General features: G+C 45.4%; 3 protein-coding genes across 4 annotated transcripts; 2 read left to right on the forward strand and 1 right to left on the reverse strand.

Annotated features, from left to right (window-relative positions):
* The first annotated feature begins 1,417 nt into the window (after nt 1-1,417).
* Nucleotides 1,418-11,978, forward strand: elac1 (elaC ribonuclease Z 1). Its single transcript, XM_038790518.1, has 3 exons — nt 1,418-1,621; nt 5,463-5,933; nt 8,992-11,978. The coding sequence occupies exons 1-3, from the start codon at nt 1,465-1,467 to the stop codon at nt 9,480-9,482; spliced, it is 1,119 nt and encodes a 372-aa protein (XP_038646446.1). The 5' UTR covers nt 1,418-1,464; the 3' UTR covers nt 9,483-11,978.
* A 25,621-nt stretch (nt 11,979-37,599) lies between these two features.
* smad4 (SMAD family member 4) lies at nt 37,600-156,284 on the forward strand. Of its 2 annotated transcripts, none has more exons than XM_038790520.1 (12): nt 37,600-37,673; nt 77,985-78,409; nt 84,776-84,950; nt 88,312-88,338; nt 97,350-97,580; nt 107,458-107,577; nt 112,945-113,058; nt 117,665-117,715; nt 139,239-139,422; nt 142,082-142,250; nt 146,975-147,113; nt 152,684-156,284. In XM_038790520.1, the coding sequence occupies exons 2-12, from the start codon at nt 78,170-78,172 to the stop codon at nt 152,893-152,895; spliced, it is 1,662 nt and encodes a 553-aa protein (XP_038646448.1). In that variant the 5' UTR covers nt 37,600-37,673; nt 77,985-78,169; the 3' UTR covers nt 152,896-156,284. The 2 variants fall into 2 exon arrangements, with proteins under 2 accessions (XP_038646448.1, XP_038646447.1); XM_038790519.1 differs by having other exon boundaries at nt 37,613-37,822.
* Nucleotides 156,285-213,996: 57,712 nt separating this feature from the next.
* On the reverse strand, nt 213,997-254,033 carry LOC119962649 (RNA-binding E3 ubiquitin-protein ligase MEX3C). Its single transcript, XM_038790522.1, has 2 exons — nt 253,401-254,033; nt 213,997-220,391 (listed from the first exon to the last, which is right to left on the reverse strand). Exons 1-2 carry the CDS (start codon nt 253,846-253,848, stop codon nt 219,133-219,135), a joined length of 1,707 nt encoding a protein of 568 aa, XP_038646450.1. The 5' UTR covers nt 253,849-254,033; the 3' UTR covers nt 213,997-219,132.
* Nucleotides 254,034-263,648: the final 9,615 nt, after the last annotated feature.

The following is a 263,648-nucleotide window of genomic DNA, read 5'->3' on the forward strand; positions in this document are numbered from 1 at the left end:
GGTCTTTCCAAAGCCAAAGCACTCGCCCTGAATGCTTCCTCACCGGATGCCACCCATGTGGTGTTGGCCTGGGTGGTACGCAGTTGGACACCGCCAGCGGCACCTACACCTTCAAGTGTTGGATTCTTGCCGACAACCCTTCATGTAGTCCCTGGCTCTGTGACTGCATCTCCACAATCAATGGGACTGTTCGTTCCAGTAGCCCGAAACCCGTCTGGAGGACAGCTCGTCCCCTGGGGCCGGCCCGAAATCTGGTCATCTCCCCCCTCGGGTAGTGAAGAGGCGAGTGTCTCTGGGATGGTGGTGGGTGTTGGAGACAGCTGTGACGAGAAGTCAGTGTCATCCTTGGACTCGAGCTCTGGGGAGTCCTGGGTCTCGGGCATATGGCTCACATTTGTGTTGGTGTCGTCATTGCTGCTTAGCACATGGGGGGGGGGGGGGGGGTTTAATTGTGGCACTGGCTGGGGGTAGGGGACACCAAATGGACCTGCCCCATCATCAGCAGCTCCTGCAAGTCACGTGACAAGACGCACGGGCGGTGGTGGTGGGTGGGTGCAGCAGCAGGTGTTGACACATGTCACAGGGATCTAACTGCTCTTGATATTGAGGCAGCATTTGACTGCCGCATCAAATAGTAAACTGGAACCTCAACTTGGCGGGGTCTGTCTTCCTCGGCCCAGGCTGATCTTCCCCATCTCCCGGATCTGTGACCCCTGTGCCTCCAGACACTTCTCAAATCGTCATTGATCCTTCATGGCTGCTCCTACTCCCTCGATGGCCTTCCACCGATTCTCAGTTCCTTGGCCAGGTCTTTAACATTTTTCTGGCGGGTATGGCACCCAACAGACATGCCACTCATGGAGAGAACTTCTCTACTCCTTCAACTACATTTTCCTGTCGAAATTACCCCACTTTCGGGTTAAAAAAAGCTCAAACCCACGCCTTCGAGCCGGAGCTATCCTGTGTGCGACAGAAGTCTCACCAGGGTGAATAAGTAATCAGAAAGTAGATCGCTAAGAGAATGAAGGGAGAGGAACAAATAGCGAGAAAGCGGTTTTTAAAAAGACAAAAATAACCTCCTGCATTATTTCCAGAACAGTGAAAGTGCAGAGAAGAGAAAGGGATCAATACTTGAAAGAGAGAAATCAAAGAGGGGGAGTTTTATAGAGGGAATTCCAGTTGATGTTGATGAATGTGAATTACTAAAGAGGATGTTTAAAACAAAAACAAAGCAGTGCAGGCTGCAGATAGACCTGTAGATGGAAGACCAGGCCATCAGCTAGAGGAGACCACCAGAGGATGCACACCCAGCACCAGCACATTGCTCCCTTCCCCAGACCACCAGTCCAGTTCACACACTGTCAATCAATGCAACTCGGCGTCTGATTGGTGCAAACACCGAGAGGAATCAACCAATGGGAGTGGGGGGGAGGCGGGCCCAATCTGCGCAGAGCTGCTGTCGCCATGGCCATGGAGCTGACATTCCTGGGCACGGGCTCGGCTTACCCGTCCCCCAGCCGAGGGGCATCGGCCTTGGCGCTGCGGTACCAGGGCGAATGCTGGCTCTTCGACTGCGGCGAGGGCACCCAGACTCAGTTCATGAGGAGTCAGCTGAGAGCAGGTAGGCCCACGGTGCAGCCCGACTTCTCTCGCCCAGACTACTCACTCCTGACCGGGCATTCCACCCCCCCCCCATACTCCAGCCCCCCCCCCCCCCCCATACTCCAGCCCCCCCCCATACTCCAGCCCCCCCTCCCATACTCCCGCCCCCCCCATACTCCAGCCCCCCATCCCCTTACTCCAGCCCCCCCATCCCCTTACTCCAGCCCCCCATCCCCTTACTCCATCCCCCCATCCCTTACTCCATCCCCCCATCCCCTTACTCCATCCCCCCCATCCCCTTACTCCATCCCCCCATCCCTTACTCCATCCCCCCCATCCCCTTACTCCATCCCCCCCATCCCCTTACTCCAGCCCCCCATCCCCTTACTCCAGCCCCCCCCATCCCCTTACTCCAGCCCCCCCCCCCATCCCCTTACTCCAGCCCCCCCCCCCATCCCCTTACTCCAGCCCCCCCCATCCCCTTACTCCAGCCCCCCCCCATCCCCTTACTCCAGCCCCCCCCATCCCCTTACTCCAGCCCCCCCCCCATCCCCTTACTCCAGCCCCCCCATCCCCTTACTCCAGCCCCCCCCCCATCCCCTTACTCCAGCCCCCCCCATCCCCTTACTCCAGCCCCCCCATCCCCTTACTCCAGCCCCCCCATCCCCTTACTCCAGCCCCCCCATCCCCTTACTCCAGCCCCCCCATCCCCTTACTCCAGCCCCCCATCCCCTTACTCCAGCCCCCCCATCCCCTTACTCCAGCCCCCCCATCCCCTTACTCCAGCCCCCCCATCCCCTTACTCCAGCCCCCCCCTCCCCTTACTCCAGCCCCCCCATCCCCTTACTCCAGCCCCCCCATCCCCTTACTCCAGCCCCCCCATCCCCTTACTCCAGCCCCCCCCCATCCCCTTACTCCAGCCCCCCCCCATCCCCTTACTCCAGCCCCCCCCCATCCCCTTACTCCAGCCCCCCATCCCCTTACTCCAGCCCCCCCATCCCCTTACTCCAGCCCCCCCATCCCCTTACTCCAGCCCCCCATCCCCTTTCTCCAGCCCCCCATCCCCTTTCTCCAGCCCCCCCTTACTCCAGCCCCACTTGCTTACCCCCTCACTTACCCCCCCCGTGCTTACCCAATCCCCTCCCCCCCCTCGCTTACTCAATCCCCTCCCCCCCCCTCGCTTACTCCCGCTCCCCCCTCGCTTACTCCCGCTCCCCCCTCGCTTACTCCCGTTCCCCCCTCCTCCTTCGCTTACTCCCGCTCACTCCCCAGCCCCCCTCAACAGTGACACCACTTCAAAGTTAATCCATGCTAAAACACTTTATAATCTTTATTGTCACAAGTAGACTCACATTGCAATGAATTTGAAGTTACTGTGCAAATCCCTGAGTCGGTACACTGAGGGAGAATTCAGAATGCCCAATTCACCTAACAGTCTTTTGGGACTTGTGGGAGGTACCGGGAGCACCTGGTGGAAACCCACGCAGACACGGGAAGAACGTGCAAACTCCGCTCAGACAGTGACCCAACTGCGAATCGAACCTGGGACCCCGGTGTTGTGAAGCAACAGTGCTATCCACTGTGCTATGTGCCGCCCTTTGTCTTCTGTTGAGAATATTTGCTGTATAATTGCAGATGCTTTCTTCAAAATGTTGGTTTTATACCTTTCCTCCTGTAGGTAGCATAGCTTAAGAGCGGGCTGAGGACCATGGGCGTCCATTGGATTATGTCCACGGTTATGTTTGGCCAAGTACTGCAATGGCTTGCTGTTGCCTTCTGCAGTATTGTTGGCCAGGATACCCTCCTGCTCTGACTGCCTGCCAGCAGCTATAATGGAGGGAATTACAGGCTGATAATCGACCTGTTTGACCACATTGTGTAAGGAGGCATGGGATAGTGGGAAATTTGGCCAGTTGGATAACGAACTGGCTAACCGATAGAAGACAGAGAGTGGTGGTGGATGGCAAATATTCAGCCTGGAGCCCAGTTACCAGTGGCATACCGCAGGAATCAGTTCTGGGTCCTCTGCTGTTTGTGATTTTCATTAACGACTTGGATGAGGGAGTTGAAGGGTGGGTCAGTAAATTTGTTGATGATACGAAGATTGGAGTTGTGGATAGTGAGGAGGGCTGTTGTCGGCTTCAAAGAGACATAGATAGGATGCAGAGCTGGGCTGAGAAGTGGCAGATGGTGTTTAACCCTGACGAGTGTGAGGTTGTCCATTTTGGAAGGACAAATATGAATGCGGAATACAGGGTTAACGGTAGGGTTCTTGGCAATGTGGAGGAGCAGAGAGATCTTGGGGTCTATGTTCATAGATCTTTGAAAGTTGCCACTCAGGTGGATAGAGCTGTGAAGAAGGCCTATTGTGTGCTAGCGTTCATTAGCAGAGGGATTGAATTTAAGAGTTGTGAGGTGATGATGCAGCTGTACAAAACCTTGGTCAGGCCACATTTGGAGTACCGTGTGCAGTTCTGGTCACCTCATTTTAGGAAGGATGTGGAAGCTTTGGAAAAGGTACAAAGGAGATTTACCAGGATGTTGCCTGGAATGGAGAGTAGATCTTACGAGGAAAGGTTGAGGGTGCTAGGCCTTTTCTCATTAGAACGGAGAAGGACGAGGGGCGACTTGATAGAGGTTTATAAGATGATCAGGGGAATAGATAGAGTAGACAGTCAGAGACTTTTTCCCCGGGTGGAACACACCATTACAAGAGGACATAAATTTAAGATAAATGGTGGAAGATATAGGGGGGATGTCAGAGGTAGGTTCTTTGCCCAGAGAGTAGTGGGGGGCATGGAATGCACTGCCTGTGGAAGTAGTTGAGTCGGAAACGTTAGGGATCTTCAAGCGGCTATTGGATAGGTACATGGATTAGGGTAGAATGATGGAGTGTAGATTAATTTCTTCTTAAGGGCAGCACGGTAGCATTGTGGATAGAGGGCAGCACGGTGGCCTAGTGGTTAGCACAACCGCCTCACAGCGCTGAGGTCCCATGTTGGATCCCGGCTCTGGGTCACTGTCCGTGTGGAGTTTGCACATTCTCCCCGTGTCTGCGTGGGTTTCGCCCCCACACCCCAAAAATGTGCAGAGTAGGTGGATTGGCCACTCTAAATTGCCCCTTAATAGAAAAAATAATTGGGTAATCTAAATTTATTTTAAAAAAAGCATTGTGGATAGCACAATTGCTTCACAGCTCCAGGGTCCCAAGTTCAATTTCGACTTGGGTCACTGTCTGTGTGGAGTCTGCACATCCTACCCGTGTGTGCGTGGGTTTCCTCCGGGTGCTCCGGTTTCCTCCCACAGTCCAAAGATGTGCAGGTTGGGTGGATTGGCCATGATAAATTGTCCTTAGTGTCCAAAATTCTATGATTAACCTAGGATAAAAGTTCGGCACAACATCGTGGGCCGAAGGGCCTGTTCTGTGCTGTATTTCTCTCTCTCTCTCTCTCTATATATATATATATATATATATATCTCCACGCATTAATAAAATATACATTTTGGATTTGAGAAAATCATATTAAATTGCTGTCTTTCAGAGTCTGACTGATGTTTTCCAGGGGAATTGAAGTTGAATGTTCTGCTTTTATATGAAATGTTTTTGAAAATGTTGTTGCAGAGACTGGGAGAACGTGCAAACTCCACACAGTCACCAAAGGCCAGAATTGAACCTTGGTCCCTGGCGCTGTGTGGCAGCAGTGCTACCCCATTATCTGCTGTAAGATTTCCTGTTTTAAGCCCTCTTGTAATGCCTTGGGATAGTTTATTATGTTAAAGATGCTATACAAATGCCAGTTATGACTAATGTTTAAATGCAAATTTATATAATGTTCTGATATTTCCATTATATTTTAAAGGAAAAATTGCAAAGATTTTCATTACTCATCTGCATGGTGACCATGTATTTGGTTTGCCTGGTCTGTTGTGCACAGTGAGTCTCCAAAGTAGTCCGCTCTCAAATAAACAACCTGTTGAGGTTTACGGGCCAGTTGGATTGAGAACATTTCTGAGGACAAGCATGAATCTTTCTCACTCACAGTTGCTGTTCCCATATGTTGTCCATGAACTGGTTCCAACAGAAGATCAGTGTTTTCCTGAAGAATGGAGGGAGCCTTTTATACAGAAAGTGGATGATCAGCTTCACCCTCAAGAACTGCCAGGAAAAACAATTTATCTTAATCCTCAGGAAGACTGCTACAATCTTGTCACCGATGAACAGTTCATCGTAAAAGCATTCCGGCTTTTCCATCGCATACCATCTTTTGGTTTTGTAATTGAGGAGAAAAAACGACCAGGAAGACTACAGACACAAAAACTGAAAGATATGGGTAATTTTATAAATTTTGTCAAGTACAATTTATTTTTTATTTTTATTGCACTTTTACATGCCAATGATTGCCAGAATTTCTCTCAATGGACTAGCAGATCCCAAAGTGGAAAAAATGAAAATAGCTTATTGTCACGAGTAGGCTTCAATGAAGTTACTGTGAAAAGCCCCTAGTCGCCACATTCCGGCGGCACCTGTCCAGGGAGGCTGGTACGGGAATCAAACCGTGCTGCTGACCTGCTTGGTCTGTTTTAAAAGCCAGTGATTTAGCCCAGTGAGCTAAACCAGCCCGTACTATTGTAAGTACTATTGTAAGAACTAGGAGTAGGGCATCTGACCCCTCCAGCCTACTTCGCCATTCAATAAGATCATGACTGATCTTTTTGTGGACTCCGCTCTACTTACCCGCCCAATCTCCATAACCTATAATTCCTCTACTGTTCAAAAATATATTTATCTTTGCATTAAAATCATTCAAAGAGGTAGCCTCAACTGCTTCACTGGGCAGGGAATTCCACAGATTCAAAATCCTTTGGTTGATGATGTTCCTCCTCATCTCAGTCCTAAATCTGCTCCCCCTTATTTTGAGGCTATGCTCCTAGTTCCAGTTTCACCTGCCAGTGGAGACATTCTCCCCGCTTATATCTTCTCTATTCCCTTCATAATTTTATATGTTTCTATACGATCCCCCCCCTCATTCTTCTAAATTCCAATTAGTATAGTCCCAGTCTACTCGGTCTCTCCTCATAAGCCAATCATCTCAACTCTGGAATCAACCTAGTGAATCTCCTCTGCACACCTTCCAGTGCCAGTAGATCCTTTCTCAAGTAAGGAGACCAAAACTGTACACAGTACACCAGGTGTGGCCTCACCAGCACCCTATACAGCTGCAACATAACCTCCCTGTTTTTAAACTCCCATCCCTCCAGCAGTGAAGGACAACATTCCATTTGCCTTCCTAATTACCTGCTGCACCTGCAAACCAACTTTTTGCAATTCATGCATAAGGACACCCAAGTTCCTCTGCACAGCAGCATGCTGCAATTTTTTACCATTTAAATAATAGTCCATTTTGCTGTTAATCCTACCAAAATGGATGACCTCACATTTACTAATATTGTACTCCATCTGCCAGTTCCTTGCCCACTCAGTTAAACTATCTATATCCCTCTGCAGACTTTTTGCCCTCTGCACACTTTGTTCTACCATTCATTTTTGTGTCATCTGCAAACTTTGGCACGTTACAATTGATCCCCAACTCAAAATTATCTATGACCAGTATGTTTCTGACACAATGAGGAAAGAGGCATTGTTGGATCTGGTTCAACAGAATTTGGTGGGTCATCTGGTAGTCGGTGAAAATTTAGGAGCCAGTGATCATAGTATCATAAGATTTAGGTTAGTTATGGAAATGGACAAGGAGTAATCTAGAATAAAATACTTGTTTGTAGAAGGTAGTGGAGGAATGCCGATATGTTTCCAAGTCAGAATGGTGAGTGGGCGGTCAGTATGATGGCGCAGTGGTTAACATTGCTGCCTTACGGCACGACGGACTGGGGTTGATCCCAGCCCCAGATCACTGACCATGTGGATTTTGCACATTCTCCCCGTGTTTGTGTGGTTCTCGCCCACATAACTCAAAGATGTGCAGGGTAGGTGGATTGCCCATGCTACATTGCCCCTTAATTTGGAAAAAAAAGAATTGAGTACTCTAAATTTATTTTTAAAAATTAAAATGAAAAAGAATGGTGAGTGGTTTGGGGGGTAACTTCAGCTGGTGGTGTTGCCATACATCTGATGCCCTTGTATTTCTAGATTGTAGCGGTCTTGGGTTTGGAAGGTGCTGTCTCAGGAGTCTTGGTGAGGTCCTGCAGTGCATTTGTAGATGGTACGCACTGTTGCATATACGCATCAAGAACCAAATAATAGTGATTTAAAGTGATCAGCAATGTGAGGGGAAACCTTTTTTAAGTAATGGCGGTTGCAACCCGGAACACGCTGCTTGAGGATAGGGTGGATGCAGATTCAATCATGACTTTCAAAGGAAATTGGATAATTATCTGAAGAAAAAGGTTTATGGGCCACAGGAAAGGGCTGGAGAGTGGATCTTGCTAAATTACTCTTGCAGAGAGCCAGATTGATGGCTGCAATAATTCTATGAGCAGCGAGCTTTGTTTGCTAGTGTTTTGTTTTATAATTTCCTTGCCTTGTGTTTTGGTCAAATATCCTTTTCTGTTCTGTTGAGTGTAAAAATATTTCCTTCTGTAATAGCCTTTATGAAAGACATAAAGTGGTGTTTAGATACTGTTTTAAATGAAATATTGCAGGCTCCACAGCTTGCAAAGGGCATTTCTTGTCCTGCTTTATCTGCTGACAGGTCCTGTTTCTTCTGTGTGGCTGCAGTGTTCATTGCTTTTAGTATTGGGGTCAACTTTTTTCCCATGGATGGTGGTTCTCTCTGTAAAGTACTCAATTTGAGTGTTTTTTTTTAAATTTACTGGATGTGAGCGCCACTGGCTGGTCCAGCAGTTATTGCCCATCCCTAACATTTACAAGTCAACCACATTGCTGTGGGTCTGGAGTCACATGTAGGCCAGACCATGCAGGCTGCAGGCTTCCTTCCATAAAGGCATCAGTGAGCCAGATGGGCTTTTACGATAGTAGTTTAATTCCAGATATTTCAAATCAAATTCACCATCTGCCGTGGTGGGGTTTGAATCTGGATCCCCAGATCTAGCCCTGGATCTCTGGATGACTAGTCTACTGACAAAACCACCACGCCACTGCCTCCCCTTAAAGTTTAAAAACAAATTATTTTATGAGATGTAGGCATTGCCAGCTAGACCATCATTTACTGTCCATTCTTAATTGCCCCTTGTGGGGCCAGTTACGAGTCAATAACATTGCTGAGCCATATGATTCTGCAGCCTGGCAACACTGCCAAAAGAGAATTATTTTAAAATTAAAAGGTACATTTTATATATTTTTGTCTGTCTTTTCTGCTGTTGCTGTCCATTTGTAACTTTTCTTTCTAAATTCTGTGGTTTGCATTATTCCAGGTGTTCATCCAGGACCTCTCTATGGGAAACTAAAAAACGGACAAGCCATCACTCTAAATAATGGTGTTAGGATTTTTCCCGTGGATGTACTAGAAGCTCCTATTCCAGGTCGGAAAATATGCATTTTGGGAGATTGCTCACGAATTGTTGGTGACATGGGTAAGAAGCTTTGCAGTGATGCAGATGTGCTGGTGCATGAGGCCACACTAGATGACAGTCAGTCCGACAAGGCTGAGGAGCATGGACACTGCACTCCAAAGACTGCTGCAGAGTTTGCAAAATCGTGCAAAGTTAAACGGCTGATCCTTACTCACTTTAGTCAAAGATACAAGCCTACAGCCTTGACTAATGCAGGAGATGATGATGTAATGGAACTGAAGACACAGGCTGAATTGGTGCTGGAAGGACAGGAAGTGACACTAGCTGAAGACTTTATGGTGATTGAAATCCCTTTCAACAAGACAAAGCAACCGATAATCCCAACACAATAAAAAAACCTGGATCCAGAATCTTAAACTTCACAGCAAGATTAAATTGCAAATAATGTAGGTTTTGCAAATTTATAATGGAGTTTTAATTTGTTACTAAAAGATCATGTTTAGGTTTTAATCAGTCTCCTTGGTTATCTTGACTATGTGGACTAGAAATGCAAGTAATTATGTCTGCCATTTGCTCTTGGTCTCTGTGATGTGGATGTTGTAAGTTTAGAAACTTTCAACAGTTTACCAAATTTATCCAGTGAGTTGTTGAACCATACAGTTAGGCATTGCCCCATGTTCTCTCTTTATCCTGAATTAGATTATTTCCGTGGGACAATGTTGGGGTGCTATCAGCACATCTGGTTTTGGAGAGGGAAGTTTAGTCAGTGTTACTGCATCTGACTGGTATCCAGTGACCCTGTTGGAAGTTCCCAATTGCGAATACTGGGTGAGGACTAGGGTGTTTAACGATGAGCTGTATGATGACCATTTCTCTCTGACCTTTCCTGATCCCATGAAGCTGCTGAGCTCAAATGTTATTCCAGGGTCAGTAGTAGTCTTGTGGATTACTGAAATACGCATTTTTGATCTGAATCAAAGTGAGCCTTTTCCAAGGTTGATTTGTATCCAGATGCAAATTTCGAGCAGGGTTCGTTGTCTGGCAGTCTGGAACATGCTGGCTACTCTTACTCTGCAGGTTTTGTACCTTAGAGGTCAATTTTGGTGTTGTACCACTAATTTACGAGATTAAGGAATTAAACCTGAGACTTCAAGAACCTCTGATGTGTAAAGCTGCACTCTGTACAGTGGTGTGTTTATTAGTGGAACCATTAATACATTCCAGAAAGGTAGCTTTCGCTGAATATGTTACGTAATGCAGTGGATGGAAATACCAAAACATTGCACAGTGGAAATGTAGAGTGCAATTTCTTTGCCATGGTTTCCCAATTTCAAATGTGGAGAGAAGAGGTAGCTGACTGGTAAACCTGGGCCTGGTAAAGAGTTTGAGGAGGACTGGCAGAGATTTTGGGAGCAGTTCTCAAATCCATCCTGCTAGCTAAGAGAGGCTACGTAATATACTTTAGCATTGCAATCCAGAGGCCGAGCCAATGTTTGAGAAATTCAGCTTGAATGGAATGTTGTATTTTTCCTCCGTTCAGCCCGACTAATGAGACCTAAAGTGGAACTGTAATGTTGCACTAATGCCTCAAATTGAATGTTTGCATACAGGTCACTATTCTTGTTTTGTATCATTATGAATAACTTGTGCAGTAGGGAAGTCTGTCCTTCAGCTGCCTTAAGCAACTGATGCAATGGTTAAAGATAGATGACTGAGACAATAGCAAGTCCTAGGTGTCTCAATTTCACATTTATGGCTAAATGTGAACCATTGGAATGTATTTGCATTTCAAGTTGTATCGAGTACAAATAAGCTATTTCCTTTACAAATATTTTATTTCCAGGTCTTCAGATTATAACTGCTGCTGAGGGAGTTGCTAACCTGCCCCATCTGTTATAACCAAACCAAAAGAGAACAGTAATAATCAAAGTTATGCTTTGTCTGTTAATACCCACTTCCTGGCCTTTGGGATGTGCCTCATCGCTCTAACCATGATTGAGAATATAGAGGATCGTCAGCATGACTCTGTGTCCTATTGCTCCATTCTATTGTGTCGCCATGTTCCCCATTCTAACTTCCTTTTAAAAAACAATTGTTCCAATTTATTTTCTGAACTTTTACACTGCCATACATTGGTGAAGGGAAGAGCATTGTGCTTTCTTTACCTTTAGCCCACTTTTCTACAAAGCAGCTGTTACGTCTGGGCCAAAATTGATGTTTCAATTTTATATATCACTGCTGAATGGAATAATGTCCTCAGTTTGGTTAAGGCAAATTAATAGCAACATCCAGGCAGAGGAGAATTCCACACTGAAAATTGGATTTCTACTCAACCTGTCACGCAGCCCTTGAGAGACAAATTTATCAGTGGTCATTTTTAAAATTTAAAGTAGTGCATTCCTTTATACAGACTGCTTATACAGAACTTCAGTGCCACTTCTAGAAGTACTAAAACTTTACAAAGCCTAGTGCATTTGAAAAGGAAGTAGATTTAATGTTGCCAGATTGCACAATGTATTCACCTCCTTTTCACTTTTTGCTTTCCCTTGCTCCCTTGGCAAAGAAAAAACTATAAGCTTTATTGAAATGTATGGAGTTTTTTTTAATGTCACGGAAGGTCAAAGAGTATATTGAGGTTAAATTAATGATTATGGTGCTCAGAATTTTGTTTTTTTGAACTCCCTACTCCCTCTACTGAAGAGGTTAGTACAGACCTAGGATTAATTTGACGATTTAACTCATTTGTCTGATTTAGTAATAGATTAGTCGTAGCATTTACTTGCTGAGCAATGAAGTTGCCTTGTTTTCAAGGAACATTTTTTTGATTCTCTTCAACGAACTGAAACTGCAACTTGTATTTGAATAAAGTCTTGTTTAGAAAAATAGAATCTCATTCCCCCTTTTGTATTGTGATACTCCTTCCTTCCTACCTTGCATAACCAATAAATTCAATTGCAGATTGAAAGACACGAGGAAGAATTTGTCCAGCCTGAAGCTAGACTAGACATCAGGGGAAAAAATGTTTACTTCCCCAGTTTCTCAGAGTAGGTGATTCTAAAATAGATTATTTAAAATACTTAATGGTATGCCTAACTTCAGCTAAAATGGAACTAGTTCACTAATAGATCTGACGTTTTAACAAAAAGACAAAGATATTTGACTATTCTGAAGAATGGTAATATTCAAATCCTCTTGGATCTTGAGATGCGACTGTTAGATTTGAATAATGGTTGTGAAATTTCTGAGTTTATCAGTTCTCTTTGCATTCTTGCTTTTTTTCATCATCCTTTCATGGATGTAGACAGAGGCTGGCATTTGGTGCCCATCCCTAATAGTCTTAAACTGAGTGGTTTGCTCAACCATTTGAAATGAAATGAAATGAAAATGAAATGAAAATCGCTTATTGTCACGAGTAGGCTTCAATGAAGTTACTGTGAAAAGCCCCTAGGGTTTCAGAGGGTAGTTAAGAGTCAACCACAGTGCTGTGGTTTCGAAGTCACATCCAGGCCAGACCTGGTAAGGGTGGCAGGTTTCCTTTCCCCCAAAGATCTTTTGTGAACCAGAGAGGTTTGAATAACAGTTGATAGTTTCATGGTCACCATTACTGAGACGAGTTTTCAAATTGAGATTTATTAACTGAATTTAAATTCACACATGGGGTTTGAACCCTGTTGCCAGAGCATTTGTCTGGCCTTTGGGTTTTCTAGTCCGTTGACATTGCCATTGTGCCAACATCTCCCCTTCAGTTTCAGGTTGATGACCTTAAGAACTGATGATGAAGGTTACTGACCTGAAATTTTATTTCCACTTCTCTCTCCACAGATGCTGCTTGATGTGCTGAGTATTTCAATATGTCTTGATTTTATACCAGGACTTGCTGCTTTCAGTCATTACTCCTCTTTTTCCTCTCTCCCCCCACCCCCCAGCCTATTTCCCCATCAAGAGGCAGATCTCCACTGCAAACCCATCACATCTGATTGCATTCAATTTATTCTGGATATGATTCCTCAGTTTTGCTCTCTTTCGTCTTCCTGGCCCTTACGACCTGAGCTTCATGCCTCGGGAAAACCCTAGTCCCTACCAGTTAGTCCCCCGACTGGAAGAGCTGTACAGATTATTAAAATCCTTGGTGGTTATTTGCAGGTACCAAGCAATCTACTAAGCATACTGTTGACGTTATACCAATTCCAGAGAAAGTGACACATTCTGTACAATCCAACAATAGCAAAATAGAATTTGAAAGAAAATATCAACTCAATTTATTTTACAGCAGCAACTCGTCGCCCCTGCTTGTTCTCCTCAATTTTTGGCCAAGCCAACCAAATCTAACTCATTGTTTCCCTCCAGGCTTTCTAATGTGCAACTTTCATTTAAAAATTTTTTTTTTTTATAAATGTTTTTATTCAGTTTTCGTATTTTATATTGAACAAATTACAAATTGTTAGGAGAGAGAAAAAAAAACAAACAAAAACAAACACGCAAAAATTAACATACATATTTACAGGTAAGCATCTTCGTAGTAGTAACTGCGCCCCCCTCCCCCCCTCAACATGTTTATTTAGCTTGGTTTTGGGCCTTAGCTAGCCATCGAACCCCCGTAACGAACCTGTAGCCCCCCCCCCTCCCGCTACCTTCCCCCGACTATTCTTCCTCTTGTACATTGGCCACAAATAGGTCCCGGAACAGTTGCATGAATGGCTCCCACGTTCTGTGGAAGCCGTCGTCCGACCCTCGGATGGCAAATTTGATTTTCTCCATTTGGAGAGATTCCGAGAGGTCGGACAGCCAGTCCGCAGCTCTGGGCGGTGCTGCTGACCGCCAGCCAAACAGGATTCTACGGCGGGCGATCAGGGAGGCAAAGGCAAGGGCATCCGCCCTCCTCCCCAGGAATAGATCTGGCTGTTCTGAAACCCCGAAGACCGCCACTATCGGGCATGGCTCCACCCTCACTCCCACCACTTTGGACATTACCTCGAAGAAGGCTGTCCAGTACTCCACGAGTCTGGGGCAGGACCAGAACATGTGGGCGTGGTTGGCCGGGCCTCTTTGGCACCGTTCACATCTGTCTTCCACCTCCGGGAAGAACCTACTCATACGGGTTCTTGTTAAGTGGGCTCTATGTACCACTTTTAGTTGCGTCAGGCTGAGCCTTGCGCACGTGGAGGTGGAGTTGACCCTATGCAGTGCTTCGCTCCAGAGTCCCCACCCGATCTCCATCCCCAGGTCGTCCTCCCATTTCCTCCTTGTTGCGTCCAGTACGGTGTCGTCCCTATCTACCAGTCGGTCATACATGTCACTACAGTTCCCTTTCTCTAGGATACTTGCGTCCAGTAGGTCTTCCAGTAGTGTCTGTCGTGGCGGTTGTGGGTACGTCCTTGTCTCCTTTCATAGGAAGTTTTTGAGCTGCAGGTACCGTAGCTCGTTCCCCCCAGCTAGCTGAAATTTCTCTGTCAGTTCGTCCAGTGTTGCGATCCTGTCGTCCGTGTATAGGTCCCTGACTGTCAGTGTCCCCCCGTCCTGCCTCCACCTTTTGAAGGTGGCGTCGGTCAGTGCTGGTTTGAACCTATGGTTGTTGCAGATGGGAGCCCTGTTCGACATTTTGGTCAGGCCAAGTTGCTGCCGCAGTTGGTTCCAGGATTGGAGGGTGGCTGTCACCACTGGGCTGCTGGAGTGTTTTTTGGGTGGGGATGGGAGTGCTGCCGTGGCGAGGGCCCGGAGGGAGGTTCCCATGCAGGAGGCCTCCTCCGCACGCACCCACTCAGCTTCTGGCTCCTGGATCCATCCCCTTACTCGCTCGGCTGTTGCTGCCCAGTGGTAGAATTGTAGATTCGGGAGGGCTAACCCTCCCCTGGTTTTTGTTTTTTGTAAGACCTTCTTTGGGATCCTAGCATTTTTACCCCCCCATACGAACGCCATGATGAGTTTGTCCAGCGCTTTGAAAAAGGCCTTGGGGATGTAGATCGGAATGGATCTAAACAGGAAGAGGAACCTGGGCAGTACGTTCATTTTGATCGTCTGAACTCTCCCCGCGAGGGAGAGCGGGAGTGTGTTCCATCTTTGCAGGTCCTTTTTAACTTCCTCCGTCAGGCTGGTGAGGTTCCATTTGTGGATCCCTTTCCAGTCATGGGCTATTTGGATCCCCAGGTAGCGGAATTTATGTCGGGCTTGTTTGAACGGCAGCCCCTTTAGTGCTGCCCCCCCCCCCCCCCCTTGCGGGTGTAATGGGAAGATCTCACTTTTGCTCATGTTGAGTTTGTAGCCCGAGAAGGCTCCAAACTCTTTCAGGAGCGCGATGATTCCGTCCATGCTGCTTTGTGGGTCCGAGATATAGAGGAGCAGATCATCCGCATAGAGTGAGACTCTGTGCTCTCTACCTCCCCTTTGGATCCCCCTTCATTTAAAAATTGGGAGCAAATTCAGAAGTATTGCTGAAAACATTTTCCATATATGTGCTTTATCAATCATGTCTTTAGCGATCACTTACTAACAAATATGATTGTCCACCTAAGAAACTCTGTGTACTGGCCATGTGTTCTGTTTTTCGGTAAAATCACGTGCCAAGGCCACAAAAATAAATCTCATCTTTCTTCATGAATTAGGGGGTGTAAAAGGCTGCCTACAGAAAAGCAAACTGCTGTGACGGTCTTCAGACTCTGATTGTCCTAGTTTAAATTAACTTTCCCATGATGCGGTGTAAGCCAATATCTATTCACTTCTACAAAGCTTTAAAATCTGCAGCAAACCATACTGTATGATCAGCCTTGCGTGTTTTTGAAATAAGTTGAACGGAGATCTTGGGATGACTGTATGCAACCATTTGCATCACGGTAAGGTTCATTTTTGCAGTGATTTCCTGCAGACGGAATTTATTTTCTTCGTCATGTTAAGTCTATTTTAAAATTCCCGTACCAGCCTCCCTGGACAGGCGCCGGAATGTGGCGACTAGGGGCTTTTCACAGTAACTTCATTGAAGCCTACTCATGACAATAAGCGATTTTCTTTTCATTTTCAAATTGAAAGCATTGTGTTCCCAGAACGATTTTCTCGAACCCTTGTAGGTGGTAAGTCAACACAGCACATTTTTATTTGCATGTGTAATTATATAAGAACTAGGAGCAGGAGTAAGCCATCTGGCCCCTCGAGCCTGCTCCGCCATTCAATGAGATTATAGCTGATGTTTTGTGGACTCAGCTCCACTTTCCGGCCCGAACATCCTAACCCTTCATCCCTTTATTCTTCAAAAAACTACCTTTATCTTAAAAACATTTAATGAGGGAGCCTCAACTGCTTCACTGGGCAAGGAATTCCATAGATTCACAACCCTTTGGGTGAAGACGTTCTTCCTAAACTCAGTCCTAAATCTACTTCCTCTTATTTTGAGGCTGTGGCCCCTAGTTCTGCTTTCACCCGCCAATGGAAACAACCTGCCCGCATCTATCCTATCTATTCCCTTCATAATTTTATATGTTTCTATAAGATCCCCCCGCATCCTTCTAAATTCCAACAAGTACAGTCCCAATCTACTCAACCTCTCCTCGTAATCCAACCCCTTCAGCTCTGGGATTAACCCTAGTGAATCTCCTCTGCACACCATCCAGCGCCAGTACGTCCTTTCTCAGGTAAGGAGACAAAACTGAACACAATACTCCATATGTGGCCTCACTAAGACCTTATACAATTGCAGCATAACTTCCCTAGTCTTAAACTCCATCCCTCTAGCAATGAAGGACAAAATTCCATTTGCCTTCTTAATCACCTGTTGCACCTGTAAACCAACGTTTTGCGACTCGTGCACGAGCACACCCAGGCCTCTGCACAGCAGCATGTTTTAATATTTTATCATTTAGATCATAATCCCTTTGCTGTTATTCCTACCAAAATGGATAACCTCACATTTGTCAACATTGTATTCCATCTGCCAGACCCTAGCCCATTCACTAAACCTATCCAAATCCCTCCGCAGACTTCCGGTATCCTCTGCACTTTTTGCTTTACCACTCAACTTAGTGTCGTCTGCAAACTTGGACACATTGCACTTGGTCCCCAACTCCAAATCATCTATGTAAATTGTGAACAATTGTGGGCCCAACACTGATCCCTGATGGACACCACTAGCTACTGATTGCCAACCAGAGAAACACCCATTAATCCCCACTCTTTGCTTTCTGTTAATTAACCAATCCTCTATCCAAGCTACTACTTTACCCTTAATGCCATGCATCTTTATCTTTTGCAGCAACCTTTTGTGTGGCACCTTGTCAAAAGCTTTCTGGAAATCCAGATATACCACATCATTTGCTTCCCGTTATCTACCGCACTGGTAATGTCCTCAAAAAATTCCACTAAATTAGTTAGGCATGACCTGCCCTTTATGAACCCATGCTGCGTCTGGGACAATTTCCATCCAGATGCCTCGCTATTTCTTCCTTGATGATAGATTCCAGCATCTTCCCTGCTACCGAAGTTCAGCTAACTGGCCTACCTCCTTTTTTTAAACAGTGGTGTCACGTTTGCTAATTTCCAATCCGCCGGGACCACACCAGAGTCTAGTGAATTTTGGTAAATTATCACTAGTGCATTTGCAATTTCCCTAGCCATCTCTTTTAGCACTCTGGGATGCATTCCATCAGAGCCAGGAGACCTGTCTACCTTTAGCCCCATTAGCTTTCCCATCACTACCTCCTTAGTGATAACAATCATCTCCAGTTCCTCACCTGTCATAGCCTCATTTCCATCAGTCATCGGCATGTTATTTGTGTCTTCCATTGTGAAGACCGACCCAAAAAATCTGTTCAGTTCCTCAGCCATTTCCTCAGCTCCCATTTTAAAATCTCCCTTGTCATCCTCTAAAGGACCAATATTTACCTTAGCCACTCTTTTTTTGTTTTATATATTTGTAGAAACTTTTATATAATATATACGTAATAGCTTATTGTCACAAGTAGGCATCAATGAAGTTACTGTGAAAAGCCCCTAGTCGCCACATTCCGGCACCTGTTTGGGGAGGCCGGTACGGGAATTGAACCCACGCTGCTGTCTTGTTCTGCATTACAAGCCAGCTATTTAGCCCAGTGTGCTAAACCAGCCCCAATCTGGGGCTACTATCCATTGCTATCTGTTTTTATATTCTGAGCACGTTTACTCTCATAATCTATCTTATTCTTCTTTATAGCTTTTTTAGTAGTTTTCTGTTGCCTCCTAAAGATTTCCCAGTCCTCTTGTCTCCCACTAATCTTTGCCACTTTGTATGCGTTTTCCTTCAATTTGATACTCTCCCTTATCTTCTTAGATATCCACGGTCGATTTTCCCTCTTTCTACCGTCCTTTTTGTTGGTATAAACCTTTGCTGAGCACTGAAAAATCGCTTGGAAGGTTCTCCACTGTTCCTCAACTGTTTCACCATAAAGTCTTTGCTCCCAGTCTACCTTCGCTAGCTCTTCTCCCATTGTAATTGCCTTTGTTTAAGCACAAAACACTAGTGTTTGATTTTACCTTCTCACCCTCCATCTGTATTTTAAATTCCACCATATTGTGATTGCTCCTTCCGAGAGGATCCCTAACTATGAGATCATTAATCAATCCTGTCTCATTACACAGGACCAGATCTAGGACCGCTCGTTCCCTCATTGGTACCATTACATACTGTTCTAGGAAACTATTGCGAATATAAACTCCTCCTCAAGGCTGCCTTGATTGACTTGTTAAACCAATCTACATGTAGATTAAAATCCCCCATGATAACTGCAGTACCATTTCTGCATGCATCATTTATTTATTTGTTTATTGCCTGCCCCACCATAATGTTACTATTTGGTGGCATATAGACTACTCCTATCAGTGACTTTTTCGCCTTACTATTCCTGATTTCCACCCAAGTGGATACAACCTTATCCTCCATAGCACCGATGTCATCCCTTACTATTGCCTGGACGTCATCCTTAAATAACAGAGCTACACCACCTCCCTTACGATCCACTCTGTCCTTCCGAATAGTTTGATACCCTTGGATATTTAATCCCAGTCGTGGCCATCCTTTAACCATGTTTCAGTAATGGCCACTAAATCATAGTCATTCACGATGATTTGCGCCATCAACCCATTTACCTTATTCCGAATACTACGAGCATTCAGGTAAAGTACACTTATGTTGGCTTTTATACCTCTGTTTTGAATCTTAACACCTAGATCAGTAACCTCACCTAAGTTATTTTTCCTCTTAACTTTTCTCCTAATTTTTCTTGCCGTTGAACCCATATCTTCATGTAACAACCTGCCACGTCACTTTCCATTTATGTTTTTACTTCCCGCTTTATTCCTTTTAGTATTATTGGGCCTATTCACTGAGTTCCCCTCAGTCACTGTACCTTGTACTGTTGACCTTTTTGATTTTTGACTATGGCTTCTCTACCTTACACTTTCCCCAGTAAGAAGTCTTACAACACCAGGTTAAAGTCCAACAGGTTTGTTTCAAACACGAGCATTCGGAGCGCAGCTCCTTCCTCAGCCACTCAGTTAATATGTGCAATAATTTCCTTGACAAAGTTAGTTTTTTCACGACAGCTCCTTCCATGTGTCAATTTGCAATAGTTTTAATTTTCATTGCAGAGCATAGCTTTTCTATTTCCATCTTACCACATCACTGCTCCAAGGCTACAAATAAAACTTCCTATTTCAGTAAGCAGTTCACATGGCCTTTTTGTAATCTGTATTTGCCGCTCACTACGATTATCTCTACTGAGGAGATCAAAAGCAGACGAGGTGACTACATTTATGAAGAATTGTGACCCTAACCTTGCGGTGCTACGTTTTAAATCCACTTCCTAGTTCCACTGACTGCTTCATCTTTGGTCTCTTATTCTATCCCAAAAACTCACAATAGGCTTCAGAAACTATATATTTTCTTTCTACTGGAGACAACTACTTGGAACCATAGCTTTCCTTATGCTCTATTTTCATGAATTTTCTTCACACCAGTGAATACTCAATATGGGGTGTCCAAGGGAAGGAGACGCAGATTGGCATTTGGATTGGAGACCCTTTGCCAATACATAGTACATATTATGGAACCGTTCTTCAGCTTTGCTCATGATTTGCAGATCCAGTATTTCATTTAAATTCTCTTCAGATCATTTCAGTTTCTTCCCCATTTATTTGTGATACTTGTGTTGTGTTTTTTCTCTCCCCCTTGCTATATTTATATTCTTGTACACTGTTTTGTATCACTGAACTGTATTTTATTGGGTAGTGTTAGATAATTTAGCATGTTTACTCCCCCTCCATGTTTTTTTAAACGTATTTTATTCCAAACATACTCCAAAGTACAAAGACATAAATCGAAAAATATTATCCACACCCCACAGTTTGTGCACGTTTTTCCCCTTTTCATCCCCCCCGTCCCCCATCCTCCACGACAAACAATTCCTCAAACATTGTCATGAACCGTCTCCCCCTGTCTCAAAGCCCTCCGCTGATCCTCTCAATTCGAACTTGATCATTTCGAAGTAGAGGAAATCGTATGGGTCCCCCAGCCAGGCCGCCACCCTCGGTGGCATTGTGAATCGCCATTCCAACAGAATCCTTCGCCAGGCAATGAGAGGTGAAGGCCGCAACATCAGCCCTCCTCCCCTCCGGCATTTCCGATACCCCAAAAATCGCCACCATTGGGTCTAGCACGGCCACTATAGTGTCCCGAACACACCCTCCCAGTATCTCTCCAACTCCAAAGAGTGGTGAGACCGTGGAATGCCCTACCTGCAACAGTAGTGAACTCGCCAACATTGAGGGCATTTAAAAGTTTATTGGATAAGCATATGGATGATAATGGCATAGTGTAGGTTAGATGGCCTTTAGTTTTTGACTTCCCATGTCGGTGCAACATTGTGGGCCGAAGGGCCTGTACTGCGCTGTATCCTTCTATGTTCTATGTTCTCGCAGCTCCAGAACATATGCGTGTGATTTGCTGGTCTTCGCCCACACTTCTCTCACACATCTGCCACCCCCTGGAAGAACCCACTCATCACCGCCCAAGTCGTATGCACCCCCTTAAATTGAGTCAAGCTCATCCTCGCACACGAGGAGGTTGAATTTATGCATCTCCTCACTCCACACTCCCCATCCTGTCACCCCTTCCCCCTAGCTCCTCCCGTTTCTCCTTAATCCTCACCACATGCACTCCCCGCCCCCCCCTGCTCCCCCAGCCACCCATATATATCCCTCTCCGTGGTTGGTATATTTGTTAGTCACCTCTTTTTCTCACTTTCCAACTATATTAAAATACAAAAACAAGTCATTGTAGACACTGACAAAGTCTGAAATAAAAATAGCCGTTTCTATATTTTTCTGTTTTTATTTCTTGTTACATCGTGTTCTCATGATCATCAGTTCTGCTGAAGGTTCTGCTGAAGGTTATGCCTGAAATGTCATAACTGTTTTACTTCCTGAACAGTTGTTGACTAATCTGTGTGCTTCAAAAATGTTCCAATTCTATTTCAGAATTCCCATGAGTAATTTTTTTCCCTCATCTACTTTATCAGAGAAGGTCGCAGGGTAATTTATGACCTTTCAATAGGAATAATTTAGAAGATGTGTGGAGTATCCTAGAGATGGTGACGCCTTTGTTCCCAGTATAGATTTGGGGGGGGAGAAAAAGAGTATTTTAAAATGGGGAAATCAATAGATTGTGTGGGAGGCCAGATCATGAAAAGACTGTTGGTTTGATTTTTATTTTGATCTTGAAGATTAATTAAACATTTTTGGAAGATTAAAGTCTTTGACCCAATTCTGCTGGAATGTCGCATCTCTTGGTATGCCCATTCGTTAGACTTTTTCTTGTCCTCGTCCCTTGTTTGAAATGTGTTTTGCGTTGCACATTGCTGGATATGCAAGCTGGTAACAGCATGGTGAGGATAATTATGGGGCGAACAATCTATCCTTAATTGATAATTAAATACAAATAAACCTAAAAACAACATAAATGGAAGTATATTTAATTAATCAAATCAGATACAGGAAGAAAAAGAAGTTGAGAAGAAAGATTGGATTGAGAAATAAAATAGAAAGGAACAGTAGGAAATGTAATTCAAAAAAATCTCCAAACAATTTATTTCCAATGGGTGGCACAGTTGCCTCTCGATGCCAGAGACCAGGGTTTGATTCCGACTTCAGGTGACTGCCTGTGTGGAATTTTCACTTTCTCCCCGTGTCTGTGTGGGTTTCGTCTGGGTGCTCCAGATTCCTTCCAGGCCAAAGATGTGCAGGTTAGGTGGATTGTTCATGTTAAATTGCCCCTTAGGGTGGAGTTGCAGAAAAAGGGCAGGGCTTAGGTAGGATGGCTTTCGAGGACTAGTGCAGACTCGATGGGCCAAATGGCCTCCTGCACTGTAGGGATTCTATCCTATGTACCTCTACAGTTTCTGGGCTGGAGATAGCATTCAAGTCTTGTCACATAAGGTACTTGCACTGTTAAATAGTAGGTCTAACTTTCAGCGAAACTCTGGGAGTTTGAGGGTGAGCTACCATTTCTGCCAGGCCAATATTTGAAGGGTTGCTAATTGTCTCGCAACTTGTGATGATTTGCAATTCACAACGGTATTTTTTCCTTACCACAAGTTGGTTGATTGCATTAACAATGGCAGCACCATCAAACACTCCCATTATTTTGGTAACAGTATCTGGACCATTGTCTTTGACCTCCCTAACTAACTTCTTTCCTCAGTATTTTAACCTATTTTCCCAGTGATTTCCTGGGATCAGAAATAGTCATGTCCTGCATTCATTCGCAGAAATTTTTATACATTCTGAGAAAAATCAACAGTAGATAGGTGTTTTTGGATGTCTGATGAGATATACTAAACAGTCTCCATTGTCCTCACAAACTCAGGAGATTAGTCCCGCCTTTTGCATTTTCCATGCCTTTCTTTCAAGTATCTGTTTGAAATGGGGCTTGATACCTCTTCAGATATGAAATTCCATATCCTCTCAGGATAGGTATGTCAGTATAATTCACATAGGAATTTTCTAGAAAGTGGTCACTTTGCAGTATCAGCCATCTTTTGATCAATTATTTTTTATAACACGGGTCTTCTTAAACAGTTCGATATGCCTGTAGGCAGTTGGTGAAGCTGTAACACACTTTCATCACCAGGATAATCTAAGTATCAAAAAGCAAGTAAGATAATTAATATTAGCAGAGAAAAAGTAGGGGAGAAATTTAGGGGACTAAAATCTGACAAATACCCAGACCTGATGGTCTACATTCTATGGTTCTAAAGGGGTTAGCTACAGAGGTTCTGGAACAGTCCCAGCGGCTGGAAGCCAGCAAATGTAACACGTATGCACAAAAAGCGGCAAAGAGAAAACTGGGAACAACTGGCCAGCTTGCCAAACATGAGCCATTGGGAAAGTGCTGGAATCTATTACAAGACGTTTTAACCATGATGAACAAACCAAGTCAACATGGTAGTCGGAAAGGGAAATCATGTTACAAGCCAGCTGTTTAGTTTACTGTGCTAAACCAGCCCCTGGTTTAACGCTGGGAGACAGATTTTGGGCTCCCAGGGAATCAAGGGATATGGAGAATGGGTGGGAAAATGGAGCTGAATCCCAAGATCATGATGGAATTGAATGATGGAGCAGGCTCAAGGGGCTATAGGGTCTACTCCTATCTCTTCTGCATTCATCCCTTTATGGCCTTGCCCTTTATATCTGTAACCTTCTCCAGCCAAGGGACCTTCAAGTTGCTCAAAACATTGCTTTTTGTACAACGAACCCCCCCTCCCCCAAATCTCCTTGAATTTACCATTGGCGGCTGTGCTTAGTCTCGAGAACAAATCTTGCTGACTTCAATTCTAAGTTTGTCTTTTTCTAATTGAATATGTCCTTTGTCCAACTCATCATTTAATTAGTAGTATTTCTTTATTTTTTTTTCCATTACCAGTTTCAGCAGACAGTTGATCTCAAAATTCCCAGATCCCTCCTGTGTGTCAATATTTCCTTTGGAGATCAAAATTCTCTTTGGTTAATTAGTTTGTTTTGCGGGGATTGAATGTGGCACAAGTCAGGAGTGTAATGGAATACTCACCACTTGCCTGGATGAATGCAGCTCATATTTGCCATGCAGGACAAAGCAGTCCACTTGACTGGCACCCTATCCATCACCTCTTCAACAACCACTCTCTCCACCACCAATGCTTAGTAGCAGTAGTGTGTACCATCTACAAGGTGCATTGCAGCAACTGACCAAACTCCTTGGACAGCACCTTCTAAAATCCACGACCTCTACCACCTGGAAGGTCAAAAGCAGCAGATGCATATGAACACCATCACGTGCAAGTTCCCCTCCAAGGCACACACCATCCTGACCTGGAACTATCTCACTGTCTCTTCACTCAAGTCAAAATTCTGGAATTCCCTCCCTAACAGCAGTGTGAGTGCACCTACACAAAATGGACCGCAGTGGTGCAAGAGGGTAGCTCACCACCTCTTTCTCAAAGGCAATTAGGGGTGAGCAATAAAAAATGCTGGCCTAACCAGCAGTGCCCACGTCCTATGTAATTTATTTTTTAAAAGTTGTCTCCTGGAAGCACAATAGCTCCCCCATTTTCTATGTTGATCCCTGATTCAGCAAAGAACAGTTGAGCTTGGTTGAGCAGAAACATTCCTTTCTATGTCTATGGAATGGTTTTTAAAAGACGTGAAACTTGTAAATGTTGATGTTTAGATATACTTGAGCGCACTGGTATAAGGAACACAAAGATAACATGCAGGTACAATCAACTATGAGGAAGGAAAATAGCTTTTTGGCCTTAATTGCAAGGTGATTGGAGCACTGGAATAAAGATGTCTTGGTACGATTGTCCAGGGTTTTGGTAAAACCACATTCAGAATGCTGTGTGCATTTTGGTCTCTACTAATTAAGGAAGGAGTGGAAGGAAGGAGGGCCTGGTTTAGCTCACTGGGCTAAATCGCTGGCTTTTAAAGCAGGCCAGCAGCACTGTTCGATTCCCGTACCAGCCTCCCCGGACAGGCGCCGGAATGTGGCGACTAGGGGCTTTTCACAGTGACTTCATTGAAGCCTACTCGTGACAATAAGCAATTTTCATTTTTTTTCATTTCATGGTGGTGCAGTGGCGCTGAGCACCCGGGTCATGTGGAGTTTGTGGGTCTCACCCCCACGCCCAATGATGTGCAGCGTAGGTGGATTGGCCACGCTAAAATGCCCCTTAATTGAAAAAAATAATTGGGTACTCTAAATTCTTTATTTAAAAAAATTTAAGGATGGATATATTTCCATATCTTTACAGTGAAGGTTCACTGGATTGGTCCCTGAAATGAGAGGATTGTCCTATAGTGAGAGACTGAGTAAATTGGGCCTATATTATCTGGAGTTTAGAAGAATGAGAAGCCGAAGCTCAGCCATATGTGGAATGAATGGTGGAGCAGGCTTTATTGGTTTATGGTCTACTGCTATTTCTTACGTTATATGTTCTTGTGATGGCTGTTGCTTAAATGCTTGCCTACTAAATTTTCAAATTCTCTCCTTAAACCTACACCTCTCTTTCCTCCTTTAAGATACTCCTTTAAGACACCGGATTGGTCAATATGCCCAAACATAACCTTTTGTGGCTCGGTGTTATTTTGATTTATAATGCTGCTTTGAATTGAGTGGGAATTTTATTACATTAAAGATGCTTTGGAAAACGTTGTTTGCACATAAAATGCTCAACTTTGCTTGTGGTCCATCTCATTATCTTTACAGTGTTAAATTAATATATGCCTGGTTTGTTGACTTGTTTTTTTACATGGGCACCGCCATCATTTGATACCATTCCAGTGTTCAACATATATTTAGAATGAACAAGATGTTTCACAAATCTTCTCTACGTTCTCTGGGCTAAAGATGTTAATTTTGCTGCATCGCTGATTATTTTCCCTGCACAAATTATTATTGCAAAATGACCATTTGTTTTATTGATAATGTAATGGAATAAATAGGGCACCTTAATCTACATGAGATTTGGAACATGAGGGACACACATCGTTTACATGTCCATGATTGTCCCCCCCCCCCCCCCCCCCCCCCACCCACAACATGTATCCATGGGAATAACAACTCAGAATCTACTTATTGGGGTCACAGTTTGAGCAAGGTGCAAATGCAGGACGGATGCAGTAAGATATTGTGGGGTTTTTCAAAGTGTGGATCGTAACTTGCTTGATGATGTCAGGAGGGTCACGGAGCGATCGTTTGTGGTGTTCCTTTTGTTGTCCTGATTGCGGGAGAAGCACCCAACGGCCATTACCGTAATTTTCATTGAGAATGGCGGGCATTGCCGCCTTTTAAATAAGAACAAAATGAGGCTGTGTGCAGTCTTTGGTCAGAAGCGGTGAGTAGATTGCGTGCCCTGCATGTTCACTTGATGTCAAGCACCCTGTATGTGCATTATTTTGGTTTCAAATCACGGAGGAGACCTTCCATTTTCTTGCTGCTGGCAAGCAAGGCAAGAGGACTGTCCAGTTGGATTGTTTTGTTGCAAGAAAGAGATAGCAAGAAAGAGGGGCTAGTTTAGCACACTGGGCTAAATCGCTGGCTTTGAAAGTAGACCAAGGCAGGCCAGCAGCTCGGTTCAATTCCCGTACCAGCCTCTCCAAACAGGCGCCGGAATGTGGCGACTAGGGGCTTTTCACAGTAACTTCATTTGAAGCCTATAATGATTTTCCTGTCGATTCATTCAGTTTCTCTGCAGTTCGAGAAATACAGCACTCTCAGCCTTTCTGGAGAAAACACATAGGAGAGACAGAGCGTCCTTGTCCATGCTTCCAGGAGTCAAAGTGCTGCTTCAGACTCTGAAAATCACATGCTTCCAGGAGTCAAAGTACTGCTTCAGACTCTGAAAATCATTCCACTAGGATAGGATCCAATCACCACCTGCTACCGGGCAGAATATGGTCTTTTGGGCCAATTCATTGGTCCCCAGCCAATCAATCAAACAACCAGAGTCCCACCCCATCTCCCTAGTGCAGTAAAGTTGGACGCTCCCTTTCAAACTAGCATTAACTTCTCTCTGCTGCTGAATTAAAGATACTTGTCCATTAATCACCCATGGATCAAAAATGATAACAGCAAAATAAAAGAAAGGAAAAAAAAGGGGGAATAAACAGGAAGGACACACATAGGGAAGTAGTGCCAAATGAGAGAAGTTCCAGATTTTGAAAAAGTGGTGGGTGAAAAATTAATTTTGAGTTTGAGACCCCAGAGTCAGTTATTAACTTACAGTTGATGCCACATGAAAATACTCACGTTTCTGTACCTGACCAGTGACAACAAACACACCAAAAGCCCATGAAGCTGTCAGCATTCTGGAGTAGCATCTGTCAGGAGTATTCAGTGCTGACCAAAATCAGTATTTTGCTGCTCTTGCCCTTCACAATGACCTGGATTGCGAAATTGGATTTTCCATTCTCAGGATGAAGACGATACAAAAGAACTGGCTGAAGTCTGCATCTGATATGTGCATTTAGGAGCACAGGAATTAGGAGCAGAAGTAGACAATTCATCCCTTTGAGCCTGCTCTGCCATTAAGTCAGATCATGGCTGATCTCTCGCTGGTCTCAAATCCACCTCCCTACCTGTTCCCCATATCCCTTTAACCCATTTCCACCCAGAAATATACCTATTTCGTCCTATAAACCATTTAATGATTCAGACTCCACCGCACCATGGGCAGCGAGTTCCACACATTCACCACCTTCTGTGAGAAGTAATTCCTCCTCATCTCAGCTCTAAATCTACTGCCTCTCAACCTCTACCCGCGACCTCTCCCAGTGTGAACCTCTGGAGATCAATGAGGACCAAGCAGGATTCCCTTTCACATTAAAGGTAAGCGAACGTGGCATATGTCGCGAAGGTCGGCCAGCATAAGTTGCAAAGATCGGTCAATTGGCAAAGGTGGGTCCTGGGGAAAAAATAGTTTAAAAACACGGAACTTAAATACTCGGAGACATGAACGTGCAGTTTCCTCCAGTGCAGCTGAGAAGATGAAGGAATCAGCGGCGTTCAATAGATTTTGGGTTTTGTTTATTGTCACGTGTACTGAGGTACAGTGAAAAGTATTTTTCTGCGAGCAGCTCAACAGATCATTAAACACATGAAAAGAAGAGAAAATAGACTTCCGGTTGCGGCTATGCGGAGCTAAGCCGCACGTTCGGCAGCTCCCGCTTTAAAAGGACTTGTGGGCTCTTTTAAGGGCCCCAAACGGCACTGATTCGACGATTCCCGGTGGATAAAGAGGTCTGGAGCAAAACCACCCAGGATTTATGGTGCGGACTCGAAGTGGGGCGAGGAGAAAAACGGCAGCAGCTCCCCTGGAAAAGCGGGGGAAGGTGGACAAAATGGCAGTCGGTGGAGCCCCTGAGGAGTGGAGGCAGTGGGCTGAGGAGCAGAAGGCGGCCCTTCTGCGCTATTTCACGGAGCTGAAAGGGGAGTTGTTGGAATCCCTGAAGGTGACGACGAGCAAGCTGCTGGAGACCCAGACAACCCAGGGTGCAGCGATACTTGAGTCGCAGCAGCGGGCCTCTGAGCGCGAGGAGGAGGTTTTGGCCCTCGTGGGGAAGGTGGAGATACACGAGGCACTTCATAAAAAGTGGCAAGATCGGTTCGAGGAGATGGAGCTTCGGTCACGGAGGAAGAACCTGCGGATCCTGGGCCTCGAGGAGGGGCTGGAGGGGTCGGACCTGCCGGCCTATGTGGCCGTGATGTTGAACTCGCTGGTGGGGGCAGGATCCTTCCATCTGCCCCTGGAGCTGGAGGGGGCCCACAGAGTACTGGCCAGGCGGCCTAAGGCGAATGAACCCCCACAGGCTGTGCTGGTGCAGTTCCATCGGTTCAGTGACCGGGAGTGTGTTCTCCGATGGGCCAAGAAGGTGAGAAGTAGTAAGTGGGAGAATTTGGTAGTGCGTACCTGCTAGGACTGGAGTGCGGAGGTGGCCAAGCGGAGAGCCGGGTTTAACCGGACGAAGGCGGTGCTCCGTGGAAAGCAGGTGAAGTTCGGCATGTTGCCGCCTGTGGGTCACCTACAAGGACCAGCATCACTACTTTGAGTCCCCGGAGGAAGCGTGGGCCTTTGTGCAGGCTGAAAAGCTGGACTCGAACTAGAGATTGGGGGCTGTGCGAGTTTTTCTATTCATGTATAATTGTTTATGCTGTAGCGGGTTATTCTGTTTGTTTTTGTTTTTTCTCTCGCTTTCGGACGATGTGGGTTATGGTTTTGTGTTCTGGGGGGGTACTGGGGTTTGTGGTTGATCTGTCTCTTTGTACGGAGTTGGTGGTTGGGTTGGGACTGCAGTTTGGGAGCTGCATTGGTGGGGTGGGGCAGTGTGAAAGCGCGGGCTTTTCTCTGGTTTCCCGCGCTGCGGGACGAGGGGGTGGAGCTGGTGGCGAGGGGTGTGGTTATTAGCCCGGGTTTCCCGCGCTGAAGTGGTGCCCAGGAGCTGATGCAGGGGAGACCTCATATCGGGAGGGGTCGGAGTTAGAGCGGGAGCTGCCGGGGTCAGCAGAAGTCAGCTGGCTCACGGGAGTACAGTGGAGGGAAAGTCGCGGCTAGGAGGGGTCCTAGCCTGGGGGGGTGGGGGGATACTGGGTTGCTGCTGGATTGGCCAGGGAGGAGTTCGGGGGGGGGTCGGGGTGAGGTTCTATCGCCGTGGGAAACGGGCCGAATGGGTGATGGCCAGGGGCGAGCAGTCGATGGGTTATGGCTAGTCGACGGGGGAGGGGGGCGGGGTGCCCCCTGATCTGGCTGATTACGTGGAACATGAGGGGGTTGAATGGGCCGGTTAAGCGGGCCCGGGTGTTTTCGCATCTGAAGGGGCTGAGGGCGGATGTGGCCATGCTCCAGGAGACCAACCTGAAGGTGGCGGACCAGGTCCGTCTGAGGAAGGGGTGGGTGGGGCAGGTTTTCCACTCAGGGCTCGACTCGAATAACCTGGGGGTGGCGATCCTGGTGGGGAAGAGGGTGGCGTTTGAGGCGTCTGAGTTTGTGGCTGATAGTGGCGGCAGATATGTGATGGTGAGCGGTAAGCTGCAGGGGGAGAGGGTGGTGTTGTTTAATGTGTATGCCCCAAATTGGGATGATGCTGGTTTCATGAGGCGAATGTTGGGCCGCATTCCTGGCCTGGAGGTGGGGGGCTTGATCATGGGGGGGGGGACTTCAATACGGTGCTGGATCCCCTACTGGATCGTTCAAGTTCGAGGACAGGCAGGAGGCCAGCGGCGGCCAAGGTGTTGAAGGGGTTTATGGACCAGATGGGAGGAGTGGATCCCTGGAGGTTCAGGAGGCCGAGGGCTCGGGAGTACTTTTTTTTTTTTAATCCCATGTGCACGGGGTTTATTCCCGCATTGATTTCTTTGTTTTGAGCAGGGGACTGGTCCCGAGGGTGGAGGAGGCCGAGTATTCGGCTATCGCGATTTTGGACCATGCTCCGCATTGGGTGGATCTGGAGATGGGGGAGGTGCGGGACCAGCGCCCACTTTGGCGTCTGGCGTGGGGTTGTTGGCTGATGAGGAGGTGTGTAGGAGGGTTCGGGGATGTATCGAGAGGTACCTCGAGGTCAATGATACTGGGGAGGTCCAGGTGGGGATGGTGTGGGAGGCTCTGAAGGCAGTAATTAGGGGGGAGCTGATCTCCATCCGAGCCCATAGGGAGAGGGAGAGACTGGTGGAGGAGCTGTTTACTGTGGATAGGAGGTACGCGGAGGCCCCGGAGGAGGGATTGCTGGGGGAACGGCGTAGCGTGCAGGCCAAGTTTGATTTATTGACCACCAGAAAGGCGGAGACACAGTGGAGGAAGGCGCAGGGAGCAGTCTATGAGTATGGAGAGAAGGCGAGCAGGATGCTGGCGCACCAGCTTCGTAAGCGGGACGCGGCTAAAGAGATTGGTAGAGTGAAGGATAGAGATGGGAATGTGGTGCGGCAGGGGGCAGAGGTCAATGAGGTCTTTAGGGACTTCTATAGGGAACTGTACTGGACGGAGCTGCCGGCGGTGGGAGGGGGAATGGAGAGTTTTTTGGACAGGCTCCGATTTCCAAGGGTGCAGGCGGAGCAGGTGGAGTTGGAGGAGCTGGTCAGTGAGATTGGCCACATGCAGTCGGGGAAGGCGCCAGGACCGGATGGGTTCCCGGTTGAATTTTATAAGAAATATGCGGACCTGCTGGACCCCCTGTTGGTCAGGACCTTCAACGAGGCATGGGAGGGGGGTGTTCTGCCCACGACGATGTCTCGGGCACTAATCTCCCTGATCCTGAAGCGTGATAAGGACCCCTTGCAGTGCGGATCATACAGGCCGATTTCACTGCTGAATGTAGACGCCAAGTTGCTGGCGAAGATCTTGGCCACTAGAATAGAGGACTGTGTGCCGGGGGTGATACATGAAGATCAGACGGGTTTTGTGAAGGGGAGGCAGCTGAACACTAACGTGCGAAGGCTGCTAAATGTGATAATGATGCCGGCAGCAGAAGGAGAGGCTTGAGATTGTGGTGGCATTGGATGCGGAGAAGGCCTTTGACAGGGTTGAGTGGGGGTACTTGTGGGAGGTGTTGGAGAGGTTCGGGTTTGGGGTGGGGTTTATTAATGGGTGAGGTTGCTGTACGAGGCCCCGATGGCGAGTGTAGCGACAAATGGGAGGAGGTCCGAGTACTTCAGGCTCCACCGTGGGACGAGGCAGGGGTGCTCCCTGTCCCCCTTGCTTTTTGCGCTGGCAATAGAGCCTCTTGCCATGGCTCTCAGGGAGTCGAGGAGGTGGAGGGGTTTGGTGCGAGGTGGGGAGGAGCACCGAGTGTCGCTGTATGCGGACAACTTGCTGTTGTATGTAGCAGACCCGGTGATGGAGATTCTCGCTGAGTTCGGGAGTTTCTCTGGATATAAATTGAACCTGGGCAAGAGCGAGCTGTTTGTCGTACACCCAGGAGATCAGGAGGAGGGGATTGGTAGGCTCCCGCTAAAGAGGGCAGTGAGGAGTTTTAGGTACCTGGGGGTTCAGGTGGCTAGGAGCTGGGGGACTCTGCACAAGCTCAATTTTACTAGGTTGGTGGAGCAGATGGAGGAGGAATTTAAAAGGTGGGACATGCTGCCGTTATCGTTGGCGGGTAGAGTACAGTCCGTTAAAATGACGGTGCTCCCGAGGTTTTTGTTTTTATTTCAGTGCCTCCCCATTTTCATTCCGAGGGCCTTTTTTAGGAGGGTGAACAGCTGCATTCTGGGATTTGTTTGGGCGCACGGGACTCCGAGGGTAAGGAGGGTCTTTTTGGAGCGGGGCAGGGATAGAGGGGGGCTGGCGCTGCCCAACACCTCTGGGTACTATTGTGCGGCTGATGTCTCGATGGCACGCAAGTGGGTAATGGAGGGGGAGGGGGCAGCATGGAAAAGGATGGAGATGTCGTCCTGCGGAGGCACGAGCCTGAAGGCACTGGTAACGGCTCCGTTGCCGCTCCCTCCAACGAGGTACACCACGAGCCCGGTGGTGGCGGCCACCCTCAAAATTTGGGGGCAGTGGAGGCGACACAGGGGGGAAGTGGGGGGCTCGGTGGAGGCCCCGCTGCGGGGGAACCACCGGTTTGTCCCAGGAAACATGGATGGCGGGTTCCTGGGGTTGCACAAGGCGGGCATTAGGAAGTTGGGAGACCTGTTTATTGACGGGAGGTTCGCGAGCCTTGGTGAACTGGAGGAGAAATTTGAGCTCCCCCCGGGGAATATGTTCAGGTACCTTCAGGTCAAGGCGTTTGCTAGGCGACAGGTGGAGGGGTTCCCTTTGCTGCCCCCACGGGGGGTAAGGGATAGGGTGCTTTTGGGGGTGTGGGTCGGGGATGGGAAGGTGTTTGACATCTACCAGGTAATGCAGGAGGTGGAGGAGGCGTCGGTAGAGGAGCTGAAGGCTAAGTGGGAGGTGGAGCTGGGGGAGCAGATTGAGGAGGGGACATGGGCGGACGCCCTGGAGAGGGTGAACTCCTCCTCTTCATGTGCGAGGCTTAGTCTCATCCAGTTCAAGGTGCTGCACCGGGCCCGGATCTAGGATGAGTAGGTTCTTTGGGGGCGAAGACCGATGCGTCAGGTGTTCGGGGAGTCCAGCGAACCATGCCCATATGTTCTGGGCATGCCCGGCACTGGAGGAGTTCTGGAAGGGGGTAGCGGGGACGGTGTCGCGGGTGGTGGGATCCAGGGTCAAGCCAGGCTGGGGACTCGTGATATTTGGGGTTGGGGTGGAGCCGGGAGTGCAGGAGGCGAAAGAGGCCAATGTCTTGGCCTTTGCGTCCCTAGTAGCCCGGCGGAGGATCTTGCTGCAGTGGAAAGATGCGAGATCTCCGAGTGTGGAGACCTGGATTAATGACATGGCGGGATTCATTAAGTTGGAGAGGGTCAAGTTCGCCCAGAGGGGGTCGGTACAAGGGTTCTTTAGGAGGTGGCAGCCTTTCCTTGACTTTCTGGCTCAACGATAAGGTACTAGGTCAGCAGCAGCAGCAGCAACCCGGGGGGGAGGGGGGAAAAGAGGAGGGAAGGAAGGAGGGAGGGAGAGGGAGAGGGGGAGGGGGGTTGGGGGATAGTGTTTAAGTTAATTTGCTTATTGTTAATTTATTTTGTTGTTTATTGGGGTTGGGGGGGTTTGTTATATGCGTTGTTACGGGTGCTAGGGGGTGTTTATTATTATTGTTATTATTGTTTTGTTGATATATATTTTTCAAAAAATTCCAATAAAAATTTTTTTTTTTTAAAAAGAAAAGAGAAAATACATAATAGGGTAACACAAAGTACACTACATAACACCGGCATCGAGTGAAGCATACAGGGATGTAGTGTTAATGAGGTCAGTCCATAAGAGGGTCGTTTAGGAGTCTGGTAACAGCGGGCAAGAAGCTGTTTTTGAGACTGTTCCTGCATGTTCTCAGACTTTTGTATCTCCTGCCCAGTGAAAGAAGTTGGAAGAGTGAGTAAGTCGGGTGGGAGGGGTCTTTGATTATGCTGCCCATTTCCCCCAGGCAGTGGGAGGTGTAGATGGAGTCAATGGATGAGAGGCAGGTTTGTGTGATGGACTGAACTGTGTTCACGACTCTCTGAAGTTTCTTGCAGTCTTGGGCCGAGCAGTTGCCATGCCAAGCTGTGATGCAGCCAAATAGGATGCTTTCTATGGTGCATCTGTAAAAGTTGGTAAGAGTTAATGTGGACATGCCGAATTTCCTTAGTTTCCTGAGGAAGTGCAGGCACTGTTGTGTTTTCTTGGTGGTAGCGTCGACGTGGGTGGACCAGGACAGATTTTTGGAGATGTGTACCCCATGGAATTTGAAGCTGCTAACCATCTCCACCACGGCCCCATTCATGCTGCCAAGGATGTGTATAGTACTTTGCTTCCTGAAGTTAATGACCAGCTCTTTAGTTTTGCTGGCATTGAGGGGTAGATTGTTCTCACTTCACCATTCCACTAGGTTCTCTGTCTCCTTCCTGTATTCTGACTTGTCGTTATTCGAGATCCGGTCCACTATGGTTGTATCGTCAGCAAACCTGTAGATGGAGTTGAAACCAAATTTTGCCACGCAGTCGTGTGTGTACAGGGAGTATAGTAGGGTGCTAAGTAAGCAGCCTTGCGGGGCCCTCATATTGAGGACTATTGTTGAGGAGGTGTCATTGTTGTGGTCTTGTTGGGTCAGAAGGTTTGAGGTTCCACTTGCAGAGTGAGGAGCCAAGTCCTAGGTTTTGGAGCTTTGATATGATCTTGACTGGGATTATGGTGTTGAAGGCGGAGCTGTAGTCAATAAATAGCAGTCTGATGTAGGAGTCCTTGTTGTCGAGATGCTCTAGGGATGTGTGTAGGGCCAGGGAGATGGCGTCTGCGGTGGACTGGTTGCGGCGGTATGTGAATTTACAGTGGAGCAAGGCATTCTGGGAGTATGGAGGTGATGCGCTTCATTACCAACCTCTCGAAGCACTTCATTGTGACTGAAGGGCCACCGGACAGTAGTCATTGAGGCACGTTGCCTGGTTCTTCTTTGGCACCGGTATGATGGTGGTCTTCATGAAGCTAGTGGGGACCTAGGAGCGGAGTAGGGACATGTTTAAGATGTCCGCGAAGGCTCTGAGTGCACGACCAGGGATCCCGCCCAGACCCGTTGCCTTCAGAGGGTTCACTTTCGGGAAGGCCAATCTGACATCGGAAGCTGTGAAGGTGGGTATGGGTGTGTTATGGGCTGCTGGGGCACCCAACAGCAGATCGTTGGTTTCCTGCTCGAACAGAGCATCGAATGCATTGAGTTCATCGGGGAGGGGTGCGCTGCTGCTGAAGATACTGTTCGGCTTTGCTTTGTCGCCCATTATGTTGTTTAGGCCTTGCCACAATCGGCGAGAGTCTGTAATGCTAGTCTGTGACTCTAGCTTGGTCTGATATTCCCTCTTGGCATCCTGGATGGCTTTGTGGAGGTCGTACCTGGATTTTTTGCATAGGTCAGGGTCACGTGACTTGAACGCCTCAAGACCTGTCCTTCAGTAGGGAGTTGATCTCGTGATTGAACCATGATTTCCAGTTGGGATTTACTACTTGCTTTGGGACGCAGTCGTCCACCCATTTGCTGATGCAGTCTGTGATGGTGATGGCATACTCATTTAAGTTAGTGGCTGAGTTCTTAAATGTCTCTAAGCAGTCTCGTAGGAGCTCTTCTGTTTACTCGGACCAGCACTGCCTGACCTCCTTCGCTAAATTCTCCCACTTGAGTTTCTGCTTGTATGCCAGGAGAAGGAGCACTGTCTTATGGTCTGATTTTCCAAAGTGCGGTCGGGGGATGGAATGGTAGGCATGTAGAAGTGGATTTCATTTGGAACTTCGCTGATAGGGTTAATATAACAGTTCTGAAAAGCTCTGTGAAAGAGATGTCAACAGGTCAAGGGATGAAATAAAGGGAGTGTGTTCTGACCGGCATCTGTGAAAGCAAAGATGTCAGAAGGTTATGGGATGGAATATAGGGAGTGTAGCTTGGCTCCATTTAATGGCCTGACCCGCATCTGTGAAAGCAGAGAGGTCAAAAAGGCAAAGAATGGAATGAATGGGAACCGTTACTTTATTGCAGAGATAACGTAATTAAGCTCGTTTGACCAGTTGGAACAAATAAACATTGAAATGTAAAAGGAAGGGCCTTGGAATGAGATAAGCCAGATGGCCATGGGATACAAAAACCTTTGTATTAATATTGATAGTGACGTGTGCTAATGATTATGTCAAAAATAACCTCCCGACCTCGAAGAATAATTCCATATATGTACATGTTCTGGATCCTTGCCAAATCATAGGTGTATCTAGGAATTTAAGGGGACCACCCCTAAGCTGTAAGATGTATAAAAATACCGTCCTTATTCTGGGATTTTGGCACTTCTCGAAGGTGGTTACCCGACTGCTTAGAGATTTGTCCCGGCCGTAAATAAACGAATATTCGTTACTGACGTGTTCGAGTGTTTTACTTCTGGACTGACGATCAGATACGTGAAAGCGCAATTCACAGGCATCCTTGATTTTTGAGTAGCAATAGTCAAGAGTGTTGTTGCCCCTGGTGGGACAGGAGATGTGCTGGTGGAATTTTGGCAGTACACGCTTGAGGTTGGTCTTATTGAAGTCCTCGGCCATGATGAACAAGGCCTCCGGGTGTTCTGTTTCGTAGTTGTACAGTTTGTCCAGTGCCAGTTTGTTCAATGGTATGAAAGTTTGTGTTAAGGTAATTAATAGTGAATTCTTTCCAGTGGTAAGGAGGTGACTAATTTGTGACAATCACAAAGAATTAAAGGGGAGGAGGGGACAGGATATTAGGGGAAAAAAAGTTTATTGACCAAGATTTTGGCCAGTGGTCGAAACGCAAAGAAGTCAATTATTTGGGAAATAATGTAAATTCAGAGAATCGAGAGGCCAGGTAAATGGGTGGGCTAGGTTGGCACGGGTAACCCCATGCGTTTAAAAACATTTGCAGAGAATTTGTTGTTGATTGGGCAGCACGGCAGCACAGTGGTTTCACAGAGCCTGACCCAGGTGCAGGCTCCGCACAGACAGTGACCCAGCCGGGAATCGAACCTGGGACCCCCGGGTTCGATTCCCGGCTGGGTCACTGTCTGTGCGGAGCCTGCACTTTCTCACCGTGTCTGCGTGGGTTTCCTCCGGGTGCTCTTGTTTCCTCCCACAAGTCCCGAAAGACGTGCTGTTGGGCGATTTGGACATTCTGAATTCTCCCTCCGTGTATCGGAACAGGCGCCGGAATGTGGCGACTCAGGGCTTTTGACAGTAACTTCATTGCAGTGTTAATGTAAGCCTACTTGTGACACTAAAGATTATTATCATAACGTGCGGGCTGTCACTGTGCCTTGCAGCCAAGTGGAGCCTCGTGCGTGCATGTCTACCCTGTGCGGCACTCAGTCGGCCCGGAGATTGCCGAATTCATTCGGAACCGAACCTCTTCTCTTCTCCCCCCCCCCCCCCCCAAACTCCCGGCCATATACAGAGAGCAGGGCGCATGCGCCTCGGAAACCGCCATGTTGTGTCCTTAAAAAAAATCGGGGAGCGGAGGAGCCCAGGGTGAGGAATAATGATAATAATTAGAAAATAAACAGCAGGCGACAGCTCCGATCGGATCGGATGGTGGCTGGGAGATTCCAGGGCGACCGAGCAAGCCGGATAGCTCCCTTCTTTCCTCTCTGGAAAAAAAAATCGAGGGGAAAGCGACGGTAAGCGAGGCCGATCCTGGGCCGGGGAAACTCTCGGGCGCCGGGGGGCGAGCGGGCTAGGGTCCCGAGGCCCAGGTTAGGCCTCGAGTCACAGAACTTAAAAACAACAACAAAACAAAAAAATGTTGAAGTTTGCAAGTGCCTCCCCGCTCCAATGCCTCCGCATGGCCGTTAACCGAGGCACTTGCTGCTCTGGACATTTAAAAATAAACATTTTTATTTATTCTTCCCCTTGGATTTGGCCGATTTGAAAAGGGGAGTGTGTCCGAGAGCGGAGAGGAGGCAGCGTTTCCTGCCTTGCACAAACACGCGAGTTACCTCTCATTTAAAAAAAAGATTTGCAATCCCACCCTTGGGTCGCCTTTCAATTCTCCCTGGTTGCGAGTGTTTAACTCTTCTTCACACCCAGTGCCGCTGGGACTGCTGAGCTGGAGCTTTCGAATTAGCTGCCGTGAAGTCTTCTGTTTAAACGATTGGACTGATTTTGTTGTTGCGCTGCGCAGAAAGTGCTGAGGGTTATTTATGTTTATTTCAGGGGGACCTCTGCAGCTAAAATTCTGACCATGTAAAGGTTGTGTGAACATTGATCTCATTCATGATGTGAACTGTCTTGTGGCGCAACTGAACTTTTTTTTTAAAAATAAGCAAGAGTCTTTTGTAGAAGATTATCCATGTTTTAGTTTTTTTGTTAAATAGCTGATTTTAAAAACATTTTAGTACGTATCTTCTGATCTTTCTTCCTGTCTAGATTTAAAGTCGTGCTTATTCTATGAAATGCCTCAAATAGTGTAATAAAATTTTGGTTAGAATTTGGAAACAGACATGTACCTCCTGAACATCCCCTGTCCTCGTACCACTCTGCCTATCTGTCTTAACTATCTTTCTAGATTGTAAAGCTTCAGCTTCTCTAATTTGGGTTAGTCTATTTACTTTTCTCTCAACGTTTCTCTGCAGGTTGAACAGAATTTAACAGTCTCAGAAATATCTCTCGAGTTGTACTGTATTTTGTTTTTCTGTCCCAGTATTCCCATGACTTTGTTTAAGCGGCTTTACTTGAGTGAAAGTGATTAGCCAATCAAAAATCCCAGTTCCCAATTTTGTTTCACTACATTCCTCTGAATCATAGAGATGTTTCCACCAGTAGGAGAGTTTAAAACCCGAGGGCACAGCCTTTGACTGAAGGGACACTCCTTTAAAACCGAGATGAGGAGGAATTTCTTCAGCCAGAGGGTGGTGAATCTGTGGAACTCTGGAACTCTGCTGCAGAAGGTTGTGGAGTCCAAGTCACTGAGACAGAGACAGATAGGTTCCTGAATAATAAGGAGTTATGGGGATGAGAAACATATCAGCCATGATTGAATGGTAGAGCAGACTCGATGGGCCGAATGGCCTAATTCTGCTCCAATGTCTTATCGTCACTTGCAATGCAGAAAGAGACTGTTCAGCCCATCGAGTCTGCAAAGACCCACTGATAGAGTAGCCTACCCAGGCCCACTGTATCCCCATAACCCCACCTAACCGCATTCTTGGACACTAAGGGGTAATTTAGAATGGCCAATCCGCTAACCTATACATCTTTGGAAAGTGAGAGGAGACCGAAGCACTGGAAGATACCCATACAGACACAATGTGCAAACTCCATACAGTCACCCAAAGCCGGAATTGAACCAGGTCCCTGACGCTGTGCGGCAGAAGTGCTAACCACTGTGCCACCATGCCATTCTAAATTGCCCCTTAGTGTCCAGGAATGCGGTTAGGTGGGGTTATGGGGATACAGTGGGCCTGGGTAGGCTACTCTTTCAGTGGATCTTTGCAGACTCGATGGGCTGAACAGTCTCTTTCTGTACTGCAAATTAGATTTGGTAAAAACAAAATACTGTGAATACTGAAAATCTGAAATCAAAACCAAGTGCTGAAATACTCAGCAAGTCTGACAGCATCTGTAGAACGAGAAACAAATTGAAAATTGAGTTAAATGTGACTACTTCAGATTTAGGTTAATTCACCTGAGGAAGGAGCAGTGCTCCAAAAGCTAGAGATTTGAAACAAACCCGCTGGACTTTAATCTGGTGTTGTAAGACTTCTTACTGTGGTCGCCCTAGTCCAACTCCGGCATCTCCACATCATACTTCAGATTTGACATTAGTTATCAATGTCCATTATCAACGATCAGGATCCCTCAGGTTTGTATCTTTGAAGTTTGTTGAGCCTTCTCAGCCTGTACCGCTATTTTAAGTAATTTCTAGGTGGGCACGTTTTTGAGTTTACCTCAAAAGCTGTTATAATTCTGTGTTCCTGATGTCAACTTTCAGTATGCGAGTCTGTATGATAGGAACCTGAAGCCAAACTTTGCAGGATTCGCTAAAGCTGGTGATGGGGAAGACTGGTACTTATACAGGATATGATTGAAGAGCTGATGGGTTGGTCTTTGGTCATGTTGTGGTTTATGCAAGGTTGAACTTGGGATGCTGTAAGGAGAAAATTAAGTAGTCTAGTCTAGAGATGACAAAAAACATGGATTAAGGTTGCAGTCGGAATAAGATGAAATGTGGCTTTGTTCCAGATCTGAAAGTAGACCGTTTTGTTGAGCATGTGGTGTTTAAATCTCCCACTCACTGTGATTATGCTGAGATGATGCACTTTAGATTGAACCTGAGGTAGTAAGTGGGAAGGAAATGACTGATCATCCAACTCAATAGCCTAATCCTGCTCTCTTTCCTCTCCCCCCCCCCCCCCCCCCCCCCCCCCCCCCCAAACATCCTTTGATCCCGTTTGCCCTAAGGGCTATAGCTAACTGCTTCTTGAAAACATACAATGTTTTGGCTGAAACTAATTCCTGTGGTAACTAATTCCATAGGCTGATCACACTGGAAGAAGAAATTTCTCCTCATCTCTATCCTAAATGGTTTACCCTGTATCCTCAGACTGTGACCCTGGTTCTGGACGCACACAGCATCGGGAACAGCCTCCTTGCATCTGCCCAGTCTAGTCCTAGGATCAGAGAATTTACAGTGCAGAAGGAGGCCATTCGGCCCATTAAGTCTACATTGGCCCCTGAAAGAGCACCCTACCTAAGCCCACGTCTTCATCCTATCCCCGTAACCCAACAACCCCACCTAACATTTGGACCGTACAGGGCAATTTAGTGTGAACAATCCACCTAACCCGCACATCTTTGGACTGTGGGAGGAAACAGGAGCACCCGGAGGAAACCCATGCAGATACAATGTGCAGACTTTGCACAGACAGTGACCCAAGTTGTGATTCGAACCTGGGTCCCTGAAGCTGTGAAGTAATAGTGCTAACCACTGTGCTACTGCCCCGTCCTGTTAAAATCTTATAGGTTTCTAGGAGATCTGAATTCTAACAAATACAATCCTAACCGATTCAATCTCCTCATAAGTGAGTCCTGCCATCCCAGGAATCAGTCTGGTAAACCTTGGCTGCACTCCCTGTAGATCCTTCCTCAGATATGGAGACCAAAACTGCGCACACTATTCCAGGTGTGGCCTCGCCAAGGCCCTGTATAATTGCAGCATGACACCCCTGCTCCTGTACTCGAATCCTCTTGTTTTGAAGGTCAACATACCATTTGATGTCTCACTGCCCTTCTGTACCTGCATGCTTACCTTCAGTGACTGTATGCAACCTGGTTTTGTTGCACATTCCCCTAATTTATGGCCATTCAGATAATAGTCTGTCTTCTCGTTTTTTTTATACCAAAGTGGATAACCTCTAATTTCTTCAAATTACACTGCATCTGCCATTCATTTGCCCACTCATTCAAATCACACTGAAGGATTTCAATTGGAGATATAAGATTTTATTCCCTCATCTTAATCATTAATATATAATATGATGCCTGTGGTACCCCACTAGTCACTGCCTGCCAATTTGAAAAAGACCTGTTAATTCCTATTCTTTGTTTCCTGTCTGCCAACCAGTTTTCTATCAATAAACTACCCCTAATCCCATTTGCTTTTTAGAGTACCCAATTATTTTCTTTCTCAATTAGGGGGCAATTTGCCATGACCAATCCACCTACCCTGCAAAACATTTGAGATGTGTGGGTGAGACCTGCGCAGACACGGGGAGAATGTGCAAACTCCACACTGATTGGGATCGAACCCGGGTCCTTGGCGCGTGAAGCACTAGTGCTAACCACTGAGCCGCCCTAACTTTATGCACTAATCTCTTATGCGGAACTTTGACAAATGCATTTTGAAAGTCCAACACCATAATCCGAGCCAAGCTCAAATCCGAACTCCAAAGCCTAGGACCTGGCTCCTCCATCGTCAACTGGATCCTCTACTTCCTGATCCATAGACCACAATCGGTAAGGATAAACAATGATGTGTCGTCCACGATAGTCCTCAATACCGGGCCCAGCAACGCTGGGTACTTAGCCCCCTACTGTACTCCTCATCCACATAAAACTGTGTGGCAAAATACCACATCCGCTAGCTCCCCATCATCAACTACTGGGTGCATCCTCCAGTAGAATTCAAGCATGATTTCCCCTTCATAAATCATGCTGAGTCTGTTTGATTCTGCCACTATTTTCCAAGTGCTCGCCTATAAAATCTTTGATAAAGGTTGTAGAATGTTCCCCACTACCGACATCAGGTTGACTGGTCTATACTTCCCTGTTTTCTCTCTACCTCCCTTTTTAAATAGTGGAGTTTTCATTAGCTATGCTCCAACCTGCAGGAAATTTTCCAGAGTCTATAAAATCATCGAAGGTGACCACTAATGCATATACTATTTGTGTGCCCAAGAAGGTAGCATATGCGTTCCCCAACCTGAAACCATGGAATAACAGGGAGATCCACTCCCTACTGCAGTCCAGATCTGAGGGGTTCAAAACAGGTGACCTTGACCGATACAAGATATCTAGGGATGACCTCTGTAAAGCCATCAGGGGTACCAAGAGACAATACCAGACAAAGCTAGAGTCCCAGACTAATGACATGGACACTTGTCGGTTGCGGCAAAGCTTAAACAATCAACAGGGTACTAAGCAAAGCTAAATAGAATCTCTGGCAACAGAGCTCCCCTCCCCGAAGAACTCAATGCATTCTATGCTCGTTTTGAGCATGAAGGCAACAAACCGCTGTCAACTGTCACAATAGCCTCGGTCACACTCATTCCTATGGTCACACCCATACCTACAGTTACAACCTCGGAAGTTCAACCTTGCATAAACCACAACATGACAAAGACCAAACAACCATCTCTTCAATCATATCCTGTATTAAGTGCCAGTCTTTCCCATCATCAGCTTTAGCGAATGCTGCAAAGTTTTTGGCTTCAGGTTTCAACCAAAGAGACTCACATATTGATGGAGTCCCTGGTCATGCACTCAGATCCTGCGCGGACCAACTGGCTGTGTTCGCAGACATCTTCAACCTCTCCCTACTCTGTTTTGAAGTTCCCACCTGCTTCAAGACCACTACCACACTGGTGCCCAGGAACCAGGCAACGTGCCTCAATGGCTATCATCCGGTGGCCCTGATATCGATCATCATGAAGTGCTTTGTGCGGTAGTCATAAGACATCAACTCCATACTTCCAGACTGCCTTGCTCCATTGCAATTCACATACCGCCACAACCAGTCCACAACAGATATTTCCCTGGCCCTACACGCATCCCTGGAGCATCTCAGCAACAAATACTCTTACGTCAGACTCCTATTCATTGACTACAGCTCCACCTTCAACACCATAATCCCAGCCAAGCTCAAATCCGAACTCCAAATCCTAGTACCTGACCTTGACCTTGTCAATTGGATCCTCGACCTCCTGATCCATAGACTACAATCAGTAAGGATAAACAACGACGTGTCCTCCACAATAGTCCTCAATACCGGGGCCCAGCAACGCTGGGTACTTAGCCCCCTACTGTACTCCTCATCCACATAAAATTGTGTTGCAAAATTCAGCTCCAACTCCATCTACAAGTTTGCTGATGACACGGCCATAGTGGGTCAGATCTCAAACAACAGAGTCAAGAGTACAGAAGGGAGATAGAAAACGTGGTGGCATGGTGCAATGACAACAGTCTCCCCCTCAATGTCAGCAAAACTAAGGAGCTGGCCAGCGATGTCAAGAAGCAAAGTTTCAGACATGCCCCTGTCTGTATCAATAGTGCTGTGGTGGAGATGATTGACAGCTTCACATTCCTAGGTGTGAACATCACCAATAATCTGTCCCAGTCCACCCATGTCAGTGCTACGTCCAGCACAGCAGCGCCTATACCTCAGGAAACTAAGGAAATTCGGCATGCCCACATTGATTCTTACCAATTATTACAACTGCACCATAGAAAGCATCCTATCTGGCTGCATCACAGCGTGGTATGGCAATACTTGGCCCAAGACCGTAGAGTTTCGTAAACACAGCCCAGTCGATCACGTGATCCTGGCGTCCATCCATTGACTCTGTCGACACCTCCCGCTGCCTTGGGAAAGCAGGCAGCATAATCAGAGACTCCTCCCATCCGGGTTATTCTCTCATCCAACCTCTTCCATCGGGCAGAAGATACAAAAGTCTGAAAATATGCACCAACCGATTCAAAAACAGCTTCTTCCCCGCTGTTGGCAGACTCCTGAATGGTTCTCTTATAGACTAAACTGATCTCTACGCATCTTCTCTACTGTTGCAGCACCCATTGCATCTGTATTTACATTGTGTATTTATCATATGTCCTATGTTTTTAATGTATGAAATGATCTGCCTGGACTGCAGGCAGAACAATACTTTTCACTGTACCTCAGTACACGCGAAAATAAATCTAATCTTAGTCTATTTCTTAAGTACTCTAGAATGTAGATTATCAGGCCCTGGTGATATATCAGCCTTCAATCTCATCAATTTCTCCGACACCATTTCTACACTAATACTGATCTCCTTCAGTTCTTCTCTCTTACTAAACCCTGTGTTCCCCAACATTTTTGGTCCCCTCTTTTGTAAAGACAGAACCAAAGTATGTGTTTAGATGTTCAGCTCTTCCCTATTATGCATTCCCCATCTCTGACCGTAAAGGACCTACATTTGTCTTCACCAATTTTTTCTCTTCATATAGAAATTTTACAGCCAGTTTTTAATGTTCCCTGCAACTTTACTCTTGTACTCTATTTTCACCATCTTATTCAATCCCTTGGTCCTTCTTTGCCAAATTTTAAACTGCTCCCAATTTGTTTCTCTTGGCCAACTTGTATGGATCAAATACTATCCCTAATTTCCCTTGTAAGCCATGCATTAGCCACCTTTCCCATTTTACATTGTGACAGACAGGAATAAACAATTATTGCAGTTCTCCCATGCACTCCTTGAATGTTTGCCATTGCCTGTCCTCTGTCATCCCTTCAAGCAACTCTCCCCAATCTATGAAGGCTAACTCGCATTGTAGTTTCCTTTATTAAGATCCAGGACTCTTATCTCAGAACCAACAACTTCACCCTCCAACTTGATAAAATACTAATACATATAATGGTCACTCACCCCCAAGGGGCCTCTCACAACTAGATTGCCAATGATTCCATTCACATTACACAGTATCCAGTATAGATGGCCTGCTCTCTAGTTCCTCAACGTATTGACCCAGAAAACCATCCCACATATACTCCTGGAATAATGTATTAGAATTACATAGAATTTACAGTGCAGAAGGAGGCCATTCGGCCCATCGAGTCTGCACCAGCTCTTGGAAAGAGCATCCTACCCATGGTCAACACCACCCTATCCCCATAAGCCCAGTACCCCACCCAACACTAAGGGCAATTTTGGACACTAAGGGCAATTTATCATGGCTAATCCACCTAACCTGCACATCTTTGGACTGGGAGTAAACCGGAGCACCCGGAGGAAACCCACGCACACACGGGGAGGATGTGCAGACTCCACACAGACAGCGACCCAAGCTGGAATCGAATCTGGGACCCTGGAGCTGTGAAGCGATTGTGCTATCCACAATGCTACCGTGCTGCCACAAATTATTGTGACATAAAAGCATCCCATCTGGCTGCATCACAGCCTGGCATGGCAACTGCTCTGCCCAAGACTGCAAGAAACTTTAGAGAGTTGTGAACACCACCCAGTCCACCACACAAACCCGTTTCTCATTCATGGACTCTATCTACACCTCCCACTGCCATGGGAAAGCGAGCAGCATAATCAAAGACCCCTCCCACCCGGCTAACTCTTCCAACTTCTTCCATCAGGGAGGAGATACAAAAGTCTGAGAATGCACATGAACAGATTCAAAACCAGCTTCTTCCCCGCTGTTACCAGACTCTTAGACGACCCTCTTATGGACTGATCTGATTAATACTACACTCCTGTATGCTTCACCCGATGTCAGTGTCTATGTATTTACATTGTGTACCTTGTGTTGCCCTATTACGTATTTTTTTTTCATTTACTAAATGATCTGCATGAGCTGCATGCAGAAAAATACTTCTCACTATACCTTGGTACACGTGACAATAAACAAATCCATCCAAATTTGATATTCCCATCTAGATGCAGATTAAAGTCGCCCATAATTACACATATTCCTTTATTGCATGCATTTCTAATTTCCTGTTTATTGCCAGTTTGAATATCACTACTGCAGTTTTGGGTGTCAATATACGATGCCCGCTAATGATTTTTGCCCCTTGGTGTTTCTCAGCTCTACCCATACCGATTACACATTGTTGGAGCCTTCCTCACTATTACGTTAATTTCCTCTAACTAGCACTGCCACTCCACCGCCTTTTCCCTTTTGTCTGTTCTTCCTAAATATTGAACACCCTTGGGCATTCAGTTCCCCATCCCTGGTCACTGCAGCCATGTCTAAATGTATCATACTCGTTGAACCGTGCTGCTGGCCTGCCTTGGTCTGCTTTCAAAGCCTTGTGCGGAAGAGCAAAATGAGAGGCCATCAATATAACAAACTCTTTTGCACTGAGTGGGAAGAATATAGAATTCGCTACCACAGGGAGTGATTGAGGCACGTAAAGGAAAAGGGAAGAGCGGGTTAGGGTTATACTTATAATTGGATAAGGTAAGATGATCGGAGGCTTGAGTGGAACCTAATCTAGCCTCAAGGTTAGATGCATTTATTTTTGGCTGACTTGGAAAAATAATTTAGGGAGGGGAGTTTTTCCAACTACCGTGGTTGTCGTTTGGTGCTTTTAAGTAGTACTTGATCATTTCAAGTACTTGATCATGTGAATAAAACATTGAAAAGTTCAAAGAAATTGCAAAATATAATACAACAGCTTTTATTTATATCCAACCTTTAGTGCAGTGAAACATTCCAAGATGCTTCACTGCAGCATTGTTATGCAAAATTTGACAAAACAAGCTTGGCTGGAAAAGCAAGTTTTCAGAAGTGTCTTAATAGAAGACAGACTTGCAAAGCACCTGGACTGTTATTGCCATCCATTATTAATGGTAAACCGAGGGATGAAAGGAACAAATAGCCCTGCGCACTCACAACTTGTATTTTCAGATATTTTGAGTTATAGTGACAAAAGTAAATTGTGGCTGAGGATTAGTTAAGCTCCTCATTTTTCCTTGCTGGGCAGTATACCTCAGGAAGGATATTTTTGCCTTTGAGGAAGCACACCATGTATTTACCAGATTTATAAATACCTCAAGCTTCCATCCCATTCCCATACAATTGCAGAAGGTGCAACGTCTGCCTCTTTACCTCTTCCCTCCTCACTGTCCAAGGGCACAAACATTCCTTTCAGGTGATGCGGTATTTCACTTGCACCTCCTTCAACTTGGTTGACTGTATTTCATGCTCCCAATGCAGTCTCCTGTACACTGGGGAGACTAAACGCAGACTGGGTGACCGCCCTGCTGAGCATCTTTGGCATGACCTTAACCTTCAGGTTGCTTGCCATTTCAACTCACCATCTTGCTCTCATGCCCACATGTCCATCCTAGGCCTGCTGAAGTATTCCAGGGAGGTTCAATGCAAACTGGAAGAACAACAGCTCATATTCTGATTAGGCACGTTACAACCTCTGGATTCAACATTAATTCAGCAACTTTAGGCTGTGGTCTTTCCCCTCCATCTTGACCCCCCCCCCCCCCCCCCCCTGATTTTTGTAGTTTGGTGTTTTCCAGTTCCCTTGACTTACCCCAACATAACCCCACCTCTCCCCAACATGGCAACCTGTCCCTTGTTACAAAGAACAATACAGCAGAGGAACAGGCCCTTCGGCCCTCCAAGCCTGTGCCGATCACGTGTCCTATCTAGACCAACCGCCTGTATCCTATTAAACCCTGTCTGTTCACGTGCCTATCCAGATAAGTCTTAAAGGTTGCTAACGTATCTGCCTCAACCACCTCACGTGGCATTGCATTCCAGGCCACCACCACCCTCTGTTTAAAAAAAAACTTGCCTCGCACGCACATCCCCACTGAACCTTTCTCCCCACACCTTGAACTTGTGCCCCCTTGTAATTGTCATTTCCGCCCTGGGAAAAAGCCTCCAACTGTTCACCCTATCTATACCCCTAATAATTTTATAAACATCTATCAAGTCGTCCCTCAGCCTCCGTATCTAGGGAGAACAATCCCAGTTTATTTGATCTCTCCTCATAGCTAATACCCTCCGTACCAGGCAACGCCCTGGTAAACCTTTTCTGTACTCTCGCCAAAGCCTCCACATCCTTCTGGTAGTGCGGTGACCAGAATTGGACACAGTATTCCAAATGTGGCCTAACCAACGTTCTATGTAACCAACATAATTTTCAAGCTTTTATACTCGATACACCACTCTATGAAGGAAAGCATGCCATATGCTTTCTTTACCACCATTTACACCTGTGCTGCCACTTGTAAGGATATCAGGACCTGCACACCCAGATCTCTCTGTGTCTCTATGCTCCTGATGGTTCTGCCCTTTATTTTATAGCTCCCATCTGAATTGGATCTACCAAAATGCTTCGCCTCATATTTGTCCCGGTTAAATTCCATCTGCCATTTCTCTTCCTAATTTTGCAGCCTATCTATATCCTGTTGTATTCTCTGACAATCTTCATCACTATCCACAACTCCTGCAATCTTAATATCATTTGCAAACTTGCTAATCAGACCCTCTACGTTTTCTTCCAAGTCATTTATATATATATTACAAACAGCAACGGTCCCAGTACTGATCCCTGCGGAACACCACTAGTTACAGACCTCCATTCGGAAAAACACTCTTCCACTGTTGTTCAGTTCATAGAACAAACGGCGCAGTACGGCCCTTCGGCCCTCGATGTTGCGCCGACCGTGAAACCCCTCTAAAGCCCATCTACGCTATTCCCTTATTGTCCATATGTCTATCCAATGACCATTTGAATGCGTTTAGTGTTGGCGAGTCCACTACTGTTGCAGGCAGGGCATTCAACGCCCTTACTACTCTGAGTAAAGAACCTACCTCTGACATCTGTCCTATATCAATCTCCCCTCAATTTAAAGCTATGTCCAATTTTGCTAGACATCACCATCCAAGGAAAAAGGCTCTCACTGGCCACCCTATCTAATCCTCTGATCATCTTGTATGCCTTAATTAAGTCACCTCTTAACCTTCTTCTCTGTACCGAAAACAGCCTCAAGTCCCTCAGCCTTTCCTCATAAGTTCTTCCCTCCATACCAGGCAACATCCTGGTAAATCTCCTCTGCACCCTTTCCAATGCTTCCATGTCCTTCCTATAATGCGGCAACCAGAACTGCACGCAATACTCCAAATGTGGCTGCACCAGAGTTTTGTAACATGAGACAACTGCAACATGACCTCACGGCTCCAAAACTCAATTCCTCTACCAATAAAAGCTAACACACCGTACGCCTTCTTAACAACCATCTCAACCTGGGTGGCAACTTTCAGGGATCTATGTACATGGACACCGAGATCTCTCTGCTCATCCACACTACCAAGAATCTTACCATTAGCCCAGTACTCTGTCTTCCTGTTATTCCTTCCAAAATGAATCACCTCACACTTTTCTGCATTAAACTCCATTTGCCACCTGTCAGCCCAGCTCTGCAGCTTATCCATGTCCCTCTGTAACTTGTAACATCCTTCAGCACTGTCCACAACTCCACTGACTTTAGTGTCATCTGCAAATTTACTCACCCATCCTTCTACGCCCTACTCCAGGTCATTTATAAAAATGACAAACAGATCCTTGTGGTATACTGCTAGTAACTGGACTCAAGTCTGAACATTTCCCATCAACCACCACCCTTTGTCTTCTTCCAGCTAGCCAATTTCTGATCCAAACTGCTAAATCACCCTGAATCCCATGCCTCCGTATTTTCTGCAATAGCCTACCATGGGGAACCTTATCAAACGCTTTACTGTAATCCATATACACCACATCAACTGTTTTACCCTCATCCACCTGTTTGGTCACCTTCTCAAATAACTCAATAAGATTTGTGACCCTTCACAAAACCATGTTGACTATCTCTGATCAAATTATTCCTTTCCAGATGATTATACATCCCTTTCCAAGACTTTGCCCACAACAGAAGTAAGGCTCACTGATCTATAGTTACAAGGGTTGTCTCTATTCCCCTTCTTGAACAAGGGGACAACATTTGCTATCCTCCAGTCTTCTGGCACTATTCCTGTAGACAAAGATGACATAAAAATCAAAGCCAAAGGCTCAGCAATCTCCTCCCTAGCTTCCCAGAGAATCCTAGGATAAATCCCATCCGGCCCAGGGGACATATCTATTTTAACACTTTCCAGAATCGCTAACACCTCCTCCTTATGAACCTCAAGCCCTTCTAGTCTAGTAGCCTGTATCTCAGTATTCTCCTCGACAACATTGTCTTTTTCCTGTGTGAATACTGACGAAAAATACTAATTTAGCACCTCTCCTATCTCCTTGGACTCCACACACAACTTCCCACTACTGTCCTTGACTGGCCCTATTCTTACCCTAGTCATTCCTTTAATCCTGACATTTCTATAGAAAGCTTTAGGGTTATCCTTGATCCTACCTGCCAAAGACTTCTCGTGTCCCCTCCTGGCTCCTCTTAGCTCTGTCTTCTGATCCTTCTTAGCTACCTTGCAACTCTCAAGCGCCCTAACTGATCCTTCACGTCTCATCATTACATAAGCCTCCTCCTTCCTCTTGACAAGTGTTTCAACTGCTTTAGTAAACCATGGTTCCCTCGCTCGACCACTTCCTCCTTGCCTGACAGGTACATACTTATCAAGGACACGCAGTAACTGTTCCTTGAACATGCTCCACATTTCCATTGTGCCCATCCCCTGCAGTTTTCCTCTCCAGCCGATGCATCCTAAGTCTTGCCTCATCGCATCATAATTGCCTTTCCCCAGATATGACTCTTGCCTTGCGATATATACCTATCCCTTTCCATCACTAAAGTAAACGTAATCGAATTGTGGTCACTATCACCAAAGTGCTCAGCAGAGGGATTGAATTTAAGAGCCGTGAGGTGATGATGCAGCTGTACAAAACCTTGGTCAGGCCACATTTGGAGTACTGTGTGCAGTTTTGGTCGCCTCATTTTAGGAAGGATGTGGAAGCTTTGGAAAAGGTGCAAAGGAGATTTACCAGGATGTTGCCTGGAATGGAGAGTAGGTCATACGAGGAAAGGTTGAGGGTGCTAGGCCTTTTCTCATTAGAACGGAGAAGGATGAGGGGCGACTTGATAGAGGTTTATAAGATGATCAGGGGAATAGATAGAGTAGACAGTCAGAGACTTTTTCCCCGGGTGGAACACACCATTACAAGGGGACATAAATTTAAGATAAATGGTGGAAGATATAGAGGGGATGTCAGAGGTAGGTTCTTTACCCAGAGAGTAGTGGGGGCATGGAATGCACTGCCTGTGGAAGTAGTTGAGTCGGAAACGTTAGGGACCTTCAAGCGGCTGTTGGATAGGTACATGGATTAGGGTAGAATAATGGAGTGTAGGTTAACTTCTTAAGGGCAGCACGGTAGCATTGTGGATAGCACAATTGCTTCACAGCTCCAGGGTCCCAAGTTCGATTTCGACTTGGGTCACTGTCTGTGTGGAGTCTGCACATCCTCCCCGTGACTGCGTGGGTTTCCTCCGGGTACTCCGGTTTCCTCCCACAGTCCAAAGATGTGCAGGGTGGGTGGATTGGCCATGAAAAATTGTCCAAAATTCTATGATTAACCTAGGACAAAAGTTCGGTGCAACATCGTGGGCCGAAGGGCCTGTTCTGTGCTGTATTTCTCTATCTCTATCTCTAAATCTAACACCTGTCCTGGTTCATTACCCAGTACCAAATCCAATACGGCCTCGCCTCTCGTTGGCCTATCTACATACTGCGTCAGGAAACCCTCCTGCACACATTGGACAAAAACGGACCCATCTAAAGTACTCGGAACTATAGTGTTTCCAGTCAATATTTGGAAAGTTAAAGTCCCCCATAACAACTACCCTGTTACTTTCGCTCTTATCCAGAATCATCTTTGCAATCCTTTCCTCTACATCTCTGGAACTTTTCGGAGGCCTGTAGAAAACGCCTAACAAGGTGACCTCTCCTTTCCTATTTTTTACCTCAGTAGACGAGTCCGCATCAAACGTCCTTTCTGCCACCGTAATACTGTCCTTGACTAACAATGCCACCCCTCCACCTCTCTTACCACCTTCCCTGAGCTTACTGAAATATCTAAACCCCGGCACCTGCAACAACCGTTCCTCTCCCTGCTCTATCCATGTCTCCGAAATGGCCACAACATCGAAGTCCCAGGTACCAACCCATGCCGCAAGTTCACCCACCTTATTCCGGATGCTCCTGGCATTGAAGTAGACGCACTTTAAACCACCTTCCTTCCTGCCGGTACACTCTGCAACTTACTGCGCGATGAACATATTCTGCCATCTTTCCTTGAGCCACTATTAGTTCTTTTCGATCCTTAATGGTGCCATTAACACACCCCGTTGTCTTATGTCCGTGATACCTTCGTAAATCTCTCTCTTCTAATCTGCCCATCTCCTCTACCCACCTCTACAATATGATTCATTATGTTCCTACTTCAGTTCTGTAGAAGGGTAATTTGGGCTCGAAACTTTAACTTTGTTTCACACTACAGATACTGCCAGATCTGGTGAATTTATCCAGCATTTTTTGTTTTTATTTCAAATTTCCAGCATCTCCAGTATTTTGCTTTTATTTGCCAGAATGATAGCAAGCAGTCACGGATTAGATTTTGAGTGATTACATCATTCAGGGTTGTATACTGAAATTTAGACGGCTGGAGTTATTTGATTGAAGTTTAGAAGAAATTAAGGGAAGTGTATAGGTTAGATTGGAGAAATTATTTTTGTTGCTTGGGGAGTCTTAAGACGACGGGGATTGTAAAATAATTAGACCAGTTTGTAAACACATCATGCAAGGGTGGTAGACGTTTGGAAGTCGTAAATAAATAACAGATGTCACGATATTATTTTTTTAAAAATGTTTTAATTCAAATTTTCAGTTTACAAACGTATAAAATAATCAACCAGATTCATCCAATATACAAAAAATATCCCCTACTGCGCAAACTGTCCCCCCCCCAATTTAAAAAAAATATTTTGTTAACAATTTTCCAGAATAACACCAATACAACCATTTATGTACAACAGTTAACTATTCTGACCTTTTCATCCCCCCCCCCCCCCAAAACCCAAAGGAAACCACAAACAACCAATCCCAACGCCCTCCCTTCCCCTCTTAATATCTGATGGTGACCAACTTCTGAAAAAGGTAACAAATGGCTGCCATCTGAAGTAGAATCTTTCAGCCGACCCTCTCACGAGGAACATTCATTTTCTAAGTGTAAACATTCCATCAGATCGCCAAGCCAAGCTGGTGCACTGAGCTGGGACGAGGACCTCCAGCCAAACAAGATTCGCCTGCGTGCTATCAAGGAAGCAAAGGCAAGAGCATCTGCCTTCGCCTCTGTCTGTAACTCCGGCAAGCTTGAGATACCAAAAATAACCACCAAAAGGCATGGATCCAAGATGACCCCAAGAATGCCTGGGGGGGGGGCAACAAGCAAAGGGTCGGAAGCAATCACCTTGCAGGCAAAGTTTCATACCTGGTAATATCAAAACTGGGTTAGCTCTTGAGGTCTTGCCCCTCTCCAGATATTTAACTCAGGAATTTACCATCAATAAATAGATCCCCAAACCTTTCCAACTTATCCTCCTTCCAAACTCTGCAGGTTGAATCCAAAACCGCCGGCACAAAACGATGGTTCCCACAAATTAGGGCGACATTGACAAAGCACCCAGTTTGAAGTGCTATCTAAATTGCCCCATATTTTCAAGGTGGCCGCAACCATCAGTTTGGCAGTTCACTTCATTGGGGAAAATGGAAGGGGAGGCGTAACCAATGCCCTTAATGTGGTACCTTTACAGTCATTCCCCTCCACCCGCCCCCACATGGACTCCCGTCTGTCTATGCCACCCCGCACCTTTTCAGTATCAGCCGTCCAATAATAATGTAATCGGTTGGGTAATGCTAGATCCCCTGAGTGCCTTTTCCTTTGTTAAAAAAACCCCTATGGTCACATCCGCCCAAGTAATAAATGAGATCATCCTATTGACTTCTGTAAAAAAAAAATAGACTTTGAAAGGAAAACTAGAAATCTTGGAAGGATATTAATTTTAATTGATTGGATCCTTCCAGCCAAAGTCAGCAGGAGGCTATCCCATCTCTTCAGGTCCTCCTTCACTGCTCTAACCAGGACCTTAAAATTTAGCTTCTGTATATGAGGCCCAGTCGTGGGCCACTCAGACTCCCAGATAACAAAAGTTGGATATGGCCAGGCGAGAAGGCAACTTCCTTAGGTTGGCTCCCCCTCCTGGGAATTCACCGAAAAACATTTGCTTTTACCCAGGTTTAATCTACCCTGAAAAGGAGCCAAAAACCTTGAGCAGTTTAGTTATCACCTCTGTACTGGAGACACATATAAGGACACCCTATGCTCCCTGCCTCCTCCATCTATTCCCCTCCACTTTGTGGATGACCTCAGTGCGATAGCCTGAGCAAACAATAGAGTAGACAATTGACATCCCTATCTCCTGCCATTTCACAGTGGGAATTATTTCTAGTTTAAATCATTTGTATGGACACTGGCAGTGGGGGCTCTATATAAAAGTCAGATCCTGGATATAAGCATCAGCCCAAAGCCAAACCTGCCCAAGACCTCACATAAATAGCTCCATTCCAACCTATCGAATGCTCTCTCTGCATCGAGAAAAATAATGACCTCCGTTTGAGGGAATGGAGAGGGGGACAGGACCACGTTGAGCAGCCTCCCAAAATTGGCCGAAACTTGTCTCCCCTTGATATACCTGTCTTCTTCTGAAATGGTCCCCAGGAGGCAGGACTTTGTGCGTCTTGCCAATAACTTCGCTTGGATCTACATTCAATAAAGAGATGGGGCAGTACAACCCACATTCCATTGGGTCTTTATCCTCCTTCAATATCAAGGAGATTGTCTCCTCCACCAAAGAGGTTGGCAATGTCCCTAGAGTTAGAGAGTCTTCAAACATCTCCAGCAGCACTGGGGTCAGTACCCCGGCAAACATTTTGTAAAGTTCAATAGGGAACCCGTCTGGTCCTGGCGCCTTCCTAACTGCATCAATTTCATACCCTTCTTCATCTCCTCTCGAGTTAGAGGAGCTTCCAATTCCTCCCTCTCCTGCTGCACTGCCGGGAAGGCCTGACCTTCTTAAAAACTCGGACATTAAGGACTCATCCTCTGGGCATCTTGTACAGGTTCCGATTGAACTCTGTACGCCCAATTAACCTTGGTTGGGGCGGAGACCAGTCGACCCAACCGACCCCTCCCCTTATCCCTGACTTTCACTATTTCCCGAGAGGCCACCTGGTGCCTCAGCTGGTGTGCCTGCAAGTGACGAGCCTATTCCCTGTGTTCACAGAGTCCCCCGTGAATGTCGTAGCAAGCTCATCACCCTATCCGTGGTAAAAGCCCAAACTCCAAATGTAGCTTCTACCTACTAGCCAGCAATTCTGGTGTCTGATTGTTCATGTGTATTGATGGCCCATCTCTAACGTGGCATCCGCCAGCCTCTCTGCCCTTTTCACTTTTTTACTTATGCGCCTTAAAGGAGAGGGTCTCCCCTCTAATGACCACCTTCAGCGCTTCCAATAACATAGAAAGGGAAATCTCACTCCTATAAAAGCTCAAATATTCCTCAATAACAGAAGAGATCGCCTCACAAAACTTTAATCTGCCAACAGCAAAGTAGGGCAGCATGGTCGCACAGTGGTTACCACAGTTGCTTCACAACTGCCAGGTCCCAGGTTCGATTCCTGGCTTGGGTCACTGTCTGTGTGGAGTCTGTACGCTCTCCCCGTGTGTGCGTAGGTTTCCTCCGGGTGCTCCGGTTTCCTCCCACTGTCCAAAGATGTGCCGTTAGGTGGGTTACTGGGTTACGGGGATAGGGTGGAGGTGTGGGGTGCTCTTTCCAGGGGCAGGTGCAGACTCGATGGGCCGAAAGGCCTCCTTCTGCATTGTAATTTCTATAATATTCTATGAAAGCTCCAACGGTGATGCTGAGCAGGGCCCGAGTTAGCTATCATGTCTACGTAGTATGGTAAGAAGTCTTACAACACCAGGTTAAAGTCCAACAGGTTTGTTTCAAACACGAGCTTTCGGAGCACGGCTCCTTCTTCAGGTGAATGGAAAGGCTTGTTCCAGAAATGTTTATATAGACACAGTCAGAGATGCCCCGGAATGCGAGCACCTGCAGGCAATCAAATCATCAAAGATGCAGAGAGAGAGGTAACTCCAGGTTAAAGAGGTGTGAATTGTCCCAAGCCAGTTCAGTCGGTAGGCCTCTGCAAGTCCAGGCTTGTTGGTGGGGGCCGAATGTAATGCGACATGAATCCCAGATCCCGGTTTCATGCGTGCGGAACTTAGCTATAAGTTTTTGCTCAGCAATTTTGCGTTGTCGCGTCTCACTATTTTTGCTGAGCAAAAACTTATAGCTAAGTTCCGCACGCATGAATGCGGACTCAACCGGGATCTGGGATTCATGTCGCATTACATTCGGCCCCCACCAACAAGCCTGGACTTGCAGAGGCCTACCGACTGAACTGGCTTGGGACAATTCACACCTCTTTAACCTGGAGTTACCTCTCTCTCTGCATCTTTGATGATTTGATTGCCTGCAGGTGCTCGCATTCCGGGGCATCTCTGACTGTGTCTATATAAACATTTCTGGAACAAGCCTTTCCATTCACCTGAAGAAGGAGCCGTGCTCCGAAAGCTCGTGTTTGAAACAAACCTGTTGGACTTTAACCTGGTGTTGTAAGACTTCTTACTGTGCTCACCCCAGTCCAACGCCGGCATCTCCACATCATGGCTACCATTGACACCGCAAACTGCCGGCTCAAAGTGGAGAGGATCTCCAGGAAGATCGCGCATATAGACACTGACATTCAGTTTCTACAAAGATGCAAAAAAGCAGACAAGATCCCGAAAGGACTACAGATCAAAAACCCACTCAAGTCGACTTACAACACAGACTACGCTGAAAGACTCTGCCACCGCACCTCTGTCACACTCCTCAAACACCTCGTACACCAACTCTACAGCAGTCGACGCAACCTGGAAACCAAGAGAGAGGCCATATTCTCAACTTGCGCTCAGGACACAGCAGACCAGCTGCGGAACACCGCCAAACAGATGAGACAGCAATACTATGCCACCTACATGCACACCAAGAACAGGAAGCTTGAGAAACTTGGCATCACCACCAGCAGCAATCAAGCTTCTCCCGGTACAACAGTCGAAAACAATACAGGGAAATCCATTGTCAACTTGTCAGACTACACCCTTCAACCAGACGAAATCGAAATCCTCAGCAGAGGGCTCAATTTCTGCACCACCACCAAAATGGACCCCATCAGTCTCGCGGCAGATACGGAGGAATTCATCAGGCGAATGAGGCTCCGGGAATTCTTCCACAGACCCCAAGAGGCCGACAGCGAACCCAGGGACACGACCAATGAACCGGAACAGCAGACCGCGAGATCTGCAGTGCAGCAACCGAAAAGGAAAGAGTCAAATTGGACCCCTCCGGAAGGCCGCTGCCCTAGACTCGACATGTATGCTCAAGCCGTCAGAAGTCGTGTCAATGCCAGATTCATCACTCGCAATCACAAGGCAGCCTCAAACGTCACCCAAGCACAACGCAACGCCATCCGCACTCTCAAGACCAACCGCAACATCGTCATCAAACCAGCAGACAAAGGAGGGGCCACCGTCATACTGAACAGAACAGACTACTGCAAAGAAGTATACCGACAACTCGACAACCAGGAACACTACAGGCAGTTACCCGCAGATCCAACCAAGGAACACATCCGCCAACTCAGCAGACTGATCAAGACCTTAGATCCAGACCTTCAGAACACCCTACGTGCTCTCATCCCACGTAATCCCCGCATTGGAGATCTCTACTGCCTCCCGAAAATACACAAGGCCAACACACCAGGCCGTCCTAATCGTTTCAGGCAATGGGACCCTGTGTGAGAACCTCTCTGGCCACATCGAGGGCATCTTGAAACCCATTGTACAAGGTACACCCAGCTTCTGTCGCGACACGACGGACTTCCTACAGAAACTCAGCACCCATGGACCAGTTGAATCAGGAACATTCCTCGTCACAATGGATGTCTCGGCACTCTACACCAGCATCCCCCATGACGACGGCATTGCTGCAACAGCCTCAGTCCTCAACACCGACAACTGCCAATCTCCAGACGCAATTCTGCAACTCATCCGTTTCATTCTAGACCACAACGTCTTCACCTTCGACAACAAATTCTTCATCCAGACGCACGGAACAGCCATGGGGACCAAATTTGCACCTCAATATGCCAACATCTTCATGCACAAGTTTGAACAGGACTTCCTCACCACACAGGACTTTCAACCGATGCTATACACCAGATACATCGATGACATTTTTTTCCTTTGGACCCACGGCGAGACATCACTGAAACGACTACACGATGACATCAATAAGTTCCATCCCACCATCAAACTCACCATGGACTATTCTCCAAATTCAGTTCCATTCTTGGACACACTCGTCTCCATCAAGGACGATCACCTCAGCACCTCGCTTTACCGCAAGCCCACAGATAATCTCACGATGCTCCACTTCTCCAGCTTTCACCCGAAACACATTAAAGAAGCCATCCCCTATGGACAAGCCCTCCGTATACACAGGATCTGCTCAGACAAGGAGGAGCGCAACAGACACCTACAGATGCTGAAAGATGCCCTCGTACGAACGGGATATGGCGCTCGACTCATTGATCGACAGTTCCACCGCGCCACAGCAAAAAAACCGCACCGACCTCCTCAGAAGACAAACACGGGACACCACTGACAGAGTACCCTTCGTCGTCCAGTACTTTCCTGGGGCGGAGAAACTACGACATCTTCTTCGCAGCCTCCAACACATCATCAGCGAGGATGGACATCTTGCCAAGGTCATCCCCACACCCCCACTACTGGCCTTCAAACAACCGCGCAACCTCAAACAAACCATTGTTTGCAGCAAATTACCCAGCCTTCAGAACAGCAACCACAACACCACAAAACCCTGCCAGGGTAATCTCTGCAAGACATGCCAGATCATCGACATGGACACCACCATTACACGTGGAAACACCACCCACCAGGTACGCGGCGCATACTCGTGCGACTCGACCAATGTAGTCTACCTCATACGCTGCAGGAAAGGATGTCCCGAAGCGTGGTACATTGGCGAGACCATGCAGACACTGCGACAACGAATAAACGGGCATCATGCGACTATCAACAGGCAGGACTGTTCCCTTCCAGTTGGGGAACACTTCAGCAGTCAAGGACATTCAGCCTCTGATCTCCGGGTCAGCATTCTACAAGGAGGCCTTCAGGAGACGCGACAACGCAAAATTGCTGAGCAAAAACTTATAGCTAAGTTCCGCACGCATGAATGCGGACTCAACCGGGATCTGGGATTCATGTCGCATTACATTCGGCCCCCACCAACAAGCCTGGACTTGCAGAGGCCTACCGACTGAACTGGCTTGGGACAATTCACACCTCTTTAACCTGGAGTTACCTCTCTCTCTGCATCTTTGATGATTTGATTGCCTGCAGGTGCTCGCATTCCGGGGCATCTCTGACTGTGTCTATATAAACATTTCTGGAACAAGCCTTTCCATTCACCTGAAGAAGGAGCCGTGCTCCGAAAGCTCGTGTTTGAAACAAACCTGTTGGACTTTAACCTGGTGTTGTAAGACTTCTTACTGTGCTCACCCCAGTCCAACGCCGGCATCTCCACATCATACGTAGTATGGGACATGATCGGAGATAACCATTGCTGAGTATCCCAACTCCATCAGTCCCAGCAGAAAGGACTTACCGACCACAAAATAGTCAATCCTAGAATAGACCTGGTGTACCTGAGAGAAGAATGAGAAATCCCTCTTGGGTGTAAAAATCTCCACGGGTCTGCTCCCTCCATCTGCTCCATGAAGGTCAATAGAGCTCTCAACAGCTTTAGGTCTCGATTTATCCAGCTGTGGGTCCAAAATGTAATTAAAATCTCTGCACGTGAGCATCTGGTGTGAATCCATATCCGGGTTCAGAGACCACGATCTGTTATTAAAAGTTGTGTCATCACAATTTGGGATGTATACATTGACCAGCACTCGCGAACAACCACGTACCATGACATTCCTCCCATTCAGATCTATCAAAATCCTTCCCGTTGAGAAAGCTACCATCCTGTTGATCAGGATCACAGTTCCTTAGACCCTGCCATCGAAACCTGAATGAAACACTTGCCCTACCCAGCCCATCCGTAACCTTATCGGGTCTCTAACTTGTACATGCGCCTCCTGCAACAGCACCACATCAGCCCTATAGTCTTTTGGTGTGTAAAAATCCTGGATCTCTTGATCAGGCCACTCGAGCCCCTCCCATTCTATGTGACCAACAAATGGGGGGTGTCCGCCCTCTACCCCACCTGAATCAGTCATATGGGCGGCATGGTAGCATAGTGATTAGCACTGTTGCTTCACAGCTCCAGGGTCCCAGGTTCGATTTCCGACTTGGATCACTGTCTGTGCGGAGTCTGCACGTTCTTCCCATGTCTGCGTTGGTTTCCTCCGGGAGCTCCGGTTTCCTCCCGCAGTCCAAAGATGTGCAGGTTAGGTGGATTGGCCATGCTAAATTGCCCTTAGTGTTCAAAAAGGATAGGTGAGGTTGCTAGGTTACAGTGATTGTGTCTGCTCGAGTAGGGGGCTCTTTCCAAGAGACAGTGCAGACTCAATGGGCCGAGTGGCCTCCTTCTACATCGTAAAATTCTATGATTACCATCCGTGAGGCAGTCCAGCAACCTTACAGGAAGGGTCGAGGCCAGACCCACCCAAGATGGCTTCCAGATCCCCCAACACAAATTGACAAAAGTCCCCAGTCACTATCTGAGAACTAACCCCACCAATACCACACCCAAACAACCAGATAAACTATAGACAAAACTCCAAACACCTCTCTCTCCCTGACCGCACCTCAACCATCCCCGTAATATCACCCCTAAACTTAAACTGAATGACCCCCATTCATATGAGCCACAGATAACCCCATCTCCTCACTTCTATTAACTTAATAAATTAATCTAGGTAACAAAATAGCCCCCACAAAGAGGCACAGTAGCACAGCTCCAGGGTACCAGGTTTGATTCCCGGCTTGGGTCACTGTGTGGAGTCTGCACATTCTCCCCGTGTCTGCGTGGGTTTCCTCTGGGTGCTCCGGTTTCCTGCCAGAAGTCCAGAAAGACTTGCTTTTAGGTGAATTGGACATTCTGAATTCTCCCTCAGTGTACAAGAACAGGCACTGGAGTGTGGCGACTACGGGCTTTTCACAATAACTGAATTTTAGTGTTAATGTAAGTCTATTGGTGACAATTATAAAGATTATTATTATTCAATAACCGTAAAACTCCAAAATACCCACCCAAAACTGATTTATAAATTCCAAGTAAGAATAGCAAAATCAATAAACTTCTTCATATAAAACAATAAACAACCCCATCTATACCTCTTCAACCATTAGCAAGAATGAACAGTCAAATAAAAAAAACTAACCCCCCCCCCCCCATTCCAAACAATTTTCCTTCAGTTTGGATATAATGAAATGAAAAAATGAAATGAAAATCGCTTATTGTCATGAGTAGGCTTCAATGAAGTTACTGTGAAAAGCCCCTAGTCGCCACATTCCGGCGCCTGTCCGGGGAGGCTGGTACGGGAATCGAACCGTGCTGCTGGCCTGCTTGGTCTGCTTTAAAAGCCAGCGATTTAGCCTGGTGAGCTAAACCAGCCCCATATATACTCATTACAATTATTTCAACCCCAGTCCATTCCATTGAATAAATGCTTCAGCTTCCTCTGGCACCTCAAAACTATGTTCATTATCATAGTACGAAGTTTTACCACACCAGGTTAAAATCAACAGGTTACTTTGGAATCACTGGCTTTCGGAGCGTAGCTCCTTCATCAGGTGAGTGAGTGAATGAGAAGTCCTCCACATTCCCATAGGTCACCCAAAGATGTGCGGGTTATCTCCAGATTTGCAGATAACACCAAGTTGGGTGGGAGTTGAGCAATGAGGAGGATGCAGAGATCCTTCTGCGTGATTTGGACAAGGTGAGGGAGTGGGCAAATGCATGGCAGATGCAGTGTAATTTGGATAAATGTGAGGTTACCCACTTTGGTAGCAAAAAGAAAAAGGCAGACTATTAGCTGAATGGCCATAATTTAGAAGAACGGAATGTGCAATGAGACCTGGGCATCATCGCCAGTCTCTGAAGGTAAGCACGCACGTAAAAAAGGCAAATTACCTTATGGCCTTCATTTTTGTTTTCTATGCACATGAAAAAGGCAAATGGTATGCTGGCCTTCATTTTTTTTTCTTTTTCAATAATCTTTCCAATTAAGGGGCAATTTAGCATGGCCGGTCCACCTATTCTGAACATCTTTAGATTGTGGGGGTGAGACCCATGCAGACACATGGGAGAATGTGCAAACTCCGAACGGACAACAATCTGGGGCCGAGATCAAACCCGGGTACTCAGCGCCGTGAGGCAGCAGTGCTAACCACTGTGCCACTGTACTGCCCCGGCTTCTACACAAGGTGGCGCTCCCGGAGCGTGGCAACTCTCTGCGAGCTCTTCCCCAACAGATCCGCTTTTTGTTTCCCTATTATGTATTTTCTTTTATTTCCTTTTCTTTTCACGTACTTAATGATCCGTTGAGCTGCTCGCAGACAAATACTTTTCGCTGTACATTGGTACATGTGACAATGAACAAATCCAATCCAATCATTGCAAGAGGATTAAAGTACAGGAGTACTTGCATGTCTTGCTGCAGTTATAGAGGGCCTTGGTGAGGTCACACCAGGACTATTATGTGCATGCAATTTTAAACTCCTTATCTGAGGAAGGATGCTCTTGCTCTAGAGGGAGTGCAGCAAATGTTTACCAGACTGATTCCTGGGATGGCAGTACTTTTTTTTTAAAATAATTTTTATTGGAATTTTTTACAGAAAATATAAAAATATAATAACAAGTATAGCAACAAGCAGTAATATGCAACTAACAGCCCCATAAAACCCACAATTCCCCCCAAACCGTAACATCACATGTATCACACCCCCCCCCCCCCCCCCCCCCAACAAGAGAACTTAACCATAAATTAAAATTAAATAAATCAAATTTAAATAAAATAAGCAAACATAATCAACGTCCCCCCCCCCCCCCCCCCCCCCCCCCCCCCCCCGGGTTGCTGCTGCTACTGTCCCAGTACCCTATCGTTGAGCCAGAAAGTCGAGGAAAGGTTGCCACTGTTTAAAGAACCCTTGCACCGATTCTCTCAGGGCGAATTTGACCTTCTCAAGCTTAACAAAGCCCGCCATGTCATTGATCCAGGTCTCCACGCTTGGGGGCCTCGCGTCCTTCCATTGTAGCAAAATCCTTCGCCGGGCTTCTAGGGACGCAAAGGCCAGCACACCGGCCTCTTTCGCCTCCTGCACTCGCGGCTCTACCCCAACCCCAAAGATCGCGAGTCCCCATCCTGGCTTGACCCTGGACCCCACCACCCTTGACACCGTCCTCACCACCCCATTCCAGAACTCCTCCAATGCCGGGCATGCCCAGAACATATGGGCATGGTTCGCTGGACTCCCCGAGCACCTGACACACCTATCTTCACCCCCAAAGAACCTACTCATCCTCGTCCCAGTCATGTGGGCCCTATGCAGCACCTTGAATTGAATGAGGCTAAGCCGCGCACACGTGGAGGAAGAATTTACCCTCTCCAGGGCATCAGCCCATGTCCCGTCTTCGATCTGTTCCCCCAGTTCCCCCTCCCACTTCGTTTTCAGCTCCTCTACTGACGCTTCTTCCACCTCCTGCATAAGCTTGTAGATATCGGATATCTTCCCCTCCCCGACCCAGACCCCCGAGAGCACCCTGTCACTCACCCCCCTCGCGGGGAGCGCAGGGAATCCCTCCACCTGCCGTCTAGCAAATGCCTTTACCTGCAGATATCTAAACATGTTTCCCGGCGGGAGCCCAAATTTCTCCTCCAACTCCCCCAGGCTCGCAAACGTTCCGTCGATAAACAGGTCCCTCAGCTGTCTAATGCCCGCTCTATACCATCCCTGAAATCCCCCATCCATGTTCCCCGGGACGAACCTATGGTTCCCCCTTAACGGAGCCTCCATCGAGCCCCCCACTTCTCCCCATGTCGCCTCCACTGCCCCCAAATCTTGAGGGTAGCCGCCACCACCGGACTCGTGGTATACCTCGTGGGAGGGAGCGGCCACGGCGCCGTTACCAGGGCCCCCAGGCTTGTATCCCCACAGGACGCTCTCTCCATCCGTTTCCATGCTGCCCCCTCCCCCTCCATCACCCACTTACGCACCATCGACACGTTGGCCGCCCAGTAGTACCCCGAGAGGTTGGGCAACGCCAGCCCCCCCCCCCCATCTCTACTCCGCTCCAAGAAGACCCTCTTCACCCTCGGGGTGCCATGCGCCCAAACAAATCCCATGATGCTGCTGGTCACCCTTTTAAAAAAGGCCCTAGGGATAAAGATGGGCAAGCACTGGAAGAGGAACAAGAACCTCGGGAGAACCGTCATTTTGACGGATTGCACTCTGCCCGCCAGCGATAGCGGCACCATGTCCCACCTTTTAAATTCCTCCTCCATCTGTTCCACTAGTCTGGTGAAGTTAAGCTTATGAAGAGCACCCCAACTCCTGGCCACCTGCACCCCCAGGTACCTGAAACTCTTCACTGCCCTCCTGAAGGGGAGCCTCCCAATTCCCTCCTCCTGATCTCCCGGGTGCACTACAAATACCTCGCTCTTTCCTAAGTTTAGCTTATAGCCCGAGAAGCCCCCAAATTCCGCTAACAGCTCCATCACCCCCGGCATTCCCCCCTCTGGGTCCGCCACATATAACAGCAGGTCGTCCGCATACAGCGATAGCCGGTGCTCCTCCTCACCCCGCACCAGACCCCTCCATTTCCCTGACTCCCTCAACGCCATGGCCAGCGGTTCAATCGCCAGTGCAAAGAGCAGGGGGGACAGGGGACACCCCTCCCTGGTCCCATGATAGAGCCTAAAATACTCCGATCTCCTTCCATTTGTGACTACACTCGCCATCGGCGCCGCGTAAAGCAGCCTCACCCATTTGATGAATCCCTCCCCAAATCCAGACTTCTCCAGCACCTCCCACAGGTACCCCCACTCAACTCTATCAAACGCTTTCTCTGCGTCCAGCGCCACCACTATCTCCGCCTCCCCCTCCACTGCCGGCATCATGATAACATTGAGCAGTCTCCGCACATTCGTGTTGAGCTGCCGCCCCTTGACAAATCCTGTCTGATCTTCATGAATTACTTCTGGCACACAATCCTCTATCCTGGTAGCCAGGATCTTCGCCAGCAACTTAGCGTCTACGTTAAGGAGCGAGATAGGCCTATATGATCCGCACTGCAAGGGGTCCTTATCTCGTTTTAGGATCAAAGAGATCAGTGCCCGCGACATCGTCGGGGGCAAAGCCCACCACCCCCCCCCCCCCCCCCCCCCCCAACCAGGTCCGCATATTTTTTGTAAAATTCTGCCGGGAACCCGTCCGGCCCGGGGCCTTACCTGACTGCATTTGCCCGATCCCCCTGACTAGCTCCTCCAACTCTATCGGCGCCCCCAGCCCCTCTACCAGCCTCTCTTGAACCCTTGGGAAACATAGCCTGTTCATGAAGCTCTCCATCCCCTCCCTCCCCCTAGGAGGTTCCGACCGGTACAATCCCTCATAAAAGTCCCTAAAGGCCCCGTTTACTTTTGTCCCCTTCTGCACTACATTTCCACCCCCATCCTTCACTCCTCCAATTTCCCTAGCTGCATCTCGCCTACGGAGCTGATGCGCCAACATCCTGCTCGCCTTCTCTCCATACTCATATACCGCGCCCTGTGCCCTCCTCCACTGTGTCTCCGCCTTTCTGGTGGTCAACAAGTCAAAATTGGCCTGCAACCTGCGCCGTTCTCCCAGCAACCCTTCCTCCGGTGCCTCCGCATATCTCCTGTCCACCTCCAGAAGCTCTCCCACCAGTCTCTCCCTCTCCTTCCTCTCCCTCCTTTCCCTGTGGGCCCGGATGGAGATCAGCTCCCCCCGGATCACTGCTTTCAGAGCCTCCCAGACCATCCCCACCTGGACCTCCCCCGTATCATTGGTATCCAGATACCCCCCAATGCTTCTCCGAACCCTCTTACACACCTCCTCCTCCGCCAGCATCCCCACATCCAGGCGCCAAAGCGGGCGCTGGTCCCGCGCCTCTCCCATCTCCAGATCAACCCAGTGCGGGGCATGGTCCGAAATCGCTATGGCCGAGTACTCGGCATCCTGCACCCTCGGAATCAATCCCCTGCTCAGGACAAAAAAGTCTCTCCGGGAATAAACCCTATGGACGTGAGAGAAAAAGGAATACTCCCGTGCTCTCGGTCTCCCAAACCACCAGGGATCCACCCCTCCCATCTGGTCCATGTATCCCCTCAGCACTTTGGCCGCCGCCAGTCTCCTACCCATCCTTGAACTGGACCGGTCCAGTGTGGGATCCAGCACTGTGTTAAAATCTCCCCCCATGATCAGGCCCCCTGCCTCCAGGTCCGGGATGCGGCCCAACAATCGCCTCATGAAGCCAGCATCATCCCAATTCGGGGCATATACGTTCACCAGCACCACCTTCTCTCCCTGCAGCCTACCCCTCACCATGATATATCTGCCCTCCTTGTCCGACACCGCCTCAAACGCCACCCTCTTCCCCACTAGAATCGCCACCCCCCGGTTCTTCGCGTCCAATCCTGAATGATAAACCTGCCCCACCCACCCCTTCCTCAGACGGGCCTGGTCCACCACCTTTAGGTGGGTCTCCTGGAGCATAGCCACGTCCGCCTTCAACCCCCTTAGATGGGAGAACACCCTGGTTCTCTTAACCGGCCCGTTCAGCCCCCTCACGTTCCAGGTAATCAGCTGGATCAGAGGGCAACCCGCCCCCCCCTCCCCCGCCGACTAGCCATAGCTTGGCAGATGTTCGCCCCAGGCCAGCACACATGGGTGTTCCCCATGGCGATATCGCCTCTCATCTCCCCCCCCCCCCCCCCCCCCCCCCCCCCCCCCCCCCCCCCCGGCCCCCATCGGCTGCTTCCTAGTCGTTCCAGCAGCAACCTGGTATCCCCCCCCCTCCCCCAAGGCTAGGACCCCTCCTAGCCTCGACGCACCCTCCATGGTAATTCCGTGAGTCAGCTGACTTCTGCTGACCCTGGCAGCTCCCGCCAAAACCTATCCCCTCCCGGCATGGGGTCATCCCCCTCTTGCCACACCTCCTTGGTATTGCTGCAGCGCGTGAAAGAAGACCCGTAGAGGCCCCGCCCCCACCGCAAGCTCCACCCCCCGTGCCCCGCAGCGCGGGAAACCAGAAGAAAGCCCGCGCTTTCACACTGCCACACCCCACCCTTCTGACGCAGTTCCCCAAAATCCAGTTTCCCCTCAATCCCCAGCCCCGCACAGAAGAGAACATATAGAACACAAACCTCCAACACTCTCCACCTAACCCACAACCATGCCCAACAAACAAACCCACCCGTAAACAGAGCAAACAGAAAACCAGCATTCATAACACACATGTCGAAGTAAAAAAAGTTGAAACAGTTGGAACAAAACAGCCACAGCGGAAACAACGCCGGCCAAAGTATGTCCCCAGGCCCTAGTTCGAGTCCAGCTTCTCCGCCTGTACAAAGGCCCACGCCTCCTCCGGGGACTCGAAGTAATGGTGCCGGTCCTTGTATGTCACCCACAGGCGCGCAGGCTGCAGCATTCCAAACCTGACCTGCTTAGCATGAAGCACCGCCTTCATCCGGTTGAACCCGGCCCGCCGCTTAGCCACCTCCGCACTCCAGTCCTGGTAGACCCTCACTACCGAATTCTCCCATTTACTGCTCCTCTCTTTCTTGGCCCAGCGCAGCACACACTCCCGGTCACTGAATCGGTGGAATCGCACCAGCACCGCCCTCGGGGGCTCACCTGCCTTGGGCCTCCTGGCCATCACTCTGTGCGCTCCCTCAAGCTCCAGGGGCAAATGGAAGGACCCCACTCCCATCAACGAGCTCAACATCGTGGTCACATACGCCGGGAGATCCGACCCCTCCAACCCCTCCGCCAGGCCCAGGATCCTCAGATTCTTTCGCCTCGTGTGAACGTCCAGCTCCTCCAAGCGGTCCTGCCACTTTTTATGAAGTGCCTCGTGCAACTCCACTTTCCCCACGAGGATCGCGGCCTCCTCCTCTCTTTCAACGGCCTGCCGCTGCAACTCCCGAATAGACTCCTCCTGGGCCGCCTGGGTCCCAAGCAGCTTGGTCGTAGTTGCATTCATGGAGTCCAGCAGCTCAGCCTTCCGCTCAGCAAAACAACGTAGGAGCGAGGCCTGTTGCTCCTGCGCCCACTTCCTCCAGTCCTCGGGTGTTGCGCCGGCCGCCATTTTGTTTTTCTTCCCCCGTTTCTTTGGGGGGAGTTACTGCAGCCTTTTTCACCATATAGTGTGGGGCAAGTTCTTCCAGGCACCTTCCCCCACCGGGATGCATAGAAACAGCACCGTTTGGGGCCCTTGAAATGGCCCAAAAGTCCCTAAATAGCGGGAGCGCCGGCCGCCATTATGTTTTTCTTCCCCCGTTTTTTTGGGGGAGTTACAGCAGCCTTTTTCTTCTTCCCACTCCGGGTGAGCACCATATAGTGTGGGGCAAGTTCTTCCAGGCACCTTCCCCCACCGGGATGCGTAGAAATAGCGTCGTTTGGGGCCCTCAAAACGGCCCAAAAGTCCCTAAATAGCGGGAGCTGCCGAACATGCGGCTTAAACCTGAAGTCCCCTGGGATGGCAGTACTAACATATGAGGAGAGATTGAATCGGTTAGGATTGTATTCCCTGGAGTTCAGAAGAATGAGGGGGGATCTCCAAGGAATCTATAACATTTTAACAGGATTAGACATGGTAAATGCAGGAAGGATGTTCCCGATGGTGGGTGTATTGAGAACCAGGGGTCACAGTATGAGGATACAAGGTAGACCATTTAAGACAGAGATGATAAGAAATTCTTCACCCAGAGACTGGTGAGCTTGTGAAATTCATTACAACAGGAGGTAGTTTAGGCCAAAACATTGTATGTTTTAAAGAAGCAGTCGGATATAGCACTACATATAGCAGCAGGGAAGCACGGTACCACAGTGATTAGCACCGTTGCTTCACAGCACAAGTGAATTTGTTTCGATTCCTGACTTGGTTGCAGAGTTTGCACATTCTCCCCATGTCTAAGTGGGTTTCCTCCGGGTGTTCCGGTTTCCTCCCACAGCCCAAAGATGTGTAGGCTAGTTGGATTGGCCATTCTAAATTGCCATTAGTATCCAAAAAAAGGTTAGGTGGGGTTACGGGGATAGGGTGGAGGTGTGGGCTTAAGTAGGGTGCTCTTTCCAAGGGCCGGTGCAGACTCGATGGGCCGAATTGCCTCCTGCACTGTAAATTCTATGACTTACGGCAAAGGGGATCAAAGGATATGGGGGAAAGTGAGATTAGGCTATTGGGTAGGATGATCAGTCATGATCTTAATGAATAGCGGAGCAGGCTCAAAGGGTCAAACGGCCTCCTATTTACTATGTAATTCATGCCAAACCGAACTTTCGTACGATACAGTGCCGCCTTAGCCTTGTTAAAAGCTGCTGCACACCTCCCGGCAAGCTTCGAACTGATATGTTGATATATTCACACCCCATGGCTGTTCTGGTTTTCTTTTGCCCATCTTAAATTTTTTACCACTAACTGTGGAACCAGACCACAGACGCTCGAGGGCTCCACAGCGCGAGGCTTCTGTCTCCGTGATCTATGGGCACGATCCAATTCAGGAGGGGCCACCATTATCTCCTCCACCACTATGTTCCAGAGCACCTGTGCCATGAATTTCATCAGGTTTGGACCCTCCAACCCCTCCAGCAATCTGACCACTCTCAAATTCTGCCTTTTCAAACGTTTTTCAAGGTTGTCTATCCTGCCTTCAGACCCTTATTATCAGTCTCCATCTTTGCCATTTCAACTTCCAAACAAGCAATTTTATTGCTCTGCTGTAACAGAGCAACCCCTACCTCCTACAGCTCAGCACCCTGCTACTTCATTACCTTGTCTACCTTGGCCAAGGGCCCCTCAGATCGAGGAAATCGCCACCTCGATCGCTTTCTCGTGATCTTCCGAAACCTCTCAGTGCAGCTTCTGTAACTCAGCTGCCAAAATCTCCACGGTTAGGAGGATGGCCCCCAGCACTGTGATCGCCTCTGCCACCATTTTGTTTTCCTTCGATGCAATCGAGGTCTCCAGTTTTAAAGTAGTTTGTTTCTTCTTTTGGTGTCTGGTTTGACACCTATTCGGCCAACCCATGCCGTGGGGACTTTAAAATACACGAAGTACGGCAGCAAGGTGGTGCAATGGTTAGCACTGCTGCCTCACGGCACCAGGGTCCTAGATTCAAACCCGGCTCTGGGTCACTGTCCATGTGGAGTTTTCACATTCTCCCCGTGTTTGAGTGGTTGCAGAGAGAGGAGCCAAGTCCTAGGTTTTGAAACTTTGATAAGAGCTTGGCTGGGATTTTGGTAACCCAAAGATGTGCAGGGTTGGTGGATTGGCCACACTAAATTGTCCTTAATTGAAAAAAATGATTGGGTACTCTAAATTTGCTTTGAAAATATAAGTGTGGTTTTGGGCGCACATTCCTGACAAAACCGGAAGAAAAGTCATGGTCTCCAGCAATAGCTACTGCATGTGCGGCTGCTCTGCTACATTCCTCACCGGAAGTTAGATGTTGCTAGATTCAGTTGTAAATTTTCAAACCAATATTGATAGATTTTTGTTCGCCATAGTATGGGGCATAGGATTGGATTGGATTTGGATTTGTTTATTGTCACTTGTACCGAGGTACAGTGAAAAGTACTGTTCTGCGTAAATCCAGAGAGATCATTCCATACATGAAAAAAGCATAGGGCATACATAAATACACAATGTAGATACATAGACCTCCACCCTTCGCTTTGCCCGATGATGCTATGAAGTCCATCCGGTGTATTTAGAAGCCATCAGGTTGTATCGCACAGTCAGGTGAGGCAGGGGTGAACCATGTCTCTGTGAAACAAAGCATACAGCAGTGTCTTATTTCCCTCTGAGAGGTAAGTCTAGCGTTATGCTCGCCAGCTTGTTTTTGATTGCTTGGACATTTGCCAGGAGTGTGCTGGAGACAGGAGAAACCGCGTTGTTTTAGTGTCACCTGCATGCTGCCGCATTTCCCTTGCTTCCTCGGTTGGCGGTTGCTTCTGGGTGGTCCTGGGATCTGATGGGAGAATTCTGACCTTGTGGAAGAAGGTGGTTGCGTCTGGTGGGGGCCGGGGCACTGGTTTCGTTTGCAGGGTTGTGTCTGGCAGGGTCCCAGGTGCTGGTTGCGATTTTGGGATTGCCGGGCTGTGGGGGGGGGATGTTTGCGATCCGGTCAGGGCCCGAGTTCGGAGCGTTCAGTCTCCACTGTTTAGGGGTATTTCGTCTGGGTTTGGGTCGCAGGCAGGGTCTGCCTGGGTCAGGTTGGACCGGGTTCCGTGTTCTATTCCAGCGTTGGTAGTTGGTCGGGCACTCCTGGAATCGGGCTTGTAGTAGGCTTGTTTGGGCCTCCATGTGGATTCTTCTTTCCTTCATCCTCCAATAAGTCGGGTCTCGTGATCGGGGGCCAGGTCAGTCGTTCCAGCAGCTGGATCGGGCGGTCTGGGGGCTGGCGTCACTTCTCAGGCCAGGTCGGGCACTGAGGGCCTGGCCCTGTCCTACACGAGGGCGGGGTGAGACTTCCGGGTTGGGCCTCATCCACTTCCAGGTCGAGGCGAGAGTCAGGTCGTTAGAAGTGTCCAGCTGGGCCGGGTCATCAGGGCCAGCCTACGGGCGTCTGAGGACCTTCAAATCTGCAAGGGAACATAAAAGAGAAAGGTTAGAAATAGTGTTAGTGTTAGAATTAAGTTTTCAAACATATTAGTACGGTTAGAAGAGATGTAGGAAGAGGATCTATGTGAGAGAACTCTCAGAGAGTCGCCACTCTCCAGAGCCATCTTGCTTCTGGCTCCTGTAACGGCAATTTATACCACCAATCCATGTCTTGTAGGTAGGAAGTTGCAGATCGTCTTCATCTAATTGAGTGACCAAACAGGCTTGGATTATGATGTGGGGGGATGCTGGAGTTGGTGAAATGGCCTATTTCTGTTCCAATGTCCCTAAATTCAATCATTTTACCTGTTGTATGGATCATGGGTAGGAATTCCTGCAGTTAAGGAACAGAAAAAGAATATGTCAAAATGATGGATTAAAATAGAGATTTTTTTTTAATACACATTTTTTTAATATGAGAGCTATATCTTTTTTTAAAATAATTTTTATCTACATTTGTTAACCAATAAAGGAATGAATCTGTTGTTCTGAATGTATAACTCATACATTTGCACTTCTCCAATTGTAAATACGATCATAAAAATATTTGATTTGTATCAAAATTGTTGAAATTTCCTTTCAAGATAAAATGACCCTCCATGAAATGAAATGAAAATCGCTTATTGTCACGAGTAGGCTTCAATGAAGTTACTGTGAAAAGCCCCTAGTCGCCACATTCCGCCGCCTGTCCGGGGAGGCTGGTACGGGAATCGAACCGTGCTGCTAATCTGCTTTAAAAGCCAGCGATTTAACCCAATGAGCTAAACCAGCCCCTCCATATTCTCAACTCTGCTCTGAATTAAAGATAGCAAAAATTGAATGGTCGGTAGCATTTAAATCTTTCAAGTTACTGACTCATAAATGACCTGTAGCTCCTGCTTATATTAAAGTACATCCTATGATGGAACAAAACATATCTATTTTTTATGTACAAATGTAGCGATGTTGGCAATTCAGGTTAATGTCTTCTCCGTGACCCTTAACAGCTGCTGACTCTTCTGTTCTCCAACTCGCTGCTGGCTTCTCTGTCCTTGGCCTCCCACAGTCTTTCAGTGAAGCGCCAGGAACATCAAACTATCTTTGTACTGGGCACTTTACTCCCTTCTAACCTATCAAGTTTAGATCTTAATGAATGCTTTCATTTTCTCTCAGACAACAGATGCTAATAATGGAGAATGGCTGCACCAGAGCCAGTGGGAGTGAAGGAGATGTGCACTGATAATTGCCACACAGAGTCCCTGTTGAAACACAACTACTGGAGTGCTCCACCACATTTCTAGGCCCATCCCTCTTCACTTTACAATATTTTCTATTCTTCCCTCTAACTTCCCCACTCTGCTGTACTATTTGCACCTCTGGACATGCAGTATCTTTTGTTTACATACTTGACCCATCATCATTGCCACATCTTGGCTTCCATCATCATCTCTTTTATCATTTACTTCTTCCCAGCACCTTATCACAGATCATGCCTTCATGTTCTTTCCCTATATCTTCTTTCCGAAACTGGTGTTTTCTCTGGCTCTGTACTTAAAATATCTTCCAGTTCTGATGAACGGTCATCGATCCAAAACATTGTTTCTCTGCTCCTGGGCTATTCCAGAGAATTTTAATTCAATCTCACCGTGGTAATTTGAGAATTTGAAATCTGTGAATAAGAATCATCAGGAAGCTATTGGATTGCTGTAAAAACACAAGTGGCTCGCTCATGATTGCCTTTTATGAGGGTGTGAACCTGTTACCAGTTGCCTGTTGTGAACAATGTTCACATTTTTCAATCCTAGAATCTCTACTGTGCCATTCAGCCCATTGAGTCTGCACTGATCTCCTGAAAGAGCATCCAACCCAACCTGCGCATCTTTTGGTCACTAAAGGGCAATTTTAGCATGGCCAGTCCACCTAGCCTGTACGTCTTTGGATTGTGTGAGAAAACCGGAGGCATCTCGGGGCGAAAGTGCTAACTCCACAGTCAGCCAAGGCCTGAATTAAACCTGGGTCCCTGGTGTTGTGAGGCAGCAGTGCTAACCAACGTGCCAGCTGCCCCAAAACCACACCATTTTACTTGCCCTCTGAGATGGCCTATCACTCACAATTGTATCACCGGGATAACAATAAATACTGCATTTCCATTGATGTCCATATCTTGAATGAATTTTAAGCTGCTGCCCCCTTCATGTTTTCAACATTTTCTGTTTATTTCAGATTTCTGTTATCAGCAGTGTATTGCTTCAGTGTCAGATGTTGATTGACCTGCAATGCTGTTTGCATTTTCTGTTCTTGTCTTATCGACATTTGAGATTATTCTGCTCAGAAATTTTGCAGATTATTTAAGAGCACATGTAATAAAGTGCTCTTGACTTTTATTGTTATGCATTTGTTGGCAAATATATTTGCCTCTGTCATACTAATAAAGACCAAAAGCATTATCTTTTTCAGCATTGTAACTCTTAATCATTATTCATGAGTCAGCCTACCCATTCCAGATATTCATTTGATGAACCTTCTCTGAGCTGTTTCCAACAGATTTAAGTCTTTCCTTAAATAAGATGACTAATATTGTAAACAGTACTCCAGACGTGATCGCACTAATATCCTGTACAACTGAAGCATAATTTTCCTACTTCTGTAATCAGTTCTCCTTACAAGAAAATATAACGTTCTATTAGCTTTCCTAATTACTTGCTGTACCTTTAAGCTATCATTAATCTATCATCAAGGAAGAAATAGTGAGGCATCTGGATGGAAATTGGCCCATTGGGCAGGCGCTAAATGGGTTCATAAAGGGCAGGTCGTGCCTACCTAATTTAGTGGAATTTTTTGAGGAAATTACCAGTACGGTAGATAACGGGGAACCAATGGATGTGGTATATCTGGATTTCCAGAAAGCTTTTGACTAGGTGCCACACAATAGGTTGCTGCATAAGATGAAGATGCATGGCATTAAGGGTAAAGTAGTAGCATGGATAGAGGATTGGTTAATTAATAGAAAGCAAAGAGTGGGGATTAATGGGGTGTTTCTCTGGTTGGCAATCAGTAGCTAGTGGTGTCCCTCAGGGATCAGTGTTTGGCTCACAATTGTTCACAATTTACATAGATGATTTGGAGTTGGGGACCAAGTGCAATGTGTCCAAGTTTGCAGACGACACTAAGTTGAGTGGTAAAGCAAAAAGTGCAGAGGATACCGGAAGTCTGCAGAGGGATTTGGATAGGTTAAGTGAATGGGCTAGGGTCTGGCAGATGGAATACAATGTTGACAAATGTGAGGTTATCCATTTTGGTAGGAATAACAGCAAAAGGGATTATTATTTAAATGATAAAATATTAAACTATGCTGCTGTGCAGAGAGACCTGGATGTGCTAATGCATGTCACAAAAAGTTGGTTTACAGGTGCAACAGATGATTAAGAAGGCAAACGAAGTTTTGTCCTTCATTGCTAGAGGGATGGAGTTTTAAGACTAGGGAGGTTATGCTGCAATTGTATAAGGTGTTAGTGAGGCCACACCCGGAGTATTGTGTTCAGTTTTGGTCTCCTTACCTGAGAAAGGACATACTTGCGCTGGAGGGTGTGCAGAGGAGATTCACTAGGTTAATCCCAGAGTTGTGGGGATTGAATTACAAGGAGAGGTTGAGTAGACTGGGACTATACTCGTTGAAATTTAGAAGGATGCGGGGGGATTTTATAGAAACATATAAAGTTATGAAGGGAATAGATAGGATAGATGCGGGTAGGTTGTTTCCACTGGCGGGTGAAAGCAGAATTAGGGGGCATAGCCTCAAAATAATGGGAAGTAGATTTAGGGCTGAGTTTAGGAGGAACTTCTTCACCCAAAGGTTTGTGAATCTATGGAATTCCTTGCCCGGTGAAGCAGTTGAGGCTCCTTCATTAAATGTTTTTAAGATAAAGATAGTTTTTTGAAGAATAAAGGGATTAAGGATTATGATGTTCGGGCCAGAAAGTCTACAAAAGATCAGCCATGATCTCATTGAATGGCAGAACAGGCTCGAGGGGCCAGATGGCCTACTCCTGCTCTTAGTTCTTATGTTCTTATGTTCTTTTGTGATTCAATCACTGGGAACCCAGATCCCCCTGCACCTCAGAGCTCTGCAATCTCTCACCGTTTAGATAATAAGCTTTTTTTTACTTTCCTGCCGAAATGCGCATGTTCCTTTAGATTTGAATTTGTTGCATTTTTCAACAAAGCCAGGATATGATGTGAATATTTTGAGCATTTCAAGATTACTCTTTTTTAAAAGTCGAAACTGTCCATGAAATGTAACTGATAAAAAGCACAACCCACTTCAATAACAAGCCATGTGCACCAGGAAGAATTGGATATCTGATCCTTTATGCGCTAACTGGTTTAGCTAGGATACCAATAAATAATAATAATAACAATAAATAGTAATAATAATAATTGCTTATTGTCACAAGTAGGCTTCAATGAAGTTACTGTGAAAAGCCCCTAGTCGCCACATTCCGGCGCCTGTTCGGGGAGGCCGGTATGGGAATTGAACCCACTTGGCTGCATTGTTCTGCATTACAAGCCAGTGGTTTAGCCAACTGTGCTAAACCTGGCACAGTGGTTAGCACTACTGCCTCAGCTCCACTGACCCGGGTTCAATCCGGCCTCGGATGATTGTGTGGAGTTTGCACTTTCTCCCTGTATCTGCAAGGGTTTCCTCTGGGTGCTCCGGTTTACATAGAATTTACAGTGCAGAAGGAGGCCATTCGGCCCATTGTGCCTGCACCGGCTCTTGGAAAGAACACCCTACCCAAGGTCAACACCTCCACCCTATCCCCATAACTCAGTAACCCCACCCAACACTAAGGGCAATTTTGGACACTAAGGGCAATTTATCATGGCCAATCCACCTAACCCGCACATCTTTGGACTGTGGGAGGAAACCGGAGCACCCGGAGGAAACCCACGCACACACGGGGAGGATGTGCAGACTCCGCACAGACAGTGACCCAAGCCAGAATCGAACCTGGGACCCTGGAGCTGTGAAGCGACTGTGCTATCCACAATGCTACTGTGCTGCCCCATGGTTTCCTCCCATAGTCCAAAGATCTGCAGGTCAGGTGGGTTGGCCATTCTAAATTGCCCCTTAGTGAGGTATTACTGGGTTTACAGGGATAGGGTGGAGGCTTGAGCTTAAATAGGGTGTTCTTTCCAAGGGCTGGTGCAGTCTCAATGAGCCGAATGGCCTCCTTCCGCACTGTAAATTCTATGATTCTCTAAAATGTATTATCATCTGGGAAAATTAGGAGTAATTATCCTAACAACTGTTCAATTAATTTATGTTGGCAAGTGGACCTGTGTGAATGTTAGGTTATAACAGGATTAACATTTTACTGTCATTCAGTAGTCAGATGATCCCTTGATCCTTACTGCCATCTGGCTACTTGGGTGATTTGCTGGAAGGGAGTGAATTGTGAATTGCAATGCTTTAAACTTTATTTTAAATAAAATATGAACAATGAACTGTGTTGTGTGTTACATGTTCTATCTGTGCTTTGTTTTTAAGGTTGCGCAAAGGAACTCTTCAAAGTTGCTTCTGCTGAAGTTTTGGCTACAATTGAGACATCAGTGCCTTTTAGTATACAGGAACAGATACCTACAAGAACGGCCCATTTCTTAACTCTGGAAGGACCTGTTAACACGGAAAGATTGTTGCTTTTAAGGGGGTGAAACTGATTCAAGATCAGCAACATGTCAATCACCAACACCCCAACTAGTAATGACGCATGCCTGAGCATTGTGCATAGCTTGATGTGTCATCGGCAAGGTGGAGAAAGTGAAACTTTTGCCAAAAGAGCTATTGAAAGTTTGGTGAAAAAGCTGAAGGAGAAAAAGGATGAGCTTGATTCACTGATTACAGCTATAACAACAAATGGCGCTCACCCCAGCAAGTGTGTCACAATACAGAGGACACTAGATGGCAGACTCCAGGTAAATGTCAAGTGGGGAACTGATTTAACAATAATAATTTGCACTTGTAGAGCAACTTTTAATGTAGAAAAATAACCTAAGGAAGCCTCACAGACATGTAATAAAATTAAAGATTACGCACCAAAAAACAACAACTGTTGATTTTGTGATATCAGGAGAGATGGTGACCTAGTGGTAGCACTGTACCAGTAACCCAAAAACACTGGGGACATGAGTTCAAATTCCACTTTGGCAGCTGGTGGAGTTTGAATTCAATTAAAAATCTGGAATATAAAGATAGTCTTAGTAATGGTGACTGGAAAACTATCATTGATTGTCTCAAAAAATCTGATCAGTTGTCCTGTGGGGAAGAAAATATGCCATCTTTAATTACATGTGATTCCAGACCCTCTGTAATGTGATTGAATTATAGCTGCCTTCCGAAATGCCGAGCAAAATCACTTAGTTCAACAGCAATTAGGGATGGGCAATAAATGCTGGCCTTGCCAGTGGCGCCCACATCCCATGAAAGAACATCCACCTTGAAATCCTAACTGGATGAAATTCCTTAATTTCTTGTTTTAAAATAAATTTAAAATACCCAATTCATTTTTTTCCAATTAAGGGGCAATTTAGCGTGGCCTATCCACCTACCTTGCACATCTTTGAGTTGTGGGGGTGAGACCCATGCAGACATGGGGAGAATGTGCAAACGGACAGCGACCCCGGGCCCGGATTGAACCCGGGTCCTTGGTGCCGTGTGGCAGCAGTGCTAACCACTGCGCCACCATGCCGCCCTGAAATTCCTTAATTTCATCCAAATATGTGTTCTTCAGATCTAATTTATTTTCTTCATAAAATATTTATATTATAGATTCTTATTTCATGATGAATTCTGTTTTGATTCAACTTCATTAATTAAGCAGATCTTGCCTCTGATATTACTGAAAGATCGGCCTTTTTTTTTCCCTTTCGAGAGAGGCTAGTTAAATCAGAGTATGACAAATCTTTACGGAGCAAAGATGTTTCAACAAAACTGAATGACCTAATGCACTAGAGAGGTCAAATGATTGATTATGTTCAGAATGTTTATCCATATTAAGTTAGCAGAGTTTAAAAAAAGAACACACATTTATTGTTTCCCCCCCACTGGTGCTTTTGAGCGGGTCTGTGGAGGCCCAATATTTTGAATCACACAATCAGCTCACCAGGCATGAGGTGTTGGGCCATGGTAAATGTTGCTTTGTAGAATTGCTCATGAGTGGCATACTTCTAGTGACAGGTGTAACAATTCTGAAGTCAATGCATGCCCAGTAGAAATGTTCCGTCACCAGCAAAATAAGGTATGTTACTTCCTCACATTGCCATATTACACAGCCGCTTTATCTGATTATTGTTTTTGTAACCACCTCCTCTCATTCACACTATTTATTGTCCTTTCTAACTTAGTGGCATTTGGAACCTTGTACATAGAGCTCTGGCGGCCATATCATTCATACATATGGTGAAGACTGACGCTGTAGCACAGTATCTGGGAAGCACCACTTGTTGAAGAACAGAGCTTTTCACATTTCAACAATCAGAATATCCTCTGCGCTCTCTCTCTCTCTCTCTCTCTCTCTCTCTCTCTCTCTCTCTCTCTCTCTCTCCCCCCCCCCCCCCGCCTTCTTACCAGTTTCTATTTCATGTCACAAGGTTACCCATATGCTTACATTCGATCATGACTGAAAAGTTTCTCATTCTTCTGCCTTCTCCCCGTAACCCCTGATCCCCTTATTAATCAAGAACCTATTTATCCCTGTCTTAAAGACAGTCAATGCCTTGGTCTCCACAGCCTTTTGCAACAATTTTATTCACCACCTTCTGGCTGAAGAAATTCCTTCTTATTTCAGCTTTAACAGATCGTCCTTTCAGTCTGAGGCTGTGCCCTTGGGTTCTCGTCTCTCCTATTAGTGGAAACATCTTCTCCACATCCACTCTATCTAGGCCTCTCTCAGTATTCTGTAGGTTTCAATGTGATACCCCTTCAATGTTCTATACACCTACCACGGTACAGAACCAGACACTTTTCTGGGTTGGTTGGAAAACTGTCTCACTTTGCCTCTTCCCTGGTATTTTCCATGATGTGGAGATGCCGGCGTTGGACTGGGGTGAGCACAGTAAGAAGTCTTACAACACCAGGTTAAAGTCCAACAGGTTTGTTTCAAACACGAGCTTTCGGAGCACGGCTCCTTCACCTGAAGAAGGAGCCGTGCTCCGAAAGCTCATGTTTGAAACAAACCTGTTGGACTTTAACCTGGTGTTGTAAGACTTCTTACTGGTATTTTCCAGCAGAGTAGCACCCCAGGAGGTCTTGCATAGCCACTTACAAATACAGCTCCCAACCTTGAGTATTCTTTTTCCTCTTTCACGTTTGAGTCCATTGTTCTTGGCCCTTCTTTGAGACTTGACCTTCCCAGAATATGAAATCTTACATTTTTTTCCTATTACCCTCATTTTCGGGTCAAATAAAATGCAATAACCTAGCCTTATTTATTTATGACCCGTTGCAAGCTGTAAGCCTTTTTACGTCCCTATGAAATTTTACAACTGAAGACAACAAACCTTTCTCTGCTAATGCAAAACGTTTACTCATGGTGTATTTACGTATGGAAAATTCAACTTTGCAACATTTATCTCAAGTGTGTGCCTTTCACACTCTGACTTCTTTGATGTTCTCAACCTTGTCGGCAATCTGCCCCCAGATTAATTAAATAATGCACGGCGGCACAGTGGTTAGCACCAATGCCTCACCGTACCGGTAACCCGGGTTCAATTCCAACCTTGGCTGACTGCGTGGAGTTTGCCCGTTCTCCCTGTATCTGCGTGGGTTTCCTCCGGGTGCTCCAGTTTCCTCCCACAGTCCAAAGACGTCCGGGTTAGGTGGATTAGCACACTAAATTACCCCTTAGTGTCCAAAGGTTAGGTGGCGTTGTCGGGACAGGGCGGGGAAGTGGGCATAGGTAGGGTGCTCTTTCAGAGGGTCGATGCAGACTCGATGGGCCGAATAGCCTCCCTCTACATTGTAGCGATTCTCTGAATGTTCACGCACGCACGCACACACACATACACTTAAAAATAATATCTTTTGTTGCAGTGGTCCTTATTAAACTCTTACAGTTTGAGCATTTGTGATTTTAATTAATTAGAAAAACACTTGGGCAACAGTGGATAGTTGATAGGGACAAATATCAATTTCCTACTTATTCTCAAATTTTACTGTAACTTAACACCTGTGTAAGCTTTCACAATGTGCGGAATATTAATAAGGTTTGGTTTGGATGTTAAATGGTCAGACGTACCACGTCATGAGATTTCACAACCCAATTTTGATGGCACTTGCTCAGAAAAGGTCATGAGAAACCTTGGCCGGGATTCTCCCTTACCCGGCGGGGCGAGGAGTCCCGGCGTAGCAAAGTGGCGCCAACCACTCCGGCGTTGGGCCTCCCCAAAGGTGCAGAATCTCTGCACCTTTAGGGGTTAGGCCTGCGCCGGAGTGGTTTCCGCTACGTCGACTGGCGCCAAAACCGACGTCACCACCGGCGCAAGCGTGGTAAGGGGGGTCTCTTCCGCCTCCGCCATGGTGGAGGCCATGGCGGCGGAAGAAAAAGAGTGCCCCCACGGCACTGGCCCACCCGCCGATCGGTGGGCCCCGATCGCGGGCCTGGCCACCGTGGGGGCACCCCCGGGGGTCCGATCGCCCCACGCCCCCCCCCAGGACCCGCTCGCGCCACCAATCCCGTCGCCACCAGAGGTGGTTTAAACCACGTCGGTGGAATTGGCCTGTCAGCGGCGAGACTTCGGGGGGGGCACGCCGATCGGCGGGGCGTGATCCCGCTCCCGCCGATTCCCGGGTGGCGGAGAATTCCGGCTACGGCGGGGGCGAGATTTACGCCGGCCCCGGGCGATTCCCGACCCTGGAGAATTCCGCCCCTTTTCTTTATGAAGAAATGTTTGACTCCTGTTTACTCGTACTAAAGGGTAGGGAAGGAAGGTGATTTAGCAAATCAAGAATTATAGATCTTGGTTAAGAATGAATTGGGGTAGGGGACGACTGAGACTGGGTGCCAAATCCTGCAACAAGTTTATTCTTCAGCATATAGGTTTTTTCTCTGGTCTATTTTTAGTGTGTTTTTCTATTATGAGAGCTTTGTCACTCCTTTTTTTTATTAAACTCTGACATTTCCATTGTACAGATGTATGACTAATACTTCTGTTCTTTTGGTCTGCCTCCTCATCTTTTTGATATCGAATCTCAAAATGACTCAAACCACTCAGCGTTCCATCTGTGGTTTTCTTAGTACCTTGGGATATGTATAATTTTTCTTAATTTGAGCATCTTAGCCCAAAGAGAAGGACGTTGTTATTCTGACTTGATTTGAGTGACTCACAGGTTGAGTTCAAATCTCAACTTGCAGAATTGTGAAATGAACTTGAGTCGCTAATATTCGTCAATAAGAAAAAAACAGTAGCATGTCTATCAGGTCTGGCCTTTAAGTGACCTCAGTCTCGCACTTGACTATGTGGTTTATACTTCATGCTTTCTGAATTGGACTAGCAAAGCCTCTCCCCAGTTGTTATTAAAAAAAAAGTCTTCGGGCAACTAGGAATGGGCAGTAAAGGTTGCTTTGCTGGCAGCCCACACCTGCAAACAGATATTAAAGAAAGATCCTGCCTGTACTTTTCACTGTACTAAGCATGATACTCATGTCTTCCTGAGTAGAAGTAACAAAGAGTGCATTAACTGGTGGGATGAGGGTGGAGCCATGCCCGAAAGTGGCGGTCTTCGGGGTATCAGATCAGCCATAACTATTCCTGGGGAGGAGGGCGGGCGCCCTTGCCTTTGCCTCCCTGATCGTCCGCCGTAGAATCCTGTTTGGCTGGCGGGCAACAGCCCCACCCAAAGCTTCAGACCGTCTGTCCGACCTCTCAGAATCTCTCCAAATGGAGAAAATCAAATTCGCCATCCGAGGGTCAGACGACGGCTTCTACAGAAAGTGGGAGCCATTCACCCAGTTGTTCCAGGACCTGTTTGTGGCCAGTGAACAAGCAGAAGAATAGCCAGGTAGCCAAGAATCAGGGGAATGTAGCCGAGGCGGGGGAGGGAGGGATAGACTGGGGGCGGGGTGTGGGGGGGAGGATAGCAGCTAAACCTAAGAAAAGAAAGGCGAACCACAGAAGAAGGGGAGGTGGGGAAAGGGGGCTTAGGGGGGAAGAGGAGGAGACAGGGAACAATAGAGGGGAACCAGTGAGGTGGGGAGGCAAGGGAATGACAGCCAGAATGGGAAACAATAACAAACTTGGCATCTAGAGGTGCAGAGAACAAGGAAAATCCGGGCGAAAGACGGGACGAATGGCTGAACGGACGTGATCGCGAGATGACAACGGCAACGAAAACCGTCCGGGAGAAGCAAGCGACAACACCAACACAGATCCGTTCGCGTATTGCCCTCTGTAATTGTTCTGTAAATGTTACCCCGGCGGCGAAATGTATATGTACCTCCCCAATTTTTTTCTCTCTCTCTCTCTCTCTCTCTCTCTCTCTCTCTCTCTCTCTCTCTCTCCCCCCCCCAACAGATGCCTACTTGTGTGCTAAAAACAATATTGCCAATTGGACAGAGCTGCTGTTGTTGAGCTAGCACATAATACCCTACCAGTTATTTTATTCTAACATTTTGTTGTTGTTTTTGTTTTGTTTTTTGTGCGTGTTCCCTTCTCTTCTATGTGTGTGTGTATATATATATATATATATATATATATATATATATTCTATTTTGTGTACATAACGGTAAATATACTTTGTTCAAAAACCCAATAAAAACCATTTATTAAAAAAAAAAGAGTGAATTAACTGTTTAATGCTTCTCAAATGTTTTGGATCCATTTGTATTCTTAAATATCCCATATCTCCAAGACTTTTTAATTTATATAACACATTTAAGATTGCTCTTTTGTCCCATGGATTGTTTTTTCTGTGTACTTCTGAAGGCTGCATTCATTCTTGTGTATCTCCTTAGCTTTCACTTATAAATCAACTTACAAGGAGAAAAGTATTTTCGAAATAGAAATATAGGTGAAGGATTAGAAGTCAGTGCAAGATGCTGTACCGCAGGTGCCTTACTTTAAAGAGTAGGAAAGAATAATGATTTGGTGAATCAAGAATTGTGTGGATCCTGGGAAAATGTATTCTTTAGCATCTTGATTCTTTTCCTCTCGTTTGTTTTTCGTGTTCTTTTCTACAGTGACAGCTTAGTCGCTACTTTTTTAATGAAACTCGTGAGTTTACGTTTATGTAGTTTTTTTGTGCATTTTATGATATCCTTTTTAAAAATAAGAATTCTTCCCCAGGTGGCTGGACGTAAAGGTTTTCCACATGTGATTTACGCGAGGCTCTGGAGATGGCCTGACCTTCATAAAAATGAACTCAAACACGTAAAATATTGTCAGTATGCATTTGACCTGAAATGCGACAGCGTCTGTGTGAATCCTTATCACTATGAACGTGTGGTTTCACCTGGCATTGGTAAGGGTTCTTTTACTTTAATTGTTTTGTACTAACAGTACTTGTTGGGGAAATTTCATGTGATTAGTGCCAACTATTCATTTGTGGAAAGCTACTTCTGGTGGCACAATGATTTATTTTTACTGATGACAAATCTAAGTAAACAGCTAAATTTCAAAGTGCAGGGCACCACCAATCTTCAGCAAAGTAGAGAAGATCAGGTGAATTGAAGAATAGATGCTGACAGCCTTGGGTATTAAAATTTTGCAGACTATTGTGGAGGAAGGGAGAAATGAAGGAGGTAAATAGAAATTAGAAAATTGAGCCTTGATTACAACACTGAAAACATGGGAGACAAAATGGCACATCTGGAGCTGGGATAATTGTGAGGAATGTTGAATGGGGCAACTGAAACTATCAATAAAATGGAGAAAGTCAAGAAAGGTTGATTAAAAGCTCAGGAGATTAGACATTACAGGTGAGAAGAACCACAGCGTTGTGATATGATGTGCATATACCTTTAAAGGAGACTGTTAAACTATTGTGAATCATTACACAACTCGAGAACGGATATATTAATCCAATGACAGTTCAGTCCGAAAACAGCAAATATTAAATGTACCATGCTTAGCCTCCCAGTAAATATATATGTAGTTTTTTACCTTCAAATAAAGTACCCACATTGTTGTTTCACCAATCCTTGTAAATGATTGATACGATTAGGTTGAAGCGAAAAAGAAGGTAATACAGTTGAAGGAAGAAGGAAGGAAAAGTACAGTCTTGACATTCAAGTAAGCAAGACTTGTCATGTAGCAACAAATAAAGAATCAGGATAACGTGAATTATCTTAATAAATTCAGCAATGCTCAACCACAGTTGAAATTAAGTTTGCAGCTGCGGTGTACCATATTTTGGGATTTGTCAGTATAAACTCATAAAAGAGTTTTGGATTGGGTTGGTGACTCGTCCAGTACTAGTCGAATTCACTTTAGTCAAAAGAATGAAAAATGCTTTTTCGAAGTTGAGGAACTTGTAAGTGTTGATGTTCAGAGGGACTTGGATGTGCTTGTACAAGGAACACAAAGTTAGTTTGCAAGTGCAACAAGCAATTCGGAAGGCAAATGGCATGTTGGCCTTTATTGCAAGCGGATTGGAGTAGGGGCTGGTTTAGCTCACTGAGCTAAATCGCTGGCTTTTAAAGCAGGCCAGCAGCACGGTTCGATTCCCGTACCAGCCTCCCCGGACAGGCGCTGGAATGTGGCGACTAGGGGTTTTTCACAGTAACTTCATTGAAGCCTACTCGTGACAATAAGCGATTTTCATTTCAAGAATAAAGAAGTCTTGCTCTAATTGTACAGGGTCTTGGTCAGACCACATCTGGAATACTGTGTGCAGTCCACATTTAAGAAAGGATGTACTTGCATTGGAGGTGTATGAACAAGCGCATGTTCACTAAATTGGTCCCTGGGATGAATGGGTTGTGCCATGATGAGAGGTGAATAAGTTGGGCCTATATTCTCTGCGGTTTAGAAGAATGAGAGGTAATTTCACTGAAGCATACAACGTTATGAAGGGGCTTGATAGGGTCGACACTGAGAGATTGTTTCCATCGGTTGGGAAGCCTAAAACACGTGGGATGGGGGCATTGTTTGCGGCTAAGGGACCGATCACTTAGGACTGAGATCAGAAATTTCTTCGCTCAAAGGGTTATGAATCTTGGGCCATGTGGTCTACTCCTGCTCCTATTCCTTATGTCCTTGAATTCTAGACATTTGTGACATGAGGATGCAAACTCCATTGTTGAAATGGATTTTTATTGCAAAATAGTATCATGGTGGGAAACATGGATAGACTTTTAGTTACCTGAAAATTCTTTATTGTATGTGACAATGGGGAAAATAGCAGTTAGGTCATTGCCAAAGACTGGGTTCTCTTTCTGAAGTATGACAATTGTGCAGTGTGCTTTAGATTTTTGGTTATATATAGTCAGACCACCTTAATGAGGCTGGAACTAGAAATAACTCCATGATACCATTGATATCATGCATGCTATGTGTTTTGTTGCTTGCCAAATAACACATACATTTATAATACCGTTGATACTTGTGTCATCGTCCACTGTTTGCCAAAATAAGCTGAGAAGCAACGGGAAAAATCTGATTACACCATGAGATGGAAACTTTTTTTTCAAAAAATTAAGCATTTGAAGGCAGCAATCTCCATCTGATGGTTTGGTATAAAAATAAATATGAATGCTGCAGGCAGTTTATTGCATGCGATGAAATTATTAAAAGGACTGCTAAAGACAGCAGCAAAATGGCAAGTGAAGTTTGTCACGATTTTTTCCTAATAAAAGTATAGTAATGAAAACATCAAAGTAAGTTATGTATAACATTTTGTTATGTAATTTGCTTATGTTCAAGGATAACATTTTGTCCTTGAGATATTTATAGAGTTTATGAATATCGTTATTAACTTTCACAATAGGATATGTTGGTGCAATATCCTGCAGTTTTCTGGAGTTTACTGTTGGCTCACTAATCAAATCTTTGGCCTCTTGCAGATAAAATGATGATCCATTATCTATTAACTGAACCTTTGAAATGAAATGAAATGAAAATCGCTTATTGTCACGAGTAGGCTTCAACGAAGTTACTGTGAAAAGCCCCCAGTCGCCACATTCCGGCGCCTATTCGGGGCAGCTGTTATGGGAATCGAACCGTGCTGCTGGCCTGCTTGGTCTGCTTTCAAAGCCAGCAATTTAGCCCTGTGCTAAACAGCCCCTTCTGGACATGTTAGGAGAAGAATTGCTACTGAGCTTTTGCATACAAGCTATTTTGTTAGGCTGGATCTTCTGAGTAAGAAGTCTTACAACACCAGGTTAAAGTCCAACAGGTTTGATTCAAACACGAGCTTTCGGAGCGCAGCTCCTTCCTGAGGAAGGAGCTGTGCTCCGAAAGCTCGTGTTTGAATCAAACCTGTTGGACTTTAACCTGGTGTTGTAAGACTTCTTACTGTGTTCACCCCAGTCCAACGCCGGCATCTCCACATCATGGATCTTCTGAAGCAGACTTTTTTTTAAAATAGTGTAACAAAATGGAAAATAGGGATGTAAGTTGTAGTTGAATAGATTTATCAAAATTTGTTTAGGTATTAGTGATCCTGGGTAAATGTCTCTGCAGTTTGCCATGGACCCTACGGGGTGAGTGAAATTCAGTGCATTATTTATGCCAATCAGAGTTGTAGAATTGAATTAAGTTGCTTCTATTTATGTTTATCAAGTTGCCATAAAAATGTAATTACTTAGGCAGTAAAAAATTAGGTATTGAAATATTTGGATAAAATAAAACGAATACTAATATTTAATTTTCTTTTAATGAAGATCTATCAGGATTGACGCTAAGTTCAGGTAAGGAGATTATCACTGATTTGCTTTTTGGGTTAATCTATCTGTGTGTGCTATGACTCAAACTTGCTGCATCCTTTCAGACTTTGTGACTTTTTTCACTGGATTTTTCTTTGATCTTTTGTGATTGCATGAGTTCAAGTAGAGTTTAGGCTGTGGGATGTTCAATGTAAGTCTCTTTCAACTCGAGAGTAATGGCATGTTATGGACAGAATGTTGGAGTTGTTATGGTGTACTGCTGGGTTTGTTTCGCAAGTGTGAGACAATTTTAAAAGGATTTTAAGGGCAGCACGGTAGCATTGTGGATAGCACAATCGCTTCACAGCTCCAGGGTCCCAGGTTCGATTCCGGCTTGGGTCACTGTCTGTGCGGAGTCTGCACATCCTCCCCGTGTGTGCGTGGGTTTCCTCCGGGTGCTCCGGTTTCCTCCCACAGTCCAAAGATGTGCAAGTTAGGTGGATTGGACATGATGAATTGCCCTTTGTGTCCAAAATTGCCCTTAGTGTTGGGTGGGGTTACTGGGTTATGGGGATAGGGTGGAGGTGTTGACCTCGGGTACGGTACTCTTTCCAGGAGCCGGTGCAGACTCGATTGGCCGAATGGCCTCCTCCTGCACTGTAAATTCTATGATCTATGTCTTAGAGACGCATTCTTTCTGGCAATACTTTTTTATATACATGTTTTTATTGGGTTTTTGAACAAGGTATAATTACCGTTATGTACACAGAATAAGAAACATATGTCTATATATATATATATATATATATATATATATATATACATATATACACATATTTAGAAGAGAAGGGCACAACCCAACATAGTATACAATAAAATATGAAATAGACTAACTGGTGGGGTACTGTGCACCAGCTCGACAGCGGCAGCTCTGTGCATCTGGCCGAATTATTTACACCACGTAAGTACGCAACTGTTTGTGGGGTGGGGGGAAGGGGTGGCGGGGACTGGGGGGGGCGGCAAATATACATTTGGGTGCCGGGGAGATAACCACAGTGTGCGACACCTGGCCGGGTCGCGTGCCGCTGCCGCCCGCCTCTCCCGGACGGCTCTCGCCGCCGTCCCCCGCTCGCCTCCGCTGCTCCTCCCTTCCTCCATCCCCATCCTCCTTGTTCCCCGCTCCTGGAGATGTCATGCACATTTTGGCACCCTGTGCCCTCCTTCCGGCTCCAGTTTCCCTGCCCCCCGCCCTGTCCCGCTGGTTCTCCTCTCCTGTCCCCCCTCCCTCCACGGTTCACCCCTCCCTCCTCGAGTTCAGCTGCGCCCCCCCCCCCCCCCCCCCCCCCCCCCCGTGGTTCGCCTTTCTTCAGATTTAGCCCCCCCCAGTCCCTCTCTCCCTTTCATGCCTTGGCTACCCTCCCCTGATTCTTGACTTAAGTTCTCCTGATTCTTGGCTACCTGCCTATTCTTCCTCTTGTTCGTTGGCCACAAACCGGTCTCGGAACAGTCGCGTGAATGGCTCCCACGTTCTGTGGAAGCCGTCGTCCGACCCTCGGATGGAGAATTTGATTTTCTCCATTTGGAGAGATTCCGAGAGGTCAGACAGCCAGTCTGCAGCTCTGGGTGGTGCTGCTGACCGCTAGCCAAACAGGATTCTACGGCGGGCGATCAGGGAGGCAAAGGCAAGGGCGTTCGCCCTCCTCCCTAGGAATAGATCTGGCTGGTCCGAGACCCCGAAGACCGCCACTTTCGGGCATGGCTCCACCCTCACTCCCACCACTTTGGACATTGCCTCGAAGAAGGCTGTCCAATACTCCACCAGTCTGGGGCAAGACCAGAACATGTGGGCGTGGTTAGCCGGGCCTACTTGGCACCGTTCACATCTCCGGGAAGAACCTACTCATGCGGGTTCTTGTTAGGTGGGCTCTATGTACCACTTTTAGCTGCGTCAGGCTGAGCCTTGCACACGTGGAGGTGGAGTTGACCCTATGCAGTGCTTCGCTCCAGAGTTCCCATCCTATCTCAATCCCCAGGTCCTCCTCCCATTTCTTTCTTGTTGCGTCCAGTACGGTGTCGGCCCTTTCTGTCAGTCGGTCGTACATGTCACTACAGTTCCCTTTATCTAGGATACTTGCGTCCAGTAGGTCTTCCAGTAGTGTCTGTCGTGGCGGTTGTGGGTACGTCCTTATCTCCTTTCGTAAGAAGTTTTTGAGCTGCAGATACCGTAGCTCGTTCCCCCTGGCTAGCCGAAATTTCTCTGTCAGTTCATCCAGTGTTGCGATCCTGCCGTCCGTGTATAGGTCCCTGACTGTCAGTGTCCCTCCGTCCTGCCTCCACCTTTTGAAGGTGGCGTCAGTCAGTGCTGGTGTGAACCTATGGTTGTTGCAGATGGGAGCTTTGTCAGACATTTTGGTCAAGCCAAATTGCTGCCGCAGTTGGTTCCAGGATTGGAGTGTGGCTATCACCACCGGGCTGCTGGAGTGTATTTTGGGTGGGGATGGGAGTGCTGCCATGGCGAGGGCCCGGAGGGAGGTCCCCACGCGGGAGGCCTCCTCCGCGCGCACCCACTCGGCCTCTGGCTCCTGTATCCATCCCCTTACTCGCTCGGCTGTTGCCGCCCAGTGGTAGAATTGGAGGTTTGGGAGGGCTCTCTCTCTCTCTCCTCCTCCCCCCCCCCCCCCCCTCCCGGATTTTGTTTTTTGTAGGACCTTCTTTGGGATCCTAGCATTTCTCTTTCCCCCCCCCCAATAACACCCCATACGAACGGCATGATTAGTTTGTCCAAAGCGCATCTAAACAGGAAGAGGAACCTGGGCAGTACGTTCATTTTGATCGTCTGGACTCTCCCCGCGAGGGAGAGTGGGAGTGTGTTCCATCTTTGCAGGTCCTTTTTAACTTCCTCCGTCAGACTGGTGAGGTTCCATTTGTGGATCCCTTTCCAGTCATGGGCTATTTGCATCCCCAGGTAGCGGAATTTGTGTCGGGCTTGTTTAAACGGCAGTCCCGTTAGTGCTGCCCCCCCCCCCCCCCCCCCCCCCCCCCTTGCTGGTGTACTGGGAAGATCTCGCTTTTGCTCATGTTGAGTTTGTAGCCCGAGAAGGCTCCAAACTCTTTCAGGAGCGCAATGATCCCGTCCAGGCTGCTCTGTGGGTCCGAAATGTTGAGGAGCAGGTCATCTGCATAGAGTGAGACTCTGTGCTCTCTGCCTCCCCTTCGGATCCCCCTCCAACTTTTTGCTGCCCTGAGCGCGATTGCTAGCGGTTCGATCGCTAGGGCGAACAGCAGCGGGGACAGTGGGCATCCTTGTCTGGTGCCCCTGTGCAGTTGGAAGTATTGGGAGTTGGTGTTGTTGGTCCGTACGCTCGCCATGGGAGCGTTGTATAGGAGCTTTACCCAAGAGGTGAACCCTGTTCCAAGCCCGAACCGCTCCAGTACCTCTGAGGTATTTCCTTTTTTTTTTTTAAATAATTTTTATTAAGATTTTTACAAAATATAAAGATCACAACAATATTAACAGAACAACCACGGTAAAAACCCAAGAACAACACCCACCCAACTTCAAAAGCAACTGCAAACAAAAGAAAAACAAAAAAACACCCAAACGATCACCTCTTGTGTTCTCTCCCCGGAGGGGGTCATTATCACGTTCAGCAGGCGCCTGATGTTCGAGGTAAGCTGTCCTCCTTTGGCGAAGCCCGTCTGGTCCTCTGTGACCACCTCTGGTACACAGTCTTCTAGCCTTTTGGCTAGGATTTTGGCCAGTATTTTGGCGTCTGCGTTCAGCAGTGAGATGGGTCTGTATGACCCACATTCCATTGGGTCTTTGTCTTTCTTAGGTATCAGCGAGATTGAGGCCTGTGCTAGGGTGGGTGGCAGTGTGCCCCTAGCTGCCGAGTCTGTGAACATCTCCCGCAGGTGCGGGGCCAGCGCTGTCGCAAATTTTTTGTAGAAGTCCGCCGGGAATCCGTCCGGTCCCGGCACCTTCCCCGCCTGCATGGAACTAATGCTGTCCATGATCTCTCCCAGTGCTAGTGGTGCTTCCAGGCCCCGTTTTCTGCCCTCCCCCACGACTGGAATGTCCAGTCCATCAAGGAACCGTTTCATCCCAGACTTCCCCCTTGGGGGCTCTGAGGTGTACAGCTCTTGGTAGAAGACCATGAAGGTTTTGTTAATCTTTTCTGGTTCCGTTTCCAACGTGCCTCCGGTACCCCTGATTTGTGCAATTTCTCTGGTGGCTGCCTGCTTTCTCAGCTGTGTGCCAACGGGCGGCTGCCTTTGTCTCCGTGTTCATACAAGGTCCCGCGTGCCTGGCGGAGTTGGTGCACTGCTTTCCTGGTGGAGAGCAGGTCAAAGTTCCTTTGTAGTTCTTTCCTCTCTGCCAGGAGCTCTATGGTCGGGGCCTCGGAGTATTTACGGTCTACCTCCAGTATGGAGTCAACCAGCTGCTGCCTAGCCACCCTTTCCTCCCTATCTCTTTGTGCTTTGAAAGCGATGATTTCCCCTCTTAGTACGGCCTTTAGCGCTTCCCAGAACGTGGAGGGAGAGACCTCCTCGTTTCTGGCAATGCTGTACTGTTCTTGGTGTTAGTGTATAAATACATTAACACATTTTAAATTTAGTTGAATAGTTCATTTAGTTTGAATTGAGCTTTCTCTGGAAAATGCGTCTTGTGGAAATTCATGTGAAAATTCAAAATATACATCATGCATTTACAGAAGTTGTTGGGATAACCTTAGTCAATACCCTGAATTAAGGAGAGCTGATTAAGTAATTATTTCTCCCTCCGCCCACCTCCCACCCCATACAGACACGCAAATATTTTGAAGCACTTTACAGTGTGATGTGAATACCAGTCTGAACTTGGGGTTTTGATGAAAGATCATTGACCTGACTTAACTCTGTTTCGCTGCCCACAGATTTTGCCAGACCGCCTCAATATTTCCAACATTTTCTGTTTTTACCCAAAAATTTCAAGTGAATTGCGAACACAATTAGTGTAATAGTATATTGTGTTTTTTCAATAAACATTTTATTGAGGTATTTTTGGTATTGTAACAACAACAAAATAAACAATGTACATGAAACTATATGCATAGTACAAAAGCTGTCTCCCTTCCTTACTGGTCCCACCTTTATTAACCCCCTACTCTAAGCTAAACTAAACCCCCCTTCTGCTGACGATGAATTTTCAGCGAAGAAGTCGATGAACAGTTAGCCATGAAGCTATGTCCGATAGCCAGGTCTCCGACTTCAGGGGCTTTGAGTCCCTCCAAGCTAATAGTATCCGTCTCCGGGCTACCAGGGAAGCAAAGGCCAGAATGTCTGCCTCGTTCTCCTACTGGATTCCCTGGTTTTCCGACACCCCGAAAATCGCCACCGCTGGACTCAGTGCCACCCTTGTTTTTAACACCGTGGACATGACATCTGCAAACCCCTACTAAAAATCCCCTAAGCTTCGGACATGTTCAGAACATGTGGACATGGTTCGCTGGTCCCCTTGCACATTTTGCATACCTGTCTTCCACCCCAAAGAATCTCATCCGTGCCACTGTCATGTGAGCCCGATGAACGACCTTGAATTGTATCAGGCTGAGCCTGGCACATGTTGCGGACGCGTTGACTCCAAACGCGTCGGTCCATTGACCATCCTCTATCTCTGCTCCCAGCTCCTCCTCCCACTTGCGCTTCAGCTCCTCGGTCTGCGACTCCTCTGACCCCATAAGTTCCTTGTAAATGTCAGAGATGTTCCCTTCTCCTATCCACCCTTTGGAAACTACCCTGTCCTGAACCTCCCTTAGCGGGAAGGTTGACACCTGTTTACGTAGGAAGTCCCGCACCTGCAGATACCTGAATTTGTTTCCTCCTCGCTAACCCAAACTTCGCCTGCAGCGCCCTCATACTCTGAAAGCTCCCCTCTATAAACATGTTCCCCCATCCTCTCAATCCCTGCTCTCCGCCATATCCAGAACCCCCCATCCATATTTTCCGGGGCAAACCGGTGATTATTACAGATTGGGGACCAGACCGATGCTCGCTCTGCTCCCACATGTCTCCTCCATTGCCCCCAGACTCTCAGGGCCGCCACCACCACGGGGCTGGTGGAGTACCATACCGGCGGGAACGGCAGAGACGCAGTTACCAACACCCCCCCCCCCCCCCCAGACTGGTGCCCTTGCATGAAGCTGCCGACATACGCTTCCATGCGACCCCTCCCCCACCACCCACTTCCTGGTCATGGCTCTATTCGATGCCCAGTAATAGTTACTCAAATTTGGCAGGTCCAGCCCGCCCTCTCTCTGACTCCGTTCAAGCATTACCTTTTTTACTCGCGGGGTCTTGCCTGCCCAAACGAAACCAGTGATCACTTTGTTGACCCTTTTTAAAAAGGGACCGCAGAATAAAGATAGGGGAAATACTGAAATACAAACCGGAATCTCTGGAGGACCGTAATCTTCACCGTCTGCACCCTCCCAGCCAGTGACAACGGAAGCATGTGCCATCTCCGAAAATCATCCTTCATTTGGTCTACTAGTCGGGCCAGATTTAATTTATGCAGCTGGTCCCATTCCCGCGTCACTTAAATGCCTAGGTACCTAAAGCTTCTCCCTATTGATCGAAACAGCTCCCCCAATTGCCTCTCCTGTCCCCTCGCCAGGACCGCAAACATCTCACTTTTCCCCATATTTAACTTGAACCCCAAAAACGGGCCAAATTCCCCTAGAATCCTCATGATTTCTTCCACCCCCAACCAGGTTCCCATCTCCGTCATTTACTTTCCCTATCTCCCTGGCTCCCTCCCTCTTTCTAAGCTGCTCTGCAAGCATTCTTCTGGCCTTCACTCCATACTCGTAGATCTCCCACCTCGCCTTTCTCAGCTACTCCACCGCTCTCCCTGTTGTTAACAAGCCGAACTCCGCCTGTCGCCTCAGCTGTTCCCTTAAAAGCTCTGCCTCTGGGGTCTCCGCACACCTCCTATCGATCTGTAGTATCTCCTTTACCAGTCGGTCCGTCACTGCCCTGTCCACCTTCTCCCTATGGGCCCGTATCAAGATCAGCTCCCCTCTGACCACCGCCTTCAGCGCTTCCCAGACCACCGCTGCTGAAATTTCCCCCGTGTCGTTGACTTGCAGGTAGTTCTGAATACATTTCCTCAGCCGTTCGCACACCCCTTTGCCAGCCAAAAGTCCCACATCTAACCTCCATTGTGGGCGCTGGTTACTGTCTTTACTGACCTGCAGGTCAACCCAGTGCGGAGCATGGTCTGAGATAGTGATCGCCGAGGACCCCATGTCAACCACCCCTGCCAGTAAGGCCTGCTCAAAATAAAGAAATCAATCCGGGGATACACTTGATGCATGTGTGAGTAAAAGGAGAACTCCTTCGCCCTCGGCTGCCCAAATCTCCATGGATCCACCCCCCTCCATCTGCTCCATGAACCCTTTTAGTTCCTTTGCCATTGCTGGCTCCCTGTCCGTTTTCGAGCTTGACCTGTCCAAGCCAGGGTCAATAACAGTGTTGAAGTCCCCTCCCAATCTGTGAGTCCAGATCTGTTATCTTCCCAAGCATCCTCTTTATAAACTCCACATCATCCCAATTTGGCGCATACACATTTACTAATACCACGTGCAACCCCTCCAGTTTCCCACTGACCATAATGTACCGACCTCCCACATCCGAGACTATTCTTTTTATATAAATATAGATTAATCAATTATTATTTCCAATTAAGGGGCAATTTAGTGTGGCCAATCCACCGGCTGTGCACATTTTTGGGTTGGGGCGAAACCCACACAGACACGGGGAGAATGTGCAAACTCCACACAGAAAGTGACCCAGAGCTGGGATCGAACCTGGGACCTCGGCGCCATAAGGCAGCTGTGCTAACCACTAGGCCACCGTGCTGCCCATCCGAGACTATTCTACCTGCCTCAAACACCACCCGCTTATTCATCAGGATCACGATCCCTCTAGTCTTTGAGTCTAGTTCCGAGTGAAAGGCCTGACTGACCCAGCCTTTCCTCAATCTAATCTGGTCAGTTACTAAGGTGCGTCTCCTGCAACATTACCACATCCGCCTTCAGTCCCCTAAGATGCGCGAACACACGTGCCCTCTCTTTTTTTAATATAAATTTAGAATACCCAATTAATTTTTTCCAATTAAGGGGCAATTTAGCGTGTTCAATCCATCATCCCTTTGGGTTGTGGGGGCGAAACCCACGCAAACACTGGGAGAATATGCAAACTCCACACGGACAGTCACCCAGAGCCGGGATCGAACCTGGGACCTCAGCGCCGTGAGACTGCAGTGCTACCAATGTGCCACCGCCCTGCACATCCCCCCCCAGTAACACCACTCTGTAACCCAGCCCCTTTAATGAACCGAACATATGCGGCTCCCCCCGGTGCTTCCGTGAGCTAGCCCACCCAGCCCCCCCCCCCCCCCCATGCAAACATACTCCACCATCAAATAATCCCTGCACAATTGCCCAGCAGAAAAACACCAAGATCTAAACAAGCACACCTCCATTCCCCAACAGTGCAAATGAAAACCTTAACTTAACAGCTGTACCGCTGGTCCCAAATCAATGCAAAAGGCATTACAAACAGCTTCCACAAAACGAAAACCGAGAAACTTTTTTAAAAAAAGAACTGAAAAAAACAAACAAAAAAACAAGAATGTTGCAGCAAAGTTCAAAAGTTCTAAGTCAACCATCAGTCCATTCCTTTTTGCGAAGTTTGTATTAATATATTGTAATAAGATGGTGTATTGTAGGCTTGTGCTGTGACTGTCTGTAAGCACAAGTCAGATACTTAGCATGGCAAATGGAAGCAATTCCTGTCATGAAGAATGGCCATGCTTTTTAAGCAGTTACAAGTGTCTGATAGAATGATTTTGGGAATGACCTGAAAGTAAGTATATACACCTGTCTGTCCCTTACCTGATAAAATACTGAATGATGGATGACTTGAAAGACCTCTTTAAAAGTCAGAAAATAGAAATAACTACCTTCTTGCTTTCACACATGCTTATTGACAAATCTCCTTTTTCAAATTAGTTCCAGCGCCTTCAAACCTTTTAGTTAAAGATGAATTTGTGAATGAATACGGGCAAGTTGAAGGACCGCAAACTCTGTTGAACACTGAAGGACATTCTTTGCAGACAATCCAACATCCACCTAGTACCAGGCAACCGACTGAAACCTACAGTGGACCAGCCTTGTTAACACCAGCAGAGTCCAGTACTCCCAACACCACAAATTTTCCAAGCATTCCTGTTGCCACCACAAGTAAGTGGAATCATGATTGGGATTAATGAAAACAGGGTTTATGTATCTATTGTAGAAAAGAGAAGTGTATCCTGCATTGAAGGACTGTTTCCTGTAAATTTTCAATCCTGCTTTAGAGCTCTGCATTTTGCTTGATGTTTCAGTGCTGAGAAATTTATGCAGAACATGTTTCTTTAAATTTGTTAACGGTATGCGGGTATCCCTGGCTAGGCCAGCATTTTGCCCATCCCAAATTGCCCTTCAGAAGGTGATGGTGAGCTGCCTTCTTGAATCGCTATAATGTATGTGGTGCAATTATTTTATTTTATTTTTTTTAAATAAATTTAGAGTACTCAATTCATTTTTTCCAATTAAGGGGCAATTTAGCGTGGCCAATTCACCTAGCCTGCACATCTTTTGGGTTGTGGGGGCGAAACCCACGCAGACACGGGGAGAATGTGCAAACTCCACACGGACAGTGACCCAGAGCCGGGATCGAACCTGGGACCTCAGCGCCGTGAGGCGGCAGGGCTAACCCACTGTGCCACCGTGCTGCCCTTGTGGTGCAATTATGACCTGAGACAAGAATGGTATCTCAGAAATCTAATTTAGACCACATCGGCTGTATGACTAAACTATTGATTTGGATAAACTAGCCAAGCCATTGAGGGAGCTGATGTGCAGTTTGATTTCATTGTTCTAAATTAATTTGTGTTTCCCAAAATTATATTTTATTAAACATTTTGGAATTTTAAAATATGAATTTAGTGTGTACATGTACTTTTTAAAGACTTACACAATCAAGTGGACTAATTGAATGAAAATAAAGTCCTGGAAATCTGGGTAAAAACAGAAAATTCAGAAAGTTTTAACAGGTCAGTCGGCATTTGTGGAGAGAGCCAACTTTTTCAGTACTCTGGGAGGGGAAGAGTTAATTAGAACATAGAACACTACAGCGCAGTACGGGCCCTTCGGCCCTCGATGTTGCGCCGACCTGTGAAACCATCTGAAGCCTATCTGACCTACACTATTCCATTTTCATCCATATGTCTATCCAGTGACCACTTAAATGCCCTTAAAGTTGGCGAGTCTACTACTGTTGCAGGCAGGGCGTTCCACACCCCTACTACTCTCTGAGTAAAGAAACTGCCTCTGACATCTGTCCTATATCTACCACCCCTCAATTTAAAGCTATGTCCCCTCGTGTTGGTCATCACCATCCGAGGAAAAAGACTCTCACTGTCCACCCTATCTAACCCTCTGACTATCTTATATGTCTCTATTAAGTCACCTCTCGGCCTTCTCCTCTCTAACGAAAACAACCTCAATTCCTTGAGCCTTTCCTCGTAAGACCTTCCCTCCATACCAGGCAACATCTTAGTAAATCGCCTCTGAACCCTTTCCAAAGCTTCCACATCCTTCCTATAATGTGGTGACCAGAACTGCACGCAGTACTCCAGGTGCAGCCGCACCAGAGTTATGTACAGCTGCAGCATGACCTTGTGGTTCCGAAACTCAATCCCCCTGCTTATAAAGGCTAGCACACCATATGCCTTCTTAACAGCCCTATTAACCTGGGTGGCAACTTTCAGGGATTTATGTACCTGGATGCCGAGATCTCTCTGTTCATCTACACTACCAAGAATCTTGCCATTAGCCCAGTACTCTGCATTCCTGTTACTCCTTCCAAAGTGAACCACCTCACACTTTTCCGCATTAAACTCCATCTGCCACCTCTCAGCCCAGCTCTGCAGCTTATCTATGTCCCTCTGTATCCTATAACATCCTTCAGCACTATCCACAACTCCACCGACCTTCGTGTCATCTGCAAATTTACTAACCCATCCTTCTACACCCTCTTCCAGGTCATTTATAAAAATGACAAACAGCAGTGGCCCCAAAACAGATCCTTGCGGTACACCACTAGTAACTGAACTCCAGGATGAACATTTGCCATCAACCACCACCCTCTGTCTTCTTTCAGCTAGCCAATTACTGATCCAAACCGCTAAATCACCTTCAATTCCATACTTCCTTATTTTCTGCAATAGCCTACCGTGGGGAACCTTATCAAACGCCTTACTGAAATCCATATACACCACATCAACAGCTTTACCCTCATCCACCTGTTTGGTCACCTTCTCAAAAAACTCAATAAGGTTTGTGAGGCATGACCTACCCTTCACAAAACCGTGTTGACTATCGCTAATCAACTTGTTCTTTTCAAGATGATTATAAACCCTATCTCTTATAACCTTTTCCAACATTTTACCCACAACCGAAGTAAGGCTCACAGGTCTATAATTACCAGGGTTGTCTCTACTCCCCTTCTTGAACAAGGGGACAACATTTGCTATCCTCCAGTCTTTACACCACTCTGGCATAAAACCAATGACGTGAGTTGCACTGCAGTTATGGAAGCCATCCGATTTTCTAGTTTCTATAACTTGCCCGACCCTCAGTCCTAATGATTTGAAACATACCCCCAGGGCTTTACCCTGAATCCATCAATGTTAATTGACTTGATTTTAAAAATTTCCTATTCGTACTGCAAAAGTGCATCTTCTGCTTTTGTGGAATTGGGCAGCCAGTGAAATGTTTTGCAAGCAACAATTTTAACTTTGCCTCAACTTTCTCTCTATTTCTTTTGATATCTATGCTCAGTGATATTTGGATCATTTCACCAAAAATTAGCAAACCATTGATGGGGTGGTCAGAAATCTGAGAGCTTTCTCCAGGAATATCATAAATGTAACAAAGTGATCCACGTAAACACGTTGGGAACAAATTCCATGGAAATAAATCACCCAGTTATCAGTTCAATACAAACTAATATGCATGACTTATGGTGGAACCTATGAATTCACTTGGGAGAGGCAGAACAGTGGTAAGCAGTATATTGGGATAATGCATTTTATTTATCCCTACCATACAGGCAGATGAAAGCTGAGACTAATTCAAGCCACATGGTATATAGTCTGAAATCTTCATTTGGCTTCATTTCTTCACAAGATAAATTTTACTACCTTGTGCAGTATGAAGAGAAATCTTTATAATTAGTTTTTCCTGATCTTCTTTTTTTAAATTCATTCGTATAATGTGAACATAATTGGCACGTTCAAAATTTATTGTCCATCCCTGGTTGCCCTTGAGAAAATGGTGGTTAGCAGTCTTCTTGAGCTGCTACGGTTAGTGTGAAGGTGCTGCTACGTTCTGTTGGGTAATTCCTGAATGTTGACCACTGCCAATTAGTAATGGCGATTATAGCACAATATTGATGTGCCTTGAAGGGGAATTTGCAAGTTGTGCTGTTCCCATGAGTCTGCTGCCCTAGTCTTTCTAGGCAGTTGAGATTGTGGATTTAGAAGGTGCAGTTGAAGAAGGCTTGGTAAGTTGCTGCAGTGCAGCTTGTGGATGGTATGTACACATTGCAGCCACAAAGTGCTGGTAGTGAAGGAATTTCCAATCAAGTGGCTATTTTTTCCTGGATGGTGCAAAGCTTCTTGATTGTTATTGGAGCTGTACTCATCGGGCAAGTGGAGAGTATTCCATCACACTTCTGATTTGTGCCTTGTAGAATGTGGAAAGACTTTGGGGAGTCAGGATTTTTGTCACTTACCACAACCTCTGGCCTGCTTGCGTAGTCCCAGTATTTGTGGTTGGTCCGGTTACGTTTCTGGTCAGTTGTGACCTCCTATGATTTTAATGGTGGGGTGGTGGGGTATTTGGCATTGGTGTGTCTTTGAATGTCAAAAGTAGATGGTTCGATTCTTTCTTTGACAGTTCTGTGATGCAAACATTACTTGCCATCTGCAGAAACCTGAATATTCTCCAGGTCTTGCTGCAAATGGAAAAGGAAAAGAACAAAGAAAAATTACAGCACAGGAACAGGCCCTTCGGTCCTCCAAGCCTGCGCCGATCCAGATCCTCTATTTAAAACTGTCGCCTATTTTCTAAGGATCTGTATCCCTCTGCTCCCTGCCCATTCCTGTATCTGTCTAGATATATCTTAAATGACGCTATCGTGCCTGCCTCCACCACCTCCGCCGGCAATGCGCCCCAGGCACCCACCACTCTCTGCGCAAAGAACCCTCCAAGCACATCTCCCCCAAACCCTTCCCCTCTCACCCCGAACTCATGACCCCCAGTTATTGAGCCGCCACTCTGGGGAAAAAGCCTCCAGCCATCCACTCAGTCCATACCCCCCACGACCCCGCAGACCTCAAATGAGATCCCCCCTCAACCTCCGTCTCTCCAATAAAAATAATCCCAATGAAAATGAAAAAATGAAAATCGCTTATTGTCACGAGTAGGCTTCAATGAAGTTACTGTGATAAGCCCCTAGTCGCCAGATTCCGGCGCCTGTCCGGGGAGGCTGGTGCGGGAATCGAACCGTGCTGCTGGCCTGCTTGGTTTGCTTTAAAAGCCAGCGATTTAGCCGAGTGAGCTAAACCAGCCCCTCAACCAATCTACTCAACCTCTCTTCATAGCTAGCGCCCTCCATACCAGGCAACATCCTGGCGAACCCCTCCTGCACCCTCCCCAAAGCACCCACATCCTCCCGGTAATGTGGCGACCAGAACTGTATGCAGCACCCCAAACGTGGCCAAGCCGAAGTCCTACACAACTGCAACATGACCTGCCAACTCCCGCACGCAATACCCCCTCCGATGAAGGAAAGCATGCCGCACGCCCTGATGACCACCCCACCAACCTGCACAGCCACCTCCAGGGTACAATGGACCTGAACACCCAGGTCTCTCTGTACATCAATTTTCCCCAGGGCTTTTTCATTTACCGTATAGTTCGCTCTCGAGTTGGATCTCAAAATGCATCACCCCGCACCTGCACCTGAAATCCACCTACCACCCCCCTGCCCAACTCCCCAACCCATCCATATTCTGCCGTATTCTCTGACAGTCCCCTTCACTGTATGCTACTCCACCAATCTCAGTGTCATCTGCAAACCCGCTAATCAGACCACCCATACCTTCCTCCAGATCATTTATGTATATCACAAACAACAGTGGTCCCAGCATGGATCCCCGCAGAACACCATTGGTCACAGCTCCCCATTTTGAGACACACCCCTCCACCACCACTTTCCGCCTCCCGCTGCCCAGCCAGTTCTCCATCCATCTAGCTAGTACATCCTGGACCCCATGAGACTTCACCCTCTCCATCAGCCCACCAAATGCCCCACCAAAGTCCACATTGCAATGATAGTGATCATCTTCACTTGACGTTTCCAACTTCAATAAGGGGGAAAGCCATTGATGAAGCAGCTGAAATTGGTTTGCTCTAGGACACTACACTGAGAAACTTCTGCAGTGATGTCCTGGTGCTGAGATGATTGGCCTCCAAACCTCCAAAAACCACAACCACCTTCATGCTAGATATGCCTCCAGTAAAAACTCAGTATAGAGTTTTTCACCTGATTCCCATCAACGTCAAACTTATTGGGACACTTTGATGCATACTCGGTCAAGTGCTGCCTTGATGTCGCAGATCACCACTATCCCTCATTCTTGATTTAAGCACTTTTGTCCATGTTTGGACAAGCATTGGAAAGAGGTAAGGAGTTGAGTGGTTTTGACTGAATCCAAATTGAGCATTGAGCTTTTAAAAAATTGTTTCTTGTGATGTTGGTATCACTAGCAAGGCCAGCATTTCTTGCCCATCCCTAATTGTTCTTGAGAAGGCGATGGGACGCTGGCCTCTTGAAGACCATCTGGAGTAGATAGACCTGTAGTACTGTGAGGAAGGGAATTCCAGGATTTTCGCACAAGGACAGTGAAAGACCAGAGATATGGTTTATAGTCAGGATGGTATGTGGCTTGGGGGGAATTTTCAGATGATAGTAATCCCATGTATTTGCTGCCCATGTCCTTCTAGGTGGTAGGGGGTCACAAGTTTGGAAAGTGCTGTTAAAGGAATCTTGATGAGAGCTGCAATGCATCTTGTATAGTGTGCACACTGCTGCTGTGCATCATTGGTCGAGGGAATTGATATTTATGATATTGCTGAGGTGTCAATCAAGCTGCCTGCTTTGTTCTCAATAATGTCAAGCTATTTGAGTGTATTGGAGTTGCACTCATCCAGGCAACTGGAGATTATTTCATTACGCTCCTGAATTGTGCCTTGCAGATGCTGGTGAGCTTTGGGGAGTCAATGTTTCTCGCCACAATATTTGAATGACTGTTCCAGTTAAATTTCTAGTCCATGGTAATTCACGAAGATATAAACGTTGCTGAGGATAGCACTCAATAGCACTGTCGATGACACCTTTCCTATTTTGAAAATAGGCTGATGGGGTGGTAATTGGCCACATTGTATTTGTTCTACTTATTGCATATCTGGACCATTTTCTACTGGCTAGATGCCAGTGTGGTGGCTATACTGGAGCATTGGGTGGCACGGTAGCACAGTTGTTAGCACTGTTGCTTCACAGCACCAGGGCCTTTCAATTCTCGCTTGGGTCACTGTCTGTGTGGAGTCTGCACCTTCTCTCCACGTCTGCGTGGATTTCCTCCGGGTGCTCCAGTTTCCTCACACAAGTCCCGAGAGATGTGCTTGTTAGGTAATTTGAACATTCTGAATTATCCCTCAGTACCCAAACAGGTGCCAGAATGTGGCGACTCAGGGATTTTCACAGTAACTTTATTGCTGTGTTAATGAAAGTCTACTTGTGACAATGATAAAGATTATTATTATTGGGGTTAGGGCTGTGGCTAGATCTGGGGCACAGTTCTTAACCTGGCATGTTGTCAGGGCCCACAGCCTTTTCTTTATCTACTGTGCTCAGCTGTTTCTTGATCATCATTTGGAGCAAATCATATTGGTTGAAGACTGACATCTGAGATTGTTGGGTACGTCAGGAGAAGGCCAAAATTGATCATCCACTTGGCACTTCTGCTTGCAAGCGCTTCAGCCTGGTATTTTGTATTTGCATGGTGAGTTGCACCATCTTTGAGGATGGGAATGCGTGTGGAGTCTTCTTCCCCTCTTAGCTATTTACTTATCTACCACCTGACAGGGTGTGGCGGGACTGCAGAGCTATGATATGATCTGTTGTTTGTGGGATTGCTTCACTTGGTGATTGCATTCTTTTTTTTACTCATTTCACGATGTGTGCATTGCTGGCTCAACCAATGTTTATTACCCAGCCTTAAGTGCCTGAGAAGGTGGTGGTGGTGATCCGTTGCTTTGAACCATGTGGTGCAGGTGCTCCCACAGTGCTGTTTAGGAGGGAGTTCCAGGAATTTGACAGCAACACTGAAAAGGAACAGCAATATAGTTTGAAGTCGGGATACTGTGTGGCTTGGAGGGAAACTTCTAGCTGGTGGTGTTCCCATGCATCTACTGCTCTTGTCTTTCTCGGTGGTTGAGGTTGCGGGTTTGGAAGGTGCTGTTGAAGGAACCTTGGTGAGTTGCTGCTGTGCATCTTGTAGATGGTACACACTGCCACTGTCTTATCTTTGTAGGAGGGGCTGAATGTTGAAGATGATGGATGGGGTGCCAATCAAGAGGGCTGTTTCCCACTGTACAATAACTATGTAATACTAGGGCAACACGGTGGTGCAGTGGATAGCACTGCTAGCTCATGGGGTCCCAGGTTTGATCCCGGCCCTGGGTCACTGTCCGTCTGGAGTTTGCACATTCTCCCCGTATTTGCGTGGATTTCGCCCCCACAACCCAAAGATCTGCAGGGTAGGTGGATTGGTCGCACTAAATTGCCCCTTAATTGGAAAAAATTAATTGGGCACTCTAAATTTAAAAAAAAAAAATTTTTTTTAAACTATGTAATATACCTCATTTTTAGTTATGCATGGCCGATTGGCATACTCTTACATAATCCTTATTTGAATCCGTGTTAGTCCTCTTGTTCAATTTTTAAATAAATTTAGTGTCTCCAATTATTTACTTTTTTCCAATTAAGGGATAATTTAGTGTGGCCAATCCACCTTTCCTGCACATCTTTGGGTTGTGGGGGTGAAACCCACTCAAACACTGGGAGAATGTGCAAACTCCACACGGACAGTGACCCAGAGCCAGGATCGAACCTGGGACCTCGGTGCCATGAAGTAGCAGTGTTTGCCACTGTGCTGCCCTCCCTTCAATTTTAATGGTGAAATGGGATTAGGTAGGCAGGCCAGATGTCTTTCATGGGCCGAAGGGCCTCTTCCCTGTATTTTCTGTGTGATTCTGTGACATGTGGAATATGTCGGGTCAAAAGGTGACCTTTTGTGATGGTATACAATTCTGCCAGTGAGCTACAGCTTATCACATATGCTCAGTTTTGAGCTGCTATATCTGTTCTGAATCTACCCAATTTAACCCGATTGTGCTACATCACATGATGGAGAGGGTTATCATATTTCCCACAAAAATTGTGCAGTGGCCACTCCTACTGATACTCTTCTAGATGATGCATGTGCAGCATATAGATTGGTCGGACAATATCAAATGGGTTCTCCCTTGTGTTTTCACCACCTGCTGTAGGTCGAGTCAGTAGCTGTATCATTTAGGACTTTGCCAGTTTAGTCACTAATGGTGCTACTGAGCCACTCTTGATTATTGAAGTCCCCCAGCCAAAGTACCTCACCCTCGCTGTGCTTCCTCCAAGTGATGTTCAACATGGAAGAGTACTGATTCATAGGTGATAGTCAGGTTTCTTTTTACCTGACCATGTTTGACCCCATGCCATTTCTCCATGGGGTGCAGAGTCAATGTTGGGCATTCCCGAGGCCAGTCCCTCTTGACTGTATACTGCTGTGCCATTACCTCTGGTCTAACCTGTCAGTGAGACAGGCCATACCCAGGAATGATGATGGAGGCGGATCCTGGGATGTTGGCTAAAAGGCATGACTCCTTTTAGCTGGCACATTGGTAAAAGAATGATTTCCCTCCAAATTGAGAAGTGTTAAAATTGTGTAACCAAAAATAGAATCTAGTGATGCAATCCATGAACATCTCTGATTTTTCAGCAGGACAACAAACCAGGACAGCGCAAATTGGATTTTAAAAGGGGATCTGAGCTAACTTTAGGTTCCGTTCTGTGGAGTATATTCTCTGCTATAGCAAATGTCTCTTATTTTTAATATGAAGCAAATATTGTTCTGCACTGGTACATATTTCACACTGATCTCCTGACAACTGAGGTCATCAACCACTAGTCGAACACTGAAGCATTGTTTGCTAAAAGCCAGATTACAGCTGTGCAAAGTCTACAAAATTGTATAATGTCACATTGTCATAAAGAGAAGTAACTGGAGCCATAACTGTAAATTGTGACTCTTAAGTTTAATTATTTTCCAGTGTTTGGGTGAGTCTGATGGGGAGATCCATAAACCTGATGTCTGTGAATTGTGTAAATATTTAGCAAGTGGCATTTGATTTAATTACTTCTATATTAAAAATCCTGGCTTTTTAAAGTTTTAGTAATGATCAAAGTAAGATGATTCTTGGGTTTTTGTTCCTGTTTTCTTCTTGGATGTTAATAACTAGAAAAAAACAGGTTTTATAATTGACAAAAAGTCATTAGAGGTACTTAAACATGAACAACAGCTGTCAATAGAACTTAGCATCAAAAACTGATTCGGGTAAGTACAGTTTTGCAGTGACCTAATGGATCTCATGTATTTTCTCAGACTTACTTTTCCCATTCTGGTTAATTACAATGTCTGCCTCAAAGCTGGAGAAGTGGGTGGGGAGAAATAATTCCGAAAATACTGTTTTACTTTGGGTAGTGTTTGGTCTGAAAAATTGAATAAAATCAATTTAAGCCTCGGATGTCCATCACAAGAACTTCCAATATCTGTTGGTCTCCATCATTGTTTCAGTATTTGGTTACTAAACTCTTTGGAATGAATTTTGTCCTACACTCCATTTCCCTCAGGTCAACCAAGCAACATGTTGCCAGTGAACCACAATGATGGATTAATACAGATTGCATCGGGGCCTCAGCAAGCAACACAGCAGAATGGCTTTCCAGGACAACCAGCAACCTACCATCACAGTAAGGAAGCAGTATTTCAGAGTTTTATTTAAATGTCATTGTGCTGAGCAATCTCTGTTTACATGCCTCCATCAAATTGTTGGTCATTTTGCTCACAATTTATAATCAGTCTACTAAAGCTAAGCCTAAACGGCACTTTGACTGATTCAGTCCAAACCATGCTTAATACACTGCATACCCCTACACAGGAAGCATCTTGTTCAGATTGCAGGACACAAGCGCTTCTTGTGTCTGTGTGCATACGGTACATTGACAGGGTCAGTAATATAATTTTGGTTTATATTGACATATAAATAGATGTTACCACAGTTTTTAAAAACTGTTGATCCTGCTTTAAAATCATATTTTTTAAGACTTAATTTCAAAATCAGTTTTGCAAATATTCAGACTTTTTATTTTTGAAATTGTGTTTTAAAAGCAATAGACCTAGTGTCCTTTTAAGATGTTTATAACTTGGTACATGAATATAAGATAATCAATCCCCCATTTAAATAAAAAAATCCGACGGAATATATTTATGCAGAGTGTGGTGAGCATGTGGAACTCACTGCCACATGGAATGGTTGAAGCATTTAGAATTGGCACATGAAGAGGCTGAATGTTTACATGAAAGAGAAGAGCTATGTGCAGGTGAGAAGTGGTAATTAGAGTGTGGAATGTAAACATTTGGGCTCAAAGGCATGTTTTTGTGTTGTCGATTCTATGCAATTGCTCCTGGCTTGAATTTACCTTTCCATGGTTGCCAACAAATCCTAGAACTTTTTTAAAAATTCAATTGCTTCCATAACCAAGAAACTTGCATTGTTCTGAAGGTTACCAGTTAAGTATCATATTCTATTTTTCATGCAAGTTTTTCTGCCACTGTGGTTTGGAACTGAAGAAAAACATGAAATGACACAATTTTATTAGCAATTAAAAGTTTAAAACTTGGGAGGGTATGATCTGTGCATTTTCTGTATATCAAACACAGTGGCCCGATCTCCATTCATTTTGTTGCACCTCTCATTGCATTATGATGCAGTTGTGATTGGGGTGGTTCTGGAATTTCTTTGCATGAGTTGGATCAACATTGTGATTTTCACAGGAAATGTGACTGGCTGATTTTGAAATGCATGGTTACGATGCGCGGTTTGTTTACAGTTGGCGACTGGGAAACTTGCACAAATTTAACGACACAGGAAACTTCGGTATGTACAGCAAAACAAAACTTCAGAGAAGAGAAGTTGGGTGGCCTGATTGTAGGAATGCAGCACCGTGAGGAGGAGCTGTTCAGGAAGGAGAAAACCAAACACTGTCCCCTGGGTGGCAAAAAGCAAAATTATGGTGGTCAATTTTTGGAGAAAATCAATGCACTCTTCTCTACCCAAGATATATTTGAGAGGAAATAACAGTGCCGCAACCTGCATTAAATCTCTGTTGTTTCTACGTGGATGTAATTGGAGGAGGGATGTGGAGGAAGTGGGGTTGACCCTTGAGATTGTGACGTCCTAAAGCCCTTAGCAGGAGATACCGCTGGTGTCTATGCACGTCATACCAGGGCCAATCATGGCATTCAGATTAATTAGTTTTTTATATTCATGCAAATCACTATCTCTTTTGTCATTGGTGCTAAATTTCACCTTCCTTTAAACTTTGCAAGTTAGGAATTGGGTCCATTTTCTTTTAGAATACTTCAAATTAATCAGAATGTACTGCACCAATTGCAGTCAGTATGAAAAGTTTCAACTTTAAGGCACATTTAGCTTGTGGTTACTTTAGCTTGTAGCAACACAACGTGATTTTCTTCTGTCAATTTTTTCAGAAAGCATCTCACCCAATTCTCCATGATTTTAACACATCATTTCTCTCCCAACCCATCCCATCCCATCCCACCCCACACTAGGTTTTGCCCAAATAAGAACAGGATGAACTTCCTTAGCCTCTTCCATTAGGCTGGGAACCATCCTTGTTGCCCTTCTTTGAATCCTTTCATGTGATTGTACTTGTCCTCCTGGATAACGATATATGCTGAGATTCCCCCTTCACCTGTTTTTCTCATAGATACCCTGGCGGAGTCGAACCTTGTGACCATTGAAGATGATGATGAGGATGATGAGGATGATTATGGGGAACCCCAGGAGATTATTCATCCAGGTTCTCCAGGGGATGATCCAGATAACGGGCCAAATAGATGGAGATCTTCGACTTGGGTGCCTGAAGAAACTTTGTTTAAAATCGAGGAATGTCACAATGCCATGTTGATCGATGGCTTCCAAAGGATTGAAGAGGGAATTCATGGACTTCGCCAAGACATGAATGAGCACATGGAGAACTTGTGTGGCTCCATTGACTCTCTGCGTACTCCCCTGCAGCTAATAGGGCAAACACTTCAGAGCCTTCTCTTACATATACGGGCTAACCAACAACCAGGGAGGATGGATGCAGGAACTTCACATAGTGAAGAGACTGCGGAGCCTGGTCCCTCCCACATCTCTTCAGAATCAGAACTTGACCAGAGTGAGACAAAACCTTGCAAAAAACAAAAAATAAATTGAAAATATAAAATAGTGTGGGTTACCAGGAGAAAATTTTTATCTTCCATATGATACACTTTTTTTGAAGAGGAGGTCTGAACCACAGCGTGTGACATTTCATCTGCAAGGGGAGCTTCCCACAAGAAAGGAAAAAATGGTTTTGTTTCTTGTTTTTTAAAAAAAAATTGTCTTTGTCTTTTATTTATGTTGCTGCGCTCACAAATCCCCTATGCATCCAAAAACTAAAAAAAATGCCTGATCATGTTCCGGCATTGATGCACTATATCAGCGTTTATCCCACTTTAACTTGCCACAACTGAAAGTTTGGCTAAGGAAAATATTTTAAAAGACTATAAATTATCAAGAAAATGTATAGGCAAGTGTCTATGCAAATGAAATTTGTTTTACGGAATGTCAGCCACTTCCAAGCAGCTCATCCTGTGGAGCAGTGTAATTGGTTATACTTGAATGTCTCTACATGATTGAAGAACCCCTCTTCGACGATTGCATCTGAAAAAGAAAATAAGGCAAACTAAAGGTGGAGTTAATGATGTGCTTGGATTGCATACATCAAGGATTCTTGACTTCTACGGATCAACATTTTCATGAGCCGGCTTTTTATAAACTCTGGTTAAACTAGCCTCGTTGGAGGCTGAAGAAATGCGGGAGCTGTAATTTGTACCAATCTTGGGACATATTCCCCCTGGGTATTCAACACATGCATTGCTAATTTTGCGCTTATTATGTTAAAATTTGCACAGCTAATGAGCTGGAAATATTTCTCAGTTTCTGCAGATTTGCTTGGGGTGTAATAGTACACAGCTACCAATGCGCTTGGTAGTCTTTTGCTTCTGGGGCTTTGAAATAGAGCACAGAACTATCTTGTGTTCTGTTGCTGTGTGATCTAAGAGAGCTGATTGAACAGCATCATTGCCAAGGCATTGTATCTGACTGTTACATATTGACATGGACAATTGATGTAGTTGCATTTATTATTTTAGCAAGTGCACATGCCAGTTTTGGGAACATTGTCACAGTGGTCACTTTGAATACATAGATGGCTGTGGGACTCTCCAGATCCTCCTTGAGCTTCACACACCGTACACACACCTAAAACATACAAACTGCTATTTGAGGTAGTAATTATGCTTGACTTGTGCATCTTACCAGTTTGGATATTCACCCATACTCCCCACCTCTTGTCTGGGAAGAAAGTGTTCCTGCCGTGTACCTGTGAAATGTAGTTTCTAACAGTTATTTATCCTCAAGTACACTTTGCAACTTGGGCCAGAATACTTTGAAAGAAAGTGACGGATTTTTGGGAAAACTTTGTACTGTTAACAATATACGAGAGTGAGGGGAGATGTAATTTGCAGTTAAACCATGACATATCTGTTGCTATCTGTTACCCAAAGCCTTAGACATGTTGGCAAATCCTATATATGGAAATAATTAGTTACAGTTTATTTGCTTAGAGGCACTTGCAACTAAGGCTCTGTCATAGATGCCTTTTGAAGAGTTGCGATTCTGTTTCAAAATTGGGTCCATAAAATAAAGCCGAATCAAAGTAATTCTTCACTTCTTACCTCCTAAAATAGACCTTCGTGCTTTCTAAGCTTTTTTATTAAATATTCTTTGTGCTATGTTCCATTTACTATTTTATTAAATCAATTTTATTGCATCTGATGGCATGTTATTTGCTTCCTTTTGTTTCAATTTATACTTTTTTGTTTATGCAAATATAAAAATGTTTTGTGATACTTGCACAATTATGAAATTTTTTTATTATAAATTAACAGATGTAAAAGAGTGCATTTGAAATATTTGGTCTTTAGTATAAGTCTGGTAATTTCCTATACAGTTTGATATACTGAGCAAGCTCAAAGTCCAATAACACGTCTTTTAGCTCTGGTGTTTCTAACATTACTCCTTGTTGAACTTAAAATAATTTCTATTAATTATGTTTGAGAAACAGCAGGTGGCAGTAATGGTCTTTCTTTTAATGTTTTGACATTTTCTGACCATTTATTGTACTTATGCCCTATGTTGTTGAATTGATTTCAGTCTCCAATAAATCTAGCTTATAACAATCATTGTTGGTATTGGAATCTTACTATGTGAGAAACCTTTTGGTGTGTCAAAATGCAGTCTTAATTCCTTTTGCATGCTATGAAATTGAGATGTTGCTTAACCTTTGTGAGAAAAGGCTGAGAAACTTTCAAAGTGAATTGTCTCAGTAAATGTTAAGACTGGTTCCTGTTAGGTTTTATATCTCACTGTACCTGGTGGTTTTATATCGAAGTTCTTCTCTGCCATCTTAATTTTGATGAAGAAAGCTCTTTACATTTTCTGCCAGATAAGTGTGTTAGTTGTCTGTTGTTTGCTGTACCGCATAACTGATAATGAGCCGGGACCTTGGACAAATAGCCTGTTACTGTACTGTAAATCCTATAATGCTCAATTTAATGTCAGTTTGTGACCAGTATCTGGCTGCCACAGGCAAGCTCCGTTGTAGATGCTAGAGCACCCAAAGTTATTTGCTTAGACTTATTGTGCTGGTTGATGTTAGATTTGAAAAGTCCTGTGTTTTTATTTCCTGAGAACAGGTAAAGCTTTCTATCCCTGTGTTTGGGATGTTTTATACATGATTTCAAATATCACAAGAGAATTTAACAATTTAAGTACAAGGTTCTTAAATCATGTAAATGGACATTGTGATGTTTCCTTGCTATCTTTTTTTAATCATTTACAAGTTTGGAGATTAGTGCTGATTTTATTTTGTGAAAGATAGTTGATTTACTTGTTCCAAAATTTGATATACACAACCATATATTCCTAATTTGTAACCTAACAGATAGCACTACAACTTGGACTGGAAGCAGAGCGGCAGCATTTACCCCTAATATGCCTCACCACCAGAATGGACATCTTCAGCACCACACCCCTATACATCATGCTGGCCATTACTGTAAGTCTTGTTGCAGGACTTGTCAACCAAGAGATTATGCTTAGTTTTACATCTCCCTATAGGTGTTGTATGAATGAAATTGATTGTATATTGCATTACAACCTACCCAAAATATTACACAATGTCTGTCCCCAAAATCTTGAATTGCAGCACCATTTTGGGGAGTGGTGGAAAGGGGTGATTCTATTTAATATGTTGGCTTCAATGATGAGTTGGGTGCTGTCCTAAATTCTTCTTCAGAACATCTTTGCATGAAACTACCTTGAACAAATGTTTCAGGCATTGTATCTACTTGTAGCATTGCTACCATTCACAAATCCTTTTACATTTATAAATGTTATTTCTTTTTCAGGTTTTCATTTTTGCTCTGATACATTTTCATTGCAGCAAGAATAAAAAAACTTGATGAAATAATCTTAAACAAGTATTACTTGCAGATAAGAATCCATAGGACCATAAGCAATAGGACAGGGATAGGCCATTTTGCCCCTCCTCCTTCATTCAATAGGATCATGGCTGATCCGACATTCCTCGCATCCACTTTTCCTACCTTTTCCCGTAACCCTTGATTCCCCTACTGATCAAGAATCTAGCTATCTCAGCTTTAAATGTACACAGGGACTCTGCCCCCACAGCTCTCTTTGGCAAGAAGTTCCAATGACTCACAACCCACTGAGAAGAAATTCCTCCTCATCTCTGTTTTACATTGGCACCCCTTTATTCTGAGACTATGGCCTCTGGTCCTAGACTCTCATGAGGGGAAACATCCTCTCAGCATTTACCATGTCAAGCCCCTTAAGAATCTTATGTTTCAATGAGATTCTCTCATTCTTCTAAATTCCAATGAGTAGAGTCCCAACCTGTTTAACCTTTGCTCATAAGACAATCCCTCCATAATGGGGATCATCTTAGTGAACCTTCTCTGAACCTCCTCCAATGAAATAATACCTTCCTTAAAAAAGGGACCAAAACTGCTCACAGTACTCCGGAACAAAAACAAAAAATACTGGACAATCTCAGCAGGTCTGAAAGCACCTGTGGCGACAAAAGGGAGCTAATGTTTCGAGTCTCGATGACTCTTTGTCAAAGCATTCCAAACCTTTGTCAAAGCAGATTGCAGCATCCGCAATAGTTTGCTTTTATCACCGTACTCCAGATGTGGTCTCACCAGTACCATGTATAGTTGCAGAAAGACTTCGCTACTCTTCTACTCCAACCCCTTTCAAAGAAAGGCCAACATTCCATTAGCCTTCCTGATTACCTGCTGCACCTGTGTGCGAGCTTTGTGTTTCATGCACAAGTACCCCCGATTCCCTTTCTGTTTTTATGTTCTTTCCGAAATTAGCAACTTCACATTTTCCCACATTATACTCCATTTGAAAACTTTATGCCCGCTTAATTAACCTATCAATATCTCTTTGCATACTGTTTGTATCCCTCTCACAACTTGCCTTTCCACCTATTTTTGTGTCGCCTGCAAATTTGGCTACAGTACATTCACTTCCTTCCTCCCAGTCACTAATCCAAGGAAATTGTACACTGCATGGTGGATAATTTCATTTACATTAAAGGCCAACAAAATGTTGGACAGAATATTCATTTTGAATCCTTAGTGGTGATTGTAGTGATCTGCACTACATAAAGAGATGAAATAGGCCATACACCCCTTATGCCTGTTCCATCTTTAAATAATATCATGGCTGATCATAGCATGGTTAGATACAATTTGAAAGTGCTTGCTGTACAATAGCAAAGTTTCTCACAGCCACAATAAGAACAATCAGTATCTTGTATGAAAACAGTTGCGGTTTTTTTTGAGGAATATTTTCCAGTTATACTCTGCAGGAACCTGATGGAAGACTGCCCACATATATTTCACTCAACACAATACATCAGATTTTCATTGGATCAGACTGAATTCAAACAACCCAAATGTGAAAACTGTAATGTGCCATCTAGGCCCCTGGAGACATATAAGCTGATTAAACTTCTACAGCGGTGATGTAAAGTAATATACCTATTACTCTACACTATATCAACTAAATTTAGACAAAAGATATGGATAGAGTGACTTTCATGTCTGAGGCAAAATCAAAGAGAACACAGGTCGTTCCCTTGTAATATTTAAAATTATATAAATCTTACAACACCAGGTTAAAGTCCAACAGGTTTGTTTCGAATCACTAGCTTTCAGAGCACAGCTCCTTCATCAGGTGATTTAAATTATGTGGCAGATTAGATGGCTGCTAATTCTCTTTTAACAAGTACCACAATTTTGTTTGCTTAAAAAAAATAGTGGTTTGGATTAAATGCATCACGTGGTGTGATACTGAGACATCTAAAGGAACCCCAGTCTGTTCTGTGTTAGCTAAGAGTTTCCAAACATAGCAGTAGAAAGGGGCATTGAAATTGATTTCAGTGGGGAAATGATAAAATGCCACTGCTGACCCCAGCCATGATTCCTGCTTGAAACTAGCATGAAGGCTGAAAAGTGGACTACTTCTGATTTCCTCCGTAGTTGAATAACCTGATGGTGGTCACTACCTATTAGTATACATATGTAAAAACGGTTTCCTCCGGGTGCTCCCGTTTCTTACCGGAAGTCCAGAAAGATATGCTGTCAGGTGAATTGGACATTCTGCCTTCTCCCTCAGTGTACCTGAACAGGCGAGTGTGGCAAGTAAGGGATTTTCACAGTAACTTCATTGCAGTGTTAATGTAAGCCTACTTGTGACACTAATAAAGATTATTATTATTGTTGTTGTTTTAAGTGTACACTTTTAAGTGCCAGTACTGTCCCTTATAGTTTAATTATGAAACACTAGTCCATCATGATCAACCAATCATAAATGTTTACGGGGTACATGGAGGAAACAGAGATGAGGAGGTATTTCGTCAGCCAGAGAGTGATTAATCTGTGAAACTATTTGCTGCAGAAGGCTGTGGAGGCCAAATCACTGAATGTCTTTAAGACAGAGATAGGTAGTTCTTGATTAATAAGGGGATCAGGGGTTATGGGGAGAAGGGAGGAGAATGGGGTTGAGAAAAATATCAGCCATGATTGAATGGCGGAGCAGACTCGATGGGCCGGGTGGCCTAATTCTGCTCCTGTGTCTTACGGTCTTATTACTGATCTAAAATTTGAAAATGCACAGGAATAAACAGTAAATCAATTATAGTCTGAATCACAGAATTGTTATGGTGCAAAAGGAGGCCATTTTGACCTATTGTGTCTGCACTGGCTCTCCAAATGAGCATCATGACTTAGGGCCATTCCCTTGCCTTTTCTTTGCACCGCTGCACATTGTTCCTATTCAAATAAGCGTTTAGTGCCCCCTTGAATGCCTCGATTGAACCTTCCTTCACCACACTTCAGGCAGAGCAGTCCAGATCTAAACCACTTGCTGTGTGAAAAAGTTTCTTTTCTCATGTCACATTTGCTTCTTTTGTAAATTACTTTAAATCTATGCCCTCTTGTTCTTGATCCTTTATGAGCAGGAACAGTTGCAACTCCAGTTCTCTGGCACCTCCCCTGAGGCTAGAGAAGACTGGAAGATTATGGCCAGCACCCCTGCAATTTCCATCCTCACTTTCTTCAATATCCTTTGATGCATCTCATTTGGTCTCGGTGCCTTGTCAACTTTTACTATTTATATGCCTGTAGAAGACTTTGAGATTCCCCTTTATGTTGGCTGCCAGTCTTTTCTCATAATCCTTCTTTTCTTCTCTATTGTGCTTTTTCACCTCCCCTTGTACCTTCTGTATTCCTCTGGGTTTCTGTATTTTCTTCCTGACACCTGTCGTAAGCACAATTTTTCTTCCTTATTTTAATGTCTACTTCCTTTTTCATCCAGGAAGCTCTGGATTTGTTTGCCACTTAATTTATATCTCCTTTTTCACCAGATTATGACATTTGTATCAAGTATTCTATTCCTGCATTTCAGATTAATTGCCTATTTCTGTGGAATTCCTTGCCTATGAAATAATCATAGCTTGTAGGGATTGCCAGAAAGTCACGTAAAAGATTAAACAATCAGTTCAGCACCTAAGAACTTCATATGTGCTTAGCTTAATAATTGTTTTCACCTCCCTGCTCCTCGACCTTTTTGGATGTTTAGCACAGATGGTACACGGCAGCTAAAATAGAAAATGGCTGCATGTTGTCAGTGTTGTGGCACAACTTAAAGTTTCCTATAGAGTGAACTTTTAAGTGTAATGATGTATGAGGAAGGAGGAGAGTATAATCTACACATGGTATAAGAAACAACAAAGCACAATAGAAATTGTAACCCAGTGCCTGAAGTAGAACCTAGAAAGAAGGGTTGCTCAACATCAACTGAGTGTTGAAGGGATGGAATTCCTTTCTGTATCTGTCTGGCAATTCCCTCTTGCTGCCTCGCGTTATTATCATGTGGATTTTATTAGACCTGTGTTTGACAATGCTTAGTCAATCAGTTCAGAATTGTTCTTGTGTAGAAATTATAGAAAATATCTACAGGTAATGCCAAATTAACAAACAAAATTACCAACTTAATAAGCAGACTTTTATTAGAAGCTCTTTATGTATGTTTAAGGTATGAAATTATGTACCAACTTTCTTCCTTAGGGGCAGTGCATAATGAACTTGCCTACCAGCCTCCCATATCCAATCATCCAGGTTAGTAAATAAAACATTTCAGATATTGCAGTTTGCTGAATAAATTTGTATTGTCATTCGTAACTCTTAAAAAATTAAGTCATACAAAAAAGCTGGCTTGGCATTTACTGCAAACCCAACTTTGGGGAAGCTGCACTACCAGGTTAAAGTGAAGCTCATCTTTGATGCAAGCTGATGTAATTAAATCATCATTTTAATAATGGTCAGTAGAGGAAATACCAGTCCTTAATAATGGGTTTTTGATTTTTCACTTTTGCTTAAGAAAAGGAATTTATTTCTATTATTCAATCTTTTATTCAGGATGTGGGCATCGCTGGCAATACAATTCAGTGACTTTCTAGGCCATGCTGGAGGACAGTTAAAAGTGAAACATGTCTCTTATGGGTGTGGAGTTACTTTATGGGCCAGACTGGAAGGAATGCATATTTCCGTCCCTAAAGAACCAGCATTCTACTTTTTTTCTCCAGGAGGGATCAGACAATTTTTCAACCTTTTAGAGAAAATGAGCAATTGCAGCTATAAATGTTTTAAAATGTGAGTCGAGCATTTTTCTGTGTTCGTTTAGGTGTGCAAGTGCATATGAATGGCAGTTTGATCTCAGACTCTGAATGTTTGTACTGCAAACCAGTGTCTGAGGAGCTGGATAAACTTGCAAATTATTTAGGGCGGCACAGTGGTTAGCACTGCTACATCAGGGCGCCGAGGATCCGGGTGTGGAGTTTGCACATTCACCCGTGTCTGTGTGGATCTCAACCCCACAACCCAAAAGATGTGCAGGGTAGGTGAAGTGGCCACGTTAAATTGCCCCTTAATTGGAAAACATTTGAATTGGGTACTCGATGTTTCGATGTTTTTCCCCTTATTGAGGCCTTTCGGAAGAGCTGAAGCTCTGACTTCATTATGGCAGTTTAATGATTTTTTTTAAAAAAGAGACTGACTTAACAAGAAATTGTGTTTATGTTGTGCTTATTTATTTATTTAGGGTACCCAATTCGTTTTTTCCGATTAAGGGGCAATTTAGCGTGGCCAATTCATCTAGCCTGCACATCTTTGGGTCGTAGGGGCGAAACCCACACACGCAGAATGTGGGTTTGACGCTTGAAAAACCCACACAAGCAGAATGTGCAAACTCCACACGGACAGTGTCCCAGAGCCGGGATCAAACCTGCGACCTCGGCACTGTGAGGCAGTTGTGCTAACCACTGCGCCACCGTGCTGCCCAAGTTTATATAGTACTTTTAATGTAATAAAACTGCCCGAGGCATGTCACAGAAACAAAATATGACACCAAGCCACATATAGAAATATTAGGAAAAGTGTCCTCCTGTTTTTCAGGAGGAAAGCACGCTAGAGACACAGAATTACAGAGCATAGGGCCGAGGTAACGAAAGGCATGGCCAGCAATGATGGAGCAATTAAAATCTGGAATGCTGAGGAGGCCGGAATTAGAGGAGTGAAGAAAGTTGCAGGCTTGCAGGGGAAGGCTCGAGGCCATGGAGGGATTGGGGGGTTTGAAAACTAGGATGGTAATTTTTAAATTGAGCCACTATTTAACCAGGAGCCACTGTAAGTCAGCAATCACGAGGCGTTGAGTTTTATAAAAAATATTTTTATTCTCCTTTTTTACATTTTCTGCCAAATTTATACCCAACAATAATCAGTAACGAACGCAATGTCAATCCCCATATCAATAACAACGATCCCATCCTTCCACCAAACATTAGAACATATGACATAGAACATTACAGCGCAGTACAGGCCCATCGGCCCTCGATGTCGCGCTGACCTGTGAAACCACTCTAAAGCCCATCTACACTATTCCCGTATCATCCATATGTCTATCCAATGACCATTTGAATGCCCTTAGTGTTGGCGAATCCACTACTGTTGCAGGCAGGGCATTCAACGCCCTTACTACTCTGAGTAAAGAACCTACCTCTGACATCTGTCCTATATCTATCTCCCCTCAATTTAAAGCTATGTCCCCTCGTGCTAGACATCACCTGGGCAGCACGGTAGCATTGTGGATAGCACAATTGCTTCACAGCTCCAGGGTCCCAGGTTTGATTCCGGCTTGGGTCACTGTCTGTGTGGAGTCTGCACGTTCTCCCCGTGTGTGCGTCGGTTTCCTCCGGGTGCTCCGGTTTCCTCCCACAGTCCAGATGTGCAGGTTAGGTGGATTGGCTGTGCTAAATTGCCCCTTAGTGTCTAAAATTGCCCTTAGTGTTGGGTGGTGTTACTGGGGATAGGGTGGAGGTGTGAACCTTGGGTAGTGTGCTCTTTCCAAGAGCTGGTGCAGACTCGATGGGCTGAATGGCCTCCTTCTACACTGTAAATTCTATGGAAGAAAAAATCTATCTATCACCGTCTGAGGAAAAAGACTCTCACTGTCCACCCTATCTAATCCTCTGATCATCTTGTATGCCTCAATTAAGTCACCTCTTAACCTTCTTCTCTCGAATGAAAACAACCTCAAGTTCCTCAGCCTTTCCTCATAAGATCTTCCCTCCATACCAGGCAACATTCTGGTAAATCTCCTCTGCACCCTTTCCAATGCTTCCACATCCTACCTATAATGCGGCGACCAGAATTGCACGCAATACTTCAAATGCGGCTGCACCAGAGTTTTGTACAGCTGCAACATGACCTCATGGGTCCAAAACTCAATCCCTCTACCAATAAAAGTTAACACACCGTACGCATTCTTAACAAGCCTCTCAAATTGGGTGGCAACTTTCAGGGATCTATGTACATGGACATCGAGAGATCTCTGCTCATCCACACTACCAAGAATCTTACCATTAGCCAAGTACTCTGTCTTCCTGTTATTCCTTCCAAAATGAATCACCTCACACTTTTCTGCATTAAACTCATTTGCCACCTTCAGCTCAGCTCTGCAGCTTATCTATGTCCCTCTGTAACTTGTAACATCCTTCCGCACTATCCACAACTCCACCAACTTTAGTGTCATCTGCAAATTTACTCACCCATTCTTCTACGCCCTCCTCCAGGTCATTTATAAAAATGACAAACAGCAGTGGCCCCAAAACAGATCCTTATGGTACACCACTAGTAACTGGACTCCAGGCTGAACATTTCCCATCAACCACCACCCTTTGTCTTCTTCCAGCTAGCCAATTTCTGATCCAAACTGCTAAATCACCCTAAATCCCATGCCTCCGTATTTTCTGCAATAGCCTACCATGGGGAACCTTTTCAAACGCTTTACTGAAATTCATATACACCACATCAACTGCTTTACCCTCATCCACCTGTTTGGTCACCTTCTCAAAGAACTCAATAAGGTTTGTGAGGCACGACCTACCCTTCACAAAACCGTGTTGACTATCTCTAATCAAATTATTCCTTTCCAGATGATTGTACATCCTATCTCTTATAAACCTTTCCAAGACTTTGCCCACAACAGAAGTAAGGCTCACTGGTCTATAGTTATTGGGGTTGTCTCTACTCCCCTTCTTGAACAACGGTACAACATTTGCTATCCTCCAGGCTTCTGGCACTATTCCTGTAGACGAAGATGACTTAAAGATCAAAGCCAAAGGTTCAACAATCTCCTCCCTAGCTTCCCAGAGAATCCTAGGATACATCCCATCCGGCCCAGGGGACGTATCTATTTTCACACTTTCCAGAATTGCTAACACCTCCTCCTTATGAATCTCAAGCCCTTCTAGTCTAGTAGCCTGTATCTCAGTATTCTCCTCACCAACATTGTCTTTTTCCTGCGTGAATACTGACGAAAAATATCCATTTAGTACCTCTCCTATCTCCTCGGACTCCACGCACAACTTCACACTACTGTCCTTGACAGGCCTACTCTTACCCTAGTCATTCTTTTATTCCTGACATATCTATAGAAAGCTTTAGGGTTATCCTTGATCCTACCTGCCAAAGACTTCTCATGTCCCCTCCTGGCTCTTCTTGGCTCTCCCTTTAGGTCCTTCCTAGCTAACTTGTAACTCTCGCGCGCCCTAACTGAACCTTCATGTCTCATTTTTACATAAGCCTCCTTCTTCCTCTTGACAAGTGTTTCAACTACTTTAGTAAACCACGATTCCCTCACTCGACCACTTCCTCCCTGCCTGACAGGTACATACTTATCAAGGACACGCAGCAGCTGTTCCTTGAACAAGCTCCACATTTCCATTGTGCCATCCCCTGCAAATTCCCTCCCCATCCGATGCATCCTAAGTCATGCCTCATTGCATCATAATTGCCTTTCCCCCAGATATAACTCTTGCCCTGCGGTATAAACCTATCCCTTTCCCTCACTAAAGTAAACGTAATCGAATTGTGGTCACTATCACCAAAGTGCTCACCTACCTCCAAATCTAACACCTGTCCTGGTTCATTGCCCAGTACCAAATCCAATATGGCCTCGCCTCTCGTTGGCTGAAAAACCCCTGCACTGACCCCCTTAGGGCAAATTTCGCCCTCTCCAATTTCATAAACCCCGCCACATCGTTGACCCAGGCCTCCACGCTTGGGGGCCTCGCATCCTTCCACTGAGAAGAATCCTCCGCCGGGCTTCTAGGGACGCAAAGGCCAGAACACCGGCCTCTTTCGCCTCCTATACTACTGCAAGCTCCACTGCAACCCCAAATATTGCGAGTCCCCAGCCTGGATTGACCCTGGATCCTAGCACCCTCGATACCGCCCTTGCTACTCCCTTCCAAAATTCCCCCAGCGCTGGGCATGCCCAGAACATGTGGACATGGTTTGCTAGGCTCCCTGAGCACCTAATACACCTGTCCTCGGTCCCAAAAAACTGGCTCATCCTTGTCCCGGTCATATGAGCCCTATGCAGTACCTTAAACTGTATGAGGCTAAGCCTTGCACACGAAGAGGAGGAGTTCACCCTTTCTAGGGCATCCGCCCGTGTCCCCTCAATCTCCTCACCCAGCTCCTCCTTCCTTTCCTGTTTCTAACCTCAGCCCATACTACCTCAGTAGACGAGTCCTCATCAAACGTCCTTTCTGCCACCGTAATACTGTCCTTGACTACCAATGCCACCCCTCCCCCTCTTTTACCACCTTCCCTGAGCTTACTGAAATATCTAAAGCCTGGCACCTGCAACAACCATTCCTGTCCCTGCTCTATCCATGTCTCCGAAATGGCCACAACATCGAAGTCCCAGGTACCAACCCATGCCGCAAGTTCACCCACCTTAGACACACTTTAAACCACCTTCCTGCCTGCCGGTACACTCCTGCAACTTTGAAACCTTACTCATGACCTCACTACTTTCAACCTCCTGTATACTGGAGGCACAATTCAGGTTCCCAATCCCCTGCTGAACTAGTTTAAACCCTCCCGAAGAGCATTAGCAAATTTCCCCCCCAGGATATTGGTACCCTTCTGGTCCAGGTGTAGACCATCCCGTTTGTAGAGGTCCCACCTACCCCAGAATGAGCCCCAATTATCCAGGAATCTGAAACCCTCCCTCCTGCACCATCCCTGTAGCCACGTGTTCAACTGCTCTCTCTCCCTATTCCTCGTCTCGCTAGCACGCGGCACGGGTAACAACCCAGAGATAATAACTCTGTTTGTCCTAGATCTAAGTTTCCACCCTGAATTCCTGCCTTACATCCCTAACCCTTTTCCTACCTATGTTGTTGGCACCTATGTGGACCATGACTTGGTGCTGCTCCCCCTCTCCCTTTAGGATCCCGAAAACACGATCCGAGACATCGCGGACCCTGGCCCATGGCTTACCCCTGGTAAGTCCCCCCCCCAACAGTATCCAAAGCGGTATACTTGTTACTAAGGGGAACGACCACAGGCGATCCGTGTACTGACTGCTTCCTCTCAGCCCCTCTCATCGTCACCCATCTGTCTATATTCTTCGGAGTAACTACATCCCTGAAGCTTCTATCTATGACCACCTCTGTCTCCCGAACATTAGCCCCCATGTTAACATAAACAAATAACAAAAAGGAATCAGGAATTGCCCATAGTCACCGCTAACACATACAGCCCGCCCTCTCCTCTTAATGTTCGATGTAATCTAATTCTCGAAAGTGCATAATGAATAACGCCCATGAATTGTAGAACCCCTCCATCCTTCCCCTCAGTTCAAATTTGACCTTTTCAAGCATCAAGAATTCCAGCAGGCCCCCACGCCAAGGCACAAGGTGGAGAGGTTGATCCTAACAGGATCCGCCTTCGGGCGATTAACGAGGCGACGGCTACGACATCTGCCTCCGCACCCGTTTCCAACCCCGGCTGATCCGACATCCCGAATATGGCCGCCCGGGTCCAGTTTCACGTGCACCACTTTAGATTAACCTAAACACATCCTTCCAGTAATCCTCCAGCTTTGGACAGGACCAAAACATATGAATGTGGTTTGCGGGGGCCCCCCGCAACATTCACACATCTTCTACCCCCTCAAAGAGCCGGCTTTCCTCGCCATTGTTAAGGTGTGCTCTATACACCAACTTCAGCTGTATCAACCCCAACCTCGCACACTAGGTGGAGGCGTTCACCCTCCGGAGCACCTCACACCAGAACCCATCCTCCATTACCCCTCCCAACTCTTCCTCCCACTTTAACTTGATCCCTTCCAGCGGTGCCTTCTCCGCTTCCAAAATAAACCCGTAAACCACCGATACTACCCCCTTCTCCAGTCCCCCTGTCGTCAGCACCTCCTCCAGCAATGTGGAAGCTGGCTCTACTGGGAAGCTCTGTATCTCCTTTCTGGCAAAGTCTCGAAGCTGCATGTATCTAAATATTTCCCCCTGCTCCAGCCCATGCTTCGCTCCCAGCTCCTTCAATCCTGCAAACCGACCCCCAAGAAACAAATCTTTTAGTGTCCTAATTCCTTTCTCCTCCCATCTCCGAAAATTTCCATCCCACTTCCCTGGCTCAAATCTATGGTTCGTCGAATCGGCATTTCCCTTGACCCTGCCACAATCAATGGCTCAATCCCGAGTGCAAACAGCAGCGGGGAGCATAAGGCATCCCTGCCTAGTGTCACGGTGGAGTGGAAAGAATTCCGAGCTGATGTTATTTGTGCAGACTTCACTAAGTCCACCAGTGCTGGTGAAACTGCCTTTAAATTCTCAACAAAGCTATTACTACCGGACTCGCTGAGTATCTCCCCGGGAGCGGCGCTGTTGCTAGCGCCTTCAGTCCCGACCCCCGAAACAAACTCTCCTCCATTCTGACCTATTGGGAATCCATCCCGCTGACCCAGCTCCGTACCTTCTCCACATTCACCGCACAGTAATAATTCATCAGGGTCGGAATAGCCAAACCCCCTGCCTGCCTTCCTCCCTGTAGTAGCACCTTTCTAATTTTTATTTTTTTATTTTTTATAAATTTAGAGTACCCAATTATTTTTTCCAATTAAGGGGCAATTTAGCGCGGCCAATCCACCTACCCTGCACATCTTTTGGGTTGTGGGGGTGAAACCCACGCAGACACGGGGAGAATGTGCAAACTCCACACGGACAGTGACCTAGGGCCGGGATTTGAACCCGGGTCCTCAGCGCCGTAGGCAGCAATGCTAACCACTGTGCCACCGTGCTGCCCCCTTTCTAATTTTGGCCACCTTCCCATCCCATATGAACGAGGTAATCATCCCTTCAATCTCTCTTTTAAAAAAAAAAAGCCTTTGGCAGGAAAATCGGCAGGCATTGGAAAATAGACAGGAATCGCGGCAGCACATTCATTTTCACTGCTTGTACCCAACGCGCCAGTGACAGAAGGAGACCATCCCATCTTGCCAGATCAGCTTTCACTCTCCCAACCAAACTAGAAATGTTGTATCTACGGAGACCCCCCACCTCCCAAATCCCGATCAACCTGCACCCCCAGGTATCTAAAGTGAGTTCCTGCCCCACGGAATGGCAGTCCCCCCACCCCTGGCCGAGACACCACAAAATATTCACTCTTGTCTAGATTTAATTTGTACCCCGACCCCAAAGCAGATCCAGTATTGCCCCTATTGACACACTCTGTTCCGACACATACAGTAAGAAGTCATCTGCATACAAGGACACACTGTGCACACTTTTTTTTTAATAAACGATTTTATTGAGGTAGTTTTTGGCTTTGTAAACCGTTACAGACATCAACAGAGAGAAAGCAAAAAAGGCACAAATGTGCAAACATCCACGTACATTCAATATCTAAATCGTAACATACTGCACAAGCTCGCTCCTCTCACCGGTACTACCCGCCATTTTATCCCTTCTACTCTACTCTACTCTACTCCCCCCCTGCTGACGCTCACTCTCCCGCAAAGAAGTCAATAAATGGTTGCCACCTCCAGGCGAAACCCTGTACAGATCCCCTCAAGGTGAACTTAATTTTTTCCATACCCAGGAAACTCGACATGTCCGCAAGCCACAACTCAGTCTTCGGGGGCTTTGAGTCCCTCCACGCCAATAGTATTCGTCGCCGGGCTATCAGAGAAGCAAAGGCCAAAACATCGGCGTCTTTCTCCCCCTGGACTCACGGGTCTTCTGAAACCCCAAAAATTGCCACCCCTGGACCCATCGCCACCCTTGTTTTTAGCACCCGGGATATGACGCCCGCAAATCCCTCCCAGCACCCCCTAAGCTTAGGGCATACCCAAAACATGTGAACGTGGTTCACTGGTCCTCCCGCGCACCTAGCACATTTGTCCTCTATCCCAAAGAATTTGCTCATCCGAGCCACCTTCATGTGGGCCCGGTGAACGACCTTAAATTGAATCAGCCCAAGCCTGGCACATGTCGCGGTCGAATTTACCCTACTCAGGGCCTCTGCCCACAGCCCGTCCTCCATTTCCCCGCCTAGCTCCTCCTCCCTTTTAAGTTTCAGTTCCTCCGTCTGTGACCCTTCCTCCCTCATGAGCACCTTATAAATATCAGAGATTCTACCCTCCCCTTCTTCCCCCCTAGAGACTATTCTGTCTTGGATCCCCATTGGCGGGAGGCGTGGGAAAGATGGGACCTGTCTACGAACAAAGTCCCGCAACTGTAGGTACCTAAAATCATTTCCCCTTACCAGCCCAAATTTCTCCTCCAAGCTCCTCAAACTCGCAAAGCTCCCTTCCAGGAACATATCGCCCACCCTTCCATCCCCCACCCGCCGCCATGCTCGAAACCCCCCCATCCATACTCCCAGGGGCAAACCGATGGTTGTCGCAGATTGGCGCCCAAACGGACACCCCCGTCTCCCCTACATGCCTCCTCCACTGGCCCCAGATCTGCAGGGTCGCCACCACTACCGGGCTGGTGGAGTACCTGGCCGGCGGCAGCGGTAGAGGAGCCGTGACCAGGGCTGCCAGGCTGGAGCCCCTGCACGAAGCCGCCTCCACCCGCTCCTAGATAGACCCCGTACCCACCATCCACTTCCTTATCATAGCGATGTTGGCCGCCCAGTAATAATTAATCAGACTCGGCAAAGCCAGCCCTCCCTCGCTGCGGTTCCTCTCCAGCATCGCCTTTTTCACCCGCGGGGATTTTGCCGCCCAGACAAAGCTCATGACCATCCTGTTAACTCTTTTGAAGAAGGACTGTGGGACAAAGATCGGGAGGCACTGAAAAACAAACAGAAATCTAGGGAGGATTGTCATCTTTACAGTCTGCACCCTCCCTGCCAGCGACAGCGGGAGTGCATCCCATCTCCGAAACTCTCCCTTCAATTGCTCCACCACCCTGGCCAAATTTAACTTGTGCAGCCTGCCCCAGTCTCTCGCCACCTGGATTCCCAAAAACCGGAAATTTTCCTCAACCAGCCTAAACGGTAGCCCTCTCAATCTGTTCTCCTGGCCACTTGCCTGTGCCACAAACATTTCACTCTTGGCCGTATTTAGTTTGTATCCTGAAAACTGGCCGAACTTCCTCAACATTCCCAGTATACTTCCCATCCCGGCCACTGGGTCCGACACATACAGAAGCAGGTTGTCTGCGTAAAGAGAGACCCTATGTTCTACCCCGCCCCTTACCATCCCCTTCCATCCCTCTGCGGCTCTCAGCGCAATCGCCAGCGGCTCTATGGCCAGCGTAAACAGCGGCGGGGAGAGCGGGCAGCCCTGTCTGGTCCCTCGGTACAGCCTAAAGTACTCCGACACTTCTCTGTTAGTCCTGACGCTGGCCTTTGGGGCCTGATATAATAATTTGATCCAATTCACCAGTCCCTCCCCGAACCCAACCGTCCGAGCACCTCCCATAGATAGTCCCACTCCACCCGGTCAAAGGCCTTCTTGGCATCTATCGCCACCACTACCTCCACCTCCCTGCCCGCCGGGGACATCATTATCACATTAAGTAATCTTCTCAGGTTGGCCGCCAGCTGCCTACCTTTCACGAACCCAGTTTGGTCCTCCCCAATCACCTCGGGTACGCAGTCCTCCATTCTAATCGCTAGTACCTTTGCCAGGAGCTTGGCGTCAACATTAATCAGGGAGATTGGCCTGTAGGACCCGCACGCCTCCGGGTCTTTACCCTGCTTCAATATCAGTGATATAGTGGCTTGCGACATTGTCGGCGGCAGGGTCCCTCTGTCCCTTGCCTCATTGAAAACCCTTGCCAAGACCGGGCCCACCAGCTCAGAAAACTTCCTATAGAACTCTACTGGGTATCCATCCGGCCCTGGGGCTTTCCCCGACTGCATGGCCTTTAGGCCCCCCCAATACCTCCTCCACTCTAATCGGGGCCCCCAGCTCATCCACTCACCCCCCACCTACTGTTGGGAATGTTAACCCGTCCAGAAACCTTTTCATCTCCTCCGGTTCTCCCGGCGGCTCCGAAGTATAGAGCTTGCGATAGAAGTCCCGGAATACCTTATTCAATCCTGCCGGGTCCTCCACTTTGCGCCCCTCCCCATCCATCACTCTACTTATTTCCCTGGCCGCCTCCCTCTTCCTGAGTTGCTGTGCTAACAGTCTGCTAGCCTTTTCCCCATGCTCGTACACCACGCCCCTCGCCTTCCTAAGCTGTTCCACGGTCCTACTTGTGGATAGTGCCCCCAGTTCCGCCTGTAGTCTCTGCCTCTCCCTGAATAAAACCTCCCCCGGGGACTCCACGTGCTCTTCATCTATCCGACCCATTTCCCTGACCAACCTATCCATCTCTGCCCTGTCTGCCTTGGCTCTGTGGGCCCCAATTGAAATCAGCTCCCCACCGCAGTACTGCCTTTAGCGCCTCCCACAGGGTCGCCGCTGAGACCTCCCCCGTGTCATTCACCTGCAAGTAATTTTGCATACACCTCCGAAGCCTCTCACAGATCCCCTCCTCCGACAGCAGTCCCAAATCTAGCCTCCATTGCGGATGTTGGTAGTTCGCCCCCCCGATCTGCAGGTCACCCAGTGCGGGGCATGGTCTGAGATAGTAATTGCTGAATATTCCGTGTTCTTTACCTCCCCTATACAATCCCTGCTTAGTACGAAGAAATCTATCCTAGAATATACTTTATGGACGTGCGAGTAAAACGAGTAGTCCCTTCCTGTCGGCTGTCTGGCTCTCCAGGGGTCCACTGCCCCCATTTGCTCCATAAACCCTTTCAGCTCCCTTGCCATTGCTGGGAGTCTACCCGTTCTGGGACACAACCGATCCAAAGCTGGGTCAAGTACCATGTTAAAGTCCCCCCCCATTGTTAGCCTGCGAGAGTCCAGGTCCGGGATATTCCCCAGCACTCTTTTAATGAAGTCCACGTCATACCCCCGAACTTCTTAACGCGATGGCCAATGGCTCAATCGCGAGTGCAAACAGCAGGGGGGACATAGGACATCCCTGCCTAGTCTCACAGTGCAGGGGAAAGTATTTTGAGCTGATGTCATTTATGCAGACACTGGCCTTCAGCTCCTTGTATAGTAGCTTTACTCACTCCACAAATCTGGGTCCGATCCCAAACCGCTCCAGGACTGCCAACAAGTACCTCCATTCTGCTCAGTCAGACCCTTTCTCGGCATCCAATGCCATGCCCACCTGATTCCTTCTCCGCCAGTGCCGTAACCACGTTCAATACCCTCCTAATGTTCGAAAAGAGCTGCCTCCCTTTCACAAACCCCGTCTGATCTTCACCTATCACCTTCGGGAGGCACTCCTCTAGCCTACCTGCCAGTACCTTCGCCAATATCTTTGCGTCCACGTTTAAAAGTGATATTGGGCCTATAGGACCCACACTCCGTCGAATCCTTATCTTCCCTAAGTAACAGGGTAATCTATGCCTGCCCCAAAGTTTGTGGTAACACCCCCTTCCCCGTCGCCTCCACAAACATCCCCACCACAAGCGGTAGCAGCTTGTTTTTGAATTTTTTATAATATTCCACCGGAAACCCATCCAGCCCAGCCACCTTTCCCGACTGCATCCTCTCAATACGAGGCGCTGAATTTACGGAACTTGGTGCAAGTTAGGACCTGGGAAGCAGAGTTTTGGGTGACCTTGTGTTTGGAGCTCATAGAATTTACAGTGCAGAAGGAGGCCATTCGGCCCATCGAGTCTGCACCGGCCCCCGGAAAGGGCACCCTACCCACGGTCAACACCTCCACCCTATCCCCATAACCCAGTAAACCCCACCCAACACTAAGGGCAATTTTGGACACAAAGGGCAATTTAGCATGGCCAATCCACCTAACCTGCACATCTTTGGACTGTGGGAGGAAATCCACGCACACACGGGGAGGATGTGCAGACTCCGCACAGACAGTGACACGAGCCGGAATCGAACCTGGGACCCTGGAGCTGTGAAGCAATTGTGCTATCCACAATGCTACCGTGCTGCCCTAATAGGATGTGGGAGGCTATCGAAGAGTGCATCGAAATAGTCATGTGTGGAGGTAACAAAGACTGAATGATGGTTTCATCAACATATACAAGTTGAGGTAGAGGAGAGTCAGTCAATCTTTCAGAGATAGCCGCAGCTGGTGTGGCATCCATATGCAGTCTGGGGTTAAATACGACATTGCAAATAGTCTGGTTCAAACTCCGGCAGTTGTTAGGGAGAGGAATGGAATTGGTGGCTGGGGTTCCAGCAGGACCAAAGACGATGATGTGTTTTTCCAATGTTTAGTTAGAGGAATTTTCTGCACATTTGTATGACAGAGAAGCAGTGTGACAATTTAGAGACAGTTGGCAGTAGTGGAGAGATGGTGATAACGTGGAATTGGTGCTGGCAGCGTACAGATGAAAACTGCTGTCTTTGGCTGATGTTGCTACGGGTTGATGAGAAATGGGAAGGGAATGATATATTGATCCTTTGGAGACACCGGAAGTAAAGGCTCAGGAGTGAAAAATAAAGTATTGCAGGTGAGTGTGTAACAAAGTGGACAGATGCTTGTGTGGAACATAAACACCACTACAGACCCGTTGACTCAAATGTGTCTGTTCCTGTGCTGTGAAGTCCTAAGTAAATATTTGAATTGAGCTTTTCGTTATATCATAACTTCCTGGGTCCCCAGCATCGCATTTAGGGATGTATCACAATGATGCGCTGGGGAATCGCTCTCGGCAGTTCGCACATAAGGGTTTACCTGGAAATTGTCCAGAAGTGCTACGTCCCTGGACAATTGTGCTGGGCTGGGGGCCATCCAACAAACACCCCCCACCAGCACTCTGAGGACGTTATGGGCTGTTGTATCTACTTCCAGGAACAAATTGATCGGGAAGAGATGGAGATGACATTTTATATTAATCTGATCAATTGCCATACAGACTGGTATCATCAGGAGCATTTTCTGATAGTTGGGGATGAGTTCCTGTTGTGTCAATAGCATACATCTAACAAGTTCTGACAAATCCAGTTGTTGCCTGGCTAACGATTATCTTAATTTCAATAGTTTTTGCAGAACAGATTGTAGAAGTGTTCTAGTGCATTTGCAGGCTGAAGAGTACAAAGAATATTAAATATATATTTTCAAAATTAAAAAAGTTTGCAGACGCAGTGGCTGACTTTTCCTATTCATGAATACTGACATCAGGCTGATTTCCAGGTCGTGAACCCAGACAAGCGTGTAGCGTGATATAGGGTGGGATCTTTCCCGAGAAGGTTATTTAAAAATACACTTCTGAGATCACTGCCCAGTTAGGACAATGAGAAGGCTGAGGAGACGGGAGGGACAGTCAGGACCTAAGATGAGGGAGGCCAACAGCTTTCACTTTTGCTACAGTGGGAGTGCAGTTGCACTGATAGGGATCCCTATGATGATGCAACGTGAGTAAAAGAAGACTAGGCTGAACATGTCAAAATACTTTTCTTTGATCTGATCACTCACAGTAGCAACAGTTTCCACAAAAAACTACTGCAGTGTAGTTCTGTGCTTGGCCAAGACCCCTGACATACTATTTTCAAAAAAGGTCAGGTTGCACGTAAATGCCAACTGGCTAGCACCTTCTACTTACTGTGTGCTCACTTCTGGTGAGCTTCAGAGTTCTGCTCACTGAAGGGATCATAGTCATTTCTGGAAAGATTACAAAATCTGGGGGAAATTCCCATTGATTAGGCGTCAACTACCTTGAATGCCTTCCTGCCAGTGCTGGTTGGGTTACCTTCCCTGCTTTGAAACTGCACACAATAGAAGTGAGTGAAGATGAGAAGGTGTTGGGGAGTAGGTCCAATACATTTTCTTTGGCATTTTCCCAGCACTCCTCCAAGGTACTGGCAAAATCCCCCTCAATGTCTGCAGTTCTAAGGTGGTATTCCTTGAAGTTTCAGTAGTGTCTACTTATGAAGTACCAGATATGCCCATCTGTTATCTGACTGACAACAGTTCCTTTTGTTGCAGTGGCTCATTTTCAGAATACGGTCATCCATCAAGTATCAGAAAGCAATTGTGATACCTGCCCAAATGGTTTTGCAATTAACCAGTATTAATACATAAAATACAAAAGCAAAAGGCAGTGGATGCTGGAAATCTGAAATATGAGCGGAAAATGCTGGAAATACTCGGATCTGACAACATATAAGGAGAGAAAAATTAAGAGCTAAGAAACAGCAATGGGCAGTGGATATTGGTTGGAGTTGTTTAGTAGGCCACCAAATAGTAATGGTAATGTGGGGCATAGTATTAATCAGGCGACGAGCGAAGCATGTAGCAGGGCAATACTCTGATCATGGGTGACTTCAAACTGCAAGTAGAGTGGTTAAACCAAGTAATGCTGAGGAAGATGGGTTTCTGGAGTATGTTAGGGATAGGTTTCTCGAGCAGTGTGTTGAGTCAACCAGAGACAGGCTATTCTAGATCTAGTATAATGTAATGAAAGGACTACTTAATCTAGTTGTAAAAGAACCTTTAAGGACGAGTGAACACAATATGATGGAACTCTACATTATGTTTGAAAGTGAGGAAGTTCAATCTGAAGTCATGATGTTAGAGAATGAAGGAAATTGTGAAAAAATTAGGGAAAAAATTGGCTGAGATGGGGCGCGATTCTCTGGTGCCGCGCGGCATCGGGAAAGCCGTCGTGAACTCAGCCGAGTTTCACGACGGCGTCGGAGGCCGCTCCTCGACCCCTATTCCCCTCCCCCCGGGGGCTAGGAGCGGTGTTTCGAGAAACTCGGCCGCCGGGCCTTGATGCTTGCGTCAAAGCGGCGCGCCGAGAATGACGCGACGGCGACGCCTAAGTGACGTCAGCCGCGCATGCACAGGTTGGCCGACTCAAACCCGCGCATGCGCGGTTGCCGTCTTCCCCTCCGCTGCCCCGCAAGACGTGGCAGGGGCGGCGGAGGGGAAAGAGTGCGTCTCTTGGAGACGCTGGCCCGACGATCGGTGGGCACCTATCGCGGGCCAGTCCCCTCCCGAGCACAACCGTGGTGCTCGTTCCCCTCTCCGCCCACCACAGGCCCCAAACGTACCTTTCACGCTATGTTCACGCCGACAGCGACCAGGTATGGTTGCCGCCGGCGTGAACAGGTCGGGAACGTCAGGCCGCTCGGTCCATCTAGGCCGGAGAATTGCAGGTCGCCGTGAAAAACGGCGAGCGGCGATTCCGTGACACGCCATTTTGGGTGGGGGGGGGGGGAGAGAGAGAATCGCGGGGGGTGCCAGAGCGGCGTGTCGTGATTCACCCGGCCCTCCTGCAATTCTCCCACCCGGCGTGGGGAGCGGAGAATCACGCCCATGGTTTGGGAAAATACAGTAAAAGGCATGATTGTGAATAAGAACTTCAAAGAACTATTACATAGCGTACAACTATATATTACTTAACCTAAAAAAGCCAGTCAAACATGGCTGCTAAAAGAAGCAAAGCATTGTACAAAATTAAAAGAAAAGGCTTATAAAGTTGCCAGAAATAATCATACACCTGAGGATTGGGAGGTTTTTAGAACACAGCAAAGGAAGGCCAAGAAACTGGTAAAGAAAGAGAGAACAGAATATGAATGCAATCTAGCAAAAAATATAAAAACCGGACTGTAAAAGCATCTATAGGTGCATGGGTTTATGAATGCAAATCATGTTAGACGAACTTGGGAGTTTTTTTGAAGGTGTCACTTACAAAATTTATATAGGAAAGTCGATGGATGTAGTATATTTGGACTTTCTGAAGGCTTTTGATAAAGTCCCTACAGAAAGTTAATTAGCAAAATAATAGCACATGGGGTAAGATAAAAAAAGAACGAAACAGGGGGTTGATTTGAGACAGACGTCTAGAGAAATGTTGAGATGCGAATTTGCCGATCAGTGGAAAACAAGTATTTTATATTTGTGATGAGAGAAAACATTGGGGCTATAGAGGTAGTAACCTCAAAATGGAAATAAGGAAATTGGCACATATCTGTCAAAAGCCAACTCCACAGGGTGAATAACATCAAAGGGAAAGAAATAGTACAACTATAGAAGATCAACAATAGAGAGAGAGGTGCAGCTAACATCAGAACGACATCAAGTTGCAGATAGTCTACTAAAAGAAGCAGCCATTTTCTGCCTTGTTGAACCTGAAGAATATTTCCCAGATGTGGCCACGTTAACCTGGTTGTGGGAATTGCTTGCTAAATTTAGTGCATATAGTTACGTAAAATTGGATGTTCTTTGGGGAAAGGTGTGTCTTGAGTTCAGGTAAATGTAGGTAGTTGGGACCAAGGGATAGTTACATGGAAAATTGTGTGTTTGGGCATCAGTGTCAGAGGATTTTATAGACCTTTTCCTTGTCATTAGTGTTTTGTCTTTTAGTTGTTAACACAACGTTTTGACTGGTCCTCACTGGGTAGTACACTGCTCCTCGCATACCAGAGAAAACACATACACCATGATGAACGGTGTTCCAAATTACCGTCTGGGCTTTGGGATACTCTCGCATTAACAGCGTGGTTCGTAACAATGAGTCATTCTCATGTTGACAGGCAGTAGCTGGTGGGTTCCACACGGATCAGTTCTTGGGGCCCCAACTGTTCATAATATAGAGCAATGATATGGATGTAGGGACCAAATGTAATATTCCCAAGTTTATGAATGATACAAAGCTAGGTGTGAATGTCTGTTGTGAGGAAGATGTAAAGTGGTCTCAGGAGGATTTGGACTGAATTAATAAGTGGTTAATTACATGGCAGATGGAATATAAAGTAGAAAAATGTGAGGTAATCCATTTTGGTAGATGGAACAGATATACCAAATGGTGAGAAATTAGAAACTGTAGATGTACTAAGGGACCTGGGTGTCCTTGTCCATAAGTTACTGAAATCTAGCATGCAGGTGTAGCAATTTATTAGGAAGGCTAATGGAATATTAGCCTTTATCACAATAGGATTTGACTACAGGAGTGGTGAGGTCTTGCTTCAATTGATTAGGAGTTTGGTTAGACCGCACCTGGGATTCTGTATGAGGTTTTGGTCCCCTTATCTCAGGAAAGATATTAATTAATGGCAGAGGAAGTGCAACAAAAGTTCACCAGACTTGTTCCGGGAATGGTGGGACTCTCTTGAGAAGAGAGGTTGGGCAAACTGGGTTCTTTGAAGAATGAAAGGTAATTGCATTGAAACCGAAAAATACTTCAAGGAATAGGGCAGCACGGTAGCACAAGTGGATAGCACTGTGGCTTCACAGCGCTATGGTGCAAGGTTCAATTCCCCACTGGGTCACTGTCTGTGCGGAGTCTGCACTTTCTCCCCGTGTATGCGTGGGTTTCCTCTGGGTGCTCCGGTTTCCTCCCACAGTCCAAAGACTGGCGAACAGCAAGACCAACGGTTAGGTGGATTGGACATGCTAAATTGCCCTTAGTGTCCAAAAAAAGGTTAGGAGGGGTTATTGGGATACGGGGGTAGGGTGAAAGTGAGGGATTAAGTGGGTTGAGTGGATCGGTGCAGACTCGGTGGGCTGAATGGCCTCACTGTAAGTTCTATATTCGAATAGGCATGGTAGATGCGAGTAAGATGTTTCCCTTGATTGTGGCGTCTATAACCAGGTGGCATAATTTCAAAATAAGCAGAATGCCATTAAGGAGAAGCTATTTCTGTACACAGGGGGTTGTGAATCTTTGTGATTCTCTACCCCAGAGAGCTGTAGCAGCTCAGTCATTGTGTATCTTTAAGGTATAGAGTGACAGATTTCTGATTGACAATAATGCAAGGGATTATGGGAAAGTGGGTGTAAAGTGTCTGATCAGCCATGATTGTATTGATTGGGACATCGCTGAATGGCCTAATCCTGCTCCTTTGAGATAACAGGTAGAATTAAACGTAGACAAAAGGGATCTCACCAACTGGTTGAGGAATCAGCGGGTCCTCCACACCACTTCTCTCCAGAAGGCTCAATGCAATTGCCAGCTAATCGGGAACTTACCTTGACAGCTTTGGGCCTCCGGTATCATCAAGCACAGAGTAAAGTGGAAATCCCACCCCTGAGAGCTGCGGTCAACGGAGCCAGGCAGCTCTGCATTACCAGTAGTGCCACTTTAACGATGGCCACTATGGGTATTGCAGTGAGCTCGACCATGAAGATTGCAAATGAGTCCCCAGATGCAGATGTGTGTGGACCGGATGTGTCATGGAGAGGGGTCACCTTCCCGGGTGGTGAGGAGGAGGGGTCAACAGGAAGGGCAGGGGTTTGGCTTCCTGTCGGACTCCCCTTCCCAATGCCCTCAGTCGACGTGTTTGCTGGGTGGCCATCGAGTCCCCTTAACCACTGGTTAAGTACCAATGACAGGGTCTCAGTTGGACTTTTAATTTGATCGGGGAGTGGAAAGCAGCAGTTCTTTAACGCACATCCACCCACCTGATTGCACGGCCACCCCTATAGTTTCACTTTGCCCTGTTTTTGGAGGGGGGGGGGAAATTAAATTCCACCTTGTGTCTCAGGTCTATATCCTTTCAACAGAATTCAGTATAGTGGGCATTTTCTGTTTCGATTGACGTAACGTCTCTCAAACCAGCCACTCTGTTTCTGGGGATAGTAAAATGCATGTCTCCCAGTCTGGGTTACTTCTTTAAACAAAGCTGACTTTAACCACAGTAAAGACAGGGAAGAAAAATACACTACAGTAAAATAGCCGGCATTTGATTTTGAAACCGAAATATGCTATTTTGCCCCTCAAACCTTTTGAGTTAATAATGAATAATAACCACATTGCCACAAGTAGACTTCAATGAAGTTACTGTGAAAAGCCCCTAGTCGCCGCATTCCGGTGCCTGTTCGGGGAGGCAGTGACGGGAATTGAGCCTGCACTGCTGGTCATGTTCTGCATTACAAGCCAGCTGTCTTAGCCCACTGTGCTAAACCAGCCCCAGAGTTATGATCATTAGGTCATTGTGAGCTTTAACTCCACTCCATTTATCCTCTGTTCTTTCATATCCCTTAATATGCATCAAAAATCTATAATAATAGCATGAGAAAAGAGTTGGATATACTCAGCATCTCAGGCAGAATCTGTGAAGAGACAAACCAAGTTAAAAGTTGGCACCATGGTAGCACAGTGGTTAGCACTGTTGCTTCACAGCCAGGGTCCCAGTTCGATTCCCGGCTGGGTCACTGTCTCTGCAGTCTGCACATTCTCCCCGTGTCTGCGTGGGTTTCCTCCGGCCGCCGCCGTTTCCTTCCACAAGTTCCGAAAGACGTGATGTTAGGTGAATTGGACATTCTGAATTCTCCCTCAGTGTACCCGAACAGACGTTGGAGTGTAGAAACTAGGGGATTTTCACAGTAACCTCATTCCAGTGTTAATGTAAGCCTACTTGTGACAATAATAAAGATTATTATTACAATGTTTCAGGTTGATGACCATTTATTAGAATAGGAAAATATTAGAGATGTAATTATTTTTGATCAAGCTCAGAGGCAGGAAAGGAGGGAGGGAAGAAATGAACAAAAGAGAAAAGTCTACATTAGGGTGGAAATCAGGGCTCATCAAATGACAAGGGGTGCAATGCAAGGCAAAAGGGGAAGATGTTGGAACAAAAAAAACAAGAGGATCTGTAACTGGCAACAACAGAACCATTATCAACACCCACTGTTTCAAAACAATAAGAAACCACTTATGATTGAAATTATTGAGCAAGTGTTGATGGTGGATGGTTACAAAGTGCCTAATCAATCATTTGATTTGATTTATTGTCACATGTACCGAAGCACTGTGAAAAGTATATTTCTGCGGCCAAGGTAACGTACACAGTACGTACATAGACAAAATAATAATAATCAACAGAGCGCATTGACAAATGGTAATCGACAAACAGTGATTGGTTACAGTGCGGAACAAAGGGCCAAACAAAGCAAATACATGAGCAAGAGCAGCATAGGGTGTCGTGAATAGTGTTCTTAGAGGGAACAGATCAGTCCGAGGGAGAGTCGTTGAGGAGTCTAGTAGCTGTGGGGAAGAAGCTGTTCCTATGGCTGGATGTGCAGGTCTTCAGACTTCTGTATCTTCTGTCTGATGGAAGGGTCTGGAAGAAGGCAAAGCCTGGGTGGGAGGAGTCTCTGATAATGCTGTCTGCCTTCCTGAGGCAACGGGAGGTATAGACAGAATAGCAATTCTGTAGAAAAGACTATTCTTATCACAGAAGAAAAATCTAAATATGTGTTCTCTATTAAAATGTTTAGATTATAAACCTGTTCACAGTAACTTCATTGCAGTGTTAATGTAAGCCCACTTGTGACACCTAATAAGGATTATTATATTATAAATGGGTATGGCCAGTTTAGAGTCATAAAAATAAGAACGGTATGCATGCTGAGTGCATGCCCTCTGTTTTGTTTGAATTCAGGCCCAGGAGGTGAAAGGGCCATGAATTAGTTGTCTTTTGTTTTTGTATTACTTAAGTGTGTAATTACTTGCACTTGGGTTAAGTGAAGAATGTAACGTTATAGTGTATAAATAGGTAGGTGATTTTGTTGTCATTGTTACCCAGTCAAGAGGCCTTGGGTTCCAATTATTTTGTAATGTGATTTGTTTTTAGTTTCAGAAATGTGAAAATTCTAAACATGTTGAAAATTGGCTCTCCATTTGTCAGTTGTGGGACAGAGTAAATGCACTTTTTTTTACTGAACGCTTGGTGTATCCAGCAGTATTAAGCACCATATGCTTCGAAGTATGCAGCAAACAAAATTTGTTAAGTTTTGATGTATGTATGTAATTCAATTTCTAGTTCCTGAATACTGGTGTTCAATTGCTTACTTCGAGATGGATGTGCAGGTTGGTGAAACGTTCAAAGTGCCATCTAGCTGTCCTGTGGTTACTGTTGATGGATATGTGGATCCCTCTGGAGGTGACCGCTTCTGTCTGGGCCAACTCTCCAATGTTCATAGAACAGAAGCCATTGAAAGAGCCAGGTAAAAAATAAATATGTGGGGAAAGAGTGGAAGAATGTCTTGGATGCAATTTATTTGAATTTTATGTTGTATTTCAAAATAAAACATTGCAGCAAAATTCTGTTTAATAGATTTCCAATATCTTTGAATTCAACAAAATGTCAACAGCAGCAAAAGAAATCTCCACACCTCTTCAAAACTATATAGCATAGTTCCTGTTTTCAGTGAGAGAGAAGTGTGGAGCTCGCAGTATTGATATATTTCTGCGAACACAACATGCATTTGCAGGGTCAGGTTAACCCAAGGTTTATGAGGGAAATTCCTGAAACTGGTGTTTCTATAGCTTTCATCACAGCTAGCTTACATCAATGCAGTATGAAAAGATATAAGCCCACCGATTGCAATACAGTGGAGTGAGTGCATGTAATTTTGATGTTTTTTTTAAGCACACAAATTACATGTCTAAATGCCTTCATGGCCTGGGCCTTCCCTTTTTCTGTCACTTTTAGTTATACAATGTCACCCACTCCCGAACACTCCTGTTTTCTTACTCCAACTTCTTTTACATTTCCCCTTTCCATTCACTCACTAATAGCAGTTTTCAACCTCCTAGGACCACCACTTTGGAGTTCCTTTTTAACCCCTTCCACCCTCCTCAAGACTTTGCCCTTAAAATCAAGGTCTCTGACTAGGTTTTTGCTCACACCTGCGAGTACGTGGCATCTATGAAGCACTTGACAACTTTTAGTATTATTGGTGCTATATAAATATCTAGCTATGAAATCATAGAATCCCTCCAGTGCAGAAGGAGGCCATTCGGTCATCGAGTCTGCGTTGACCCTTGCTCTGATAGAGCACCCTACCTCGGCCCAATTCCCCCCCCCCCCCCCCCCCCCCCTCCCCGTAACCGCACCTGACCTTTTGGGTAATATCATGGCCAATCCATGTGATCTGCACATCTTTGGACTGTGGAAGGAAACTGGAGCACCTGGAAGAAACCCAGGCAGGCACATAGAGAATGTGCAAACGCCACACAAATAGTCAACCGATGTCGGAACTGAACTTGGGAACCTGGCACTGTGAGGCAGCAGTGCTCCCCACTGTACCTCCGTGCCATGTATGTATGGATGGATGTCTGGCTCTTTACCATTTTCAGCTTGGATTCAGTAAGTTGGACCTAGTTTTGAAGGATGTTATTTTTTCAGTAAAACTTAATAATTAGTAATGGAACATCTATCATCGTTTGTGCCTATAAAAATTAAGTGGTTCAATTTATGTCGCCTTTCTTTGATGAAATTTGGGATATTAGTTTTGTGTTTGGTGCCAAATCAGATTATAAAAGTGAAAACCGAAGCATGTCCTTACATTTAATGATGCTGATACCATTTGTAAGAAATGTGTTCTAGTCAGATTGCATGTCCCAGTGGGATGCACAAAACAGGCCTGCTGGAAATAGGATATGCATCCTCTCAGAGCGCTGGCAGTATACTGGGTTTCTTCACTTCCAATCAGCATTGTTTTGTCTGTTTGCCTTAAATGAGAAGTCCTGTTAATGGTTGGTTCACAGCCAGCACATTTGCAATGTCATGGGAAAGCAATTCATTTTTAAGTAATTTAAGAAAATTACACCACAGTTGTAACGTGTCCATTTTTTAACTGCATTAAGTTTATGATAAATGGGATGATGTTTAAAGCCACATGGCAGCACAGGGGAAAAATGCCAGAAGATCAGTGATGAGTCTTGGATTTCCATTGTTTTTCAAATTTATGCAATCTATCTTTTAGCTCATTAGGACAATGTAAATGATTGGTCTCAGTAATATAAAAGCAAAATACTGCAGATGATGGAGATCTGAAATAAAAATTAACGGTGCTGAAGGAACCTAGGTCAGGCTATATCTGAGTATCTTAGGATGGGCAATTGTAGATGAAACGTTAGGTTGTTGGACAGGGTTGAGTTTCTTTAATTCGTAACTGGAGTCTTGAGTTCAGGTTCCTGGCTGCTTGACTCTGCTGAAAGTGTGCGCTACCATTTTAATATGCGAGTATGTAAATCTGAAGGGGAACATTTTTATTATTTATAACATGATTTTGTTATATTTACAAGTAAAACATGGAGCTGAATGACAATTATTTGTTTTGAAAAGCTGCTCTTGGAACTTATCAATGTCTGTAAGACCTGTTTATTTTAGGCATGCTTGGATAAATTGAAATAATTTATAATGAACTAAAGGTTGCACATTTGCCCCTCTTTTTTTAAAACAACGTCTGAAATCTCAGATTTAGATTATTGGCACAAGCAGCTGCAATAATGTTTCTGATTCTTTTTTTAAAAATTTAGTGTACCCAATTAAATTTAGTGTACCCAATTAATTTTTTTTCCAATTAAGGGGCAATTTAGTGTGTTCAATCCACCTACCTCGCACCCCATCTTTGGGTTGTGGGGGCGAAACCCACGCAAATACGGGGAGAATGTGCAAACTCCACACAGAGCCGGGATCGAACCTGGGACCTCGGCGCCGTGAGGCAGCAGGGCTAACCCACTGCGCCACCGTGCTGCCCTTATATTTCTGATTCTTCGGACTGTAGGTGCAAGCATTGAGTTTTTAATACTGATTGTATTTCTTTCGACTTGGGCTTATAATAAACCTCTTTACCGCTTGATTACTTTTGCTGTCAGGTTGCATATTGGAAAAGGTGTGCAGCTGGAATGCAAAGGAGAAGGAGATGTCTGGGTGCGATGTTTGAGCGATCATGCAGTCTTTGTGCAGAGCTACTACTTAGATCGAGAAGCTGGGCGTGCTCCTGGTGATGCAGTTCACAAGATTTATCCAAGTGCATATATTAAGGTTGGTTGAATTGGATTAAACGTTCTCTTGCTCCGATTTTAATTTTGTCTCTATTTTTCCCTTCCCAGCTGGTGTTCTTGAATAAATAATTTCTATCATACTGGCCTCTCTGTCCTCTGCTTCCTGCGGTGTCCCAATGAAACTTATTGCAAGCTGAAAAAACAGTATCTCATCTTTCAATTCGGAACTTTACAGCTTTCCAGACCTCTCATTCAGTTCAGCAATTTCAGACTGTAATCTCTGTCCCCATTTTGTTTCCTTTTTCTTTATAGGTTTTGGTTTTAGTCACATCTTTCCTTTGTTTTTACTTCTGAGTGGCAGCTTTTTACAATTCTGCCATTCACACCACCTCTAGACATATCTTTTGCTTCTTTGCTTGTCCTTTTGGTACAGCACCAACTTAGTCTCCAGTCTTGCATCCCATCACAGAACTTCCCTTTTCCACACACTTTCACTTGCTTTAAACCTATTACGTTTTTAACTTTGCCCAGTTCTAGTGAAAGGCCATCAGTCTGAAACTTTAACTCTGTCCCGCCACAGATGGTGCCTGACCTGCTGAGTTTTTCCAGAATTTCCTGTTATTATTTCACATTTCCAGCACCTTTTTCAATATCCTTAGCAATCTTGTATATTGATAAGACTAGCTGTCTCTTTTCAAAGCTGCAAGTCTGGGTTCATCCAGTCCTTCAGTTTGCACTGAGTGCTGAATTTGGGTGCATTTGAGTGCTATAGTGAGAGTTTGGTGACTGAGGGAGTGCTGAATTTGAGTGCATTTGAGTGCTATAGTGAGAGTTTGGTGAGTCAGGGAGTTAGGTGAGGAGGGAGTAAGGTTCTCCTTTTCATTTCATTTCCTACATTTCCTCAAAGAGCGTGAAGGGAGCCGGGAATTTACAGAGAGTACAGCTGACTGGGAGCAGAGTCTGAGGGCGGAGTTCGACTTGGTCCACAGTGCAGCTGTATTCTGTAAGGTCAGAGGGGATGGAGGCTAGGGCAGTTGCATGCTCCTCCTGTAGGTGGTGAGGGATACCACCGGTGTTCCCGCTGACTATACCTGTGGGAAGTGCACCCAACTCCAGCTCCTCCGAGACCGTGTTAGGGAACTGGAGCTGGATTAACTTTGGATCATCCGGGAGGCAGAGGGGGTAATAGAGAAGAGTTACAGGGAGGTAGCCACACCCAAGGTACAGCACAAGAGTAGCTGGGTTACAGTCAGGGGAAAGAAAACAAATGGGCAGACAGTGCAAGGATCCCTCGTCACCGTTCCCCTTCAAAACAAGTATACCGTTTTGGGTGCTGTTGGGGGGGAGATGACCTATCGGGTCTAGCGGAAGGCTCTAGCGGCCAGGTCTCTGGCACTGAGTCTGGCTCTGGGGCTCAGAAGAGAAGGGGGAGAATAGAAAAACAATAGTGACAGGAGACTCGATGGTTAGGGGAATAGATAGGAGATTCTGTGATCGCGAGAAGGTATGTTGCCTCCCGGGTGCCAGGACCAGGGATGTCTCGGATCGTGTCTTCAGGATTCTTAAGGGGGAGGGTGAGCAGCCAGAAGTCGTGGTGCACATTGGTACCAATGGCGTAGGTAGGAAAAGGGGTGTGGATGTAATAAACTAGTTTAGGGAGTTAGGCTGGAAGTTAAAAGCTCGGACAGACAGAGTTGTCAACTCTAGTTTGTTGCCGGTGCCACGTGATAGCGAGGCTAGGAATGGGGAGAGAGTGCAGTTGAACACGTGGCTGCAGGAATGGTGTAGGAGGGAGGGCTTCAGGAGTTTGTATAATTGGAGCGCATTCTGGGGAAGGTGGGACCTGTGCAAGCAGGACGGGTTGCATCCGAACCAGAGGGGCACCAATATTCTGGGAGGGAGGTTTTCTAGTACTCTTCGGGAGGGTTTAAACTAATTTGGCAGGGGAATGGGAACCGGACTTTTAGTCCAGCAACTAAGGTAGCCGATGTTCATGACGTCAAAGCGTGTAGTGAGGCAGTGGGAAAGGTAACACTGACAAAGGAGAGTACTTGCAGGCACGGAGTTGGGTTGAAGTATGTATACATATGTAAATGGGGACCAGACGGAATGGCAGTCTTGGGGATCTCCAAGGAGATCGGAGGTCCCCAGCTGCATGCCCTTTGGGCAGGGTGTGACCTTGCACTGCTGGTGCCACCTGATACCTTGGCAGTGCCAGTCTGGCACCTTGGTCGTGCCATTTGGGTGCCAGCCTTACACTGCCGAGGTCTTCAGATGGCACTGCGAATTTGTCACGCTGGCAATTTGTTGCGCATGCTCGATTGGGTCGGGGTTGCCCGACGCGGGTCTTTGGGGGGGGGGGAGTCGTATTTGGGGGCCACGGAGATCTAGATGCCATTTAACAATGGCATCCCGATCTCTTGCTACAATGGGGAGTTCCGACTAGCGGGGCTCCCAATTATAAAAAGAACGGGACTATGTGTGGCCTCTGCCACGTGTTCCCCGTTCAGGCCCCTTATTCAACACGAGTCGCATTGAATGGCCATGTGTTTCTTGGCACTGAGAGTGCAGGAAACACGCTCTAAGTGTGCTCGCTTTGGGACTTTGTTCCCCTTTGGGAAGATTGCGCACCTAAGATCTTGAGGACTTGACAGGGTGGTCCTGGAGAGTATGTTTCCTCTTGTGGCAGGATCCAGAATTAGGGGTCTCTGTTTAAAAATAAGCGGTCGCTCATTTAAGACAGATGAGTAGAATTTTTTCTCCGAGGAAAGTGAGTCTTTGTAATTCACTTCTCAAGGGGCAGTGGAAGCAGAGCCTTTGTTTTTGAGGCAGAGACAGATAGATTTTTGATAGTTAAGGGAGTGAAAAGTTATCGGGGATGGTGGAAGGTTACAATTAGATCATACATGGTCTTGTTCAATGGTAGAGAAGGGCCAAATGCCTACTCCTAATTTGTATGTTCTTGTGAATGGCCTCTTTATGTTGAATCAGTCTACGACACTAGACTAGGAGAAAAGATGGCAAATGACAAAAATTGGCTGGGCAAATGAGTTACAAAGGAAAGAAACTCATTAGTTTGCTGTCACCTGAGATTTGTCATGCAGCTAGTCTTGAGACAAAAGCAGTGCTTTTCCATCTGGATGGAAAAGACTGCTTGACTAAGTCGGAGCAATTTTTCCATTTTTGTAGCAACAACTCGACTGTAAGAAGAGAGCCAAGGATCCAAATTTTGGTGCGTCTGTCAGATCCAACTTTTAGTTCTTTTGGTGGCCTAGTTAGCTTGGAGATACACCCTTTAAATCTTTTGTACTGCCATTACTGTGGTTTTCTGCAAAAGTTTGGTCTTGGCTTTGACCCAGCTACAGTGGCTATCCACCTCCACTATGTAATGTCAGTGTCTACTGCTCTGCATCAATTGGCAAGCAACATTAAATCACAAAATGTCATCGGAAATGGCTGGTGCCAGTGCCTTAGAAGCAGCATTGACCGGTTGATCATTGATTGTTGTGCTGCTTTGCATGTTCTGTATTGTACACACCAGACTGCTTTTGTTAGCCATGGTTAACATTACAGGTTGAGCATCCCTTTTCTGAAATGCTTGGGGCTGAGTGTGTATTGGATTTCAGAATATAAAGTGGTAATGCGCATGTCCAGCGGTTTGGCTTTGGGACCTGCATATTGTCCAGAATCCTCCCAGAACCTTGTGGGATTTCCCACTATTGATGTTACATCGGCACTTGAAAATAAGTGCGGATTTTGAAATTTTCTGGCTTTTGGAATTTTGGATAAGGGAATCATAGAATTTAGAGTGCAGAAGGAGGCCTTTCGGCCCATCGAGTCTGCACTGGCCCTTGGAAGGAGCATCCTACTTAAGCCCACGCCTCCACCCTAGCCCCATAACTCAATAACTCCACCTAACCTATTGGACACGAAGGGGCAATTTTGCATGGCCAATCCACCTAACCTGCACATCTTTGTGGGAGGAAACCGGAGCACCCGGAGGAAACCCACGCAGACACTGGGAGAAAGTGAAAACTACAAACAGCCCGAGGCCGGAATTGAACCCGGGTCCCTGGAGCACGGCAAGCAGTGCTACCTTGCCGTTCGTAATGCTCAACCTGTATAATGTACACAAGTGCATGACGTTCTCTTGTAAGACTATTGATTATGCAAAGTGGCAGATCAGCAGAAAGTTCTTTGAGAATGTTCTTTATTATTCTATCCTGAAGTAAAAGGATTTCCCATATATTTTTATTTTAAAGAAAGCAAGATTTTTACCTCTCAGCTGGGGTCATCAGACACTTGACACCTAAACATGACACTTTGCAGCTTATGACCACACCACTCACCCCCACTCATACAATTATACACTGAAAACAGTTTGTCTCAAGTTTTAGAATTGAATTGAAAACAACAACTGTGATCATTTCATGCTTTAAATAAAAAGCTTTTTTTTAAAAAATGATCCACAGCATGGCTCTGAGCTTTGGACTTGGTTCATTTAGTTCCCCATGTGGTGAATTCTGGACAATCTCTTAGCTGTTGTGATCCAAGAGTTTCCCCAGAGAAGTTGAATGTCCGTTATTTGAAGACTGCTCATGGATGCTTGAGCACAACATTACTACAGGTCTTGGAAGCAGTTTAATTGCTGATCCTGATAATTTGGGGTGGATGAGCTCCCATCTAAAGCAATATTGGAGATTTAAATTTACAAATGTGTTTTTCATTGAAGCAGTTTTAAAATCCATTTTGTTTGTGTTCCAGGTGTTTGATTTGCGTCAGTGTCACCGTCAAATGCAACAACAGGCTGCTACTGCTCAGGCTGCAGCCGCTGCCCAAGCAGCAGCTGTTGCTGGAAACATCCCTGGACCGGGTTCAGTGGGAGGCATTGCCCCAGCTATCAGTAAGTTACCATGCCTATTTGGATTCAGTATTTTGTGCAAAACATAACGTTGAGAAAATAGACGTTTTGCCTATCAACGCCCATTCTTTTAATGCCTTAACTTGTTCATTCTTCATTCAGCATTTCCTCAGATTACTAGGGTTCAACTGGCTTATCATTGTTTTGGGGCAGTGTTCTTTTTGATGTTCAATATTCATTTTATTTAATATGTCCATTGGGATTAGTCCATGAAGAGCTCCTTCCTGATTTGTGCAAATCCTAACATGCAATAAAGTTGTTTGTTCTCATGTTGGAACAATATTCTCTGTTCCTAAATACATCCCACATTTCTTGTGAGTTTTAACTTGAGTGTTTTCTTTTTCACTTGATGAAATTCTTGCATAATAGTTTGTGTTTTAGTTTACTTTTTCTATTTCTCATTATTCAAAAGTGAATCGTTTACCATCACGAACAGCACTATTATCTAGTTTACACCTCCGTTACACGCCTGTTGCTACCACCTTTCAAAGTGGCAAATGATTCTAGGTTGCAAATGGGATTTTGGTGTCACTTTCGGGAGTTGCTTCGGGAAGTTCACTCTGAAGGCTCTTTTATGGGCCAGGGTTTCGAGAATCCCGAAGTGTATCATGGAGTTCACCTGACCCACAACTTTTAATAGATTGTGGTATGGGGAGCACACGGCCCACTCTACAGGTATGGTACAGCAGAAATGGAAAAGCATTTTTTAATGGGGCAGCACGGTAGCATTGTGGATAGCACAATCGCTTCACAGCTCCAGGATCCCAGGTTCGATTCCGGCTTGGGTCACTGTCTGTGCGAAGTCTGCACATCCTCCTCGTATGTGCGTGGGTTTCCTCCGGGTACTCCGGTTTCCTCCCACAGTCCAAAGATGTGCAGGTTAGGTGGATTGGCCATGCTAAATTGCCCTTATTGTCCAAAATTGCCCTTAGTGTTGGGTGGGGTTACTGGGTTATGGGGATAGGGTGGAGGTGTTGACCTTGGGTAGGATGCTCTTTCCAAGAGCCGGTGCAGACTCGATGGGCCGAATGGCCTCCTTCTGCACCGTAAATTCTATGTAAAGCGGAACAATATTTATTCTATGAACTCAAGTTAACCTTTTTAAAACATACAGTGAACTTCTTAGCAACCATTAATTCAAATACAACCCCCAAAGACTACAACACTAAGTAAACCGTTAAGCTTTCCTTTTTAACATCCATACGACTTAAAAACAAAACCTTTATTTGAAGCACATCAGGTTAAAGTCACTACTGAAAACATTTATAATTCTGAATTCACCACATGATCAAGAGATAGCCTTTTGATGGCAGAGAAAACAGCAGTACACCTGCTTGGTCTGGCTTCAGCTCCAACACTGAAAACAAAAGTAAAACACACCCTGCAGTCTGCTCAAAAACGAAAGTAAAAAGCTGACAGACAGCCCAGTTTCACCCACTCTCTGACATCACTGTAGTAGTAAACACCCATTTCTTAAAGGTACTCTCACTACAGATATTTATATACACACCCATTTATAACACTAATTTCTTAAAGGTACTCTCACATGACAGCTTTGAGCCTAAGGATGTGAGGTCTTTTTTTTTGAGGATTGTTAACATGGCATCTATGATGGCCTGCGATCTTCACTGCTTTGATACGGCAATTATCCCCATACCCACCTCTTCGGTCTTTCTTACCGTGTGCATTTTCCGATGTCTAGATAAGTTTAGTGCCCCAGGCTATCAATGCTAGAGGAAAATAAGGACCATGTGTGTCAACTTCCAATTGTAAGGTTGTATTTCGTGAGTTAAAGATGTGACATTCTCAGTACAGCTACACTTCATTTATCACCTCTAAATCGTTCCCACAAACAATGACGTGCTGAACAAAAATCACTTTCCTACAAGAAAACATGTAATAATGTTGGGATATGTTGCTGACCTGTAATTATTGCATTAAAAGTCTATTAGCTGCCTTGAAGGAACCTTGCCAAATTTCCCCATACTAACTTCACTTCCCACTAACCTCCTACCTTCTGCTCATTGTTTCCCACTCCCGCTGCCTTCCTCTCGATCATCATACCCCATTCACTCTGTCACTCTCACTTCTGATTCCTTGTTCATAGTGAGGGCTTCGGAGAGGGGCAGGAAGCAGTGAGAGTTTGGAAGAGGGGAAATGGTGAGAGGGAAGGAGTGGGCAAGGGAGGCGGTTGGTTATTGGGAGGGTGCAGGCAAGGGAAGCAATGAGTGAGTGGACGTGGTAAGAGGGGACTGGATGTGGGAGGAGTACGGTGTACAGTATTGGTCACTTAAGGGCGGATATAAATCTGTGGAAGCAGTTCAGAGTAGTTTACCAGAATAAAACCTGGAATAGTCGAGTTGTCGTGTGAGGAAAAGTTGGACAGGCTGGGCTTGTATCCATTGGAGTTCAGAAGAGTGAGAGGCGAGGACTCTTGACAGGGTGTATGTTGAGAGAATATTTCCTCCTGTGGGATAATCTAGAACTGTTTGCCCACTTAAAATGAAGAAAAGGCAAAATTCTTTCTCTCAGAGGGCTGTCAGTCTTTGAAACTCTCTGCCTGAAAAGATGGTGGAAGCAGACTATTTGAATATTTCCAAGGAGGAGATGGATAAATTCTTGGGAAGCAAGGAGGTGATAGGTCATTGAGAGCAGGCGGAATGCAGATTTGAAGTTACTATCAGATCAGCCATGGCACAGTGGTCAGCACTATTGCCTCACAGCCCCGGGGACACGGGTTCGCTTCTGGCCTTGGGTAGCTGTCTGTGTGCAGTTTGCACATTCTCCCTGTGTTTGCGTGGGTTTCCTCTGGGTGCTCCATTTCCTCCCGCAGTCCAAAGATGTGCAGGTTAGGTGAGATTTTTGGTGTAGGGCAGGGAAGTGGGCCGAGATAGGGTGCTTTTTCAGATGGTCGGTGGAGACCCGATGGGTCGTATGGCCTCCTTCTGCACTGTAAGGATTCTCCGGATTCTATGACAGAGCAGGATCAATGGACTGAATGGCTTACTCCTGTTCCTTCACCTCTTGTTGAAGGATGGCTAGGCAGGCAGTGCGCCCTGCCTGCATCTCACTGTTCAGCCAATATTCAGTTCTGAATCCTGTTGAGAATGATGGTCGTTTTGGGGGGTGCATCCATAGGCAGGTCCACCGTGCCGGCTGCCTCAGCCAAACTGAGGAGGAACAGGAACATTGGGAAATAGTGACATAAGATTTGATTTTTTTTTGGGAGGAGCAGGCAGGCACTTTTCTGACTGTGGATGTAAATCCAGGATGATGTGTTGGCATCCCTGATGTCAGGGTCAAAATGTAATTGGGTGACTGCAGAGTCCATGAGGTGGACAGCCCGAGGCCTTGATCCATGTTGGTACCAATAGCATGGGTATTTGGCCCTGCAGGCAGCTAGGAGAGGATCTGGCAAGAAGGAACTCTAACATAGTAAATCTCTGGAATAAACCCAGTACCATAGGCTAGTGAGTATAGAAACAGCATGGAACAGATGAATGCATGGAGGAAGAGCTTCTAGATTCCAGCAATGTTGAGACCAATACAAAATAATGGGTTGCACCTGTTCAGAACCGGTACCAATATCCTGTTGGAGCAATTTGATAGTGTTATTTAGGAGCGTTTAAACTAACCTGGCAGAGCTTTAGGAAGCAGAAAATATTAGCAAGGAAAACAAGCACATAGAGTATTCAGAGAGGCAGATGGCGTTAAAGTAAGAAATAGCATGGGATCAGGTGGGGTCAGTGTAGGAGGAAATGAAATTAGGTCTAAATTAATTTACTGTGCATGTATGTGAATTCGTAGAGTGTGATAAATAAGGTGACTGATCTGTAGGTGCAGATAGACACAAGGAAATATGTTGCAGCCAGGACACAGTGGCTCGCTTGATTGGCACCCATTTGCCACCTTCAACACTCCCTCTATCATCATACAGCGCCAGCAATGTGTACCTTCAATAATACTTTCCAAACATATGAACTCTTACCACCAGAAGGACAAGACAAGCAGATGAATGGGAACATCACCACCTGCAAGTCCCTTCCAAGTCACATATCATCCGGTAAATGAGCATACCACCAGCGTCACAGACTTTATCAGCAAATGTGTGGACGACTGTGTGCCAAAGAAATCAGTATATATATTCCCAACCAGAAACCATGGCTTAATCTGGCGATTGACTCCCTACTGAAGGTCAGGTCTGAGGCGTTCAGGTCGAGCGACTCTGAGCTATACAAAAAATCCAAGTACAACCTCCGCAAAGCCATCCGGGATGCCAAGAGACAATATCAGACCAAGCTAGAGTCACAGACTAGCGTTACAGACTCTCGGCGGTTGTGGCAAGGCCTAAACAACATAACAGGCTACAAAGCGAAGCTGAGCAGTATCTTCGGCAGCAGCGCACCCCTCCCTGATGAACTCAATGCAATCTATGCGCGGTTCGAGCAGGAAACCATCAAACCTCTGTCGACTACCCCAGCAGCCCCGGACACACCCATACCCACCATCCCAGCTTACAAAGTTAGATCGGCCTTCCTGAAAGTGAACCCTCCAAAATTGACGGGTCTGGAAAGGGCCGTGGTCGTGCACTCCAGCCTGTGCGGACCCGTTGGCAGATGTGTTCGCGGACACCTTCAACCTCTCCCTACTCCATCCCGAGGTCCCCACCTGCTTCAAGAAAACCACCATCGTGCCGTTGGCCAAAGAAGAACCAGGCAACATGCCTCAATGACTACTGTCCGGTGGCCCTGACATCGATCGTAATGAAGTGCCTCGTGAGGTTGGTCATGAAGCACATCAACTCCATACTCCCAGGATGCCTCGATCCACTGCAATTCGCATACTGCCACAACTGGCCCACAGCAGATACTATCTTCCTGGCCCTACACTCATCCCTGGAGCATTTTAACAACAAGGACTCCTATGACAGACTCCTATTCATTGACTACAGCTCTGCCTTCATTGCCATAATCCCAGCGAAGCTCATATCAAAACTCCAAAACCGAGGACGTGGCTCCTCGTCCTGCAAATGGATCCTCGCCTTCTTGACCCATAGACCACAATCAGTAAGAATAAAAAACAACACCTCCACCGATCCACACCCCGTCTGATCGACAAATACCCCCAGCTCCTGACCAATATCCGACCTGACCATTGACTTGGGACTAGACCTATGCACCCTGTGGGTGGCACGGTAGCACAGTGGTAAGTACTGTTGCTTCACAGCGCCAGGGACGTGGGTTCGATTCCCGGTTTGGGCCACTGTCTATGTGGAATTCTTCCTCAGTGTACCTGAACAGGTGCAGGAATGTGGCGACTAAGGTATTTTCACAGTAACTTCATTGCAGTGTTAATGTAAGCCTACTTGTGACATTAATAAAGATTATTATTATTAGAGTTCAACACACAATTAAAATCGCCCCATGTATTGACCAACCTGATGTGCATCACCAGTTCTTTGTTTTTATTCTTAATAACCTGAGTCCCAATGTATTAACTATTCTGATGACTTTTAACTGAAGCTCTTGCATTAATCTATGTATCATTTTCAGGTTTGTCTGCTGCAGCTGGAATAGGAGTGGATGACTTGCGTCGTCTATGTATTCTCAGGATGAGTTTTGTTAAAGGGTGGGGACCTGACTACCCAAGGCAGAGCATCAAAGAAACCCCTTGCTGGATTGAAATTCACCTACATCGTGCCCTTCAGCTGCTGGATGAAGTACTTCACACCATGCCGATTGCAGAACCACAGCCACTGGACTGAGCTGCTCTGCAACAGTCATTGTCTTGCTTGGGTGGGAAGAAAGAAGGCTTGAGTTCAACCTTGTTAATAAACTGATATATTTTATCTTTGTTCAGCATATTCTTTCAGAACAAAATCTTTTTGGTAGGTATGCAAAAGTAAAATCAAACGGCAAAACTACTGTTTATTTTCTCTTGAAAGAAACCTCAGTATTCAAGCTTGTGTCTTTGCTCCTATGATGGTCCACCAGTGTGATTAATGGCCTGTATTTCTTATTACAGACTGCATTAGTTACCAATAATGGTTATCCTACATTCAAATGCTGTGAAAAATGCTTGATTTGGTGCTGCAAAAGGGTATTCAGATCATTCAGCTAGCCACTTTTCTCCAAGCTCAAAGTTGAACTGGGAGGATGGGGGAAATGTGGGAACAATGAGGGTGTCATTGATTGAGTTCTGATAGTTTTGCTGATAGTACTTTGAAAACCTTAATAACTAATACCTCCATGTCAGAAAAGACTACTCATTGCAGGAGGGGGAAATTGTTTTCTGGTTTACAATTTAGAAATTTCCAGAACAGTCAAAAACTGGTCGGAAAAACAGATGGATGCCAACCTGTTGTTGAAAAAAGAATACATGCATTACAACAAAGTGGCCTCTTCAGCCACATTTACAGATCCAGGCTTTCTTTATTTGAAAAGAACACCTGATTTGCACTTTATTGAAAAAAAATTCTTTTTTATACTGCACCCTTGCGAGAGCTCCTCTATAGAGGGATGTTTGTATTGTACAGTTTGTTCATCACCTTTAATGGTGTAATTTGTTTCTTTATTTTTTCTTTACATTTCCTTTTTTTTTTGCATGAGGGTCTGGCCATTGTTTTAACATTGGCTGCTTTGGCCAAAGTTTTCAAATTACACACAGCTTATGACCAGAGACAGGAGGTTTAAGAAATGCTTGTTTCTGATCTGGGAGGAAGAAATTAAAAACCTTATATTTTTTTACAGAAATCCCGATCTTGTTATTAACACTAAAAAGGTGGATCATTTTTTTCTGTGCTATTCAGGCACAACTGATGCTGAAATATCGGTGTTTATTCCTTGACTCAATTTTCTCCCTGCCCAATTCTGCGTATAGCAAGTTAGGGGGTGACGAGGAAAAGGCGTTCTTTGTTATTTATGTTTCCTTTAAGGAATGCATTTTTTTGGATGACAATGAATTTAGTTAAGATTAACATCAAGGGTATTCTTGTAGTCCGATCAAATTTTATTTTACCCTGTCTGTTTTTAACACATTCTTATACTGCAGAAATGAAAGCTTGAGCTTTCTTTTTAACAGGCTGTTCTACGGTTTATTCCTTGGCTTAGGTAATATTATTGGTACCAAAATGCATCTTATTTGACATCATATGAAATTACTTCCACCATTATTACCAGCAGTGTTATAGAGTGCAAATGCTCTCACCAGATGGAACCTAAATTTGGATGGTCAAAATCTGCAATTGTACTGTTGAATCTTTTCACAGTGCAGGTGGACATTGTACAAAAGTTTCATATGATTAGCATTATTTACTTGATCCACGTTGGAGGAGAGTGAGGATGCACCCAAAACAAGTGTGCCTGTGAACATTTCATATCTTGAAATCCTCATTTAGGAGCATTATTGTATTTACTGCTCTCCACTGCATCTGCCGCTCGGTTTCTATGAAATGCATCGATGCCACAATTCCAGTTGAAACCAAATGTAAATTCAAGTGTACTTGTATGAAACAAATGTAATTTTTACAGGGGTTAATAAGGAAGAATGGGAGCCGCTAGTTTTTTTTAATTATTTGAATAACAAAACCAATTACTATGCCTTTGAAATGCTTGCCAGCCAGTTGGAAGGTCTGTATTGGAAATCTGACCACCTAGGAGTGTAATGAATCATAACACCAGTACAGATTTGTCTCTTTTCATGTTCTTTAAATATTTTGAATCTGGATTGACTTCTGCTTTCTGATTATTAGCTGTTGTTTCATGTTGCAAGTGACATGCTGTTCTAAAGTTTTTAAGACTGTTTGCTGAAGGAGTGGGGAAATTACAGATATAAGCTTTTAGTTTTCTCTTTGCTGTGTATGTGTGTACATTTTGCAAATCTTTATACTATGCTTCAGCACCATTTGTAGAGACTGCTAGGAATCAAGTATTATTAGGGTAGTTAAGAACAGAAAAAGTATATGATAAAGATCTGAAATGCCTATCTAGGAATAGTTAAGATGGCCTTTTCTCTTACATTAAAGTTGCATTGGATTATGATATTTATTAAAACTAATGTGTAAGAGATTGTTAATTGACATTGCAAGAGTTAGGATGAAAAAGTTATCAATTCAAAGTAACTGAGTGCCTGTCTCGTGCAATTAAGAGATATTTTAATTCTTTGAATTGGGGGGAAATTTTTTGAATAAATCCTGCATTTTACATTGTGGATGTTTCAAAAACTATAATTTTCTTCCTGTACGTTTAAATTTAGTGATACTTTTCATTTTGAAATTCAGAAGCACTCAACTTTAAAACCTGATTTTTTAAAAATTAAGCTTCCAATTCCCCTTTCATGGCCTGAGTCAGTTTTTACTCAAGTCCTTTCAAAGTTTTAGATATTTTTCTAGTTCTCTTTGACAAAGAGAACTGATAGAAAATAGACATCGTAGACCTTTTGAATTATGATATAAAACAGGCTCAGAAAGGACTACTGAACTTCTAAGTCTAAAGAAGGGGAAAATAGGGCGGCACAGTGGTTAGCATTGTTGCCTCACAGCACCAAGGCCCCAGGTTTGATCCCAGCTCTGGTTCACTGTGTGGAGTTTTCACATTCTCCCTGTGTTTGCGTGGGTTTCGCCCCCGCAACCCAAAGATGTGCAGGGTAGGTGGATTGGCCACACTAAATTGTCCCTTAATTGAAAAAAAATTGAATTGGGTACTCTGAATTTATTTTTTAAAAAAGAAGGGGAAAATATAGCATCTGCGATATTATTCCTTTGTCGTAAAAGATTGAGCAGAAGGGCTACGAGCCGACTGAGAATTTCATTTAGGAACAAACAGGGGAAACATGAAAACTGTTCATTGCAATCGGTATGTGAAAAATGCTGCCTGTTTCTATTGATCAATTAAATGTTAACCAAACTTAAGACCAAACAAATTATTGAAAGTTATGGTGTTACAGTAGCAAGATGTTAACATTGAGAAACATTGTGAATCAGGCATTCTGACGTCTGTTGTTTGATTATTGGAATGGCATTGACTCCATGTGGTAGCAATGGAAATCTGGAATACAACAACTTTGGCAAAATGTCACCAGATGTTCTAACTAGAACATGTAATGTATGCATTTTATCTTTTAAGCAATTAGTATAAATAAAATGTTCGCAAAGTATACTATTTCCTCCTTTATTTTAACAACCTAACTTGGTTATCTAAAAAAAAACTAACTCTGTAAATCTGTTCCAACTGAAGCATTGTAAATCTTTTCCCAAATGTTGTAGCCTGATTCAATTATGTTCTGCAGGTGTAGACTGTAAAAAAAAACTGCAGATGCAGCATGTCTTTCTGGATGTGCTTGATTTGCATTGGCTCAGTTAATAGATCCAAGTCATGTGTTCCTGAATGCTGATGTTATTTTTCTTCTAAGTTTGAAGTGTACGTAAAGATACATAAACAGCCCATTCATTCATTGTAACTTTTAAAAAACCAGAACTAATTCTACATATTGAACTGAGATGTGATGCAGGGACTTATTGTCTGACTCAGGCAGGCTGACTTTTTACTATGCTTCTAGTGAAGTGTTTTAAGTGTGTAACATGTACAAAGGACCTCATTATGATAGACTTATAGGAATTTGCTATATGTTATCAACAATTGAAGTTTCATCCTTAATGGAGCTTAAAACAACATTCAGTTGGGGAATATTTGAACATTTCACCACTTTTTGAGAAACTCAACTGACAACTTAATAGATCCATCTTCTAGGTTGTGCTTACACATTGATTAATAAATTGCCCCTTCGTGTCCAAAATGTTGGGTGAGATGGTGGGTGAGGGCATGGGCTTGGATTGGATACCCTTTCCAAGGGCCAGTGCAGACCTGATGGGCCTTCTGCACTTCAGGGATCCTATGATAAAGAGAGGAGGAAGCTCAATTTACACATGTGGAAGTCGGGAGGAGGTTCATATTCTGACATGAACCGGCTGGGCTAAATAGCACGTTTCTGTGCTGTAAATACGATCTTGAGGGTGTTTGGAGGAACCACTTGCACATTCCTATAATTTATGTTCTAATGATTTGTTCCCTATCGAGGCCACCCTGCATGCCAAAATTTTGCGAGTACAAGTCTAGACAATATTTTTTTTAAGTCTCCAGAGCGATATTGTCCATCCATACCATCTTGGGATATCTTTGTGCGTGTTTTCTAGATGTTTTGTCTTGGCATTAACTTTCTTCCCAAACACTCTTGATGTTCACCTCACATGGCGAAAGTATGTCAGCTTCCTTGATGTCACTGCCTGAAACAAGTTGTTCTGAACACCAACTTTCCCAAGCGACCACTCGTTTTCTGCATGGCCATCCATAAACACATAATATCCATCTGAGTCCTTTCATTTCAAATGCTCTTATTTGAGCCTGATCACTTTTTTTTCATTGCCCAGCTTTCACAATGACACATTGCCACTGGCCACACAAGGGCTTGCTGAAGACAAATTTTCATTGCAATGAAGGTGCTGTGGCTTCATATACTGTTAAGCGAGTTCACAAAACCATGACCCTTGTTAATTCCGGTCCAAATTTCTTTGGTAGATTCTGCTTCTATGATGAGTCACTCACGGTAGTAGAAGGTAATAGGCCTGTTCAAGCTGAACTCCATTAATTGGAATCTTGCAAATCTTTCCATTCATCCCCATCACCTTTGTCTTGTCAATGTTGTTAGTAGCCTACTTAAAATATAAGACTGGACAGTTGAGGTCAGTTGGTTTGAAAAGCGATCATGGAAGAAAGACAGACTTGTATAGAACCCTTCAAGACCACAGGATGCTCCAAAGCACTTTATGAATATACAAAATAAGAGCATAAGTAGACCATTTGGCCCCATGAGCCTGGGCTGCCATTTCACACTCCCAAGTACCCCTGATAATATTTGATTATTTTTCCTAACAAGAATCTATGCCTGCAACTTAAAAATATTCAGTGATCCCGTCTCCTCCACCTTCCAAGGCAGACCGTTCCAAAGTCACGCAACCCTCTGCGAAAGCATTCTCATCTCTACTCCCATCTACTAGATTTTTGCTCACTCACTCAAGCTGCCTATATCTGTCTGCAACCTCCTTATGAACACTTCACAACATACTTAAGTACCTATCTTTGTGTTGTCGACAATTTGGCTACCGTGCCTTCACCCCCTTCATCTAAGTAGTCATTGATACAAATGGTAAAAAGTTGAGGCCCCAGCACAGACACCCACGGGAATCCACTCACCACGTCCTGCCTATCAGACAGACCCATTTATACATACTCTGACTGGCTGGCAGAAACAATCTTGTATTCATGTTATATCACCCCGTACACCATGAGCCTTTATTTTCTGCAATAACATTTGATGTGGCACTTAATTAAATGCCTTCTGGAAATTGAAGTACTGTAGGACTATAATCTCCCCTTAATTCACAGCGCAAGTTACTACATCAAAGAACTTCCATAAATTGGTTACACATGATTTCCCTTTAATAAAATGATGTAAACTCTGACTGATTATCATGTTTCTCTTTACAGTGCCCAGCTCTAACCTCCATAATTGATTCTGCACCTTCCCCACGATAGACGTCAAGCTAGCTGGCCTATAGTTTCCTGTTTTCTGAGTCCCTTGAATAGAGGAGTCACATTTGCTATTTCCCAGTCCGATGGAACCTTTCCAGAATCTAGGGATTTTTGGAAAATTACCACTAATACATCTACTATCTCGTTAACAACCCCTTTTTAAAATCCTAGGATGAAGCCATCAGGACCAGACTTTTCAGCCTGCAGCTCCATCTGTTTTCTCAGGTATTCCATATCCCTCCACATTGTCACTCACGAGAGGAGCAACACGCACTAACACTCTCCCTTTTTAAATACCTGTAGAAACTCGCACTGTCAGTTTTTACATTCCTAACTAGCTTCCTCTCATACTTGAAATTTCTTTCTTCTGAGTAACCTTTTAGTCATTCTCTGCTTTCTTTATGGCCTACTCCTAGTTTCCATTCTGAAAAACTATCTGTCCTACCACACATCTTTGAATAGTTATATATTTCCTCCTTCAGTTTAAAACTCCTTAACTTTAGTTAACCCTTAAAAACAATTTTATAGTAAGATATTCTTATTGAGTCTTCTGAAATAGTCTCCCACTGCTTGTCCATTAATCTTTCCCCTAGCCTCGTATCCCAGATCCCTTCAGCTAGCTCAGCTTTCATGCTCCCATAATTGTCCCTAATTTAAGTTTAAAATTCTAGTCTTAGACCCTTTTCCCTTTCAAACTGAATGTAAAATTCAATCGTGGGTGCTGCTACCTAGGGGAGCCTTTACTCTGAGGTAATAAATCAATCCTGTCTTATTACACACCAAGAGGTAGATTCTATGCTGCCGGCAGCAATGTTCCCGAAACACCGGTGAATTGAGCATTGGCCTGATGCTCTGGTCGCCTGTTGGTAGCAACAGCGAGCTATATGCCCAGTGCTGGCGTGAAGATGCAAATTGGTCACTTGCACCCATTTAACTGGATGGAAGCTCAATTACTCAGACAGCTAGGATGCTCCAGGCCTCTCAGCTGGAGTTCATGCGGGCATGGATTGGTGAAGGTACTTTTTAATATTTTTTAATTTTTCCAATTAAGGAGCAATTTGATGTGGCCAATCCACCTGCCCTGCACATCTTTTCAGTTGTGGGGCAAAGCCCCAAGCAGACGGCGAGAATGTGAAAACCACATGGACAGTTATCCGTGATCGAACTCAGGTCCTCAGCACCGTGAGGCAGCAGTGCTAACCACTGCACCACCGTGCCGCAGGTATTTTCAAGATTGGCCCTGACATTAGACACCACGGTGGGTCAAGTGTATAATGGAGGTGCCCCCCCACAATGCAATGCAAATCCTGCCCGCTGCCTGACAGTCAAGCTCCATCAGACCCGTTGAAAGAGACCACGCATCAGATACGCAACAGGGACCGCCCCCACCCACCAGAGACCCCTGCCCGAAAGCTGAAGAGCAGTCCAGGCAGTAGGCCAAATAATTAATGCATTTTCACTTATCCTTTCTCAGCATCTACATACGTATTCAAAGCAGCAGCAGTTACAAGTATCCGAGGCGTATTTGAAAGCCCAGTCCAATTCAAAGGGCTTGAAGTCCCTTGACAAGTGGTTGAAATGCAGATCTTCCATTCAATTTCACACACAAATACATTGCATTTACCAGTAATTGACAGTTTTATTACTCCAGGGACAGCTCTTGCTGGTGCTACCCTCCACCCATAAATTTGCATGGAAAAGGAGAGGGAATCGCTCCTGGATGCTGCTCCTAGTGCCAGTGGAGACCAGGAGCGATTCCACTCCGGTAGGAGCACTTACTCTCCAGAATGGAGAATCCAGCCCCAAGTCTAATATAAACCTGCCCTCTGGCTGGTTCCAGAAGGTACTGCTCCAAGAAACTATCTCAAAAGCATTCTGTGAACATCCAGGCTACTGCCAATCTGACTTTTCCAGTTTATATGCAAGTCAAAATCACACATAATTATTGCTGTCCCTTTACCTCACGTGCCCAATATTTCTTCTTGTATATTTGTACTACATTGTGGGTACTGCTAGGGTCCTGTAGACCACTAGCATTGGTGACTTCTTTCTGGGACTACTACTCATCTCCACCCAAACTAATTCTGCATCCTAATGTCTTGAACCAAGGTCATCTCTTGACTATTGCACCAACTAACGGCTATCATATTTACTTACTTCAATGTGTTATCAATTCATTTACTTTGTTATGAATGTGATGCACATTCAGATGCAGAGAGTTTATGTTTTGTTTTATGTTTGTTATTTTTGTAATATCTCACCGTAACTGTTGGTGTATTCTTGGATTTTAGCTCTCTGACCTTTCCTGCTACGATCCTCATTTTCCATATTCCTATTATGCTCTCCTGCCTTGAATCTGCCCATTGATTTGCTATATCTACTCAAGTTTGACCCTCATTCCACACACACACCCCCCGCCCCAACTTGTTAGTTTAGAGACTTCTCTAGTTATGCAGCTCGCTGGAACATCTGTCCCAGCATGGCCCAGGTGTAGACTATCCCAATGGTACAGCCCCCCATTTTCTCCAGTACTGATACCAGTGACCCATGAACCAGCTACTCAAGTAGTGTTGGAATTTAAGTCACTGTTGTAATGTAGGAAACTCAAAGCTAATTTGAGTTCCGCAAACTGCCACAAACAACAATGTGGTAATGACCAGATAATTTGTTTTTGTGATGTTGATTGAGGGATAAATATTGACCAGACACGGGGCAAAATCTCCTGCTCTTCGATGAAAATGTGCACTGGGATCCTTTCCATACAGCAGAGAAGGGTAGGCAGAGCCTTCCTTTGAAAAAGATCCAAAGGTATATTTTAAAAATAAAAATTAATGTAAAATAAATTAATCCTATATATTCATCCATCATTCTGTTTAATTATACATACCAAAAGGGAAATTGTATCTGGAGCACTGACAATTGGATCTGGGACTCTGGAGACACTTTAAGGATTCATAACTTATTTAAAGTATACTGTACTAAATTGCATTTGTAATTAAGATTTCACCTGCCGTACAGTAAGATGAAGTTTAGTTAATCATTCCAAATCATTGCAGCACTACAGTATTTATACTGTAAATTGTTCAATGTTGCTTTGTTAGATTGAGTGTGAAGGAGGTCGGTATCTTTTTGAAGGGGCTAGGAGGAGTGCAAAGCAGGTCAAGGACCTGGAATAGACGTGTTTGCAATGCCCCATTCCATTACGTAGGTACACACAGTGAGGGGAATAGAAAAAAAAAGTTTTAAAATTATGTATAGTAATAGTAAAATAACGACAGAAATGAATGTTAATGCCTGCAATTATCTGAGTCCAGAGTGAAATTCTTTCACATGGCAAAGAGTTCAGCTGGCTGTAGACCGGACTGTCGAGTTCTTATTGCTGATACAACAAGGTGAAGTTGATAGACAGACTGGGTCAATTCTGCAGCAATGGTAGGAAATCGTCCAGCAGAGACAGACTACAAGCAGCAGGCCATTGTTCATCCTGGAATCCTAGTACTTGATGTTCACTGGTTTTATGTTGGAACAGCAGACAGAGGATTTTCTCAGATCGCAAATTGGTGTAGAGATTTCAAAATGGTCACTCGAGTCATGTGACCTTTCTCCACAACGATTTCAAAATGAATATTTAGTGTCTGGTACTGACTTTAGGACTGTTATGTCAGCCAATAGCTTCTCAAAGAGTGACCATCTGTATAGCAGTTCTTGTGTGAGGAAGCCATTGTTGGACTACGGGTGGCGGGGGTGCACTGACCAGTCACATGAAAGGGATCTCCCCCAAGAGACTTCAATCTAGGTACTTTAGTGTATAAATTTAGAGTACCCAATTTTTTCTTTTCCCAATTAGGAGCAATTTAGCATGGCCAATTCACCTACCCTACACATCTTTGGGTTGTGGGGGATGAGACCCATGCAGACACAGAGAATGTGCAAACTCCACACGGACAGTGACGCAAGGCTGGGATCGGTGCCATGAGGCAACAGTGCCAACCATTGCACCACCGTGCCATCCCTCAACGTTTGGTACTTTTGACCCGAAAATCGGTCGCTAATCGAACAACCTCCCCCTGCACCACCACTCACCCTGAAACATAAAACATCCGAAGAACTGCTCTCAAACCATCAGAAGCTGGTTTAGCACACTGGGCTAAATAGCTGGCTTACAAGGCAGCAGCGCGGGTTCAATTCCCGTACCGGCCTCGCTGAACAGGTGCCAGAATGTGAGGGACTAGGGGCTTTTCACAGTAACTTCATTGAAGCCTACTTGTGACAATAAGCGATTATTATTAAAGGGCCAAAAAGACAATAAGAACAGTAAGAGCCAGGAGGGGAAGATCGAGGCTGCAGACACAAGGAGCGCGTTAGAGCACGATAGACAAAGCGAGCCCAATCTGCGACGCAACCGCTGGACCTCTCCTCGACAGAATAATGATGGAGTTCCTGGCACAATAGTTCCTAAAACCTAGGAACTCCATTAAGGAGGACCTCATGGCGACGGTGAAGTCGACGATAGCAGAAGCCTTGGCCCCCTTTAGGGAGATGCTGAAGAAAACGTCGATTGAAGATGCAGGTGGTGATGGTGCGGGAATTAGAGAAGGCGGCAACTGAACAGAGTGATTGGATCACCTCATCCGAAGCAGAGGTGGCAAGGTAAGTGGTGACCCAGGGGTCGCTCAAGGGAAAGGTGAAGAACAGGAGAACAGGTCTCAGTGCCAGAACCTTAGGATTGTTGGACTGTCGGAGGGTACAGGGTAGAAAGCCAAAGGACCAACTGGCACAGATGTTAAGAAAGCTGATTGGGGGAGAGAATGTCCCCAAGCCCCCTGAGGTGGACAGAGCCGACAGGTCACTCTGGCAGAGGCCCAATGTAGGAGAGGCACCAAGGGTGATTATCATCAAGCTCCACCGATTCCAGGACAAGGAACGCAAGGCCCTGCAAACGGGAGAGGCACCAAGATGAGAAGGGGGCAGTGAGGAAGCAGAATGGGTGAATGAGTGGGTCTGGTGGATGGGGTGAGGGAGGATTTCAGATGGTGGAATGTTCTCCCGATATCATTGGCGGGGCGGGTGCAGACCATGATGATGACAATTCTCCTGAAGGTTTTGATGTTTTTCAGAATCTCCTGATTTTTGTGCCAGATCCTTTTTTGGGAGGCTAAAGGGAATGAGCATGGACCTAATATGGGTGGGGATGGCGCCCTGGATTCAGAAGGGTTTTCTGGCGAAGGATAGATGGAGGGACGTGGCTCTGTTGAACCTATTGAAGTATTACTGGGTGGTGAACGGCGAGATGGTGTGGAAATGGGTCTTGGAGAAGAGGTTGGTGTTAGGGCGGATGGACGAGGCATTGTGTAGGGGGACAAGTCTGAGGGCACTGCGGCTCCCCTTCGGTTTTCACCAGCTGAGTACTGCACAAGCCTGGTGGTGGTAGCACATTCAGGGTCTGGAATCAGTTCAGGCAGCATTTTAAGATGTAGGACATGTCTTTGTGGGCGCTGATCTGTAGCAATCGCAGATTTATCCCAGCAGGGATGGATGCAATGTAGAGGGTGTGAGAGCGGGTGGGGATTGAGAGATTTAGGGATTTGTTTGTGGAAAGTAGGTTTGCGGAGTTGGGAGAATTGGAAGAGAAGTTTTGAGTTGCCAAAGGGGAATGGGTTTCGGTTCTTACAGATTAGGGGTTTTGTTAAGAAGGAGCTAATTTAGCAATTAGGACCTTGTAAGGTAGAGATTCTTTTGTTTTAGTTGGCTAATTTTTTTTAAAATTTAGAGTATCCAATTATTTTTTCCAATTAAGGGGCAATTTAGCGTGGCCAATTCACCTAACCTGCACATCTTTTGGGTTGTGGGGGCGAAACCCACGCAGACACGGGGAGAATGTGCAAACTCCACACGGACAGTGACCCAGGGCCGGGATTCGAACCCGGGTCCTCAGCGCCGTAGGCAGCAATGCTAACCACTGTGCCACCGTGCTGCCCTTTAGTTGGCTGATTTGATAGCATTTGGATACCGCTATTTAGAGAGAAAGCAACTCTCACAGATCTGTTAGAAGACTAGAGGGATACTCTCTCGGCTTTTCTAGAAGAAAAGTCATACCATGGAGTAGTGGTTAAGAAAACAAGTGTAGAGATATGAAGAGCAGCTAGTTAAGGGAACAAGAGGAATGAAGAGAAATGTCCACAAGGTCTAGAGTTAAGTGAACAGAGATCAACATATGATTCAGCAGAATTCAAGGAAGAGTAAACGGAAGAGGGGCAGCATGGTAGCATGGTGGTTAGCATAAATGCTTCACAGCTCCAGGGTCCCAGGTTCAATTCCCGGCTGGGTCACTGTCTGTGTGGAGTCTGCACGTTCTCCCCGTGTGTGCGTGGGTTTCCTCCGGGTGCTCCGGTTTCCTCCCACAGTCCAAAGATGTGCGGGTGAGGTGGATTGGCCATGATAAATTGCCCTTAGTGTCCTAAAGAATAAGGTTAATGGGGGAGTTGTTGGGTTAAGGGTGTGGGTTTGAGTGGGGTGATCATTGCTCGGCACAACATCGAGGGCCGAAGGGCCTGTTCTGTGCTGTACTGTTCTAAATATCTAAATAAACAAAGTTTGTTGAGTGGAAGAGACAATTGAGTAACTAGATTTAAAGTGGACAGCAGACTCCAGAAACAAATGAAATGTGTGATTTAATGGAGTGTGAGAATCAAGAGTTGAAGCAATTGTGAGTATTTGCACAGCAGTCAAGACAAAGAAATCCTAAAGGGGAGGTGTAAAATCCTGGACTGGACTCGCTGTTAAAAGTGTCATTTGGAAAACCTGGTCTGGATTTCAGAATGCAAAAAGCGAAGGGAAAGCATATTATGAGAAAATATGTTTCTGGGAGTGGAGTTTAGTAACACTCATATGACGATCATCTGGGGGCATTCTGAGGAGACATCTACAGGCATTTACTTGGGGTTCTGGTTGGCAATCAGTAGCTAGTGGTGTCCCTCAGGGATCCGTGTTGGGCCCACAATTGTTCACAATTTACATAGATGATTTGGAGTTGGGGACCAAGGGCAATGTGTCCAAGTTTGCAGATGACACTAAGATGAGTGGTAAAGCGAAAAGTGCAGAGGATACTGGAAGTCTGCAGAGGGATTTGGATAGGTTAAGTGAATGGGCTCGGGTCTGGCAGATGGAATACAATGTTGACAAATGTGAGGTTATCCATTTTGGTAGGAATAACAGCAAACGGGATTATTATTTAAACGATAAAATATTAAAGCATGCCGCTGTTCAGAGAGACTTGGGTGTGCTAGTGCATGAGTCACAGAAGGTTGGTTTACAAGTGCAACAGGTGATTAAGAAGGCAAATGGAATTTTGTCCTTCATTGCTAGAGGGATGGAGTTTAAGACTAGGGAGGTTATGTTGCAATTGTATAAGGTGTTAGTGCGGCCACACCTGGAGTATTGTGTTCAGTTTTGGTCTCCTTACTTGAGAAAGGATGTACTGGCGCTGGAGGGTGTGCAGAGGAGATTCACTAGGTTAATCCCAGAGCTGAAGGGGTTGGAGTATGAGGAGAGGTTGAGTAGACTGGGACTGTACTCGTTGGAATTTAGAAGGATGAGGGGGGATCTTATAGAAACATTTAAAATTATGAAGGGAATAGATAGGATAGATGCGGGCAGGTTGTTTCCACTGGCGGGTGACAGCAGAACTAGGGGGCATAGCCTCAAAATAAGGGGAAGTAGATTTAGGACAGAGTTTAGGAGGAACTTCTTCACCCAAAGGGTTGTGAATCTATGGAATTCCTTGCCCAGTGAAGCAGTTGAGGCTCCTTCATTACATGTTTTTAAGGTAAAGATAGATAGTTTTTTGAAGAATAAAGGGATTAAGGGTTATGGTGTTCGGGCCGGAAAGTGGAGCTGAGTCCACAAAAGATCAGCCATGATCTAATTGAATGGCGGAGCAGGCTCGAGGGGCCAGATGGCCTACTCCTGCTCCTAGTTCTTATGTTCTTATGGTTCAGAGTAGAGAGTGTATTTACCCAGTCAACTTTTGTGCTTAAAAGGGACCATTTGTGTTGGTGAGACCATTGGAGATTAAGATGTCCTTTGTAAACCGTGTCAATAGTAAAAGCTGTATGTAAGTGCTAACATAATGGGGGGGGGGGGGGGGGGGGGGGGGGGGGGGGGGGGGGAGTAAAAGAGCATTGTATCATAATCCAATTTTTCATGTTTAATACTTTTTTTTCTTGTTAAAATGAATTAATGGTCCTGTGACTGTTTCTCCACATTTTATTAAAACTTATTAAAACAAGTAAGAGTTGCGGTCTTGTGAGCGAGGGTTCCAGTCTGGGATCTCTCTGTCCAGTTATAACATCAATTGGGATTGCAACAAAAGATAAATGTTTTTCATATCCTAAAGTATCTTGTGTGGGTTGTTCCATTATATTTTTGCTGGCTGGTTAATGTAGTAATTATAGCTACCACAGATACAAGCTTACAAACATTTGAAATACGAGCAGAAGTCGGCCATTTGGTCCCTCAAGCCTACTCTGCCATTCAATAAAATTATAGCTGATTTGTTTGTGTTTTGAGCATCACATTCTGCCCCTGATAACCTTAGGGAATCTGTCTTAAAAATATTCAATGCCCCTGCTTCCACTGCCTTCTGAGGCAGATAATTCCAAAATCACACAACCCTCTGAGAGAAACTTTTGTTCCTTATCTCTGCCTTATAAGGGTGACCCCTCTAGTTTTGGACTCACCCATAAGAGGATACATCCTTTCCATGCCCACCTTATCAAGACAACTCAGGATCTTGTATAATTAAATCACGTCACCTCTCACTCTTCTAAGCTCCAGTGGAAACAAGCCTAGCCAGTCCAACCTGATTCCAGTCCCTGAGGACTCCACTTGTCACATCCTATCAATCAGACAGACCCATTTACGCATCCTGTTTTCTGCCAACCAATCTTTTATCCATGTTAATATACAATCCCCTACACCATCAGCATTTGTTTTCCTCATTTTCCTTAATGTCTTTTTTTAATGAATTTTGCGTGCCCAATTATTTTTTCCCATTAAGGGGTAATTTAGCGTGACTAATCCACCTACCCTGCACATCTTTGGTTGTGGGGGTGAAACCTACGCAGACATGGGGAGAGGGTGCAAACTCCACACGGACAGTGACCCAGGATCGAACCGGGATCCTCGATATCGTGAAGCAGTAGCGCTAACCACTGCACCACCATGCTGCCCTCTTATTGGTGACTTTTGACTCCCACTTTGCCACTTTCTGGAGACCGTTGTCACTTTACCTACTCTTTTCCTGTTTAAATATTTGTAGAAACATTTTCTATCCATTATTACTAGCTAGTTTTCTCTCGTACTCTAATTTCTTTATTCTTTTACTGCCTCTCTGCTGTTCTTTATATTCTGACCAATGATCTGACCTGCCATTCATCTTTACACAGTTTTATGCTTTTTTCTTATGTTTGATACTTTCCTTAACATCTTTAGTTAACCACAGATGGTGGACAGGTCTTTAGAATATTTCTAACAGTCAGAATGTGCTTATTCTGTGTATTCTGAACTACCCCCTGAAACGGCTGCCACTGTTTCTCTATCCCCTAGCCTAATATCCCAGTTCACTTCTGTTATCTCGGCTTTCATGCCCACAGTTGTCCTTATTTAAGTTTAAAATTCTAGTCTTAGACCCATCTTTTCCCTTTCAAATTGGACATAAAATTCACTCATATTTTGGTTGCTACAACATAGGGGTGCCTTGACTCAGCATCCATTAATGAATCCTGTCACATTTCACAATACCAAGTCTAACATAGTTTCTCTGGATGCAACCAGAGAGAAGGTTATCTCGAAAGCATTCTAACAACTCCTTTCTGTGGTAGTGAATTCCACAGATTCACCACTCTCTGGGTGATTAAATTTCTCCTCACCTCAGTCCTGAGAGGTTTACCAGTTATCCTCAAACTATGAGCCCTAGTTCTGGACTACCCCACCATGGGGAACATTCTTCTAATCTACCCGGCCTAATCCTGTTAGAATTTTGGAAGTTTCTATGAGACCCCCCCCCCCCCCCCCCCCACCTTGCTGACGTCTCAATTCACCTTGAAGAAGTTGATGAACGGCTTCCTCCTTTGGGCAAACCTACCAACTCTTAAGACAAACTTGATTTTCTCCAACTTTAGGAACTCCACCAGGTTACTCACCCACACCGCCGGTTTCGGTGACTCAGAGTCCCTCCACTCCAGCAAAATCCATCTCTGGGCTACTAGGGAGGCAAAGGCCAGAACATCGGTCTCTCTCCCCCTGGGCTCCCGGGTCTTCCGACACTCCAAATATCACCACTCCAGGATTCTGGGCGCCCTTCACCCTCAGACATTACATCTGCGAACCCCTGCCAGATCCCCTTCAGTTTCGGACATGCCCAATACATGTGAACAGGATTCGCGGCCCTCCCCATGCCTGCCCTCCCTGTGCCCCGCCCACACCTGTCCTTTACCACCTCAAAAACCCTGCTCATCCTAGCCACTGTCATGTGCGCTCTATGAACTACCTTAAACTGGATAAGGCTGAGTCTCACACACAACGAGGACACATTCACCCTCCTCAAAGCCTCCTCCCACAACCTGGCCTCCATTTCCTCCTTTCCCCCCCCCCCCGGGTTCCTCTTCCCATTTCTGTTCCACTTTCCCTATCGGGGCTCCCTCCCAGTCCATTAGCACCTTGTAGATCTCACATACCTTACCCTCACCCACTCTTTCCCTTAATAGCACCTTATCCTGTAATCCCAACGGCGGCAAATCGGGAATGGATGGCACCTGCTTCCTCACATAGTCCTGGACCTGTAAGTAGCTGAACTCATTCCCACTGGCCAGCTCATATTCCTCCTCCAAATCCTCTAAACACGCAAAGCTGCACCCCACAAACAGGCCCCCAAATAGCTCGATCGCTGCCTGTCGCCACCCCCGATGCCTCGTGTCCAACCTCCCCAGTGCAAATCTATGATTGTCACAAATTGGTGCCCACACCAAGGCACCTTCCAACCTCAGATGCTGCTTCCACTGTCCCCCCACCCGCAGAGCCGCCGCCACCACTGGGCTCGTGGAGTACTTGGCAGGCGAGAACAGCAGAGGCGCTGTCAACAATGCTCCTAAACCCATACCCCTACAAGAGGCTGCCTCCATCTGCCCTCACGCCGACTCCTCCCCCTCTACCCACTTCCTCACCATAGCAACGACTGATACATGGGGACACCAAGGCCTTGCTGAGTATCCACCTCTCTCAATTTACTCCCATCCAAATAATAACCTGCCTTCCTATTTTCACTACCAAAGCGGATAACCTCACATTTATCCACATTATACTGCATCTGCCATGCATGCACTCAGCCTGTTCAAATCCCACTGAAGCATTGCTGCATCCTCCTCACAGCTCACCCTCCCCACCCAACTTTGTATCCTCTGCAAGTTTGGAGAGAGTGCATTTAATTCCCTCATCCTAATCATTAATATATAATGTGAATAGTGGGGTCCTAGCACAGGTCACTGCCTGCCAATCAAAAAAAGACCCATTTATTCCAACTTTTTGCTTTCTGTCTGCTAACCACCTTTCTATCCATTTCTTTTTTCTTATAAATTTAGAGTACCCAATTCATTTTTTCCAATTAAGGGGCAATTTAGTGTGGCCAATCCACCTAGCCTGCACATTTTTGGGTTGTGGGGACAAAACCCACACAAACATGGGGAGAATGTGCAAACTCCATGTGTTGTTCCTCGTGTCTTAATAAAGCTCGTAGTCTCAAATGTGGAGAAGATGCTTTATTGTGAATTTGTTCTCTCTTCAGATCTTAACATACGGCTACCTCAAATGCTGCCTGCTTGTGTGTCTCTGCTGCTATCAGTTCTGCCTTCCGTGAAGTGTGTCCTCACTTCCTGTCCCGGTGTATTTATAGCTCTCCCGTACTCCCTCTAGTGTTTGCTCAGTTGTATTGTATCTAGTCAATCTACGATCACCACACTCCACACGGACAGAGTGACCCAGAGCCGGGATCGAAACTGGGACCTCGGTGCCGTGAGGCAGCAGGGCTAACCCACTGCGTTTCTATCCATTTCAAGACATTACCTGTAATCTCATGCACTTTAACTTTACCTAGTATACTTTGTCCTACATTGCGGTTATTGCTAGGGAGCCTGTAAAAATAAAATAAATAAATAAAATCGCTTATTGTCACGAGTAGGCTTCAATGAAGTTACTGTGAAAAGCCCCTAGTCGCCACATTCCGGCGTCTGAGGAGGCTGATACGGGAATTGAACCGTGCTGCTGGCCTGCTTTAAAAGCCAGCGATTTAACCCAATGAGCTAAATCAGTCCCATTAGTGACTTCTTTTCCCTACTATTCCTCACCTCCCCAAAACCGATGTTCTGAACCAAGGCCATCTCTAACTATTGCAGCAATGCCATCATTGATTTACAGTGCTACCCATCCACCTTTACCTAGCTCCCTATTCTTCTCTCTGTTGTATACCCCTCAATATTCAGAACTCAATCCTTGCCATCCTGCAGCCATGTCTCTGTAATGGCTCTCAGATCATATTTATTTACTTACTTATTTTGCTATCAATGCTGCATGCATTCAGATAGAAAATAGTTTTGTCATCGTGTTGTCTTTGTAACATCTAGTCTTGATTCTTTGTGCATTCTTGAGAGGTTTTCTCTCTGTCCAATCCTGCCATTCACTGACCCTCATTTCCCATATTATTATGTTCCAACCTTAGATATTTGGAACTGTGAAATAAATGTGCTGCTAACAGACCTGTTGATTTATTACAGTTAAATGAAATGCAGTTTCTCAAGCTGCGTTTGTCTTGATCAGATTTACAATGATAGTTCTCTGAGAGGTTACCTCAGAACTCACGAGTTCTTAGGGGCCTCACGGTAGCATGGTGGTTAGCATCAATGCTTCACAGCTCCAGGGTCCCAGGTTCGATTCCCGGCTGGGTCACTGTCTGTGTGGAGTCTGCACGTCCTCCCCGTGTGTGCGTGGGTTTCCTCCGGGTGCTCCGGTTTCCTCCCACAGTCCAAAGATGTGCGGGTTAGGTGGATTGGCCATGCTAAATTGCCCGTAGGGTAAGGTTAATGGGGGGATTGTTGGGTTACGGGTATACGGGTTACGTGGGTTTAAGTAGGGTGATCATTGCTCGGCACAACATCGAGGGCCGAAGGGCCTGTTCTGTGCTGTACTGTTCTATTCTAAACTCAGCTTTCACTTTTCTGCCAGCCGACAATCTGATAGCTTGACTCTGTGGCATGTTAGAAATGAATGTTGAAAGGTTAAAAACCAACAGGCTCACTTAAATTTGCTGCTTGTTCGCTGGTAAACCCTTAAAGACAGAAAACTAGCAATGAGAAACCAGTTGCTTCACCTCAGACAGTCTGCAGGGTCCTTGGACTCTTGATATATTAATTATAGTGAGGCAGGAGTCTCATGGTTCACATCCAAAAATGTAATTGATCATTATATAGCTGCAGCTTGTGTGCCTTATAGAAACACTGGACAAGGGAAGGGGGGTATAGTAAATCGCACAGGCATATCTTTATCTTACTCATGTCCAGTAGTCCAGGTAAGTACAGACAAATACGTGCTTGGCGATATTATAATTAAATGTGCATGCCCCGATTATGATTGGTCATTATACTCGTACGTTATACCTTATGTATCCCTAATAATTAGTTGTGAATGGGCATAGATCATTTGTAAGCAAAAGTATTCTTTTGATTGGTGTACATTAATTACTTGAAAGATAAGCAAATATGTAACTACTCTATTTTCTATTATTCGGGGAGCTGGCAAGCCACCTAGTGGATGCTTAGCTCCCTTGCTATAGTTGGAATAAAGTTCTTGAGCTGGAACAAAGTTCTCTTGAATTAACCGATCTGCTAGGCCATTTCAGAGGGCAGTTGAGAGTCAACCACACTGCTGTACATCTGGAGTCACAGGTAGGAAGAAAAATGTGGCAGATCACCTTCCCAAAAGGACATTAGTGAGCTAGATGGGTTTTTAACACCATTTAATAGTTTCACGGTCACTAATACTGAGACTAGCTTTATATTCCTGATTTTTAAATTAATTTAATTGTAATTCCACCAGCTGCAGTGGTGGGGTTTGAGACTATGTACCTAGAGCATTAGCCTGTGCCTCTGTGTTACTACTTCATTGACTTGCCACCATCTCCCCATATATAAGACAGAGCAAAGAAAAATGATCAATGCATATGAAACATCCATTATGCCACATTTATTGTGGGTACTTCATTAGATTTAAGCTGTACGAGAGTGTACGTCACATAATTCATCTGGACGATACCGGGGATGGAGAATTATAGTTATGGGACATAGCCTAATTTCTGGGACCACTTCTACTGAAGCAGTTGAGGCCAAGTGGGAATTTAATAGTGATTTTTAAATTGACCAGAGCGCAAAGAACAGCGGGAGAACCTTTATAAATGATGTGGGAAATGCCAGCTGCAATACAGAAGAGCAGAACTTTTATATCATTGTGGGAAACACTGACGGGCAGAGTAACAATGCACAGCAAGGGATCGGAGAATGGTGGGTGGTGGCGACAATGTATCATGAAGTGATACCAAAGGATAATGAATCACATGGTGTGAGTTCCCTGGTAAACATTGAATTTTTGTTTTAATGTAAATTAATCTAATTTAATTCGCAATAAATAATAATGGGGAGATGGTGGTGTAGTGATCTTGTCACTGGACCAGTCATCCAGACACCCAGGGTAATGCTCCGGGGTCCCGGGTTCGAATCCCATCATGGCAGATGGTGAAGTTTGAATCCAATTTTTAAAAATGTGGAATTAAAAGTCTAATGATAACTGTTGCCGATTGTTGGAAAAACCCATCAGGTTCATTAAAGTCCGGTAGGGAAAGAAACCTGCCGTGCTTACCTGGCCTGGCCTACACATGTCTCCAGACACACAGCAATGTGGTTGACTCTTAAAATACCACTCATCTCGAGGGCTATTAGGGATGGGTAACAACCTTGCCTGTGAAGCCCACAGACCGTGAAAAGAATAAAAAAAAACGAAATTTTTCAATAAATCAAAATCTGATTGACATAGGTGAGATGTAAGTAAACTATTAAATTTAACCACTTATAAAATTAAGTGATGTCAACACAAAAGAAACAGCTAAATAGAGGTAGCACAGGGCATCTTGATACCATGGAGTGCGCATCCTGTTCCATGTCAGAATTAGAACATACATACAGTGCAGAAGGAGGCCATTCGGCCCATCGAGTCTGCACTGACCCACTTAAGCCCTCACACTTCCACCCTATCCCTGTAACCCAATAACCCCTCCTAACCTTTTTGGTCACTAAGGGCAATTTATCAAGGCCAATCCACCTAACCTGCACGTCTTTGGACTGTGGGAGGAAACCAGAGCACCCGGAGGAAACCCACGCAGACACAGGGAGAACGTGCAGACTCTGCACAGAAAGTGCCCCAGCGGGGAATCGAACCTGGGACCCTGGCATTGTGAAGCCACAGTGCTATCCATTTGTGCTATACCGTGCTGCCCACAACTTGGGCGTCGCATTTCAGATCTCCTGGTGCAAATAGCATTTCCGCAAATGGCAGTTGGTTTATTTCCGATTCACCATAAATCAGTGTTCACTGGTTCTCATCCCTTCACACACTGCAAATAGTTTCTCCCAATGTACTCTGTTCAGATCCCTCGCCATATTGAACACTCCAATCAAATCTCCTTGCAGCCTTTTCTGGGGAGAACACTCTTATGCATTCCATGCACTCATCCTATGGATTTGTGAGGGGAAAAAAAACTCCGCCGCCCCCGAATTAAGGAATGCAACAAATGTAACTATCTTCAAAGGATTGAGGAATTTCCCTCTCGTCCAGAGCAGGGAAAATCCTGACACATTCTCCTGATTTTTTTTTTCAAAAATTTGGAATACTCAATTCTTTCTTTTCCCAATTAAAGGGCAATTTAGCGTGGCCAATTCACCTACCCTGCACATCTTTTTGGGTTGTGGGGTGAGACCCACGCAGATACAGGGAGAATGTGCAAACTCCACATGGACAGTGACCCAAGGCCAGGATTGAACCCGGGTCCAAGGCGCCATGAGGCAGCAATGCTAACGACTGTGCCACCATGCTGCCCCACATTCTCTGAATTGCCTACTTTCTGTGGCTGATGAAATCTTCCCGGACAGACTTTAGATGTTACAGAAGAGCATGGTCATTGTTGCCAGACTAATCCAAGAAAAATGGTGAGAACAGCACCAGAAATTCTTCATTGCATTCATTGACCTGACCGAAGCATTTGAGTCAGTAAATTGCAACGCTCTGCGGACTATACTCTAAATTTTGGCTGTCCAAGAAATTTTATCACAATAATGCAATTGCTTCATGATAAGACTGCAACTGTCTTGCGTGGGAGATCTGAAATCAGCACCTTCAAAATCCAGACCGGGACAGAGAGCACAGAGTCTCACTCTATGCAGATGACCTGCCCTTATATGTCTCCAAGCCACAGGAGGGACTGAAGGCAATACTGCAAATCCTGAAAGGGTTTGCAACCTTTTCGGGCTACAAATGTAACCTGGGCAAAAGTGAGGCATTCCCAGTGAATCCAAATGGGGGAGGGACAGAGCTGAAGGGCTCCCATTCAAAACGGCCCACAACAGATTCCGTTACCTGGGGATCCAGATAGCCAGAGACTGGACACAGATCCACAAGTGGAACCTGACCTTCAAAAGGTGGGGCTCACTCCCACTCTCCCTGGCGGGGAGAGTGCAGACAATCAAGATGAACGTACTGCTGAGGTTCCTCTTCCTGTTTAGATCCATCCCTATCTTTATCCCGTAGGCCTTTTTCTAAATTGTAGACAGTCTTATCATGGCCTTTATATGTATGTGTGTGTTTGTGTCTGTGTGGAGAGGGGGGGTGGGGGGGGGGGGGGGGTGGTGGTGGTAAGAACCCGAGAATTCCCAATACTGCAAAGAAGAAAAATCAAAGGGGGCTTGGCTTTACCAAACCTACAATACAATACTACCACTGAGCGGCAACGGCAGAAAGAGTGAGGGGATGGATACAAGAACCCGGCACAGACTGGGTACAAATGGAGGAGGCCTCCTGCAAAGGAACGACCCTCCGGGCCATGGCTACAGCAGCACTCCCATCCCTCTCAATAAGGTACTCTTCCAGCCCAGTGCTAGCGGCCACGCTGAGAATGTGGACCCTGTTCAGACAGCACTTCGGGCTAACTAAAACGTCCCCCATGGCCCCCACCTGCGGCAATCTCAGATTCCCCCCAGCCAGGCTAGATACCACCTCCAAAACATGAAGGCGGGTCAGGGGCACACTGAAATTTGGCTGTCCATAAAGTCGGGGACTTTTACATAGGGCACAGACTGGTGATACTGGACGAACTGACGAGGAAGAGGAAACTGGGAAAAGGACAGGAAATGAGACACGGGCAGCACGGTGGCACACGAGGCCGAATGGCCTCCCTCTGCACTGTATGTTCTATGATTCAAACAGTTTTTAAAAAAAGTGTGAAGGAGGCAAATTTAAATTTTCGTTTTCAAAAGAGAACTAGATGATTATCTGCAGAGAGGAAATTTGCAGGGTTGTGGGGAAAAGGCTGGGTGAAGGAACCAGGTGAGTTGCTCTTACAGAGAGCTGGCACTGAAACAAGAGGCTGAATGGCCTCATTCTGCGCTGCTCCCATTCTGTGATTGATGAAGGTTTTGTTACTTTGGAAACATCAACATTCTTTTCTGTGCCGTGACAATGAATCATCAATGTAAAGTTGTCACAAAGAGGGGAATGCAGTTTGAAGATATTTCTTCATTGCTGCAGGGAATTGTTGTGACAGAGACTATTATCAATTTTTAAGAAAGAAACAGATAAGCACTTGATGCAGCAGAAGAATTTTTTTAAAAATAAGTAACTTTAGGGTACCCATTCACTTTTTCCAATTAAGGGGCAATTTAACATGACCAATTGACCTTGCACATCTTTGGGTTGTGGGAGCGAAACCCACGCAAACACGGGGAGAATGTGCAAACTCCCCACAGACAGTGACCCAGAGCCAGGATCGAGCCTGGGACCTCGGTGCCGTGAGGCAGCAATGCTAACCATTAGGCCACCGTGGTAACCGGTGCAGCAGAAGAATTGAGAGAGAACAGTGGATTATGCTAGTAATGAACAGTACAGGCATAATGGATCTCCTCCTGTTTTATAAACATCTGTGGTTCAATGGATTGACTATATGCAGTACAACTAGTGAAGAAGGTGCATCATAGAACATAGAACAGTACAGCACAGAAAAGGCCCTTCGGCCCTCGATGTTGTGCCGAGCAATGGTCACCCTACTCAAACCCACGCATCCACCCTATACCCGTAACCCAACAACTCCCCCTTAACCTTACTTTTTACGACACTACGGGCAATTTAGCATAGCCAATCCACCTAACCCGCACATCTTTGGACTGTGGGAGGAAACCGGAGCACCCGGAGGAAACCCACGCACACACGGGGAGGACGTGCAGACTCCGCACAGTGACCCAACCCGGAATCGAACCTGGGATCCTGGAGCTGTGAAGCATTTATGCTAACCACTATGCTACCGTGCTGCCCTAGATATCAGGGATATGGGGAGAAGGCAGGAGAATGGGGAAGAAAAATATCAGCTATGATTGAATGGCAGAGCAGATTCAATGGGCCAAGTGGCTTAATTCTGCTCCTATGTCTTATGGTCTTATGGACATCATTGGGGGAATGGGGGGGGGGGGGGGGGGGGGGGAGGTGAGACCATGTCATACCTAATGGTATCTCTAAATGTAAGAGCAAAAAATCCCTTTGGGTCTCACCATTCGTTATCTAAATTTTGTTGAAGAACCATTTTGGATGATAGGGCACACCAAATCTATTTCCACAGCATGACCAACTTAACTCCCTTAACAATACCATTTGAAATTTGGTGAAAGAGCATCATCCTGCCCGAAGTGAGGCAGACCAGAGCTCCCTTTCCAGCTGAACCTGAACCCCTACCCAGTTAGAAACAGAAATCTGGTATTTTGCAATATGGTTCTCCCCCCACACCACTGCCCCCTCCCCCCTCTGTTCTCAGTAACACAAGTTATTTGCCATGTTTGATACCCGTCATTAACTGCTTAAACTGGACCCTCATGAGGGGTCTTGATGAAAGTAGTATTTGCCATGCAGCTGGCTCTTCCAAGGTAATAGTCTGATGTAGGTTGAAGCATTTCCTTCCAGCACCCTTTCTTCCTTTGGATACAATTAATCTCCTTAATTCATAATAGACCTTTTATAGGGGCAGAGGAAACGTGTCTAGAATTTCTGAGCAATGGAGAGAAACTCCTCGGCAGTAGCAGACCTACACTTTGTGGGGCTCCACGCTCACGGTCCTCCCTCATTCCCCCAATGATGTCCATAAGACCATAAGACATAGGAGCAGAATTAAGCCACTTGGCCCATTGAATCTGCTCTGCCATTCAATCATAGCTGATATTTTTCTTCCCCATTCTCCTGCCTTCTCCCCATATCCCTGATATCTATCTGTTGTAAAGACACTCAGTTACACTGCTCTCCCCTGATGTCACACTGCTTCCCCCCCTGATGTCACACCGCCCCCTCCATGATGTTACACTGCTCCCTACCTGATGTCACACCACCCCCTCCATGATGTCACACCGTTCCCTCCATGATGTCACACCACCCCCTCCATGATGTCACACCGTTCCCTCCATGATGTCACACCGCTCCCCCAAATATGTCACACTGTGCCCCCCCCCCCCCCCCCCCCCCCCCCGCCGGCCGCAATGAGTTTTAAAAATAAATTTAGAGTACCCAATTCTTTTTTCCAATTAAGGGACAATTTAGCATAGCCAGTTAGCCTACCCTGCACATCTTTTTGAGTTGTGAGTGGGAGAATGTACAAACTCCACACGGACAGTGACGCGGGGCCAGGTTTGAAACTGCGTCCTCGGTACCTGAGGCAGCAGTGCTGACCACTGCACCACCGTGATGACCCCCCCCCCCTCACTGTATATCACTGTTTCCCCCCCCTAATGAATTCTGAATTGGACATTCTGAATTCTCCCTCTGTGTACCCAAACTGGAGTGTGGCCACTAGGGGATTTTCACAGTAACTTCATTGCAGTGTTAACGAAAGAGAAAATGCTGGAGGGGACTAGTGGATGGGCTGGGGGCCCCGATTAGAGTGGAGGAGGTATTGGGGGACCGAAAGGCCATGCAGTCGGGGAAAGCCCCGTGACCGGATGAATACCCAGTAGAGTTTTACAAAAAGTTCTCGGAGATAGTGGGACCGGTCCTGACCAGGGTTTTTAATGAGGCAAGGGACAGAGGGACCCTGCCGCCGCCGATGTCGCAAGCCACTATCTCGCTGATATTGAAGCGGGACAAGAACCCGGAATCCTGCGGGTCATACAGGCCACTCTCCCTGATCAATGTGGATGACAAGCTCCTGGCAAAGGTCCTGGCGATTAGAATTGAGGACTGCATACCGGAGGTGATTGGGGACGATCAGACAGGGTTTGTGAAAGGCAGGCAGCTGACAGCTAACTTGAGAAGATTGCTTAATGTGATTATGATGCCCCAAGGAGGTGGAGGTAGTGGTGGCAATGGACACTGAGAAGGCCTTCGACCGGGTGGAGTGGGCCTATCTGTGGGAGGTTCTCGGACGGTTTGAGCTCGGGGAGGGACTGGTTAATTGGGTCAGACTATTGTATCAGGGCCCAAAAGCTAGCGTTAGGACGAACAGGATAATGTCAGATTATTTCAGACTACATCTGGACTCGACAGGGATGCCCACTCTCCCCGTTACTATTCGCACTGGCTATAGAACCATCGGCGATTGCGCTGAGAGCAAAGGGGTGGAAGGGAATGGCGAGGGGGGGGGGGGGGGGTAAGAGCACAGCGTCTCTCTCTCTATGCGGATGACCTGCCCCTGCATGTGTCGGACTCACTGGCCGGGATGGAAAATATACTGGAAACATTGAGGAAGTTTGGCCGGTTCTCAGGGTACAAATTAAATATGGCCAAGAGTGAGATGTTTGTAGTGCAGGCAAGGGGCCAGGAGAATAGACTGAAAGAGCTGCCATTTAGTTGGTTGGGGAAAGTTTCCGGTATTTGGGGATACAGGTGGCACAGGACTGGGGGCAGGTTACATGAGTTAAATTTGACTAGAGTGGTGGAACAAATGAAGAGGGAATTTCGGAGATGGGACGCACTCCCGCTATCACTTGCAGGGAGGGTGCAGACGATAAAGGTGACAATCCTCCCTAGATTCCTGTTCATCTTCCAGTGCCTCCCGATCTTTATCCCACGGTCCTTCTTCAAAAGGACTGGCAAAATCATCATGAGCTTTGTCTGGGCGGGAAAATCCCTGCGGGTGAGGAAAGCGATGCTTGAGAGGAGCCACAGCGAGGGGGGACTGGCATTGCCGAATCTAATCAACTATTATTGGGCAGCTAACATAGCCATGATAAGGAAATGGATGGTGGGTACGGGGTCTATCTGGGAGCGGGTGGAGGCGGCTTTGTGCAGGGGCACCAGTTTGGCAGCCCTGGTCACGGCTCCCCTACTGCTTGCGCCGGGCAGGTACTCCACCAGCCCGGTAGTGGGGGCGGCCCAGCGGATTTGGGGCCAGTAGAGGAAGCATGATGGGGAGGTGGGTGCATCGGTCTGGGCTCCAATTTGTGATAACCATCGATTTGCCCCCGGGAACATGGATGGAGAGTTTCGAACATGGCGGGGGTGTGGAGGGTAGGCGATAAGTTCCTGGAGGGGAGCTTTGCGAGTTTGAGGGGCTTGGAGGAGAAAGCTGGGCTGGAAAGAGGAAATGACTTTAGGTACTTACAGGTGCGAGACTTTGTAGCAGACAGGTCCCATCCTTCCCACGCCTCCCGCCAATAGGGATCCAGGACAGAATAGTCTCTAGAGGAGAAGGAGGAGAGGGTAGAGTCTCGGATATTTACAAGGTGCTCATGAAGGGGGAAGAGTCCCAGACGGAGGAGCTGAAACTCAAATGGGAGGAGGAACTCGGCGGGGAGTTGGAGGACGGGGTATGGACGGAAGCCCTGAGTAGAGTAAACTCAACCGCGACATGTGCCAGGCTCGGCCTGATTCAGTTTAAGGTCGTTCACCGGGCCCACATGACGGTGGCTCGGATGAGCAAATTCTTTGGGATAGAGGACAAGTGCACTAGATGCGTGGGAGGACCACGTTCACATGTTTTGGGCATGCCCTAAGCTTAGGGGGTACAGGGAGGGATTTGCGGGGGTCATATCCCGGGTGCTGAAAATGAGGGTGGTGATGAGTCCAGAGGTGGCAGTTTTCGGGGTTTCGTAAGACCTGCGAGTCCAGGAGGAGAAAGAGGCCGATGTTCTGGCCTTTGCTTCCCTGATAGCCCGGCAGCGAATACTGCTGGCACGGAGGGACTCAAAACCCCCGAAGACCGAACTATGGCTTTTGGACCTGTCATGTTTTCTGGGTATGGAAAAAATCAAGTTTGCCTTGAGAGGATCTGTACTGGGGTTCGCTCGTAGGTGGCAACCATTCATCGCCTTCTTCGCGGGAGAGTGAACGTCAGCAGGCCGGGGGGGGGGGGGGGAGGTTAGAGTAGGGTAGGAGGGATAAATAGGTGGGTAGTGTCTATGGGAGAGGAGCGGGTGTGTGCATTATGGTTTGGTTGAAGTTCTGGTTTTCCGTTGATGTATGCATATTTCTGTTATCTGTAACTGTTTACAATGTCAAAAAACACCGCAATAAAATTGTTTGTTTAAAAAAAAAGAGAAAATGCTGGAAAATCTGAGCAAGTCTGGCAGCATCTGTAGTTAAGGTTGCATCCCGGTTGAGGCCGCACTTTATAGCCAAGTTCCGGGACCTGGGATTCATGTCGCATTACATTCACCCCCCCACCATCTGGCCTGGGCTTGCGAAATCCGACCAACTGTCCTGGCTTGAGACAATTCACACCTCTTTAACCTGGGGCTACCCCTCTCTCTGGATCTGTAAAGACTTGATTACCTGCAAACGCTTTCATTCGAAGCATTGTCTGGCATCTTTGAATTTGTCTATATATATATGTTTCTGGAACATACCTCGTCATTCACCTGAGGAAGGAGCAGTGCTCCAAAAGTTAGTGTTTGAAACAAACCTATTGGACTTTAACCTGCTGTTGTAAGACTTCTTACTGATGATTGAGAGTAGACAGATAGGATGGTAATTGGCCGGGTTGGATTTGTCCTGCTTTTTGTGAACTGGGCCATTTTACACATTGCCAGGTAGATGCCAGTGTGGTAGCTGTACTGGAACAGCTTGGCTAGGGGTGTGACAATTTCTGGAGCACCAATCTTCAGTACAATTGCCAGAATATTGTCAGGATCCATAACCTTCACAGTATCCAGTGCCTTCAGCTATTTATTGATATCATGAGGGGTGAATGAAGTGGCTGAAGACTGACGTCTATGATGCTGGAGACCTCTGGAGGAGCCCGATTGGATCATACACTTGGCACTACTGATTGAAGATTATTGCAAATGCTTCAAGCTTGTCTTTTGCACAGATGTGCTGAGCTCCTCCATCACTGAGGATAGGGATGTTTGTGGAGCCTCTTCCTCCAGTGAGTTAATTGTCCACCACCATTCACGGCTGGATGTAGCAGGACTATAGAGCTTAGATCTGATGTGTTTGTTGTGGAATCGCTTAGCTTTGTCTATTAATTGCTGCTTATGCTGTTTTGCACACAAGTAGACCTCTTTTGTAGCTTCACCAGGTTGACACCTCATTTTTCGGTATGCCTGATATTGCTCCTGGTATGCTCTCCTGCATTGAATCAGGGTTGATCCCCTGGCTTGGTTGTAATGGTAGAGTGGGGGATATGCTGGGTTATGAGGTTACAGATTGTGGTTGAATACAATTCTGCTGCTGCTGATGGTTTACAGCACCTCATAGATGCCCAGCCTTGACTTCCTAGATCTGTTCTGAACGTATTCTCTTTAGTAACGTCAATGTGAAGACAGAACTTTGTCTTCACAAAGACTGTGCGGTGGTCACTGCCACAGATACTGTCATGGACAGATGCATCTGCGGTAAGCAGGTTAGTGAGGATGAAGTCCAGTATCTTTTTCCCCTTTGTTGATTCCCTCACCACCTGTCACAGACACAGTCCAGCAATTATATCCTTCAGGACTTGGCCAGTGGTGGTGCTACCAAGCCACTCTTGGTGATGGACATTGTAGTCTGTGCCCTTGCCACCCTCCATGCTTTCTCCAAGTGGTGTTCAACATGGTTACTTATTCATCAACCAGTATGTGGTTATCAGCAGGAGGTTTCCTTACCCATGTTTAACCTGACACCATGAGACTTGATGTTGAAGACTCCCAGGGGATCTCCCTCCTGGGGTGTGCCGCCACCTCTGGTGGCTGCAATGGTGATAGTGGTGCCTAGGACATTATCTGTAATGTATGATGAGTCCAGTTTCTTTCCTTTTCATTGACGTTGTCTTGCTGGGTCATTTCAAAGGGCCTTTAAGAGTCAACAACATTGCTGTAGGTCTGGAATCACTTGTAGGCCAGATCAGGTAAGGATGGCCGATTTCCTTTCCTAAAGGACATTAGTGAACCAGCTGGGTTTTGTACAACAATCAACATGGTTTCATGATCATCATTAGACTTTTAATTGCAGATTATTATTGGATTCAGTTTCCACCACCTGCCATGGTGGGATTTGAACCCAGGTCCGCCGAATATTACCCTAGGTCTCTGGTTCACCAATCCAGTGGTGGGCAGCATGGTAGCACAGTGGTTAGCGCAGTTGCTTCACAGCTCCAGGGTCCCAGGTTCGATTCCCCGCTGGGTCACTGTCTGTGCGAAGTCTGTACGTTCTCCCCGTGTCTACGTGGGTTTTCTCTGGGTGCTCCGGTTTCCTCCCACAGTCCAAAGATGTGCAGGTTAGGTGGATTGGCCATGCTAAATTGGCCCTTAATGTCCAAAAATGGTTAGTTGGGGGTTACAGGGATAGGGTGGAGGTGTGGGCTTGGGTAGGGTGCTCTTTCCAAGGGCCGGTGCAGACTCAATGGGCCGAATGGCCTCCTTCTGCTCTGTAAATATTATGATTCTATGATTTACTGACGATACCACTAATAATAATAATCTTTTATTCATGTCACAAGTAGGCTTACACTAACATTGCAATGAAGTTACTGTGAAAATCCACTACGTCACTGCCTTTAGTGCTTTTAAACTTGTGAAAACAAGCCTGTATGAATAATTGCTGAATTGAAATCCAGGCTTAGCTCTTGTCAGAATGACGGTAAACATGGGCAGTTTGGTGATGTGTGACTTTTGAGGCGAGCAATCATGAAGCTTGTTGATGAGCAACGAGATGGAATAATAAGCCGATGACATCACTGCAGCACAGGACAGAATGAGCCCGTCCAGTGCAGGAGCAAATACTCCAATCAACAAGATGCATACGCTGCCATTCCGTATATTTCAGTCTCATTCAACTTCCTTACTTCCTCTCACAAAATCAAAGAAGTTAATGCCGTAAATTCACATGAGTGAGCCCAAGTTCAATATCAGAGGTGCTGTCTGCAGGATTCTGTTCTTTGTCCGAGAAGAGACTTTCTAAAGGTCAGTCTTGAGAGCAATAGTGGTTCGAACTATCGGCATGTGACCAGCTGCAGATATTATATCAGACCAGCAATGCTCCATTTTGAAAAACAGAATTTAAACAAGAGAATATGGATGATGGACAGATTTTTAAGGTTTTCGTCCTTTATCCCTTTTTGGCATGACAATTTAGATTGTTTTTGTATCATAAACTTTCTTCCACAAAATCATCAATTGCATCATCCTAGGTAAAATCATGTAAAGACGAACTTTCAATCGCCAATATTCATGAACTTGTCAAACGTTGCTGATTCATAGTACTTCACAAATAATTTGTAACTTTTTTCAAAACCTAAAAAGAACATGGAAGCATTTGTGACAGGTATTGTTAAAAATACTTCCAGAATACTTTCCACATTTGGAAAGGTTGCCTGCAAATCATCACGTCCAGGTCTGTATAAAATCAGCTGGTGATCTTGAAGCACAAAGCTTCTTATTATCGATTAAAATTAATGACTTGTTTCGGCCCCAGGTCACCGTCCGTGTGGAGTTTGCACATTCTCCCCATGTCTGCGTGGGTCTCACCCTCACGACCCAAAAAGATGTGCAGGGTAGGTGAATTGGCCACACTAAATTGCCCTTTAATTGAAAAAAAATGTTAGTGCCTCTGCTTCCACCAAGCTATAATCATTTTGAACTTCCATGACAAAACATTTAACTGAGGCTAACAATTGTGCAGCATTGAATAACGTATCAACATTTTGCAGCAATTTGCTGGTGGCATTAATTCTTTGAAGTAAACGGTTCCATAAAACAGTAGGAACAGCAATATCGTACTTTTCAAGCTTCCCTGATAAGGAATTTACTTCAGATTTAACACATGGTTTTTCTGAATTCGATGCGGTTATAGAACATAGAACATAGAACAGTACAGCACAGAACAGGCCCTTCGGCCCTCGATGTTGTGCCGAGCAATGCTCACCCTACTTAACCCACGTAACCCGTATACCCGTAACCCAACAATCCCCCCATTAACCTTACACTATGGGCAATTTAGCATGCCCAATCCACCTAACCCGCACATCTTTGGACTGTGGGAGGAAACCGGAGCACCCGGAGGAAACCCACGCACACACGGGGAGGACGTGCAGACTCCACACAGACATTGACCCAGCCGGGAATCGAACCTGGGACCCTGGAGCTGTGAAGCATTGATGCTAACCACCATGCTACCGTGAGGCCCCAAATGTCTAGTAAATTTTCCTTTGTACCAGCAAAGTTCATTTTCCAAACAATAGCAGCTACACGAGCGGACCATCTGGTGTGACAAATTCTTTTCACCATCAAATGGTTTCTGATTGCTCTCTCAGGATTCAGCTGGGCGTGTCTGAAACATGGGATGAATAATGCACAGGGGCTTGCTTTGTTCAGTTTTGCTTGTAGACCTGAATATTTTCGGCATTATTGAAACTCTGCCCACGACAATTTTTGAATGTCTAAACCTAAATTTGCAATGATTTCCAAAACAATGTCTCCAGACACTCAGAAGTGTGGGACTGTAGCTGGACAAAACAAATAAGTTGTTCTATAACTTCACCATCGCTGGTCACATATCTTAAAATTAATGTTAATTAGTCCACGTGACTCACATCTGGTGTGAATCAACTATGAGGGAATAGTATTTGGCATCTTTTACTTCATTAGTGAATTGGTTTCAGAGCCGCTCTGTCATTATAGTGATGAAGTCATCGTAGATTCTGTGCGTTAAAAAGTTGGTCTTCCCTGAGCCACAATTTTGATAACTTTTCAAATGCTCTTTGAGAAGCTCATCAAATTCACTGAGATATTCAAGTCAGGCTAAAAAAACTTACCTCTTCGACTTGATAATGATGTCTCATCGTGTCCTCTTAGAGGTGGTCCCAAAGAAGACAGCAATTTGACTGTGGCAACAAAACGTCTCAGCACTTTCCTCCAATAAGAACAATCCTTTTCAAACTGAGCTGATAACGCAGAATCAATTCTTCAAGATAATCTACATCTTTTGAGTGAACGCACACACTGCTTTAATATGGGCGTTGGAAGTTTCATGATCAGTAACATTTCTCCATTTAGAGTACCTGTTGATGAATGCATGTTTCCCTTTACTAGGGCCAGGGAATCATTTGCAAACATAACAGTAGACTGCCTGAGAGATTTCCAGAAAAATCAACCAATTTCTATCATCCCAGTTCTCGGCATCTCAGAAAATGGGACTTATGAAGATTTCCAACCTGCTTTCGGCCATTCAAACTCAAACTGTTTTCTTAAATCTACCACATTACCTCTGTTTTCTAGTTTATTTAGTACAAAATATTCTATCATACCTAGGGGACAGATTTTGGCCATAAGGCAATGTCTTCAGGGTAGGTTTCTTCCTCACTTCAACCAAAGGAATATCTTGGAGATCCATTGCCATTTCAGATTCCACTTCTTGTTCAACTTTGTCAGGCGATGTGGTTTCTCTGGAAATCAGCAAGTCTAAGTCATCAGATAATTCACCCCTACGTTTGGTTGATGAGAATGAATGAGCACTTTGTGAACTGTTCGATACTTGGAACTTTTTAAAGTAAAATGACAAACTGTCCTTTTGCCCAGCTTTGTACACTTGCCTCGCCTTTGCTTCTCTGTGTTTTTCACTGCCAGGTTTATAGTGTCGCTTCATATTAACCGATATTTCATGATTTTAGTGAAGATGAATTTTCTGAAAGAGCAGGATTTTTTTGCCTGCTTCAGCCCTCGGGGTCGCAATGCCCCTGGTCTCCTCACTTTTCGATAACAGCTATCCAGAGTCCTGACCGGCTGGCTGGCTTACTCACCACCTCACTAGCGGCTTTTTCACTAATTCACCCAGCCCTGGCGGAGCTGCGCACCTCAACTCAACTACCTCGTCTCACTGCTGGCTGCCTGGCTCTGGCCTGCCCAACACTCTTCAGCCCTGGCCTGGGGGTCAAGTTGCCCCTGCTCCCATCGACAACGGCTTGCTTCTGAGTTCCGACGAACTGTCTGGCTTACCACCTCTCTCCCTCATGGCTTTTCTCTCCAATTCGCAAAAAAGTTATTTCAGTAAACACAGATCTTCGCCCTGACTGTTGCCTCTCTCCCTGCTAATCACCTCAACGTTCATCAGTGTTTTCCCCCTCTAAGGGGCCTCGACCAATCAGATTCTGATGTCGCTCGACCTTGCCTGCTGATAGGCTCATTTGTATTTGTTGACCCCAGCAGCAAATACTGAGCTATTAAGCTCTGAATGGTGCCCTTGGACATCTACTGCCTCCCACCCCACCCCAATTTATGCCGAGGCACAGTTTGTTTCATTGCACTCCACCTCTGCTCCTTGGATACAAAAAAACCTTGGCTATAATTGAAGACATCCATCGCATCCTTCATGAAATATTCCAAAGGGTTGTTTCCAGGCTGAAATTTGTATCTATTAGGACCCAATACTAATATGTCATAGCAATTTGGTCAGATGCACCTTATCAATCAATCAATTTCAAGATTACTTATTGATGTGTCATCAATTGCACGAGAGACGAGTTGCTTTACAAAAGTTAGGCTTTAATAAACTAGAACTTAGCCCTGCGGTTGTCTACAATAAAATGGACGACCGCCGGGCGTTTGACTATTTATGCCTCGGCAAGGAGGCGTGGTTAACTCAGCCTCTCGACCAATCGGTCGGGAGGCACATGACCGACCAGGCAATGGTAAGCCGGTGTTCTGCCCCAATGGCAGACAGGTATGCAAATCATATCACCACACTTATATTACTCAGAGGGAATCTACCAATACATCCCACCAGTTGGTTCAAATGGCAAATGGATTCTTACCCACTGATTTATCTCATCTGAAGTCTTCCATTCATGACTCTCATGGAGTCCTGAACGCGCCATGATCATATTGGGGAAGGTCCATTGCATACATTAGGGAATATATCGAGGAGGGCTAGGTTAACTCTCAGGTAAGGTTGGTTCTGCAATCTTACAATGGTCACTGCATTGTTCGACAAAATTTTAAAACCCTTAGATCGCACTGTATTTAATTTACAGACATTTGCATTATTGTGCATCTCATAGGGAATAAATCTGGAAATCTTAACAGTCATCTGGTTGTGAAGATCCAAGGCAAGTTGTTGATGGAGCAAAAAGTAACTAAGTCAATTTGGAGTGTATCTGCACAATCATTGTCTTGCAGGGAAGATATTCCGGAAACACATCAAGGCCCACTCCACAGCTTCTTCTGGATATGCTTGTTCAGTTCCAATTTACAGCATGAGCAAGCTTGCCACTTGGAGAAATTCTCACACAATTGCTGAATATTTCTGTCCAGATTTAATTACAACCCACCTTTCTGCGCAATGCTGACAGCTTCTGCACCAGCACCTGCAACGATCGATTTAATTTGGTTGCGTGAAGAGAATGAAGAAGAATGGATTACCTACCTTAAAGAACCTTCATCCTTTGAATGATACATAGTGCTAAGAAAAGAGATAGGCTACCTAAGCTTTTCATCCTGCACTCTCATCAGGATAGCTCATGAGAAATTACCAAGCTATAACGAGGGAACAACAATTTATACTGCATATGAAGAGTGCGTTGATTGGTTAGCAAGTGGACTCTAATTGGTGGAGGCGTTGTCAAGGAAAATTCTGCATGGGACAGTTAGCTGCCCAGCATTGTTCACATTCAGACCGAGCAGGTTGACTGGTTGGTCACGGCATTGTCCTGTGGAATGAAACGGGAAATGGATGTTCCCTAAGCTTCCACAGAAGGAACACGTGCATACTTTGCACGTTTTTCATCTAAACCAAAGCTTAATAGGGAACAGTCATTCCCAGGGCAATGCCTTGACCAATCAGGCAGGAAAGGAAATTGTGAGAAGGATGTAAAGAGTCTGCAAAGAGTTTTAACTGGATGGGTGAAGTGACGGTTGGATGTGGTACGAGGTGACGTTGTTCACAATGGCAGGAAGAATAAAGAAGCAAAATGTTTCTAAAAATGGAGAGAGACTGTGGTACAGAGAGAGCGGGGTCTCCTTTTACATTAATCACAATAGGTTAGCATGCAGGTACAGAAAGTAATTAGCAAGTCAAATGGAATAGTAGCTTTTTTTCCCAAGGGGAATGGAGTGTAAAGTAGGGGCATCTTTATACAACTGGACAGGGCATTTGTGTGAACACACCTGGAATATGCATACAGGTTTTACTTCTTTTCATGGTAGAGGAACATTGCTGGTCAGGCCGGCATTTGTTTTTCATTCCTACTTGCCTGTGAGAAGGTGGTCTTGAGCCATAGTGCTGTTAGAATGGGAGTTTAAGGATTTTGACCCAGTGACCGTGAAATAATGACGATGTATTTCCAAGTCAGGATGGTGAGTAGCTTGGAGGTGAACGTGCACGTGGTGTTGTTCCCATGCGTCTTCTGCCATTGCCCATCCAAGTGGTCGCGGTCACAGGTTTGGAAAGTGTGGTCGAAGGAGCCTGAGTGAGTTGCTGCAGTGCATCTTTTAGGGGGTAGACACTGCGCCGAGCTTCTCGAATATTGTTGGTGCAGCACTCATCCAGGCAAGTAGAGGGTATTCCTTCACCGCTCCTGACCTGTGTCTTGTAGACGGTAGATAGGTTTTGAGGTGTAAGGAGGTGAGTTATCCTGCCTTGCTCTTGTATCCACTATATTTATGTGGCTAGTTTAGTTAAGTTTCTGATCAATGGTGGGGGATTCAGCGATGGCAATGTCATTGAGTATTGAGAGGAGATGGTTTGATTTTCTCTCATTAAAGATAGTGTTAGGAAGGATGGCAGGGTGGTGCAATGGTTAGCACTGCTACCTCACGGCACCAAGAACCCAGGTGCGAACCCGGCCCTGGGTCACTGTCCGTATGGAGTTTCCACATTCTCCCCGTGTTTGCGTGGGGGTCTCACTCCCACAACCCAAAGATATGAAGGGTAGGTAGATTTGCCATGCGAAATTGCCCCTTAATTGGGGAAAAAAATAATTGGGCACTCAAAAGATAGTGTTGGGATACCGGATCAGACCACAATCTTTGTTAGGACACCGGATGAAAAACCCTAAACAATTTGCAATTTGTTAATGTGTGAAGAAAGGGTGGGGCGGTAGCACAGTGGTTAGCACTGTTGCTTCACCGTGCCAGGGACCCGGGTTCAAATCCAAGTTTAGGTCATTGGCTGTGTGGAGTCTGCACATTCTCCGCGTGTCTGCGTGGGTTTCCTCCGGGTGCGCTGGTTTCCTCCCACAGTCCAGAGATGTATGGGTGAGGTCTATTGGTCACACTAAATTTCCCTTTAGTACCGTTGGCAATTACTCTGAGAGCCTCAAGGGGCTGGTCGAGGGGGTGGGGGGGAGGGAGCACAGAGTCTCGCTCTATGCAGATGACCTGCTACGGACCCATTAGAGGGGATGGAAGAAATCATGAGGATTCAAGGGGAATTTGGCCGGTTTTCGGGGTACAAGCTAAATATGGGGAAAAGTGAGATGTTTGCAGTCCAGGCGAAGGGACAGGAGAGGCAGAGAAAAAGACAGTGTTGTCGAGGAGAATACTGAGATACAGGCTACTAGACTAGACAGGATTGAGGTTGATAAGGAGGAGGTGTTAGAAATTCTGGAAGGTGTGAAAATAGATAAATCCCCTGGGCTGGATGGGATTTATCCTAGGATTCTCTGGGAAACTAGGGAGGAGATTGCAGAGACTTTGGCTTTGATCTTTATGTCGTCATTGTCTACAGGAATAGTGCCAGAAGATTGGAGGACAGTAAATGTTGTCCCCTTGTTCAAGAAGGGGAGTAGAGACAACCCCGGTAACTATAGACCAGTGAGCCTTACTTCTGTTGTGGGCAAAGTCTTGGAAAGGATTATAAGAGATTGGATTTATAATCATCTAGAAAGGAATAATTTGATTAGGGATACTCAACACGGTTTTGTGAAGGGTAGGTCGTGCCTCACAAACATTATTGAGTTCTTTGAGAAGGTGACCAAACAGGTGGACGAGGGTAAAGCAGTTGCCGTGGTGTATATGGATTTCAGTAAAGCGTTTGATAAGGTTCCCCACGGTAGGCTATTGCAGAAAATACGGAGGCATGGAATTGAGGGTGATTTAGCAGTTTGGATCAGAAATTGGCTAGCTGTAAGAAAGTGGTGGTTGATGGGAAATGTTCAGCCTGGAGTTCAGTTACTAGTGGTGTACCACAAGGATCTGTTTTGGGGCCACCGCTGTTTGTCATTTTTATAAATGACCTGGAGAAGGGCGTAAAAGGATGGGTGACTAAATTTGTGGATGACACTAAAGTTGGTGGAGTTGTGGATAGTGCGGAAGGATGTTACAAGTTACAGAGGGACATAGATAAGCTGCAGAGCTGGGCTGAGAGGTGGCAAACGGAGTTTAATGCAGAAAAGTGTGAGATGATTCATTTTGGAAGGAGTAACAGGAAGACAGAGCACTGGGCTAATGGTAAGATTCTTGGTAGTGTGGATGAGCAGAGAGATCTTGGTGTCCATGTACATAGATCCCTGAAAGTTTCCACCCAGGTTGATAGGGTTGTTAAGAAGACGTACTGTGTGTTAGCTTTTATTGGTAGAGGGATTGAGTTTCGGAGCCATGAGGCCATGTTGCAGCTGTATAAAACTCTGGTGCGGCCGCATTTGGAGTATTGCATGCAGTTCTGGTCGCCACATTATAGGAAGGATGTGGAAGCATTGGAAAGGAGATTTACCAGGATGTTGCCTGGTATGGAGGGAACATCTTATGAGGAAAGGCTGAGGGACTTGAGGCTGTTTTTGTTAGAGAGAAGAAGGTTAAGAGGTGACTTAATAGAGGCAAACAAGATTATCAGAGGATAGGGTGGACAGTGAGAGCCTTTTTCCTCGGATGGTGATGGCTAGCACGAGGGGACATAGCTTTAAATTGAGGGGAGATAGATATAGGACAGATGTCAGAGGTAGATTCTTTACTCAGAGAGTAGTAAGGGCGTGGAATGCCCTGCCTGCAACAGTAGTGGACTCACCAACATTAAGGGCATTTAAATGGTCATTGGATAAACATATGGATGATAATGGAATAGTGTAGATGGGCTTTAATGCTCGATCAATGACTCCAGAAGCGAGATTGGATGACAGTTGAAGGCTTTATTGGACTAGATGTTTCCCCCAGCAGCGCAGGTACAGAATGCAGCTGCCAGGGAGACACAGACTCTTATACTCCGCCTTACTGGGCGGAACCAGCAGGCAGGCTTCACCAATGATATTGCTGTCTCAGGTATCTCTCACACCAGTGGTCTTACAGCATCAATCTGGGTACCGTAATACCCCTAATACTGACTACCACATTCACCCCCGTTTAAAAAAAGAATCCGGCGGGGGTGGTGATCTCGCGTTATACAGTGGTAGAGGTTGAGGTTATGGTGGTACCCGGCATACATTAGTACAGTGTTTTGCCTCATTGCATGTCGCAACTATTTACAGTATTTATTTACATTCAAAATGAAGCAATTAGTCGATCGGGGGCCCTGGTTGTCCTCTGCAATCGTTGCAATTTCGGCGGTGATGCAGGTGCCGGCTCGGGCATCCGTGGCTCCGGGAGCATGGCTTCGGCTTCTTCGGCACTTCATCACTCCTGGATGGGACTGGTGGGAGGACCGATCCACCTGGGAAGGGGGCGGCTGTGGGGTGCGCCGGTGGGAGGGAGGGTGGGGGTGGTGATGGGGGTGTGGGTGGAGATCCAGTGGGCGCCAGGTCCCGAAGGGAGACCGTATCCTGTCGGCCATCGCTGGACGCCACGTAGGCGGATTGAGGGTTAGCGTGAAGGAGGTGGGCCCTCTCGACCAATGGGTCCGACTTGTGCGCCTGCACGTGTTTGCGGAGCAGGATGGGTCCAGGAGCTGCCAGCCAGGTTGGGAGTGAGGTCCCGGAGGAGGACTTCCGTGTTGGGGTGTATGAAGTTCTCTGTGCACCCGGAGTCGATCAGGCAGGATGATTTATGTCCATTGATGAGCACGGTCGTTGTCGCGGTCGAGAGCGTTCGGGGTCGAGACTGGTCAAGGGTCACCGAGGCAAGTCGTGGCAAAAGCTGGAGGTTTTCTTCGGGCGATGTGTGATCATCCGAATCGGGGTCCTGAGACTCCAGCCAAGATGGCGGCGGCCACTGGTCACACATGGCCATGCAAGATGGCGGCACCCATCCGTCGGACGTGGTCCCTGGGGAACAAGATGGTGGTGTCCGGGGCCCGCACGTGGCTCGGGAAAAGGAAGATGGCGGTGCCCGCTGGTGCACGTGGCTCATGGAGAGGGTTGGGGTGGCGGTCCCGCTTCATCCCCGGAGACTGTGGCGACCGCCCGGGCCTGGCATACCGCCACAAAATGGCCTTTTTTGCCGCACCCTTTGCAGGTGGAGGAGCGGGCCGGGCAGCACTGCGGGGGGTGCTTGGCTTGCCCGCTAAAATAGCAGCGGAGCACTCCGAGGTTGCCTGGTAGTCGCGCAGCACAAGCTTGTGGGGGGATGGGGGATGCATCGGAGTCGGCCGCGGGGGGGGGTGTGTTCCACGCTGCCCAAGGGGCTGCCGCATGGTCGGGGACGTACGCACAGGCGTTTTGGGAGGCCACATCCAGGTAGCTAGCAAGGGCCCATGCCTGATTGAGGCCTTGTGTCTCTTTTTCTAGCAGCCGCTGGCGGATTTGGGAGGACAGCATACCTGCAAGGAATGCGTCCCGGATCAAAAGTTCAGAGTGGTCACTGGCTGAAACTTGTAGGTAGTCACAGTTCCTACCTAACACCAGGAGCACGGTAGAATTCCTCCAGTTATTTCCCGGGGATTTGTCGCCTCGTCGCTAGCAGATGTCGGGCGTTGACCTGGTTTACTGGGCGAATATAATGTCCTTTCAACAGGGCCAGCGCGGCCTCGAAATCGTCCGCATCCTCGATGAGGGTGTAGATCTCTGGGCTCACCCTCGAGTGGAGAACTTGCATCTTCTGGTCCTCCGTGGGTGTAGCTGTGGCCGTTAAAGCACGCCAGCCAGTGTTTGAAGGTCGCTGCTGCGTTTGTTGCGTGGGGGCTGAGTTGCAGACACTCCGGCTTGATTCAGAGCTCCATTCTTTAAAAACTAGTCCAATAAATTGATGCTTGATCAATAACTCCAGAAGCGAGATTTGATGACAGTTGAAGGTTTTATTGGACTAGATGTTTCCCCCAGCAGCGCAGGTACAGAATGCAGCTGCTAGGGAGACACGGGCTCTTATACTCCGCCTTACGGGGCGGAACCAGCAGGCAGGCTTCACCAATGATATTGCTGTCTCAGGCACCTCCCACACCAATGGTCTTACAGCATCAGCTTGGGTCCTGTAATACCCCTAATACCGACTACCACAGGCTTTAGATTCGTTTCACAAGTCGGCGCAATGTCGAGGGCTGAAGGGCCTGTGCTGCGCTGTAATTTTCTATTCTCTGCCTTTTTCACATTTTCTCCCAAATTTACACCCAACAATAAACAATAATCAGTAACAAATGTAATGTCAATCTCCATATCAGTAACAATGATCCCATCGTCCCACCCAACCCCAGACATTGGCCCGCATGTTAACATAAACATATGACAAAAAGGAATCAGGAATCACCCATTGTCACCATTAACACAGACTGTCCCCCTCCCCCAACCCTCCCTGCCCCCAACCCCCCCCTCATGTTTGATGTGATCCAATTCTCTAAAGTGCATAAAGAATAACACCCATGAATTGTAGAACCCCTCCATCCTTCCCCTCAGTTTAAATATGACCTTTTCAAGCATTAAGAATTCCAGCAGGCCCCCCCGCCACGCCAGGGCACAGGGTGGAGAGGTTGATCTCCACCCTAACAGGATCCGCCTTTGGTCGATCAACGAGGCGAAAGCTACAACATCTGCCTCCACACACGCTTCTAACCCCAGCTGGTCCGACACCCTGAATATGGCCTCCTGAGGACCTGGGTCCAGTTTCACGTGCACCACTTTAGAGTTTACCCTAAACACCTCCTTCCAGTAATCCTCCAGCTTTGGACAGGATCAAAACATATGAATGTGGATTGCGGGGCCCCACCACAACGTTCACACACATCTTCTAGCCCCTCAAAGAGCCGGCTCATCCTCGCCCTCGTGAGGTATGCTCTATATGCCACCTTCAGCTGTATCAGCCCCAACCTCGCACACAAGGTGGAGGCGTTCACCCTCCGGAGCACCTCACACCAGAACCCTTCCTCCATACCCTCTCCCAACTCTTCCTCCCACTTTGCCTTGATCCCTTCCAGCGTTGCCTTCTCCGCTTCCAAAATAGCCCCGTAAACCACCGATACTACCCCCTTCCCCAGTCCAACTGTCGTCAGCACCTCCTCCAGCAATGTGGAAGCCAGCTCTATCGGGAAGCTCTGTATCTCCTTTCTGGCAAAGTCTCCAACCTGCATGTATCTAGATATTTCCCCCTGCTCCAGCCCATACTTCGCTCCCAGCTCCTTCAATCCCACAAAACGACCCCCAAGAAATAAATCTTTTAGTGTCCTAATTCCTGAATTCCTATCTGTCTTCTGCCACCCAGTCACCTCCAGGGCCCGTGCATCGAAGGAGGTAAGGATTCTCAAGTCCGGCACCCCAATGCCAATCTGGGCCCTCTCCCAATGATTGTGGGAGAGCTTTTCCTGAGGAGACACAGAGGCCATCATTAGCTACACGCTTGGTTCACAGTGGTGGGAGGGAGGATGTGTGTGAAGGGAGGGTTGGGGGGTTGAAGGGGGAGGGGGGAGCGGTCTCAGAGCAGGTGGGGCATTGGTGCCTGTTCACTCGTGGTGCCCAGTGTAGGTCATTGACCTTCTTCCTGCACTGGAGGCCAGTCCTCCTGGTCACACTCCCGAGCTCACTGCCGCCGCCACCTCATCTCAGGAGGCACTGGCTGTCCAATGGCTGACACTCCAGGACCCCTGGGGTAACAGGACATCCCTACTGGCCTCCACTGTGTCGAGCAGCCTCCCCAATTCAGCGTCCCCAAATCATGGGGCTGGTCTCCTTGGCAACATTGTTGGGAGCTGGCTGGGGTTGGCTGAGCAGCAGTTTAAGTGCTGTTCTACTTTGTTAGTGGGGGCTGGCGAGCACAGTCCCGGAAAACTAATGATCTAAAGGTGGACAAGTCTCCTGGCCCTGATGGAATGCATCCCAGGGTATTAAAAGAGATGGTGGGAAATAGAAAATGCACTCGTGGTAATTTACCAAAATTTGCTCGACTCTGGGACAGTTCCAGCAGATTGGAAAACAGCAAATGTGACGCCATATTTTAAAAAGGAGGTTGACTAAAGGTGGGAACTACAGGCAGGTTAGCTTAACTTCTGTAGTGGGGAAAATGCTTGAATCTATCATCAAGGAAGAAATAGTGAGACATCTGGATAGAAATTATCCCATTCGGCAGACGCAGCATGGGTTCATAAAAGGCAGGTCATGTTGAACTAATTTACTGGAATTCTTTGAGGACATTCCTTTGTGGACAATGGGGTTAGGGTGGATGTGGTGTGTCTGGATTTCCATAAGGCATCGACAAAATACCGCACAAAAGGCTGCTGCATAAGATAAAAATGCATGGTGTTCCGGGTAATGTATTAGCCTGGATAGAGGATTAGTTAACTAACAGAAAACAAAGAATGGGGATAAATAGGTGTTTTTCTGGTTGGCGATCAGTGGCTAGTGGTGTGCCTCAGGGATCAGTGCTGGGATTGCAATTATTTACAATTTACATAGATGATCTGGAGCTGGGGACCAATTGTAATGTGTCAAAATTTGCAGATGACTCTATGAGTGGTAGAGCCAAGTGTGCAGAGGACACAAAGTCTGCCGAGGGATATAGATAGTTAAAGTGAGTGGACAAAGGTCTGGCAGATGGAGTGCAATGTTGATAAATGTGAGTTCATCCATTTTGGGAGGAACAACAGCAAAATGGACTATTATTTAAATGGTAAAAAATTACAGCATGCTGTGCAGAGGGACCTGGGTGCCCTTGTGCATGAATCGCAAAAAGTTGGTTTGCAGGTGCAGCAAGTAATTAAGAAGGCAAATGGAATTTTGTCCTTCATTGCTAGAAGGATGGAGTTTAAAAGCAGGGAGGTTATGTTGCAGCTGTATAGGGTCCTGGTGAGGCCACACCTGGAGTACTGTGTACAGCTTTGGTTTCCTTACTTGAGAAAGGAGGGGGGTACAGAGAAGATTACTAGATTGATTCCGGAGTTGAGAGGATTGGCTTATGAAGAGAGACTGAATAGACTGAGAGTATACGCATTAAAATTTAGAACAACGAGGGGGGACCTTATAGAAACATAGGCAATAGATAAGACAGAAGCAGGGAAGTTGTTTCAACTGGCAGGTGAAACTAGAACTAGGGGGCATGGCCTCAAAATAAAGGGGAGCAGATTTAGGACTGAGGTGAGTCTTCACCCAAAGGGTTGTAATACTGTGGAATTCCCTTAAGGCGAAGATGGAATATTATTTTTGAACATAAAAATAATTAAGGGTTAGGGTGAGCGGGTGGATAAGTGGAGCTAAGTCCACAGTGAAGCAGTTGAAGCTCCTTCATTAAATGTTTTCAAGATAAAGATAGATAGTTTTTTTGAGGAATAAAGGGTTATGGTGTTCGGGCCGGAAAGTGGAGCTGAGTCCACAAAAGATCAGCCATGATCTTATTGAATGGTGGTCCTTATATTGTGTTCTTAAGAGGAGGAATTTCTTCAATCAGAGCGTTGCTAATCTTTGGAATTCTCTACCCCAGAAAACAGAAGCGGCTGGGCCATTGAATATGTTCAAGACTTGGGCGGCACGGTGGTTAGCACTGCTGCCTACGGCGCTGAGGACTCAGATTCGATCCCGGCCGCAGGTCACTGCCTGTGTGGACTTTGCACATTCTTGCCATGTTTGCGTAGGTTTCACACCCAAAACCCATAGATGTGCAGGGTAGGTGGATTGGCCACGCTAAATTGCCCCTTAATTAGAAAAAATGAATTGGGTACTCTAAATTTATTTTAAAAAAAGACTGAGTTCAATGGGCTGAATGGCCTACTGTTCCTATTATGTTGTTTAAAAACAGACCTAGAATCATAGGTTACGGGGAGAAGTCAGGAGAATGGGGATGAGAAAATATCAGCCATGATTGAATGGCGGAGCAGACTCGATGGGCCGAGTGGCCTAATTCTGCTATGTCTTATGGTCTTATGGTTACAGCACACAAGATGGCCATTTGGCCCATGGTATCTGAGTTGGCTCTTTGCAAGAGCAGCTCAACTATTCCCGCTCCCTTCTTTACCTCGCCTGTGCTGATTTATTTGAGCTTGAGAAACTCGGCATCACCACCAGCAGCAACCAAGCCTCCCCCGGTACCACAGTAGAAAACAATACAGGGAAATCTATTGTCAACTTGTCGGTCTACACCCTTCAACCAGACGAAATCGAAGTCCTCAGCAAAGGGCTCAATTTCTGCACCACCACCAAAATGGACCCCATCAGTCTCGCGGCAGACACGGAGGAATTCATCAGGCGAATGAGGCTCCGGGAATTCTTCCACAGACCCCAAGAGGCAGACAGCGAACCCAAGGAGACGACCAATGAACCAGAACAGCAGACCGCGAGATCTGCGGTGCGGCAATCGAAGAGGAAAGATTCGAATTGGACCCCTCCGGAAGGCCGCTGCCCTAGACCCGACATGTATGATCAAGCCGTCAGGAGTCGTGTCAATGCCAGATTCATCAGTCGCATTCACAAGACAGCCCCGAACGTCACCCAAGCACAACGCAACGCCATCCGCACTCTCAAGACCAACCGCAACATCGTCAGCAAAACAGCAAAGGAGGGGCCACCGTCATACTGAACAGAACGGACTACTACAAAGAAGTATACAGACAACTCAACAACCAGGAACACTACAGACAGTTACCCACAGATCCAACCAAGGAACACATCCGCCAACTAAACAGACTGATGAAGACCTTGGATCCTGACATTCAGAACACCCTACGTGCTCTCATCCCACGTATTCTCCGCATTGGAGATCTCTACTGCCTCCCGAAAATATACAAGGCCAACACACCAGGCCGTCCTATCATTTCAGGCAATGGGACCCTGTGTGAGAACCTCTCTGGCTACATCGAGGGCATTTTGAAACCCACCGTACAAGGTACACCCAGCTTCTGTCGCGACACGATGGACTTCCGACAGAAACTCAGCACCCATGGACCAGTTGAACCAGGAACATTCCTCGTCACAATGGACATCTCGACACTCTACACCAGCATCCCCCATGACGATAGCCTCAGTACTTGCTGTAACAGCCTCAGTCCTCAACACCGACAACTGCCAATCTCCAGACGCAATTCTGCAACTCATCCGCTTCATTCTGGATCACAACGTCTTCACCTTCGACAACAAATTCTTCATCCAGACGCACGGAACAGCCATGGGGACCAAATTCGCACCTCAATATGCCAACATCTTCATGCACAAGTTTGAACAATCACCAGGCGGGAATGTTCCCTTCCAGTCGGGGAACACTTCAGCAGTCAAGGGCATTCAGCCTCTGATCTCCGGGTAAGTGTTCTCCAAGGCGGCCTTCAGGACGCGCGACAACGCAGAATCGCCGAGTAGAAACTTATAGCCAAGTTTCGCACACATGAGTGCGGCCTCAACCGGGACTGGGATTCATGTCGCATTGCATTCATCCCCCACCATCTGGCCTGGGCTTGCAAAATCCTACCAACTGTCCTGGCTTGAGACAATTCACACCTCTTTAACCTGGGGTTACCCCTATCTCTGGACTTGATTACCTGCAAATGCTCGCATTCTAAGCATTGTCCTGCATCTTTGAATTTGTCTATATATATGTTTCTGGAACATACCTCTTCATTCACCTGAGGAAGGAGCAGTGCTCCGAAAGCTAGTGTTTGAAACAAACCTGTTGGACTTTAACCTGGTGTTGTAAGACTTCCTACTGATTTATTTGGTGAAATTGGCGCAGCTCTCCCACAAACATCCTCTGCTTGTCCACCAGTCTTTTTTAAAATTTAAAGTACCCAATTATTTTTTTTTCCCCCAATTGGGCAATTTAGTATGGCTAATCCACCTACCCTGCACATCTTTGGGTTGTGGGGGTGAGACCCACGCAGACACGGGGAGAATGTACAAACTATGTCCACCAGTCTTGGCGTTGTGTTAAAGGAAAATCTTCTCAAAGCCCATCTTATCTAGAACATAGAACATAGAACATTACAGCGCAGTACGGGCCCTTCGGCCCTCGAAGTTGCGCCGACCTGTGAAACCATCTGAAGCCTCTCTGACCGACACTATTCCATTTTCATCCATATGTCTATCCAGTGACCACTTAAATGCCCTTAAAGTTGGCGAGTCTACTACTGTTGCAGGCAGGGCGTTCCACACCCCTACTACTCTCTGAGTAAAGAAACTGCCTCTGACATCTGTCCTATATCTACCACCCCTCAATTTAAAGCTATGTCCCCTCGTGTTGGTCATCACCATCTGAGGAAAGAGATTCTCACTGTCCACCCTATCTAACCCGCTGACTATCTTATATGTCTCTATTAAGTCACCTCTCAGCCTTCTCCTCTCTAACGAAAACAACCTCAAGTCCCTGAGCCTTTCCTCGTAAGACCTTCCCTCCATACCAGGCAACATCCTAGTAAATCTCCTCTGAACCCTTTCCAAAGCTTCCACATCCTTCCTATAATGTGGTGACCAGAACTGCACGCAGTACTCCAGGAGCGGCCGCACCAGAGTTATGTACAGCTGCAGCATGACCTTGTGGTTCCGAAACTCAATCCCCCTACTGATAAAGGCTAGCACACCATATGCCTTCTTAACAGCCCTATTAACCTGGGTGGCAACTTTCAGGGATTTATGTACCTGGATGCCGAGATCTCTCTGTTCATCTACACTACCAAGAATCTTGCCATTAGCCCAGTACTCTGCATTCCTGTTACTCCTTCCAAAGTTAACCACCTGATACTTTTCCGCATTAAACTCCATCTGCCACCTCTCAGCCCAGCTCTGCAGCTTATCTATGTCCCTCTGTATCCTATAACATCCTTCAGCACTATCCACAACTCCACCGACCTTCGTGTCATCTGCAAATTTACTAACCCATCCTACTACACCCTCTTCCAGGTCATTTATGAAAATGACAAACAGCAGTAGTCCCAAAACAGATCCTTGCGGTACACCACTAGTAACTGAACTCCAGGATGAACATTTGCCATCAACCACCACCCTCTGTCTTCTTTCAGCTAGCCAATTACTGATCCAAACCGCTAAATCACCTTCAATCCCATACTTCCTTATTTTCTGCAATAGCCTACCTTGGGGAACCTTATCAAACGCCTTACTGAAATCCATATACACCACATCAACCGCTTTACCCTCATCCACCTGTTTGGTCACCTTCTCAAAAAACTCAATAAGGTTTGTGAGGCATGACCTACCCTTCACAAAACCGTGTTGAGTATCGCTAATCAACTTGTTCTTTTCAAGATGATTATAAACCCTATCTCTTATAACCTTTTCCAACATTTTACCCACAACCGAAGTAAGGCTCACAGGTCTATAATTACCAGGGTTGTCTCTACTCCCCTTCTTGAACAAGGGGACAACATTTGCTATCCTCCAGTCTTCCGGCACTATTCCTGTCGACAAAGACGACATAAAGATCAAGGACAATTATGAGAAAACCTTCCTGCACACACTGCACAAAAACTGACCCATCTATAGTACTCGAACTATAGTATTTCCAGTCAATATTTGGAAAGTTAAAGTCCCCCATAACAACTACCCTATTACTTTCGCTCCTATCCAGAATCATCTTTGCAATCCTTTCCTCCACATCTCTGGAACTATTCGGAGGTCTATAGACAACTCCCAACAGGGTGACCTCTCCTCTCCTGTTCCTAACCTCGGCCCATTATACCTCAGTAGATGAGTCCTCAAACGTCCTTTCTACCGCCCGTAATACTTTCCTTGATTAACAATGCCACACCTCCCCACCCCCCTCTTTTACCATCTTCTCTGTTCTTACAGAAACATCTAAATCCTGGAACCTGCAACAACCATGCCTGTCCCTGCTCTACCCATGTCTCCGAAATCGCCACAACATCGAGATCCCAGGTACCAACCCATGCTGCAAGCTCACCCACCTTATTCCGGATGCTCCTGGCGTTGAAGTAAACACACTTCAAACCAGCGTCTTGCTTGCCGGTGTCCTCTTTCGAACTTTTAACCCTATCCCTGACCTCACTACTCTCAACATCCTGTACACTGGGACTACAATTTAGGTTCCCATCCTATTATCTGTTGGGTTTGGGTCATACCTTGTTAATCTCTGACTATGGCTCACATCCCTCCGATTTAACTCAGAATTTAGCACAGGTGGGAATTGTTCTGGCAAGTTTTTCTTGAGTTGGAATTTAGATTATGAGTCAGACTCTGACTTGGAATTTAAAAACTGCAGACAAGAAGCCGAGCTAACAGAAATTGGCCGGCAGGGGCACTTACCTGTCAACTAACTAGAAGTGAATAGGTGTCACTGAATCACTGGAGTAGGAAGCTGATGTAACAGTTCCAACTTGAGTTGCATCAGCTCTCCATTAAAGTGGACAGGTTTTGATTTCACAGTGTTGAGGTACAAATGCAAATGGGGGAATTTTGGGAAGGAGGTTCTCCTTTCGATTCTCCTTTCTGCCCCCAGAAGCTGGTGTTGAAGGCCTTAAGTAGATGAGCAAGGAGGCGATTGGTGAACTTTTAGGATTTATCCCTATAAACGTAGGCAATAGTTCAAATGGGGCCTGGAGAGATATTAGTATCGCACTAAATTTGCAGCTTAACAAGTATAACAACTTTGTACAACAACAGGTAACTGGTGAATGATATTTCTAAACTTAAAACCTAATTAGTCTAATTAAACTCAGGCAAGATGGCAGGTCAGGTAAGGTGTTCCGGCTGTAAAATATGACAGCAGGTGAGGTTACACATTGTGGTTGAGTACGATTCTGCTGTTGCTGATGGGCCACAGCACCTCAAGGATGCCCAGACTTGAGTTGTTAGATTGGCTCAAAATCTATCCCATTTAGCACGGTGGGAATACATAGAACATACAGTACAGAAGGAGGCCATTCGGCTCATCGAGTCTGCACCGCCTCACTTAAGTCTTCACTTCCACCCTCTCCCCGTAACTCAATAACCCCTCCTTACCTTTTTGGACACTAAGGACAATTTATCATGGTTAATCCACCTAACCTGCACGTCTTTGGACTGTGGGAGGAAACCGGAGGACCCATAGGAAACCCACGCAGACACGGGGAGAACGTGGAGACTCCGCACAGACAGTGACCCAGCGGGGAATCTAACCTGGGGCCCTGGAGCTGTGAAGCCACAGTGCTAGCCACTTGTGCTACCGTGCTGCCCTGCTACCGGAAAGCCGCACAACACAATGGAGGGGATCCTGAATGTGAAGATGGGACGTTTTCTCCACAAGGGCTGTGCCGTGGTCACTCCTACTGATACTGTCATGGACAGGTACATTTGCAGCAGGCAAATTGGCATGTTTTTCCCTCTTTGTCATTCTCTCACCACCTATGGCAGATTCAGTCCAGCAGCTATGCCTTTTGGACTCCGCCAGATCGGTCTGTAGTGGTGCTACCGAGCCACTCTTGGTGATGGACAATGAAGCTCTCCCACCCAGAGTACATTCTGTGTCCTTGCCACCGTCAGTACTTCCTCCAAGTAGTGTTCAACATGGAGGAATACTGATTCATCAGCAGACGGGAGCCAAGTGTTTTGTGGGGGGTGGGAAGAATCTCCTCCCATAGCCTGGCCTCCAGCATCCTCCCCAGCTCTTCCTCCCACTTCCACTTAACTTCTATCGGGGCGCCCTCCCAGTCCATTAATCCCATTTAAATCTCTGATAGCCTGCCCTCAATAACCCCTGCTTTTGACACCAGTTTGTCCTGCAGCCCCGGGGCTGCAGGTCAGGAAAGGACGGTACCTATTTCCTCACATAATCCCGTACCTGTGAGTACCGGAAACCATTCCCGCTGGGCAGCTCATACTCCTCTACCAACCCCTCGAAGCTTGGAAAGCTGCCATCCACGAACAGGTCCCCAAACCGCTCGATCCCCAGCTGCCACCACCCCCGGAACCCTGCATTCAGCCCCCCCCTGAACAAACCAGTGATTCCTGCAGATTGGAGCCCAAACCGAGGAACCTTCCAGCCTCAGTGTTGCCGCCACTGTCCCCACGTCCTCGGGGTTGCCACCACAACCGGACTTGTGGAGTATTGGCCGGCGAGAACGGCAGAGGCGCCGTCAACAGTGCTCCCAAGCTAGTGCCCTTTCACGAGGCTGCATTCGTCCGCTCCCATACCTGCCCCTCCCTCACTACCCACTTCCTTACCATGGCTATATTTGCTGCCCAGTAATAGTTCATTACATTTGGCAAGGCCACTCTGCCACTCCCATGTCCCTGCTCCAGCAGCCCCTTTTTCACCCGAGGGGCTTTCCCCGCCAACATAAACCCCAAGATTAATGTATTGATCTTCCTTAAGAAGGCCTTTGAAATAAAAATCAGAATGGGCGGTGTCGGTGGCCACATTTTGGGAGGAGTTGAAGGCGGTGGTCCAAGGAGAGATTATCTAGTTCAAGGCATCCAGGAATGAGGAGCATGGAGGGTTGTTGGATGAGGTACTCGAGGTGGATAGGAGAGACGCGGGGGCTCCACCAAAGAGTTGCTGGCAGAGAGGAAGAGGTTGAAGGGATAGTTTGATAGGTTGATGACGGGGAGGGCAGTGGGGCACCTGAGGAGGGCGAGGGGGGTGCAATACGAAGATGGGGAGAAGGCGAGCCGCATTCTGGCCCAACAGTTGAGGAGGCAGGCTGCGTCCAGGGAAATTTAAAAGGTGCGAATGGAGAAGGAAGGTGTCAGAGTTGGGGGAGATAAATGAGGTATTCCGGGGTAATATGAAAAGTTATACAGGGTGAAGCCGGGTGGAGAGGAAGGGGATATGGAATGGTTTCTGGATGGATTGGAGTTTCCAAGGTTTGGGTGAAGAGAGGGGGTAGACATTGGAGTAGTCGCTAGGGCTGAGGGAGTTAATTGATAGCATTCGGGGGATAAAGTTGGGGAAGGCTCCAGGGCCGGATGGCTTTCCGGCGGAGTTCTATAAGGAATTTGCAAAGGTGTTGGCACCGCATTTGGCGGGGATGTTTAGTGACGCATTGAAGAAGGGGAAGCTGCCAGAAACAACAATGCAGGCGCCGATCACGTGAATCACGAAGAAAGGGAAAGATCCGTTGGAATGTGGGCAGCACGGTAGCACAGTGGTTAGCACTGTTGCTCTGCAGCACTAGGGTCCCAGGTTCGATTCCCAGCTTGGGTCACTGCCGGTGCGGAGTCTGCACGTTCTCCCTGTGGCTGTGTGGGTTTCCTCCAGGTGCTCCGGTTTCCTCCCACAAATCCGAAGACGTGCTGTTAGATAATTTGGACATTCTAAATTCTCCCTGCGTGTACCCGAAGTGTGGTGACTAGGGGCTTTTCACAGTGACCTCCTTGCACTGCTAATGTAAACCTACTTGTGACAATAATAAAGATTATTATTAAATTAAAAGATAGGTCCATTTCGCTGCTGACCACAGAAGTGCAGGTGCTGGCTAAGTTGGTGGCTGGAAGGATGGAGGAATGTGTGCCAGGGTGGTTGTGGAGGACAAAACAGGTTTTGTAAAGTCAGGCAACTCTCCAGCAACACCAGGAGGTTGTTAAATGTGGCTATGATGCCGTCGGTAGGGTGAGTGCCAGAGATCATTGTCTCTATGGATACAGAGAAGGCTTTTGATCAAGTGGAGTGGAGGTATCCATTTGAGGTCTTGGGTAGGTTTGGGTATGGCCAGAGAAGTTTGTGGCGTGGGTGCGCTTGTTATATGTAGCTCTGGTGGCAAGTGTATATACGAACAGGATGAGGTCACAGAGTTTTGGGCTAGACATGGGTACGAGACAGGGGTCTCCGCTTTCGCCGTAGCTGTTTTGTGCTGGTGATTGAGCCCTTGGCGATGGGTCTCAGGAGGGGTTAATGGAGTAGCAGGGGATTGTGAAGGGGAGCAGGGAACACCGGGTGTCGTTGTACATGAACGATTTGTTGTTGTTTGTGTTGGACCTGCTGGAGGGTAGGATCATAGGAATATTGGAGGGGTTTGGGGCCTTCTCTGTTGGCATATCATTAGCGGGCCTGATCCAATATTCTCTCGGGCCCCCGTGATTCTCCACCTCCACGGGTTCACTTGTGCTTTTAAAATTGAGAAACAGGGGCCCTGACTGATGAGGTAGAGAGTGGTGGTAGAACACGGAGAGGCGCGACTGTGGTCTGCCGGTCCTGACACGGGCCAGGCTGGCTGCGGAAGAGGGGGCCTCGTAGCAATTTTGGGCCCCCTATCTAAGGAAGGATGTGCTGGCCTTGGAAAGGGTCCAGAGGAGGTTCACAAGAACGACCCCTGGAATGAAGAACTTGTTGTATGAGGAACAGTTGAGGACTCTGGGTCAGTACTCATTGGAGTTTAGAAGGATGAGGGGGCATCTTAATGAAACTTACAGGATACTGCATGGTGTGAACGTTGTAATTGATAATATGGATAATATGTGTCATTTGAAACATGGAAGTCTGGCAATATCCGGTCTGAGAGAAACATGATAGAATGTAGGGAAAGATCCCACGAAGGGTTGATAGCAGCTGCAAAGAGCAGGATTATAAAATGCAGATTCCTTCTCCCAAACAGGATTTTTGTATGAAGCTAAAAACAATGGTTCACACCTTCATTGAAATTAACTATCTTAGTAAGCATCTGGAAAAGCATGGATGAGGGTTTCAGTTGAGCTAAGTGATAAATGTAAACCTGTGAAGTTATAATCAAGTGGATTTTTAGCATACAGCTAAAAGCAATATTTCACACCTTCATTGAAATTAACTCTCTTAATGAGCAGCTGGAAAAGATGGATGAGGTTCAGTTGAATTTGGTGACAATTCTAGGTGTGAAATTCTGCTAACACCAGGTAAATTAAAAGACTGCAAAAAACATAATTTAAATTCAAAATCAAAGTCAAAATTATGAGCTGGGGACACAATTCGTAAATAAAACTATAGAAATGACAGGAACCGAACCAAAATTCACACCTCTATTGAAACCAAAGCATTTTTGAAAATCACAAAGGAACTTTGAACATCACAAAGGAAACAATGTAATCAGAGACCTGAGAGGTGAGGTCATGTCAAAATGAATACTTAGTTGTATTAGAATGTTTAGAGCAAAGATACTTTTTACAATCAAAGTGAAATAAAAGTTACTTTACAATAAAGTCATAAAAACTTAATAACTGTTAGAAAGAGTATATAAACCCAGAGACCAGAGCAGGAACTACCAGAACTCGGAGAGGCAGAGAAGGAACAAACAAGCAGAGTCAGCGTACAGCCAGCTCGGCCATGGGAAAGATAAGACATAGCAGCCGAGCTAAAACAGCTAATACATCTAAGGAAGACTAGAATTTAAAGAGGAGGCAGAGTCAGCTCAGAGATAGCCAGCAGAGTCAGCTCTCACAGCTCGGTACATGGGAAAGATAGGACATAGCAACCGAGCTAGCCAGCGAATACATTTAAAGAAGACCAGATTTTAAAAAGAAGATTGATTGTCAAGTTGGGCCTGAAGGTCCCTTCAACCAACCAGAAGGATCCAGAAGCAAGATAGTTTTACCTTTCTGTAAAGAAAATGATTGCAGCTTTTAAAAGAAAAAAATATAATAATAAAATAACTTAAAAGTTTTAACCTGAAACAGTGGTTATTCCGAAGTTTACTTTACTTACTTAGCAATACGGGACACAGGATCGATGCTACTAAGTAGTAAGTAGATGAAATCTTCTCTGAAGATATGGGTTATACACGGGGATAACTTGAAAATATAGTTTGACCTGAATAGAACCCACCGAAGCCTGCATCGGAGTCGGGGAGTGAGAATCCCTGTTCAATATTTAGAATGTCGGCCCTTTTTGGTGGAATTCTAAGAATAGTGGTGAGTTTTCAACAACAACGTGGAGAGGATGTTTCCACTTGTAGGAAAAACTAGAAGCATGGGACACAATCTCAGACTAAGGAAGATCCTTTAAAACAGAGATGAGGAAGAATTTCTTCAGCCAGAGGGTGGTGAATCTGTGGAACTCTTTGCCACAGAAGGCTGTGGGGGCCAATTCACTGAGTGCCTTTAAGACAGAGATAGATAGGTTTTTGATCAATAAGGGGATCAGGGGTTATGGGGAGAAGGCAGAATGGGGATGAGAAAATATCAGCCATGATTGAATGGCAGAGCAGACTTGATGGGCCGAGTGGCCTAATTCTGCTCCTATGTCTTTTGATCTTATGGAGCAACCCCCATGGGTCTGGCACGGTGTTGTTGCCATTGTTGTGGCCTCCAAGGCAGCCATCTTGCTGCGTACCCCACTGACCTTGGCCCCTGGTTCTGCAGAGTGACACTGGCCGTATGGATGCCCCTACCTTCCACCATACCACACCCCAAACTGGCCACCACGTGGTCTGCCCAAGGGCAACAACCATAGTAGCCGCTACAGGGGGTTGCCGGACCGGGACCGTAGCACCTACTGCTGGTGTGGGCAATGTCAGCCGACGGTACCCTTGGCAGCAGAGACGGCTGCCAGGACCAGAGCCCCCCACGATGCCCGGCATGGGATGCGGGGATGGGAAGTCATGTGGGGGCAAGGTCTGCAGTACCAACCGGGCCATGTAGCCCTTTGGACTCTGGGCTACTCCATGGGGCTGGGGGGTTAGCAGAACTAACCCCTGAGGCTCCCTCACCACCTGGCGCTGCCAGTCCTGGAGGCCTGCTGCCGCCTCGGCCAGGGTTTGCATGCTCGCGGCCATGGGGTACAGGGCATGGACCACCTCCGTTTGGGACTGCACCACATCACGCTGTGACTGTGCCATAGTCTTCTGGGTCTGTGACTCATCAGTAGTGACTGCGCCATCTCCCTCTGTGACTGGGCCACCTCCCTGTGTCTGTACCATGTCAGCCAGCACCAGGGCAGTGCTGCTGACGTGCTCAGCCAGGGCCTGCTGTGAATGGGCTCAGGAGTGCCAATACAATGCCCAGGTGGCTCTGACACATGGCTGCCTGTGATAGGGCAGCCTTGTCCACCATCTGCATAGATTACCCCAGGCCTTGGATGTGCTGATCCATAGCCGAAACCCTTGCACCCAAGACCTCCACCATGAGCGCCACCCGTGTAATGTTGACCTGGGTGGCATACATGGACTCCTTCACCTGTGCCTGCAGATGCTGGATGCTCACCAACAACCCCTCATGTAGTCCCTGGCTCTGCGACTGCATCTCCACCAATGGGATTGTCCATTTCAGAAGCCCGAAACACGGCTGGATGGCAGCTAGTCCCTAGTACCGACTCGCCCTCTGACCGTCCGCCCCCTTAGGAGTTCGTACCTCCAACTGCTGTACCGGAGCATGTGTGTGGTGTGCACCAGAGACTGTCCCAGGAGCCTCTTTGCTACAGTGACCTACCGAGGTGAGTGTGTCTGAGACAGTGGAGGGTGTTGGAGACAGCTGTGACGGGAAATTTCTGTCATCCTTTGGACTCGAACTCCGGAGTGCCCTGGGTCTCTGGTTTTTGGCTAACGTCCCTGTTGGTGTCCTCGTCACTGGTCAGCACCTGGGATTCTGCCTGTGGCTGGGGGAGGTGGAGGGGGGCAGCCAATCACCAGCAGGTCCTGCAAGACATGATGCATTATTAGGCCGGGCTGAGGGGAGAGAGGGTGTGGTGTGAGGGGGGGGGGGGGACCACACGTGTCACAGGGAACCGCAACTCAGCGGAGTCTCACTTCTTTGCCAGAGGCCAATCTTCACCCTGGTGACTGCCCTTTCCTCGGGGCTCGCCGACCATGTCCAGGACCCGCTGCTCTGCCGAGGTGAGGGGCCGCAGGTCCTTCAGTCTTCTGCCGCTACCAGCGGTTATGGCCAGCCTTCTCCTAGGGGTGGGAGTGGATCTGTGAAAGCAGAAAGCGCAGTGTTGGGACAGTCCAATAGCGCATGCAGCCCAGGGGCACAGTGCTGCCTACTCACCCTGAGGGGGTCGTACAGTTTTGTATGGCACTGCAGGCCGGTCTGGTCGGCATTACTCACGACACCAGGGTCTCGAGCTTGGTGTCCATAAAATGGGGTGCCATCTTCTTGGCTGGGATGGTGTGTGAAGTGTATATATGCAGCTGCAGCTTGTCGTCATCCCCCCACCCCCAATGCTGGCCCCTTAATGATCATTGAATCGGTCCAGGTGCAGCACCAGTTTTGCTGTTGTAAAAGTCTATCAATTCTCCGCCGGTGTCAACACTGACTCTGAGCAACGAAGAATCCAACCGTGTATGTTTTCAAGCAAGATAGCACGTGGGCCAAAAGATAAATGGCGGGAAAATAATGAATACCCTATTCCTGCTCTTATTTTCTATGCATTAATGGTGTTTCATTTGAGTGTGCCAGATAATGATGACTCGTCTCTTCCCTTTCATGACCCAATATAATGTCTACGTCATTAGTGTCACTGACCAGTCAATGTCTGACTGGCAATTTCTGTCTTTAGCGTCAGCATGTTGCTCCCTCATACTTGGTGAAATGCTTCATAAATTTCTCCAAAACGTTGTTCACTCTCATTAGACGACCTTGGGGCACATGTTACGAGCTCAATTCTCTATTCATTTTCTGCACAGCCTCAGGTAATTTGACATTTGGGCATACATCTTCCTTCACTCGTTAAGTGTTACAGCCACTGCCTTGTATCTCTGTTCAGCTGAGTCCGAGAACTAGCACCAGCCATTTACCTTCCACACTCACCCTGTGCCACCCATTTCATAATTGCTTGAAGTTTCACTTAGGTGGGAGCACCTGCACTGGTGGAAGGTGCAGCAATGCAACTTCCTCATCTATAAAGGACACCAATGTCAATGGCATTTGGGCTGATGGCTGTCAGGAAGCTGTTATGCTACTTCCACTTTAGCAGGAAGATTCTTGAACTCCTTAATGAGATGGAATTGGTGAGATGGATAAAGGAACAGAGTTGAATTCTGGATGAGCAGTGTCAGTATCAGGTTGAAGACATAATAGTCAAACTGCAGGAGAATATCAATTTCTGTTGCTAGACAATAAAGAAGCTACAGGTAAACAAGTTTGTGATCAATTGCTTTCCATGGAATATATTGTTGTTTTGGAATACCAAACAAAGCAGCCTCTGGCTGATAATCAGTTTGAACAGGACCAGTTAGGTCAAAATTCAAGGAGAGGCATTGCTCTTCAAGGCATGAGCAGAATGTAGAGTAGACTCATTGTAATATGGTGTACAGCAAGGACAGCAGGAGATAAGAAAGCTGCTTTGCACCTGAACTGCTCAGAAACTTTAGAAAAATATATTTTTCAGACCACAAGAATTAATCCCCTCAATTCTTTTCAAACAATAATTTGATTACTATTGCTTCCTAGATAAGGTTGCATTTTCGATCAGTGTAATTAGGAGGCTATATTAAAATTTGCTTAACCCTGACCCTTAAACCCAAGAAAGCCCAACATGGAAAAAATAAAATTCTCCAATATACTAGTGATTGAAACTGGTCCAGACAACACATAACAATAAACTTGGGAGTGGGATTGTTGTTCTTTAAATAAAGGGTGTTGTTCATCATTGTGCTCGTGGGAGTTAAATGGGAGTTAAGGTGCGGCCAACACTAATGAACACATGATATTTGTGACAGACTACCAATTTAGAATAGCAAGCTTTGCTGGAAAAAACTCAAGCCGGCCTGGTAGTACCTGGGGAGAAAAAGTTAGCACTCAAGTACTCTTTTTTGGAAAGTCTTTCAGTTAACGGTTTGCCCACTGGGTAATAAGAGGCAGTGTGCCCCATCCATAAATGACAACAGTCCTATCTTAGGGAGCAATTTTAACCTAGCCACACAGGTGGAAAATTGATGGAATTGGGCAGCTACTTTTTTTAATATTCCATTTTAATGGAAAATAAATTTGGACAAGGTGTAAAAACAAGTGGCCAATCTCCATTTTCTGCCAGGTGGAATCTGCTCTAAAAGCAATTGAGGTTATCCAGTTTGAATCAAAAAAGGCCAAAGCAGAGTACTTTCTAAATGGAAAGAGGTTAGGTACAGTGGATGTCCAAAGGGACTTGGGAGTTCAGGTACATAGGTCCTTAAAATGCAAGGAACAAGTGTAAAAAAAAATCAAAAACAATGGAATACTGCCCTTTATATCTAGAATAATTTAATAATCTTTATTGTTACAAGTAGGCTTACATTAACACTACAATGAAGTTACTGCAAATATCCCCCAGTCACCACATTACAGCACCTGTTCAGGTACACAGAGGGAGAATTCAGAATGTCCAAATTATCTAACAGCCTGTCTTTCGGAACTTGTGGGAAGAAACCCACACAGACACTGGGAGAAAGTGAAAACGTCACAGATAGTGACCCAAGCTGGGAATCGAACCTGGTACCCTGGAGCTGTGAAGTGACAGTGCTAACCACTGTGCTACCTTGCTGCCCAGAAAGGATTGGAATTATAGACAGGGATAATGCTGCAGCTATACAAAACCCTGGTTAGACCCCACTTGGAATATTGTGAGCAGTTCTGGGCACCACCCCTCAGGAAGGATATTTTGGCCTTGGAGGGAGTGCAACATAGGTTTATAAAAATTATACCTGGATTACAATGATTGAGTTAAGAGAGGACAGATTCCACAAATCAGACCAGTTTTCACTAGAATTTAGAAGACTAAGGGGTGTTCTCATCGAAGTATTTAAGATATTAATAGGGGAGGACATGATAGATAAAGATAAATATTTCCACTGGAGATTCTAAAACTAGGGGGCATAGTCTAAAAATTAGGGCTAGACCATTTGGGGGGATGTTAGGAAGTACTTCTTCACTCAAAGGGTGGTAGAGGTTTGGAACTCTCTCCTACAAACAGCAGTTGAAGCTGGAACAGTTGTTATTTTTAAACTCAAGATCAATAGATTTTTGTTAAGTAAAGATATTAGAGGTTCTGGGCCAAATGCAGGTGGAGTTAGGTCACAGATCAGCCATGATCTCATTGAATGATGGGACAGGGCAGAGGGGCAGAATGGCCTACTCCTGTTCCGATGGCAGGAGCCTATAAAGGTGCTGAGTTAGTTGAAATTGAAGATGGAAATGAACAGGTTTTTGCTAGGTAAGGGCATATGTAGCAAAGGCAGATCCATAGAGTTGACATACAGGCCAGATGATTTAACTGAATGATGCAAGGCTCAGTCTCAGCTGTTCAAGCTCCCCAGTTTTAGAGCAAAGTCCAAACCTTAAACCTCTGCTTGTACCTGGATACCAATTACATGGAATCCGTCATCGCACAAGAGATCAAAAGAAAATCACCAGATCAAAACAATTAAATCAGACAAGTCAATTTTAATGGAAACCGTCTTTATTAAGTAACTTTTAATATCAGAAAAATAAAACTCTTATAATTCTCTTTACAGCAAATATATATCAGTGCTTTGGCCACATTAAGTTAAAGGCCCTTTATAAAATATATGGTTTTAAACTTTACTCAATAAATTGAATTTATATCCCTATCACTTCCCTACATATACATAACAAACGAGGTGTAGTAAAATTAGCAAATACTAAATTCTATTGGTATGTTTTTGCCATTCTCGGTTTGTGTTTTTAATAGAAATAGTACACGTTATTTCCTTGGCTTGTCAATCATAGTGTACAATGCAATTTAAAGGTTTATAGGTACAAAATACATGCTCAGTGAACATTCGTTCATTATCTATTTCAAGATGGCAACTAGTGTTAATCTTAATACTGACATCAACTAGTCTACAAGCAGAAATTAGCAGTGAAGTTATGCATTACATCATAGATGCCATCAAGGCAATTCTCACACTGAAAAAATCTCAAAATAAAAACCTTTATTTTTGTAAACTTTGAATACGAAATGTAACTTTTCAAGTGGAAATAAAAATAAAATTGTATATCTACTAGATGAATATATTTATATTTACAGGTACAGAAGTTAAACTTGCCCTTGTTGAGTGGAGAACAAAAACCATTTTGTACTGAAATAATGCTGTTGTATGGCAGTAGGAAAAATCAAATCTATTGGACCCTTTTTTCCCTTTTCAAACAATTCCCCACTGCCAATTTTCTTGCCTTGTTATCTGAAAGGATTGGCCATTTGCCAGCGTTTGGATTCACAGATGCCGATTACTTCCTGATATTTCATCCAAGCAGCCTCAACGAGTGCTAGCAGGGTGTTCAATTTCAGGAAATCTGAGGTTATGTAACTGTCATCAAGTGCAAACAGCTCTGTCAAATTTCCAACTTATTGATTTGGGGGGGGAAGAGAGATGCCAATCTAGTGTCCTAAATGATACTCCTGCAGAAACTAGTTAACACAAACATCTGACCCTCCTGCTCTGTACGGCACAAACACCCAAATTGCCGAGACATGGGACATCCTCATGGTTTTGCTTCATCTACATCATTAGGTATACACGGTCATTTATTCAAGTCAAATCAATTTATAAGTGATTCTTTTTTTTCTTTTAAAACCCGTGCCCCCAATTTTCTTCTTGCTGTTACACATCTTGCTCCAGGTAGCAGGTGGGATGATCTGTTACAAACTTACCCCACCCTCTACTCAAAGTGCAATGGTACACATCATGTCCATATTGCATTTAAACTACTAGTCTGGTTGAAGAACACCAAGTTCATCAAACTGATGCAGTCAGTAAGTAGTCCTGGGACAAAACTGTAAGCCTCAGATTAGGAACAGGCCACATTATTCTCCATAGGGTTAATATTTCCAAGTTACTTGAAATCAATTTGATACCAGAAACTGTAAACCACCAGTCCACTTATTTGAAATTTAATTTTGTCAGCTAAAAATACCAAAAAGGATTTACACTACATCAGCTTGCAACCACTTAAATTTCCAATTTGCTCTAATGACAATCATATAGAATGATCACCCTGACAACACAATTAGAATGAGATTTGGGAATTGGAGAACTGCCTCACACATTGGTTTCAGGAACAGAAATGCAAAGTAAACCTAGGTTCGTGAGTGAGTGCAAGTGCTAACCTTCATTTCACAGTTTAACAGACCAGCCCTCCAACAAACTGCCCAATGAAATAAACCCATCATTACTTAATAGTGTGGAGCAGATACCTCTGGTTGACTACGAACAGAGGTAAAGGCCCAAATAATCATTGAACTTCACCGAGCTTGAAAATTTTATTTTGAGGAAAAGGAACAACGGCTATACACCTAACAAATTATATATACCTCGTGATGATCAAATTTTAGGAGACAACTCACTACAGGGAGTTTTACAAGACACTTCCTTTGAGAGGTTGGAAGGGGAGGAAGTGCGCCAAAGTTACCACATCATTAGGAGTAGCACTTCTGCAAGAGGTTATAGAATCTCAAAATGAGCCTAAATCATAGCAAAAGCAGCTGTAAAAATAATTTAAAATAATAAAGGGCAATTTTTAAAAAAAATGAACACATCATATCAATTGCTCTGTCTGCTGCAGGATGCTGAACCAGGGTTTAGAAAGCATATTCTCCTGAGCCTGTTCCATACTATAAACCAATTGGCTGATGTCTGGTTTTAAAGCTATAGTGACGTTCCCTTCCTGAACTGGGCAAAATCTGATAATTAACTTGTTGATTTTATAGTGATATGGATTTCAGACATGGAGTTTTGATGATATTTTGGAATTTTCCAAGGACATATTTAGAACAAACACATGAAGCATTCTGAATTACCTGTGCTGCAATGTTTAAAATCTCATTGATTATATACTCCATACTATCACATGCAAAACCCATTTCATTTTGAAGCAAGCTAAAGAAATGACTGGTGAATTTTTTGTTGCTGGGAAAGCCACTAAAAGACTGACAGGGGCCCAAACAACAACTAACTGTCAAAGAACAAGGTGCAAATCAGCCTTGCCCATAAAGCCAATAGGGACAGCAATCCCTGGTCAACCATCTGACAGTCCACAGAAACTTGAAAAAACAAAGCTGCGGGTTTCCAAGTTTCATTTGTGTTTTAAACAGAATGCAGATTTCATAAACCAATCTTAGAAAGAACGGCAACTAAAACCATGAGACCCTCCCAAAATTGTATATATTTTTCTTTTAAAACTTGGCAAGGTATATGGTTCAAATTCTTAACACTGACCCTACAATAACCACTCATCCCAAATGCAGCATTTTTACGGGAGTATAATGGACACAGAATTTTAACAGTTTACTTAACATGGTCAATGTGAAAATCAAACTCCATTTTGATATTTTAAAGGAACCAAATGAAACACAATGATAGTTTTCCACAGAGTACACAAGACCAGTACAGCCAAAATGCAATTTAAACACAAGTGATCCAATTAACCAATTGTTTTGCCCTTTACAGCAGCCAACTCATCAGTAGTTACCATGCAACAGAAAAATAATACTGCAACGACTACTGCCAAACTAAGCAGTAGTTCTGCATCGACTAAATTTAACACCCAACAATAAAATAGGTGTTTTAATCAACTGTTTTACTTACTTCCTAAGCTACCCTCAAAGACACAAAGGTTCAGGAAGATCAGCAGTCAGTTGCCTCAGACAAATCAGTTATCTTCAGTGCTACAGTTTGAGCAAGGCAAATGTGCCTAAATCTTGGTAATGATTAGGGGTGGGCTTTTGAAAATCACGAGCCTTAACGGAGGTCTGCAGTGCATCACAAGTCCTCAAAAAGGTTTCAGTTTCCTTTATAATGCAAGAATGAAAGAAATTGGAACTATGCTACAAGGTGGACACAGGGTGCAGTATAGGTTAATAACTCATTGGATTCCCTTCAGCTGACCAGTTACTGGTCTTGGATGGTTCAGCAGTAAGAAACAAAGTTTCCCCTCAAAGAGGGATTGCTAGATGCTTCTGGAGATCTTGAAATACAGCAGTGAAAAGTGATCATTACCACTGAGTATCCATCAAGCTGGGTACACAGCTGAGAACAGAAAAAGGAAGTGTCATTGTGTACTGATCCACGGGTACAAGGAGACAGTACAGTTAGAGGCTGAAACTTAGTCATTCCTGGACAAATGACTGAGGTTGCTGAAAATTTCCAAGATCTTTCACAGCAGGGCTCTGCAGCGACCTGAGGGGTGATAATTGGTCACAGCCCACAATGCACCATGTGTTGAAAATCACTCAATTATTCCATTAACAGCTGTTTCCCCCCAGGAAATGAGCCAATAATCTAGAGGGAATCAGAGAGTGGAAGCAATGACGAATCATGCAGCAGCCTGGGGGGCAAATTACTTACCAACGTGGCTGGAGATTGAGACCTCAAAAAGGAAAAAGGTGGTTTAACGTTAACTCCCTCCTCCCAACAAATAAAATCTGAAAACTAACATTCCCTTCCCTCATTTCTTGATTTTACCTTATGCAAAAACTGGCTTGTGCATCCTGCAGTTGGGGTACGTTTAGTTTAAGACACGTGTTAGACACAAGACAAGTACAACACACAAGGCTGTAAACTGTCTAGTTCAATTTGGTTCACAAAATGTGCGAGAGTCACATTTCCCATCACAAGCACAACTTATTCAACATTTAAAAAAATGTTATGTAATAAAACAACTGGGAGAGGGGAGGACAAAAGAGGATGAACCTTTATAACTCACTTTAATGAGTTAGCAGCTCTTGTCCACAATTACAAATTTCTAGTGTAAACTAAACTGGACTTAATACTTCACGTTCATTACACTACTTCAATCCTTTTTCCTTAGCCCCAACAGTTAAGCATTTCTTTCTTGTCCACGATCACTGCTCTATGTAAAGTCCTGGGGGAGAGTTCCATGGGTGCCAGCAGCCCTCTGGTACATCACCCAATTGTGGACGCTTTCTATGTTTAAATCTATATTGGGGTGTGTGGTGGAGGCAGCAGAGAAAACGAAAAAGCCAACAGGCTATTAAATCACTTGTTAGAGGCATCACAACTTCAATTGCTTCCACAAACCAAACAGTTACACACTTCCCAGTAGCAATAATTGGATAAAAGTCAGAAAGGGGAACAGGAACAATCATCAATTTCACTTTTGTTAGCATCCTTACTACAGGACTGCTAAAGATCAGCTAACTTGGTAGAGACTGGCAATCAATCAGACTTGAGGCCTATATTCAGAATATGTATCCCTCTAGAAAAAGGGATAGGTGTGGCACAGCTTAAAGCTCAAGGGCCATTTTCACACTGTCAAGTACGTTCTGTCAAGTACGTTCTCAAATCCTGCACGTAAACACTCAAATAAACAAACCCATCTTGTATTGTGATTCGTGAAGGAGTTTGCCTCCCAGAACAAAAGAGAGGTTATTACCCAACTTATTTAAAAATTTACAGAAAACTCGTAACCTAATCCTAAGAATTGAACTACATAACAGTCACATTTTAGCAGTAGGAAGTTCAGACAAGTACCAACATACGTTCTCTCCCCCCACACCCCCTTATCCAATCAACACCCTTCCAAGTAGTCCATTGAGTTAAGAGTAGATGCGAATGGCCTGAGTAACAGGGGTGTTGCACACTGGACACTTTGGCTCTTCCTGGTCGCAGATTCGGTTGGCACACTCCATACAGAAATGATTGTGGCCGCACGGCACCAGGGCTGCGATCACTTCACTTTCAAAGCAGACCACACAATCGCGTTTCCCTCGGGCCATACCAGAGCCAGACGAGTCGGTGGGTGAACCGGAAGTAGTGCTACCATCAGAAGAAGAGTAGCTTGTACCATTGGAGAAGGCAGAGATGTATACTGGAAGCTCAACTTGACTCACCATGTTCAAGGGGTCACTGCATGGCCTTCTAGCAAGGGGGAACTCTATGTTTTCTATAAAGGTTGGTGATAGGCGAGGGGTAGTTGGTTGGCTATCATGGGCTATTGTGCCAGTCGTCGATTCATTACCAAAGCCAATAGGGCTTGCCTGTTCAAACGGACACCAGATCACAGATGGAGCTGTTGCTGGAAGGGAGTCAAAAGCAGGTGATTCAAACCCCAGATCTTCAGAACTCATGGTTGCGAATGATTCTCCAAACCAGAAACCACCTGCACTGAATGGACTTGTCGGGCTGAAATCAGTCATCTGGTTACTTCCAAAGTAGGAATCAGTTGACCCACTGCCAAGGGAGCTTGAGCTGTCATTTCTGTAGCTGGAGAGAAGTCTATTGCGGGCAGGAGGAATGGAGTTCATCTTCCCCCATGTGGTCTCAAATCCATTGCTGTCAAAACTCACATCTGTGCCATTGGAATGGAAATCATTTTCTTCATTGATTTCAATGTAATTGCCTGTACGAACAGCAATGTGCGCTTCTATCTCTTCCCTGGCCCGATCAACATTTTCAGGCATGCCAGTCACTTCGAACACTGGCTCTTTATCACGGCTAGGAGTGACTATGTATGTATGGGTTTGTTGCTGAATTCGTTTAATTGTGGCACCCTTGGGCCCTACCACCAGACCCACCACACGGTAGGGCACTCGTACCTGAATGGTGGTTTGCCCAGGTAGATTTGGGGTGCCAGGTACAGAGAGGCCAGATATTCCAGGTGCTGCCCCGGGCACTGCTCCATTTTTATTTCTTGATGCTCGTATCATTGAGAAGTGTTCTGCAGCTGAAATTATCTCTCTTTTTGCCATAGCCACATCCTCTTTCCTCCCAGTAACGACAAAAATAGGCTCCTCTCCTCGAACCGGAGTCTTGATGTAAGTGTTGGTTTTTGCTCTCAGTGCCTTGATTTTGCAACCTTCAAATATTAAAGGATGGAGGTGGGGGAAAAGAGGAAGAAAAAAAAAAATGTTAGAACAACTAAATAAAATGCTGTCTGCATTTGCAACACAAACATACATCATCAGCTTTCCTCAAACATGTCCTTGCAATTTAATATAATCTTAATTTCGCTGAGAGTTTCTACTTGGAAAAAAAGTGTTTAGTGCAAGATACATTGATGCAACTCATTTTCACACAGGACACTGAAAACCCATTTAACATTTCTGACCATGTAGTGACCAAGTGAAGGGAAATAATGAGAAGAAATCAATGTGGGGTGGGGAGGGTAGAAACAGAAAAGGAAATTTAAGAAATTAATAAATGCAGAGTTAAGAAATTAATAAATGCAATGTACCTGCTGAAAGGGTACATTGAAAATGTAATGAAAGCAGATTCAATAGTAACTTTCAGAAGAGAATTGGATAGATACTTGAAAAAAGGACAAATCTCCAAGTCTATGGAGAAAGGCAAAGCAGTGGATCTAAAATTAGACAGTTCAAAAAGCTGGCACAGGTGCAACGTCTTTCTGCTGCCTGATTCTGTAAGTGGATATCGCTTTTACATGAAGTGTGGCATTTGTCAATAACAGACCCCTCACAATAATAAGATATCGGAACAGAAAACAAATTAAGGCCCAGTTGCCAATATATATTCCACTGCAATTAGATTTCAAACACTGGCTCGCAAATTGCATCACTGAGGCGGAGGCCCATAACTGATAGAGAAGGTATTTAGGCCATTTGAGCATTTTTTTTAATAAATGAAAAAGACCATTTCAGAGATTGATTATCTGCTATAACAAGAAAGAGAACACCCAGAAACCCATTGACAAAGTGGATTCAACAAGACAGATAATCCTCGATAATTAACCAAATATCGTTCTGAGAAATTTAGATTTGCAGAAACAATGTTCATTAGAATTCAAACACGTGGATAGGGAGTTCTGCTGGTACTGCCCACTCGTATAGCACTGTAAAGCACCAGACTGGCCATGCAGAGTATGCACCAACATTCCAATGCTTTCCCTGGAGGGGAATATCCCATTAAACTGGGTACCTCTAGGAGTATAGATCAGAAAGCAATATTCAACACCAACATTGTGGTCCTGCACTCATCCACCAAAATTAATTATTCCAGGATGATCCTGGAATGCAAAGATAGCCCCTGGCTTCTTTCCTCTATTTGGTCATACAAAGATGATTCGATCAGCTGCTGCCATTTTCCTCTCTTCCCTTAGCCCCCCTGGCAAAGCTTACCCCACAGCCCCGAATTCTGATCCCATCTCCTCTTGTGCCTGCTCCAAGCTCATCTTGTCCACGGGGCCATCTCTTGCTCTCTGACCCTATTCTCACTAAATTATGACATCAAACTCCCCTTTCTAGCTCGTTAGCCCTTCTTACTTGTCAGGTACCATCTCTCTCTCGCAGCAGTTGCCATCATCCCTCAGAAAAAAAACCTTGCTTTTTGCTCAAGTCCTCAAATACATTTTCATCCTCCTAAATCGGTGTCAATCTTCCCCAAAACACGATGTTTGAAACCCTCCAAAAATCAGGTTTCCAACTGTACCACAGTACTGAAACAGTTCTCAGTAAGGCCACAATTAGATCCTGTGTCAAAGCGATTCAGTCTCATCCTTCAGCTTGTGTGCAGCCTTGTACAAGGCTGACCACACTATATTCCTTTACCATTCCATGGTACCACTTTGGCTCAACTGCTCTCAAGAGAACCTGGTGGAGTGGTGCAACAACAACAATCTGTCCTTCAATGCCAGCAAAACTAAAGAGCTCGTCTTTGACTTCAGCAGGCAAAGTACTGTACACGCCCCTGTCTGCATCAACGGTGCCGAGGTGGAGATGGTTATTAACAGCCTCAAATTCCTAGGAATGTACATTACCAAAAATCTGTCCTGGTCCACCCACGTCGCGCTACCACCAAGAAAGCACTACAGCTCCTATACTTCCTCATGAAACTGAAGAAATTCAACATGTCCACACTGACTCTTACCAACTTTTACAGATGCACAATAGATAGCATCCTACCTGGCTGCATCAGAGCCTGGTATGCCAAGACCGCAAGAAACTTCAGAGTTGTGAACACAGCCCAGTCCATCACATGAACCTACCTCCCACCATCCATTGACTAACTACACCTCCCGCTGCCTGAGGAAAGCGGGCAGCATAATCAAAGACCCCTCCAACCCGGCTTACTGACTCTTCCAACTTCTTCCATCGTGCAGGAGATACAAAAATCTGAGAACATGCATGAACAGATTCAAAAACAGCTTCTTCCCCACTGTTACCAGACTCCTAAACCACCCTCTTATGGACTGATCCGATTAATACTACACTCCCATATGCTTCACCCGATGCTGGTGTCTATGTGTTTTTATTGTGGACCTCGTGTTGCCCTTTCATGTATTTTCTTTTTCTTTACTAAATGATCCGTTTGAGCTGCTCGCACAAAAATACTTTTCACTGTACTTTGGGACAGATGACAATAAACAAATCTAAATCAAAGGCTCCATAATTGCAGCCAGAGAGTCACCTGCAATGACTTTTCTCCCTTTTCCCTCACCATTACTACTTGTTCTCTCAAGGAACTCCCCATTTCTTCTCCATATGCTGCCCCTTGACCATCACAGAATGAACACAGAATTTGGAGTCAGTGGTGGCCATTCACCTCCTTGAACCTGCTTTATTATTCAATACAATCATTGTGGTCTCAATTCCACTTTCCTATCTACCCAGTATACCTTTTGACTCCCTTGTCAAACCACAATCTATCCAACTCACCTGACCTTGTCTCCATTGCTCTGTGGAAGAACAGAATTCCAGTGCTGAATCAGCAGGAATTCCCGGCTGGGTCACTGTCTGTGCGGAGTCTGCACGTCCTCCCAGTGTGTGTGGGGGTTTCCTCCGGGTGCTCCGGTTTCCTCCCACAGTCCAAAGATGTGCGGGTTAGGTGGATTGGCTATGCTAAATTGCCCGTAGTGTCCTAATAAAAGTAAGGGGGGGTTGTTGGGTTACGGGTATAGGGTGGATACGTGGGTTTGAGTAGGGTGATCATTGCTCGGCACAACATCGAGGGCCGAAGGGCCTGTTCTGTGCTGTTCTATGAACATTGATCTGTCAGACTAAAATCCTCACCTGCAACCCATGTGACAAACACCACCTCCTTAGTCACCGACTCCATCCTTCTTCCTGGCAACTACATTGAACCAGATTATTCTCAATCATGGGTGTCATATCAGACTTCAAAATGAGCTTGACCACATACGCACAGAAGACCATCCATTACAACCTCTGCTTCAGCTATCTCCTGCTGAAACAATCATCCATGGCCTTCATTAGCTGTGGATTTGACTATTTCAATCCTTTCTTGGTTGGTCTCCCATCCTCAAAGTGGAGATCGTCCAAAACTCTTCTGCCCATGTCCCAACACACAGTAAATCCCATGCACCTACCACTCCTATGTTCACAGACCAACATAAACCTCCCAGATTAAGCAATGCCTCAGTTTCAAATATATCCATGGCCTCACCCCATCTCCTGTCCATAAGATGAGAGAACAGAAGTAGGCCATACAGCCCAGCGAGTCTGCTCTGCCATTCAATAATCCTACTTGTGACAATAAAGATCATCATTATTATTATTAATCCTCAACTCCACTTTCTTGCCTTATCCCCATAACCTACTATCCCCACACTGATTAAAAATGTATTGTTTAGCCTTGGACATACGTAATGGCCCAGCCTACAAAGCTCGCTGTGGTAAAGAATTCCACAGATTCACTACCTTCAGGAGAAGAAATTCCTCCTCATCCATGGGTGACCTCTTACTCAGATCATACTATCTGATCGTTGTCCTATAAGGGAAACAACCTCATCAGCTACCCAGTTAAGCCAAATGTGAATTCTATGTGTCTCAATAAGGCCACCTCACATTCTTCTAAACTCTAATCAGTACAGGTCCAAACCAGTCAACCTCTCCTTAGCACTCCATACCTGGAATCAACCTTGTGATCCTTGTCTGGACTGCCTCCAATGCCAGCATACCTTTCCTTGGGTAAGGGGACCAAAACTGTTCTCAGTATTCCAGGTGTGGTCCAACTAATGCTTTATATAGTTTTAGCGAGACATACGTATTTTTATACTCCATTGCTTTTGAGATAAAGACAACATTCCATTTGCCTTCCCCATTAGCGGCTGAATCTGCACGCTAGCTTTTTGTGCGTTACACACAGGGACTTCCCAAATCCCTTAGTTCTGCAGTTTTTCTCCATTTAAATAATATTCAGCTCCTTTATTCTTCCTACCAAATTGCACAACTCCACATTTTCCTACATTTATATACCATCTGCAAAGTTTTTGTCCACTCACCTAACCTGCCTATAGCCCTCTGTCGACGGTCATCCTCACCAGCAGCCTTCCCACCTATTTCTGTGTCATCCACAAGCTTGGCAATAATGCATTCACTTCACTCGCCCGAGTCATTGATATGCATTGTAAATAATTGCAGCCACAGCCCTGATCCCTGCTTCACTCCACTAGTTACAGTTTGCCATCCTGAAAATGCCCCTTAACTCAACATCGTCTTCTATTAGTTAGCCAATCCTCTATGCATGCTAATATACTACCACTACCAACATGGGCTCTTATTTTATTATGTAGCCTTTTGTGCTGAACCATATCGAACACTTTTTTGGAAATCCAAGTATGTTACATCAACTGGTTCCCCTTTATCTAGCCTGCTCATTACCAGCCAGAGATACAAGTGTTCCTTTAATTCTAGCCTCTTAAATATCCTCCATTTCAATGTTTCCTCTATTTCAATGGTTCCACTATCGGAGGCAGTGCCATACGCTGCCATGGTTCTAAGCTCTGGAATTCTCTTGCTAAATCTCTTTCTTCTTGTAAGACACACCTTAAAGCATCTGCTCCCAAATCTCATATGGCGGTGTAAATAAATTGCTTTACAACACCAAATGAAGTGCCGCGGGATATGACAAGTTGTTGGTGTGAGATTGAAAAATACTGTTCAAAAAGGGGACAAGGTTGGTTATATTTTGCAAATTTTCAGGGATACAATGTTGTATGAAGAAATGAAATCTCAAACTCTTATGATCAACTTAAAAGATGCACATACTGTATATTCCCCATACAAACATGACAGGTCCAGGCCACATCGGGTAGAATGTCCACTCTATCCAGAATGTATTGAATGGAAGAACAGTGAGGCTCCATGATCACAACCATCAGTCACTGGGAGTACAGAACGTGAGTATTCAAAAAGAGACAGGTTTCTACTATTTTGTCTTGCACTCATCGGGGCAATCAAAGACGACCAAATCTCAAAAGGGAACCATTTATATTACACGAGAAGAGAAGGTGCTAATTTGTTGGCAGGGGTAGATTCAAGGCTAGCATGCCAACGGCTGCATAAATTCACACAGCCCCGTCTTTTGCAAACAGAAAGAACATGGCCACAAACAGCACTTTTTAAAAATAAATAAAAGCTTGACGGATAGCCATTTCCTGATTCACTTCTCATGGCAATGCCTTGACCAAAGTCAAAGTGTCTGGTTGGAAATTAAACAAACGTTTGCCAGTTAATTGTTTACCCTGGTGTATTCTCCATGGCAATGTCTCTACCAAGTCCACTTGCCAACCAATCAACACCCTCTTTTCACATTGTATAAAATAGTTACTCCTTTTGAGATTTGGCATTGTTGCGATTCTGTCCCGAGAAGTTAAAGATGAAAAACTTCCAACAGCAATGCCTACAACAACCACACTATTGCACCCAGCTCATGTCTTGAAAGGCAAACCAGGAAACTCCTCCCAGAAAGGCAAAGCCCTCAAATGTGACAGACTTATGCACATCTGATTCCAAGCATTCTTGCTGTCTCCATTACAGCCTATTATGTAGGCTCAGAACTGGAGGAAGGCCAACACATAACAAATAACTAATGACAGTGGAAGTGCGACTAGCCGCAGGGAAGTAGCAAATACAATACTGTGCCAACATTGCACTGTGCTTCCTCCCAGATGCACAGGCAGCTTCCTGTACAGTTCATGGAATAAGACAACTCCCTTTGAAACACCTGTAATGGAAAAAAAAGCTAGTCTGAATTTGAATGTTGGAAGTAGCTGTAACTTCTAGTGATACATTAGTCCTATCTTCGAGTTTAACTGTGATTGTACCTCTGCAAAACAGTCTTTAAAATAAAAAGCAGAAATATTTAGCAAGTCATCGATTGACCTCCAGATTATGGGTCTGGAGCAAAACATCTACTGAACATTCAGCGAATTAAAAATAATTTCAAGAGCTTCACCAGTGCAATAAGGCAGTATTTTAAAATTCAATTTAAAAGTTCTGAAATTCAAACAGATTTTTTCATGAATTATAAAAGTACCAGTCAAGTAACTTTGTGCAGCACAATTTGCTGTGACAAATGATTGATTTTTCACTTTAAATTATCTTTCCCTGTCATCAGCAGCTTGTCTTTAATCAGAGGCATGTTTTAAAGGCTGTGCATTCCCCTTTGCTGATGGAGCATTTCATGTTATTATTAAATTAGACCTCACACCATCAGTATACACCCAGTTTTAATCCAGAACCTAACTCAAAGGAGTTGAGTGACTGCATGGCCCAGTATTGTGGTAATCAGCTGGAATCTTTCTTCAACCATAGTCGAATGAAGGGCAGAAAAAACATCTACATTTTAGAATAGGTGCCAGGCAAGTCAAAGAACTAAGTGGCTCTGCAAGGGTACCTCCTGCACATGCCTGGAATTTTAAGATTGCGACACGCACCCCCAATTCACTTGCCCTTTTTAATAATATAATACAACACAAGGGCCATCTGTGATTTCGTAGCCTTCAGCAGACTTTCTGCTATTAGGCACGATTGATCTCCATTCACCACCTGCTCACTGGTTTCAGGGGTGTATAGGAAGACACAATTGTAAGTCTCCATCTGATTGCTGTGATGCAATATATTGTAGCATTCAATAAAATGGAGCATTAAAGTCAATTTTTCAAAGAAATATCAGAGCAATAACTCGTGTTCTGGCGTCAAAAATTTCAGGCTGGCAACTACAGAAAATGGGAGCCTGGGTTTGAATCCCTCGACAAAAATCTAATCTAATTTTCAATAAAAATCTGGAATTGGGGTGGGGGTGTAGGCTTGGGTGGGGTGCTCTTTCCAAGAGCAGGTGCAGACTCGATGGGCCAAATGGCCTCCTTCTGCACTGTAAATTCTAAAGTTCTAATGATGACCATAAAACCATGTCGATTGTTCTAAAACCCCACCTTGTTCACTAATGTCCTTTCGGGAAGGAAATCTGCTTGATGGAACAGCATTTCAGTGAGCTTTACACAGGGTACAATTAGATATTAAGACAGGACAAGGTGAAGGATCTGCATTTGGAGAAAGGATTGCGCCAGTCTGGAGGAGCCAAGGGAGAGGATAGAGCTGCCGAGAGGGAGTGAATTCAGGTTTCTGCAGGTAAGGGACTTTGCGCGAAAGGTCTGGAGGTGGTTCCCTAGGTTGCCGGGATACACCCTGCTGGAATGATTGCTGCTTCCGGATGGCTGTAAGGGGAGGAGAGCCGGTGGTGAAGATCAAGGAGAAATAGAAAGCTGAGTTAAGAGGGGAGATGATTTGGAGAGTATGGAGTGAGGAATTATCAATGGCATTATTTAAAAAACAAAATAGAGTACCCAATTCATTTTTCCAATTAAGGGGCAATTTAGTGTGGCCAATCCACCTACTCTGCACATCTTTGGGTTGTGGGGGCAAAACCCATGCAAACACGGGAGAATGTGCAAACTCCACACGGACAGTGACCCAGAGCCAGGATCGAACCTGGGACCTCGGCGCCGTGAGACAGCAGTGCTAACCACTGCGCCACCGTGCTGCCACATCAATGGCATTATCATCACTGAATCCCCACAATCAACATCCTGGGCGTAACCACTGATTAAAAACTGAACGGGACTAGCCACATTAATACAGTGGCTACCAGAGCAGGTCAAAGTAACTCACTTCATGATTCTCCAATGCCTGCACACCATCTAAAAGGCACAGGTCAGGAGTGTAATGGAATACTCTCCAGTTGCCTGGACAAGTGCAGCTCCAACAACACTCAAGAAGCTTGACACCATCCAGGACAAAGCAGCCCGCTCGATTGCTACCCCTTCCACAAACATTCAATCCTTCTACCACCGAACAGTGCCAGCAGTGTGCACCATCTACAAGGTGCACTGCAGGAACCCGGCAAGGTTTCTTAGGGAGCACCTTCCGAACCCACAACCACTACTATTTGGAAGGACAAGAGCAGCAGATACCTGGGAACACCACCACTTAGAGGTTCTCCTCCAAGTCACTCATCACCCTGACTTGGAAATGTATCTCCATTCCTTCATTGTCGCTGGATCAAAATCTTAACAGCTGTGGGAGCTCAGGGACGAGGCCGATGTCCCTGGCTCCTTCACGTGCGGGAAGTATGTCCAGCTGCAGCTCGTTAGACTGCATGATGGCTCTGGAGCTGCGGATGGACTCACTTTGAAGCTTCCGCGATGCTGAGGAGGTCGTGGATAGCACGTTCAGTGAGTTGGTCACACCACAGATTATGATTGCTGAGGGAGAAAGGGAATGGGTGACCAAAAGGCAGAGAAAAAGCAGGAGGGCAGAGAAAAAGCAGGAAGGCAGAGCAGGTGTCCCCTGCGGTCACCTCCCTCCAAAACAGGTATACCGTTTTGGATACTGTTGGGGGAGATGGCTCACCAGGGAAGGCAACAGTAGCCAGGTTCATGGCACAGTGGCTGGCTCTGCTGTACAGAGGGGCGGGAAAAAGAGTGGACGGTCTACACCTGGGCTAGACTGGAACCAATATCCTTGGGGGTGCTTTTGCTAACGCTGTTGGGGAGGGTTTAAACTAATGTGGCAGGGGGATGGGAACTGTAAGTGGACAGTGACGAGGTAGTAACTAAAGCCTGTAAGGAACTAGATCATGAAGTCAGCGTGACTAAGGGGAAGTCAGCGTGACTAAGGGGACGAGGAGGCAGGGTGCAGATGATGAACGCAAAGGGACTGGTGGTCTGAGATGCATTTGTTTTAATGCAAGAAATGCTTCACAGCTCCAGGGTCCCAGGTTCGATTCCCGGCTGGGTCACTGTCTGTGTGGAGTCTGCACGTCCTCCCCCTGTGTGCGTGGGTTTCCTCCGGGTGCTCCGGTTTCCTCCCACAGTCCAAAGATGTGCGGGTTAGGTGGATTGGCCATGCTAAATTGCCCGTAGTGTCCTAATGAAAGTAAGGTTAAGGGGGGGTTGTTGGGTTATGGGTATAGGGTGGATACGTGTGTTTGAGTAGGGTGATCATGGCTCGGCACAACATTGAGGGCCGAAGGGCCTGTTCTGTGCTGTACTGTTCTATGTTCTAAGTGTAATAGGCAAGGCAGATGAACTTGGGGCTTGGATTAGTACTGGGAGTATGATGTTATAGCCATTACTGAGACTTGGTTGAGGGAAGGGCATGATTGGCAACTAAATATCCCAGGATATCGATGCTTCAGGCAGGACAGAGGAGGTAAAATGGGTGGAGGAGTTGTATTACTGGTCACAGCTGTGCTGAAGAAGGGCACTATGGAGGACTCGAGCAGTGAGGCAATATGGGCAGAGCTCAGAAATAGGAAGGGTGCAGTAACAATGTTGGGGCTGTACTACAGTCCTCCCAACAGCGAGCGTGAGATAGAGGTACAAATATGTAAACATATTATGGGAAGATGTAGGAGCAACAGGGTGGTGGTGATAGGAGATTTTGATTTCCCCAACATTGACTGGGATACACTTAGTGTCAGAGGTCTAGATGGAGCAGAATTTGTAAGGAGCATCCAGGAGGGTTTTCTAGAGCAGTATGTAAATAGTCCAACTCGGGAAGGGGCCATACTGGACCTGGTGTTGGGCAATGAGCCCGGCCAGGTGGTTGAAGTTTCAGTCGGGAATTACTTTGGGAATAGCGATCAGAATTCCGTAAGTTTTAGAATACTCATGGACAAAGACGAGAGTGGTCCTAAAGGAAGAGTGCTAAATTGGGGGAAGGCCAACTATACCAAACTTCGGCAGGAGCTGGGGAATTTGGATTGGGAGCAGCTGAAGGTTGAAGGTAAATGCACATTTGATATGTAGGAGGCTTTTAAAGAGAGGTTGATTAGAGTGCAGGACAGACATGTCCCTGTGAAAATGAGGGATAGAAATGGCAAGATTAGGGAACCATGGATGACAGGTGAAATTCTGAGACTAGCTAAGAGGAAAAAGGAAGCATACACAAGGTCTAGGCGACTAAAGACAGACGAAGCTTTGGAAGAATATCGGGAATGTAGAACCAATCTGAAACGAGGAATCAAGAGGGCTAAAAGGTGTCATGAAATACCTTTAGCAAACAGGTGCAGACGAAGGCGCTTTGGTGGTGGGGGACTCAATTACTAGGGTTCAAGGAGAGACGGGAAAAGTTTAAGGGAGATATGCGTGAAAAGTTCTTTACGCAGTGGGTGCCTGGAACGCATTGCCGGTGGGGGTGGTAGAGGCGGGCACGATAGCGTCATTTAAGATGTAGACAGATATATGAATGGGCAGCGAGCAGAGGGATACAGATCCTTAGAAAATAGGTGACAGTTTTAGTTAGAGGATCTGGATTGGCGCAGGCTTGGAGAGCCGAAGGGCCTGTTCCTGTGCTGTAATTTTTCTTTGTTCTAGCACTGAGGGTGTACTACACCTCAAGTACTGCAACAGTTCAAAAAAGCCAAAATAAAAAATAAAACCTCACCCGTTGAAAGAACACTCAACCTCGGCCCAGTTCCCTGCCCTATCCCCGCACAACGATCATGGCCAATCCACCTAACCTGTACATTGGCGGCACGGCGGCACAATGGTTAACACTGTTCCTTCACAGCTCCAGGGACCCGGGTTTGATTTCTGGCTTGGGTCACTGTCTGTGGAGTCTGCACATTCTCCCAGTGTCTGCGGGCATTTCCTCCGGCTTTCTCCCACAAGTCTCAAAAGACATGCTTGTTAGATTAGGTGAATTGGACATTCTAAATTCTCCTTCAGTGTGCTCGAACAGCACCAGAGTGTGGCGACTACAGGATTTTTACAGTAACTTCATTGCAGTGTTAATGTAAGCCTACTTGTGACAATTATTATTTTTACTACTACTACATCTTTGGACACAGAGGAAACTTAGCATGGCCAATCCACCATGTTTACCTGGTCTGGCTTACATGCGACTCCAGATTCATAGTAATGTGGTCGAAACGAGATGGGCAACAAATGCTCACATCTCATGAAAGAGGAGAAAACAGGAAAGGTGTATTAAAAGAATATAAATTGGAAACACCCAAAGATTTGAGAGTTGAAATCTGTCAGCACAATGAGTCACTGCTTCCCAGGTGCCAAAAAAAAGAGGTAGTGCACATTTCAAGCTGGTAATTTTTAAAGTGATCAGACAAAATACAGGAAATTAATGTTGGGGTACCCTCAGGCAACAACGATAGAATGACTAGGCGTGGCATTATCTCTGGTTCAAATACTGAATATTACAAGTCAGGTTTTAGAAAGCTCTCTTCAAATAAATGAGAAGCAGCCTTGCAAACTTTATAAGATTGGTGATAAGTTCATAAGATATAGGAGCAGAATTAGGCCATTTGGCCCATTGAGACAGCTCCACTATTTGATCATGGCTGATCTCATCCTGGCCTCAACTCCACTGCCCTGCCCGTTCTGCAGAACCCTTCAACCCATGACCAATTAAAAATCCATCCAACCCCTCCTTAAATTTACCCACTGTCCTAGCATCCACCGCACAACCTTTTGGGAGCAGTAGTTTCTCCTCAACTCCGTTTTAAATTGCTACCTCTTATCCTAAGACTATGACCTCTCGTTCCAGAGAATGGTTTGTTCAAAACCCCAGCAGAGAATAAACAGAACTTTAAAAGGACACAATGCTAAGCATGCAGCAGAGATGCATAATTACTGCAACCCTAAATAAATGAACAAATTCTTCAAGGAGGTTACAACATTGCTAAAAGGCAGACCCACAGTCCTTTTTGGAATTAGGAAACATTTTTGGCACAATTATGGTTTAGTAAGTAAGCATGATAATTTGGATGATAGCATTGTTTGTGTCTGGTGGTGGTGGTGGTGGTGGGGGGGGGGGGGGGGGGGGGGGGGGTATTGTCTCCACTTTACAGGTAACAAAAAAGGTGTCCGAGCATCAACCCTAGAGACAATCTAATCCAAATGAGATGGGCTCACATCTAGCAGCTGACATTTAACAGATAAATGTAGTTATGCTTGACAGGAGGGAAAATGGCAAGTGTGTGCAACATGCTGGTTTCTGAATTAACATTTGCTCAGAGGAAAGTAGTTATTGAATACAAATCTCTAAGTAAAAGGAGCAGAGTGCCTATGCCGGAAACAAATTAGGATGATCCAATATAAAATAAAAAGCACCAGTGTCAAAAACCTATTTTGGGCTCAACTGATAATGTTCAGTTCTGGCTGCCTCAAACTGAGAGATGGATGAGGTGCAAATGGAGTCTGGGAAAACTGCTCATTTTTCTAGGAGCATCCTGGAATGTAAAGTAACCCTTGGTTTATTTTCTATACTTCAAACAGTCTTAAACTCCCCAAAAGTGCAAGGAGCTCATGGTTTTCTGCGTCCGGAGAATATACTCATTTCTTTTTTATTCGTTCATGGGATGTGGGCATTGCCAGCATTTATTGCCCATTCGTAATTGCCCTCGAGGGGGCAGTTAAGAGTCGAGCACAATAATGTGGGCCTGGAGTCACATGCAGACCAGACCGGGTAAGGACAACACAGATTCCTTTCCCTAAAGGACACTAGTGAACCAGGTGAGTTTTTACGACAATCAATGCTTTCATGATCATCACTAGCTTCAAATCCAGATTTTTATTGAATTCAAATTTCACCATCTTCAGTGGCAGGATTTGAACCTGGGTCCTCAGAGCATCGCTCGGAGTCCCTGGTTTATTGGTCCAGTGACAATGCCACTACGCCACTGGAATACTGTCCCTCGAGCCCACTCCACTATTTAACAGGATTAGGTTTTCTAGATTGATGCCTGGAACAAACTGGTTGCCTTATGGGGATAAATTGTACAGACTGGGCTAGTTTCCACTGGAGTTGAGGAGTGACTAGATTGAAGTATAGAACAGAGCAATCTTGACAAGATGGACATTGAAAGGATGTTTCCTCCTGCGTGCATGTCTAGAACTAGGGTGCACTATTTAAAATTAAGAGTCACCACCCTTTTAGCACAGGGTGAGAAATGTTCGGAGGGATGAGAGACTCTGACCTACTCAGAAGGTAGTGGAGGCAGGGTCTTGCCCAATGAGAATTAATATTCTGCTTTACTAACCTTTCCAGCAGAGTTGATACCTGCACATTTTAATCCTTCGGTGAAGTCTCTGCCCATTCACTTAAACCATCTATATCCTTTTGCAAGCTCTCGATATCTTTCTCACTATTTGTTTTCTCACCTACAGTTACACCAGTAAATCTGGCTACAAACACTTGGTTGTTTCATCCAGTAGAGAGCCCAGCACTGATCCCTGTGGCACTCCACTAGTTACAATTTGCTAACATGAAAATGACCAATTTTCCCAGAATCGGTTTTCCGTTAGCCAATCTTGTATCCATGCTAATATGATGAATTTGTGTCCAGGGGGATAAGTTAATTGGCATTGGTTCTAGTGGAGGTGGAATCTGTACAGATCCAATAGGTTTAATTAACTTGGCAATGGTGTGAGAACCAGGACGTTTTATTAGGACAAAAAACAAGGTGCATGGAATTTGGGGAGATAGAAAGCACTAGAGTGTGAAATAGCAAAGTATTAGGTGGGGCCAGAGCAAGCGGGAACATACGGTATAAATTAAGTTCATGTGGATGTATGAGAATGTGTGGAGTGTGGTAAATAAGGTTTTTGAGCTGCAGACAGAGCCAGGTGGAAATATAACATAGTTGCAGAGACCTAACAAGAGGACTAGGTATTAAATATTCCTGGATACAAGGTGCTCAGGAAAGATAAGGAAGAAAGGTGAAACTGTATTGATTAAGAAAAACTTTACAGTGCTGGAGAGGATGCCCTGTGGAGTTTGGGGGGGGGGGGGGGGGGGGGGGGGGGAGAAAGAGAGAGAGAAGAGAAAGAGAGAAGAGTCAAGGACAGGCAGTAAAGTTGAGTTAAGGTCACAATCAGATAAGTCACAACCTTATTGAATAGTCCAGCATGATGGGCTGAATGGCCTACTCCTGCTCCTATTCCATATGATCTTATTACAGAGAGGTGCAAAAATATATAAAGTGGGGAACTTAAATTATATAGATTGCCACAGTGATAGCGTAAAATGGCAGACAGACAAAGATAGGTAGGAAAATAAATTGAAGACACAAGGAGGCGACAAAAAAAGATATAGATAGGTTAGGTGAGTGGGCAAAGCTCTGGCAAACGGGGTATAATATGGGAAAAATGTGCAATTGTCAATTTTGGTAAGGACGACAAAAGAGGAACAGCTAAATGGTGAGTGATTGCACAGCTTAAGAGATGCAGAGGGATCTGGGTGTCTCAGTTCATGAATTGCAAAAGGCTAGTATGAAGAGACAGCAAGTAATTAGGAAAGCTAGTAGAACATTCTCATTTATTGAGAGGAAAATGGAATACAAAAGTAAGGAGGTTATGTACAGTTGTACAGGGCACGCGCAAGACGACATTTGGACTACTATAGCCTTGGTTACCTTTTTTAGGGAAAGATGTAAATGTGTTGGAAGCGGTTCAGAGAATGTTTACCAGACTAATTCCTGGATGGGCTGGAATGGATGTGGAAAGGATCTAGAACTAGGAGCCACTGCTTAAAGATAAGGAGTCATCTATTTAAAACAAGAGGAGGCAAAAAAGAATTCTCAGACGATTGAGTCTTCAGAACTCTGCTTCCACCGCCTTTTCAGGAAGAGAGTCGTTGAATCTTTTTAAGGCAGAGGTGGATAAATTCTTCGCAAGTAAGGGAGTGATAGGGTCGGCGGAATTCTTCTTCCTAGGAGATGTATGGAATTTTGACATCTGTCTCAAAAATGTAGAAAAGCATATGCAAAATACATCACTGTATATGAGATAAGAATAATTTAGATGGGATTGATTTTGCAGCTGCTCACATACCAAGGAATTTTAAAGTATAGATTCAAATGTGAAGATATTAAAATGATTCAACCTGAGACAGTTATATACTGTAAGCCTCAGTATCATTTATATATTAAGAGCCAAAAAATAAGTAACGGCCAAAGTTGAGCACAAGTAGACAACGTTGCGAAAAAAAACTTGCACGTTGGATGACTTCTCAATGCACTTCACAATAATGTTTACTGAGAAATAAAAGGGAACACATCAGAGAGGGATGCTGATCAATTATTGGAATGTGATCACAAAAAATGTATTGCCCATCCCCAATTGTCCTCAAGAAGGTGGTTTTGAGCAATCTTCTTTTAACTACTGCAGTCCATCTTGGGGCTTGGGTGTGTATACCAAGGGATTTCTTGGTTTCCTGGCACTGGGCAAGGGGGAAGGAGCCACAGGCGGGGGCCTCCACATTGGCAGTTTAAGCCGGCCAGTGAACGGGACTAAGGTGGAGGGAGGGGCTGTGGCCATCGGAGCCTGGGAGAACAGGTTTCAGTGAGTCTAGCCGGGGATGAAAAGTTGGGGGAAGGAACAGAGGTTGGGGGGGGGGGGGGGGGGGGGGGGGGGGGGAGAGGTGTTTACAAGAGGAAGTGGAGGGGAGGAGTCTGGGATGGGGGGGGTGTCTACAATTCATGGGCGTCATTCGCGGTACTTTTTCTGGGATTGGATGGCGTTGCATATTACGTGGGGTTGGGGGGGGGGGGGGGGGGGGGGTGGCCTATATAGGTCAATGGTGACCATAGGTAATTCCCGATTCCTTTTTTTCCCCTCCTTGGGAGGTTTTGTCTTATTTGATGTTTCTATTGTCAGGTGGGCTGTTGTTTGGAGAGTGGTGGGAGGATGGGATCGTTGTTGTTATTAAGGGGATTGACTTTGTATTTGTTACTGTTTACTGTTTGTTGGTGGGGTGTAAATTCTGAAGAAAATGTGAAAATGGAGAATAAAAATATTTTTTAAAAAACTACTGCAGTCCATCTGGTGTAGGTATCCCATGGTGCTGCTAGGAAGGGAGTCCCAGAGTTTTGACTTAGTGACAGTAAAGACACAATGATACAGCTTCAAATCAGGAGGGCATGTAATTAGGCAGGGAACTTGCATATGGTAGCAAATAGTGCCATGGATCTTCTACACCCAGACAAGGTGTCTGATATATACTGGCTCCTAGAGATCAAATCTTTATTATAGCAAGGGCAGCACAGTGGCACAGTGTTTAGCACTGCTTCCTCATGGCACAGAGGTCCCAGGTTCGATCCCTGCTCACTGTCTGCGTGGAATTTGCACATTCTCGTTGTGTTCACGTGGGTTTCGCCCCCACCACCCAAAGATGTGCAGCCCATTAATTGGAAAAAATGAATTGGGTACTCAGTTTAAAAGAAAAATCGTTACTATAATAGTAAGAATTTGTAGTCTCGATTTCAGTAGGGAGATAGAAGACTAGTTATGGAGTAGGGAGGAATGGGAACATTATTTGGGACAGGGAGAAAGAGGATGAAAACTCAGGTGTATTTCTAGGAAACAGTATTTCCCCATACACTAGACTTTCATAATCCATTAAAAACTGCATATTTTAAATAAAAATTTTCAAGAGTGAAGAAAATACCTTCACCATGAAGCTAATTTTCTAAATATATATTTTGTACATTTGTAGGACTGTGCTGTTTTACTGCTTCTGAAAATGGCAGAAACTCACCTCAAAAGTAGCAGCTGACTACGCATTAGCCATTCCTAAATCAGACTGCTGTGGTAAAAAAACAAATCCCTTGAATATCTCAACAATTGATCATGGTGTTAGGAGAGATTAAACATGCAGATTCCTTTATTTTAATTTGAGAAGCAGGAACTAAAATCTCATTAGACAAAATCTGGAGCATGACAGCTTTGAAAAGGCTCCCAAGCCCAGGCATGCCATTCACAACACCTGTTCATTGTGAGCAATTTTGAATAGAAAGTCAGAAACATATCTTATTAAAAATGGTAAAAAAAAAACTTACTGTTTCTAAACTTATGCAAAACCAGAACCTAGAGGATCAAATGAGCAAAAATTTTCAAAACGGTTAAAGGCAGCCCAGCATCATGCAAATATATAGTAAATATACTGCAGTTACGCAAATTGAGACTTGGTCTAATGTCACACGAGACGCAGCACACCTCACTGTAAACCAGTCTTTTACTTAGTTCAACTGAAACTACAGGAGAATCTATCAACCTGCACAAACATACCAACATGTAGAGTGGCAGGAAGGCCACATAGCTCAAAGAGGAGTTCAGCACAACAGAACGTTGGTAGTTTTGGGGATGAGCAAGTGTAAACACACACAAATACATTAAAAGACATTTCCAGTGGATTGATCCACTAGAATAATTTAAATTACAAATGTTATACCGCAGCACTGAATAATTACATCTGTACAATTATGGGTTGGGACTTGGGGAGGAAGGCAGAGGCAGCTTGTTCCAGCATCTCGAGGATCAAGTCCAATTCTTGAAGGGATACAGATGAGAACTGTCGGGCTGAAGGCAGGTTAGAGAGATAATGAAAGACAGGGTCATGGGGGAGGGGCAGGCATAGTTGAAAACAAAGATAAAATCAAGTTGTTGCTGGGATGAGAGGCAACACAGCTTAGTGAGCACAAATCTGATATTAAACCGAGACAGAGTTAGGGAACCAGGTGAGAAAAACATGGATTGAGGAAACATGCACACATGTGCAAGCCCTTGTCAGAAAGATGAGATCAAATGCTACAACTAGATCAAGTTAGGATTTTACAAGTGTACTTTATAGGATAGATAGAGGTCCTGAGCAAAATGCTTCTTCAAAGTCACCGTAGCTGTGTCAGCAGCTTTATACTTTCCAGCACTGAATCTACGATTTCGGCAGGAAAAGAATCTAAAATTCAGATTCCTTTATGTCGCCAGAATAAAATAAAACTAGGATCAACTTAAAATGTCAATCTACTTTTGAATTTATAGTTACATGGACAGAAGGCGGATTCTCAGCAACTATAGGAACACAGAAACATGTAAATACTTGACAAAGAGTCCAAACTCAAAATGATAGCTCCCTTCTCGCTCCACAGATGCTGTCAGACTTGCTGAGATTCCAGCATCCGCAGCAATTTGCTTTTATCTTTATGCAAATACTGGATTTGATTATGTCCACATTACTGAATCCATGTTGCCAATTTGTGTATTCCCAAGTAAACCACTCAAAATAATATTCATCACTTACCTCAAAACTGTGTGATGGGGCAGAAAATACAGGATGGCAGCTGCAGAGTCCAGCTCCACCCAAAAAAACCTTTTGCCATCTGACTTTCACTCCTGCACAGAAGCAGTGGGATTGCAAATATTCACCAAATTGGTGAGCACCCCTTTTCAGGTTTCAGTTAAAGGCTTAACAGAGTGCATTGCTGCCTACGGCGCTGAGGACCCGGGTTCGAATCCTGACCCTGGGTCACTCCCAGTGTCTGCGTGGGTTTCGCCCCCACAACCCAAAGATGTGCAGGTTAGGTGAATTGGCCACGCTAAAATTGCCCCTTAATTGGAAAAAATAATTGGGTACTCTAAATGTTTTTTAAAAAGAATACATTAATCGCAGCTTAAATGTGACATAGCACTCAAAGATATCGGCCAATGTCCTCAACCCATAGATTAAATCTTTGCTACTATCAATGGAAAAGTCCATCTATACATTAGAACTGTGCAGAGGTGTGAAATGGTTAACCGTTGATCATTATAATACTGCTCTGATAGACCATTATCCACATGTTAAACACTAACTGGTCACATAACCCCGTTTATCAACAAGACAGCTAATAGTTCATAGTGCAAATAAATCCTAGTGCAAATAAATCCTACGTGTACAACAGTAAAAAAAAGACTTTAAAATCAACGTATTAATACTTCAAATGTCAAAGCAAACACGAAAGACTTGGTCCACAAATTCATGCGCATCATTTGCCACTCAGGACTGGAATGTGTCCTGCCCAAATAGTAATAGAATGACTTCAGTATGAACAAAATGGCAATCTTTAAACAATATCAAGTCCTAAGACACAAGGACTCTTGAGCTGGATAGCTTGACCAAACATCAGGGTTGGGTGGGGTTGCTGGGTTATGGGGATAGGTGTGGCCTCAAGTGGGGCGCTCTTTCCAAGGACCGGTGCAAACTTGATGGGCTGAATGGCTTCCTTCTGCATTGTAAATTCTATGATGAGCAATTTCTTACCGGGAAGATTGATTGCTTTCAGCTTCTGCCACAAATTGGGTTCCCTAACCACAAACACCATCCTTCTCTATGGCCAGTTAGAAACTGAGTTGGAGAACATTCACAACCTCGGAGCCCATCCGAGACCGAACCAAAATCCTTTTCATCCACTTCTATTGACTTCCATTTCATTGCATTGCATGTCTCCATCCCCATTTCAACTTGCTTTTCGCATACACACCTTTGTTGCTAGTAGACTCAACTATTCGAACATTCTTCTGGTTGGTTCTCCATAAACGTGAGCTAACTCAAAACTTGGCCTACACCCTAATTTGCACCAATTCCAATTCACCCATGCTTGCTTATCTACTCGACTCCCAGTCCAGAAACGAAATTCTTAACCCCGGTTTCAAATTCTTGTGGCCTCGCCTCTACCCAACCCTTAGCTATCCTCCAATTTTGGTCTCTGGCACATCTCTTGCCTTGTTCCACCACTGGCAGGACATTCCCTCTCCCTTTTATGGTACTCCCAAAACCTGACTCTTACATTAAAGGCACTATGAAAATGAAAGTTGTTGTGGGTTTCGGTTCCACTCAGAATACAGCACAAAAACTAGGCTGAAACTAGTACTGAGTGTGGTACAGTCAAAGGTGCCATGTTTTAGCTTAAGACATTAGACCAGGTCACTCCTGCCTGTGGTAGATGTAAAACATCCATGGTACAAATTTTGGAGAGGTGAGATTCTTGAAGTGGTTAGATTTTATTTTGGCTCATCATCATCTCTTGGACCTTGGTGTTTGGCAATCCTGTGAAAAATCCCAGATTATCAATTTTTTTTATTTAAAACAAGCAATATCACAGCACATAACCCTACACCACCAATCCCTCTGTTCCTCCATAGCACCAAATGCTTCTGTTCACAGTAAAATAGCTGTTTCTTTTGAAAAAATATGAAAATACATTAACTAATTTACGGATATGGAATTTTGCCAAATTCCAATCCATTTCCCTATCAATATACCTCTGCAGCATCTTTCAGTGTCCGAAATAATTAGCTATACATCTCATTTTAGCATAATTTGCTAACTTTGACACCACTTTCTTTAGGCCTATATTTAAATCATTGATACCCAGTCATCAGAAGTGATCCCTTCAATGTCTCCCCATTTTCCTGCCCAAATCCTTTTTTATTAAGATTAACAAATTAATATCTGCCTTTATTTGGGTGGGTAAAAATCCGCAGCGTTGTACTCCAGGGGGATATGGAGACCGGTGGGCTTGTGCCTCCCAAACTTGTTTTAGTACTGGGCTACCACTATCCAAGAAACTCTTATAGTGGATCAGCAATACCGGTTCAATCTGGGGACAAATAGAGGCTCGCTCTTGCACTACATTCACTCTCCTTGCCATAGTTACTGCACCATTGCCCTTTTTCTCCCACTAGGTTATCCTTGAACCTGGTGGTGGTCTCCTCAAAATCTGGAAACAGTTCCAACAACATTTTCAACCCCTATCCTAGTCTTCACTGGTCCCAATTTGTAATAACCATCTTTTCTTGCCTTCTGGGCTGGACTCAAAATTGAAGGAGTTCGAGCACTTTCATGTAGGGAAGGTTTGCCAACTTCAGAGAATTAGCACACAAATTCCAGCTACCCAACTCTCTTTCACACTACTTTCAAGTTCGCAATTTCACCCGTACACCTTTCCCTCCCTTTCCTCTAGCTCCACCTTGCTGGAGTGGATTCGGTCCTCAGCCCAGCTAGGCAGGGGGTCTATCACAGACTCTCATCTTACCGATTACCAGGGTGAGGCGAATTGGGAGAGTGAATGGGCCCCATACTCACTAGCAAGGCGTGGTGTCAACTCTATGTCATGTGCCCAGTCGAGCCTAATTCAGTTCAAGATATTACACAGGATATTCTTGGCCAAAAAGGCAAGGAGGAATGTTAGAAACAGATGTGACCTCTATTCGCTCGCCCCCGCAGTTCACAAACGTATGTTTTGGTCCTGCCCCAGACTCGCCAGCTTCTGGGCTTCCTTTTTTAGTACCATGCTCCATTTGGAATTACTCCCATGTTAGTTGGTGGCCATATTTGGGGGTTTGGACTCACCAGCAGTTCACTTTGGGGTAGAGGCGTACATTATCGCCTTTTCCCGACTGATAGCCCGGAGGCAGATACTGCTCGGTTGGAGCTCCCCCAATCTGCCTAGTGCCTCTGGCTGTTTAGGAGTTGTGACGTCTTTTTGTACATAAATAAAATTCACCATCAGGGGCTCACAGGAGAGATTCTACCCGAGATGGTAACCGTTTATTTCTTTCTCAAAGATCTAGACACTGTAATGGATTTTAGGTTTAGAGTTAAGTTCGTTTCTTATCTTTGTACTATTTGCATTCTTGTGTTTTTGTTGGTTGTTTGTTAATAGGTAAAACTTTAACAAAAAAATCAGAAGTGATCCCAGAATTGAGCCCCAAGAGATACCACTACACCCTTCCAACTGTCCAATTCTGCATTCATTCTCCCAAAGTCCATACACGTCAGTTCTTCTCTAGTAATCTATTGTGTGGTACCCAGGCAAAGGCATTCCTAAAGCCCAGATATACTCATCTACTGCATTCCCCACTCCCATCTACAATTTTTATTTCACCCTCAGAATTCTGACCATCCCTTCACAAGTCTGAGCCAGATTCACAGTAATTTAATTAATTTCTTCCCCACATTAAGCTAACTAGCCTGCATGGGTTTGCTCCGGGTGCTCTGGTTTCCTCCTATAGTCTAAAGATGTGAAAGTTAGGTGGATTATGGGGATAGGGCAGGGGAGGGGCCTAGATCAGGTGCGAGGGTCCATACAGACTCAATGGCTGAATGGCCTCCTTCTGCACTGTAGTGATCCAATGATTAAGTGGCCTCATTCCTTTTATAAAACAGGCACTATATTGGTCACTGTCCACTCCGCGGCATTACGCCATAGTCATTAAACCAATGAGCTAGAGTTTCTAGGGCCGTGGTGACTTCCTTCCTCTGGATCCAAGAATCTAACCCTTGATTTTGGCACTCATCTTCCTTCCGGCAAACTTTTAAAGAAACTTTCCTGGTAAGCCATTGCGTTTTCACTCACCTCACTTAATTTCGAATTTACCCTTTCCCAAATCCATCTTTTATTTACCTGCTTTTTGATGTTTCTTCAACTTTGATTTCGCTGTCTAATTCGCCTTAATTTTTTATTACTTGGGCATTTCCCCTTAGCAGATGTCCAAACTCTATTTATCCATGTATTGTTTCCTTCTCTTCAAAGAGATTATATGATTCATTTAAAAACATATTGCTATTTCCCCACAGTTGCTTTTGTGCCCATTTCGCCATGCCAAGCTCACTCATTTCACAAGTCTGCTATAATCAAATTGGGCATTCTAGTTTTTGTATGACTTTATGTAGTTGGATCCGATTCATCATAACCTTCGAGGACAATCGGGGATGGGCAACAAACACCTGTCTTCCAAGAAAAACTGCGAGCCAAGGGTCACATGCTTAAAAATGTTTGGAATGTGTACACTGGGATTTATAATGTCCACCTACTTGCTGTTCTCAAATTGTTCAAGCCCATATTATTTGTGGAAATATGCTGGGCCACTTTAATGTATTTTATTTTTAAACTTCTGTTTTGGGTTGGGCCTGGAGCCACATGTCGGCCAGATCGGGCAAGGACAGATTTTATTCTGTGAAATTACATTAATGAATTGGTTTGAATTTTGACAATGTGGTTATTATGGAGGCTAGGGGTTTAGATTTTATTTTAAATTCTCTCAATTACCTGTTTTGACTTCTCTCAATTACCTGTTTTGCAACTACTACATTTACTGTACCATACCCATTTTAGTCATTAATGTAGCAAAACTGACATTCAGATAAAAGTATGGAAGAATCACTAAAACCTACACAAGTACAAAAAGACAGCAATTGGGAGTTTTGGTTAATTGTGATTTGCTGTTTGCCCACTGACAATTTGTTTATTTCACTGGAAGTTGGATTTGAAATCACAAACAGAAAAAATTGAAGATGTTGCTTTTTCATTTTTAATAGATTTGATGAGGATGCTTGATTTATTTGAAAGGACAAAGGAAACTTGAGCATAAAAAAAAAAGAGGCGCAACAATAAGTCCGAATTGTTTGTATATAAAACAATCCATGCAAGTTGTGGGCAAGTGCACAAAATTCTCCAACTAATGAATCCTGCTGCTTTAAGCATCGGAACAGTGGGAGCATCAGCGTGGGGCAGCGCCTCACAACTTCTGGATTTTAGAACAAGTGAGACACCAGAAGCTGCAGTGCCATTGCAGCCCTCAAAAACAGAGTTCTCAGTCACTGGGAAAGGAACCTCCGGTCTACCATTTGAAACGCAGGAGTTCTCAGTTCAAGGAACATCTTAAAGAAAGGGAAGAGGCAAGGATCGTGGGCATGGAAGGTGGCTGCCAAAGGAAGAATTAGTAAATGTGAATAAGAATTCTTAAATAGACATTACCAGATAGTGAAAGTCAACACATTCAGTGAGCAAAGGGGTGATGGTTGAATGGGACTTAGTGCGAGTTAGGGTTTGGTAAACCATTTGCAGACATCGGATACAATAACTGCTAAATATTCTGAAGCTCTCAAAGTAACAAATTAAGTTATTAAACTGTTATAAAGTTTTGCTTTGATTTTATTTCTTAAAACAAATTAGAGAAGTGCTGAAAAGCTCAGTAAGGTCTGGCAGAGCCTGTGGAGAGAGAACAGAGTTAACGTTGAATCAGATATAATTCTCCTTTGGAACGGACTCAAAATTTTAACTCCGCTCTCTCTACAGATACTGTCAGACCTACTGAGTTTTTCCAGTAAGAAGTCTTACAACACCAGGTTAAAGTCCAACAGGTTTGTTTCACACGAGCTTTCGGAGCACTGCTCCTTCCTCAGGTGAGAAAAAGAGTTTTTCCAGAACACTATAATTTCAGATCTTCAGCATCCACAGTATTTTGCTTTCATCTAAACAATACAGAACTTGATTGTTGCTGAAGAAAGACATTTTATCAAAGCTTTTCATCTTGCATTCACAAGAATACCAATTTCAAGGGAAACAACTTTATTTTGTAAGAGAAAAAAAACCAATTGGTTGTCAGATTGATTGGTAGAGGTATTGCCATGGAGAACGCACCAGTTAATGGTGACTGACAGTTAACTGCCAAACATTTTGTTTGAAAACGTTTGAAAGTGTAAATGTTGCTTACTTTATTTAGCTAAAATAGATGCAATGTGTACATGCTAGGCCTGCTTAAATATTTGTGGTTTACAAGCCAGGGCAGCACGCTGGCACAGTGGTTAGCATTGCAACCTCAGTGCCAGGGACCTGGGTTCAATTCCGGCCTTGGGTGACTGTCCGTGTGGAGTTTGCATTTTCTCCCACTGTGCTCCAGTTTCCTCCCAAAATCCAAATCTGTGCAGATTAGGTAGATCGGCCATGCTAAATTAGCTCTAAGTGAGGTTTAGAGCCTAGGTAGGGGGTGCTTTCAGAGGGTCGGTGCAGACTCGATGGGCCGAATGGCCTCCTTCTGCACTGTAGGGATTCTATGATAATAAAATATAGTGACATTAATAGTTAATACTGCTGACTGAACTAGTTAATACAGTTTAGTTTTATGGAGCATCAAATTACAAGTTTCAGTCATCATAATCAGTAAAGCTAGAAATAGCATAGAATCAGCTTAAAAAATACAGAAACATTTCCAAATAGTTTTCACTTTTCATTTTCTCCATCAATTGATATCCTAGAAAGGCAACAGTACAATTATCACAACTGCTCCCGAGAGGAGCAAGTATACAGACAAAGAAACAAGACAGTATAATAAAAAGGGTAAGGAACCACAAGAATGCATTTCAACTCAACCCCACACACACAACATAATTCTGGTGCCTGATTCTGTTTGAGGGAGGAGGTATGCTGCAAGCCAAGCTTCTCTGAACATGATCAGCACTCTGAACCACAACAGGAAGTCAGGAACAAAGTGTAACAAGGCATTTTTGGGAATGGGATTTCTTTTTAGAAAAGAGTGCATCTATCAAAACAATATTTACAATTCCTCCAAACTGATGAAACATTGCTACACTAGTATTGAACATAACACACATACATATGCTAGACCTATTCACAACAAACATTTCAAAGCTTGAACTTAACGAGTCTCACTGGAGACAGATTTCTAATGAAGCTGCATACATATACAAATACTTTCTTCCTCTGATGCACTGACAGGCAAAGAAATCAGCAGTGCAAACAACAATTTAAATTTTTTTTAAAAAAAGCAGCAAACAAACGATGCAGCTTATCAAGGGAGAGTTGCTTTGTTCAAAACAAAAACGAACCCACTGATATTTACTTTTAAATTGTCAAAACCGGCTTCAAAATCACCTTAGTCCTGACATGGACAAGACAGCTAAAACAGGAATAATATTGGATGCTCTCAACCTCAAAAGCAGAAGTAGTATTTGACAATGCTATGTCAAAAAGCTAAAACAACTTGGATTCACACAGCATCTTTAGCACAAAAATAGACCCACACTTATTTTCTAAAAAGTTACAATAGCGACTGAAGAGTCGCTACCTCCATCTGACCAAATTTCTTTTCAAACCAAGAAAACAAGGAATGTACAGAAGTTAGCATCCAGTTTCTTTTCCTCCCCAAATCTCCCTTTACTTGCTATTGTATATGTCACTAACCTCCAGGTGAGCTATTTCCAGCCACAAACATTATTCTATTTCCACAGCTGTGCGAATGATCACAGGGGTAATAGACAAGGAAGACAGCAATGGAAGATCATTTAATATAATAATCTTTATTGTCACAAGTAGGCTTACATTAACACTGCACTGAAATTACTGTGAAAAGCCCCTAGTCACCACATTCCGGCGCCTGTTCGAGTACACAGAGGAAGAATTCAGAATATCCAATTCACTTAACAGCACACCTTGCGGGATTTGTGGGAGGAAACCGGAGCACCCAGGAGGAAACCCACACAGACACAGGGAGAACGTGCAGACTCCACACAGACAGTGACCCAAGCCAGGAATCGAATCCGGCTCCAAGGAATAGTGAAGCAAGTGCTACCCACTGTGCTACCGTGCCACCCACACATCTCAAATTGTTCAGTTTATGCCCAATACATTGACAGCAAATGTTTAAAAGGAAATTTCCTCTTCCTTTGTCTGGCAATTTACTTCTCAATTCCTGAATCTTCACTTGTAATAGGTTCCACAGGTCCTGACTACCTTCCAGAATGCAAGTGCCCCAAAACCTTGAACTCAACAGGCTACTCAACTACATAGTTCTATTTGACCAGTTGGCATACATGGCATGCTGAAGCAGTCCATGTCCACACACAGCCAGTCCTGAACAACATTCAGGCCTAGCCTGAAAGTGGCAACTACCGTTTGCGCAACAAAGTGCCAAGAAATGATACCACCTCAATCCAACAAGACCGAATTAAACAAATTACCATCAACATTCATCACATTACCATCACTGAACTCCACCCACCATGATCACCATTCTGGGGATTACCAAGAACCCAATAGATAACTGGACCAGCCATATAAATAGAAGAGCAGACCAGAGGCTTGGAATTCAGCAGCAAATAACTCAAACACTCAACTCCCCAAAACCTGCCTACCACCTGCAAGGTACAAACCAGGAGTGAGAGAATACTGCTCCAACACTTGAGAAGCTCGACACCATCCAGGACAAAGCAGTCCTCCTGGTCAGTACCATCCAGCTCCTTAAATATTCACTTTTTCCACCAGCTGCATAGACTGCAGTAAGACGCATGCAAGCATTACCACCCAAAAGCCCCTGGCTGCCCTCCAACTCAGTTAGCACCCTGACATAAAACTATATCATTCTTTCACGGTTGCTGGGTCAAAATCGTGGAACTTGCTGGCATCACTGGATGTAGTTAGGCCAAATTGGCTGCAGCACATCAAGGCAGCAATTTTACCACAGACATTTCAAGGGCAATTAGGGATGGTAACAACTTGCCTTGCCAGCAACATTTACCGCACGAAAAAGGAAAAAAAAAAGTACTTGTAAAAGTTCATGACATATTTGTAAATGTTGAGAACCAGGGACACTTTCCTTCTCCTTATCTGAAAGGCTATGTAGCACCTTTACTTAGTAAACTCAGCAGATGCTATGGATTGAAACTGGGACCATCCCGATTCCTTAACCAGTTAAGTGTTTGGGCTGGGCAAGCCAAGCCTAGCACGAACTAGCAGAACTCTTCCTTCTTTATTAAAGATAGGAAAAACCGCAGAAGCTTAGGATACCAATTTTTCTTTAAATTCCATCTTAAAATAGCATTCAAGTAGACCTCATTTCCTTAGAGCACAAATTTACATAAACACATTTCACAATTGCACAATGTCCCAAGGCAGTGCACAGAATCGATGGAATACTTGAAGTGTAGTCTTTGTTGTATTGTGGGAAAATATAGTAGCCAATATCACACAAAGCAAGGTTCCACAAATATCAGTGAAATACTTCACCAGATAGTGATACGGGATAAAGGCCACAATTCTTCAGGAAACAGGAGTATCTCTCCGCTTTTCTTTGAACCATTCATATCTATTGCGCCCACGAGAAGTCAGTTTAACGGCTCACTTGATAACACCACCTAAACTGCAGTACTGGACTGAAGGGATGTCCTCAAATCTCTGATGTGGGGCTTATGCGCACAACTTTGACGCAAGTGCCTTCTTTTAAGCAGTTTATGGGCAATGACTGATTCTCCCTTTGCAATAGAGGACATATTACCAATGTTAAAAGAAAAAACTTTGTTGCACATTATATGATGCAACCCAAGTAACTGGTTTGAACATGAGATTCAGCCCATTCCATGCACTTGGGCACAAAAATAAAGGCTAATACACCAGTGCGGTATTTCTAGAGGGGCAGACAAAAGATGTTAAACTGAGGTCTTACTTGCCTTGAAATATTAGCTCTCTGGAGAGAGAAGGGAGCTAATGTTTCAAGTCTGGATGACTCTTCATCAAAAGCATTTTTTGAACCTTTGTGCTCTCTCTCAACGATGCTGTCAGACCGGCTGAGATTTTCCAACATTTTCTGTTTTTGTCACAAAAATTGCTTACAAGTGCTTGGTGTGTGCAGACAGGCCGCCCCATTTCCTACGTTGCAACAGCAACAACACTTCAAAGTGCTTTATTGACTGTAAAGCATTTTGAGATGACAGTGATCATGAAAGGCACTGCAGCACGTGAAACACAAATCTTTCCTAAAAATGGCTCCTAATCAGGGAATTGATTATTTCCTAATGTAACTAAACAGTGACCTCTTCAATTAAAAGTCATTTTGCATCCTCCCAAAAGCAATATATTTCCTCATTCAAGCTATAAAAGTTTCTATTAAAACAGAAACTTTTGAGCCGCGCGGTTGACTTGAGCTGCAGGTTTTTCTAGTTTCATATCAATCCTATAGACCTGTTCAGTTCATAAATGGAACCATGAGTGGGAATGCAACAACAAAACCAGGAAGCACTGCACTACCACACAATAAAAGGTTTAATATATGTTTGTTTATAAACACAGTGCAAGTATTTTTCTTTTAATTGAAAAAACACATTTAAAACGAGAACAGCACATTACAGTGTGATGGCTAGGTAATATCAAGCAATCCTTGGCTTTGAAGGTTGGAGAGTGCTGGAGTTAAGGAATATTTCAGGGTATTAAGATGTTCTCATGTTACGGACTCCATTTTCCCCGTCTACCCTGATTAACCCGACTCCCTTATCTTTCAAAATTCAAACTCAGCCTTGAATAAATTCAATGACCCAGCCTCCACTGCTCTGTGGATGAGAATTCCACAGGATAACAACCAGAGGTAAAAAATTCTTCCCATCCCCCAGTACTAGTTTCTCCCACAAGGCGAAACATCCTTCCAGCATCTGCCCTATCAAGTCCCCTCAGGATCTTGTATGTTTCAATAAGATCACCTCTCAATCTTCTAAACTCCAATGGGTGCAGGCCCAACCTGTTCAGCATTTCTACACATCAAGCCATGCATCCCAGGAGTGAGTCGAGTGAACCTTCTCTGAACAGCTTCAAACGTAATTGTATCTTATTTCAAATGAGAACAAAACTGTACACAATACTCCATAAGACATAGGAGCAGAATTAGGCCATTCAGCTCATCGGGTCTGCTCCACCATTCAATCACGGCTGATTTGTTTCTTATCCCCATTCTCCTGCCTTCTCCCCATAACCCCTGATCCCCCTTATTAAACAAGAACCTAATGTGGGAAAATGTGAACATGGTTCACTTTGGCAGGAACAGCAGAAAAGCAGTACAAGTTAAATGGGTAGAAATTGCACAAATCTGAGGTACAGAGGAATCTGGGCATCTTGGTATATGAATCACAAATAATATACATTTATAGCAAGCACGTAGAAAGGCAAATGGAATGTTGAATTGAACTGAATTGTTGTTGTTTATTGCAAAGGGAAATGGAGAAATAAAAGCAAGGAAGTCTGCTGCAAGGGTATAGGTCATTGGTAAGACGGCACGTAGAGTATTCGTACAATTTTGGTCTCATGGAAGGAGATCTTGCATTGGAAGCTGTTCAGGGAAGATTCAATAGGTTGATTACTTGGATTAAGTGGTTGACTTATCAAGAAACATTGAGAAGGTTGGGCATATACTCATTGGAGGAGGGAAGAAACATGCAAAGATCCTGAGGGGACACGATAGGTTAGATGTTTTGTCTTGTTGGGGGGGGGGGGGGGGGGGGGGGAGTCTAGAACTAGGGGACACAGTTTAAAAATTAAGGGTCTCCCATTTAAAGCTGAAATGAGGAGAATGTTTTCTATCAGAGATCCCAGAGAACAGTAAGAGACAAAGTTATTAAATAGTTCTAAGGCTAAATTGGACAGATTAACCGGGGGGGGGGTGTCAGGGTAGACAAGAAAGTAGAGTTGAGGCCTCAACTGGATTAGAATGGCCTACTCCTAATGTTTGTATGTACTTAACATTCAACGGGTTGATTCAGCAAGTGGCTTTAATGTAGAACAAGTTGGGCCTTCCTAAATTTTGGAAAAAAAAGATTTACACATTTTAGCATGTCAATAAGTGTATACAAAATGTATCTGACTGAATGCTTGTTGATGCAGCAGATTTGCAAAGCTAGGTAATTTTCTGAGTCATTCTGCCTAACTCAGAAAAACCTTTTGATTTTGAATACAAGGACTTACAATACCTGGATTTCACACCTGCCAGTCAGACGTACAGCTCTCAAAAACTGAGTGGATACCAAATGGATTCTCAAGATAGAGAATGATTCAAACTGAAACTTGAGAAAAATGTGCTCACAGCATTCAGTTATTTTTGCAGGCTAAGTTTGGGGGTAGATTTCTTTTGGTGTTAAAGTTTAAGATAGGTATCCACACCTTTGTTGTTGCTTACCAAATCCCTGTAAATAAATGCAAATTGCACAAATACTTGCATATCCTTGTATGTGGTGTCAAAGTTTATGAAAAACCAAGCTCTCCAAATCCAGGTAAACATACAATGGAGCTCTGTAATCTTGGCATAACTTCGATAAACATCATCCCACGTAAGTGCTTAGCTATTTGTCCAGGACAGGCCATGTTAAGAGTGATATTTTTGCAGTAGTGGAGTCAGAAAAATGACTATTTATATTTGAAAAAAAATTATAACAGATCAGAAAGCTGTTTAAGCATCTGGCAATATTTATTTCTAAAAACTAGACGCGGAATAAAACAATTAAACCAACGTGGAGTGGATCCGACCAGAAAATCGAAAGTATTATGTTGCATTCTGCTCAAAATGCATTTTCCAACAGATCAGGAAGTTGGGGGGGGGGGGGGGGGGGGCAGGGGGAGACATGAGTTTTCTGCATTAAAATTCAAACTGTCCTGGGTCAGAAGGCTTGATTCCCAGTGGGTCAGAATGGAGGAGAGTTTGTGCAGGGGGTCAGGATTAAAAGCACTAGCAACAGCGCCGCTCCAGATAGCCCCGGGGAAATACTCAGGGAGCCCGGTAATAATAGTTTCATTGAGAATTTGGAGGCAGTTTCGGCAACTTCGTGCTGGGCAGGGTCAAGGGAAATGCCGATTCGGGGGAACCACACATTTGAGCCAGGGAGGTGGGATGGAAATTTTTGGAAATGGGGATTAAGACACTAAAAGATTTGTTTCTTCGGGGTCGGTTTGCAGGACTGAAGGAGCTGGAAGCAAAGTATGGGTTGGAGCAGGGGGAAATATTTAGATACATGCAGGTTCAAGATTTTGCCAGAAAGGAGATAGAGCTTCCCGGTGGAGCCGACCTCCACATTGCTGGAGGAGCTGCTGACGACAGGGGGCCTGGAGAAGGGAGTAGTGTCAGCGGTTTACAGAGCTATTATGGAAGAGAAGGCACCACTGGAAAGGATCAAAGCAGTGGGAAGAAGAGTTGGGAGAGGATATGGAGGAGGAGTTCTGGTGCGAGGGCTGATACAGCTGAAGGTGGTAAACACAGCACACCTCACGAGGATGAGCCGATTCTTTAAAGTAGTAGAAGATGTGTGTGAATGTTTTGGGGGGGGGGGGGGGGGGGGGGGCTAATCACGTTCACATGTTTTGGTCCTGTCCAAAGCTAGACGATTACTGCAAGGCTTTTAGGGTAATTTCTAAAGTGGTGCACGTGAAACTGGACCCGGCCCCCCGGGAGGCCATATTCAGGGTGTCGGACCAGCCAGGGCTGGAAACGGGTGCGGAGGCACATGTTGTAGCCTTCGCCTAGTTGATTGCCCGAAGGCGGATCCTGATAGTGCCCTGGCGTGGCAGGGGGACCTGTTGAAATTCTTGACTCTTGAGAAGGTTAAATGTGAACTGAGGAGAAGAATGGAGGGATTCTACAATTCATGGCCATTATTCATTATGCACTTTCAAGAACTGGATAACATAGAAAATTAGTTGTTGCGTGTGGGTGGGGGGCTGTGTGCGTTAATGGCGACTATGGGTGATCCCCGATTCCTTTTTGTCATCTGTCTACGTGAACATGCGGGCTAATGTTTGGGGTTTGGTGGGAGGATGGGATCGTTGTTCTTATTATGGGGATTGACATATTAGTTCCTGATTATTGTTTATTGTTGGTTGGTGTAAATTTGGGAGAAAATGTGAAAAGGGGGAATAAAAAAATGTTTTTAAAAAATTCAAACTGTCCATCTTGCTCTTCGATACAGAGGATAAAAATGAACTGGAAGAACAAAAAGGACAAGGGGGTGGGTGAAGAGTCAAGCAAACAAAGAGGGCAGGCATGGTGGGAGGAGGAAAGGGCAGAAAACAAGATGGGGAAAGAGAGGGAGAGGCAGTAGTGTCCCAAGGATTGGAGGGGAAGAGGGAAGCACACTGGAAGGGGTGATGGACAAAGAGTGGGAGGTTCAGAACAGGGACAGACAGGGAGAGCGGGTGGAAGGTACAGGGACCGGGACACACTCACCCTGCCTGCCCACGATCTCGGCGACATGTTCGGAGCTGGGGACCGGCACGCACTCGGTCATGTTGACGCTCTTCTTTCGAGGCTGCTGCTGCTGGAGCTGGATCTGCTCGGCCTCGAACAGAGCCAGGACGGAAGAGACGAGGGGCAGGCCGCCTCCGGCCGAGGCCGGGCAGGGACAAGCGGACTGACTCCCGCTCACCGGGCCCTGCAGGAGGTGCGGCGGTCCGGGCATGGGCAGCGGCTCCCCCCCGGCGCCAGGAGGAGGCGGCGAAGATGAAGCGAGAGCCTCGCCCTCCAGGCCCCGGCCATGCTGCCCGGGTGGAGAAGGCCGAGGAGGAGGCGGCAGCTCCTCCAGGCCGAACACGGTGAGCTGCTCCATGGCGATGTGGAGAGGCCCAGACTCACCATCCTCCCTCTCCATGTCTGTAAACACTGTACTACTCGGCATTGTTATAACATTAACAGGGCAAGCCTAGCATTAAATATCGGTTCCTCATTAAATAATAAAGCTTTTGATCTGTTTAAAAAAAATATTTTTCTTTCTACAAAAGCGCCAGCGCCCCTGGATTATTTTTTTTCTTCTTTTGTTCTTTCACTCCATCGTCGAAAGGAGCGAAGCCGCGCCCATTATTACCGGTCCGCCCAACCCGATTGGCTCGGCCCCCATCGGGAACCCGCCCATCACCGCCGGTCCGCCCAACCCGATTGGCTCGGCCCCCATCGGGAACCCGCCCATCACCGCCGGTCCGCCCAACCCGATTGGGTCGGCCCCCATCGGGAGCCCGCCCATCACCACCCGTCCGCCCAACCCGATTGGCTCGGCCTCCATCGGGAGTCCGCCCATCACCACCCGTCCGCCGAACGCGATTGGCTCGGTCCCCATCGGGAGCCCGCCCATCACCGCCGGTCCGCCCAACCCGATTGTCTGAGCCCTGCCTCCTCCGTTGGCCGCCCCGCGCCGGCTCTGACGTGTGGACATGCAGGACCCAGCAACCCAATGGAGAATCCGGCCGTCAATCAAACAGCTCTCTACGCCCCTCTCCCGCCGCATGATACCCTCTGACCCGGAGCGCAATGGTGTCATTCAGTGTCCCCCGACCCTCAGTTAATTGTTTCTAACCTTCAACGAGCAGGATCTGATTTATATCTATATTTTATAACTGTTTGGCGCTGCTGTATATGTATAGGTATTTAGTATGTTAGATAATAGAAGAAAATATCAGCGGGGTGAGTGGCGGACCGTCTGCTCGGTTGCTGATTGGTGAATTCGGGATAAGAGGCCACGTGGCCGCTGGAAAGCCACGCCCCCTTTCTCCAGCTGCAGCTTCTGAATGAACTGTGAAGACACAATGTTCAACACTCGGAGCCTTTATTGCTCCTGTGTGTCAGCAGCTGTGAATTTCATCTTCACAACAGGCTGGAGTGTATCATAAGCTGAAATTATTTATGCTCATCTCGGGGAGGGTTCCAATTGCCAGTTTGCCTCCATAAATTTAAAAACTATTGTCACAGACAAGGGAGGAGAGATCAACTGAAACCTACTATCCCCTGTCCACAATCTGCTTTTTCATTTTGGGAAGTTCAACGTAACCTTGCTTTTGTACTCCCTGTCCCCATTAATAAGGCTGTATGTTTTATTAACCGTGAAATTATATCATGGAGTCCATATGATGCAGAAGGCCCATTAAATCTGCAGCGACCTTCCGAAAGAAGTCCCAAAAGACATGCTGTTACGCAAACTGTGTTAAGTAATGGGTTAAGAGACATTAGTTGTCTCATTTATGTTAAGTATCCAATAATTGACACTGATATGTAAAGGGGCTTCAGGTGGCCTTTGTGTCAGGTGATGTGATGTTAGAGTTTTGTGCAGAGCCTGTTGAAGTGAAATAAAGGTGTTGGTGAAAAGGAGCAGAACTTTTGACTGTATAGCAGCAACTAAACGTCTAACAAATGGTAGCAGAGGATGGTTGCTGTACAAATATGAAGGGTTGAAAGATACACTTTTCTAGACCAAGGTGTGAGTGAGAAGAAAAAAACCCAAAGATTTATGGCTGAACCTTGGATAAAGATGGCCGGATATGACTATCCCTTATTTTCTGAAAGGGGATCGTACGACCAATGGGGAAGTGCAGTAGTTATGTGGACTAAGGAAACTGCCTTGGGAAAGAGAAAACAAGGTATGGCATTGGCTCTTTCTCTACCTTATGTCTACCCTATGATAGTAAAATCCAGAGCAAAGTGCTTTCTGAGCTGGAATTGGAAGAGTTAGACTCCGAAGAAGGTCTGCAGACTCTACATTATATGGATAAGATTTATAAGAAGGATGATTTGTTAAGTGCATGTGAAGCATGGTTGAATTTTAATAGATTCCGGAAAATAGAGGATTTTATAGAGAAAATAGAGGGCCCACAATTGTTCACAATTTACATTGATGATTTGGAGTTGGGGACCAAGGGCAATGTGTCCAAGTTTGCAGATGACACTAAGATGAGTGGTAAAGCGAAAAGTGCAGAGGATACTGGAAGTCTGCAGAGGGATTTGGATAGGTTAAGTGAATGGGCTCGGGTCTGGCAGATGGAATACAATGTTGACAAATGTGAGGTTATCCATTTTGGTAGGAATAACAGCAAACGGGATTATTATTTAAACGATAAAATATTAAAGCATGCCGCTGTTCAGAGAGACTTGGGTGTGCTAGTGCATGAGTCACAGAAGGTTGGTTTACAAGTGCAACAGGTGATTAAGAAGGCAAATGGAATTTTGTCCTTCATTGCTAGAGGAATGGAGTTTAAGACTAGGGAGGTTATGTTGCAATTGTATAAGGTGTTGGTGCGGCCACACCTGGAGTATTGTGTTCAGTTTTGGTCTCCTTACTTGAGAAAGGACGTACTGGCGCTGGAGGGTGTGCAGAGGAGATTCACTAGGTTAATCCCAGGGCTGAAGGGGTTGGATTATGAGGAGAGGTTGAGTAGACTGGGACTGTACTCGTTGGAATATAGAAGGATGAGGGGGGATCTTATAGAAACATTTAAAATTATGAAGGGAATAGATAGGATAGATGCGGGCAGGTTGTTTCCACTGGCGGGTGACAGCAGAACTAGGGGACATAGCCTCAAAATAAGGGGAAGTAGATTTAGGACTGAGTTTAGGAGGAACTTCTTCACCCAAAGGGTTGTGAATCTATGGAATTCCTTGCCCAGTGAAGCAGTTGAGGCTCCTTCATTACATGTTTTTAAGGTAAAGATAGATAGTTTTTTGAAGAATAAAGGGATTAAGGGTTATGGTGTTCGGGCCGGAAAGTGGAGCTGAGTCCACAAAAGATCAGCCATGATCTAATTGAATGGCGGAGCAGGCTCGAGGGGCCAGATGGCCTACTCCTGCTCCTAGTTCTTATGTTCTTATGTTCTTATGTTCTCCATTGAAGACTATATAATGAAATTTGGCAGACTATATAAGAGGCAGCAGAAACACAACCTGGAATTTCCAGTCTGTGTTGGCCTTTAAATGACTTGACTGCTAGAGTGAGCAACATGGATAGGCTCCTAGTTTTGACAGAAGTTCAGTTTGCGGATAAGGATACCTTATTCGATCAGATGACAGAAGCTTTAAAAAAGTTTCTGGGGAAACATTCGATTCCAATGGTTCTGATGACCCAAATAGGTCAGCCTGCAATAAAGCAGAATATGGAAGATACACTACTAACAGGATTGCAAAATCGTACGGCTACAAACAGGTCCCAAGACTATAGAAGGAGACTGAGACCCGGAAATTATGAAGACAGAAACCCAGTTAGAACCTACAATAGGAAGATGAACCCCAGAAATATACGGGGCATGATAAATCAATGTTTTCGATGTCACTCTCATACCATTATGCTTTCAACTGTCCAACACGTTATAATAGAATGTTTGAAGCAACACATGACACGGAAGAATCAGAAGAGGAAAAAGATAGTGACCAGAAAGACGGCATTGTCCTATTAACAAGCAGTTTCATGCTGGTAATGAGCGTGTGGTTGCAGAATCCTTCAATTGTGCTGTATTGGACAGTAGCTGCACATTTACTGTGTGTGGAATTGACTGGTTAAAATGTTACATGGACTCCTTGAATGCTGAAAATCGTAACAAGGTTAAGGAATTTGAAAGTTCCACAAGTTTCAGGTTTGGAGATGATAATACTCTGAAGTCGCTGAAAAGAGCGGTGATCCCTTGCAATATTGCCGGAGTGAATCATTTCATTAGCACGGATGTTGTATCAAGTGAGATACCTTTGCTTCTGAGCAGACCGTCAATGAAGAAAGCACACATGAAACTGGATATGGAACAGGATAAGGCAACAGTTTTTGGAAAGACGGTGGACTTACAATTTACACAGTCGGGACACTATTGTATTCCATTACTGACAAATAATATTTCAAATAGAGTTGTTAAGGATGTGTTTATGGCAGTTGAAAATGGGACTTTAGCTGATAAAAAGCTTGTTGTATTAAAACTGCATAGACAATTTGCGTATCCGTCTCCTCGGAGGCTGAAAAGTTTATTAAAGGAAGCAGGGGTAAGGGATGAAGACTATACTAAACTGATAGAACATGTTAGTGATCGCTGTGAAGTTTGTCGGAAGTACAGAAGGACACCAGCACGACTGATAGTAACCCTACCTTTGGCCAGGGATTTTAACAACATTGTGGCCATGGACCTTAAGATCTGGGGCAAAGCCAATAATATATTTATTTTGCATTTTGTAGATTTAGCAACCAGATTTAGTCAAGCAACGATTGTAAGAAGTAAAGAAAAGAGAGTAATTCTGGACCAAATCATGGAAAAATGGATAGGGACAGGAATGGGTCCACCGGCAAAATTCCTTACGGACAATGGGGGAGAATTTGCTCATGATGAGTTTAGGGATATGTGTGAAAACGTGAATATCACAGTTCTGAATACGGCTGCTAGAAAGCCCATTTAGTAATGGTGTCTTGTGAAAGAAACCATGCTGTAATCGATGACATGCTCTGGAAAATTTTGGCAGATAGACCAAATTGCAGGCTAAATTCAGCTTTAGCATAGGCAGTACATGCAATGAATTCATTGCAGATGGGGCTATCATCCCTATCAATTAGTGTTTGGTAGAAATCCTAAAATTCCGTCCATTTTGGACGACCAGCCTCCAGCTTGGGAAGGGACTACAATTAGCTCTGCCTTTGCTGAGCATTTAAATGCATCACATAACAGTAGAAACGCCTTTTTGGAAGCAGAAGTCTCTGAAAGAATTGGCAGAGCTTTAAGGCATAATATAGGGCCATCAAAAACAACTTTGCAGCAAGGAGACATAGTATACAATAAGAGTGACAATTGTTAATGAATGGAAAGGCCCAGGGAAGATCATAGGCATAGATGGCAAAACAATTATTTTGCAACATGGCAATCAAACTGTTAGGGTGCATTCATCAAGGATAATTGGTACAGATGACAAATTTTAAAATTTAGACAGAGCAGACGGACATGACAAGGAACCAGGATCATCTGGTACGCACGTGTTACAGAACTTCTGCAGAACTACAGGGCTTCTGCAGAGGAACCCAACACTTCTGATTAATTAGAACGGGCCATTTTCCCGAAAGGACAACTGCCAAAGGTTGGTACAAAAGTGACATAGTTGCCTGAAGGGTCTAGTCAATGGAAGGATGCAACTGTTATTAGTAGAGCAGGGAAGGCCACTGGAAAGTATAAATGTTGGTTGAATGTGCAGCATTCAGGGGAGGGAGTTAAGACAATGGATTGGGAGCACAAAGTTCAAAAATGGAGGGCACAGAAACGCAGTGCCAGTTCAGACAGTGCATCAGATAGTGAACAGGTCCGCAGGAAAAGGTCGAGAACTATTGAAAGGACTTCCCACAGCAGAAGGGAAAGATCAAGCAGTAGCAGTACAGAATGAGAAACCAGGCGGGAGAGGGGACATAGTTTATCAAGGTCTCGAAACATGAGTAAGACTACGAATACTAATAGGAGCAGAAGCCCACCTGCACGTGAGATTTTGGTGGCTTCCAATAAATTAGATGAAAATGTTACCAAAGATGCCAAACAGCAAGAACTGCATAGTTGGAGTGAATTTGGGGCATACACGGAAGTACCGGATAGGGGACAAAGAGCTCTATCCCACAGAAAGATTTGCATGGAAAAAGTTCTTACGGATGGAACTTATGAGGCAAAGACCAGGCTTGTTGCAAGGGGATTTGAAGAAAACTTAAGATCAGGTTTTAAGGGTAGAATTACCGTTGGCAGGAAAGGTTATTTTAAAGATCTTCTTGGTTCTGTTAGCCACAAAGGCATGGGAATGCAAATCTCTCGATATAAAAGCTGCCTCCTTGCAGGGGCATCAGCTCCAGAGAGACATTTTTCTCCGTCCTCCTAAAGAGGCAGCTAACCCAGAAGGGGTACTCTGGAAGTTGAACAAATGTGTAGATGGATTAAATGATGTGTCTAGAGTCTGGTATTTTTCGGTAAGGTCAGTTTTGTTAAAGTTAGGGCAGCACGGTGGCCTAGTGGTTATCAAAAACCGCCTCACGGCGCTGAGGTCCCAGGTTCGATCCCGGCTCTGGGTCACTGTCCGTGTGGAGTTTGCACATTCTCCCCGTGTCTGCGTGGGTTTCGCCCCCACAACCCAAAAATGTGCAGAGTAGGTGGATTGGCCATGCTAAATTGCCCCTTAATTGGAAAGAATAATTGGGTACTCTAAATTTAAAAAAAAAGAAAAAAAAAAAAAGTTTTGTTAAAGTTAGGCTGTTGCTAATTGAAAGCAGATCCGGCAATGTTTTACTGGCACTATAAAGGAAATCTTTGTGGCATCTTTATGATGCATGTCGATGATGTTTTGTGGGGGGGGGGGGGGGGGGGGGGACTAGTGATTTCAAAGCTATTGTAATCTCTGGTTTGAGGAAAGAATTCAGGATTGGGAGTCAGCCTTAGAACATAGAGCATTACAGCGCAGTACGGGCCCTTCGGCCCTCGATGTTGCGCCGACCTGTGAAACCATCTGAAGCCTATCTGACCTACACTATTCCATTTTCATCCATATGTCTATCCAGTGACCACTTAAATGCCCTTAAAGTTGGCGAGTCTACTACTGTTGCAGGCAGTAAAGAAACTGCCTCTGACATCTGTCCTATATCTACCACCCCTCAATTTAAAGCTATGTCCCCTCGTGTTGGTCATCACCATCCGAGGAAAAAGACTCTCACTGTCCACCCTATCTAACCCTCTGACTATCTTATATGTCTCTATTAAGTCACCTCTCAGCCTTCTCCTCTCTAACGAAAACAACTTCAAGTCCCTGAGCCTTTCCTCGTAAGACCTTCCCTCCATACCAGGCAACATCCTAGTAAATCTCCTCTGAACCTTTTCCAAAGCTTCCACATCCTTCCTATAATGTGGTGACCAGAACTGCACGCAGTACTCCAGGTGTGGCCGCACCAGAGTTATATACAGCTGCAGCATGACCTTGTGGCTCTGAAACTCAATCCCCCTACTGATAAAGGCTAGCACACCATATGCCTTCTTAACAGCCCTATTAACCTGGGTGGCAACTTTCAGGGATTTATGTACCTGGATGCCGAGATCTCTCTGTTCATCTACACTACCAAGAATCTTGCCATTAGCCCAGTACTCTGCATTCCTGTTACTCCTTCCAAAGTGAACCACCTCACACTTTTCCGCATTAAACTCCATCTGCCACCTCTCAGCCTAGCTCTGCAGCTTATCTATGTCCCTCTGTATCCTATAACATCCTTCAGCACTATCCACAACTCCACCGACCTTCGTGTCATCTGCAATTTACTAACCCATCCTTCTACACCCTCTTCCAGGTCATTTATAAAAATGACAAACAGCAGTGGCCCCAAAACAGATCCTTGCGGTACACCACTAGTAACTGAACTCCAGGATGAACATTTGCCATCAACCACCACCCTCTGTCTTCTTTCAGCTAGCCAATTACTGATCCAAACCGCTAAATCACTTTCAATCCCATACTTCCTTATTTTCTGCAATAGCCTACCGTGGGGAACCTTATCAAACGCCTTACTGAAATCCATATACACCACATCAACAGCTTTACCCTGATCCACCTGTTTGGTCACCTTCTCAAAAAACTCAATAAGGTTTGTGAGGCATGACCTACCCTTCACAAAACCGTGTTGACTATCGCTAATCAACTTGTTCTTTTCAAGATGATTATAAACCCTATCTCTTATAACCTTTTCCAACATTTTACCCACAACCGAAGTAAGGCTCACAGGTCTATAATTACCAGGGTTGTCTCTACTCCCCTTCTTGAACAAGGGGACAACATTTGCTATCCTCCAGTCTTCCGGCACTATTCCTGTCGACAAAGACGACATAAAGATCAAGGACAAAGGCTCTGCAATCTCCTCCCTGGCTTCCCAGAGAATCCTAGGATAAATCTCATCTGGCCCAGGGGACTTATCTATTTTGACATTTTCCAAAATTGCTAACACCTCCTCCTTTTGAACCCCAATTCCATCTCGCCTTCTGGTGCATTTAAATATATTGGACTGGAAATCAGACAGAATAAGTTAGGGGCGACTTTATGTCAGCAATATTATTTGGAAAGCATCAGTCCAATAGCAATTAGTCATGGACGGGTCTCACAAAAAGACGCAATGGTTTCAAAGATGGAAAAAGAGCAACTGCAAAGTTTAATTGGGCAACTGAATTGCTTAGGTCGACAGACTAGACTGGAAGTGAGTTTTGATGTCTTAAGAGTTGAGTACAAAAATGAATGATCCCAAAGTGGAAGGCATAATAAGAGCAAATAAAGTGTTGGCCAAACTAAAAATGTAGGAGTGTGTTTTGAGGTTCCCGATTTTAGGTGACCTTATAGTTTATAGTGATGCGTCCTATGCAAATTTATGTGATGGGGTTTCAAACGCAGGTGGTTTTACAATTTTCCTTTTGGGGATCAATGGTAAATGTTGCCCTCATGGGTGGGAAACAAAGAAAATATGGACAGTGGTCAAAAGCACTTTGGTTGCTGAGACGTTAAGCCTGTAGAGGCGGTGGATATGGTCTTTTATATATCTCGGATATTGACAGAACTTTTGGGATTAGGGGATTTGGGTAATATACCTATTGACTGTCACATTGACAATAAATCCCTGTGGGGAAAATGTGCACTCTACAAAAGGATAGACATCGTAAGTTTGAAGCTGATATTGGACAGAGGGGAAATAGAAAAAATTAAATGGGTCGACAGTAGCTATCAATTATCAGACTGTTTTACAAAAAGAGGGGCTAGTTCACAGAAACGTTTGGATATTGTTAATGAAGGGCGCCTGTTTCTGTGACTTTTTTTTTTCTTCCAAACAAAAAAAAAGAAAAAAAAAGGGGGAAATGGTGTGTGTGTTTTTGAGTTTCTTGAAATTTTGTTTTCACCTAATATTTTTTTCTCCAAGGAAGGGGAGACTGTTAAGTAATGGGTTAAGAGACATTGCAATTAGTTGTCTCATTTATGTTAAGTATCCAATAATTAACACTGATATGTAATGGGGGTTCAGGTGGCCTTTGTGTCAAGGTGATGTGATGTTACAGTTTTGTGCAGAGTCTGTTGAAGTGAAATAATAATAATAATAATAGCTTATTGTCACAAGTAGGCTTCAATGAAGTTACTGTGAAAAACCCCTAGTTGCCACATTCCGGCGCCCGTTCGGGGAGGCTGGTACGGGAATTGAACCCACGCTGCTGGCCTTGTTCGGCATTACAAGCCAGCTGTTTAGCCCACTGTGTTAAACCAACCCCTAATAAATAAAGAAATAAAGGTGTTGGTGAAAAGGAGCAGAACTTTTGACTCTTTACACAGCATCAACTAAACGTCTAACAATTGGACATTGTGAATTCTCCCTCTGTGTACCGGAACAGGCGCCGGAGTATGGCGACAAGGGGATTTTCACAGTAACTTCATTGCAGTGTTAATGTGAGCCTACTTATGACACACGTAAAGATTATTATTACCTTCGCCCACTCCCTCACTCTGTCCCTGCAACCCCACCTAACCTACACATCTTTGGACTGTGGAAGGAAACCAGAGCACACCTTCGCAGACATGGGGAGAACGGTCAAACTCCACACAGTCACCCAAGGCCGGAATTGAACCCGGGTCCCTGGTGCTGTGAGGCAGCAGTGCTAACCACTGTGCTACCATCCTGCCCGGTATGACTTGTGCACGTGTACACCCAGG

The sequence above is a fragment of the Scyliorhinus canicula genome, chromosome 3 (genome assembly GCF_902713615.1).
Source record: "Scyliorhinus canicula chromosome 3, sScyCan1.1, whole genome shotgun sequence".
In the NCBI taxonomy this organism is placed as follows: domain Eukaryota; kingdom Metazoa; phylum Chordata; class Chondrichthyes; order Carcharhiniformes; family Scyliorhinidae; genus Scyliorhinus; species Scyliorhinus canicula.

Coding starts and splice junctions, on each gene's coding strand:
- elac1 (XM_038790518.1), top strand. CDS start 1,465: ATGGCCATGGAGCTGACATTCCTGGGCACGGGCTCGGCTTACCCGTCC. Junction 1,622..5,462: donor GAGGAGTCAGCTGAGAGCAG/GTAGGCCCACGG, acceptor TATATTTTAAAG/GAAAAATTGCAAAGATTTTC. Junction 5,934..8,991: donor ACAAAAACTGAAAGATATGG/GTAATTTTATAA, acceptor GCATTATTCCAG/GTGTTCATCCAGGACCTCTC.
- smad4 (XM_038790520.1), top strand. CDS start 78,170: ATGTCAATCACCAACACCCCAACTAGTAATGACGCATGCCTGAGCATT. Junction 88,339..97,349: donor AGGATTGACGCTAAGTTCAG/GTAAGGAGATTA, acceptor TTTTCAAATTAG/TTCCAGCGCCTTCAAACCTT. Junction 107,578..112,944: donor ACCAGCAACCTACCATCACA/GTAAGGAAGCAG, acceptor GTAACCTAACAG/ATAGCACTACAACTTGGACT.
- LOC119962649 (XM_038790522.1), bottom strand. CDS start 253,848: ATGCCGAGTAGTACAGTGTTTACAGACATGGAGAGGGAGGATGGTGAG. Junction 220,392..253,400: donor CGAGATCGTGGGCAGGCAGG/GTGAGTGTGTCC, acceptor TAATATTTGAAG/GTTGCAAAATCAAGGCACTG.